The sequence below is a fragment of the Canis lupus genome, chromosome 5 (assembly GCF_011100685.1).
Source record: "Canis lupus familiaris isolate Mischka breed German Shepherd chromosome 5, alternate assembly UU_Cfam_GSD_1.0, whole genome shotgun sequence".
Taxonomy (NCBI): domain Eukaryota; kingdom Metazoa; phylum Chordata; class Mammalia; order Carnivora; family Canidae; genus Canis; species Canis lupus.
Window position 1 is genome coordinate 70,284,948 of NC_049226.1, and position 288,358 is coordinate 70,573,305.

At 41.1% G+C, this 288,358-nt stretch overlaps 5 protein-coding genes, 2 long non-coding RNA genes and 1 pseudogene across 11 annotated transcripts; 3 read left to right on the forward strand and 5 right to left on the reverse strand.

Moving 5' to 3' along the window:
• Positions 1–68,280: 68,280 nt before the first annotated feature.
• Positions 68,281–69,659, reverse strand: LOC111096123 (elongation factor 1-alpha 1-like). The gene is given in 2 exon segments (XM_038538178.1): positions 68,281–69,626; positions 69,629–69,659. Coding segments are annotated over 2 exon segments (1,377 nt in total).
• Positions 69,660–72,813: 3,154 nt separating this feature from the next.
• LOC100686562 (thymosin beta-4-like) lies at positions 72,814–72,948 on the forward strand. Its single transcript, XM_038538182.1, has one exon. The coding sequence runs from the start codon at positions 72,814–72,816 to the stop codon at positions 72,946–72,948; it is 135 nt and encodes a 44-aa protein (XP_038394110.1).
• A 30,240-nt stretch (positions 72,949–103,188) lies between these two features.
• On the forward strand, positions 103,189–125,819 carry MPHOSPH6 (M-phase phosphoprotein 6). 2 transcript variants are annotated; one of them, XM_038538179.1, is made up of 5 exons: positions 103,189–103,320; positions 108,323–108,435; positions 121,592–121,682; positions 124,608–124,702; positions 125,117–125,819. In XM_038538179.1, the coding sequence occupies exons 1-5, from the start codon at positions 103,270–103,272 to the stop codon at positions 125,250–125,252; spliced, it is 486 nt and encodes a 161-aa protein (XP_038394107.1). In that variant the 5' UTR covers positions 103,189–103,269; the 3' UTR covers positions 125,253–125,819. The 2 variants fall into 2 exon arrangements, with proteins under 2 accessions (XP_038394107.1, XP_038394108.1); XM_038538180.1 differs by lacking the exon at positions 103,189–103,320 and adding an exon at positions 103,701–103,848.
• A 2,014-nt stretch (positions 125,820–127,833) lies between these two features.
• LOC119871934 lies at positions 127,834–135,754 on the reverse strand. The gene is made up of 3 exons (XR_005360019.1): positions 134,052–135,754; positions 129,968–130,187; positions 127,834–129,611 (listed from the first exon to the last, which is right to left on the reverse strand). It is a non-coding gene; the product is annotated as an uncharacterized LOC119871934 (long non-coding RNA).
• A 2,590-nt stretch (positions 135,755–138,344) lies between these two features.
• On the reverse strand, positions 138,345–225,540 carry HSD17B2 (hydroxysteroid 17-beta dehydrogenase 2). Of its 4 annotated transcripts, none has more exons than XM_038538185.1 (5): positions 224,949–225,533; positions 176,278–176,490; positions 172,400–172,585; positions 149,999–150,133; positions 138,345–144,512 (listed from the first exon to the last, which is right to left on the reverse strand). In XM_038538185.1, exons 1-5 carry the CDS (start codon positions 225,400–225,402, stop codon positions 144,169–144,171), a joined length of 1,332 nt encoding a protein of 443 aa, XP_038394113.1. In that variant the 5' UTR covers positions 225,403–225,533; the 3' UTR covers positions 138,345–144,168. The 4 variants fall into 4 exon arrangements, with proteins under 4 accessions (XP_038394113.1, XP_038394112.1, XP_038394114.1 ...); XM_038538184.1 differs by having other exon boundaries at positions 149,999–150,136; positions 224,949–225,524; XM_038538186.1 differs by lacking the exon at positions 149,999–150,133 and having other exon boundaries at positions 224,949–225,540.
• On the reverse strand, positions 181,126–184,703 carry LOC119871976 (annotated as a pseudogene).
• Positions 225,541–249,726: 24,186 nt separating the features above from the next.
• On the forward strand, positions 249,727–252,302 carry LOC119876325 (short-chain dehydrogenase/reductase family 42E member 1-like). Its single transcript, XM_038538824.1, is given in 5 exon segments — positions 249,727–249,731; positions 250,199–250,261; positions 250,830–251,289; positions 251,291–251,563; positions 251,565–252,302. Coding segments are annotated over 5 exon segments (1,182 nt in total). The 3' UTR covers positions 251,946–252,302.
• Positions 252,303–275,429: 23,127 nt separating this feature from the next.
• Positions 275,430–276,789, reverse strand: LOC119876314. Its single transcript, XR_005360020.1, has 2 exons — positions 276,580–276,789; positions 275,430–275,742 (listed from the first exon to the last, which is right to left on the reverse strand). It is a non-coding gene; the product is annotated as an uncharacterized LOC119876314 (long non-coding RNA).
• Between the last annotated feature and the right edge of the window lie 11,569 nt (positions 276,790–288,358).

Below are 288,358 nucleotides of genomic sequence, written 5' to 3' on the forward strand. Positions count from 1 at the left end.
TGAGAACCCCTACTGACACCGTGATCTTGGGATAGTTGCCTAATTTCTTCTGTTTCTTCATTTACAAAAATGAGGATAATAATATCTATCTCACAGGGCTGCAAGAAAATAAAATATATGCCATATATTTAAAATATGTATTGCATATATGAAGTATATTTTTAAATGCATATATAATTAATATATCCCTGAATATATTTTATGCACTTATAGGAATCTATGAATATTATATATATGAAAATATCTGCATACCTTTCTTCTTGGGGTGGGGGGTGGGCAATGAGGTAGGTTCTTAGAATTTATAGTAGATATATTGCAGTGGATTTTCACTCCTAATATCTCACAGATAAATGGAAAGGCAAATGACGTACAGCTTTTCAAGGAGGCAGGAAAAAATAAATAAAAAGATGGTATTTGTGGACCTAAGCTTGAGTACAAATAATCACTCCAAATCTCCCATGGCTCACTTATTTTGTGTGTAATCTGCAGTGACCTTTTCATTGAAGGCCAATTTTCTGATACCAAATAATTTCCAACCATAGGCCACTGGCTCGACGGCACTTACAGAACTCACCCATTCTAATATCAGTCACAATAAACATCATTAGGATTGAATATTTTCTGCAAAATGACTCTTCAGCCCTAGAGTGAAGTCCACAGCCAGAACAGGTGACATCAAGATTAATGACTTTGTTGGGTGCCCACACAGCATTCCCTTGTCAGCCCTGGTAATCAAGAGGCAGAGGATGTGATGGTGTGGAAGGGCCTCAGGGACGCTAGTGTGCAAATCAGTTTGAGCATCAAATTCTCCAGACCCAGAAATCCATGCTCCCATCTGCTCACAGGGAGTATATAACCCCATAATAGGTCCTCTAGCTCCTCCATCAGCCAAGGAAAAGTGAGGCTGGAAAAGTCTCCTTTTTTCTGCTCTGTGGAAGCCTTTAAAATGATCAGTCATGGTGAGCAGAGACAGAAACAGAGCTACGCTGAATGTGAGTGTGTCTTTTCCTGCTTCTCTCTGGACCATCTGCAGAACAGATCCAGGACTTCCTTACAAATTACCAGGGTATCGTTCCCATGTTCCCCATTAGGATTTTTCACCTGAGGACATTAGTCTTCCTCAAGATGTTTCTTCACACATCCAAACAATGGGAAAAGAGAGGTGGAGAGTACAGATCCCAAACTCAAGCAGAGAAAAGGCAGCAACAAATCTCAGCCTGAATCTAAAGCTGTCCTCTGCTAGAGTCTTATAATAATGCTTGATCAAAAGGAATCACAGCTACTCTTCCTCTTTTAATTCAGGAGCTGATTAGCACATTTGAAGATGAAGGGGCTCCTCCGCCATGTTTCTTCTTCCTCCTCCTACTCATACATAGCCTAGTCATTTCTTTAGGAAAAGAGTTATAGATATATTTGTCCTCCTAGCATATGTTCCTCACTTTTCTGGTTATAGTACTCCTGCTCTTTGCTGTGGGTAGTTTACATAGAGCCAAAATTACTATTCAAAGAACCCCTCATGCCAACACCCATATATACACACCTTACTACCATTATAGGAGTGAACACTCAAAAGTGGCCAGTTCCAGAGTGACCATATAGCCTAAGCCAGGCCATTCAGTTTTCTCTGATATATAAACACCAGGAGGTCTCTCTCTTGCTCTAAAACTATGAGCCATAAGAATAATGTAATCTTGAGCTCCTTCTGACCACTTCCCACAAAAAAATACAGAATAAGCTCTCTACCTTAGGAGAGAATGATACCAATATCCAAAATGAGGAGAGATAAAGGGATAAACAGGTATAGACACGGACCCTCATACAATCAGATGAGCCATTAAAGGAACGCTGACTAATAAAACAAGAAGATTCAAAACAAATAAGTCTGTTTACTTATAAGGTGGGGTTTGGGATTACAAACGGTGAAAGAGTAAAAGACAAATTGACTCCACAGTCTAAAAATAAGGGCTTGGGCCATACTGTGAATCCTGGCGTTTGTATGGTGCCTGCAGAGTGTCTAGCTCTAAGCTAGGGGCTTTCTGAAACCTTCTGTGTCAGGGGGTAGGAATTCCTCGTAACTCACACCAATTTATTTAACAAGTAAAGTGCCCCGCTAAGACCTTGACACAGGGAGGTACTTAAATGTCTTATTGAATAGCTGTGGTCTGATAAATTCAGGAGACAGGGGGACTATAATCTCCCTTGATCTTAACTCTCTGCTTCTATTAATTCAGCTTAGGCATAGAGCTTTTTCTTTACCATATCACAGAATCAGCTCTAATTGACTGTGTGCTGTTGTTAAGCTGGGGCTCTGCTATCTCATACCTCTGCAAATTACTCTTCAAGGTCCATTCTCGGCTATAAATTTATTCCTATTTAAATTCATCTTTTATTTTCAGTCTATCATCTTGATCTGTCAACATGATATGGAATCCTTACTCAATCATCCAAAATATAAACCCCTTCCTTCCAGCTTTGAATCATTTGGAAATTTAGTAGGTTTGCCCACAAAAACTGTGTCTCAGCTATTGATAAATTCAAACAAGATAAGGAAAAAAGAGCCCTGCAATGTACTGGTGGAGAGGCTTCCCTTTTCCCCTCCAAAAAAACTAAAATTGACATTAATAGAAGATCTTCATATGTGGTTAAACATTCTATTGTAAATCAACCTGTTAACTCATCCAACCCATGTTTCACCCGGTTGACTATGGGAGTTATAAAATATTATGCCAGCTGTCTTGCTGGGCATCATGCACTTCATGCCTCCAGGCTGTTACAACAGTACAATAATCTGATCATAAAAGGAATTAGAGTTGGTTCAACACGACCAGTTCTTGGTGAACCCATTCTGGCTCCCTACAATCCCAGCCTCCTTTCCACTGCCTCATAAGACATCTGCTTAATAATTCAGTCTGACATTGCACCATTCAATAGTATCAAATTCACTGGCTGGTAGCATCTAAAACAACCTTCCTCCTCCTTTGAAAACTTCAAAATCTGTCTATAGTCAGTCTTCAATCACTCTCCTTTTTCTACTCAACAAACAAACATCTAAAGAATGCCTACCATGTTGCTATGTAAAACATTTGGTATACAGAAAAAAAGTAAGCAGACCAGGTCTATTCTTAAGGAATTAGAATGAAAATTGCCATCAACTGTATCTCAGCGAAGGAAAGATCACATGAGAGAATGGGTGGTGTGATTCATCAGGTCTAGCTTTGTAGGGAAGAGATCTGAGTTACTACTTTCACTGTATCTTCCTGATACTGCCCCTGTCTCACCCTCACCTCCCCACCCCACTCATATACACCAAGGAATTTCTCCATCTTCTCTAACAGTTCTAAGAAAAATAATGAGACAATGGCCAGTAACTGCTGAAAAGAAATGTTTACCAGGACAAATCTCAGAGTTTTTGCTCTCCACTTTAGACAACTATTTGCTATAGTTAGCCATAGGTATATAAATAAGCAGTGCATGGTAAAAAAAAAAAATATATATATATATATATGTACAGTATGGATCAAGAACACACTAGAAATTATGCATTAGCCAAAACCTCACCTTCCAGCCCAAGGAATGGCTCAGTATTGAAGAAAAATCCAAGTATAAAGACATGACTGCTTACCCTTGCACTCCTAAGGCAACACTTAGCACACAGCACATACCTGTGGGAGATCACCTGCATTCATGGCTCCTTTGCCATGTAATTTTCTGGTTCCTCTTATTAAAGAAGTGGAACCTATTTCCCACCTCTTGATTCTGGGCTGAACTTATAACTTGATTTGGCCAACAGATTGCAGCAGAGGTGCTCTATGCTAGTTCCAAGTACTCAGGTCTTATTGTTTCTGCTTATGCTTTTGTGCCTCTGGCACCACCATGAAAATATACCTAGACTAGTGTGCAAGAGTGAGAAATCAGTGAAGAAGAGCCATATCACCTTGATTTACCCTACCTAAGCCAGACTACACCAGTCAAATCCCCCATGGATCCCACACATGTGAGTGAGCCTAGCCAAGATCAGCAGAGCCATCCAGCCTATCCTAACCTGGCCCAAGACACATGAGCAATAAAAGCTTATTTTTTTGTTTGTTACACAAATTATTTCTGCTATACATCATTCTTTTAGGGGTAGTGCTCATATAATAAGGACAAACATGGGGGAAGATATTTTAACACTTAGCTCATTAAGAAGTTTGTCACATGTTATGTATGTATCCTTCCTGTTTGACATATGTTTCCTACACCAAAGGGCTCTCAAGGAATAGATTTGGAGAAAGAAAAAAATATGCCCATACAAGTGTCATAAATATCTTGAGAAAGAGCAGATAGCAGACAAAAGGGAAGGGAAAAGCTCAAAAGTACCATCTCTGTACCCTATGTAGCAGGCAGCACCACAGATTTTATGTTTCCAAGTTCCAACAGACCTGCAAGTAGAATTTCATCTAAGCCTACAGACTTGAGCTCACATCTATGAACCATTCATAGCTTCCTGCCTTCACACCCACACTGAGCCCTTACTCCCTCTACTTTTTTTCTACTTTTTTCCCATAGTAAGATCATTCTCCCTGGTAGACAAGTCAGAATTCAAACAACAATCAAGTAGCTCTGCTTTCTCTCTCATCTGTTAAAATGTCCCCTGAGCAGTCCTTCCCCTATTCATCCACTTTTTTTTCTCCCAAATGGTAGTGAAAAGCTCTTTTTAGTTGTCTTCAGTATGTTTCTGAAGCTTCCTTCAGCTTTTCTAGGTTTTAAATGAAAGGAGACAGGAGCAGAGGCTCTAGAGTCAGACCAACATGAGTTTGTGTCCCAGATCTGCCATGTAGTAACCATATGACCTTGGGGAGGTTTCTTAAACTCTCAGGACTTCAATTTCTCTTTCTCTAAATGGAAGAAATCATCATATCTACATCAGAGGGTTGTCGTGAATATTGAATGAGAAAATGTAACCAAACTGCTTGGCAGAGTTCCTGGTGCATAGCAAGTACTCAACACCCAGCAGGCAGCATGAAATTTTAAGTTCAGGTCTACTCTTTTGAGGTAGGGAATAAGAAGTTTTTGTTTGGTTGGTTGTCACTTTTCTGCTGTTTCTATGTCCTTTTTATATCTGGGTTTTTCAGAGAGCTCCACACATAAATAAAAGGTTACCTGTCAACATTCTCCTTTTATTCTTTATTAGAACACTCCATACCAATCCCTAAGGCAGGACATTGATCAAGATTGGACTTTCCATCCCTGGACAATAGAAACCCATAGCAACATTAACCCAGCTTAACATAACTAATGACATAACCAATGGAATTATGAATAATGAGGGAGAATCCTAGGATTACAGTTATCAAGGCCTGCCTGCTTCCCTGACAGCCAGTGGCCATCCACTAACCCCTTAGTCTACTCCCTGGCTGTCAGCCACTAACAGGAAGCTCCACTTCCTTCTGTACCACCCAGGTCTGCAAAGTCTTTGTCCAAGGCACTGTATCACATGTTCTACTTTCTTTTTTTTTTTTTTAATTTTTTATTGGTGTTCAATTTACTAACATACAGAATAACACCCAGTGCCCGTCACCCATTCACTCCCACCCCCCTGCCCTCCTCCCCTTCTACCACCCCTAGTTCGTTTCCCAGAGTTAGCAGTCTTTACGTTCTGTCTCCCTTTCTGATATTTCCCACACATTTCTTCTCCCTTCCCTTATATTCCCTTTCACTATTATTTATATTCCCCAAATGAATGAGAACATATAATGTTTGTCCTTCACCGACTGACTTACTTCACTCAGCATAATACCCTCCAGTTCCATCCACATTGAAGCAAATGGTGGGTATTTGTCATTTCTAATAGCTGAGTAATATTCCATTGTATACATAAACCACATCTTCTTTATCCATTCATCTTTCGTTGGACACCGAGGCTCCTTCCACAGTTTGGCTATCGTGGCCATTGCTGCTAGAAACATCGGGGTGCAGGTGTCCCGGCGTTTCACTGCATCTGTATCTTTGGGGTAAATCCCCAATAGTGCAATTGCTGGGTCGTATGGCAGGTCTATTTTTAACTCTTTGAGGAACCTCCACACAGTTTTCCAGAGTGGCTGCACCAGTTCACATTCCCACCAACAGTGTAAGAGGGTTCCCTTTTCTCCGCATCCTCTCCAACATTTGTTGTTTCCTGTCTTGTTAATTTTCCCCATTCTCACCGGTGTGAGGTGGTATCTCATTGTGGTTTTGATTTGTATTTCCCTGATGGCAAGTGATGCAGAGCATTTTCTCATGTGCATGTTGGCCATGTCTATGTCTTCCTCTGTGAGATTTCTGTTCATGTCTTTTGCCCATTTCATGATTGGATTGTTTGTTTCTTTGGTGTTGAGTTTAATAAGTTCTTTATAGATCTTGGAAACTAGCCCTTTATCTGATATGTCATTTGCAAATATCTTCTCCCATTCTGTAGGTTGTCTTTTAGTTTTGTTGACTGTATCCTTTGCTGTGCAAAAGCTTCTTATCTTGATGAAGTCCCAATAGTTCATTTTTGCTTTTGTTTCTTTTGCCTTCGTGGATGTATCTTGCAAGAAGTTACTGTGGCCGAGTTCAAAAAGGGTGTTGCCTGTGTTCTTCTCTAGGATTTTGATGGAATCTTGTCTCACATTTAGATCTTTCATCCATTTTGAGTTTATCTTTGTGTATGGTGAAAGAGAGTGGTCTAGTTTCATTCTTCTGCATGTGGCTGTCCAATTTTCCCAGCACCATTTATTGAAGAGACTGTCTTTCTTCCAATGGATAGTCTTTCCTCCTTTATCGAATATTAGTTGACCATAAAGTTCAGGGTCCACTTCTGGGTTCTCTATTCTGTTCCACTGATCTATGTGTCTGTTTTTGTGCCAGTACCACACTGTCTTGATTACCACAGCTTTGTAGTACAACCTGAAATCTGGCATTGTGATCCCCCCAGATATGGTTTTCTTTTTTAAAATTCCCCTGGCTATTCGGGGTCTTTTCTGATTCCACACAAATCTTAAAATAATTTGTTCTAACTCTCTGAAGAAAGTCCATGGTATTTTGATAGGGATTGCATTAAACGTGTATATTGCCCTGGGTAACATTGACATTTTCACAATATTAATTCTGCCAATCCATGAGCATGGAATATTTTTCCATCTCTTTGTGTCTTCCTCAATTTCTTTCGGAAGTGTTCTATAGTTTTGAGGGTATAGATCCTTTACATCTTTGGTTAGGTTTATTCCTAGGTATCTTATGCTTTTGGGTGCAATTGTAAATGGGATTGACTCCTTAATTTCTCTTTCTTCAGTCTCATTGTTAGTGTATAGAAATGCCACTGATTTCTGGGTATTGATTTTGTATCCTGCCACGCTACTGAATTGCTGTATGAGTTCTAGCAATCTTGGGGTGGAGACTTTTGGGTTTTCTATGTAGAGTATCATGTCATCGGCGAAGAGGGAGAGTTTGACTTCTTCTTTGCCAATTTGAATGCCTTTAATGTCTTTTTGTTGTCTGATTGCTGAGGCTAGGACTTCCAGAACTATGTTGAATAGCAGTGGTGAGAGTGGACATCCCTGTCTTGTTCCTGATTTTAGGGGAAAGGCTCCCAGTGCTTCCCCATTGAGAATGATATTTGCTGTGGGCTTTTCATAGATGGCTTTTAAGATGTTGAGGAATGTTCCCTCTATCCCTACACTCTGAAGAGTTTTGATCAGGAATGGATGCTGTATTTTGTCAAATGCTTTCTCTGCATCTAATGAGAGGATCATATGGTTCTTGGTTTTTCTCTTGCTGATATGATGAATCACATTGATTGTTTTACGGGTGTTGAACCAGCCTTGTGTCCCAGGGATAAATCCTACTTGGTCATGGTGAATAATTTTCTTAATGTACTGTTGGATCCTATTGGCTAGCATCTTGTTGAGAATTTTTGCATCCATGTTCATCAGGGATATTGGTCTGTAATTCTCCTTTTTGGTGGGGTCTTTGTCTGGTTTTGGAATTAAGGTGATGCTGGCCTCATAGAACGAATTTGGAAGTACTCCATCTCTTTCTATCTTTCCAAACAGCTTTAGGAGAATAGGTATGGTTTCTTCTTTAAATGTTTGATAAAATTCCCCTGGGAAGCCATCTGGCCCTGGACTCTTGTGTCTTGGGAGGTTTTTGATGACTGCTTCAATTTCCTCCCTGGTTATTGGCCTGTTAAGGTTTTCTATTTCTTCCTGTTCCAGTTTTGGTAGTTTGTGGCTTTCCAGGAATGCGTCCATTTCTTCTAGATTGCCTAATTTATTGGCGTATAGCTGTTCATAATATGTTTTTAAAATCGTTTGTATTTCCTTGGTGTTGGTAGTGATCTCTCCTTTCTCATTCATGATTTTATTAATTTGAGTCTTCTCTCTCTTCTTTTTAATAAGGCTGGCTAATGGTTTATCTATCTTATTAATTCTTTCAAAGAACCAACTCCTGGTTCTGTTGATCTGTTCCACAGTTCTTCTGGTCTCGATTTCGTTGAGTTCTGCTCGAATCTTTATTAACTCCCTTCTTCTCTTGGGTGTAGGATCTATTTGCTGTTTTTTCTCTAGCTCCTTTATGTGTAAGGTTAGCTTTTGTATTTGAGTTCTTTCCAGTTTTTGAATGGATGCTTCTATTGCGATGTATTTCCCCCTTAGGACTGCTTTTGCTGCATCCCAAAGATTTTGAACGGTTGTATCTTCATTCTCATTAGTTTCCATGAATCTTTTTAATTCTTCCTTAATTTCCTGGTTGACCCTTTTATCTTTTAGTAGGATGGTCCTTAACCTCCACGTGTTTGAGGTCCTTCCAAACTTCTTGTTGTGATTTAGTTCTAATTTCAAGGCATTATGGTCTGAGAATATGCAGGGGACAATCCCAATCTTTTGGTATCGGTTCAGACCCGATTTGTGACCCAATATGTGGTCTATTCTGGAGAAAGTTCCATGTGCGCTTGAGAAGAATGTGTATTCAGTTGAGTTTGGATGTAAAGTTCTGTAGATATCTGTGCAATCCATCTGGTCCAGTGTATCATTTAAAGCTCTCGTTTCTTTGGAGATGTTGTGCTTAGAAGACCTATCGAGTATAGAAAGAGCTAGATTGAAGTCACCAAGTATAAGTGTATTATTATCTAAGTATTTCTTCACTTTGGTTAATAATTGATTTATATATTTGGCAGCTCCCACATTCGGGGCATATATATTGAGGATTGTTAAGTCCTCTTGTTGAATAGATCCTTTAAGTATGATATAGTGTCCCTCTTCATCTCTCACTACAGTCTTTGGGGTAAATTTTAGTTTATCTGATATAAGGATGGCTACCCCTGCTTTCTTTTGAGGACCATTCGAATGGTAAATGGTTCTCCAACCTTTTATTTTCAGGCTATAGGTTTCCTTCTGTCTAAAATGAGTCTCTTGGAGACAGCAAATAGATGGGTCCTGCTTTTTTATCCAGTCTGAAACCCTGCGCCTTTTGATGGGGTCATTAAGCCCGTTCACATTCAGAGTTACTATTGAGAGATATGAGTTTAGTGTCATCATGATATCTATTCAGTCCTTGTTTTTGTGGAATGTTCCACTGAACTTCTTCTTAAAGGGGAATTTTAAGAGTCCCCCTTAAAATTTCTTGCAGAGCTGGTTTGGAGGTCACATATTCTTTCAGTTGCTGCCTGTCTTGGAAGCTCTTTATCTCTCCTTCCATTTTGAATGAGAGCCTTGCTGGATAAAGTATTCTTGGTTGCATGTTCTTCTCATTTAGGACCCTGAATATATCCTGCCAGCCCTTTCTGGCCTGCCAGGTCTCTGTGGAGAGGTCTGCTGTTACCCTAATACTCCTCCCCATATAAGTCAGGGATTTCTTGTCTCTTGCTGCTTTAAGGATCTTCTCCTTATCTTTGGAATTTGCAAGCTTCACTATTAAATGTCGAGGTGTTGAACGGTTTTTATTGATTTTAGGGGGGATCTCTCTATTTCCTGGATCTGAATGCCTGTTTCCCTTCCCAGATTAGGAAAGTTTTCAGCTAGAATTTGTTCAAATACATATTCTGGCCCTCTGGCCCTTTCGGCACCCTCGGGAACACCAATTAAACGTAGGTTTTTCTTCCTCAGGCTGTCGTTTATTTCCCTTAATCTATCTTCATGGTCTTTTAATTGTTTGTCTCTTTTTTCCTCAGTTTCCCTCTTTGCTATCAACTTGTCTTCTATGTCACTCACTCGTTCTTCCACCTCGTTAACCCTTGTCGTTAGGACTTCTAGTTTGGATTGCATCTCATTCAATTGATTTTTAATTTCTGCCTGATTAGCTCTAAATTCTGCAGTCATGAAGTCTCTTGAGTCCTTTATGCTTTTTTCTAGAGCCACCAGTAGCTGTATAATAGTGCTTCTGAATTGGCTTTCTGACATTGAATTGTAATCCAGATTTTGTAACTCTGTGGGAGAGAGGACTGTTTCTGATTCTTTCTTTTGAGGTGAGGTTTTCCTTCTAGTCATTTTGCTCAGTGCAGAGTGGCCAAAAGCAAGTTGTATTGGGAAAAGGAGAAAAAGAGAGGAGAGAAAGAAGGAAAGAAAAGAGAAAGAGAAAAAAAAGGAAGAAAAAAAACGAAAAAGAAAAAAAAGGGAAGAAGAAGAGAAAGAAAAAGAAAGGAGAAAAAAAAGGGGGGGTGGGGGAAGGAAACAAATCAAAAAGCAAAACAAAACAGAACAAAAAAAAAAAAAAAAAAAAAGAACCACGGGGGAGTATCTTCTGATTCTGTGTACTTTAAGTCCCTTGGCTTCCTCTGGAAGTTGTCAGTCAGTCTAGCTGGTCTTCTGGGGGAGGGGCCTGCTGTGCAGATTTTCAGGTGTTAGCAGTTGGGGGAGCTGCTGTGCCCCTGCCTGGTGCAGGGCTCAGTGGGGGTTGTTTACCCCGTGAGGCCGCTGGAGGAAGAGCCCCAGTGGCGGGGCAGCTCTGGAAACCTGGATTCAGCCCCCGCAGGAACTCCGGAGGTCTCCGTCTGCAGGGCCTGGAGGCTCCGGGGCGGGGCCGCTGATCTGCTCAGCTGGGGCAGGAGCGTCCTTGCTGTCCTGGGCCCTCCTGGCCTCTGCCTGTCCCGGGGGAGGCGGGATCCTGGGCTGTGTCCCGGCGCCCTGTGCTCCGGAGCCTGCGCTGGTGGATTCGCGCTCCCGGGCCGCACAACCCCCTCCCCGGAGCCGCCGCCCGAGCACCCCGAGCTGCTCCTGGAACCGCGCAGCCCCCTCTGCACGGAGCCTCTTCCTCTGCCCGAGCCCCTCCGAGCTGCTCCCGGGGCCGCGCAGCCCCCTCCGCGGAGCCGCCGCCCGAGCCCCTTCAGCTGCTCCGGTCCCGCCGGGTCCCGCTGTGCGCGCTGCAGCCCTTAGGGAGCTCGGCGCACTCTCCTGGGCGCGCAGTTGCTCTGTTACTGTCCCAGGGAACCCGAGGGCATCCCCGCCCTCCTGGGTCCTGCTCCAACTCCCCGCGAGCCCCTTTCCGCCCGGGAAGGTCGGTGCAGCTCCTGCTCCTCCGGGACGGGGCTCTCCTGTCCTGGGGACACTCGCCCCGGCCTCAGCCCGGCTCCTCGCGGGCCCCTCCCCCTTGGAGGCCTTTGTTTCTTTATTTCTTTTTCCCCGTCTTCCTACCTTGATAGAAGCGCGAACTCTTCTCACTGTTGCATTCCAGGTGTTCTCTCTTTAATTCTCAGGCCGAATTCATAGATTTTCAGGATGATTGGAAGGTTTTCTAGGTAATTTGGTGGAGACAGGTGATTTGGGGACCCTGCTCTTCCGCCATCTTGCCCCTCCCCTCACATGTTCTACTTTCCTTCTAATATGGCCTACACTCTCCTAAAATACCAGTCTCAACCCAGAATGTGGGCCTCATTTCAAGTCTCTTACTATGGTTGCTTTTATGTTGTCAACAACGGCCAGGCTATAGCTATTCAATTAAACACCAGTCTAGGGATCCCTGGGTGGCGCAGCGGTTTGGCGCCTGCCTTTGGCCCAGGGCGCGATCCTGGAGACCCGGGATCGAATCCCACGTCGGGCTCCCGGTGCATGGAGCCTGCTTCTCCCTCTGCCTGTGTCTCTGCGCCTCTCTCTCTCTCTCTGTGACTATCATAAATAAATAAAAAAAAAAATTTAAAAAAAAAAAAAAAAACACCAGTCTAGATGTTGCTGCAAAGATATTTTGTACATATGTTTAACATCTGCAATCAGTTTGACTTAAGTAAGAGATTATCCTCAATGATCTGGGTAGACATCATCTATTCAGTTGAAAGGCCTTAAGAGCAAAACTGAAGTTTCTCAGAGGAAGAAGAAATCCCACCAATGGACTACAGCATCAGCTGCTGCCCAAGAGAATGCTGACAGCCTGCCTATAGATTTCAGATTTGCCAGCCTCCACTATGTGTGTGTGTGTATATATATATATATATGAAACTACTCACTTCATAGGTTTGCAGAAGTTGTTGTTGGGATGGCCCTCAGCAATGGATGATGTATTTCAGATGGGTGTCTTAAGCCTGAAATGGCTGCCTCCACTGGTTCTTCCCTGGACCTGGCTGCAAAGCCAGAAGATGTATCAGACCCCACCCAGGGTCCCGCAAAATTCTCAGAACCAAAGAACCTGAGGACACTGGGGATCCTGGAGGTCTCCAGAGAATACTTGGGGCTCACTATGGGCCCTGAGGGCCAGAGCTGTCCTTGAGCCTCCAGAACTAAGGTCTTCAGTCTGTCAATCAAAAGGCTCACCTAAGGCACCTGTTAAAGTCACAAGCTTCCTGGTAGTCTGGCCATACTGAATCAGAATCTCTGGAGAATAATGGGCAGGTTTATAATCTATCTGATGATTCTCAGAATTAGGCAATCTGGGGGAACAGGAGTTCAGTCTTGGCTCCCAAGCCATCCCTCATTTCATGAATACCACTCAGTTTCTTGAACTTATGAAGCATTAGTGACTACCTGGAATTAAAGGCCAGATTTTGCTGAGCTCAAGCAAGCTGGTGTCCTAGAGACCTAAGCTGCTGGACAAAGATTCCCAGAGTTCTAAAGTGATTTAAAGACCATCTGAATTAGAAATGATGGGGAGGGGGAATGTATATAGCCTATTAAGAAATGCAGACTCCCAAGACCAGAAACAAAATCCCTGGAAATAGAGTCCAAGAACCTACCTTTTTTCTCCTATCCCCCACCCAAGGAATCCTGTGCCCACTGACATTTGAGAACTCCTGGCTGGTGGCTGATGAAGGAGCCATGAAGATAAGCTTTGGGGCCCTGGATATTTAAACACTCCTCTGAAGACTGGGGACTGCATCAGGCGGAGTCCCCTTATCAAGCCCAGTTACAAAGACCATCATCCTGATCCCAGTTCCAAGTCAGAGTTTTTTTTTTTTTTTTTTTTTTTTAAGGCTTTGACTGGCTCTTCAACTTTTATTTATTTATTTATTTATTTATTTATTTTTTATTTATGATAGTCATACAGAGAGAGAGAGAGAGGCAGAGACACAGGCAGAGGGAGAAGCAGGCTCCATGCACAGGGAGCCCGACGTGGGATTCGATCCCGGGTCTCCAGGATCGCGCCCTGGGCCAAAGGCAGGCGCCAAACCGCTGCGCCACCCAGGGATCCCCCAAGTCAGAGTTCTTAAGGAAAGCCTTCTCTCTAAAGCCTGCTGGATGGACATCAGAGCAGCTGTCGGTAATGCCTGCTTCTATGCCTGCCTTGGGGAAGCCAGGACTGCCCTGGGGTGGAGCCAAGGGCTGGAATGAAGATGCTGCCCTCAGCAGTATGCCCGGGTTGCTGGGAGGAGGCAGTCGGATAACTGCTCTTCAACTACTGCATCTCTCCTCTCTCTTTTGTGAAATGGACTGATTCAAACCCTAACACTAACTACCCAGTTCTCCTACTGGTTGTGCTTGATGGAAACAACTACTGAAAACCACCTCTTTTATCCTGGACAAAGGCCATGGGCTCCTGACAGGGCCTCCTGATCTCTTCTTCTCTCCTTCAATCCATTCCCCACAGTGGATACAAAATTCTCTCTCTAAAAGGTACATCTGAGCTTGTCACTTCCCTGCCTGGAACTGTTAAATAATTTCTTCATTGCTCTAAGGATACAATTCAAAACACTTAGTCCGTAAGAACTGTCACCATGATGCCCACATTTATTTTACAAGTTTATCCTCTCCTGCTCTCTACCTCCTTCACTTTGCTCCACCCAGAGTCCTTCCCCAGCCCCTCAAAAGAGCTGGGCTCTTTCTCTTTTCAGAACTTTGCCCATTTTGTTCTTCCTGGAGTGCCCTATCCCTGGGTTAATTCTAACCCATCCTTGAAGCTCAATTTAACTATCAATTCCCTGGCCACTCTCCCTCTCCAATATAGCTCAGACCTCATCAGCCTCACTTTGGTCCCTTGGTAGCATTTATCAAGAGTGTAGTAAAATAATTATTTGCTCACTATCTCCCTCACCAGGCTGTGAAGAACACCACAAGCACAAAAACCATGTGTCTTGCTCACTATTAGATCTCCAGCACCTGGCACGCAGCCTAGCACATAGTAAGTGTTCAATGAATATTTTTTAACAAATGAAGAAAAGAATATTAATTAGTTAATTAAAAGTTTTAATAAGACCCTCCTTCCCACCCTGAATACTTTAAGGGACACCTGGGTAGCTAAACATCTAGAGTTTTCATGTCTCAATTCAAGCAAACTTGAACTGCCTTTGAACAGTCCACAAGTTCAAAAGGGCAACATTTGCCAAATGTATGTGATGTGTGTGGTTTTTTTGTTTTTTGTTTTTTGTGGGGTTTTTTTTTCTGCTTGACAAAGGGATTCTTCACTTTACCCAAAAAAAAAAAAAAAAGGCATCTTTAAATAGTGTGTTCCCTCTGGTGCCTATAAGCCGTATTAAGAGCTCATTAATTATCTGTCGGGGAGTCTAGAACTAAGAGGCAAGTCATAAGGATGGTTGCCAGGGGAAGAAATGATGATAAATCAGCACTTAAATGAAAGTGTTAATCATGGGGGAAGTAGGACCTGATTTATAGAAGTGTGATTTGTACACAGCTTATCAGAAACTTTATTATCAGAAAGCACACTTGGAGGAAGTGGAAACACTATTGACTAGGAACCAGATTTCTGCCTTTGAAAGGCATCCTTTCTCCCTCCTTGGTCTTCTCTATGCAGCTCTCAAAAGTGTCTTTGAGCTGTTGTGCATGCGGCTGGAGCACAGTCCTGTCCCTGACAGTGCAGTTCACCTGTTATCCCACAAACTCTCTGGGCCCCTCAGGGCTGTACATGTCCTTCCCTAGCATGAGGATAAGAGACTTTCTAAATGTCCATTCCACTTCCAGCCAGGCTGGTTGACAACTTGGAAGAGAAGAGAGAACTTTCCAGGCATGTCTCTGGAAAGGTAGGAATGTCCCATCAGGAGAGAACATTTGTTGAGGGGTTAGTAGATGTCAGCACTTATGTTCATGCTTTGATATGCCCTTTATCAAAAACTATAGAAATAAGCAAAGACCACTCAGATGAGAACCAAGCAGAGCTTGCTATAACCGGGAAGTCAGCCACCATCCCTTGCCTTTGGCAGAGACTTTTTTTTTTCCTAAAGCAGAAAAGCTTTATAGAGAAAAATAGGAAGACTTTGGCTATGCTCTGATTGAATGCTGATGGCCTGGGAAAGCTTATGGGTGTGCTAATAAGCAGAGCATCCTATGCAATTGGTAAGGGGAATAGATTTGACTCTCTGTTTGGTCCTAAGTTGGAAACAGGCAAAATTAGGGAAGCTGGGAGTCATTTATCAAGTCCTAGCTATTTGGGGCCAATCGCTACAGAGGCTGTAATTGGGTTCTATTTGTATATGTAGTCTGGCCTTTATCATTGTCCATTTGTATATTCTGCTTCTCACTAGAATAGCACTGCCTCTTTAAGTCACATGACCTCACCAGGGCTTTCTGGTGAGAAAATCTACAAGAAAATCTACCAGTTCTCTCCCAGGCAACAGCCAGAGCTGTCTTTCTATCTGTGGACATTTCCAGGTGCTTTGAGGAGTCAGCTGGCTCTGTTGTTCCCTACTTCCCAGGCCTGGGGTCTGCACCCACTAGGATTGCTATATAAGAGAATCATTTCTCCCTCTCTTCCATTTGGCTCCCTCCTCTATGCTCTCATAGCCCTTGGCTTTTCCCTCTGACGGCCAAGGGTCACTGTCCTTGGATATTGATATATCCATCCCCCTCTCAATTCTGACTTCCTCAGGGCCTTGAAGACTGGGCCAAGTCTGAGTTACAACCACAGCCTCAGAGCCCAGCACAGGACCCGGCCCACGGAAAGGATATGACAAATGTCTCATGAATAGGCAATGAATGTATTGGTTTTACTGCCAGACTCGCATGACAAGGAAAGAAAAAGTAAATAATGAAAACAGTAAACATAGGGCAATAACAAAAGCTCAAGAAATCTTGGAGTATTATGTAGGAGTGTCCCTCATCCTCATGACACAAAAATGGACCAAATATTGGGCTTTCCCTTTTCTTGTCCTTTCTTTGCCATTGGTTCCTAAGTGTTTCTAAATGAGATTTTCTCTCTTGTCCTCTATATTTTCCCCAGATTGGAGGTCTTCTGTTTTTCTTGTATCCCCATATATGCCTATCACAATAAAGGAGATGTGGCAGGATCTCAAAAATGCATCAATAATGTGGTTTCAAAGGGACTAGTAGTAAAAGGGATGGGTATTTTAAACAACTACGGTCAAATACGGCAATAGACAAGTTCATAGAAGAGTCCATTAAGGAAAACACTACCTTGGCCACCCTAAGCCTAAGGAAATATATTGTTCCCTATACAATGTAAAATAACGACTCGAATGACAACTCAAGCATAACCATTGTGTGATGTGGGATAAATGTGTGCATTAGGGCACCACTACCTTGAGGCTTTTGTTAGAGACACAGTGAGAAACTGCTAAGCAAAATTCTGTTTACCCATGTCACAGAGTCTGTGTCTTTATAGTTGAGATTATCTACTTAAATCAGGTAAGAGTTCCTGTCTTGGCCCATCACAGCCAAATAATTAAAGGAAAATCAAAGCTTTGGGCCCCCCAAAATTGTCAGCTCTCCAACGTTTATCCATTTGTAAATACAGCAAAGCCAGCACCTCTCCCATAACAAAACGGTGAAGAGATGCCATTTCCCTACTCCCCTAGCCAGTCTGTTAACTGCAGTGGTGCCTGTCTACTGTGCGATGATAATCACGACCCTGAGGCCTTACAAGATTGGGAAATGCCTTCTGAAGCATCAAACAGAGATTAAATTGTCTTGCCTGTAGTTGTAGTGTTAATTTAAATTACAATTCTTTGAAAACTAGCATTGGATTACCAGTTCTCAAAGGACGTGAAATTTTATCTAAGGGCGATGTTTTATGAACCAGAATGTGCGATTAACATGAACATTCTTTTTCTGGGTCTTTCTAGATGCATGAGACTTTTTTAAAAAACAATATATTGAATATAAAAACCACAATTTACTCTGCAATGGAACATTACTGTTTCTAAGCATTTCCACATATTTTCTCATCTGATACCAATGCATCAGAAATGCAAATGAGGTAGAATGTCACCATAATGTCAACACACAACCCTTCTACTCTTACACACAAACTTCACAGCTATTTTGGAGAACTTCCCTAAGCCATGGTAACCACTCTGCCCAGTTGGGTAGAGAGCTGGAAGTGTCTAAGAATGTACATTCCCCTTTCCCATCCCACTCCTTAGCCAGTCACTGAGGTGCAGGAGTATGAAAGGCCCAGCCCCTTGGCCTCAGATAGAACTAGGAGGCTTAACCCACACTCCAGAGTTTCCTTGTAGGATCAGGCTGGAGCTGCCCTCAGCAGGACTTTGCCCATGATCACACCCTTGCTCTGCTTCCTCCCCTTCCTCTACTGCTCATCACCTTCCTCCTAGGCAGGAGCACTTCCTTAATAAGTCATCTACATGTCAGAGGCTATTCCTGGAGACTTTGACCTAAAACTCAGGAATACTTGTTAATCATCTACAAAATGGACTCAGAGAATTGAGTGACTTGCCCAAGATCATATAAGCCAAACCCCAAATCCAGGTCTTTACCTTAATCAGCCATTCAATGGGTAGTTGTTAAGCACCTACCACTATACTCAGGACAAGGAACAGTAAGACAAATATACTAAGGTACCTACCTCCACTCAAATGTCGTGTCGCTAACACGACAGCAAGAGCTAACACGACGTTTTCAGCTGGCAGTGCTTTCCAACTGAAAGGATCTTGGGATAAATGTATATTCTTTACATGTTTTTAGGTGTTAGGACTCCACTTAAAGGCATCCAATAGAGGAAAGCCTTTTACAGAGCACAACACAGCAGGTGAGCTGCCTGGAATCTAACCAGTTACTTTCCCTGCCCCTGGGAGTCCCAAATCCAAGCAACTTCTAGGGAAAGAGATGGATGGAAATGGGTAGGGGAGTGGGAAGTGACTTAATGGGACCCTTGCTGGAGAACTACAGAGGAAGGAAATGGCTGGCTCAGGAACTGTCTCACCTTGGGAGCAGCAGCATTCCTACACTTGGTTATCATCACTTTGGATGCACCCCAGAGAAAATGCCCTGGATCCCTTAAATGCCAACCTTCTGGGGAAAATGGGAGCCCATCCTCCTCTCATGATCTACACAATGCCCAGTAGCAAAGCTGAGGAATCACCAGGACATGGTAGCCCAGCGGTCTGAATCTGTGTTCTTGAGCCTGGCTCAGTTCTGGTGAGACTCAGAGAGGTGAAGTTTCTCACCCAAGTTCATACAACACAGTAAGAAGCAAAGCAAAGATGTGAGACAGGCATGCCTGACTCCAAAGCCAACACTTAAAGAATTGCTAATGAGAAAGAGGCAAAGAGAACAATGTTCTCATGAGCAATCAGTTCTCCCAGCAGAATAAACCACACTGATAAGTTAGGCTGAGTGGATGCCTAAACATAAAGGGAAATGAAATTTTTGCTCAAAAATGAAAAAACAGAATTAAGTCTTATATCACAAAGAAATAGCAATGGAAAGAAGGAGGAAAGCCTAAAAATGAGATGAAGCATAAAACAACATAAATGTTCTGGAACTCTAAAGATGTGTCTGTTAGGGAGGAAAAGCTAATGACAGCAGAGGCTGGAAGTCATTACTATGCATCTACCTTTATCTCCATGACTTTGTCACAATCCCTCCGTAGCTCCTGGTGTAAGAAAATACAAGGTAGACCTTGAAAAGGCAAGACAAGGGTTAAGCAGTAATTTCCTAGGGCACACCAAATCATTGTTCAGATCAAGCTTTCCCTAAGAACTACAGTAGCAAAAATAGATAAACAAAGTAATTTTTTCTCCTTTATACAAACAAGGGAAAATAGAACACTAGAAATTGTGAAGAAGCCAGTCTAACCTTGTCTGGCAGAGGATATGTGTGATTAATCCAGCTTACGGTTAAACACTAGAAGAACACATCGCAAACAAAAGCGAGGAGTCCTGAACATATCTGAAAAAAGACGCCATGAAATGAACACTAAAGCTAAGGAGCATTCCTTTCCCTGGAAGACCCAACCGGATCTAACTGTTTCTCTAGTGCAGAAGATGGGCTGTCTTATGGGAGAACACCTTGCAGGGAATCACAGGTTCTCTGTTCTTTAATGTCTCCTGCCCCCTAAATCTCTGTTCTCAGATCCAGGCAGGGATATCTGGAATTCTTACCTGGCTCCCTTCTGGGACTTGAAGGCCCATTTAAAATGCAAAGAGAGCCTGGGAGGGAAATAAAGCTCCATTAACTTGAAGCAGGGCCATCGAAATCTTTCCTGTGTACACACTTCTTCACTACACTTCTTCACTAGTGCGACCTTGGGCATTTCTTGCGTATAAAAAATTTGGTGATGGTTGAACTCTCTTTTCTAGGACTTCTTATGAAAATTCCAAGGATATGTGGAAGCACCTGACACATGGATGCTTAACAACACTAACTTATCTCTCCTGGAATGGAAAGAGAAAAGTGAGAGGCAAAGGAAAATACTATGAGCTTTGTAAAATCAATCATGTATATACCCCTGAGATTTCAATGTTTTGGTAAAAATATTCTTAGGGGTTGAGAATTTTAAAATTCTCCACTGATCATTGTTATTCAGATTAATATTTTCATGATAATACATTTAACTCTCAGGAGATGTGTAGATGAGGTCAAGTTCCAACTAGAAGCTAAGAATTGGCTGCACTCACAGCCCGGAGCCCGGAGAGATGCTTATAGCACAAGGAAGTAGGAACTAGAGCCCACTTACTCCTATCAACAATAGATCTTATACTTTAGTCCCATCAGAATCCTCTGGGGGACTTGTTAAAAAACACATTGCTGAGCCCCAGCTTAGGCTTTCTGATTCAATAGGTCTGGCATAGAACCCAAGAATTTGCTTTTTTCATAAATTGCCAGCTGTTAGTAATGCTGCTGGTCCAGAGACCACACTTTGAGAACCAATGTGCTATACTTTCATTTGACTTATTGAGAGATTCTCAATTTAGAGGTAACTGTGACCTTGGATGATTGATTCCCCTCTTGGTGTCCCTCCACTTGAGTTGAGTCTTTTACTAGATGACCCTTAAGAGCCCTTACTGCTCTGTGACTTTGCCAACTCTAACCAGTTCAGTGCATTTACTGCCTAGTTCTGTGCTGGGAATAGGAGTGGGGGAGTAAGACCAGGATGCAAAAGTGATTGATTGAGAAGGGGAATCTCCAGAATACGGAAGAGCAAATATTGCATTTATTTTCCCACCACCATAATTTTCTTCCTTACTCTAAAGTACTCTAAAGTACTCCTCTGACTTCAGTTAAGTTTTCCCTGGACTCCTGATCTTGACAGATATTTTTAAAAAGAAAGAATGAATGAATGAACTGTTTGGCGAGGTAAAGTTTTCCTAAAAGTCCTCCCCTGGAAAGATGCTCAGCACCTCTGCCTATGCTTCTGTGACTCAATAGTGACATCTGGTGGCCATTAAGGCGAGTCCCAGACCCCCATAACCCCCACACATGCTCCTGAAGACTGGTATGTAAAGGGGATGCCTAAATTCCCATAAATAAGCCCATTTCTCAATCATCTATAGCTTATCCACACTACCTGTGAGCAAATTATTCTCTTGGCCGAATGCCTAAAACATTAAAGCCTCTGATTCCTATTCTAAATCTCTATTCACTGAACCATTTGAAAGGATGCAATCGTTAAGAGACTGATAACCCCCACTGTGGTTGACGCATCTTAACTAACATTCATATTTAAACCATTTGGTTAAAGGAACACAGCAAAGCATTTGGCAGGAAAAAAATACAGCCTAACTTTGCTTCCAACGATTTGATCTAAGCAAATAAATAAGTTATTTTCATTTTCAGTTTAACATAACAAGAATATTTTTACATGATAATTTGCTTTTAAAAATTGTAGCTGTGAAGTTTAATAACAGCACATGAAGCTGCCTGTCATTTCATATTTATATTCTAATCCCAGTTTTGACAGTTCCCATGGGCTCTGGACCTCTCGGCTAGAGATATTCCAGGCCATGTTTTCATAATAACAGACAGAAAACCCAGACCAAGAGCCAGAAAAAAAATAAAGTACCTTTAACAGGGCTTCGGACATGGGACTGGCTCACCTTTTCCCTCTTCTTGCTACAGGGAAAGTTTACAATTTAGAGAGTAGTCAACCAAGCCCTCCATTCCAATCTCCAATCCTAATACATGGTCCTAGGTGCTGTTTCAAAGCAAACGCTGTCGGGAAAGTCTCTTCTCTCACAAGGATTGGTTAATAGCAATAACAGCTGGTATTAATTGAGTGCTTACTCCATGCTGGGCCCTGCGCCCAGAAAACTGTATGCAAATGACTGAGTCTCCACAGCATCATGAGGCAGGTGGAGCAATTCATATCCCATCTCACCAATGAGGCTCAAGCAGATGGGGGAGGGCCTTTGTCCAAGATGTCATGCTAGCATGGGTTGGGGCTTGGGTCTGAACCCAGGCAGTCTGATTCCAGACCAGGAATCAGATCAGTGCGAGCACCACCCACCTCTATCTCTCAAACCCTTCAAAGCACAGCTTCAGTGTTTTCTCCTCCAACCCTGCTTTTCGCCACACTGCCACGCCAACCAAAGTCCATTCCAAGTGACAACAATGATTCTTGCCAGTGAAATGTCACCCTGCCTTATCATGACCCCTCCATGGACTACCCTTGCTTTGAGTGACTGACATGAATATATAAGCATGTTAAAGGCAGGACTCATATCTAATTTGCTTCTGTAGTAACCCCACCACCTGGCACTGAACACTACAAATCAGCAGCCAGCATGATTTTGGACCTTGAGAAATCCACTGCCACTCTGTAAGAGACCTCTCAGGTTGGGGGAGAGGGCTAATCCACTGTAGGGAGTGGAAAGTAGGAGAGGATGCAGAAGTGGAGCACAGAGAGGATACCTAAAGAATCACCAGGAAAGGAGCTCTGTACCCAATGGTGTCACTGAAGACTGATGCGTTCTTACCACTGAATGAAACAACATCAAGTCAGTGGAACAACGTAGCATGGAGCTGAAACAGAGAGGGCCTCTGTAAACCTCCCATTTTTTGCCCCTGTTGTGGGATGTTTAGGTGATACATAGCACCACCACTTTCCACTAGCACAGAATTTACTAACCCCCATTGTCTTATCATTGTCTGCTTGTCTGTTCCTCTCTAGACTATGAGCTCCCTGCTGCACAGGCCGTTGACTTGCCTCCCTGCTACATTCTAGACCTCTCACACAGTGCCTGACTAGCAGGAGCAATGGGAATATTCTTAAATCATTCAAACTTTAGTTCAGCAGCAACTAGAAAGCAGTGATAAGGGAGAATTTTGTGACAAATCCAGAGCAACAGCCAGAGTTCCTCATTCTTTTACTGAAAGGGTGGTGTATGTGCATTCATATTTTGTAGATGCTAATTGTTGACAACATGATTCTGTGGCTCAACAAATTGGAACTGACACCATCAACCTGCTCAATCTATTTACAATCTTTCATCATCAATGCAAAGGACTTTGTTAACTGAGCCGAGCCAGCTTCCCTTGTGAGGCCAGCATCTTGTTTCCTATTAGTGATGAGCATTACAAGTAAATAGATTGGCTTAGCATGTTAAATTGCATCCAACAGCCCAGCAAAAATCATGAGCTCATAAGGAAAATAAAAGTAAGGCAAGGGCAGACTGAAGTCAAAGCACATTTACTGAGCAGAAGTTTAACTAACCAATTTCTCTGCCACCAGCTTTGCTGCATCTCACCCTCCACAGAGCCCAAGGTGGTCTTTCTAAAACTCTAATCAGCCCTCATCACCACACCGTTTAAAGCTCTTTAGTAGTGTATGCATTCTTTCCTTATTGTGTCATCCTGAAGACTGGGCCTTGCCTCCTCCTTTGCACAAAACTGCCCCCTTCCCCTCACTCCACAGTGTGCCCCCACACATACCAGCTACACTCCAAGATGTCACAGTACTCATGAATGACCACAGAACCTCTTCCAACAGGACAGTTGCACATGCTGATATCCTTTTCCCCTTTTTCTGGAACTTTCTCTGCCTTTTAACCTACCTAATTGTGTCAGGATTTAGCTCAACTGTTTTACTGCATCCAGAGAGCCTTCCCTGATGTAGTAGGTTGAGTGATGGCCCCCCAAATTATATGTTCACATCCTAATCCCAAGAACCCATGAATGTGGCCTTATTTGGAAAAAGGGTCTTATAGGTATAATTAGGATGTCATCTGGATTAGCTCAATGGGCCCTAAATCCAATGATGAGTGTCCTTAGAGACTCTTAGAGACAGATAGAGGAGAGATTCAGGGAGGAGAAGGGTCCACGTGAAGACAGAGTAGAGATTGATGTGATATAACCACAAGCCAGGAAATGTTTAGGGCCACCAAAAGCCTCTCCGCTAGAGCTGTCAGAGGCAGCATAACCCTACCTGCACCTTGATTTCAGACTTCTGGTCTCAAAAACTGTAAGAGAATGAATTTTGTTGCTTGAAGACCTAGTCTGTGGAAATTGGTTGCAGCAGCTCTAAGAAATTAATACACCTGACCTCCCTTCAGATGCTCCCCACTCTGCATTACTCCCAACCGGGCACACACCCATCTTTTCCTTTTTCATGTGGTTTGGCAATTGCTGTGTGACTTTCTTGTCTTCTATAATAGACCCTAAGCCCCTCAAAGGTAGGGATTTTATCTTCTATGGCCTTCTGCCAGGTTCCTACATCTCTTTGAAGGGAACACAGGGTTATCATCATGGTAAGAGCAAAATTACAAAAAGTTAGACTTGCTCTTTCTAATCTTTAAATCTCCCACCAATGTCTTCTGAGGACAAACCTATCAGTTCCTCTCATGCCCCTTTGCTCAAGGTTTCTCTTGGCCCTCAACTAATTCCTCCATTTTTTTGTCAGCAAAGCCATCACCACCCACTTAGCTGGCTACCTGAATCATGTATCTCCCTTCTTTTGTTAAAGGTGACAAGCCCTAAAAATTATTCATAAATAATTCCCATAGCTTTCAACCCTGCATTGACTGTTTCAGGCTTGAGTGCATCTATTGCCTATGGTGCCATGTTCATTGAGTAGAATGGTGGACTGACTACAGCATTTAAATGATTTTTCTCTTTTTTCATTGCACACCATTATATAGGTATACACAATAACCATAGGTGAAATATTAAATGAACAAATGGAAGAATGATAAATGCACATCTAACCCAACCCCTTGCCAAATCCCATGAAGGAAACATAGGGTAAATATGGCTTCGGCTCTGATGGCAAGGAGTTTACAATCTAGGTGAGCCTAATAGTAATTGCTAACACTTGCTGCCTCCCCACCAAATCTTTTTGTTTTGCTTTATTTTGTCTTGTTTATTTGATAAATAAACATATACTCAATATGTTTATTGACAAAAATAATACTCAATATGTGCCAGGAATTTTTTAAAGGCAACTAGGTTTCACTTTATTTTGTTTTTTAAGTAAACATATATCAATAATAGACCATGAGGTCCCTGTTTACAAGTGAGCTGACGGGTGGAGGTAATGATAAGTGAAAGAAACAATGGGGACACTGCTGGTGGAATTGTAAAAGGGGACAGCCACTGTGGAAAACAGTGTGGCAAGTTCTCAAAATATTAAACATAGAGTTACAACATGACCCTGCAACTCCACTCCTAGGCATCTACCCAAAGGAGCTGGAAACAGATGTTCAAACAAATACTGACACACAAATATTCACAGCAGCATTACTCACAATAGCAAAAAGGTGTAAACCACCCAAATGCCCATCAACTGATGAATAGATAAACAGCACATGATAAATCCATAAATGGAATAATATTCAGCAATAAAGAAGAACTAAGCACTGACACATGGTACAAAATGGATGACACTTGAAAATCATGCTAAGTGAAGAAGCCAGTCACAAAGTCCACATACAATGATTCCATTTATGTGAAATATTCAAAATAGGCAAATCCATGGAGTCGCAAAGTAGATTAATGGATGCCATACATGGTATGGAAGATGGACAAGGGGACATGGGGAGTTGGTCAGTTTGGGTCGCTGTAACAAAAATACCACAGACTGGGTGGCTTAGACAACACATTTATTTCTCACAGTTCTGGAGACTGGAGGTCCAACATCAGGGTGCCAGCAGAGTCGAGCTCTTAATGAGGACCCTCTTCCTGGTTATGTCCTCACATGACCTTCCTTGATATATACAGAGAGACGGGAGAGCAAGTTCTAGCATCTTTCTCTTCTTTTAAGGACACTAATCCCATCATGGCAGTTCCACCCTCATGACTTCCTCTAAACCTAAAAACCTTCCAAAGGCCTCATATTCAAATACCATGACACTAAGAATTAGGCCTTCAACATATGAATATGGAGGAAACACAAACATTCAGTCCATAATATGGAAAGTGACTACTAATGGGTATAAGGCTTCTTTTTGGAGTGAAAGAAATGCTCTAAAATGTATTGTGATGATGGGATGCAAAAATCTGTGAATATACTAAAAGCCATCGAATTGTACACTTCAGGCTTTTTTTATTTGAGTGTAGTTGACACATGATGTTCATTAGTTTTAGGTGTACAGCATAGTAATTACACAAGTTATTACACAAGCAGCTACACTGCTTACCAGTGTAGCTACCATGTCACCATACAACACTATTACACTATCATTGACTATATTCCCTATGCTCTTTTATTCCTGTGACTTATTCATTCCATAATTGGAAGCCTGTATCTCCCACTCCCCTTCACCTTGAGAAGGAAATACAAAGCTGAAGGTATCACAATTTCACATGTCAAGATACACTACAAAGTTACAATAATCAAAACAGTATGTTTGAAATGTACTCTTTGAGTAAATTGTATAGCATGTGCTTAATGTGTCAACAAAACGGCTACAAAAAGAGGAACGAAGGAAGGAAGGAGTAAAGGAGGGAGGGACAGAGGGAAGGAAGGAGGGAAGGAAGGAAGGAAGGAAGGAAGGAAGGAAGGAAGGAAGGAAGGAAGGAAGGAAGGAAGGAAGGAAGGAAGAAAGGAAGGAGGGAAGGAAGATAGGTATGTGGAAGGGATGGAGGAAGGAAAGAAGTATAGAAACAATGAAAAAAGGGATCACAACCTCAAAAAGATCAGGAAATAATACATCATAGAGAAAGATGTTATCTTGTGATATAGACAAACCCTGTGTCAGCAAAACAAAATAGTTGTAGGAGAAAACTTTGTATAAAATCCAGAACAATAACAACTAGAGTTGCCATCTTCTTCTTAGAGAGTAATATATGTTTATTATGTAGCAGTACTGTTTGGCTAAAACATTCAACAAAATGATATAATATCATTTATATCACTTAAGCCTCCAGGACCCTATACAGTAGGTAATATAATTTCTATCTGCAGATTTAAAAAGAAAAAAAAACTGAGACACAGAGAAGTCATTTGTCCATGATCACTAACTACCTGGTTAATGGTAGAAGTCAAGCCTGACTCCAAAGCCTGATGCTCACTTGGGTAAACAAGATGCACACATATAGGACTATGTGAAGCATAATCTGAGGACCAAGCCAGGAGAGTCAATATCCTTATAGTTCCCTAAAGGGAAAGTACTTCTTTTTTATGTATATTTTTTTACTGGAGTTCAGTTTGCCAACATATAGTATGACACCCAGTGCTCATCCTGTCAAGTGCCCCCCTCAGTCAACGAAACTAAAAGACAACCTACAGAATGGGAGAAGATGCTTGCAAATGACATATCAGATAAAGGGCTAGTATCCAAGATCTATAAAGAACTTATTTAACTCAACAGAAAAGAAACAAACAATCCAATCATGAAATGGGCAAAAGACATGAACAGAAATTTCACCAAAGAAGGCATACACATGGCCAACAAGCACATGAGAAAATGCTCCACATCACGGGCAAGTGCTTCTTTAGAGAATAAGTTGCAATCTACCTTCTTGTAAACTCACTGCCCCCCTGGAGACCCACAAAAGCTCTACTAGCAGCACTGATCATTATTTGCTCTGCCTACAGACACTCCAAACCTATTCTAAGGGAATTTTCTCACTCACAGTCCTACTATTTATTGGACTGTGCTCATATTGCAGGGCCCTATCTTTATCCCTAGACATAAGTGACCCAACAAGATACCTGACTCAAAGGTTGCTGATCCAGATGCTCTATAAAAATGAGCTGGACCAGTCAGATTCTTGCCCTATCTTTCAGGAACTGGAAATAAAACACAAAGAGGGAAGCTGCCAGTTGTTGGATACTACACAAAGAATATTTATGAGGAACTCAAGAGAGAGGGGAATGGAGCACAAGAACAGAGAGAAACAGAGATATAGAGAGCAAGAGACAGGGAATGTAAGTCTGAGAGAATCCATCCCTTAGAGACACCCATAATTTAGAACCAACCCTCAGATCCTGTCCTTGAAATCTATACCTGCTCTGTCCATATAATAGCCATTAGCTACATAAATGTAAATTTAAATTAATTAAAATTAAAAATTCATAGTTTCACTGACACATTCGAAGTGCTCAATAGTCATGTTTGGCTAATGGCTACCACACTAGACAGTGCCAGTGAAGAACATTTCCGTCGTCTCAGAGTTCTATTGGACACTGTTGTCCTATATCTTTACAGTAAAGTCCACTTACCTGGAACAATATTTAAGTGCAAAGTAAGCATCTCTGTTCCTTGTTACCAAATGAGATCAATCAGATATATCCATTAGATGATTCAGTCCTTCATTCATTTAATATCAAATATGTATTTTTGTACAAGGTATCTTTTGAGTGCTAAGGATACATTTGTGAGCTGAACAGAGTCCATCCCTGGTGAAGCTTCAGTTATAACCTTCCAGATGTTAACAAGTCATCTCCATCTCTAAGTGTCCTCTAGTTTGGGCCAAATGCAGTCCCAGCTTCTCTAGCCAACCCTCAGGTGGCACAGATCCCAGGGTTTCTCCTCTGAGCTCCTCTTTGCATAAATTTCAGATTATCAATATCTCTCTTAAAACTTACAGTCCATAACCACATGTAATATTCTAAATATCCAGTACAGAATTCAATGGACTATTATCCCACTTGCTCCAAACATTGAATTTCCATTAATTCAGTTTGAGAATGCATTTACTTCTAAGGAGCCAGTCAAATCAGCCATGGCTGATTTGACCTAGTAAGCAGTCGAGTCAACAATGTTTTAAAGTTCTTCATAACAGAAACTGCTCTTCAGGTTGTCCATACCAAGTTTTACTTGTGCAACTGATATGTAAGCCAAAATGCAGATTTCCACATTTATCCTTGTTAAACTTTATCCTCCCTCCAAGTCAACATCAATCCACTAATTGTGTATGGTTGTTGGAGGTACTGTGTGAAGCCCCTGGTATGTGCCTAGCACATGGTTAGTGCTCATTAAAAGGTGGTCATTGATACTCTAATGATTTATTTTAGTAGGATATTTCCTTTTTTCCTCAGGGATAATTTATAATTTGAACTTGACTCAATTTAACATGTGCCACTGAGCTTCCATTATGGAACACAGTAGTCCTAGTTGGAGCTGGAGAGTCATAAAGATGAAACAGACTTGGTCCCTCCTCTCCTGGAGCTCACTGCTGGATGAGTGAAGAACATAGACATACACATCCAAAAAAAGCTTGAAATGAGAAGCAAGTTATGATTGATGGGTTTGCAGTAGCTAAGAGCATAGATCTAAGTCTGAGTGGCCTGGGCCTGAATTCAGCACTGTCTACCAGCTTTGTGACCTTGGGCAAGTCACTTAGATCTTTTGATCTTCAATTCCTCATCTGCAAAATGTGAATCACCATAGAACCCTCCTCATGGTGTGTGATAATGATACAGTAAGATAACAGGCATCAAATAGTCAGGCTCTATTTTCCGATGTTTGACTGTTGACAGCTTTTAAGCTCACCCCGTGCCTTCCCCTGCTGCCTCCCCTCAAGGCAAGCTGATGGAAAGCCCAGGTACTCCCTCCTTTGGCACCCCTCACCAAGGCTCCACTCCCCAACCATAGTAAAAACCCCAAACCAGTCTCCTTTCCTTGCTCTCACAGGCCATTTTTGGATTAGCTTGGGATGCCTGCCCTGCTCACCCCAGAATTCTGCATTACACAAGTAATAAATCTTTCATCCCTCCAGGTGTGTGTGCTGTCAGCAGTCAACATCCATACCAAATTTGGGGTAGAAGTCCATTCTACCCCTACAGGGGCTGACAATATTAATCCAATAGCACAATGCTTGGTACACCATAGGCATTCATGGCAACTATGATATATATAAGGTTGATGTCACCTTATTCTGCCAAGCTAACAAGAAAGCACTCCCTGTTCTAACAATTATATAAAATTGTATTTTACAGACTGAGGCATGCATATCCCCAAGGGGCTCTTAAGCTATGCCAAGGTATGTGAATCCCATGAGAGTAAAAATTCTACACTACACATATTCATACTTGATTAGGGAAACATGGCATATTACAATTACCACAAAAATATTATGAAGCATAAGGCAAAATGCCAAGAATATTTTTAAGATAAAACAGGCTTAGAAAATGAGTGGGAAATACCAGAGAGGGAGACAGAACATGAGAGACTCCTAACTCTGGAAAACGAACAAGGGGTAGTGGAAAGGGAGGTGGGTGAGGGGTTGGGGTGACTGGGTGACAGGCACTGAGGGGAGCACTTGACAGGATGAGCACTGGGTGATATGCTATATGTTGGCAAATTGAACTCCATAAAAAATAAATAAATAAAAATAAAACAGGCTCCCCAAGAATTTCAGGTTTACAGAAGGCACTTTAGTTACAACCATAGAATGCATGGGGGTACTTATTTTCTCCTCCATCCTCAGAAACTCCTATATAAAAGTATGAGAAATTCCTGGTATATATTAAACTGGTGTCCCAGAAGCTACATGGAGGAGACTGTGTGAGCAGCAGCAAGGATCCCTTCTCCTGTCTCAGCAGACCTAGAGTTGCCTATGCAGGATAGCCCCACATCCCCCCTTGGCCTAATAGTGAGCTGGTCCTCTTCTGGTTGAGGCCATCATGTTACAGAGAAGAGCTGCAGCTCTGACTAGCTGGGGCTGGGTGAGGATGATCATGACAGAAGCAGCACATGTAAGACATGTAAGCTTGCACAGGTAATCTTGGGGTTGGTAGCAGTGATAGTATAATTCTTCTGGTCCCTAGGCTGGGTACACCAGTGAGCATATTAGTCTGCTCAGGCTACCATAACAAAATACCATAGATTGGATGTCTCGAACAAAAGAAATCAGAAACCACCTGATTTGGTTTCTGGTGAGAACTCTCTTCCTAGCTTGCAGACAGTCATCTTCTTACTATGTCCTAACATGATATAGAGAGAGATAAAAGAAGAGAGGGAGGGAGAAGGAGAAGGAGGGAGCAGTACTCTGGTGTCTATTCCTATAGGGACATTAATCCTAGCAGATTAGGGCCCTATCCTGATGACCTCATTTAATCTTAATACCTCCTTTTGGCTCTGTCTCCAAACAATTATACTGGGGTTAGGACTTTAACATATGAATTCTGGGGGACACAATTCAGTCCATAGCATTGAAAGGGCCCTGAGATATGCTTTAAGTGATATTTATTAGGGAGAAGAGAAGTATTCTGATATCCTTTGTGATACAATCTGTTCAATCTGCTCGTACCAGATACAACTTCAAACCATAGCAACACTTCATAGGAAAACACATTGGGAAAATAAATGCCTATTGATATTAGTGACCAGGGAAAGTAATCCAGCCAATCAGACTGAGAAACTCTGAGGCTCTACTCAGTACAGCATTATCTGCTCACGCATATGATGTTTTTACCATTGTTTTAACTCTTTTGCCCAGGGCAGTCTTCTGAATACTGTGACCATTGCAAAGGGAACAGTTATACTCTGATCCAAAAAGGAGTTCTTTCTCATGTTCTAGCTTAACCTCTCATTTCCAACAAGTATAAAGCAGAGAAGCAAACACTCCCTTTGTAATATCTTTCTCCCTTGCTCTACCCATTCTCTTTAACAAAACATTGAAAGAAATGGTCAGATTCCCCACTAGCACTCATTACTCAGACAAAGGTGGCTATCTTCTTTCTTCTGTTTCCTGAAATACGAAAGAAAAAGATAATGGAGATGTTTCTTGCTTCTTTCCTTTTTTATTTATTTATTTGTTTGTTTGTTTGTTTATTTATTTATTTATGTCCATGTACAAGTAATGGTCCAAACCAGTGCTGTAGTGATCCAGGTTTTCTGTATTCATATTTATAGCCAGTCAGAAGTGGATTCACTGAGAGTTATAGAATCCCACCTCTCCAGGGAAAGGGATTGGACCTGATGTGGAGATGGAGGTAGATGACAAACTCAGGTCTCTCATGTTCTCTATGGTGCAACTACAGGATCAGAGTTCAATTTGATGCTTAAGTACCACAGCTACCCTTAACCTAGGATTCTGATATTACAACCTCCCCGTCTCCAAAGCATTCCTCTTAAGTTTTTGGTCTTATTTCAGTAATTCTTTTTATTTAAGATTGTATTTATTTATTCAGGAGATACACAGAGAATAAGAGAGGGAGGCAGAGACACAGGCAGAGGGAGAAGCAGGCTCCATGCAGGGAGCCTGACATGGGACTCCATCCCAGGTCTCCAGGATCAGGCGCTGGGCTGAAGGCGGTGCTAAACCACTGAGCCACCCAGGCTGCCCCCAGTAATTCTTTTATACATGTAACTTTCAGTTATCATAAGCCTTAAATGATTTCTTAAAGAATAAAGGAAAAAGAATGTTTTATGTAATACACACACACATATATATTTATATTTGTGTGTGTGTATATATATAATGTGTATAATAAAGAATGCTATGCCTAATAATAATGATCACCACTTATTGTGCACTTGCATGAGCCAGGTCTCTGATAGCTGCTTTACACACACCATCTCATTTAATCCCCTCACAATCTTGTTCCTTATTATCAGTAGATAAGGATGATTCAACAAGAGAATCTATTGCAGGTCTAAGTCAGAATGTCCAGGTCAGGGCCAGGAATTTATGTAGAAGTTGATTGCAGAGGGCAGCAAGAGACACTGAGTCCAGGAGCACTCACTGCTTTAACAGATACTCAGGATGGCTACAGATGTTGGAGGAAGATGATAAGCAGGTAGCAAGCTTAAACAATCTGTTATGGGGATTTGGGACCTCTATAGCTTTGGGGGAAATAATTCATGGGAATCAATGAACTCAACAACCATTGGTTTAAGTGCTCAAAATTTGATAGGTTCTCTGCCAATAGGGTATGGAGGATGAATGAGAAACTACCGCATCACTGCTCTCTATCTAGTAAGGATAGAAAAAGCATAAGAGGAGACTTCTTAGAGGAAGGGCATCAAAAGTGAGCCTTATTCACCCATGTTCACAACAGCTTTATTTACAACAGCCAAAAGGTGGAAGCAACCCAAGTGTCCATCGATGCATGAATGGATAAACAAAATATAGTATATATTTAAAATGGAATATGATTCATCCATAAAAAGGAAGGAAATCCTGATACATGCTACAACATGGATGAACCTTGAGAACATGATGCCAAGTGAAATAAGCCATCCTCAAAAAGAGGAATAGTGTTGGATTCCTCTTACATGAGGTACCTAGAGTAGTTAGAGTCATAGAAACAGAAAGTATAATGGTGGCTGCCATGGTCCAGGGGAAGGCGGAAATGGGTAGACATTGTGCAATGAATATAGACCTTCAGTTTTACAAGATGAAAAGAGTTCTGTGGATGGATGGTAGTCATGTTAGCACAACAATGTGGATGTACTTCATGCCACTGAACTGCACATTTACAATGGTTATGGTGGTAAACTTTATGTTATGCATATTTTACCACAATTTTCAAATTTAAAAAAATTAAGATTTTATTTATTTATTTGACAGAAAGAAAGAGAGAGTACAAGCAAGGGGAGCAGCAGGCAGAGAGGGAGAAGCAAATCCCTGCTGAGCAGGAAGCCTGATGTGGAGCTCAATCCCAGGACCCTGGGACCATGAGCCGAAGGCAGACACTTAGGCAACTGAGCCACTCAGGTGCCCCTTTAAAAAATTTTAGGTACGTTTTAGTGATTGGGTCCTACTTGAACTTGTTGAAGACAGAACCAGGAAGACATAAATAAAAGCCAAAATTAAGAATGATCACAAATGTAAGCAAAGAGTCAAGAAGCAAGAGATCTAAGAGTACCTGGCAATTATTCCAAGCAATACAAACTTGATGCCTATAGTAGCTCCATAGTTCAGACTCAGTTTTACATAGAATTGATTGAGAAGGAAATGGTCCCAGGCTGGGTCTTGCTAAAGAAAATCCAAGTGAAGAGAATATTGGATTAGAGCAGGGAGTCAAGAGTATCTAGGCTGCCGCAGATGTGGTGATCACCTGGTAATCATAGGATCTTGACCAAATCTTCATTGTTTCTTTGCACCAACCACCCCAAGATTAGCAATTTCAGGCCACTCAACAAGGCACCATAACCCAGCATACCATTTAACAGAGATACAAGGAAGGCATCAGCAGAAAGAAGTCCCCTACCTCTTCACTCACAGTTCATAAAAAGGTTCCAACAGCTGCCTAAGTTATTAGGACCCACTTTTCAGGGTTTTATGGCCTGTGAGCCCTGTTTGGGTTCCCCCTGAAAGCTGAGCCTGAGACAGAGTGAGTGTAGGTAGTTTATTTAGGAAGCATCTCAGGTGACAGAAGGAAATGAAGAACCAAGGAAAGTAAGATAGGCAGGGAGAAAGACCAAATAGGGTGCAAAATTGGGCTTCCAGCTATTGGCCAAAAGGGTTCCATTTCCTGGGAGCTCCAGAGATGAGTACAGAGTGTCTGGATGAGTACTTATCCAGAGATGAGTACAGAGTGTCTCCTAGAATTGCCCATCTGATGGACAAGGGCCTGGGGCTTTCATCCACAGACTCTCATCTCCTGTTGGTTGAGACTGACTTCAGACACATCAACTCCCTGACATTTCCAGAGAGGCTTTCCAGGACCCAATTAGACTCTAACAGCTCAGAAAGTAGAACACATAAAGGAATTCTGTACCTCTGTGCTTCAGGTATGATGCCACCAGGTGAATCTGAGCTTCCAGAGAACTATCCTCCATAGCTGTGGCTAAGATTAGAAGTGGACATGAGATATGGGGCACCAAAAGTGTCTGCTATATGGACCTCCAGGGTCCTTAGAAAAATAAGGAGGGTTGCCACTGAAAATTCCATGTACCTCTTTTCTCTTAGGATATCTGGGTATATTGTGCCCCTCTTCCCATAAACACCTAAGGATACAGGATTTTCTCATTGTTTTGGTACTTGGTCCCTCCCTTGTATCCACATGGGTACCAAATTATGCAGATTCTATATACAATAGAGGAAATGTATTTTTCAATATTCTACAGTAAAGGAAAATGGATTACCTCCAGTAAGCAATTTTAATAACAACTGAAGAAATATAGGAAGGAGATGACTATGATATTGCTTAATCCTAGAGTAATTATGTCTCCAGACCTGCAATGCTTTTGGAGGGGTCCAGCATACCACTCCCCTTTCCTGACTGAAACCACCCAAACAGACCAGCTGTGGCAGTCCTGGAGGTCTATTGCCCAGAGCTCCCTGCAAGGGAGAGTCTGCCATGAGGAGTGCAGGTAGCCGAAAGCCTCCAACTGCAGAGCCTTAGGATGCACTCCAGTATTCAAGCCAAAGCCAATGTCTCCCTGAGCAGCTCCTAGCCAATGACTGCACCCAACCAGAGTATTAAAGCCCAACAGTTTATGTTGTGATGATCCTCCAATGGGTAATCTCCACTCTGGAGCTGCTCATATGCACAGTTGAGACTTTCTCAGATTTACTCTATTAGCTGAGGCCCTTCCTACCCAATCCTCCTTCCTTCCTCCTCTTTATGCAGGTCAGAATTTTGCTGTGGTCTGAAGGCCTTCAGATGACAAAACTGACCTGAGAGATGGGGTATGCTTTGCCCAATCTGTCTCAAGAAATCATACAAAAACTAGAAGCAGAAAGTTCATATCTCGATGCTCCTATTACCATGCTCTACCCAGTAACACAGCCAAACATTATACTCATAGACGGGGCAGTTGTCTCACCAGGTGTTCAGACAACCAGTTAAATGTCCTCACATCTCCATTTGATATACTATGAAATTGAGAAGACACTTGCTTCACACCAGCTCTCAGGAATTGGGTGAAGAGAAAGAAAATACTTCTTGTTGCTGGAAAAAAAGCCATAAATAAATACAGAACTGTGCAGTCAGCTTTCACTTATTGGGGGCAAATGGATGGGCACACTGGCACAGATACGCAGCCTTGGGCTTCTATGACTGCCAGAGCAGCATCCAGACACTGAAAACAGAGAGACAGGAGCTAGAGGAGCTGATAGGGAGCCCCAAATAAGCCCTGAGGAGAGTGGCCAATCTGGGCCAGCCCTCTTAATATGTGCCTTTTCAAATGGAAAAAGAGTATACTTAAATTGTGCACAGATATGTGGTTTTTAAGCCTATGAAGAGAGAGATGTTCAAACTCACTCAGAATTACAGCAGTACAGAATTAAACTAACAATGAGATAGCATTATAAATTCATATTATCACAGACTGACTCACAGTATTGGTGAAGGTGTATGGAAAAACTGTGCTGGTGCAAATGTAAATTGTTGACATGTCTCCAGAGGGCAATTTGGTAATTTCTACTAAAACATAAAGTGCTCATATGCTTGGACCCAGATATCCTGCTTCTGATACTTCATGATACAGATCTATTTGCACAGATACATAAATGCTCAGAATGGTCATTGCGGCATAACTTGAAATAGCCAGTCACTGGAAATAAATTAAATGTCCATCATTAGAAATAAGGTTAAATAAATTGTAATTACTATGTGATGATGTAGAGTCAAATAATGTGTGGCTATGGGGGTGCCTAGGTGGCTCAGTTGGTTAAGCAACCAATTCTTGATTTAAGCTGAGGTCATGATCTCAGAGTCCTAAGACTGAGTCCTACCTCCAGCTCCCCACTCAGCAGAGAATCTACTTTATCTCCCTCTCTCTCTCTCCCCTCCATGCATACTTTCTCTCTCTCTCTAAAAATAAATAAATAAATCTTTAAATAACAATAATGTGCAGTTGTGACAGAAAATAAGGAATATCTAACATGCTGATATGGGATAATCATTAAACTACACAGTTAACAGAAAGAAAGATGGAGAAGTATGTTATCATTTGTTTAAAAATAAGTACATACAAATTTACATATAAGCATATACATGCGTGCATATATGCAGATGCTTATACATACAGAGAGGTTTTTTTGTTTGTTTGTTTGTTTGTTTGTTTGTTTGTTTGTTTGTTTGAAGTAGGTGTCACACTCAGTGTGGAACAACACAGGGCTTGTACTCATGATCCTGAGATCAAGACCTGAGCTGAGATCAAGTCAGATGCCTAACCAACTAAGCCACCCAGGTATCCTGCAGAGAATATTGTTGGAAGCAAAGATATGAAGCTGGTTAATAGTACCTACTATTCTGAGAAAGGATGTTTGGTGCGGAGGAAGCATACTTTTCACTGTTTAACCCTTACACTCTGTTTTTTATTATGTCTTTATCTTACTCATTTGAAGAAAAATGCTTTTTTCTCCAAATTTTTATTTTAATTCTAGTTAGTTAACATATAATATTAGCTTCAGAAGTACAAAATTTAGTGATTCCTCACTTACATACAACACCAAGTACTCATCACAAGTGCCCCCCTTAATACCCATCACCCATTTAGCCCATCCCCCAAGCACCTCCCCTCCAGCAACCCTCAGTCTGTTCTCTCTAGGTAAGAGTCTCTTATGGTTTGCTTCCCTCTTTTTCCCTTCCTCTACGCTCATCTGTTTTGTTTCTTAAATTCCACATATGAGTGAAATCATATGGTATTGATCTTACTCTTATCAACTCACTTCACTTAGCATAATACCCTTTAGCTCCATCCACATCATTGTAAATGGCAAGATTTCATTCTTTTTTGTGACTGAGTAATATTCCATTGTACATATACCATATCATCTCTCTCCATTTGTCTATGGACATTTGGGTTCTCTCCATAGTTTGGCTATTGTTGATAATGCTGCTATAAACATCGGGGTGCATATATCCCTTTGAATCGGTATTTTTATATCCTTTGAGTAAATAAGTATAATTGGTGGATTGTAAGGTAGTTCTATTGTTAACTTTTTGAGGAACCTCCATACTGTTTTCCAGAGTAGCTGTACCAGTTTGCATTCCCCTCAACAGTGCAAGAGGATTCCTCTTTCTCTGCATCTGCATCAACACCTGTTGTTTTTTGTGTTAATTGTAGCCATTCTGACAGGTGTGAAGTGGTATCTCATCATGGTTTTGATTTGTATTTCCCTGAAAATGAGTGATGTTGAGCGTCTGTTAGCCATCTGGATGTCTTCTTTGGAGAAATGTCTATTCAAGTCTTCTGCCTATTTCTTAACTGGATTATTGGTTTTTAGGGTGTTGAGTTTGATAAGTTCTTTATAGATTTTGGATACTGGCCCTTTATCTGATATGTTATTTGCAAATATCTTCACCTATTCCTAGGCTGCCTTTTAGTTTTGGGTTTTTTTTTTAATATTTTATTTATTTATTCATGAGAGACACAGAGAGAGAGGTAGAGACATAGGCAGAGGGAGAAGCAGGCTCCCTTCCGGGAGCCTGATACAGGACCCCAAGATCTCAGGATCACGACCTGCGCCAAAGGCAGATGCTCAACCACTGAGCCACCCAGGCGCCCTGCCTTTTAGTTTTGTTGATTGTTTCTTTTGCTGTGCAGAAGCTTTTTATAATCTTGATGAAGTCACAGTAGTTCATTTTTGAAGAAAAAAACCTCTTAAAATGTGTTTTCTCCTTGTAACACTGCTCCTAGTAGCAAAAGTAATCAAAGTGTGATTTGCAATTTATACTCCACACATACTTCCCCATCCATTTCTTGAATGTGGGCACAGAAAAATATTTCTACCCTCATTTTTTTTAATGTAAGATGGAACCAAAAGTAGTTGATGATTTGCCCAAGATCAATGGAGAAGTCACCTGGTGACTACCAGGTGACTGGGGTGACCCAGTCTCTAATTTTACCATCACTCATATCCATAACTTCAAGGAAAGAAGTGATGGAAGACAGATCTGAGTTTCCAGGCTCCAAATCCTAGGTTTTTTTCTTTCCACATCTCCCTCTGCTTCACAAGAAAGAAAATCGCTGGCTTCCATCTTTAAAAGCAGTGAAGCCACAAAGTTTTAAATAAAGTGAAGAAACAAATCCTGGGCAAATACAGGAAAGAAAGGGTCACAGAGGCCTGCTAGGCCATGGAAAGTGGCATGGGATGACGGAGGATGAGGTAACAATGGAGAAGAATGACCCCAGGCCCTGGAGAGATAACTTTCCTTATTAATTGCATATCCTCTGCTGAAGCCTTCTCATACCTTGACTGGAAAAGAAAAAGAACTCCTGAACCTGTTTCTTGGGGCACATTTTCCCAATAGTTAGATGTCTCTCCTCCCAAAAGAACCTGCAGGGATTCCCTGGGGAATCAGAAGAGGGTTTCCAGGTGTTGTCTGTCCACCTGGCATAGGTTACAAAGAAAGATAATGGGGAAGATTATCAAAGTGGTTAAAGAGAACCTCTGCCCATCATAGCCTCAAGGAAATACTGTGGCTAATCCCTTGAGATAAGATGACCTTGAATTGAGTTCCCTATTGCTGAATGGGCAAATCACGGCATGCCCTGGCCCCCTTCTTTGGAAAGAGATTGAGGTATTAAATTTTGTCTCAATGTTTATAAAAACTTCAGCAATGCATGATCCTGATGGGAGGAGAGAGGAGAATGTTCACAATTTGACAATCTATTGTTAAGCAAAAAGCCTGGTGGTTTTAGTACAAATCCTGCTAAGCCAGTTGAGCAAGAATCCCCCCAGATACCCAATCAAGTTCCTTTCAGTAATTTTCCATCCTCTCCCTCACTCTGCCTATAGGCTATAAATCTCTACCCACGCCTGCTGGATTCAACATTGAATTCAAACACTCTTCCACATTGCATAAAGTCTTCCTTGCCATTTTTTAACAAATGTCCAGTGCAATTTCTCTTTAATACCATTCAAAATGTGAACCATGTTCTAGAAGTATCAGCATCACTTGGGAGCTTATTAGGAATGCAGAATCTCAGGACCCACTCAGAAATGCTGAATCAGGATCTTCACTTTAACAAGATCCCCAGGTAATTTGTATGGTCATTAAAGTTCAAGAAGTACTGCTTTTGTCAACATAGCCCCAGTTTCTAAAATACCTGTGGGCCCTTAATTCCATGCTTTCAGGGCATTCCCTTTCATAGGGCCAACCATTCATGACCGCTCAAGGAGACTCCTCATTGCCTTATGCCCTACCTCATTTCAATTCATCCTGTCAACCTCCTCATTCACACTCCCCTAGGTTCTACTTCCCATGAGGTGAGCCTCCAGCGTGAGCTCTCCTCAATCATTCTGCTCTCTCCTTGTATATATCAGGGGTGAAGGTGGTTCTTTGAATACTTAGGATGGTGGAAGAGAACAGGGTAAGTGGCCCTGACCAAGATCCAAACCTGGGATGGAGTTTAGAACAGCAACCAGACTTTTAATGCTGCCAATATTAACTTCTTGTTAGTGTATATGCTCAGCCAGTGTCTTTCCCCTGCTCTGTCTTGAGTCCCCCTTCTGTCATACTACAGGGAGCTAGGATAGGGACTAAGGTAGTTGTACTTGTTTTGACAAGCATGTGACATTGATAATAATTTGATCTAATAAAGCTAGATATGGAGAAGAAACCAAGCTATCCAGTTAGTGCCAAGATGCCAAGCAAGCCCAGATTAAGCCAAGACATACTCACATAAGAAAATTACTCGTTGTTTATCTGTTTATCTGAAAAGAAAATTTAACTGTATGTCCTATATTTTAGCTGGAAACTCTAGCCTAGCCTGTCTGGAAACTTCAGTGCTTATAAGTGGGATTTATATGGCACCAGAAGGTAAGACTACTGGAAGAGATCTCTGGTTACTGTCTCCTAACTGGGGAGCAAAGTTTCACTGGCAGGTTCACTCCTTATACCACTTCTTCAGTTTCTTAAGTGAATGGGTCTTATGAAGAAAGAAGAAAGATGAGATTTGGAAAGTATTGTGAAATACTACAATAAGGAGAAAGATATTTTAATTTGTATATAGCTCTTCAAAATACCGTTTTAAGCCAATCTTGAGATGTTTCATTGTCTATTTGGGAGATATCATGAGATCACTAAAGTATTGTAAGATTTGCTACTAGACTCCTGATATTTCTTTCTGATATTCTCTTTGGACTCCCAGGAGGGGCCCCCAGTGACAAAATTATGATTCTTCCACTCTCTACTCCCTACTCCACCAACTGCCCTTCATATTTACCTAGTAAAAGAAAAGTCTCTCTCCACCATGCCAAGTCTTTGGCTTTTACCTCTTTCAGGGTTCTATTCCTATTCAATCTTAAACTAGTTGTGTGTGATTGATGAATTTCTATTGTTTAGACTATGAGTTCCCTGAGGGCAAGATGTACAGCCTGGAGGGCCCTGACTCTGGTCCTGCCCGGGAAAGCCTTCCACAAATGTTCTCTGAATGAGTCCTGCATAACTTTCTCCTGAGCCTAAAAAGAGACCCCAGCTGGACTCTGACTAGACTCAACTAGACTGTGATTGGAACTGAAAATGAAATGGCATCAGTTTGTTCCAGAATCCCTGCCAGGGCTTACAGCGACAAAAACTACTGACAACACTCTTTACAGTGCACTCTCAAAAGATTTCTTTGGCCTCTGAATGTACTGGTGCTTTTGAAATGGATGCAAGCCTTTCCAAGCCTGCTGGGTTTCATTTTATAATCCGCTGCAACCATTAATAAGGAGAAAAAAGACTCTCATATGTTACCACTTTAGCCACTTTCTTATTCAGAACTAGGAATGGGCCCCAGGAAGTGAGGCCTCCAACCTCTCAGGCAGGAGAAAAATAAAGACCTTTTCAAACTCTTTATTCAGACTTGTGAAAGCCCAGGATGAGAGTACTACCAATCATGGCCAGCTGAGAGACTCCAGACCAGTTCAGAATGAGAGGCCTATTGCACAGAGGCTTTAGTGGTAAAAGTAGAAGCACACAGAAGAGACCACACTCATCCCTGCTGAGGTTCTAGGTCCAGGTGAGACCCTACACCCAGTGAGAGTCTCTACTGATCCCTGAAAGTATTCCCAAGCTAGTTTATCTGGACCTCATGCCTTCTAAATCACATGATCCATCATCCCTAGGTGAGTTTTGCTTCCTCCTGCTTCTGAGAAAGGGGCACAGGCTAAGTGGTCATGAGGAAGGCTTCTACCTGTAAGACCCACCGAACTCCTCTATTCCCAGTGCCTTTCCTGAAATCTATTTATACTCATTATCCCAGCATGAAAAAGTAGCATTCTTTCAGTAGTGGACATAGGCTGATTTGTCTGCCCTATATCCACCTCCTGTCATTCTGATGCCATCAATCATAGTGTTCTAAACCACTGCCCTAAGAGATGCAAGGGTCTCAGACTGGGTCCATCATAAGTCCGTACACCTCTAGCAATAGTGGCTTTCCAAGGTGGGCTGCCCAGAGCTCTTCCCTGGCACTGATTCACAGACATTACAAAAGAGGTTTTCTACTGCTGGGGTAGCTGAGCTAGGAGGATGGGAATTTGGGGCTGTAAGCAAGGACCTGCCTGCAAAGAGCAGCCAAAGAAAAAAAAAAAAGATGAGAAATGGAGAGACATACATAAATCTTTTGTCAAGGTGCTCTGAATCCTTTAATTCTTCCTCTGATCATGAAACTACTCCACTACCCATTCCCTCTTTTGCTTAAGCTAGTTGAATTTGAGTTTTTATAGCTTGCAACAAAAGTCCATGATTAGTATACTCCCTAATCTTTCTTCCAACTGAGATAGACACTTGAGGAAATATGGACCCCCCTAATCAATTCAGGATAAAGGAGTCAGAATAGCAGGACGAAGAATGTACAAAAGTACAGACTCTCACATAATTGCTATAGAGTATGGCTGTGGCTGGCTGAGGTAGCTGTCCTAAACAATTAAACGAACAATAACCCTAATAACAGTGATAGCAACTAAGATTTGTGAGCACCCCTGGCCACGGCCATGATGAAACTGACTCTATTTCCCTTGTAAAAGCTGATGGATGAGATCAGGAAAGCTTTGACTAAACCGGGTCATAGGGCAAGGAAGAGTTGAATTGAAATATCAAGTAGCACTGGTATACAACGCTGCCATTTTGGGGTGTTGCTAAGTATCAAATGAAAGCAGATGAGTTGTCTAAGAACTTTGAGAAGAATAAAGCAGTCATTTCCTTACAGAAAGGCTGAGAGAAGGCAGGGAGAGACTACACATCCCCTCTTCCCAGTGTTCAGCTACAACCATCCCAATTTATATTCTGCAACTGAGGTAGATGGTATTCTCCTATACGTGCTTAGCAAGCCTTCTTTCTTTTTTGAGATACTCAGTTTGTTTTCTGACCTGATACAGCAGTATACAGAAATTACTATTTTAACAACTGGCACCTGAGATCTCTTTTTTTTTTAAGATTTATTTATTCATTTATTTATTTGAGAGAGAGAGAAGGGGGAGGGGCAAAGGAGAAAGAGAAAGACTCTTTTTTTTTTTTTTATAATTGGTAATTTATTTTAGAAAAAGAGAGTCAGAGAAAGAGCACAGACAGGAGTGCGGGGGAAGGGACAGACAGAGAGGGAGAGAAAGTCCTAAGCAGACCTCAGGGTGAGCACAGAGCCCAACCACAACCCCAACTGAAACCAAGAGTCAGAAACTTAACTGACTATGCCACTCAGGTGCCCCCTGAGATTTTATTTTATGTTTTATTTTATTTTACTTTACTTTTACACTTTATTTTTTCTTTCACTTTACCTTACCTTATTTTGTTTTACTTTATTTTTATTATTTGTTTGCTTTTTAGAAAAACCTGTCTTTCTTGGGGCATCTGGGTGGCTCAACCTTTGGCTCAGATAGTGATCCAGCGGTCCTGGGATCAAGTCCCACATAGGGCTCCCCACAGGGAGCTTGCTTCTCCCTCTGCCTATGTCTCTGCCTCTCTCTGTGTATCTCTCATGAATAAATAAATAAAAAATCTTTTTAAAAAACTGTAATTCTTAAGAAACATACTTTGTTAGTCTGCTCTGCAATAGAGGAAGTGAATATTTATAAGGACAAGACATAAAAAGATAGGTAAACTTTGTTGTAGAAGAAACCATCCAGAATATTGGAAGTAGATAAAGAGATAAGAAAGGAAGGACGAAACAAGGCAGGAAGCAAGCAGAGTCTGCAAATTAGGAGCACCACTGAGAAGCTCCCTACAGTGGAATGGCCAAGGAAGTTTTAAGAATAGGGTATCAAATCTATACTTTTAATTTTTTTGTCCTTAACACATACAAACATCTTCCATCTCTTCAACCCTTAAGAAAGTCTAGCAACACATGTGGGTGGGCTAAAATGAAGGAAAACAGGCTGGAGGAAACAGTACCACAGCACAGATATAAGTAAAGAGAATAGTGGTAGTGATGAGGAGAACAAAGGCAAAAGAAGTATCAAGAAAATTATATTTCCTTACAACTCGCAGCCCATTGACAAACACTTGAGACAGCAGAATATGACTCTCCTCAAGGAACTTACAAGTGCTTTAATGTTAATGCTTTGCTAGAGGCAAAAAGCAATGGGTAGTTTGACAATAGTCAGATCTCCAGGATCCTATATATTTTATTTAACATATGAGAATCCTTTTGGAAATTTCCTTTATCTCTACCCACCCCCCAATTTAAAAGTATATATAATCAATCCCTTCTCACAATCCCAGTGCAGCTCTTTCTGCCCATAGGTCCTGCCCCTGTGTTTTAATAGAAACATTTTTTTGCACTGAAAAATGTCTCAAGAATTCTTTCTTGACCTTTACATCATCGGGAGAAGAAAGTGCATGAACTCACTTGCAACAGAAATCAGACCTAGAAATCAGAAGGTAACCACCATCCCAAACCAGGTATTCCCAGAAATTTTAGGGGGAACATTGGCTTTTTCAGAGGATGTGGGATAGATGTCTTCAGACAACTATTCTAAAACCCAAGGTTTAGGGGCATCTGGCTGGCTTGGTCTATAAAGCATGTGACTTTTGATCTCAGGGTTATAAGTTTAAGCTCCATGTTGGGCATGGAGTCTACTTAAAATTTAAAAAGTAAATAAAAATTTTAAAGTAAAAATTAAACAATAATAATAATAAAAAAAAAACAGGTTTCCAAGGACTCCTGCTTACACATCTGTTGTCCCAACTTGAACACAAAACTGTATATTCACACTCCCATGGACTCACAGACTTGAGATCTTTAAGGATAGCATCATGTCTTACCCTGCCACAATGCCTACAATGCATTTTTTGATAATCAACTTTATATTTTAGAATAGTTTTAGATTTACAGAAAATTTTCAAAAATAGTGAAATAGGGTTAATAGGGTTCCCATAAATCTCATGGTTTCCCCTACTATTAATTTCTTCCATTAATACGGCACATTTATCACAATTAATGAACCAATCATCATATACTATTATTAAAGTCCATACTTTATTCAGTTTACCTTAGTTCTTACTTAATATCTTTTTACTGTTCCAGGACCCCATCCAGGACATCACATTATATTTAGTCTTCGTGTCTCTTTAGGCTCCTATTGGCTGTGACATTTTCTCAGAATGTCCTTGCTTTTGATAACTTTGATGGTTTTAAGAAGTGCTCATCAGGTTTTTTATACAATGTCCCACAACTGCAATTGGTCTGATATTTTTCTCATGAGTAAACCAGGGTTATGGGGTTTGGGGAAGAAGACTGAAGAGGTTAAGCTCCACTGTCATCACATCATAACAAGTCTACACACAACATGAGTTATTGGTGTTGATTTTGGGTTTAATCTTCTGACTGAGATTGTGTCTGTCACATTTTTCACTGTAAAGTTACTGTCCCCCCATCCTGTCTTCTCCATACTTTATTTTGGGAAGAAGTCACAATGCACAGCCCAGCCCACACTATGGGAATCAAGAGTTAGGCATATTATCTATAGAAATTATTAGGCATATTATCTATAGAAATTACTTGGATTTAATATGCATAGGATATTTCTGTATTCTTCCCCCCTCCTATTTATTTATTTATTCAATCACTTATTTACATCAATATGAATACATAGATACTGATTTTATACTTTGGGTTGTAATTCACTGCTGTTTTTTTTATCAAATTGTTCCAGCTTTGGTCACTGGAAGCTCTTTCCCTTGGAACTTCTATGCCTCCTTGACATGTCCCCATAACTCTGCTGGGGAGGTGGGTGTAGGGAGCTGAAGATTGTTTGTTTGTTTAGCATTCTTTTACTTTCTAGCATTACAAGATGCCCCAGGCTCATCTGGTATATTTCCTGCCCTCAGTCTTAGAAGATATGATTTCTTGTACTGGAGAATGGTGTTAAAAACCATTATCTAGATACCGGGTCTGCTCATTATTATTGGCAGGGAGAGGGGGTGCTGCTAGGCTCTTTCAGGTAATCGAATAAGCAAGAAAATACATATCTGTACACTAACTCAAGTATATACACATTTCTATAAATATATCTATATGTGACTATCCATATCTAAATTAGGCTAAACATGAGCTCAAACTCATGTCTCCAACTCTAATCCACTACCACATAGATCATTCTAACCTCTTCCTCTTGCTTATTTGTAAACTTCCACTCCAGTATCAAGAAACCTGGCTCCCACCATCCACTTATTTGTTCAATTCCAGTATAGACATATAGCATTATCAGAATTGTTAACCCAGACTCCCATGAGATACAACTTTAACGACTAGAATAAAATGCTTATGTACAGCTTTTTTTACCATTAGTTTTACAGATTCTACTCATTTCCAAAATTTCTTAGGTCAGCTCCTTTCCTCCCCAGCTCTGCTTTAGTGAAGTTGCTCCATACATTTGCAATACTATAAGGGATAGATTGTTTTGTCACCATCTGTACTACATCCTGGAATTCCTCTTGACTCCTAAATGATTTTTTTTTAATTTTCAGACACTAAGGTTCATTCTTTGTGGTCAAGTTCAATGAGTTATGAAATATTATTTGTCACAATTACAATAATATACAGAATAGTTTCATTGCCCTAAAAAAATCTCCTATGCTTCACCTACTTAAGCTACACTCCCCTCTCCCCAGATCCTTGGCAACTACTTATTTTTTTATTGTCTTTATGGCTTTACTTCTTCCAAAATGTCACATAATTGAAATCAAACAATATGTAGCCTTTTTAGACTGGCTTCCTTCACTTAGCAATATGCATTTAGGACTGACCCATGTCTTTTTGTCGCTGAGTGGCTCATTTCATTTTATCACTGAGGAATATTCCATTGAATGGATGCACCATGATTTATCCATTCAACAACTGAAGGATATTTTGTTTGCTTTCAGGTTTGGGCGATTGTGAATAAAGCTGCTATAAAAATTCATATGCAGGCTTTTTTGTGGACATAGGTTTTCAAATCAGTTACAGAATTAACTAGGACTGTATCCCTAGAGTATATGATAATACTATGCTTAACTCTGTAAGAAATTGCCAAACTGTCTTCCAAAGTGACAGTACCATTTTGCATTCTCACCAGAAATAAATGAGTGCTTTCTTTTTCTGAATCCTTGCCAGCAACTGGTACTATTAGGACTTTCTTTCTTTCTTTTTTTCCTTTTTTTTTTTTGCTATTTTAGTAGATATATAGTGGTATCATATTGCTCTTTTAATTTAGAATTCCCTAATGACAAATGATGTTTATTAGCAACTTTTCTTTTTTTTTTTTTTTAAGATTTTATTTTTTTATTCATGAGAGACACAGAGAGATAGGTAGAGACATAGGCAGAGGGAGAAGCAGGCTCCTCACAAGGAGCCTGATAAGGGACTCCATTCCATGACTCTGAGATCATGACTTGAGCCAAAGGCAGAGGCTCAACCACTGAGCCACCCAGGCATCCCATGTAGCAACTTTTCATATACTTATTTACCATCCATATATATTCTTTATTTAAGTGACTGTTTAGATTTTTGCCTACTTTTTAATTGGGTTGTTTTTTTTCTTATTGAGTTTTAAGGATTTTCTGTGTGTTTTGGATACAAGTCATTAATCAGATATATATTTTGTAAATATTTTATCCCAGTCTGTAGCTTATCTTTTCATTCTCTTTACAGTGTCTTTTGTAGAATTTGTTCATTTTGAAACAAACTTATCATGTCCAATTTATCAATTTTTTTTCTTTCATGGATCATGTTGTTGGTGTTTTTTTTATCTAAAAACTATTGCCAAATCAAAGGTCACATATCTTATAGAAGCTTTACCACTTTGTGGTTTATATTTAACTCTATGACCCATTTTGAATTAATTTTCATGAATACTGCAAGGTCTGTGTCTACGTTGGCTTTTTTTCTGTTTTTTTGTTATGCCTACAGATTTCCAATAGATCTAGTACCATTTGTTGAAAAGACTGTCCTTCTCTATCAAGTTGCTTTTGTTCTTTTGTCAAAGATTAGTTGACTATATTTATATAGGTCTATTTCTCCACTCTATCCTGTTCCACTGATCTATTTATCTTATTTCACCTTATCACCCTGTCCTGATTACTGTAGCATTATAGTAAATCTTAAAATCAGGTTGTTCTTCTCTTTCAACATTGTGTTAGCTACTCTGCGTCTTATGCCTCTCCATATACACTTTAGAATCAGTTCTTCAATATCCATAAAATAACTTACTGAGATTTTGATAAGAATTTCATACAATCTATAGATCAACTGAGGAAAATTTCACATCTTAACAGTATTGAGTCTTTTAATCCATAAACATGGAATATCTATCCATTCATTTAGATCTTTGATTTCTTAAACCAGAGTTTTGTAGTTTGCCACATGTACTCTCTATACATATTTGTTAGATTTATACTTAAGTATATCATTTTAAGGTCCTATTATCAATTTTTTATTCCAAATTCCAATTTTTCATTTCTGGTATTTGGGAAAATAATCAATTTTTATATATTACCTTCTATCTTGTGACCTTGCTAGACCACTTTTTAGTTAAGGAGTTTTTTGGTATACTCTTAGTGATTTTCTAGATAATCATGTTGTCTGAAAGCAAAGACAGTTTTATTTCTTCCTTCTCAATCCATTTACCTTTTGTTTCCTTTTCTTATCATATTGCACTACCAAGGACTACTAGTACAATGCTAAATAGTGCAGGCCAGTGTGATGGTTATTTGTATGTATTAACTTAGCTGGCATAGGGTGCCCAGATTAAACATTATTTCTGGATGTTTGTGAGGGGTATTTCTAGATGAGATCAGCATTTGAATCAGTGAAATAAGTAAAGTAGATGGCCCTCCCCAACATAACTGGACATCATCTAATCAGTTGAGAGCCTAAATAGAACAAAAGGCAATGGAAGGAAGGATTTATCCCCACCCTATCCCACCCCACTCACCTCTATGTCCCCCCACCCCATCTCCCATCCCCACTTCACTGATTGAGTTGGAACATCTCATCTGCTCTGGCTCTCAGATTGAGATTTACACTATCAGCAACTCTGGTTCTTGGGCCCTTGGACTCTGACTGAATTATACCACCAGCTTTTCTGGGTCTCCAGCTTGTAGACAGCAGATCACGGGCCATCTCAGCCTCCATAACTGCATGAGCCAAGTCCTCATTATAAATCTTCTTTTAGATATATATGAAGTCTACCAGTTCTATATCTCTGGGGAAACTTAACTAATACAATGAGGAAAAACATCCTTGTCTTGCTCTCAAACTTAGGGGGAAAGAATCCAATTTCTCACTGTTAAGTATGATGTAGGTTTTCATAAATATTCTTTATCAAGTTGAGGCAGTTCCTCTCTATTCCTGGTCTGCTGAGATCTTTATCTTACAGTGATGCATAGCCATATACCCCTTCAAGGGACAACTGTCACCCCAATTATCAACTCCATCAGGGTATGCCTCAGCTACAGAGAGTCACCCTTGCCCAAAGGCACATTCTTCCTGGGGCAGCCCACACTCAGTGACTAATACAGGTGCGGTGTAAAGACTCAGCCGTTTCAATCCATTGAGAGTCAACTCAGATGGATAACATATGTTCATATGAACTCCCTGATGAAGTCAGGTGGAGTTCTCCTGGGACCGTGTCTCAGTTCAAGTTTTCCCTCTACTCAACCCTGTTTCTTCCTCCTACCTTCAAATGTATTGATGCTAATAAACATCCTGCACACTAAACTCTGACCTTGGTGCCTACTTCTACAAACGCAGCCTGTGACTATTTACAGAGCAAACTCACTTTCCATGCCGCTTCATGAAAGACACAGTGGGGCTTTTTTCTCTACCAGACCATCAGCTTCACAAACAACCTTAGGATTAGAGGTAGAGCAACAGGAGAAAACTTCTCTTGCCATTTGGTCACCACCTGAGAGTGCTAAATTTTAATGCTTGGCTGCAGGATCTGCAAACATTTGTCATTATCACTCAAAAGAGATTCTTCCAAGGCTCCTAGTCTACATTGCAGGGTAATGCAACCACATTAATAGAGATTTTGGATTTTTTTGGATTTTTCTATGGCCTGGCTTTTACTACTAGACAATAGAAAAATCTAAGTTGGCACATGTTGCAAGCACATAGTTTCTTTCAAAACCAGCACCACTGCAGAAAACATCAGACAAAAAGATAAAGATCTCATTAGAGGGGTTACAAAGATGAAACTCAACTTGGAATCAGAGGATTGTCACTACAGAATCTAGGTCAGAATCACACGAAACTGCGTTACTACCTAGAACAGCATCTTGCATATAATACGTGTTCTATAAGCTATTTGCTGAATAAACTAAAGAACACTAATTTGGAGTACTGGCTCCTGGTCCCAGCTTTGGACACACAATCTATGCCTGAGGGCCAACTATAAAATTGTGATAGGTTGTGTTTCATTTCCATGTCTTCAACTTCTAAACAATCCATATATTGAAACTTTATTGATTTAACTCCATAAATAAGAACTTTTTTACCTCTGTACATGGTTGGCTATTTCAAACAGCACTCCTGCCCAGATGCATCCCATTTTTTAAGATTAAAGCAATGTTTGTGCAATTATATGAATATTTTATTGTATTTTTTTCCTAATTAGGTCATAAAAATGAGTGGAAAAAAGAAAAATGGAAGTGCTGATACTGTGATAAGAAGCAGAGATCTTATTAACTTAATACAATTGAGACAAAGATAGAAATCATTAGGCCTGTGGGAAGTGATGTCATTAGCCTCAATCAGATGCTCATTGACTTCAAGCTAGTCACCCCTATGAACATGTACATAATGTATGAATCATTGAGGACAATGCCTAAAAGGCAAGGTGTGATTAGGGATGTGAGAATGTTTTTCAGCTCTCTGGTAACAAAACTCACATGTAATCTTGTTTAGGTCTTATATATTTCACTTGCCACCAATTTTCAAGAGAACATTGTGTATAAAACCAAGCAAATGTCTAAATTAACACATGGACTTCCACTCTTATAAAGCTGTTGTTGTACATCTTATATTTAGACAATAAAATTTGTGATTGCAATACCAGTCATATTTTGATATAACTTGCCATTTTTGTAAGTGTATAATTATATCAGCAATTCTGTTGGTCTAACATCAGTAGATACACATAGATAGGTATGAGTATGGATATAAGTACCCAGGTACCTTAGCATACTCCTTTTTCCAGAATGCTGTCTATGAAGAAGGATGTTAAAAAAAAAGGAGGAAGTATGAGAGGGACTATGGGATAGTGCAGAGAGAAAGGTGGGAGACTCTCAGCCCTTTCCTTGATGTTGGCCATCTCTCTTTCTTCAGAGCTAGATAACCCAGCTTATTCCGCTTCTCTTTTACCTCCAGGCTACCTTCCCTTCTATTAAGGCCTGAACCCAGCTATCCCAAAGTCATTATTTTAAGCAGGACTCTGGTTCCCAAATACCCTACCTACACAGATTCAAGCCTATAAGACAAAGGAAGTGCAACCTTTGGCCTGGTCATCTCTCAGGTGGAACAACGTCTGAGGGCATAGGTTGAAGAGGACAATGGCTTTTTATCACTTCTTAATAAAATAAAATAGCAAAACTGTAGCCATTTTGATATTTTCTTAAATACCAAAAACTTGTCATTATGCTGCAATATTTCACTGATGATATGAAAGCATTTTGAAGAATGCACAGTAGGCATTTTTCCATCTGCAAATTTAACATTCATGGTTTTAATGATTTGTGAGAGATCCTAGAGGACCATGACATGTAGCAATTTGTAATTTTGCTAAGGCACTAATTTGAATCACTCCCACTGTGAGCTAGTGTGTGGGAATTAGTCATTTAGGTGGTGAATGAGGCAGTGCCTGAATTTTGATGTTAGTTTGTTGCTCACGAGTATTTTTTTGAACATCTGAGGTGGTTCTTGAAAGTCACAGGACAAATGCCAAGAGTCTATTATAGAGCTCAATACCATTAGGCATTAGAATCGTAACAAGCAAAAATGCATATTGCCTCTCATAATGCAAATAAACCTCACTGGGATGACCCTACCTGACTACCAGGGCAACCTGCAGGTACCCAGACTGGTCAAAACCAGGTAACCCATATCTGTTTTACATTCTGCCAGGGCATTGGGCATAATAATTGACATAATAGTCTAGCATTAATTTGCTTGTGTCATATGAACATTGAGGTGTTTTTTAAGATTTTATTTATTTATTCATGAAAGACACAGAGAGAGGCAGAGACACAGGCAGAAGGAGAAGCAGGCTCCCTGCGGGAGCCTGACGTGGGACTCGATCCCAGAGCCCCAGGATCACGACCTGAGCCAAAGGCAGATACTCAACTACTGAGCTACCCAGGCACCCCAACATTGAGGTGTTGTTAAAAATATTTTGTCCACCAGTGTTGAGTACTGATATGCTTCTCCATCTATGGTAGATACTGTTAATGCCTACATCTCTACCTCTTTCTTGCTAATAGCCCCTCTATGTTGTCCATGGCAGCACTGGATCCAGTCCTCATTTTATTTGCTCCTCTTCTGTCTAGGGGAAACCCTATGTGCCCAGTTCTGGCTAAAGAGATACAAGAGGAAAAAAAATTAAAAAAAAAAAAAAAAGAGCGATACAAGAGGAAGGCATATGAGGAACTTCTAGAAGAATTTTGCTTTCCTATAAAAGGCACAAACATGTCCAAAACTATTTTCACCCCCTCTTCCTGCCCTAAGCATAACCATGAGGTCTAGTACTATGGCACCTTTCTTGCAACCATGAGGCAACAGTCAACAGAGAAAGCCCAAGAGAATTGCAGTGATGATAGGTCTTGACATATTTGAGCCACTGAGCCAATACTACCAGACTTCTTTGTGTAATAATAAAATAATAATAATAATAATAATAATAATAAATCCCTATTCTCTTTAAGCCACTGAAAGTCAGAATATCTGTTTCTTGTGGCTGAACAAATATAAATATGCCACTGATAATAAAAAAACACAAATTTTCAATACATGATTCTTAAAAACTCTCCAGTCCCATACTCTATTATTGTAGAAGTGTAAGAGGCTCTTTCAGTAGTAAAGCTCAATCTTTCAGACTTACTTATTTTGCCCCTCTAGTTAGGGTATAGATTTTCCATAAGAGTCTTCTCTTCAATTTTTGTCACACGTCTTTCACTGGGCATTCATACTCCAGGACAAATAGGCTTTACTGCGGTATGCCATGACATCTTTTTCTATCTGTCTCATCTTTGTTGCCACAGTTCAGTTATCAATGAATCACTCCAGGAAAGAGATGAATCCGAAGGAAGAACTGGCAAAGGCTGTTAGTGGTTTTCTGAATCATACTAGAGAGATTGTGTCAAGAACTAAGGGCAGCCTGAAGATTCAAAAAAGAGAACATAGTGAGTGAGTGTAGAGAAACAGGGCCCCTCCATAGGTCCTGTGACTAGTCTATGCACGTGCCATAGAATACTCAGCTAAGGAAACTTTCTTCTAGGACCACTACCAAGTAGGAAGCCATAAAGATGGTGTTTCTGTCCAAAGGGCAATAAAATTCAACTCAATTATTCTAACATTTAAAAGAACCTAGATCCTATAAGAGGAACCGAGGACATAAAAGGAAGTGAGGTGAGGGCCATGCTCTATGACAAGCCATGAGCTTCTTAAAGAATAAGCTGAAGACTGTCCATTTTCATTTTTTATCCAGGTAAGAATGTAATAACTTCAACTTCCTTGGAGCTCCAATGCATCTCCAGTGAAGTTACAAAGCCAGATGCTGTTTACTATACCTCCTGCTGAGGGAGCTGGGAGGGAGGAAAGGTAAGTAGGCTCCTTAACTTACCATTCATCCTCAGCTGGTGCCATTCTGCAGGCAAGATGCCCAGCCTGGATGTCAACTTTTTACAAATAACAATTGAAATTGTCAGTTATCTTGATGAGCAGCACTCTAGTGAAAGAACAGCATAATTGGGGGGCGAAGTGTTAGTGAGCTAATTTTTTTTTTTTTTTTTTTGCCTGTAGCAAAAACAAAACATCTTTCTGGGGATAATGTATTTACTGTTATAATCTGGTATTATTTGGTATATAGCACAGAAATTCCAAATAATACAAGAGTGAAAATATTTCCCAGCTTCTAGAAGAGGCAGAGCATGTAATCTCTCAGGTTTCAAAAAATATAGAAATTAATGGAAACCTATTTCTTTCTTTCTTTAAGAGATTTTTGTTGTTTCTGTTGTTTTGGGTTTTTTGTTTTTGTTTTTCACCTGATTTTAAATAGAAAAATCCTGGTGCTTATTTTTCTTGGGTATTTGTATGCTTAAATACAAGGTAGCAGGACTCTATAAAGACCCTAGTGTTTAAACCTCAAGGCAAAGATAATATGAATTTAAATGATCTATGGCATTGTCCTCTAACACTCTGGATGGCTCATTATTAAGTGAACCAAAATGCAATCTCTAGTATCCTTTCCATCACTCCTAGTCTATAAATCTAAGACCCCAGCAACCTGCCCACTCCTGACCATCCTTTAAAACCCAACTGAAATGCCAAATCTCACTGACTTATCCAAGCAGTGCTAAGGTTTCTTTTCTCCCATTTCCATCCCTCTTCTGTCTTTCTGTCATCTGGTCTTTCTCAAGACATGTTCTAATTGCTATCTACCTCTGTCTTACTCTAGACAATGAGTTCCTACGAGATAGGGACATTTTGTCCACTTTCGTATCCCAGGGACTTGTACACCTCCTGGCACATAGAATATCCTCACTAATGTTTGCCAAACAGGAAAAAGAAAGAATGAATGTGGGAAGAGGACTTGGGTGGGTACTCAGTACTCCTCAAAAGAGCTCCAAGGTAGAGCAAGTCGAAGGGCTCTGGCTCCTGAATCCCAGCAGGGGGCAGCAGAGAGCTGAGGAGCAAAAAATAAAATAAACTAAAATAAACTAACCACCAGGAAGTCTGAGATTGCTGATGGGAAAGGTCATATAGCAGGGCGGGAGTACAACCCCAGTGACACTAAAAATCAGGGACATATCATCATTGGATGCCATGAGCACAGGTAGGACACTGAATCTGGCAGGAACATATAATGAGGAAACATGAGGCTACCACAGTGGGTCCAAAATAATTTGGGTGAAAAACAGTGTTTTGGGAGACAGGGCTTCATCTGGAGGTCCACAGCTTTGGCCCCTGGAGGGAATGTCCCTCAGCTGATCTCAAGGTCTTGGTAGTCAGGAAAGAGTTAATGAGCGGAGAGCAAACCTAAATATGCACAATTTGGATCACAAATGGGAAGCTAGGACTTGAGAGGTAAAGGATTAGATAGTCCAAAGGCCACAGAGGCAGGAGTTGACAGTGAGAGAAACCCTGAACGAAAGGCAGCATAAGGAAAAGGCTCCATTGGTCAGTTTAGGAATTCTGAGAGCACAGGACCTCAGTAGGAGGAGGATGACACAGCTGGGTTTTGAAGTAAGCAAGCCTGTCCCTCTTGAGGCTCAGACAAGCCACACCTACCCAGGTTCTGCCACTAAGTACTAAACTCTACCCTCCCCGCCTTTTAAAAAATTTTATTTATTTATTAATGAGACACAGAGAGAGAGAGGCAGAGATATAGACAAAGGGAGACGGCAGGCTCACTGGGGGAGCCAATGCGGGACTCGATCCCAAGACTCCAGGATCATAACCTGAGCCAAAGGCAGAGCTCAACCACTGAGCCACCCAGGTGCCCCTACCCTCCCATTTAAATTAGTTGCAAAAACCTCCCAACTGTCCCAATTACAACCGGAACCTATCAACTGCCCCTTCACTTTAATAATGCCCAGTGTTAATTAAGTTCAAGCTCGATTAGCCAGGAGCAGAGAATTTAAAACAAATAACCCCAAACCCCGTACACACACACACAGAACTTTGGTATCGGACTGACTTTTGTGACTGCAAAATTCTATACTCTTGCCACCAGTGTGGTCCATGGGTGAAGAGCAGTGGCATTATGGAGAAGGTTCTCCATAATTTAGCAATTCTGCTAAAATGCAGAATCTCAATCCCCGCCCCCAGACCTACTGAATCATAATCTGCACTTTAACAGAATCCCCAGGTGATTCATAGGCCATTAAACTTGAGACACCTTGTCTACCATCACCTGAGCCCTGCCTATACTTCTGACCATAATTTGAACCATACTTCCCCTTGACCACTATGCTTAAGTCATACCAACCTTTCTGCCCCTCAAATGTGCTTACTCATTCCCAACTCATTCCTAACATAAGGTCTTTGTCCTCTCTGTTCCCTCTGTCTGGAACCATGGATGGGTTTTCCTGACATTCAGGTCTTGACTTATATGTCAGCTCTTCAAAGAGGCCTTCCCTCACCACCCAGTCCAAATGAAATACCTGCACACTCTCAACTACATTTTGCCATGTTATTTCTGTGCACAGTGTGTCATAGTTCTCAATCCTGAGAATCAGAATCACCTGGAGAACTTGTTAAAACACAAATTCCTAGGCTGCTCCCCCACAGTTTCTGATTCAGTCCATCTACAGTGGATCTGAGCTGAGAATGTACATTTCAAACAAGCTTCTATGTTACACTGATGCTGTTAATCTGAGATCACTGGCACTGTCTCTCTATTGGATACTATTTTGCCTGATTGCTCTTCGCTGTAGGGTTATCTCCACTGCACTGGAGTGTCCATTCCATGAGTTTAAGGAGTCTGTATATTTTCTCCAGTACATGATAAACAGTAGGTGTTCTTTAATATTTGTTGAATAAAGAATGGATTTGTTAGTAAACAATTGCTTTCAATATGAATTTCACATCTTTTGCATTTAGCTTAACCTAACTTAGCAACAACTTTGCATTCCATTCTGTGCATATCTGTAATCAGCCATGAGAGATTAGTATTCATTAGCCATAGGTTAATTTACAAAAAGGTAAGACACACATAGACAATTGAGAGCTAACTATATTTTATCTGTATCTATCTATTATTGATGGTATCTTTTTATGCTGTTGACTTCATTAGTTGGTCTTCTATTTGTGGAAAGAGACTCCATCCAACCCCATCCATACCAAGGAAATAGCCCCTTCTTTTCAACAACATGAGCTCAGTGTATCCTTTAACTTAGATGCAACATCCTCTTACCTACAAAACTGAAAGACGGAAAATAAGCAATCTGATATATTCATACATTCTTTCTTACCCTGGAGAAATATCCTCTCCTAAATCAGAATTAAGTACATCATCATAAGGCTTAACTAATCATTATGCACACATCTCAGTAATGGTCAGGTTCCTTTTATTACTAATAAGATTATATTTCACTATCAATCCATTTGAGTTTGCCTCCAAGAAGCCTTATCAAGTTACATATTACCGATGGAACCAGCACATTGTCCAGGCTGTTGGTCATCCCTCCATTTGTGGATCACAGTTCTGCAGCGAGAAAGCCACATTTGTGAGTCTACAGGTAATTGCATTTATCTGCCTCTCCTGCCACCAGAACCCTGTCATAATCACTTGCCACCTGTACCTCCTCCCCTTATTGCCCAGTTCCCCCTGTCCATACCTAGCTTTGTCTCTGGGCCCACCAACTCTGGCTCTTATCTTTCCTGAGAGTCAGATTTGTTTTCATCTCCTTAATGCTGAGGCCCCTCCCTGTATAACAAGTGGCCAGAATCAAAAGCCAGGTTTGCAAGCTATGAATCTAGTACTAACCTCACTCCAAGGTTGGCCTTTGCGGGAAGCCCCTGGGAAGAAGTTGGGAGAGGTGTGGGTGGCCTTGCTAATTAGGCCAGATTCTAGGTGTCTGGAGACTAGTGTAAGCCACTGTGGCTACATGTTAAAGTCAAGGAACCAGCTCATAGAGTGACAAAGGTACCCTGTCAGAATGCTGACAGGCAAGGACAGCAATAAATGGGAAGCTGGTGACTGTGTCACAGCCATGCTTCCTAAGCACTAATGGCCATGGCCTACACTGAAGAGGGGAGGTATCCTGAGAGATGAGCTTACCCTGGCTGCACTTGTAAGAGATTATTAAAAACACTGACACAGACAGCAGTGAGTGTCTAAAAAGAATGCTTCATCACAAGCTAATGTCTGAGACCTGAATCTGATATAATATCAATTTGATAAAGTGAATTTGAATATTTTAAAGATCCAGTTTTCCTTTGTATCTATATTAATTACAAAACATATTGACTCAATTCTGGATTGAAGGGACTTACAATGAATATCATTTTTATATACACTGATTAAGTTTCCAATATAGGAAAAAATATACATTTTGTTGCAGAGACCTACAAATGAGTGTTAATGCTGACTTTTGACCCATAATTCCTTTTCTATGTGAGACCTGTTGGCTCACCTAAGATATGCACTTGATTAACTCTTAGGGTCATTTATTTTCATCCTTTTTTATACCTGCAACAACCCTATGAAAGAGGTAGAGCAGATATTATCCAACTACTGTTACCTCATTTTATGGTTAAGAAGTTCAGATTCAGAGAGCTCAAAAGACTTGCCTAAGATTCCACAGCCATGCAGGGTGAAGTCAGGATCCCGTTTGTGCTGCTCATGGGAAGTCTTCTGAAGAGGAAAAACTCAGGGAATTCAACTGCTGGTTGTCAGCACCATAGGTTGGCCTCTTCCCTGCCCTTCTTCCACTGGGCAGCACTTTCTGATCCCTTCACCACTGACCAATGAGTCTGGAACTCTGCCTGCTTTCACAACTCACTCTCAGTTAGTACGACTCATTCTCTTCACTTTCAGCTTCCAGAAAAGATCATTCTTTCAACTTCAAAGGTGCTGGTAACTTCAGCTTCTGCTGATAATGATAAGCTCTGGTGGTTTGTGTACAGGGCACAAAAGTCTAGATCTTAACTGAATATTCTCTGTGCAGAAATGTTAGTGTGTTCATTTACTTGTGATGGGATGGTCTTTTCCTCTTCTCTAGCCTGATCTCAACTTTATCCTCCTTCTAGGGCATGGTGCATGTTAAGCTTGGGTACCAGAAGGGGGATTCAGTAATATGGCTCAATGTGGAAGAAGAGACAGAAACTCTATTAACATCATAATAGTGACCATGTCATGACAAGATCAACACTGGCAATATAAACAGTCTATTTGCTGGGACCAAAAGCTGCCACCAGCACTACTACCACCACTACGCATTGTGGAGTAGAGCCAAATGGAATTTCATGGCTGACAAGCTGCTACAGACGCCAGGGAGAAGAAATCGGTCCCTGGGAAGAAGAGAAAATGGGAGTAGAAAGGTCAGGAATGAGAGGAAGAAGAGAAAGAAGGTAAAAAGAGAACAGTTAGGACTGGATATATGAAGTACCCCGCCCCCCCAAAGCCAGGTTTGAGGAATCTAAGAGCCCTGAAAATCTGAGTGTTTATAGAAGCTAACAACAAAAAGGAGCCACTCCAAAACCTGCTCCTACCATTGCTTCCATTTGACTTAAAGGATCATTTTGAGTATTCTGGACTCTCTGTGCTCAATTCCCAAGTATTAATTGTTTAATAATGGACTGGACAACCATCCTCTTCTGCAAGTGGTCTTATAGAACCAGTCATGCTACAAGTATTTACTGACCATAAACCTTGAACCAGGCACTGTAACAGGAATGTGAAGATGAATAATAATGCACAGGCACTCCTCTGGAAACACAGTCCCAGAAACTCTTTGAAGATAATGACCATGGACATTTAAATTTTTAAATGAATATATTACTATTCTCTCAGAAAATCTTCAATAAACATACCAAGATTCCATCAATTCAATGGCCATCCGTGGCTGCCTCAAACAAACCATAAATTGGAAACATAAACATGAACCTTAGAGCAAAACCTTTGAGAATCATGACCTCTGTTCTGAGCATTGAATAACAAATATTTAGAGAGCATTTTTCACATACTTCATCTCTTGCATATGTTGTATTCATAATGGTAGGAGTACCTATGAAGTAGTAGTGCTACTACTCTCTCCATTTCACATAAAAAGCAGAAGGTCAGAAAATTTAATAATCTTGAACTCTATTTGTTTTTTCTTTTCCCTGAAGAACCAAAACAACTCACTAGAGCAACACCCTCTTCGGAGAGAGCAACAGCAAACACTAACATATAATGAAATCTTTGTTTTGATCAGTTTAGACAGTCTTATAATGTTCTGGTGTGGCATTCAGTTACTGAATTTTAGACAATAGGCCATTCTAGCTGCCAATTAAAATCTGTGCACACTAAATACTTTGTTGCTTTAAACCAGAAACAAAATCTCAAATAAGGCACTAATAATATATGAGTAAACTTTGAGAATTTAATGTCACAATTGAATTCAGGTATTTCTTGAGAAAAAAATAAATGGAGAACAGAGAATATGAGACTTTATTGAATGTCATAATTGCTTATAATGTTTTAATTTCTTTGTATTCAAGTAAATAAAGTCCAGTAAAAACGTTATTTTTCTGGGATGAAAAGTATTTTTTTTTCTTTCCAAAAAAAACCCATAATGATTCCTATGGACATAACTTACTCATTGTTTAAGAATATTTTCTGGGGGGATCCCTGGGTGGCTCAGCAGTTTAGCGCCTGCCTTCAGCCCAGGGTGTGATCCTGGAGTCCCGGGATCGAGTCCCATGTCAGGCTCCCTGCATGGGGCCTGCTTCTCCCTCTGCCTGCGTCTCTGCCTCTCTGTGTGTGTGTCTCTCATGAATAAATAAATAAAACCTTAAAAAAAAAAGAATATTTTCTGTCAGAGATACTTGGGATACATTCCTAGAACTCTGATTTGAAGCACTCTAGTAATTCACATGAGTTCTTCTAAACTTGCTTTCAAAAAGCATAAAACCCTAAAAAAAAATCCCATAACTGCGTATAAAAGAGATGGCAGGGAAAAGGAAAAGAATAGTAGATGTGAAAAAGGGAGATAGAATAAAATGGGGAAGAGAAAAGAGAAGGCAGAAATAGCAAGGAGAAGAGAGAAAAGGAAAAAGGGGTGGGGGGAAGAAAGAGGGAAAAATGGAGACTCTTACTGTGGATCTCATCTAATCCTGATCTTTCTTATCCTCATGACACACACATACACACAACCACACACATACACCACAATACACAACACCACACATGCACAACCACATATACAACCACAACCATAAACACACAATCACAAAACCACACATACACATAACTGCAAGCGCCCACACACATACACAACCACACACACAACACCACACACATGCACAACCACAACCATATACACACAATCACACAACCAGACATATGCATAACTGCAAACTCACACACACATAACCACAACCACACACACACACAACACACACAACCACAATCATATAGACACAACCACAACCACACATACACATAACTGCAACCACACACACACACACACACACACACACACACACACACACACCTCCTTTGACAGTTGTCTCAGCCCCACACATCTTGCACAGGATGTATAAACTGGCAACGTCTTGATGATCCGAGCTATTCCCTTCAAGAAGACAAAATTATAGCCATAAATACATCAGTTATTTAAAAATCATGTTAAAATTAACATTTAAAAGATTCACAGAAAGGAACCATTTTCAAAAATAATTCCATGAAAGTTTGATACTTACATTGCTTTCTACATTCAGTAATCTACATGTCTTTGTGGCTTTCTTCTTTAACAAATGTCCTTGCTGAGTGGATGGATGGATGATGCATGGTTAGAATGGGAATTCTAAATCATTAAGCAGCATAACTGCCAACAGAATTTCCTCCCAAAAATTCTGGGAGGGCTTTCTCCAGCACACCTGCCCACTAACCCTCGATCCTGCCCAGCATCACCTTGAGAATGTAGCTTGGATGCCAAAAGTTTATCTTTGGGGGATATTTTCCTGGTTCTCAAGGAAAACAGCATTAAATATTTTAGATTGGGGCTGTAACATACACACACATGCACATGCACGTACACATATGACAGTGTGCATGCACATACACACAGGCACACATGTGTACATACACCAGTCCCAGGCATACAGAAGCTATACCTATAACCCCTTGCTTACCAATGCATAAAGGGAAACTTTGAGATTTGGATTAAAGCTTCTGCCTCCTCAATAGAACCATATTATATTCCTGGATGAGCTGTCAAACATTCTGATAACACTATTTAAAATTCACAATTGGGCATATGTTTCAATTTAATCCGAAAAATAGGAAAGCCCATTCTGGCCAGTGATATGCTGCTTATCTGCGGCTTTCTCCTCAGCTGTCAATGTTTCTGAAATACCAGTGCTACAGGCAAAGCACCCTGATTAGGACATCAGACTGCCTTTGAGCCTATGCTGCCAGCTGCCAGCCTGCACTTGGCAACTGAAGGCCCCTTAGCTCTAACACATGGTTGGAGAGCCAATGAGGAAGTCCTGACAGATGTAAGAAACTGCTTTGGAGACCATGCTCCCAAAAAGTAGCCCAACCTATATGGAAATGGGAGCCAGTATTAAAGATGCCTTTTGTGAAGGGACGTGTTCAGGCACTCTCATGATTTGTAAATTCCCATTTTTCATCATAGATAGAAAAAAATATTACTTTATATTCTTAACAGTAGAAAGGTAACAAATTAGTAAAATTCTGTCATTTCTTTTCTCATTTCAATTTGTTTTACATACTGAATATGGGGATATGTTCATCCTGTGGAAGATTCAAACATACAAAATTACATATTTTAGAACATGAGTGATCCCATTCCATACTCCCTTGTAGGGTGCTCTTCCTATCATTTTTGCATGGGTTTACTTATGTATGTGAACACTTTCTTTACACAAAGGGGATAAGACCATACTACTTATGCTACAACTTACTACAACACCATCCTAAAGACCATGTCTAAACACAGCTCTACTTCCTTTTTTTTTTTTTAAGACTTAACTGTTTTGGAGCATTTTCAGGTTTACACCAAAATTTAGAGATAGTACACAGATTTCTCATATACCCTCCACTCCCACACATGCATAGCCTCTCCATTATCACTAGCACTCACCTGAATGTTGCATCTTTTACCAAGGATGAATTTACAATCACCCAAAGTCCACAGATTACTTAGTTCATTTCATGCTCCTTCAGGTTTTCAGAGATGACTATAAATTTAACTTCTTTTCTCATATTTCTTACATTTCATGAGACTTTGGGTAGGAGAGGAGATATATGCATATGATCCTTCCTGACTACCCTGATCTAATCTCTTGAAATTTGTAAAACAAAGACACCAAATCACTCATAATCCTCCACCTTTTACATAGCTTTTATCTTTTTTCATATACTCCCTTCCAGTCTTTGTCTGCATATATAGTTTCATATTGTTGTAATCAAAATGCACTTGAAATTTTGCATTCTTCTTTTCCACTTAATATGCCTTAGACATTTTTCTGTGTAATCTTCCTAATTACCACTTTAATGGCTACATAATTATAGGTTGAGGTGATCTAGTATCGTTTGCTTACCTACCCCCCAATTTTCCACTATTATAGACAAGTAGAAATAAACATTCTGAAACATATACTTTCTTTTCTTCTGATGGATTCTTTCCTTAGGATATGGAATCACAGGTGAGAAGAAAGGAATCATCTTAAGGTTTTAGTTCTATTGTGTCATATCACATTTCAAAAGGATTTTACCAATGTACTCTTTTCATTATAATTTTATCAGCACTGGACATTATCATTTTTTGCTTTACTAATAAGTATAAAAAATGACCTTGTTTTAATGATACTTTAGTTTTCTTGTCTTTAAGGAATAAACAAATTGAATACTTTCTTTTTTCTCTTCTATAAATTGTATTATATTTCATAAATCAAATGAGGTATTAATTTTATCCCTTATATTTGAATGAGTATTTTTTTTTAAAGATTGACTGATTGATTTGAGAGAGAGAACATGTGTGCACCTGATTGGTGGAGAGGAGCAGAGGGAGAAGGAGAAAATCCTAAGGACATTTCCCACTGAGTGAGGAGCCCCCTGATCTCACGACCCTGAGATCATGACTTGAGCTGAAATCAAGAGTTGGATGCTTGGGGGATCAGTGGTTGAGCATCTGCCTTCAGGCCAGAGCATGATCCTGGGATCCTGGGATCCTGGGATCAAGTCCCACATCAGGCTCCCTGCATGGGGCTTGCTTCTCTCTCTGCCTATGTCTCTGCTTCTCTCTCTGTGTCTCTCATGAAAAAATAAATAAAATCTTTCTTAAAAATTAAAAAAAAAAGATTTTGAAGACTAGTTTTGAGAAAAAAGAATGTAAGTTATCTTATTAATAATTTTTATACTGATTACATATATGATTTCAAATAAAATATATATTAAAATAACCTCCTCAGATTTGTTTTTACTTTTTCAAGTAATTAAAGTTGTGTATGTGGCTTGCATACATGGCTTGCATTATGTTTCTATTGGACGACACAGCTCTAACAGATACTTCTCTATCACAGCTCTAGATAAGAACAAGAGCTGAGTGAGCCAGGAGAACAATGGCAATTACTACAGCTCTCCTTTTTAAAGGAGAGAACACTTGCTTTACAGTTTAATGAGACTGAAAGGAAAGAAAAGTTTCACCATCCACTGCTGGCATCTTCTGTGTCACAACTACACTTGTACTCATCTTTGAGCAAGATCCTCAAATTGATTCACTGTTAAAAACTCCTTGGGGACCCAAAAGAAGGGCGAGGATACAATACTAGGACCAGCCCAACTTTCAGAACTATTCATTTCCAACCACTCCCCTTGATTAGTTTCTCAGAGAACAAACAGGCCTGGAATCTGCCTTCCTGCTCCCCCCCCAAATCCCCTTGCCTCCCCCCAACACACTTAAATTCCTCCCATTCTTCAAGGTATTTCTGTAGCTCCCTCTAATCACTTCACTCCTCACTGGCTGCCCCACATCACTGAGTTCCTGCACACACTTTTATCTGTAACACAATTTGGCAACTATGCTTTTTGTTAATAATTCCAGGTGACACCAGAATCCAAATGGGGCATTTTTATGCCTGTCATCACTCCAGGACTGGTTTTCCTGGTAATATTTTTAGAAGATATGGCTAATAGTGTCCGCTTCATCCTTTGGCCTAAATTATATAAAAATGTAAGGTAATAATAACTCCATAATAATAAATCCAATAATAACTCCATTATTCTCCCAAAGTATTTTCACACTAAAGATCTCATTTAAGCACAAACAGAATCCAGGTCTAATTTACCAATTTTATGCCTCTCTGTTTCACAATGTATAATAATCTAGGGACAAAGTGAGGGATACCAATCACTGGTACACACCACACAAAGTCTTGTCTCAAGCACAGAATTGTCTAAATGAAGCACTCCCTTTATAAAAGAGAGCTGTCATTATACAATTGCATTTTATGCCATTACTAACTTTTTACCACTTCGCATGGGAATGCGTATTTGTATGACAGTAAAAGTGATTAAATAACTAAGTGGACCTTGTAGCAAATGAGTTATTTCTTTGCTGCCATTATGTCTAATTCACCAAACATTATTCAGTCTGAAGGCTTTTTAGAATCCTAAGCAGCCAAGATCATTTTTCACCTCATCATCCCATTATCCATAATGAGAAAATACTTCTGAATGTGAAGATTACTCTTTCCAAAGATCTCTGGTGAACACTCCTATAGACAGTAGTGAAATCTATTAACTATATATTTTGCTCACAGCAGAAAGATGATAACGGATGCCTACATAATACTTGCAGCAACTTCCAAGAGTCAGATTCCTTCCAGATCAAAAGTGGGCCCTTGGAGATGATGTTACTGAGGTAATAATGGCTGACCACCTCACCACCTCTTATTGTGTGACATATTAATGGACTTCAGATTCACACCCATAGTGTTCTGGAAGAAGTCAAGTGGAGATCTAGCTCGAAATTTCCTAAGGAATATGAGTACATCCAACTAGACTTAGCTTGATTCCACAGCTTTAATAACATCTCCATGTGCTTTACTTCTACACAGGGCTTCCAAATCCATTTAATCAACAACAATCTGAAAGGTATTATTATCCCCATTTTTCAGATAGGGAAAAGGAGTTTCCGTGACAACCAGTGATTCGCACAAGATCACAGATGTGGTTAACAAGAGAGCCAGACCCCATGCCCACGGTTTCTGAATCAGATGCTGAGGGAAGAAAAGTTCAAGGAATAGCTGAAGAGAACAAAATTTCAACATCTGTTTGGCCAGTGGCAATTTTGTGACTTTGTGGAAGTCATCTCACCAAAATGGATTGGACCAGACAATCATTACAACTCTATACTACCTTAATATTCTAAAAGTTCTAGGGATCTAAATTTAATTCCTGATTTTACATTTGTTCACTCTAGTCCTTGCTCTAGACTCTTGACACTGTTTCCAAAGTTAGGTAGTTTGGGTCTCTGCTCCATTTTTTGCTGTGTCCAACAGGATCCCAATATCTCCATTTGCCCCAACACAGGCCAAAATGTTTAATACAGGCCAGAAAGTATATTCATATTTAAGATTTCTGAGTCTATGTGGGAAGAAGCAAAGGAGGCAGATTCGCCTGGGGATTCCCAGAACCCTGTGGTTAAAAGGTAAAGCCAAATTCATCCTTCCTTATTCAAAAAATGGATTTCAAATAGATTGAAAGTTGCTTCAATAATAATCCTTATTATTATAGATTTAATAAATTATACAGATTTCAAGAAATACTTGCAGGATGGGAGGCTCCTGTCCTCTTTTGGAAAATAAGCTCGGAAACATCACAATCATGCATCAGATGATGTAGGATGGGTATCGAAGTATATCCACTTGTGTTGAAAAGTGAATGTTTCGGTCAAGATAGATGTCTGTCCCTGGTTGATTTGAACATGATACATCTATTTTTTATAGAGTTAAAAATGCCTTTCTCTTCAGTTGTCCCTACAAAACTCTAACCAATAATTCATGGAATTGCTTGCCCCCCAAAGAGAGATGCTGTATCACCTTAAATATAAACTCATGAAAAATTTAGGTGGTAGATAAAAACCAATCACAACATTATCCTTTCTCTCTCTCCTTCCTGTCTCTCTCTCTCTCTCTCCAAGCTGAAGGGAAATTTTAGTAGCAAGTCTTGAATGCAGTATAAAAAAGAAACAAATTGCTTTATAGGTCTTAATTTACATCTGTTTGTCTTGTTGTCTTTTCTTCTGTAGCACTGGAAATGCAAGCAGAAGCCCAAATATGTTCAGGATTCAGAGTTGAGTTTAGACACCATTCCAGAACTGGAATTAGCATGAAAAAAAATTTAATTGTATCCATAAAAAGGAATGTAACCCAGAACTTGAGGGGAAAAAATTTTTTTTGAATAATCACTTGGTATGGTCCTATGCCTCTAAGCAAAACAGAATTCAATCTTCCTAAAAGAGATGAATATGCCTCATGTACCTAGGGATGGAAAATTGATCTTCCTATTGCTTAATAATGCAATGCCTAGAAAGGCAATATGCTTATAGAAAGCAAATAGGGCTTGCATTCCTAAAACACAGGTTCCAGGCTTGGCTACAACTTTTACTAACTGGCTGTATTGACTTAGTAAAGTCACTTAATCTCTCTGAGCCTCATTTTCTTCATCTTCATTACAGAATTTTCATTACAGATTTTTTTTTCTCATTAAACTTTTGTTTTAATGGGTCTCAAAATTCTGTGACAGATTTTTGGTCAAGTTGTTTCCATTAAAAAGTACTGATTTTAAAAACTAATAACTTAAAACTGCCACACACGCACAAAAAAAAACAAAAAACAACAACAACAAAAAAAAACAAATGGTCCACAAAACATTCTCCTTTCCTTCTGAAGGTTTTACGATGCATTGTTATCATTAACCAGTCTTTTACTATTAAACTTAAATGGCCAATTGACACAAACAGTTCTGAGACCGTTCTTCCACCACTGATTAAGACTGGGGTGGCAGGTATTGGGGATAATATTCATTTAGCCTTCTGAGCTTTCTGGGCAGACTTGGTGACTTTGCCATCTCCAGCTGCCTTCTTGTCCACTGCTTTGATGACACCCACAGCAACCGTCTGTCTCATGTCACGAACAGCAAAACGGCCCAGAGGAGGATAGTCAGAGAAGCTCTCAACACACATAGGTTTGCCAGGAACCATATCAACAGTGGCAGCATCCCCAGATTTCAAGAACTTGAGACCATCTTCCAGCTTCTTTCCAGAACGACGATCTATCTTTTCCTTCAGCTCAGCAAACTTGCAAGCAATGTGAGCTGTGTGACAATCCAGCACAGGTGCATATCCAGCACTGATTTGGCCTGGATGGTTCAGGATAATCACCTGAGCTGTGAAGCCAGCTGCTTCCATTGGTGGGTTATTTTTGCTGTCACCAGCCACGTTGCCACGACGAACATCTTTGACAGATACGTTCTTGACATTGAAGCCCACATTGTCCCCAGGAAGAGCCTCACTCAAAGCTTCATGGTGCATTTCAACAGACTTTACTTCAGTTGTAACATTGACTGGAGCAAACGTGACCACCATTCCAGGCTTAAGAACACCAGTCTCCACTCGACCCACTGGGACAGTACCAATACCACCAATTTTGTAGACGTCTTGGAGAGGCAGACGCAAGGGCTTATCAGTTGGAGGAGTTGGTGGCAGAATGCAATCCAGGGCTTCAAGCAGTGTGGTTCCGCTGGCATTCCCATCTTTACGGGTGACTTTCCATCCCTTGAACCAAGGCATGTTAGCACTTGGCTCCAGCATGTTGTCACCATTCCAACCAGAAATTGGCACAAATGCTACTGTGTCAGGGTTGTAGCCAATTTTCTTAACGTAGGTGCTGACTTCCTTAACGATTTCCTCGTATCTCTTCTGGCTGTACGGTGGTTCAGTGGAATCCATTTTGTTAACACCAACAATTAGTTGTTTTACACCCAGTGTGTAAGCCAGAAGGGCATGCTCACGGGTCTGCCCATTCTTGGAGATACCTGCTTCAAATTCACCAATACCAGCAGCAACAATCAGGACAGCACAGTCAGCCTGAGATGTGCCTGTAATCATGTTTTTGATAAAGTCTCTGTGTTCTGGGGCATCAATGATGGTCACATAATACTTGCTGGTCTTGAATTTCCACAGGGAGATATCAATGGTGATACCACGTTCACGTTCAGCTTTCAGTTTATCCAAGACCCAGGCATACTTGAAGGAGCCTTTTCCCACCTCAGCAGCCTCCTCAAATTTTTCGATAGTTCTTTTGTCGATCCCACCACATTTGTAGATCAGATGGCCAGTAGTGGTAGACTTGCCCGAATCTACGTGACGACGATGTTGATGTGAGTCTTCTCCTTTCCCATTTTGGTTTAGGTTTAGCGGTGGTTTTCATGACACCTGTGTTCTGGTGGCAAACCCATTGTGAAAAAGTCATTACAGATTTTTACTGTAATCTTCATTACAGTAAAAACAATGGCTTTCAAAAAGCCCTAATGAATTAATAAAGGTAGGCATTGAGCACCAATAGCTGATAAATAACACACACACACAAAAGAAATACTCAGATTATGAATTTACAAGGAAAAATAAACCTGATTCTGATGAAGCCTCAAGATCTAACTACCAATTTACAGGAAAAACAGTAGACAAGAGGACCATATTAAGCCATACTGCAGGAATGCAATCAGTAAAATTCAGACTATAGGAAACATTATAAGATAGACAACCCAGTGTCTTTGACAATAGAAAAAAATAGCAAGGAAAAACAAAAAGACAGAAAAAGAGGAAGAAAATATACAACAAAAAAGACTTATGGAACATACACAAATCTGATTTGGATTCTGACTCAAACAATTGTGAGAAAAAAACTTGTGGCACCTCTAGCTTTCACTCAGGGATAGAGAGCTACATAGAACATCATTCTCATCATACTTAAAACAACAACAACCAAAATATATATATATAAAAAGCCAGACAACTACATTAATGATTTTTTTTCAAATCCATTGGAAAATGAGGTCTCAGGGCAACCAGCTGGTCTAAAACACAAGGAGGGACAGATGCCTGTAAGGAGAAAAGAGATGTGGCCATTCGTGTACCTGGGGTAAATGCCACTGGATGGACATCTGTGAGAGAATTCAGTGAGAATAGTTAATATAATATTGGCAAATCAAATCAAACATTATATAAAAGAATAGTACCTCATAACCAAGGAGGGGTTTATCCCAGGAATACTGATTTGAAAATCAATCAACATGATTCACAATGGTAAAGGAAAAAAAGAAGAAGAAACATCATGTTTAATGGCAAAAAAACTGAATGCCCTCCCAATGAGTTCAAGAGAGGAGTATCCTCTCTCACCACTTATTCAACACCAACTGGATGCATCATGCTGGGCACATTCCAACCAACTCAATAAAACAACAAAAGAAAACCAAGGCTTACAAATTGGAGAAGAAGAAAGAAAACGGTCTCCATTCATATATGACATGATTGTCTATATAAAAAAAATAATAAATTATACACCAAAAATACCTCCTAGAACCAGTATAGGAGTTTGGCACCTTTGCAGGATACAAAGTTGATTCTACATATTGGCAATGATAAATTAGATTTCAAATTTTTTTTAAAAATACCACTTATTGTAATAGCACTCCAAAAATGAAATTTAGTTTCATATATGTCATATATGTGAAATATCTGCATGGTGAAACATATGAAACACTAAAGAAAAAAAACAAAGAAGATCCAAATAATCACATTCATAGATTGGAAGACATAGTATTATTAAATTGCCAATCCTTCCCAATATGATCTATAGATTTAACAGAAAATCACTGGTATACAGTAACTCTCTATACTGCTTTTTAAATTCTTCTGTAAGTCTAAAATTATTGCAAAATAAAAAGCTTTTGAAATTTATAATTAAGGAATCACTATTAATTGGTTTTTAGATGAGATGAAGGTATTGGGGTTATGTTTTGAAAACTCCCCACCTAAGAGACATAGATTTAAATTGTAAATAATTGGAAATTCTCTAAATGGCAGCCATCACAGAATTACTTGTTTCAGACAAGAATCATGGATGCTAAAATTAGTGAGTGAAAGTATTATGAGAAACAAGACACTTGAAGGGTGCCTGGGTGGCTCAGCAGTTAAGCGTCTGCCTTTGGCTCAGGGTGTGATCCTGGAGTCCCTGGATTAAGTCCCACATCAGGCTCCCTGCATGGAGCCTGCTTCTCCCTCTGCCTGTGTCTTTGCCTCTCTCTGTGTGTCTCTCATGAGACACAAATAAATAAAATATTAAAAAAAAAAAAGAAACAAGACACTTGAATTGGCTCAAATATCTCCCCCACAAGATACTTATTAAACACAAAGAGGATGATAGTAACTTTTCAGCTAAGTAACCTGGCAAACATTATCTTAAACAAGTACCTCCTGATACGATGTACAGAGAAGGACACAGTACCATTGCTAAGGACTCCTGCCAAAAATGCATAACCTGAATCTTAATCATGCAAGAGCATTTATTGCATAAAACTGTACTAAAGGACAGTCTACAAAATGACTGGCCTGTACTCTTTAAAATGTGGAAATCATGAAACACGGAGACAGACTGGAAGGAGACAAATGATATGGGATTCAAAAGCAACATGTGATCCTGGGTCAGATCCTGGATCTGAAAGAAAAATTGTCTTTGCTGTGAAGGACATTAATGGGGCAGCTGTCAACATTTAAATAAGCTTTTATTTTTTTTTTAAGAGTTTATTTATTTATTCATGAGAGACACAGAGAGAGAGAGAGGCAGAGACATAGGCAGAGAGAGAAGCAGGCTCCCAGTAGGGAGCCTGATGGGAACTCAATTCCAGGACCCCAGGGTCACAACCTGAGCCAAAGGCAGACGCTCAACCACTGAGCCACCCAGTCACCCCTTAAATAAGCTTTTAGATTGGCTAACAGTGTTGTGTTATTTTAATTTCTTGATTTTGATCACTGTATAAGGGTGCTGTTTTTCAAGTATCACACAATGAGGTGTTGGGGGAGTTTACTTTCAAACAATTCAAAAAGAAAATTATATATACATACATAATATATAAACACACATAGTGAAATATTAGAGAATATTTATTGTATTTATAGAGTATATTATGTATTTAAAATGTTTTATTTATATATTTATTAATATATACAGAAAAAATGATCAAGCAAATATGTTAAAATGTTATCTTGTGAATACACAGGAATTTTTTACACTATTTCTGTAACTTTTCTAAAAGTCTGAAATTATCCAAAATAAAAAGTTTTTAAAATTAACAAGAGATAATAATAACATCTTGAGTCCATGGCCTCCTCTATTTCCAAAGAGCTTCTGTCTATCCCAGAAGAAAACTGACTCTGTCTTTCATCCATTAGACCATCCCAGCCATCTGACTTAAAACAACACGAATTAGATTTGATGGCCACTGCACAGACTAGACTTTGCTAGCTCATGCACCTCGCTCTACTTTCTCTGCAACCATGTCTGACAAACCTGATATGCCTAAGATAGAGAAATTCAATAAATCAAAATTGAAGAAGACAGAAATGCAAGACACAAATCCACTGCCTTCAAAAGAAACAACTGAACAGGAGAAGCAAGCCAGTGAATCGTGATGAGGCATGTGCCACCCATATGCACTATATATTCCACAAGCATTGACTTCTTGTTTTGCTTCTCTCAGTATGTATTCCTCCTCCTAGCTGTTTAACTTTATAAGATGCAAAGAGGTTAGATCAAGTGTAAATGACTGTGCTGCCCCTCTTCACATCAAAGAACTACTGACAACCACAGCTTGTGCCTCTCCCATCTGCCTGTCTGGCTGGCAGGGAAGGAAAAGTTCCTGCATACTGGTGAAAGAAGGAGCTAGGTGGGACAACAGTGAGCAAAACCCAAGCAAAAACCAAGCTGGCCTAAGGTGCCCTGAAAGCTGTAAAATGTGGTTTAACCAGAGTGCCACATTTTTGTTCAAATGATTTTACTGGAAAATCATTTTTCATTTGCAAATTAAAAGTTTTAAAACCAAAATAATAATAATAAAAAAAACCCCGCAAACTTACTATCTTATAGATCGGCAGATCAGAAGTCCAAAATGACTCTTTGTGGGATACAGTCAAGGTTTCAGCAGAGCTTGAACCTTCTTTCCTGGAGGCTCTAGGGGAGAATCGGCTTCCTTGCCTATTCCAGCTTCTAGAGGCTGCCTGCATTCCTTGGTTCATAGCCCCTACCTCCATCTTCAAAACCAGCAGCATAGCATCTTCAGATCTTTGCTGACTTCCTCTTCTGCCTTCCTCTACTTTAAAGGACCTTTTGACTTCAGATGAGACCCACCAGGATAATCCAGAATAATCTCTGTCTCTTAAAGTCAGCTGATTAACAACGTTAATTTCATCTGCAACCTAAATTCTTCCTTGCTATGTAATGAAATATATTTACAGGTTGTAGGAATGAGGACGTGAACTTCTTTGAGTGGCCATTAATGTGCCTATCACAGCTACCCTCTGCCTGGAATGCCTGGAAAATGTGCCCTATCCCCCAAACCCTTCTGGCTAACCAGATCCCTAAATCATAATTCTTTCAGAAACGTGTCCTTAGCTAGTTGGAAATGTTATAGTGATTGCTCCAGATCTAATTTCCTTAACACTCCCATCCTCAATAAACTTAACGATGTTACTTATCTGGTAAGTTTTTGTTTGTTTGTTTGTTTGTCTGCTTGCTGGCTTATTGTACAGCCTTCCTTTCTTTAGCTGTTATTATCATTGTCTGATTGAGTCTATAAATTGTAAGGCTGATGCACACAAGCAAAATAAATGTCACTGATAAGAAACACTTTCTAATGCCCACCTTAAATTGCCTTTGCTGAAATGTAATCATTTATTCCTAACCTCACTTTGGAAGCAACAGAAAAGCAACTAGTCAATATCCACCATAAAAACCTTTTAGATTTAGAGTCCTTCTAATGCCAGACAAACAAACAAACAAACAAACAAACATAATATGTCAACCAACCAGCCAATCTAGGACAAAGGCCAGTCAAGTTGGTTTTTGGAGTTATGGAGTGATATAGTCAAGCCCCAAGATACATAGCCATCCACAAACATGACCTATATGATATCTTCCACTTTTCCTTCTTAGCCAACATACCCTTATTCCATCCTTGCCTATTTCCTCAAGTTCTCATCGTTTAGGCTGCCTTCCCTTAGTTCTGATTCCTTCCTGACTTCTTTATGTAAGTTGAACTTGGACCTGAGCTTGTTTCTTCTTCAAATGACAAAATCTTGTTCATCTTTCAAGATTCTTCTCACATGATCCCTTTCCCCACCAAGAACAATTAGCCATCTCTTCTCTGTGTTCCCACTGGATATGCCAGGGATTCATGACTCTAATATAACAGTTAACTTGTGGAAATTGAAGTTCCTTCTACATCACCGTCAGCTTTGAACTCAACTCTGGTTACTGGACTGCGAATACCAAGGAGGCGGCTATTGTGAGTCACATTTGTTGTTTTTTCAATAAGTCAGTCCTCCAAAATTTCTCCCTACCTCTTTGTTTATTTCTTCTATTTTCAGATCAATTCCCCTTTGCCTGGAAGAATTCTGACTCAGTGTTGGAATCCTTCAACACTTGGTCTTTGGTCCTGTTCTCTCAGTATGTATTCCTCTCCTAGTAATTTTAGCCATTTCCTCAGTTTCAATGGCTATTTTTATGCAAATCACTCCCTCAGGTACATCCCACCCAGAACTCTCCTCTGAGTTAAGTTTATGCCATCCATTGTCTTCTGAAGATCTTAAGGAAACCTCAAACACTTGTTCTGAACAAAACTCAGGAACTTTTTCCCTGGGTATGAGAACTTTTGGTCACCTTCTCAGCACCCATTTCCTCCTTCCTACAGCAGCAACATCCTGATTTCCTTCAAGGACTTCACCTCTCCTACCCTTGGCCAATCTAGTCTCCACAAGAATGACCTCATCCTCATCCACAACCAGGGGTAGGCAGTGATTAACCTAACCCAATCCACATATCCCATCCCCCTAAGCAGGGTGTCTCTTAGCCTATGGGCACGTAATCCAATCAGAGCAAAGGAGTCACAGTGATGCTTTAGCTGGGATCCTAGAGAGAAAAGCCCACTGTACTTGGGCTTTTCCTGTACTTGGTCATCTGAGAATGTGGTCATCTTGCTACCCCAAGCAGCCAAAGAGAAGCTGAGCTGAGACTTAGATCCTTGTCATAGTTTGGCCCCTAAATAAGTCATGCCTAAAGCTAGTTTACCCCCCCCCCTTTTTTAATCTCATTTCTGTTAGTCAACTAATTCTCCTTTAGTTTAAGCCAGTTTGTATTAGTTTAATGAAGAACCTTAACTGATACTCTCTCCCTACACCTGACCATCCAGAGTCCCCCAACTCAGTGAATAGCATCATCATCCATTCAGTTAAGAAAGTCAGACACCTAGGAGTCATTTCAAATATCTCCTTGTCCCTCACTTGCTGTAGCCAATCTGTCACCAAGTCCTGTCAATTAGAGGTCCTAAATATTTTTCAAATCTATTTATCCCCATCTTTATTGCCGCAACTATGTTTTGCCTAGACTACAACAGCCCATGAACTGCTCTACCCTCACTTACCTTCCTTCCTCCAATCCATCTTCTACACTGCAGCCAAAATGATCTCTTTGAAGTGCAGAAGTGCTAATTCACCACCCTGTTTAAAACAACAATTTTCCATTGCTTTTAAGACAAAGACAACATTCCAAGCTCCTTCACATGGTTTCTCTACCTGGCTTCCCCCAAAAACAGCAGAATACAAAAGCCTGCCTGTGTTGTTTTATTTGGGAATTGACCCCAAGAAATAGGAGTCATGGATTAGGGAAAATGAGTGAAACAGAGAGGGAGGAAATAAATGAGCAAGTTGACCACCACTGGGAGCAACTGTGATCAATCCAATGGGAACTTCTGAGGGACTCTGGGGAGTGTATTTCAGAACTGTTTACCAGAGACAAAGGGGAGAAGCATTCACTAATCAACTTTCATCCACCAGTGGTTGGGGGTTGCCTGTAGGCGCTAACTACTGGACACTTATGAGCTGCTCACATGTGATTACCAGTGGTCTCTTTATAAGGACCCCAGGCACAGTTGGAATGAGGTCAGCATAAAAGTGGTGGGAGTTGGTATGGCACTGTCCACCATAGCCTTCACTGAAATAGAGGCCATGAGATAATATAGTACAAGTGTCTGATACCATGCATAGTCTGGCCTCTATCTCCTCTTCCAGCTTCCTCTTGACCTCTTTTATTTTATTCCAACCATGCTAGTCTTATAGCTTCTGGACTCCATGTGTTCCCACCCACCACAGGGCCTTTGAACATGTTATTTCCTCTGCCTGAAATGCTCTTTCCTTCCTTTTTGTCTAGTTCTATTATTCATCAGAACTCAACTCAAGCATCACTTTCCCTGATAAGCCTTCCCTGATTGTTAACGCTACCATAATGAGCACTCCCAGCATCATGTGCTTCTCCTTTGAGGCACATATGAAAATTTCAGTTGTCTACCTATGTGATCATTTTAGATTGTCTGACTCCCCCTGGACTATCCACAACATTAGGAAAACTATAGAATCCCCAGCATTAGTCTGGTATTTGGTACATGTCAGGCACTCAATAAATCATAATTAAAAAGATAAACAGATTTCTCTTTTTATTCCCACTAGTATCTGGAACAAATAGGTGCTCAAATATTTTTAACATAGCTAAATTATTAATGGAGCTAATGTTTTCAGAAGTGTTACTTTCTGATGGAATTTATTTAACTTTCACCAAATTGTATTCTATCTCTTAAAACTGCTATAGTGAGACTCTTCGGTGGGAAGCCAGACATTGTTTTTTTAAGACAAATATATTTTTTAAATGTGTGATACCTATAAACAGCAACTGGATTCCCCCAGAAAGAACAGCTGAGAAAGAGAGAAAGAGAAATCATCCGTGTAGATAAGAAAGCTTCACTGTGGACCAAGACAGGAATGCTACCTAAAACAAATGGGTATAGGTTATTGACCACAAGAAGAATAAAATTCATTGGTATGTGAAAACAAACTCCCAGAATCACTCTGAGCTCTCCCTTTTAGCCAGCACCATCAATTATGATTATTAAGTGCCTGCTTAGCTGCTGTGCAGTAGAAGAGGCACAGAGGTTTGGTAGCTAGGCAACGGTCTGGAAACTCAAAGGGTAGGAGTTGTGATGCTGGCTCCTCCATAAAAGTGATAAGTGGCCTTGGGTAAACTCCCCTGCCTTGTTTTCTTCATCTGAAAAACAGCATCACCAGTCTGTCTTTCTGCATTGAGGGAAACAAAAACAGAGTGAATGAAACACTGCAATTGTAGGAAAGTGAGTTTATAGGGCCTGGGGAGTGAAGAACGCATCAGGAGACCAACTTTTCAACTGAATTCACCACTTTATTACTAATGGGTTGAGCCTAAATAGTCTGTGCCTCAGTCTATCCATCTGGAATGATTTATAGATAATGGTCAAGTTCTGATAGAAAACACAAATTAAAATGTGGGTCTTCCTTTCTGTAAGACCTCTCCCCCAGAGTCCTCATACTTTCTCAGCTACCCCTAAACTAAGTACGTCAAAGGCAAATGTCATATCTACCTGAGTCACTAACAAGCTCCAGCACCTAGCCCAGTGTCTGGTGCACTGAATGAGCTCATTGATTATTTAAATTATACCACCTATTTAAATGGGGATAGGAGTTTATATAACCTTAAGTGAATCATTACTAGTCTTGAAGAAAAGAAAGTCCACTGAACAACTTTAAAGGAAATGGCCTAAAGATAAGTCCATGCCAGGTCATGAACAGCCATGAAAGAGATTACATTTTGACTAATTCTTTTTCATTATTTTTACTATTATTTAGAACAGTCCCAAATAATATAGTTATAGCCCAACAGCATTCCTCTCCCCAAATATAACTGTCATTTCTGTAGAGTAAGTTTTAAAAATGTTTATATATTATCAAAATTAAGTTTCAAAATGAGCTACAGTATCTGGAAAAAGAGGATAATAATATTTCACAGAAACTAATTGGAAACTTGTTTTGAAATAAAGTAGTTATTATTTCCATCATGGAGAGATGAAAGTACGGAGATTTCCTTTTATCTCACCCAGGCTAGTATCTTACATTATTTATTCAAGCTAAAATTAAAACCTGGCCAAATCCTACTGAGGCATTGCATATCAGTTAGAGATTATTCTTCTGGAAATGAACTTTTGTTCACAAATTTCATTATGCAGTTACAAATGACTATTATTAAAATGTAACATATAAAACTAAATTGTCTTTTTTTTTTTTTCCTGGCTATGCACAAGGTCCACTTTCCTATGCAGTATTATTCTTTTCTTCTGGACTTGGCAACATGCTGTACCTCTGCCCATTGCCTCAGCATCCAGAAAAATCTTACAATACCCATTCCATTCACATGAGCCCCCCTTAATGCTACTTTTTATTGTTCCATCCCTTACAAGGAACAGACACCAAGGAACATTCTCTACCTCGTGACCTTGCTAAGGCCCAGTTTCATTTTTTCTTCAGGCAAAGCGATTACCTACAAAAACATATCTGGAATGTGGTGTCAACCTACTTGCAGGTTTCTGAATGCCTAATCCTTTCTTGACCATCCCCCAGGCCCTGTCACATCTTACTCATTTTGCTTAGAATGTTCTTCCTTGATTGTCCAACTCTGACTTGTCCTTCAGGTCTCAGCTTAGAAGGAACTTTCTCCATAAAGATTTCTCTGATCTATGTCCAAGCTCCTAGGTCAGGTACAGCCTCTGTGTTGCCATGACACCCTGCACCATGTAGCACTTGCAACTTTTTTTTAGTTGGTTCTACCTCACCCTGGATTGTAAGCCCCACGTGAGCAAGAGTAGGTCCTACTGGCTCACCATTCATTCACCAGTGCCCAATACTATGATAGGCATATAGCAGTTAATCAATAAGTATTTCATGAATTTTGGATTTAGATCCCATTCTGGTATTTGGCCCCTAGTAAAACCAATCTTCTATCTGAATCTCAAAGAATCCTCACTATCTTCAAGCTTTCCCAGCATTAACTTTGTGGTTCACCAGAGTTCCCCTTGGTTCTTTACCATGAGAACTCTAATTTCTCTTCTGTTCATTTCTTTTTACTCCTGGAAGGTCGTGTCTAGCACACCCAGGGTCTTCTCTTCTGGTCAATCTGTTTCAATCATGCTCATTTAAAAATTTCAGTTTTTAAACCTGGTCCAACCTTTTCAGTTCTCAACACCCTATATCCTATCTACTGCACATCCAGGCCACACTTTACTTTCTTTCTACCTCTAGTCAACTCCTTAGCTCTCTCTAGCTCAACAAGAATAAAATTTAGTATGCATTTGTTAAGGGAGCAGGAAGACTAAAAATGAATCTAGGCACTGCATGGATTGTTGTACAAGACAACCATTTTAAGAAAAATTCTAACCTCAGTTTCTTGTACATCTACACTACCTGTGCTCTTGATCTTGCTCAAATTTTCCCTTTGTCCCAGGACAGTAACACGCTGCTACTTCCTTTCTTAATAATAGGAGGCCCAACCCAATCCTGAGAGTCCTTTTCCAATCAATTCAAACTAGCTTTTCCCTCTGCATCATTGCTGTCAATAGCTCCTTTTTTCTTCATAGGTTTCTAGATTTATTGTTTATTTGTTTGACTCTGATGAAAGATATAAATAAGGGTAGATTTTCCCAGGGAGAAGTCAACTAGGTCATTTTTGTAGTTTGCCTAAAGACTATCTTGGTTCACATCTTTGTTCCAAGTAAAAAGTGAAGCTAATGAATATTGCTTACCTTCACTCTTCTTGTTTGTATTGTTTGACATATGAGAGAATCAATAAATAATATCCCTCTCACCCCTTTTTATGTTAAGAATCTACTGAGAAACAAGACACAGGAGACAAACAGAAATCAAAGCATCGGCTTTATTATTATTACTCATAAAACTCATCAGAAAATTTGCCTTGACGTCTGAGCACAAATAGACTTGCTAAACTGCTTCTCAATTGGACAAATTTATGCACCAATCACAGTCATCACTACACTGCTGTAGGACCTCCCCCAACCAGGCAGTGGCTACTTCTCTAAGTTTCCAACATGTATCAGTATCCTGTAGAAAGGAAAGTCCAAGATTTAAGTTTGTTTAGTTCTTTCTCCAGTCAGAGAAGGCCAAGAATGTAATGGCTGCTATGCCAAAGGAAATCTGTTATAAAAACATAAAGGCAGGGGGATGAAGAATCCTTCCATATAGCAACCAGTCAAATTTTTAATGGTCCTGTCAAAGATTCCAATGGTCCTAATATGGCCCACAGATCTGATAGGCTCAAGGTTCCCTTGGTGATTGCAAATTTATCTTTTCATACTGCTATGAAACAATATTTTACGATTCCCATGAGGGAATTATGGATTTGTTTGGCCTCATCTGGGATAAGTTTCCCTTTATTGTTCAAACTCAGCTAGAAGGCTCGGAAATGGGTATACAGGTCACTTGGATTATCTGATTAAGAAGAAAATCCTAAAAAAAAAAAAAGAAGAAGAAGAAGAAAATCTTTTTTTATTTCAAACCAGACTCTAATGAAAGTCTTTAATTACTTTTTAAAATTTTTTTAAAATTTATTTATTCATGAGAGAGAGAGAGACAGAGACACAGGAGGAGGGAGAAGCAGGCTTCATGCTGGGAGCCCAACGCAGGACTCGATCCCAGGACTTCAGGATCGTGCCCTGGGCCAAAGGCAGGCACTAAACCGCTGAGCCACCCAGGGATCCCCCAATGAAAGTCTTTATAAAATGCATCCATTCACTTTGCTCCTGCCATGAATACACTAAATGTAATTTAATTTTTTTGTTGATTTATGGTCTTTGAGATTCTCACATCTCATTGTTTATATCAAGTCTCACTATTTGACACTGGATACATATAAATACAAGATATAAAAAAATTAGATTGAATGTGCCCTAACCACAGGACAAACTATGGCTCAGCAGGAAACTCTCTGATGAGGTCAGAATTTTTAAAATATATTTGACAGATTATAGGAATATATTAGAAATGATGATGGTGGTGGTGGTAATAAGTACTTACTATGTTCCAGACACTATTCTAAGCCCTTTACGTATATTAAGTTGTTTAGGGATCCCTGGGTGGCGCAGCGGGATCCCTGGGTGGCGCAGCGGTTTGGCGCCTGCCTTTGGCCCAGGGCGCGATCCTGGAGACCCGGGATCGAATCCCACGTCAGGCTCCTGGTGCATGGAGCCTGCTTCTCCCTCTGCCTATGTCTCTGCCTCTCTCTCTCTCTCTCTCTCTCTGTGACTATCATAAATAAATAAAACTTAAAAAAAAAAAAATAGAAGTTGTTTACTCTTGGGGCACCTAGTGGTTCAGTTTGCTAAGTATCTGACTCTTGATTTCAGCTCAGGTGATGATCTCAGGGTAATGAGAGTAAGCCCAGATTCAGGCTCCACACTCAGTGCAGAGTCTGCTTGTCCCTCTCTCTCCTCACATACTCTCTCACTCTCTCTCCTCAAATAAATTAATTAAATGGTTTTTTTTAAAAAAGAAAAACATAAATTGTTTACTCTCAAATTCTACAAGGTAAACATTATATCCATTTTATAGATAAACAACTCATATTCAGACAGGTAAACTGACCTGCCCATGGTCTTACTGCTAGAGTACATGGAACAGCCAGGATTTGCCCTTGGTTGTGTGGTTCCAGAGCCCTCACTCCTAACTGCATACTAAAACAAGATAAAATGTGCATAGGAGTATTGAACTGAAAGAACACAACAGGAGGGTTAATCCCTCAACGTGCCATTGTGAAATATGCTTATATGAAATATGCTTAAGCCTTTCATCCACAAACTCAGAAACACACACACCCCTTATCAGCTACCATCAAAGTAAAAAAGATGAACCTAAAAAACACACTTCACTGCTTGGGGCAGATGATAAAACATTAACAAACAACAAAGAGAAAGTCATATATCACAGCTTCTGTTGTATTTCCATCTTCTGTATCAAGGAGAATGATCTTTAGATTCAGGAGGGCTGAATAAATGTAGTTTAGAAGAAACTGAAGTATGAGATAAGTAAGGTGATAGCAGGAGACCGTCTTACTGTTTTAAATGAGTTTGAGTCTCCAGGCCTGAACAAATTACATCCCAGAGTATGTAGAGACTTTGCAGATGTAATCTAAGAGTCACTGTCAGTAATCTTTAAGGAATCAGAGAGAATAGAAAAGGTACTGGGGTAATAGAGCCAGAAAAATAGTATTCCAATTTCTCAACATGTGGGGAAAATGTGTATCCCATGATTTATAGATATGCAAGCTTGATTTTGAAACATGGTAATATTCTAAAATGATGAGATAGATGATTTGTGAGTCCCCAGAAAAGGAAGTGGTGATCACTAGGAACCAGGGCAGATTCATTGGGGGAAACATAAAGATCCTACATGCCTCTTTTTTATGGGTCTAAGGACAAGTGACAGTAGGGTGCCATGCCCATAGGTAGGGATGTGAGAGCAACTTGGCTGAGGTTCCTATCACCCTGTGCCATCACTAGGGTTGATGGAGAGGATTGGGCTGGCTGATGTGTTCCCTTTGCTTTTTATTTATTTATTTATTTATTTATTTATTTATTTATTTATTTATTTATTTATTTATGATAGTCACACACACACACAGAGAGAGAGAGAGAGAGAGAGAGAGGCAGAGACATAGGCAGAGGGAGAAGCAGGCTCCATGCACCAGGAGCCTGACGTGGGATTCGATCCCGGGTCTCCAGGATCATGCCCTGGGCCAGAGGCAGGCGCTAAACCGCTGCACCACCCAGGGATCCCCCCTTTGCTTTATACTCCATGAAGCCACACATTTATTCAAAGAGAAACACCAGAGGGAGAAAAGCCTTCATATGGACAAGGAGATACAAATTTCTGTGCCTCCTTGCACCCCAATGTCTAGAGCAACAATGTCCACAATAGCCAAACTATGGAAAGAACCCAGATGTCCATCGACAGATGAATGAATAAAGAAGATGTGAGATACACACACACACACACACACACACACACACACGGTATTACTCAGCCGTCCAAAAAAAATGAAATCTTGCCATTTGCAATGATGTGGATGGAACTAGAGGGTATTATGCTAAGCAAAATAAGTCAATCAGAGAAAAACAACTATATGATTTCACTCATATGTTGAATTTAAAGAATAAAATAGAGGAGCATAGGGCAAGGGAGGGAAAAATAAAAGAAGACGAAATCAGAGAGGGAGACAAACCATAAGACTCAAACAAACTGAGGTTGCTGGAGGGGAATGGGGAGACAGGGTAACTGTAATGGACATCAAGGAGGTCACGTGGTGTAATGAACACTGGATGTTATATAAGACTGACAAATTACTGAACTCTACCTCTGAAACTAACAATACACTATATGTCAATTAATTCAATTTAAGTTTAAAAAAATAGTAAAACAAACAAATTCTGTGCCTCCCCAAAGCCCAAACAAGCTCACATCCATCTGCGGTTTATACTAATTAGGGCAAGCATATTTAGAAAATCTCTTAATTTTCTTGGAATCTGATGGATAAGACAGTATTTTTAAGGAAATAAATTCCTGGTTGACCACTCATACCAAAAATGCTTGAATTTATGAATCAATACCCTTCTGACTAGAACCCTTCCTTTCATGCATAGCTCACTTCCTCCTTCCATTAGGACTCTCCCCAGTGTTGCTTCCTTAGAGAAGTTTTCTCCAACCTATCTGATAGAAGACAGCATTTGCCCCCTATCATACTCTGGGTATCTTGTTTTATCCTTCTACATAATTCTTGTCATTATCTGATATCATACTACATACTCGAGCTCTTCCCATTATCTAATGTTGTATTATTATATATGCTATGATACATACGTGTGTCTGTCTCTGTATGTATGACTTGCAGAGCCAACAAATTCTATGTGAATGATGTCCTTACATTGTGTGGTAGCCTTGTCCTTTTGAATGTCAGCTCCGTGAGGGTGTGGTGAAGCTTGTCCTGGGAGAGGACTGACTCAGGGGATTGAGGGAGGCTGGATACAGTAGCCCTCTGTGTAACTGAAGAACCATCACAATGAAACAAGACAACAGTCACTGTTGTTCCTGATGTGTGAAGCGATAGGATATAGGTTTGGCTAGAGATGCAAAGCATACTCATAATTAGATAGATGCCTTCTGACCTTTGAACTCCCAATCTACTAGAGGAGATGTTCAAGGAGAGGCTACAAGACATCCTGGTCCAGATACTTTACTATTTGCCCAAAGGGGTGAGAAAATAGGTTGATTTATGGATTGCTTTTCATTCTATGTAGAATGACCTTATTTTCTGAACCCCAAACCAAGATCTGTGATCCTATAAAAAGATTCCTGTGTTGCTATTAGGTTTGAAAGACCATCTTGTAGCTATAGTGCTATTAGTCACCAAAATATTGAGTTTCTGGGAGATATCAATTATTAAAATAATGGAAAAATATTTGAAATTGGCACTTTCCTGAGAAACGGAAGATGTAAAATCACTCTAGGATAGGCATTTTTCTCTCTTTGAGTACTCCTATTTTAACCAAATAGAACTCCAAGAGTTCTATTCTTGGAGTTCACTCATTTTTTTTTTCTAGCACAGTTGTTTGGTTTTTATTTTTGTTTTTTTTTTAAAGATTTTTAATTTTCTAAAGTAATCTCTACACCCAGCACCAATCTCACAACCCCGAGATCAAGAGTTGCGTGTTTTACTGACTGAGCCAGCAAGTCTCCCACAGTTTTCTGAACCATGCTGTCTTCCACAGAAAAACTGAGTACCAAAATATAACGACCCTATTTTAGTTTGTTCAGATTTAGAAAATCAAGAAGCCCTTGGAAAAGCTTCTGGGAGCACAGTAAAATTCCAGGCCCTCCTACAGAAGCTATGCAACCCTTCCCTCACAATGTCACTTCTACCTTTGTGGGGAAACTGCAGCCTATGCTGCTAATCAAGATCCCAAACTATCCTAGTTCCTACAGCCTAGACCATAGTGGCTCCCCATCAATTCCCCATTTGGGGATTCTTTTTTTTTTTTTTTAAGATTTTATTTATTTATTCATGAGAGACAGAGAGAGAGAGAGACAGAGAGAGAGAGAGAGAGAGAGAGGCCCAGGCAGAGAGAGAAGCAGGCTCCAGGATCATGCCCTGGGCCAAAGGCGGCGCTAAACTGCTGAGCTACCCGGGCTGCCCCCCATTTGGGGATTCTTGCACCAAGAGGTGGGTAAGGCAAAAGACTCCCCCCACCCCACCCCACTTTCACCACCCTTGGCCAAATCTGGACTCTCCTTTATCCATAGGAATCAGTCAGGCTGATTAAGATATTATAATTCCAAATAGCGGCACTGGGCTGGTATCAGCTGTTCCCTATTAGACACAATGTTCTTTTCAATAGACTACTTTGTTTCACACTGACAGTCATTTTTCACCCTGCATGGCAGAATTTCAAAGCCAAGAATCCTGTATTACACGGTAAACAAACAAAATTAGACTCAAAATTGCCTTTTTTGATTTTGATATATTAATCAACTCTTCAGGAAAGCTTCTAAACATTTTCAATTACAAAAAAAAAAAAACAGGCTGGCAACATTTTCCAACTTCAAAAAAAATCAAGCTTAGTTAAAGGTTTGTTTTCTATTCCACTGATACTCTATATTACATATTTGCAACTGTTTCTGTTTTAGGACAGATTGATTAATGGCATCAGTTCTAAAAAATCCCACCACGTCCACAGGGGGAAAAAAAGTATTTCCATCTGTGATCTTCATTAACCAAGGCAGATCTACCTATTTTTGTGTGTTCCTTCTTGTTTCAGCTGCATCCTTGGGTCCCTGAGTATCTCTCAAACTATGGGCCTCATGATTGCCACTGAATGCTAATTGTGGGTCAGGTTGGGTACTCTGGTACTCAGAAGGAGAGTAATGGATGGAATGAGGCAGGGGAAAAGAGAAATCTTGACACCCCAGAGACCCAGCCTCCCTCCTGTACTTTAACATCTTACCTGACTAGGCAGGAAAACTGTCATTTGAACTAACAATGAAAAGATGTTGAAAAACAAAACAAAAAGTAAGATATGGTCAAAAGGGATGTGTACCAAAAAAGCATATTCTGGACAATTATATACTTAACAGATTCGACAATGATAGTAGCTAAAGTATTTAATTATGCCTACTCTTTCTTTCTTTCTTTCTTTCTTTCTTTCTTTCTTTCTTTCTTTCTTTCTTTCTTTTCTTTTTTTCTTTCTTTCTTTTTTGTTACTTTCTTTAAGAAGTGGAAATCATAGGAAGAATGCTACTGAGACAACTAAAATGTTTACACACCCTTCCCTAAATGGATTCTTTAAGAGCTTGAGAGGTGACTATAGTTAATAGTTTCAAGCATACTTGAAACTGCTAAAAGAGTAAATTTTAAAAGTTCTCATAACCAAAAACAAAGCAAAATAAAACCAAAAAATTTTAACTATGTATGGTGATGGATGTTAACTAGTCTTTATTGTGGTGATTATTTTGCAATGTATATAAATATCAAAGTATTGTTATAGGCCTAAAACTAATACAATTTTTGTATATTTTTTATTGGAGTTCGATTTGCCAACATATAGCATAACACCCAGTGCTCATCCTGTCAAGTTCCCCCCATCAGTGCCTGTCACCCAGTCACCCCATCCCCCTGCCCACCTCCCTTTCCACTACACCTTGTTCATTTCCCAGAGTTAGGGGTCTTTCAAGTTCTGTCTCCCTCTCTGATATTTCCCACTCATTTTCTCTCCTTTCCCCTTTATTCCCTTTCACTATTTTTTATATTCCTCAAATGAGTGAGACCATGTAATGTTTGTCCTTCTCCGACTGACTTACACCACTCAGCATAATACCCTCCAGTTCCATCCACGTCGAAGCAACTGGTGGGTATTTGTTGTTTCTAATGGCTGAGTAATATTCCATTGTATACATAAACCACATCTTCTTTATCCATTCAGCTTTCGGTGGACACCGAGGCTCCTTCCACAGTTTGGCTATTGTGGACATCGCTGCTATAAATGGGGTGCAGGTGTCCTGCCGTCTCATTGCATCTGTATCTTTGGAGTAAATCCCCAGCAGTGTAATTGCTGGGTCATAGGGCAGTTCTATTTTTAACTCTTTGAGGAACCTCTACAAAGTTTTCCAGAGTGGCTGCACCAGTTCACATTCCCACCAACAGTGCAAGAAGGTTCCCCTTTCTCCACATCCTCTCCAACATTTGTTTCCTGTCTTAATTTTCGCCATTCTCACTGGTGTGAGGTGGTATCTCATTGTAGTTTTGATTTGTATTTCCCTGATGGCAAGTCACATGGAGCATTTTCTCATGTGCTTTTTGGCCATGTCTATGTCTTCTTTGGTAAAATTTCTGTTCATGTTCATATCTTTTGCCCATTTCATGATTGGATTGTTTCTTTGCTGTTGAGTTTAATAAGTTCTTTATAGATTTTTGATACTAGCCCTTTATCTGATAGGCCATTTGCAAATATCTTCTCCCATTCTGTTAGGTTATCTTTCAGTTTTGCTGACTGTTTCTTTTTCTGTGCAGATGCTTTTTATCCTGATTAAGTCCCAATAATTCATTTTTGCTTTTGTTTCCTTTGCCTTTATAGATGTATCTTGCAAGAAGTTGCTATGGCCAAGTTCAAAAAGGGTGTTGCCCTGGTTCTCCTCTAGGATTTTGATGGATTTTTATCTCACATTTAGATCTTTCATCCATTTTGAGTTTATCATTGTGTATGGTGTAAGAAAATGGTCTAGTTTCATTCTTCTGCACGTGGTTGTCCAATTTTCCCAACACCATTTATTGAAGAGACTGTCCTTTTTCCAGTGGATAGTCTTTCCTCCTTTGTCGAATATTAGTTGAGCATGGAGTTGAGGGCCCATTTCTGGGTTCTCCATTCTGTTCCATTGATCTATGTGTCTGCTTTTGTGCCAGTACCACACTGTCTTGATGACCACAGCTTTGTAGTACAACTTGAAATCTGGCATTGTGATGTCCCCGGCTCTGGTTTTCTTTTTCAATATTCCCCTGGCTATTCTGGGTCTTTTCGGATTCCATACAAATGTTAAGATTATTTGTTCCAACTCTCTGAAGAAAGTCCATGGTATTTTGATAGGGATTGCATTAAATGTGTAAATTGCCCTGGGTAGCATTGACATTTTCACAATATTAATTCTTCCAATCCATGAGCATGGAATATTTTTTCATCTCTTTGTGTCTTCCTCAATTTCTTTCAGAAGTGTTCTGTAGTTTTTAGGGTACAGATCCTTTACCTCTTTGGTTAGGTTTATTCCTAGGTATTTTATGCTTTTGGGTGCAATTGTAAAGGGAATTGACTCATTAATTTCTCTTTCTTCAGTTTCATTGTTAGTGTATAGAAATGCCACTGATTTTTGGACATTGATTTTATATCCTGCCACATTGCCGAATTCCATATGAGTTCTAGCAATCTTGGGGTGGAGTCTTGTAAAACTAATACAATGTTGTTTGTCTGTAATAACCCTATAAAAAAAAACTTCATTAAAAAAATAAAGAGCTTAAGACAACTCCTGCTGTTAATTGCTAAAGTTTTTTGTGACCTTTAAAGCACTATCTTATTTATTAGTTAAAAATGACAAGTTATCAGGTTTTCCATAATCCCTGCAATTTGCAATGGGTGTCATCTATAAGAATATAAAACAACTGGAATACAGAAAATCTGTTCATGCAAAGGGCTTACAATACATGGTAGAAACTGGACAAAATAGTTTCCAAAATATGTTAGGAATACTGGAAATGTGAAAACAAATGTGATATTATATAATTAGATAAGGCTGTGTATATTACTACATGAGAATTTCATCTCCCTTATTAAAACTAAACAGAACTTAAAAGCTTTCAGCACTTGAAGAAGCTGCTTTTGAAGGGCATTGGGGCTGGTCAAGTGACCACAGGTCTGTCCTGTGATTTCTCTCTCTCTCTCCCTCCCTCCCTCCCTCTCTCTCTCTCTCTCTCTCTAGCACACACACACACACACACACACACACACACACACACACACACACTTCTTGGTACTCCTTACTACAAATGAGACATACTAAGATTTTCTGGACTTTATTATTTTATTTCCTTTTTTGTAAGATGCATAAAAACAATCAAGCTTATAGAGTCTGGCACAATAGCTACATAACCCTCTTAGCCCCCACGAATATTTATTTTTATTCACCAAAGGACCTAGTGATTCAACATATTAGGCTGTGGGCCTCATGCATGCCATTAATGACAGAATTTGTAGTTGTAGATCTTGTCCTAGGATTTTCCAAAATTAGGAATGTCTCTCATCATCAACATTAACTTTACTTTGATTCTGTATATTGTGATGAGGAGGAAATTTTAGGATGCCAGAAGATAAAGACTCATAAAAGGATATTATGCACTTTTTATTTCCTATCAAATGCAAGGCCAAGCAGTATTTCAATATTATTCATATTACTTCCAGCATTCTGCCTAATGGTGAGAATTTTTTTATCATCCAGAGCTGGCATTGCTCAATTAAAGAGTGAGGAGTGGAAAGGAGTTTCACCCCCTACTGTTGAGTTTCTATAGCAATGAGTTAGAGGAAGATTTCCCAGCAAGTAGACAGAATCTTTAAAAAGGTTTTACTTGTTTATGGGCAGAAATCAAAACTACATAGTAATATCAAGTTACATCTTTGTTCTGCCTTATATGGGACAGGAAAGAACAAGTTTCCTCCCAGTCTCTCTCTATAGACATACCTACTAAAAAGTGCTTGGCAGGTAGGTGTTCAAAATTAATAAGCTTAAAATGGGTATTTTTAAAACTTTCTCTAGATATTTCTTATTTTCCTCCTCAATGTAGATGTACTGCAGCCTGTCTGCAGTGTCACCCTTAACTGAGACCCCATCCTCTGCATTCATGGTTTGGTCCCTAATGGGTCCAATGACAAATCTCTTGAAAAAAATACAACATTCAAAGAAGAGTTACTCACATAGTAAAGGGAGATACTATCATGTCAGTTAACTGTACATGGTAAGGGCATGTCAAGGGATGGTAGCAAAAATGGAGCAACGTATTCAGGAGTGAAATTAACTGAGGAAGATTCTCTAAAAGTGGTAAGAATTCCCTATGGGCTTGATCATTATCCAAATGCATTCACTTTATAAAGTGCCTATAAACCATAACCCTGGTGACTTACATGAATTAATTAACATCCATGTCTAGTAATCAGCCAGCAGAAAAATTAAATATATCTGAAATATATGTCAAATTATTTTTTTGTTTCATTTATCACAACACTAATCCCAATTCACATATGTTCAGTCTTCTAAAGTTCAGCTGCTATTACATGATTCTTGCTCATAACTTTAGAAAAAAGGAGGAAAGTACTTTTTAAGACATCTAAATTAAGCATTTTTATTAGGAAAGCAGTATGTCAGCTCAAAGGGGATAGCTACGCTAAGGTAACAAGAGGTCTACAGCATTCCTTGCATGACTGAGGTGATTCCTCATTCATGTTGGCCTCCTTTGGTGTACTGTGTCCCAGAATGAGGGTAACCAAAAAACTTAAAAGAAGAAAAAGAAACGGCAGCAAAAATGGAACTCTGTGAGATTAATTGTATCATTTAATATTTATATGATTGTTTCTAAAACACCAACTCAAGATATAAAGAAGTGTCATTGGTTGAGAGAATTTTAAATACTTACCTTTATCAAGAGAGTGGTCATTGGCAAGTGAAACCACAGGAGGAGGCCCATGCCTGGTCCTAATGAGCAATTTCAGACTTTGGTTCATTTTAGCAACTACAATTGAAGAATACAAAGAAACCAGAATTATAATTACATAATTTTATATTGTATCAGTATATTTCTGCTGAAAAAAGAAAGCTGAGTAAAATTAGCTTAAATAATGTCTTTTATTATGTTAGAAAATAAGAGGTCCAGAGATAGAGTAGCTTCAGGGTGAGTTCACTTGGTAATTCATAGACATCAAGAAGGATCCAGGTCCTTTCCATCTGTCTACTAGGCTAATATAAGCATGATGGCTTCTCCCCTGAGGCTAGCACCTCCTCACAGTACTAAGATTGGCTTCTGTAATTCTGGGCAACATATACAGATGACAACAATCAGAGACAGAAGTGTTTCCATATACACATAAATTTTACACAGAAGCATCTTCCTCCTCAAAAATCATCTCTCAGTTTTCATTGGTCAAAACTGTGTCACATACCCACGTCTAAATCAATCATTGGAATGGTAATAATTAGATTTAGAATATCTGTTTAGACTATTAAAGATTCACTTCCCCTCAAAGCTAAGGGAAACCCCAACTTCCCCTAAAACACATGGTCACCCAATATTTGAGAAAACTTAGGGTTCTACTAGCAAGAAATAAAGCTAGTGAGAATGACAGGGAGCAGGAAGCCTAAAGTGTCTACCACAAATACTTAATAAGAATAGAAATAGGGCTCAACTCACTGCAGACATCTCAATGCATAGAGCTGGCACTAACAGCCTAACTGGTAGACAATATCATGCATATAAGATTAACCATTGTTGCTATAACAGTATGTCTTCACAGAGAGCTGCAAAGACATGAATCTCTCTTTAAAAGGCACTAAGTGATTATAATCAAAGAACAAATCATTGCTAAATCCATATCATTTACATGAACCCAGAATAGATATTTCTTCTTTTATTGAAAAATCAAGGGTTCCCTTTACTGGAAATTTCAGTTCCAATGAGTTTCCAGTAACAGTTTCACCTTCCAGATACGCATTTGTAATACATTTGTATTGGTTAGTTGGGCTCAATTTATCTAACGAGCCACTAAAGTGGCCAATTGTTTATGTAAATTAGGAATCATGGCTATATTAAAAATTAATTTATTATATAATGTGCTACCTGAATATACTCATACATCATTTAATTTTTCATTCCATTCCAAATTCTTCATTTATTACATGTCCATCTCTCACGTGGAAAAAAATGGTTAAGATGATATTGTTAAATGTGTGTTCTCTTCTGAAATATTTAATCAACTGAAATATTTAATGAGAAATAACACTATTAAACACTATTCTACTATCTTTAAGGGATATCAGGAGAAACAATGTGGTGCAACTATAAAGCCATTAACTGAGAGGTAGGAGACAAGAGTTCTAATTCTAACAGCATTTATTCAGTACTCACTATGTACCAGGTACTGTGCTAAGTGTTTTATTCATATTCATTTATTTAATCGTCATAATAGCCTGTAAACTTCTTATAAGTGGCAGGAGCAGGATTCACCCAGACCTTGGGACGTTAAAGCCAAAGCACTTAACCCTAGTACACTACAACCTCTCTAGTTCTGGAATTGCCACTAATTATTTGATCTTGTCAGAGCCAGTTTCCTAATGAGTTAAACAGAGAGTTGGGTAGAAAAATTTCCAACACTAACGCTTAAAATATCCAGAAGGACTTGACCTTACAGATATCCTCCTTTGCCAAATAATTTATGTTAAAGTTACACTTATCATACATGACCAAACACCTGTCTCGACACTCTACTAACGACAACTACAAGATGATTCAGAGAAAAAAATAACTCAAAAGCCAACAATGGTATATAAGTCACAGGAAAACACAACTCTTTGGGGGAATAAGTTTGCAGTTTATTAGACCTAAATTCATGAATTGCCTCAGACACTGGTGTGAAACTACTTAGAAGGCAGGCTACAGAGCAGGGTTTTCTACAATATGGCTTCTAAATTAACTCCCAAAGTATGCTAAAATATTTTCGGACATTAGGCAGTAGAACTTTCTTCCCCCTTCAGAACAAAATGTCTCTCCTCTGTTGAAACTTCCTAAAAGAGAACTGAATTATTTTAAACCATCTCACCAAACATAATTATGAGTATTTATGAGATTCCTCAAATATTCTCTTTAAAGAACCCACAGAGACACAGAATAGAGCTATACATTCGCAGAACAATCAATAATAAATTCATTTCTCTAAACACTGTGAACTATCCATTAAAGGGACCTACCATTCAGCTTCTTTGAAGGGCCAAGTTTTAAATTTAAGTGATTAAAATCTGGAATCTTATTTTAATAATATAAGCAGGATTGGACAGTATCTTCCTGTGGTCAGTGGAGTAGTTCCTACTTGCTATACTTTTTCACTGTGTGTAAAGAGGGACATCAAGTGGTCTAAGTTCTGGAAGACTGTCTTGTCAGTGGCATTTCCTCAACCTAGTCTGTGGAGTTTCTATGATCCTTGATGGGCTGGTTGAGCAAAGGAGTACAAAGGATAGAAAACTTCAAACCACTCATCTTATGAATCACTTGAATAATTTCAGCAAAATTTTGTAAGGATCAAACTTCTTTGAGTTAAAGACTTTTCTTTGGGGCATAGAGTAATACCTTAATTCTCTCCAATAGATAAAGGATATAATAATGTGAATACAAAAATAATTTGTGTATCATAGTGTTTGTATTTTGGATGCATATTGTTTTATGGACAAATTTGCTTTCCTATTGCATTCTTTTTATGTTAAATAATAAATTTGTTATTCCTAACAACAACAACAAAAAGACCAAAAACAAGTTTAAAGCATTGTTGTTGCTAAGGTCAGGTTGTGAAAAATAAATTTGTTACTACAGTATACAAGAATGAATCCATAACTTTTTAAAAAGGATAGTTACAGCTTGTTTACACCTATGACTTGGAATATATTGCAAATAAAAGCCTGGGCACTTCTATTCTTATACACTTGTAATCTCCTTGTCCTATGTTTATGGAATAGATAAATTAAGAAGAGCTTTATGACATTTTTCCACCAAGAAGGAAAGGTTAGGCAGCTGGAGAACTGCACAGAAAGCCACTAATGACAAGAACCATCTGCCTGTTATTTAAATGTTTCTCAAATCAGGAAAGCATGAAGTTCTTTCTGGTTCTTTCTGCCCTTAGTCCTTCAGGCCAGTCGGAGTCTATGGATGAGGGGCAAAATGAGAGGAATTACCCTTCTGTCTGGCCTGAGCTATTGAGTTTATAGTAAATTAGAGTATTAAATTGATATAGTAAAATTGATATGACAATTAAAAAACAATAGAGCCGAGTCAGTACAAACTGAAATTAAAAAATTCATTCTGTAACAGTGAGGACTTCAGAACCACAGGAAGTGGAAGTTCACGGAAGTGATTAAAGCATAGACAAGGAGTCCCAGGACCTCAGTTCCAAGCCTGTTCAGCCTCTTCCAAACTTCTGGGAATTTATTTAACTCCTCTAGATTGTGTTTCTTTATCTGTGGAATGGGACTACTCACCTCAAAGAGTAATGGTGAGAAGTAAGTAATCAGATTGGAAGTACCTGTCAAAAGTGCCTGGCACATAGCCAGGCACACTATACATGCTAATGACTAGTCTTATTAATCCAGGAGTAAGATTATTCAACTGAGAGACAATATCTGGACAGGACATCCTGACCTACAAATGTCTCTCATTTTACATAGTGACATAATTTGTTTTTAAGTTCTTCCTTTCACAAATTCTTTTTTGAAAATTTAGTTCCAAAAGTAATATGCATTTTTTTTTAAGTAAAAACTACTGAATAGGTTAGAAGTGAGAGCCCTTTTCCCATCCTCAATACCAACTCTGATCATTCTTACTTTAAAAAGTAACAACAGTTCTTGGCTTGAGGTATGTTTCTAATCGTTTTACATGTTTAAACAAAATTAGATACAGCTATTTATAATTTTTAAAATACAAATTGAACCATGTTATAAAAATTATTCTATTACTTGCTCTTCCACTTGACTATCCTGGATATCTTTCAGGATATGTTAATATGTTTAGATGTATATTGTTGACATAAATTTAATATTAAATTTAAGAAAACAAGATAAATGATGAAAACAAGAATAAAGTCTTCTTTCACCATTGTTTAACTTTAAATGTGATGACCGGATTGTATGTTGTGGGGTTTTTTTTTCTGTTTTGCTTTATGCACACCTCAGTAGTTCCAAGAAGGCAACGAAGCCCTTCATATCTAATAGGGCACAGAGCAGAAGTTGCATGTCTTTTACAGCTCTTCCAGACTTTTGTCAAAGCCTACACTGACTAAAGAGGTATATCTATGTGGCCTGGAGGCAGATCTATGTGGCCTGGAGGTGCCTGTAGCCAAAGCACCTTCTAGGGCCACAAGAGGGAAGAGTCAAAATTTTCTCATTACTGGAAAGAGATCAGGATTGAGAAGGCCCAGTGAGACTCAGAATCTGGAAAGGCAAGGAAGGATCTGTGAGGTGCACCCAGAGAGGTTGACACTTGACCCCCCCAGTCCTTTCAAGGACTCTTGAACAATAAGCATGAACTAAAAACATTGGAGGAGGAGCAGCATCTAAAAGGACCAAGCTGGCTGAACAATGGCAGTCTCCATATTATCCAGTGAGATCTAATGATCAGTAACCAGAGGGGTTTCTACCTATGCTTTGGCAGTACTGAACCTTTGCACAATGTTCGGGACAGGAGAGCACTAATAAATATTTAGTTACTTCCTGCCAGCCCAGAAGTATGATGAAATCTTAGATTTGGGTGTAAGTGAACTTTAAAGATATGCAATATTTTTTAGAGATTTAGGTTTGTGTTTGCTAATTCATACAGATTATTCCATTTAAAAAGCAACCATGCCAATAAAATGCTAGAAAAGTAACCTGCATTCATGCTGTAATAACCAACTTTGACATCTGCACAGCTTTGTACACTTGGTAAGCTCTTTCCACATGTTATCTCATTTCATCTTCACAGAATTAAGAGTGTTCTGTGGCTCTTGAGCTGTTGACAGTGGATGTGCAGGAGTGAAATGGCTTAATGGAAGAGAGGATTTTCTTTTAAACATCTGGTCATCAGGTATTTCCTTAGCTTTGTTGTATTCTCTTGCTCTCTGTCTCACACACATTCTTGTTAAAAACAAGAAGAAAATGTTATTCAACACTTCATTTAAAAACATCTGTGCAAAGTTGTCAATTGTAAGGGGAGATTCACAGAACCCAATGCCAAGGATGAATTCACTTCTTAAGGGGTTGCAATTTAGGCTGCCACCCAATGGTGGTTGTAGGTCATGGCCCTCGTGAAATGGAGAAAAAACAAAGGAACAGCTGCAGGGATATCCAACAAAGGAAAGAGATTATAACACTTTGTGATGCCTTCTTACTATCAAAAACACGTATCTGGGCAGTCTGGGTGGCTCAGCAGTTCAAGCCCCTGCCTTCGGCCCAGGATGTGATCCAGGAGTCCCAGGATCGAGTCCCACATTGGGCTCCCTGCATGGAACGGAGCCTGCTTCTCCCTCTGTGTCTCTGCCTCTTTCTCTCTCTCTCTCTCTCTCTCTCTCTCTCTCTCTCGCTCATGAATAAATAAATAAAATCTTAAAACAAAAACACATATCTTTCTTAAAACAATTCGAAAGATATAAGGTTTACTTAAAGAGGAGGGTTTTTTGGTTTTTGGGTTTCAGAGCAAACAGTTTGGTTCAAATTCCCAACAGCTTCCTTTTCAACTACTGGCTTTGACATCTATAACCTGGTCTCTCCTTTTTTATGAGTAAAAAGAATTTGCCATGGGTAAAAAAAAGATTTAGTCTCCACAGCTCTCTGCTTTAAGATCTTTCTTTTGTTCCTCCTTAGTATTAGCAAACACACAAGCTCCCCTTGGGGAAAATAAACATCCATCCTAGGTGCAGCTTGACTTCCACAATCATACATGTTCCCCTAATACTTTATATCCACATTCTTTTTCTTTCTGAGAACTTCCTCCATCCTTCAAAAAGGTCTTTCAGGTTTGGACATGGTGACTTCATTTGTATAAATTGGTTATATTTTTAATTTTTTTCCTTTTCATAATCCCCATGGCAACTGGCTTCTTTGGAAACTTCCACAGAAAGTCTGAAGATATATCTTTTAACTGAACAGAATATTTTGAAGAGAATTAGTACAGGAAAATAAGCTGGTTTCATTACCACATCCTTGGCCTTTCATTATTTTTTTGTTTTGTAAAATGAAAAAAAAAATTTAATGTCAATTCAGCTAGATAGAATTGGTCAGGTATTCTGGGTCTTACATGTTATTAAAGAATGTGAATAATTTTAAAAGATGCTGTCTCCCGCATTTTAAAGAGCAGTTTTCCCTTAACCAGTCAATAAGTATTTATTAAGTATATTAATTGCTTGAAGCTGCAAAAGATTCAGAGAACTATAAAACTCAAAATTGGGCAGCCGGGGTGGCTCAGCGGTTTAGCACTGCCTTCAGCCCAGGGAGTGATCCTGGAGACCCGGGATCGAGTCCCATGTCGGGCTCCCTGCATGGAGCCTGCTTTTCCCTCTGCCTGTGTCTCTGCCTCTCTCTCTCTCTCTCTCTCTCTCTCATGAATAAATAAAATCTTAAAAAAAAAAAAACCTCAAAATTGTCCTCCTACACTTGCAGTCATGTTACTAACAATGAGAGGTAGTGTGTAACTAAACATTGAAACTATAAAACAGTCCTATTGTCATTTGGTATGAAAAAGGAAATGATCATTTTCAGTTGATGTAATACAAAGGCAAAAATCTGAATTGGGTTATTAGAGATGGGCAGGAATTGAAAAGTTGAAAGGCAAAAATATTCCAAGCATCATTCCAGAAATAGAATATTTACATTGCAGGTAACCATGAAATGTCTGGAGATGCACTGTCTAGATCAGTTTAGCTACAGGACACTGTACAAGACAGGGTTAGGAGATAAGGCTAGAAGACAAGTTTAGGAAACCTTGACCATCAGCCTTGATTTTATCTCATAATAGGATAAACTAATTTTAAAAAAGAAATTAATCTTAAAGAAATCTAAAAGAATTTTTGAGATGACTTGTTTTGTTTTTCCTTTCTCCATTACCCTACTCTACTTTCAGCCAGAGTGATCTCAAGAATGACATAATTCTATCATACAATTTTTTTTTCATGAGAGACCCGGGGCGGGGGGGCAGAGAGAGAGGCAGACACAGGCAGAGGGTGCAGCAGGCTCCATGCAGGGAGCCTGATGTGGGACTAGATCTTGGGTCTCCAGGATCAGGCCCTGGACTGAAGGCGGCGCTGAACCGCTGAGCCGCCAGGGCTGCCCTATCATACAATTTTAAAGTGTCTTTCTCCTCCTTAAAACAATTCAATAGCTTCAGCATCTTTGAAAATCCTACAGACTTAACATATGGCCTTTAGAGATCTGGCCCTAGCTTGCCCCTCCAAACTTGTCAGTAACACCATAGGTATCATTCAAACCCCTTCCCATCTCATTGAAACACTCCTTCACTCCTCTCAGTCCTTTCCCTTTTTGGTCTCAGTTTAGATGTCATTTCCCCCAAGGAAGGCTCTTCAAACTCCTCAAATCCCGATCAGGTTCCCTGCCATAACTCTTATCTCTAAATATTTAGGACCTGTATCTTGTCTGTGGCATATCCTTAGGGGAGGGGTAGTTAACACTAGCACCTACTAGAGGGCCAGGAACAATATAGATGCTCAAAAATATTTGTTAAAGAATGAAAAAGGCAGAGGATAGAAAAAATAGGAGTCTATGGCTATCACACAATCATAAAGTAGTAAGATTTAGCCACTAAATTCAGGGATAGGCTTGTGACAATAGAAAAGAAAAGATGAATAGGGGCACAATACAAAAGCTAAATGAGAAGTCCACAAACCTGAATTCTGAATTGATATATTTTATACACACAATCAGGAGATTCATCTATCTCAGCAGTTTCCAGATCTTGACTAATCATCGGAATCATCCAGGAATAAGGGGTGATTTTTGGTTGGGATGTTTTAATTTTTCCTATCATCCTTTCATAATCATATCTAACCAATGTTTAGGAACTATTTACCTGGATGTCCTATAAGGTAACTTTTAGTACTAAATTCTAATTTAACCAAGATATCCACAAACAAGTAAATGATAGAGGACTTGTTAAGTAACAAATGTAAGCAGAAAGGATGTATTATACTAATTGGATTTTTTGGAAGGTTGACCTAGTCACAATCTGCATATAAAGGACAGCCAATAAACACTTGCTTATCAGATAAACCAGGTGAGCAGTAAGAAGGAGCACATTTTGGTTTTTTGTTTTAAAAGATTTTATTTATTTATTCATAATAGACACAGAGAGGCAGAGACAGAAACAGAGGGAGAAGCAGGTTCCCTACAGGGAACCCGATGTGGAACTCAATCCCAGGGCCCCTGGATCACACCCTGAGCCAAAGGCAGACGCTCAACCACTGAGCCACTCAGGCGTCCCAAGGAGCACATTTTGTGAGGAATAGATTTGATAATGGATGTGTTTCCCAACTGAGATTCTACCAGTTATTTGTCTAAGGGCTATGTCAACAGAAGTCTCTACCTTCTTGTCTCAAATAGGTATTTGCCCTTGACACAGCTATTGTGGCTATTATCTCTTCTTTAGGTTACAGTACCCAATTTCTCTTTAAAGAATTATCCTCTCCCATTTTGTATAGTCCTACAAGAACTATAATCAGGTCTTGACCCTCTCCTAGACTTTGAAAACTTAAGTGTCCTAAAAACAGAGAAATCAGTTGGTGTTTTGTGATTGTTACAGTGGCACTAAGTTAATTCTTGCTTCTGAGGTCCTTGGGCTGCCCTGGTTTCTGACCTTTTAACTTGGCCTTTTTCTGAGACCATTATTACTTCTAGAAACTACCCAGTATTCTCCTAATAAATCCCCATTTTAATAAGCCACTATCAATTTCTGATAGTTGCAAAACAAAACAATAAAAACTAACAAGAGGAGAAATGTGAGCCATGAATGTAATTTTAAATTTTATCAGTCTCACTAAAAACAGATGAAATTAATTTTAATGCCAGATTTTATTTAAACCAACACATCTGAACCCTTATTTCAACATGTCATCCATATGAAAAAACACTGATATTTTGCTTTTTGTTGTTGTTCCAAGTCTTTGAAATGTACCACGTATTTTACACGTACAGCTCACCTCAACTTAGACACTAAATTTTTTAAAGTGAATTGTCCCTTCGAAACTGCAATGTGTGTAACAAGAAAATGTTTTGCACTGCTAGTTTTTAAATTAAACTCAACATTCAATTCTTCAGTCACAACAGCCACATTTCAAGCACTCAGTAGCTATATGACTAGGCTTACTGTATTGGGCTGCACAACCTTAGGTAAGATCTGCTACAAGAGGGAAGAGACTCAGGACCTTTTCTCGATACATCTAGTAATTGGAAGAACTGGGAAGTTTTCACACTTCCAACAAATTCCATTATGAACAGATTCAAGGTTGTGTGAAGACCTAGAGAAATATTTCTTCCCCAAAATGACAATTCCCTGGCTCTGTAACTAAAACAGGTCAACACATTACTGTGAGACTTACCCTCTGTATTCTATAATTTAGTAGCATAGAGCAATCAAGGAGTTATCTTTCCAATCAGGTGGTTTAACTCAGTTAAAATTATGTTATTATTCTTAAATCACTTCTCATGTATTATATTTTGATGAGTAGGAAGAGACTTTGGTGACTAGTTTTAATTATAAGTATTTTCGTTGTCAAATAAAAATGTAGAAATTTGAGTGTCAGGTTGAAGAATTTGACCTTTATCCCTCAGACAATAAGTTATTATAAATTTTGGAGTTGGAGAGTAACATGATGAAGCCAATGTTTCATGAAAATGAATCAGAATCCAGTGGGCAAGTAGACTGGGAACAACAGAGGTGCATAGTGAAGATGAGGAGCTCTTAGCATCCTTAGCTGATGTACATAATGCTCTTATTTCCGGCAGGAATTGTTTTCCTCTTAAGCTGTCAAGACACGTGCTCATTCTTCAAGATCTAGTTCATGGTCAGCACTGTTTCATGGATGTAGATAGCAGACTCGGTTACTTCTTCAACTCTGGTCCCACTGAACTTCTTTGAAAATTCTAAACAGAAGTCAAATTTAAAGATAAAAAAAATAGAACGGTAGTTACACAAGAGGAGGGAACAGGGAGTTATTATTTAATGGGTACAGAATTTCAGTTTTGCAAGATGAAATGTTGCTAGGAGATGGAGAAACAGTGAAGTATCCCCCAAACTAAGACACTTTGAGACTGGAAAACAAAACAGGCCACTCCATACAGTTTACACAGAGTTTTATTCAGGGTAACTTACTGACAAGAGGGATTGGGCAGAGGACAATCGAGGCAGCTGCAAAGTTATTCTCTGCAAAATCCAGACGTCTACAGATTTTATAAAGGGGATAGACAGGCAGAAGGGCATTGTACTCAGATCAAAGGGTTCAAATGCACCTCAAAGAGCTTGCACACACCTGACAGCTAACCTTTAATTGGATCTTAGGGTACCGCCTCAAGAAGGGGAGAAATTGCGTTATCGCTAACAGATTCATGGGAGGCCAAAACAAGCCTCTCTTCATCCCTGCATGGAGCCTGCTTCTCCCTCTGCCTGTGTCTCTGCCTCTCTCTCTTTCATGAATAAATAAAATCTAAAAAAAAAGAAAAAGAAAAAGAAGGGAAAGGGAAAGAGAAAGGAAAAGGGAAAGGAAAGAAAGCTGTGTGGGACAGGCAAGCCGCTGGCACCGCCCGCCGGCCGGGTGCTTTCCGGGGAACGGTGTGGACCTCACCGTCCGGGGGGGCCGTGCGGCCCTGAAGCAAGAGCTGGGTTCTTGTCTCCCGGAGCAGAAGAATGAGTCTCACGGACAAGAGAGAGTAAAAGCAGTGGAAGTTTATTAAGCAAGGATGCAGAGAAACTCTCAGGAGAGGGGTCCTCATGGGGTTGCCAACTGGGCCTCCACTGACAAGTCTTTTATTGAGAACTGACCAGGGAGATTGTGGCCTTATCCTCCCTGAGACGTCCTGGTTTAAGTCTGCTGATAACATCTTTAATGACTTCCTTTTGGGTCTGGTTATTCTTTACCGGTCACAGGTGTGTGTGTGTGTGTGTGTGTGTTTTCCACCCATATCCGGGGGCAGGGTGGTCTGGTCTGTGCCCGTAGGTCTGGTTTCCTTACATCTCAGCATTCTGGGGACTTTGTGAGCCTGCCTCCGCGGCCCCCTCTCCATCTCTCCCTACCTAGCCCCGCCAGTCCCTCCCTCACTCATCCCCAGCCCTTGGCACAGGTGGCTGCCGGGCCTCGCACCTGCGAGTTGGGTTTGGGCTGTCTCACGGGACGCTCATCCAGGCTCAGGGACCTACCTGCACAGCTGCAAACGGTGCACAGTTTCCCAGACTGCCTGGGTCAGCACCCGCCCGCCTCCCCTCCCCCCACCGCTCCCGGGCCAGCCCGGCAGCCTCCCCACGCCTCAGTGACCTCAACGCAGGAGGGGCTGTGGCGCTGACCGTGGTGCGCGGCCCGGGAAGCCCGCCGTCCGCGACGCAGACGCGCCACAGCCGCGGCGTGGCCAGGACGGGCGGCGAGCGTCTCACCAGCTCCCACCGCCTCGGTGACGCGCGGCGACACTCACCACGGCGCTCTCGGGGCGCAAAATTCGGGCCTCCTCCGACTGAGGCCTCTGTAGACGTTTGCCTCCTGCGTCCAGTCGCCCTCGCCCCTGGCGGACAGCCGCGTCCTCACCCGCAGCTCCTCGAGGAGGACAGCGCCTCCCGGGACGCGCCCAGGCGAGGGCGAAGCCACGCGGTGCGACGACGCCAGCTGCGGGAGACGCCGCCGCCGGGACGCACGCGGCAGTGCGCGTGCGCGGGCGTGCGTGTGCGTGTGCGCGTGCGCGTGCGCGGCGGGGGCTGGGGGTGGAGCGCGGCCCCGAGCAGGCGCCAACATGGCGGCCGAGCGCAAGACGAAACTGTCCAAGAACCTGCTGCGCATGAAGGTGCGGGGACGGCGGGGAGGCGCGCTGGGCGACGGGGGTACCTGAGCTTCCACACCTGGCCGGGGCCGGGGCTGCAGACGCGCGGGGGCACCGGGGCGGCCGCGGAGGGCCTCCAGCTCGGACATTCATTCATTCACTTAGCGCTTGGTCTGGTTCGGGCCCTGGGAACGGGATTCTGAGTCCGGCGGGTTCGCTCTTAAAGCCCGCGGCGGGATAGGAGAGCGGCGGCAGCGGGTAGGATGCCGCGGCGCTGAGCGGTGCCCGGAGCGCCGGGAGCTTACTTGGCTTCCGCGGGAGAGGCCCTTGGGTGGGGGGTGGGGGGTGGGGGGGGGAGGGGAGGAGGAGAGAGGGAGGGCAGGTGGGAGGCGGGGCGCAGGGCCGCGGAGACCCAGGGAAAACCGGGTGCACGGCTCTGGGACGCAAACCTCGGGAAAGCCGCTGGGATTCCCAAGAACTAAAGATCAGCCGTTGTGTCTGGAAGGCAAGTAGCAAGAAGTGGGCCTGAACCAGCAGCCAGTGGCCACATAGGTGAGCAGTTTTAGGCCAGAGGAAGAATTATTATTATTATTTTTTTCTCTATGTGAACACGGAGAAGCTATTGAGCATCTTAGCTGTGCTTACTTTTCAAAGTTCCCTTAGCTGCCCTATGGAGAATGCCCTGGTGGGGGAAAAAAAACAAAAACGAGCTAGAAGTTTTGATCTGGTCGCAATGGCAATGGGAACAGAATTAGAACAGTTGAGGTGAATATCTTCGACTTTCAGCAAAATTGATTATTTAAATTCGAAATTGAATCCATTTTTTTTTTTAAGATTTTATTTATTCATGAGACACAGAGAGAGAAAGAGAAGCAGGATCCCTGCAGGGAGCCGGATGCGGGACTCGGTCCCAGGACCCCTGGAATCCTGACCTGAGCCAAAGGCAAGAAGCTCAACCGCTGAACCCCCCCCAGGCGCCCCAAAATTGAACTCATTTAACAAATAATTTCAAAGTGGAAAAACAAAAAGGCAAGGGCACGTAAAAGGAATATAGGATTAAAACAGGGGAAACAACCAGGCCTTAAAAGCTTGAATAATAATAGTAAACATTTATAGTTTCTGCTATGTGCCAGACAGCTGTTCTACGTGCTTTGCCTATAGCCGCCCGTAGAATCCATGTAGTGACTCTGCGAGGTAGATGCAGTTATTACTGCTCTCCTACAGCTGAAGCCCCGAAAGAGAAGTAGCTAACTTGCCTGAAGTTACACAGCTAACAAGTTGTATAGACAGAACCAAACTCAGGCAGTCTTGCTCCAAAGCCCCTGCTCTTAACTGCTTGTCGCTGTCAGCACAGTGTAAGATGTCGTGTTTAGAGAATAATTTCCAGAAAAAAAAGGAAGCAAGGCATAAATAATGTTTTGAAAGATTGGAGAGTACATGTTGCATGTGCCAGATTTGGAGTTCAGCGAGGGTGTAACTAGGGATGAATAGGGTGAGTGAGGGTGGAGGGTAAATCATAATTTATAGTTTCTAAAGTTCTTTTTTCCTACATATTAATAGCAAAATTTGCATTTTTACCCCACAGAGGCTTCTTCTGACTCTGAGTTTGCAATCCGAGAGGTAGAGTGGATTGGCAAAGCAGGCACATCAACTGAAGATGTCCTGAGTGATTACACCTCTGACCAAAGAGCTGACTCAAGAGTTAGAAAGGAAGAAAATACCATAAAAAAAGTATCAACTCCTACCCCAGTGGTTGGAGAAGACTCAACAGGACTTGGAAGCAAAGGAGAGGGGGGGACTATGACACAGATTTTCTAGTTGGGTCAGCAGCTTCAGTTATAATAAAGAACTTATTGGTAGGATAGCAAGAGATACCATACATACAGATAGAGTGGAGTGTCCCATGAGAATGAATGGAACAGCTGCATTAGGTTGCTGTATCCAGTGTAACTGTTCAGCCAGAGTTCAGTGTAGAGCAAGAATGAAGAGAGTAGAGGATTTAATACTAATACATTTGTTTTGAAGTGTACCTGAAATCCTCCGACTTGGTCACCTGTTAGGGACTGGAAGGTGATCCTGATGGGAGTAGAAAGTGAAAGATATAGGTGGTATTCCTGTCAGCATGATGAAATGATTGTAAAGAGGGCGCTTATTTGTGATGTTAGCTCCTTTGGGCTCTTAAGATAGGAGTTGGTAAACTTTTTCTCTAAGAGGACAGATAATAAATACTTCAGGCTTGTGGGCCAGTTAGTATTGTACCTACTCACCCCTGCCATTGTAGCTCAGAACCAAATGAACAGATCTTTGTTCCAATAAAACTTTATTTACAAGAATTGTTATCTAGCCCAGAATTGTAATTTGTGATGCCTGCTGTAGGCTCTCACTTGTGAGTAAAGTCAAATCACTAAGCTTTTTTTTTTTTTTTTTTTAAGATTTTATTTATTTATTCATGAGACACACACAGAGAGGCAGAGACATAGGCAGAGGGAGAAGCAGGCTCCCTGTGGGGAGCCGGATGTGGGACTCAATCCCAGAACCCCGGGATCACAACCTCCAAAGGCAGATGCTTAACCACTGAGCCACCCAGGTGCCCCCAAAGCATCTGAGTTTAAAGAGAACCATCCAAGAAAGAGAGTCTGGGAAAATAAGTCTGGAGTTACATTCAGAGAACCTTTATTGAACTCTTCTTGTATACCAGCTACAGCCCAAGTACTAGTAATAAAAAATGAATAAGAGACATGGTCTACTATTCAGAATCTCTGTCTTTTGGGAGACACAAAAGAAGCATTAATGAACAAAAAGCCAGTGCTTATAAGGCTCTTAGATGTAGGGAAAGATATTCTTTTATGGGAAGAGATCTCTGAACAGCTTGGCCAAACACCAGTCAGGGAAGGCCGAAAGGACATGTGCTCTGGGTTTTTTCAAGTGGATATTTTGCCAGATAAGAAGATGGAAACATGATGTTGAGTAGCAGAGGAAGCAGGACTGGGAAGTACATTACTACATTCCAGAAACTGCCAGTTTTTTCCTGTGGTGAGGGCTTATGCAGACTTATGTAGCTACCACCACATTCATGATACAAAGCTGTTCCATCACCATGAGGTTCCCTCAGCCTCTCCATTTGTAGCCATACCCAGTCTTTTCTACTGTCCCCAAGCTCTGACAGATCTGTTCTCCATTCCTATAACTTCGTTATTTCAAAGATGTTCTATAAATAAAATTGTACATATGTAACCTTTTTGAGATGGCTTTTTTTTTTTCATTCAGCATAATTCATTTGAGATCCATCTAAGTTGTTGAGTATCCTTAGTTCCTTTTTTTCAATTGCTAAATAATATTCCATGCCATGGTAGTACCGTAGGACTTAACCATTCACCTTTTGAAGAGTATTTTGATTGTTTTCAGTGTTTGGCTATTAACAAATAGAGCTGCTGTGAATATTTCTGTATGACTTTTTGAGTGAACATAAGTTTTCATTTCTCTGAGATAAATGCCCAAGAGGACAATTGCTGGGTCATATGTTATGAATCTTTAGTTGGGTAAGAAACCAAACTGTTTTCAACAGAAGTTGTACCATTCGTATTCCTACCAGCAATGTGTGAGTGATCCAGACTCACCTCATCAGAACTGGATATTATCACTGTATTTTATTTGTAAATGTTTTCCAAGTTCCGTCATTGCCTTTAATATTCATTGGTGGGATCCCTGGGTGGCGCAGCGGTTTGGCGCCTGCCTTTGGCCCAGGGCGCAATCCTGGAGATCCGGGATCGAATCCCACGTCGGGCTCCCGGTGCATGGAGCCTGCTTCTCCCTCTGCCTCTCTCTCTCTCTCTCTCTCTCTCTCTCTCTGTGACTATCATAAATAAATAAAAAAATTTAAAAAAAAAATATTCATTGGTAAAGCCCTTTTGCCTAAAAATGCTTGTATTTTTGGAAAGGTTGGAATGGAAGGAAAAGTAATATAGAGCTCAGACAAGGAAAAGAAATAGGGACAGATGGAAACTAGTAGAACTCTAGACCTAATTTCTGAAGGCTCCTGGATATTTTCTGAATTTATTTTTTTCCCTTATTAATGTTTTATCATTTTGCTGTGATCAGTTTCCTATGGTGTTCACTGATGCCCTAAGGAAATAGAGTTATTGTTTATGGTGGGAAGAGACTAGCAGCTGGACTGCCAATTTCTCTCCTGGCCTATTTTGAGTTGAGCTTCTGCACATCTTAGAAAAAAGAGCAGCCGTAGAGGTAATCAGCCTTTCAGAGGACAGCAAACCCCTTACTATTTATCATTCATCATGCTGAAACTGAAAAGGAGACAGTCTAGACAAAGTCCCTGCCCTCGAGCTCTTCAGAAGAAACAGGTACTTGAGAAATTAAAATGTAGTGAGACTTAGAGGATGTCATTTGAAGCATCTAAGAGAGAAGTGCCAATTTTGTCTGCAGATGTCAGATTTCACAGGGATGGAATAGCTTTTACTATATATCAGAAGGGCTAGGAGTTGCCCAAGTAAAGGAGCATGAGAAAGGGTCCTCCAGACCAAGATCAGCAGGTACAAAGACTAGTCATGGGTCATCAACAGATTCAGAAAGTACGGAGTCTCACCTCCTCTTTCTGCCCCTCTCACTTTGTGTCTCTACTTGCCCATCCTGATCTGTATCTTCTGTTTTAGCCCTTCCCCACTGGCCACAATGTGAAACTGAAATATTGATGAGCTACTTACCAAATACAGTTTTTTATTGCTTGTTTTATTAAATCAGACAAACTGAAGTATGGTAAAGATCTTTCCAAGGTCTTCTGAAGGAAGCCCACGTTACTTTTTTGTGTGCTCTAGCGGGCTCTCTCTAGTCTGGTGTGAGGTTCTCAAGGGCAGAGCTAAGCTTCTGCAGTCACACCACCTCCCCCCTCCCCACCAAGATAGTATTCCTGAGAAATGAGGGAGAGCACATAGAGGAATAAAGTTATTTGAGTTTTCCTCAATTCTAGGTTGAGAAAACTAGCTGCTGACATGATTTTGTTTTGTTTTGACAGTTCATGCAAAGAGGACTGGATTCGGAGACCAGGAAACAACTAGAAGAGGAAGAAAAGAAAATCATTAGTGAAGAGCACTGGTATTTGGATTTGCCAGAGCTTAAAGAAAAAGAGTAGGTTTATTAGAAATTATACTAATGATGTTTTGGGCCTTCAGAGGGAAATCCCTGTAAATGGGACTCATCGTTCTAGTGTCGCAAGGCCTGTAATATAGTAGCTGCTTAGTTTATTGAATTAACTTTTCAAATAGTTTTCTAAAATTATAAAATCTATATAAGTTCTACTTGGGTTTATGCATTTTTACTGGCCCTCATTTATAATGCTGTTCTTTTTTTATTTTGAATAAAGGAATCTAGCCCATTTGTCACTGGTAATAGCTGGAGAGCTTTTATGAGAATCTGTGGTGTTCCCTGTCACGTTAAGTTGGAAGGAGTGTACTTTAGGCCTCTCCAATTTTGTTTGAACAGAAGAGTTCTTCTTTGGGCGAGCTTCCTTTTTTTTTTTTTTTTTTTTTTTTTTATTTATTTATTTTTTTTTAGATTTTTATTTATTAGAGAGAGTGTGCGTGAGCAGGGAGGAGGAACAGAGGGAGAGGGAGAAGCAGACTCCCTTCTGAGCAAGGAGCTTGAAGCAGGGCTCCATCCCATTACCCTGAGGTCACAACCTCAGCTGAAGGCAGGTGCTCAACTGACTCAGCTTCTCAAAAGCAAGTCAAGAGTTGTGGATGTGTTTCTTTTTTCTTTTTAAAAAAATTCCATTGCTGTTAATACCAATCACCTTAACTAATATTTATTGATTTTATAGCATGTTCCAGGAACTAAACTAAGCATTTTAAATCTCTCAATTATTTAATCCTCAGAGCAGATATAGAAGTTTGCTACTGTCATTCCATCCATTTTATAGCTGAGGAATCTAAAGCTGGAGGGAGAATAAGTTGCCCAGAGTCAGCTAGCTGGTTATGACTACCATACTAGGCTGGGATACCATACTAGACTATTCATCTTCCACCTCTAAGTGTGGTTGATGCCTGAGAAATAGTTTTGAATAAAGGAGTGATTGATTCATATCATCTGTTGACTTTTATCTAAATTCTTCTTAAAACTATTGTTTGTCCTCGGTGCTTTTCTTACTTTAGTAAGCTCTGTGGTACGGTAATTTTATCTAAACTGTCAGATGGGGATCCCTGGGTGGCGCAGCAGTTTGGCGCCTGCCTTTGGCCCAGGGCGCGATCCTGGAGACCCAGGATCGAATCCCACGTCGGGCTCCCGGTGCATGGAGCCTGCTTCTCCTTCTGCCTGTGTCTCTGCGCCTCTCTCTCTCTCTCTGTGACTATCATAAATAAATAAAAATTAAAAAAATAAATAAATTAAAAAAAATAAACTGTCAGATGATTGAAAATGCTGCTTATTCAGGCACGTTTGTGTTTTTCCTTTCTATCTCTTAACAATTTTTTTGTTTTTAACATGTTGTATTCCCTTGTTCACTTGGCTGACCTTCTCTGGATCTTTTCTGGAAGGCTAGATATCCTTCCCTAATGATAGAAAGCATGTCCCACCAAGAGATATGGAAGGAGGGTACTTTGTTTTCTCTGCTTGCTTCTCTGCTTGCTTTTCTCTGTTGCTTCTCAGAGAAGCAAGGTAGCTGTGAGGAAGGGGAAGACAGTGCCAGAGACAGTGTGGGCTTGGGGGCAGGGTGATATAGGAAGAGACCATTACTGGTAAGGTGCTATAATTTAATTTTATACCTTGACTAAACTTACACAAAGTATTCCAGATATTTTTTTACTTATTGTTATTAAGGAGCAGAATGATTTCTGCCTTGTTTTCAGTATTTAATCCCCCCAACATAACATAGTATTCCCAGAAAAAATGACCTTTAGATTCCTTCTCTAGGAGGCAAATGTCTCTATCCTTTTGAACTACCGTAACAAAATACCACGGACTTGTAGCTTATAAAGAAACAGAAGTTTATTTCTCACAGTTCTGGAGGCTGAAAGTCAAAAATCAAGGCCCTTCTGTGGTCCTATTTTGGTGATGGCCTTCTCCCTGGTTCATAGCCAGCACCTTCTCACTGTGTCTTCACCTGTTAAAAGGGGCTAGGGGCTTCTTTCTTTCTTTCTTTCTTTTTTTTTTTCTTTCTTTCTTTCTTAGAGCAGGGGGGAGGGGCAGAGGGAGAGAGCATCTCAAGCAGATTACGCACTAAGCATGATGCCAACTTGGGGCTTGATCTCTTGATGCCAAGATCACAACCTGAACCAAAACCAAGAGTTGGAGACTTAAGTAACTCTGCCACTCAGGCACCCCAGGGCTAGGGGTTTCTATGGGGTCTTCTTTGTAAAGTGCTAACTCCACTCACGAGGGCCCCATCCTCATGATGTGACTTCAGCCACTTCCCAAAGGCCTCATCTCCTAACACTATCATCTCTGGGCATTAAGATTTCAACATGGGTATTTTGTGAGGGATATAAGCAGTTAGACCCTAGCAGTAAATAATAAACTTCTGCCATCATTCAGTGCCTATTTGTGTAGATATGTATATTAGGTTAAGTTGTTGGCAGGAAAAGATGACGCTATCAAATTGGGTTACTTGAGAGTATAGCAGTAGGGCTCAGGGAAGCCACCAGGGACGGTGCATACCCCGGCTTGTGTGGTGGGAGCAATTTCCACTCCAGGTACAGAGGGTCAAGGGGAGGAAGTGGTCACTGAATCTGAAGATATCTTACAAGAGCTGCTAGGAGAGGGTCAAAGGGAGGGAGTGGTCACTGAATCTGAAGACCTCTTACAAGAGCTTCTACCTTCATAAGAGGGCACAGCCAGCCTGAGGAGTCCTCCACAGGAAGGACCCCTTCCATGTATAACATTCAAATCAGCCTCCCAGGATACAGAGTAGGGGAGATAATGAGAAGTAGATCTGGAGAGAAAAACCGGATGGTATGGCCTCAGGATTTGTCTTTTTTAACATCCCAAATAGGGAGCCTGCAGAATGGATTGGTTAATTAAGCACATGGGCTCTGGAGTCAGGCAGACCTGTGTTTGATGCCCAGCTCTGCCACTTGCTTACTTGCGACGTTGGGCAAGGTCCTTAGCTCCTCTTTTGTCACCTGTGTATTGGGTATGATGATAATGTCACATGCATTTTGAGAAGTAAATGAGCTAATATATGTGATGCACTCACTGCGACATCTCAAGCACAAAGCGTAATAGACAGACTCTGCTGGCACAGTTATTGCCCTGTCCTGGAATATTGTGAAATTCATCCATTCCTTCCTGCTCTTCTGTGTTTGCAAGTCTTTCCTCGGTAGTATCATCTGAATTATTCCAAAGGGTTACAGCTCTCTTTGAAATTGGAGACTTCGCTTTGTATATGCTTTGAAAGTCAAGAGGTTGCCGTCTATGATGTCAGCCATATCACATGGCAGTTCAGTGAGGATGATTAGGGCTCTTCAGTCCAGACATCCCCTGAGGGGATGCCGCTGCCAGTGCTTAAGCTGCGAGGGGGATGAGGGACTGGTTGCTTGACTCAACTGGGAACACCTGCGGGGCCTTCTAAACACCCATCCAAGAGCTCCTCATAGGGGCTGAGACCTTAGTGTAGCCATATTGCAGGTCACCTGCTCCTGCCCAGCCCTGCCATCCTCATTTCCATTGAGGGGCATCTTCCAAAGAGCACTGGCCCATGATACTTCTGCACACAGTTCTGTCTCAGAGTCTGTTTCCAGGGAATCTAATACAAGATACTTGGAATAAGTTCCTAGAAGTAGAATTTATCAGATCAAAGATTCTGCTGTGTTTTTGCTATACTATTTCTCTCCAGAGGATGTGCAGTAGTACAGAGAACAGCCAGCATAATTGCTTTTTTGCCATAAGATGCTGCTTTAAAAGTATTATTTGGCTACCATGCTTCTTGTGCTTGCATAGTGTATCCTAATGAATGTCATCAACTCTGAGATCTGAGATTGTACCCTACTTGCAAATTAACAGGTTAGCTTGCCACAGTTTCATGGATGCTAGTGGAAGGTACAAGACTCTTGCTTCAGACACAAGGACTTCCTTACCTCACAGGACAGCAAACAATATGAGCACCTCTTTGGCATCATTTCCCCCTTGCCCCCCAAATCTCATGGGGGATGATGTGGCAAGGCCCTGCATGTGTTGCTCACAGTAGTTTTGCATCATAGCTGAGAAATCCTGAACTTAGGAAACCTATTATCTTTAACACTAGACTGCAAGCCAACTTGCCCTTAGCCCCAGGAAAGACATTATTACACTGGACATTAAGCAAGTCTGCACTTTGCCTAAAGGAAGACGATAGCTCTGCCTTTCAAAGCCGTTCACTATATATATCCCTGAAAAGATATTCTAGACCAAAAGGACAGTTAGTGCCTTATTCACAGGAGAGACCCATTAGAGAATTGTATCCCTGTAGTGACTTTTTCCCCTGCTTTGCCATGCTTGTTATTTGTGGCAAGTCTAGTTTTGTTTTATGTTTTAAGCAGTAGTTTCTCATCTGTAAAAATGGATGAAATAATATCCTTGATGTGTTTTGGCCCTAAAATTATGGATCCTTACTAACAAAACTAAGGATTTTAAAATACAGAATACTTAGTTAGGTTTTAGAATATTTAATTTTTTGCTAACTCTATTTAGTTTTACTAATTATTGAAACTACTCATAGATTACGAAACACCTGTGTTCCTTTTTATATAAAAGTTTTGTGTTAGTAGAAACCCCTGAAAAAGCCCTTTGACAGGAGCAGTGTTCCTGTCGTACATCCATTCCTAGCCCCTGGTCTGTCTTCTGTCTTAAGTGAGTGCGTAAATGTATAGTTATGGTGTTTTCCTGAGGGGGTGATGCATTTGGGAGACAGATGAGGTTTTATCAGCTGCACTCTGTAAGGACCAAGATTAGGCAATTGACAGGGAATCCCACATTTATGGAAAAAGCTGAACAGAAGGCTCTGGAGAATGTGTGCCTGAATTTAGGCTCCCTCAGGGAGGGTGGCTCCTGAAGGAAGTGTTGGCTGGACTAGAGGGCCAGGGAGAGAGGAACCCAAAGAACAGTGATTCTCAAAGTTTGGGGCTCAAGGACCATTTACATTTTAAAAAATTATTTAGAACCACTGGAAGAGCTTCTGTTTGTGTAGTTTATCTTATGTCGATATTTACTATGTGAGAAATAACAACAAAAATTTTTTTTTTTTTTTTTGAAACAAAAATTTTTAAATCCTCACTTTAAAGGCAGACTCCTGTTGTTAACATAAATAACACATTTTTCATGAAAAATAACTGTTTCCCAAGACCAAAAAATGTTACTGAGAAGAATGATATTGTCTTACACTTTTGTGAATTTTTTAATGTCTGGCAAAGCAGAAGATGGGTTGATTCTCAGGGTAAATTTTCTTAAGTCCTGTACTCAGCCTTTTGTGGTCTGTTGTTTTGGTTGAGGCATGTAAAGAAAATCCTCCCTTACACAGGTGATATAATTGAAAGAGAGAAGTATTAGAATAGCCTTTTCAGGTAATTCTTTGACACTATGCCAAAACTCAGTAACTAGTAGTTTCTTTAAAGTTAACCGCAGTATGGAATCTCAGAACATCAGTACATTTTTCAGAATCATTAGTCTACCTTGCATTTGGAATAGATCTTTTATCCACACATGATTTCATAACATCATGCATTTCTCATTTGGAAAATATTCAGTGAGTTGTATAGATTTTCTAAATGTTAACTCATTTCCTTATATGATATCAAAAACCATATTCATTAATATTGCCCTGGGTTTCATCAGAAAAATCTTTTAAGTATTGAGAAACTCTTGAGCCCAAGATGACATACATAAGCTATTCAGAATTCTCATTTCTGCTCGAAAGCTTGAATTTTTAACCGGCAACAGTATTGTCGGTTGTTCCTTTGAAGTGACAGGTTCATTTGATTCATTTTCAGAAAAATGTTTGCCAAGTACCCAAGTTTGAATAACCATAGTTATAGTGTTCTATGGAAAAAGTAGCTAGTTCAACTCAGAATTCGATCACACAAGTGCATTTCCTCCAGATAGTCCTCATGCCTCACTATGCAGAGGTACTTAACATTTTGGATGCGGAATATTTTTGAAAAGTGTAATCAAGGGCCGAGATTAATGAAAATTAATACATTTTTTTTACTGCCTCATCGAAAACATTCGTATTGGCTTCTTTCCCTTTTTTATTTGAAAGCCAGCAGTGAATAATGCAGTGATTACCAGCATAGTATGGTGTCCCTACTTTACTTCATGGCAAGATGAGCTCTTAAAGTTGCTTTTGTACCCTCTGTGTAAATGTTGACACAGTGAAGAAGACGACACCTTAGTGTCCCTGTGAAAATACTTTTGACCTCCTACCAGTGTTCCCTTCTGCATTCCTTCCTGGCCATGGAAGCCTCCTGGCTGTTTCTCAGGCTGGATGCTTGCACTCCCTTCTCTGGGCCTAACTGGTCCCACAGCTGCTCTTCCCCAGGCATCATATTTTGTTCCTCGTTGCCTTCCAAACTTGGCTCACACATCATCCATCCAAGAAGCCTATTCAGACCACCTTTTCTAAAGCAACCAAAGACAAATTATCTTTAGATAAAAAGAATCTGAATGAATTGGATAGAATCCTGTTTTCATTCTGTTGCTGAGCTAAGGTGGGTTCACTGCTTGCTGAGGTACAGATAACAACTACACCCACTGGGTGGAACGGTCGCACAGAGGAAACTTTTTGCAGCAAGTAAAGAAAATAATTTCCAAAGCTATGATTCTCCCAAGTGAGGGTGAGTGGGTTTCTTTTATTTAGGGTTAGGATGATTATTCAGAAAGGGGAGCTTTGTCATCACATGTGGAGGCAGACATGAAGTCATGTAAGGAAGGGTACTTTAAAACACAGGCCTACGTGTGAATCCTGTGTTAATGAAGCTTGTGCTTCTCAAGGGTGGAGACTAATGTTACAGTGAAGCAGAGGTAACTGTCAAACAAGGGGAATGGGCTAACGGCGTGCTTGAGAGCTAGCTAGTATAACTGGATGGCGGGTCTTGGGCTCCTGATGCAGGGCTTGCTTTACTTTTGAAACAGCTGAGGGAGTTTTACCAGTTTTTTTTTTTTTTTAAGATTTTATTTATATTTATTCATCAGAGAGAGAGAGAGGCAGAGACATAAGCAGAGGGAGAAGCAGGCTCCACGCAGGGAGCCCATGTGGGACTCATCCTGGGACTCCAGGATCATGCCCCCGGCCAAAGGCAGGCGCTAAACTGCTGAGCCACCCAGAGATCCCCACCAGTGGTTTTTTGTCTCTGATTTAGTTAGGCTATTTCCTGGCCTGGTAAAGTGTTAGTTTTTGCTTCCTCTTTGTCTTTTTAAAATGTTTAACTACTGAAGTTTTTGTATTTCTTTGTAATTCGGCCACCTGCTGGGAAGTTGTGCTGGGAGTCTGCTTGCGCAAGTAAGGCTGCCATCACAGAAAATAGCTGGCTGGGGACCTAAAATGACTTCTCTGGTGGCGCACTTTGTCTTGTCTTTCTTTTTCCAGGGACCCCTAACTCTTTCCGCTTACAGTTTCTCTTCCATACAAGTGGAATTGCAGGGTCATAAGGTTGGCATATAGTTAACTTTATGAGAAACTTTCAGACTAGTTTGCACAGTGATTGTACTGTTTATACTTTCACTAGGAAGTAGAAGAGTTCTGGTTTTTCCACATCCTTCCAACATTTGCTGTTACTCTTTTTATATTCGGTCATTGTAGTAGTATCTTGTTATGATTTTTATTTTTTATTTTATTTTATTTTTAAAGATTTTATCTATTCATGAAAGACACAGAGAGAGGCAGAGACACAGGCAGAGGGAGAAGCAGGCTGCATGCAGGAAGCCCGATGTGGGACTGGGACTGGGTCCCGGGACTCCAGGATCACGCCCCAGGCCAGAGGCAGATAGATGCCCAACCTCTTGAGCCACCCAGGTGTCCTTCTTTACGATTTTAATTTGCATTTTCCTAATGACTAATAATATTAACTCTTATGTGCTTATTGGCATTTCCGTATCTCCCTTTATGAAGTGCCTATTCAAATCATTTGCCTGTTTTTAAAAGTGAGATGAGGGGATCCCTGGGTGGCTCAGCGGTTTAGTGCCACCTTCAGTCCAGGGTGTGATCCTGGAGACCTGTGGGCCCACGTCAGTCTCCCTGCATGGAGCCTGCCTCTCCCTCTGCCTGTGTCTCTGCCTCTCTCTCTCTCTCTCTCTCTCTCTTCTGTGTCTCTCATGAATAAATAAATAAAATCTTAAAGTAAAATAAAAGTGAGATGGTTCTTTTTTCTAGCTTTTTTTTACATATTTATCCATCCCTCTATACATCTGTCAATCCATTTTATTTTTAGCGTATTTCAGAGTAAGTTGCAGACATGCATATTATTAACTAGAATTCAATATTTGTGTAGGGTTTTGTTTCTTGAGATAAAACTTAACATCTATACAGGTAGGAGTTCTTTATATTCTGAATACAGATCCTTTTTTTTTTATTTTTATTTATTTATGATAGTCACACAGAGAGAGAGAGAGAGGCAGAGACATAGGCAGAGGGAGAAGCAGGCTCCATGCACCAGGAGCCCGACGTGGGATTCGATCCCGGGTCTCCAGGATCGCGCCCTGGGCCAAAGGCAGGTGCTAAACCGCTGCGCCACCCAGGGATCCCCTGAATACAGGTCCTTTAACAGATGTATGTATTGTGAATATATTCTCCCAGTGTATGGCTTGCCTATTTCTTTTTTTTTTTTTTTTTTTTTTTAAGGTTTTATTTATTAGGGGGTGGAGGTGGAGAGGAGCAAAGGGAGAAAGGGAAACGCACTCTTCACTGAGCAAGTAACCCAACTAGGGGCCCTGTCTCAGGACTCTGTGATCACTACCAGAGCCAAAGGCCGGCATTTAACTGACTGAGCCACCCAGGTGCCTGCCTTTTTATTTTCTTAATGTTGTCTTTGATTAACAGTAGTTTTGTGTTTTGTTTTGTTTTTTTCCTATAGAAAACCTGTGATCCCAGTACCATTTATTGAAAATATTTTTCCTTATTCATTGCATTGTTTCAGTGCTATGGTCAAAAATCAATATGCTGTGTTAGTATGGAACTATTTCTGGACTCAATTCTATTGCATTGATAAATTTTTCAGTCCTATTAGCTTGATTGCTATGGATTTCAATCTTGAGTCTTGTAATCTTGAAGTCTAGAAACAGTGCAAGTTTTCTACTTTTATTCTTTTCAGGATTGTTTTGGCTAGTCTACACCCTTTGTATTCTCATATAAATATTAGAATCAGTTTATTTCTCTCCATCAGCCCCTTCCCCCGCATAAGACTTAGATTGGCATTGCATTGATTCTGTATTTCAACTTGAGAATTGGTATCTTAACAAAATTCTGTCCTTCAGTCCATAAACATGATATGCCCATTTATTTAGCTATTTAATTCCCATCAGTAATGGCTTGTAGGGTGGAGTGTAGAGGTTTTGTGTATATATATCAGTAAATATATACCTATGTATTTCACATTTTAAATTGCTGTTGTAAATTGCCTTTTCCCCAGAGTTGTTTGTTGTGTTAATATATGTAGAAATGCTGTGTATAGACTTTGTATTCTGTAATTGTGCTAAATTGATTCATTAACTGAATCAGTTAGGTTGATTTTGTTTTGTTTTGAAGATTTTATTTATTTGTTCATGAGAGACACAGAGAGAGAGAGAGACAGAGACAGAGACAGGCAGGGAGAGAAGCAGGCTCCATGCAGGGAGCCCGATGTGGGACTCGATCCCTGGTCTCCAGGATCAGGCCCTGAGCTGAAGGCAGATGCTCAACCACTGAGCCACCTGGGCATCCCAACTCTAGTGGTTTTGTATGGGTTTCTTAAGATTATTTACAAATGCATTTGTCATCTCCTTTTCTTTATTTCATTGGCTAGGATTTCCTTTTCTTTATTTCATTGGCTAGGATCTCTTTATTTCATTGGCTAGGATTTCGTTGGTTAGGATTTCATTGGTTAGTACAGTGAAACAAACAGACATCCTTGCATTATTTTTGATCATAGGGAGAAAGTATTAACTGCTTTACTGTTAAGTATTAACTGTTGTGTTTTCATAAATGTCCTTTATCAACATGAGAGATTTTCCTTTCTCTTCCTAGTTTCCTGAAGACTTTCATAAATGTTGTTGAATAGTGTCCAATCATTTTTAATGAGATAGATGATCATATGATTTTTCTTCTTTCCTCTGTTAACATGGGAATTATCTTGATTTTTGAATGTCACAACCATACATTTCTGAAACAAATCACCCCTTGGTATTCATGTTTTAGATTTGTGTGTGTGTGTGTGTGTGTGTGTATAGTTCTTACAATTTGCTAATATTTTAGTAATGATTTTCGCATTTATATTCATACAGCATATTCTACCATAGGTTTCTTATAATGTCTTTAGATGGGGCCATAACATGAATTAGGAAATGTCCCCTCCTCATTTCTTAGTTTGAGTAAATTTGGTATTATTTCTTCCTTAAATTTTTTTATAAAATTCACCAGTGAAGCCATCTGAATCTGGAGTTTTCTCTGTGGAAAGATTCTTAATAATGAATTCCATTTCTTTAGTAGATTACAAGACTATTCTTATTTTTTACTTCAGATTCTGTTTTTCTGTTCTAAAATGTATATTTGGTGAGTTTTCATAGTTTCCATATTTTCGTTCAGGTACCCTAGTTGTGTCTTCATTACATTCCTGTGTTCCTATAAATCCTTGAACATATTTCTAATAACTGTTTTTAGAGGCTCCTGGGTGGCTCAGTCAGTTAAGTGTCCAACCCTTGATTTCAACTCAGGTCATGATCTCCAGGCTTAGGAAATAGAACCCCATGCTGGGCGTGGAACCTGCTTAAGATTTCTCCCTCGATCCCTCTTTCTACCCCCTCTGCCCCTGTCTGAAAAAAACTTTAAAAAACTGTTTTAAAGTTCTTCTCTGTTAATGCCATTATCTTTTTTTCTATTGACTTTTTTTCCTGTTTATGGGTCACATTATCCTGCTACCTTACATACCTAGGAACTTTTTATTGTGTGTCTCACATTATGTATTACATTGCTGAATACCTGGATTTTGTTGTCTTCCTTAATAAAGTATTGAATATTCCCTTAGACAGTTAATTTACATGCCAATCAGCTTGGTCCCTGTTTTTGTCAGAGTAGGTTTTACAGCCCTGACAATTGTTAAGATGAGTCCTACTGCCGAGGCGTGATGTTTCTGTTCAGTATCACAGAGTATTCAGCTTGGTTGCTCCACTCTAGATAGACACAGCTCAGACATTTCCCTCCTTTGTGCAAGGTCTTGTCCAACATACAATTTTAGGGTAAATTTTCTTTCTCAGGTATGGTATGCTGGAAAATGGTCCCCCAAATAATATCTAAGTCCTTGTCCCTGGAACCTATGTTAATTTATATGACAAAATTGACTTTGCTGGTATAATTATGTTAAAGATCTTTAGATGGGGAGATTATTCTGGATTGTCTGATGGGCCCTAACTGCAATCATGTATATCTTTATAGAAGGGAGATAGAGGAGAAGGCAATGTAACCATGGAGGCAGAGTTTAGGGTTGTGCAATCACAAGCCAAGGACTTCTAGCTGTCAGCAGAAGCAAGGAATGAATTCTCTCCTCCAGCCTCTGGAGGGGGCACGCTCAGTTAACACCTTGATTTTGGTCCAGTGAAACTGCGGACTTCAGAATTGAGAGCATATATTTCTGTTGCTTTAACCCACCAGTTTTGTGGTCATTTGTTACAGTAGCCCTAGGAAACTAATGCACCAGCTAACTTGTTCTCCTGGAAATTTTTTCCCCCGACTCTGTTGGACTTGCCTTGCACATAGACAGCCTGGTATTTGGCCAGACATTCAAGGAGACCGTGAATGCAGGTCCCAGAATTTCTCTATGTATCTTCCTTTCTCTGGGCTTGACCCCATTATACTTCACCTCCCTCTATAGCCCTGAACTTCAGTCTGTCTCTTCAGTTTTGTAAGACTGGGCTCAGGTAAGGCTCCACAGGCTAGAAGTTGCCTCCAGTCAGAAAGTGGGCATTCATTGCCTTCAGTCAGAAAGCTTACTTTGGTTTTTCCTCTCAGGCACCACAGCCCTGTGCTTTGACTTGTTCATTGTTTCCTCCTAGGTCCTCTTTTATCGTTGGCTGAAGTAGGAGGACTAGCTTGATACCAGCTGCCTTCTTACGGCCAGGAGTGAAATAATCTGCTTCATTTTTTTTCACTGTGGAATATAAATCATTTACTTATCGCTTGGCATCACTCTAGAATGTGATCTCTGTGAAAGTAGAAACTCGTTTTTGTGGCTGTCCCCCCCCCAGCTTCTAGAACACTGCCTGGCAAAAATGTTGGCTGAGTGAGTTGAATGAGTGAATCTTGACACAAGAAGTAGGGCCTACTTTCTGCCAAAGAAGCCCTAAAGGCCTGGTATTTACTTTCCTAGTGTGCTTTATGGTTGATTGTTTTGTGGTTTCAGGCAGTAGTCAGCTATGCTCACCTGGAACTAGGGTAATAAACTGGTGACTCAGAGGAGACTTCCAGAGCATCGCTGGCCTCCCAGGACCTTCTGCTGTCCAGAGGTTAGCCTCAGGTGCAGCGTCATTTTTACTAGGGTAGATTTTACCATGGTTTTGGTTTTGGGTTGATGACCTAGCTACCCTAATTTCTGCCTATTTTCCATTCCTGCTTATCCAGCTTTCCAAGCGATTCTGTGAGATGCCTGGTATCCTTTCAATAAATTCCTTCTGTGCTGAAGTCAGTCATTGTTGTTTATAGCTGAGAGCTTTGGCTAATACACTCCTACACCTGCCTGGGACTCCCAATTTCAGAGTATTTAATAAGAACTTAACAATATTGCGGGGGGAGGGGGTATGTAAACATCAAGAAAACTACATCAGATTTTAAAAATCTAGGTTTATTATAAATAGTCTAGGTTTCTGCATTGTGTAGGCATTTATGCAAATTAAGTGTGTAATTTAGACAAGGCTGTGGCTGCAGCCTCCAGCTCTTGTCATCTGCTGCCTTTGCTGGCCAAGGTAATCAGTTTTTATTTCTACCCCTATGTTAGAATTAGAAGTCTTACCTTATTTTTACTTGATTCTACTAAGAACCGTAAGTGAGATCGATTTTTCATTTGAAATCTTGACTTTTATTTGCACGGCTTTGTTATAAGTAGACACGCTAGTAATACAGGTTTATTTTCCCACTTAGATGTTTCATAATAGAAGAGCAGAGTTTCTTGTTATGTGAAGATCTTCTCTATGGAAGAATGTCATTCAGAGGATTTAATCCTGAGGTTGAGGTATTAAATATAATTGCTTCAAATTTTAAAATTTTCCAATTGAATTCTTTCTGCTAATAATTGGGTTTTGGTTTTTCCCCACCAGGTACCGTTTCTTCTCGTTATATACAAAATAACAAGTTTTGAAATACCAGTGGAGCTATTTAAAGAAATTGCAACCCTTGCAGCCTGGTTTTATGGTAGAGTTAGTAGATGATTTAATATAGCAGCACACACTCCATGACAGCACCCTGCGAGTGTTAGAGTTTTAACTCTGCTCTTTCACAGGACCGTCTGGATTTTGTTCATATGAAGCTATTATGAAAAATTATTTTCTGGCACCTATAAACATATCTTTTCTAATGGAAAATTATGACTTAAAAATTGAGTACTTTGACTTTTTAATGGGCAGGTTTTAATCCAAGCTTGTAAATCGATTTCTAAATGAACCTTTTGGAAAGTTTGTTTGAAAAGTAAATATTTACCTTATAATAGCTGTTAATTTGAATTTTCCTGGTTCAGGTTTGTAGAGATGCACAGATCTTCATTTAACAAATATTTATTAGAATTCTGGCACACGTACTAAAAACCATCCTGTCAGGTATTCCACCAACGAAATGGAAGTTTATGATATAAAGCTTTAGTTTTGTAACTATCACTTAAAGCCAGGGTTTCTCAGCTCTGGCACCACTGACATCTAGAGCCAGATAATTCTTTGTGGTGGGGGCTGTTCTGTGTATTTTAAGATCTTTAGCAGTGCCCTGGCCTCTACCCACTAGATACCAGTAGTGTACACATGCATACATACACACACACACACACCAGTTGTGACAACCAAAAATGTATCCAGACATTGCCAAAGGTCCCTTGGTGAGCAAAACTACCCCTGGTTGAAAACCACTTCTCTGAGAACGTCTATAGGGAACCATAGTTAACCAGACTAATCACCAGAGATTATTTAAAGATTGTAGGTTTTCTTCTCCCTCCCCTCCTTTTTTGAGGGTGTTTGGTAATTTAAGTGTTCTATTTATACAATCAACACTAAAAGTGTTTGTTTAGAATAGATATTTTTCTTGGCTTGGCCTGCTTAAAGCTTTAGATTAGGAAAAGAAAGAAGGCATTAGGGTAAAAGGGGAATCTGGGGGAAGCAAAGATAATAAGTGTATGATGCCCAGAGACTAGAGCTAGGCGTAAGCAAGCACTCCAGGGTATGTCTTATACAGTGGGAAGGATCCTGATGTGGGAGGCTATTAGAAGATGGCTTTCATGACTGCTGCTCTGTAACACTGAGTACATTCTCTCTGGGGAAAGGTTTTGAACTGTTTGGCTTGCAGATCTGAACTGTTATGAAATGTGGGAAGGATTAGGTGTATATACCCAGTTATGAAAAGATACCAACTTGAGAGCACTTATTTCGTTATAAGTAGGATGTACTTTGAACACATTTTAGCCTTTTTTTTTTTTAAGATTTATTTGAAAGAGTGCGGGGAAGCAGAGGGAGAGAGAAAGAATCTCAGGCAGGCTCCCCACTGAGCTGGGAGCTAAACACAGGGCTCAATCCCATGACCCTGAGATCATGACCTGAGCCAAAATCAAGAGTCAGATACTTAACTGACTGAGCTACCCAGGCGCCCTGAGAACACATTTTTAATATTGTATGTCTCTTTAGTGACACCTACTATGGAGTTTATTTAGTCAGTAAATATTTATTCTGTACCTGAGGTTCATCAGATCCTCTTGAGGCACTGGAAACGCACAGGAAACTGAATTCTGTGCCCTCACAGAGCTTATATTCCCAGAATTTTCTCTTTAGTCCTTTAAATGTTGGAAAAGCTAATTGAAACTAGTTTCTCTTCTGCTATCCCTTCCTCATCCTGCCTTTGCTAAAAAGAAGGTATTGTACAATAAAAATAAATTTTTTGAAAGATTTTATTTATTTATTTATTTATTTATTTATTTATTTATTTATTCATCCATTCATTCATTCATTAGAGACAGAGAGAGAGAGATGGAGACCAGGCAGAGGGAGAAACAGGCTCCCACAGGGAACCTGATGCAGGACTCAATCCCAGGAACTGCAGGATCATGCCCTGAGCCGAAGGCAGATGCTCAACTGCTGAGCCACCTAGGCATCCCCAAAATAATTTTTTAGTCGGGGTAATGATCAAGAAATGTTAATGTGAGAAAAAGAAATGGAGGTGAGACTATATGGCACATGGACATCATGTAGAATGCTTTATCCACCCTTGTATTCTGGGGTGAAGCCAGTCCTCCCCATGATGTTAGAGCCAGCCTCCCAGTCCTTCCATCCAGTAATTTACCACCACCACCAAAAACTGCATTTAGTATCACTTTTGAGTGTAATATTCTTATATTTAGCTCAAAGATGGGAAGTTGGAGGAAGTCTGAAAGTTTGCTTTTTCTTTGCCCCACTCACTAGAGTATGTTAGCAGTGTGCCTGCTTTAGATGTAAGTAACTAATAAGATTTACAATCTAAAATAAAATTTAAAGGAGTGCCTGGGTGGCTCAGTCAGTTGGGCATCTGCCTTTGGCTCAGGTCATGATCTCAGGGTCCTGGGATTGAGTCCCACATTGGGCTCCCTCCTTGGCAGGGAGTCTCCTCCCTCTGCCTCTGGCCCTCCCTGCCACTTGTGTTCTCTCTCTCACTCATTTTTTCTCTCTCAAATAAAATCTTTTAAAAAATAAATAAAATACAATTTAAATTCATTAATAGGAAGTCTAATCTAATGGTGCTTTGTCATTTTTTCCATTCACGGCTGATTTTTGTTGTCACATTGTGGAGCAAAGTATTACAGAGCATCCCTTCAGAGATTTGGACTACTTACATAGATTGTGACTTCTTCTTTCTCTACCTTCAAATACATTTGGTATCAGTTTCTTTAATAAGCCTGTTCCAACCCTGAAAGCACTGCTGTATTTTTCAGAAATTAATGCTTCAGATGAATGCTAAAAACAAAGTGGAAGAAGTTGAAAGTGAAGCAGTGGAGCTTGATGTGTCAGATGAAGAAATGGCCAGAAGGTAATAGTCACTTCAGAGCCTAGTTCTAACCTGGGCCCAGCATTCACTGGCTCTCACGTGGGTGCTCCACTTCCCAACTGTTCTGTCAGGTGCCCCAGCAGGAAGAGGACTTCCTGCTTTCTCTAAAGTGGGCTGGGGCAGGTTCATACCTGTCACAGGCCAGCAGTTGAGGGCTCTTGTCCAGTGCTGCTTCTAAGACATATTTTAAAATATATCTCTCAAGTTCATACAGGATAGTACCAAAACAAAAGTGAAGATTTTAATTCTGCATAGAAAAGTTCATAAATTTTAAATCAGACAGCTTTTTTTAATCATTTCGATTTTTCTTGTTGTATACTTGGTTTAATATTCTTGACAAGACTTGACTCCTACTTGTTTGTTTAATTAAATTTGTGCCGCATATCATCTTAACAGATATGAGACCTTGGTGGGGACAATTGGAAAAAAGTTTGCCAAGAAGAGAGACCGTGCTAATTATGAAGAAGATGAAAATGGACACATAAAACCAACAGTTAAAGTAAAGAAGATGTTTTTAAAGCCCCAGGATTAAAGTAGATGCTTTAAGACAGAGCTCAGGGAAGCCTCGTAAGAGTTAACATATTGTGGAACTCATTCTGATGGCCTCTGTGTAGCTATTAATACTATGATGTTTATTTGTAAAGAAATGGATAATTTTGGAAATGTGCCATTTTTGAAACAGATGTGTGGTGGATGTTATACATCCTTTGCTTAATGGTGTTCATCAGGAATGGATTTTTAGCCCTCGATCTTCAAATATACAGAGGTATGTGGTTGCTTCCTAAAGACTTTTTTGACCTCAGATTTTTTTTTTAATAGGGCTTTCCAGTCACTGACCTTGAATTGACACACATAAATTAAATCACTGTTAAGTTATCCTTATGTTTATATTTTACTTTAAGTTATTAATCATGCCAAGCCAATTTATACATACATTTTGGAATCAAATGTCATGAGGACCTATTATATGTGTAAATTCATGAAGAATAAATATGCCTCTCTAGCCAGAAGTACTTGCATGCTACCAAGTCATTGTTAGTTTGTGGAATTACGAGTTTTTGCTTAAAGCTTTTATTAATAAAAATTGTTCTGTAATAAATAAGTTTCATATACTTTTTTTCTCTTATGCTTTCAAATAATAGTTTTATTCTAATTCAGTATTGGAACTTTTATCCAAATGCTAACTTTAAGAAACCAATCATTAATTGAGAATATGGTAATGTGCTAGGATGAACCATAAGAGATTGGCTTTTATGGGTTAAAAACAATTATTAGTTTCTTATTTTAATCATTATGAAAGTCATTAACTCATAACTGTGCCCTGTTCTGTTTGGTCAAAGAAATCATTTGCACACAGAAGTCACCACTTTCCAAACTAGCAGCTCACTTGTATAACCTAGAGTTGTATTTTCCTTTCCATATTTTGCTGCTTTTCCATGGGTCCCTGTGTTTTTACTGGCCCCAGGAAAGAAAATGCACTGGGTTTTAGGATACTCCTTGTAAAGTAGTAGTCCCCAGATTGGCTGGTACAAAGCTGCACTGTTTTCCCTGAGATGTATTTAATCTGAATGGTGTCTCCTGCTAATATCTCTTCCATCAGCATTGTATGTATGGGAGAAATCTCTGCCAGCCAATGAGTAGCAGGAGTGACCTTGTATTGTTCCAAAATTTCAGCAGGATCAAACAAGACCATTCAGGTAATAAAGAGGATAATCCAACAAATATTGGCAGACTATGATTTCACATGACTTCTCTCTCACTCACAGCAGGCTCTCACACCCACATCCCTGTGTCTGACCTCTGCCCTGATCATTGTGGATCATCTCCTCAAATATAACATCCCTGTTAGATGGATCCTGTCCTCAAACCTGACACTTCTCCACTCCTACCTCAGATTCTCATTTAACCTCATGGCGATACCACAAGTCAAAAATGGAGAGTAATATAGGAACAAGTCTGCAGTTGAGCCCACAGACCTGTATTCCATGGTATCCAGATTCTGGATGCAGTGATATCAGAAAACCTGAACTACATCAGGAGGGAAGCACAAACCTGTACTTGACCACTGGAGATCCTATCAGGTACTTAATCTAGAAGGGCACTGACAATGGTTGGACCATAATGTTGCCCGAAGGAAAATAAAGCAATACTCTGCAAATGAATAACCACTGTGACAGCCCTGTGGAAGGAACCTGCCCTTAAATGTCAGCCATGTGCCAGCAGTAGTTCTGACATTCATTTGTTTAACAAACACTGAGTTCTTACATTTGGCCAGTTCTTACTGCCACTGAATTATGGGCAGGGGTTATAAAGTAGCAACTCTGCTTTACCCATGAAGAAACAGCTACAGAGACATTCAGTAACTCACTCAGTGCCACATAGCTTTTAAGTACTAGATCCAGGATTTAAATGTAGCTCTACTAACCTCAAAGACCATGCTTGCTCTCATGTCACCCTGTAGGGGAAAGCAAAAGAATAGCATTGGGAAACAGGCAGAAAATATAGCCTGGCTCCAAAATAAGACCATACTTTTTTCCAAATAATCTTTCAGAACCCTATTGTACTACTTACACATAGTATCTGTATTGTATAATGACATTTTAATTTATTCCCATTTTTTAAATTTTGCTTTTTACAGATGATATAAGTTAGGTTCACATCAGTGTTCAACACAAAAGATTAATTTTGTAGATAGGGTATTCTCAATATTAGTGTCCCAGTATTAAGAAAGAATGTACATATGAATCTATGGTAGCAAGAAAAAAATTATTTAATGAGTGCTCATGTGGAATATAACTATGTAATCACTTATTGAGATCACTCTATAAAATATTACCCAATTTGAAAGCAGGGACTATGTCCCGCTCTGGTTCTAACCCCACACTCCTCATGCAAGGATTTTTTTTTTTTAAGATTTTTATTTATTTATTCATGAGAGACACAGAGAGAGAGAGAGAGAGGCAGAGACACAGGCAGAGAGAGAAGCAGGCTCCATCCAGGGAGCCCAATGCGGGACTCGATCCTGGGACTCCAGGATCATGCCCTGGGCCGAAGGCAGGCACTAAACCACTGAGCCACCCAAGGATTCACGCCCCCCCCCCCCCCGGCCCCATGTAAGGATTTATTTAAAAATAGGTGTTTCATAGATAACTGGAATGAAAATTTTCTATTTACCCAACCTCGCATGAACATATTTAGTGACTCCTCTGAGAATCTATGTAACACCTATTGGACTCCTCAGAGATTTTGTAAGATCGTTCTGTCTGCGGGCATATATTCACAAATTCAAAATCTTCAAGCCCCAGGAATAATAAAGTAGAATACACTGTTTTCCCCCAAGAGGTCTTAAATATAAAACCTATAGTTTGTGATGAACCACTTGCTCCCTTCTTATTTAATCCAGGTACCAAATTCTACTCATTTCTGTCAGATGGAAGATGCAAAAGCATCTGAGGCTGGTTCTTCCCAGAAATGAACTCCAGGACCCACCACATCTGTAAGATCTGGCTGGGGAAATTGGCAGGCAGAACGTTAAAAGGGACAAATAGCTGCCTCTGATAAAATACAAGACAGACATAAATGACAGAACTGTTGAATTATGTAGCACAGTTTGGAGGATGTTGAGAGCCAGGCTGGCCTTTCCTAGCAAGCAAAAGGTTGTCAAAATAAGAACTACAGAGATCAAATGTGGAGTGTTGTCAGTAAAATTCGGTCTCAGGATAAATTTTGAAGTAAGCTGTCCAGGTCGGGTACAGCTCTAAAACTCTTTTTTGACTTTGATATGTCAGAAGACATCAGTAGAGTGTGTGTCTCTTAGACTTTGTTAAAAGAGAGATTTCCAGAATCTTAAGGGCACTGCCACTAAGTTTGGTTGTAGTTTGTCTAGTAGCAATATGGAAGTGAAATACCAACTTTAGAACATTTGCCAGTCTTCTATGCACAAGTATGGCATCTCGGCGTTTATTTGCATTTCTCTGACTGCCACTACATTTGAGAAGCTTTTTTTAAATACCTATAATTCCCTCTGCCACCCCCCATCCTGCCCTTGTAAGTTGGATGGCAAGATTGGGAAGGAGGAAAAAAAGTTTCTCTGAATTAGCCAAGAGAAATCCGTCAAATGGGATAAATGACAATGTAGATATTGCTGAAGAGAAATTTCAAGGGAAGAAAATAATGCCAGAATGTTAGGTTGCTGGCTGGCCCATCCCTCCATAGGACTGTGATAACATTGTAGCCACCTTCAGAAGAATTGCTCAACAGATTATGGTCTGGATCCCCTTGATTCTGAAAAGTTGACATCTGGATTTTTAGAAATTACAGTCCAAGTGGCCAAGTGTGCAATTCTAAGGTTGCTACTATTGTCTCTACCAAAACTGATAGGAGCACCTGAACTCCTCCAGCAGGAATCCAGCAAGTCCTACTGGATCAGAAACCTCAATGGAAAAAGGAAGGCTGGAACATTCATCTTCATGTTGAGGCAGAGATAGTTGGGTAATAGCAGAGGACTTCAAAACACCCTCCAAAACTCATGAATTGACACTAATTTTCAAATGAGAAGTTAAGTATTTCCAAATTTTATACCTGAGAGCAGAAGAGCAGAACAAAGAAATGCCTGAAGTCTTCCTGAGCTTGCTTCACATGGATGCAGAGATCACAAAAAAAAAACAAGGTCACTAAGTAGATACCAATGATTTCAAAGGTGGGAAGAAAAAAAAAATCAAAGGTGGGAAGAAGTAAAAATTAGGAAGCTAAGAAAAGCTTACTTATGAATATGAATTATGCACACCAGAAGCTTATTGGCTTTAATACTTCAAAGTGTTAGAATTAGGGGCACCTGGCTGGCTCAGCTGATGGAGAATGCAACTCTTGATCTCAAGGTTGTGGCAATTACCTAAAAATAAAAAATAAATAAGAATTAGTGTGATCTTATTCCCCCAAACTCCCAATTCATTTTAAATCAACTCTGAGTATAAAAATTCTAATATAAACTCAACTCTTCATTTCCCTGGTGAAGGAATAAACGTTCTCCTTCCTAAGAAAGGAAGGGAGGAGGAAAAATGGAAAGTTCCTTCTTCACTGAACTTCCCCGATAAGGGTCCTAGGAAGAAATTAGCTTCAAGCTGAAGAGTTTAAAAGTTTGGGACCAACTCTTGACTGTACAGCTCTCCTTTGTTTCAACACTCTGGTCAATCACTAAGATGAATCCTCTTTCGTCAGAGGTACAGGAGCTCCCCCCACTTCAGTTACCTGTAGTAAGTGGCAGTCCAGAAGCAGATGATCCTCTTGACATATGGTCAGAAGGTCCATAGGAGCCCAGTGCTATGCTCCAGTGCCTCTCCTCACTTCATCGTGTAGGCACGTCGGCTCACGTCACGATGAGAAGGGTAAGTTCAGCAGGAGGCCAGCAAGCAAAGGAAAGACTCCCTCTATCAGCAGGAGTAATTTTCATGGACTGTTTCACAGGTTGCTGTTGCAGAATGGGGACACGGTGAGGGATGTATGGTACTCAGGAACTCACCAGGTCTCATCTTGGTGCCCCCATGTCCAGGGAAAACAACAAATGGGAGTTGTGTGCACCATTACCTTGCAAGGGCCTGGTAATCAAAGGTTTGCAGTTTTCAGAGAGGAAGCTCTGAGTTGCCTCACTGGAAAAGCAACTGAGACCTCTAGAAGCTCTGCCAAGTGACCAAGGATTCTAGAATAGTGGTAGAAGAGGGAAATAATGCAGCAAGGACTGTGATTTGTCTCACTCATCCTCTGACTGTAAGCTTTGCAGTCACATGGTGACTCGCCACCACCTTGAAGAAGCACTGACAGGATGGAGAGAATTAATGTGGAGTGCAAGCAGGTATGAGTGGTGTAAGCAGTGTCTGTGCTGGTGCAGACACTCCGGCCCTACCCATTTTCTTTACATCTCCAGCCAACTGGATCCACTTCTCTATGGGACTTTACTTTATGGGAAAATGCTCTCCCGTGTTCTGCCTGGGCACAGCCCACTGGGAGTGCCAGAGATTTTGCGGCTCCTGGGAGCAGCCTCAATCCAGCCCTGATCAGAGTTGGTATCAAAACACCCCACCACCACTAAGGAGGGGCCATCTGGAGGTATGGGTTTAACACCATTTTGGAGAATCTCCCCAGCAGTTGCCTTCACTGACGTGTTTGATCAGCTAATTGGCTGTTTCCTTCCTCTGTTTCCTTTCTCATCACTCCCTTACAAGAGTTTCCTGCACCTCCAAAGTAAACTGCCTGCACTTGAATCCACATCCAAGGGTCTGCTTCTAGGGAACTCAAATTAAGATAGTATCTCTGGAAAAAAAAAAAAAAAAGATCGTATCTCTAAGCCCAGCATTTAAACAAGTGTTATCGGGCAGCCTTAGTGCCGCGTTCAGCCCCAGGTGCTGATCCTGGAGACTCAGGATCGAGTCCCACGTCAGGCTTCCTGCATGGAACCTGCTTCTCCCTCTGCTTGAGTCTCTGCTTCGCTCTCTCTGTGTCTCATGAATAAATAATCTTTTTTAAAAAATAAAAGAAGAGGTCAAAAAAAATTTATCCAATAAAAGACTAAAGAAGAGAAAAATAAAAACTGTATGGCAATTGCATAGGATAGACAAACAGATCAATGGAATAGAAGAGAGTCCAGGAATAGATCCATATTATCCAATTATTATGGCCAGTAACTTTTTGATATAGATAATAACAGCAATTCAGTGGAAAAGGTAAAGTCTCCAACAAATGGTATAGGACAGGGACAAAAGTGAATCTTGCTTGATTCTTACTCTCACCAGTGTGGGCTAAACAGGTGCATTCATTTCTCAAAATTCATTGAACCGGGATCCCTGGGTGGCGCAGCGGTTTGGCGCCTGCCTTTGGCCCAGGGCGCGATCCTGGAGACCTGGGATCGAATCCCACATCGGGCTCCCTGTGCATGGAGCCTGCTTCTCCCTCTGCCTATGTCTCTGCCTCTCTCTATTTCTCTCTCTGTGACTATCATAAATAAATAAAAATTTAAAAAATAATAAAATTAAAAATTAAAAAAAAATTCATTGAACCATATACTTGAGGTGTGTGTGTATCATACATAAAACCTCAATTTCTAAAATCTCTGTTAGAAATGATTACATCTAATTTCTCCTCAACGTTTGTTCTCAGCCCAAATGTCTTCCAAAACCACTCTAAACTTTTGGCACCTTTAGCATTCTGATTACTAACAACTTAGAAAAGGTAAAATGTTATCCAGCCAAGATTCCTCATCTCCCTGCTCTACGACCTTCCCCCATCTCTCATACTGACTCTTCTATCCTTGTCGAGCCCCTCCCCTCTACATTTGCCCCCTTCCTTCTACATGCTTCCAGCATCTTGCTCCACCCATTCTCTCCTTGTCTACCCAATCCCAGTGACCTCATTCTCTTTCACTAGAAATGCCTGCTAGGCTGCCTCATGCAAGACGTTGAGGATGGCAAGGCAAGAGGTAAGAGCAGCCACTCATGGATGTTAGTTTGGGCTTTAGAACCCCAGACTTGCTTGCCCTGCCTTCTGGTGGTAGTCTTCTCAGAGTCTATGTGGTTATTCCTTACCTGATAAATTGCTGCTCAGGATCCAAAAATCATTTTTGCTGCCCCCTGAGCAGAAGACCATGCAGGGAGGTAGAGTCAAAGCTGATTGCTACATTTTCTTCTCCAGATGCTACTTGCTCATCCTCTTGAGTCTGACACTACCTGGGGCATTCCAAGATGCATTCCAAGGAAGGGATGATGGAAACTATCCTTGGAGGCCATAAAGCTGGGCAAGGCTGACATGCATGCTTATGCAGCTTGTGCATTTCACACCATACCTTGCTAAGGCAGTAAGACTGGTGTGATAATCAGCCTTCAGACCCCTTACCAAGCTATGAATCCTTGGGACTGTGTTTATCTGGCAGACAATGTTAAATTGTTTACTAATCTGTAAAAGGCCCCATAGAAGCTAGTATCCATCCTCAAACTTAGCCTGGGGAAGACAGGAAGGGACATTAGCTTTGGCTGAATTCAGGGTCCTAAGGTCCCAGAAGGTAGTAGCAAAGTTTTACAGGCTTCTCTGAGTAGGTCTGAAGGAAGGCAGCCTAAAAGCATGAGCCAGTTTTCATTGAGGCCTTTTATCCCACCTGTAGCAACAGTGTAAAATCAGTCACAGCTCTTGTGCCCAAGTTCCATCATCCACTCACCCCTTGTTGGTCCTTTGCCAACTGGTTTGTGTCTTGGTGTTTCCAAACCAATTCCCAGATGAAACGGATTCTGTAATTTGTCACCTCAGACCAAAACACAGGCTCCTCCCTGTGGTCCAGGGCTTGTAAACCTGGGTACTGAGCCCCAACATTGGGGCCGACTTTAAGATCAAGCTCGGCAGCATCATTTGTCCCCAACAGCTGCCAGATGGGGACTTGTCACTTCTCAAGACTCTAGGAGCAGCAGACATCTGAGTTAGAGAGACTTTAGCAGCCTACGATGTCAGGGGAGAGCTATTACCTTCTGACACTTCCTGGGGCCCCCTGTCAAGGCGTTATTCTTTGTGGGCTTCTTTTCAGAAGAGTCACTGGTGGTTGGCGTAGTGGATGGAGCCCTGGTACCAAACAGCTAAAATCAAGAATCTTTTGCTATTGGTGTTTGGAGCTCCCTAGGTACTCACACTTAATAGTACTGATTACACATTCCCATCAAACAACCATTTGTTGAGTTGCCGCATATATGTCTTCCCCATCATACTGTCATTTCCCAGGACAGCAGGAATCTATCTGACTTGTTTCCCCTGATAATCCAATTGATACGTCCCCCAATGCCTAGTACCATGCCTGACACAAGGTAGGAGCTCAGGAAAAACTTGAGTGGGGAGAAGGAACTGCTAATGCCATGGATGAGAGATGAAAGAGAAAAGGTAGGGTTTGATATTGAATCAGGACCCCCTCCTGCTAACAGTATGGGTTGGGTGGATAAAGTCGACTGGGCAGATCAGAGAAGGCAGAGCAGCCAGGAGTCACAGAGCAGAAATCTTTGGGCTCCAATTGGAGTGTGTGAAATAGATAATGTATGAAATGCTTCTTCCCTTAGACCTTACTTTGTCTGATATTAGTATAGCTACACCAAGTTACTTTTGATTAGTATGTGCAAGGATTTTTTTAAGGATTTTTTTTTAATCTTCTTGCCTTCAATCTTAGGTTGTTTCTCATACCAATGCTCTCTCATTTTCAGTGTCTTTGTGGACACTGAAGTCCAAAGAAAGTCTTGATATATTACTGTCTACCACACAGTGAGTTCTGGGAAGACAAGGGCTGTCTTCATTATTCTGGACCCACTCTTACCTCCCACAGCTGTTCACCCTGTGTTGTTGCTTCAGAATCTAGAGGTGGAGTTGTCTCCATACTTCAATAAGGCAGGAATTTCATTATTGGTTAACAATGCAGAAATCACAGGACACCAAGACAGAAAGATGAGCCGCATCTTCCCCTTTTCCTTTACTGCATACAAATCATGACGCCAGGTATTACCTTCTCAGATTCTGGTTTCCGCCTCCGTGTGTTTTTCTTCAATTGTCCATTCATAGCTGTCTTTAGAGGTAAAATCTTCTGTCCCTTTTATTATTTCACTCAGGACAGAAATAAAATACCAAAACGACACTGAATTAGCGTCCTTTTGGCCTTGTTTGAAACATGGGTGAACCATCTTTTCCCCCAATGCTGCATAGCATTTATGTCAAGTATAATTTTTAAGAAGGAAATTTTGACAATTTAAACACTGCATAATTATAAGAAAGAACAAAGGACATGGACACACTGCTTAAGTCTTCTCTCTTAATAAAGATGGACATGTTTTTATTAGAAGAGCAACATAGGCTCTGCTATAGCTCACTTAGGAAACTCATTACACAGTAATATGAGAAGGTCTCATGATCCTACTGGGAGAGACACTTTCTGACAGCTTCCAATGGGCTTCAATGAAGCTTGACATACCATAGGTAACACTGAATGATTATTTCTCCTCCTGGTCCTAATCTTTCCATTTCTCTTGATTACAATAGATCCGCTTACTAGATGGATGGACCATACATCTCTGTAAGTCCACTAGCCGAACCCATCATAACTAAAAACTAATTCCCCATCCCTTTCCAAGTTCTTCACACATTTAGCATGCAACTTTATCCTCAATGCAGCCAAAACAACCCATCAACATGAGGTAAAGAGCCCTGAAGCCTTGGAGCTTATCTATGAAATCACAAATTAGGAAGAACAAGTGAACATCTGTCTAGGATGAGGGAAAAATTAGCTCCCGTTGACCTCAAATTTTCTTTGCCCTCTCACCTTCCTTCAATGAGAGATGGTATTTATTTAAGTCTTTCTTTGTGGCTAAGCCAGAGGTTTTGCTGATTCTCTGGTTCTCCACTGGCCCTCTCATTGAGTTAAATAAAACTCTGATGTGTGTTCATTGGGTATTTGTATGAGATTTTTAACATCTTCTGAAAATTATTCCTTGCTGTAGAAGGAGGACAGGGGTGGCATGGAAGTTGTGAGTCCTATATTTCTGGCCTGGAGTCCAGAGGAGGAGAGGGATTTGAGGAAGTTACCTATACAGGCTTGCATTCTCCAGATCATCCTAGATTCTCTGTCTGCAGAGGAGCCCACTTTCCAGGTAGAGATGAACATATGCATTATCAGTGTCCTGCTCGGGCTACCTAGTTATCTAGTGGTAGAGATCTTACTGCCTTTCAACAGCAGAGATTTTAGTGGCCTAGTGAAACCCCATCAACATTATGTCAGGAAGCAATATATTACCTCAAGCCCAAGCCCGCTTTGCACGGCATCATCTTTCATTCCTTCACACGATGTGCATATTCTAGCTCCCCACCTTCATTATCATAGCACCCTATAATTAGTATGGGTAGCAGTATGGAGTAATAATAACTAATATTTATTGTGTGCCTTTCCCAGGGAGATTCTAAGTACTTAATATGGATTAAATTACTTAATACTATAACCACTCTATGAGATAAGTACCATTGATAACAACCCTCTCCATGTACATATCAAAGTATGGAGGCACTAGAAAAATCAAGTATCTTCTCTAAGATCTCAGAGCTCATCGGTGGCAGAACTGAGATTTGAACCTCAAAGGAATTTATGTTCTCAACCACTGTGTGATAGTTCGTTTCACAAATTAAAAGTTGAACAAATTCGGCTTAAAAAGCTCAATCCTTTGGATGATGAAAAAGTCTGGAAATGGATGGAGGTGTTGGTGCACCACATTGTGAATGTTACTAAATATCACTAAATTGTATACTTAAAAATGGTTAAAATGATAAATTTTATATTGTATATATATATATATTTTTTAAAAGATTTTATTTATCTGTTTGAGAGAGAGAGGGATTGGAGGGGGATAGAGTGGGAGGGAGAGGGAGAGGAAAAGAATCTCAAGCAGATTCTCCACTGAGTGTGGACCCTGACTCAGGGCTTAATCTCATGACCCTGAGATCATGACCTGAGCTGAAGCCAAGAGTCAGAAGCTCAACAGACTGAGCCACCCAAGTACCCCTATATTGTGTATATTTTACCACAATTTAAAAACAAAACAAAACTCAGTTTTACTACATAATAGCTTTGACGTGTTACTTTAAGCAAGTTCACCTTGTAAGCCTAGTTTCGTATCTAAAAAATGGAGATGAGGGGCACTTCATCTCCTCACGTTCAGGGCATGATCCTGTGGTCCTGGGATTGAGGCTCACATCAGGCTACCTGCGGGGAGACTGCTTCTTCCTCTGCCTATGTCTCTGCCTCTCTCTGTGTGTCTTTCATGAATAAATAAATAAAGTATTTAAATAAATAAATAAATAAATAAATAAATAAATAAATAAATAAATAAAATGATAATAGTACATATGTCACAGGGTTACTGTAAGAATTTAATTGGTTCCTGGCACATAGCAAGTCATAAATGATTGTTAGCTTAAAAAAAAAAGAGAAGACAATAGGGATTCTTATCATTGTCCATTAAGATTCCCTCATGCCCTTGTGGAGGGAGGAGCATTAGTCAATTGGCATTGAAAGTCTCCATTTGGATCAGAATGTTCCTAAAGTCCTGGCTATAAAAACATGGAGCCATACTGGCCTGCCCCTCTCCTGACCTCCACCTGGAAAGGACACACCAATGTGACTTATGTCCATGGCAAATGCACTCCCATGGAAAGGAGAACTAAACAACTTCTGTTACTTCATCTGTGCCCATGTGAAATGCCAGGCACTGGCTAAATCCTTTGCATAATTATCCGGTTTAATCATCACAACAACTGCATGAGATTAACCTTACCACTGCCCCTATATTTGGAGTAAAAAGAAAAAAAAAAAAAAAGATGCAGAGAAGTTAAACAGCTTGTGTAAGGTCATTCAGCTATTGAACAGCAGACTCAAGATTTGAACCCAAGGGGCAGCCTGGATGGCTCAGTGGTTTAGCGCCACCTTCAGCCCAGGGCCTGATCCTGGAGACCCAGGATGGAGTCCCACGTCGGGCTCCCGGCATGAAGCCTGCTTCTCCCTCTGCCTGTGTCTCTGCCTCTCTCTCTCTCTCTCTCTGTCTCTCATGAATAAATAAATAAAATCTTAAAAAAAAAAAAAAAAGATTTGAACCCAAGAGTGTTTTAGTCAGTTTTGAGCTGCTATAGCAAACACCATATGCTGAGTGACTTAAATGACTAACATTTATTTCTCATAGTTCTGGAGACTAAGAAGACCAAGAGCAAGGTGCTGGCAGATCCTATGACTAGAGAAAGTCTACTTCCTGGTTTGCAGATGGCTATCTTCTTGTATCTTCACATGGTGAGAGAGAAAAGCAAGTTCTCTCCTTTCTCTTCCTATAAAGGTACAAATACCATCACAAGGGCTCCACCCTGATGACCTAATTACATCCCAAAACTCTACCTAATACTATCATACTGGGGATTAGTATTTCAACATAGGAATTTTGAGGGGACACATACCACTCATAACCCTGTGCAACTCCAAAATGCCCACAGCATACCACCTGCCCACTCAGGCACCAAGAATGTGACATGTTTGAAGCAATATTAACCAGTATTCCAAACATGAAACAAAAACAAATCACTGTGCAGGGGGAGGAGAGAGTGGTCCTTTGATCTTAAAACAAAGAAAGACTAGTAAAGCCATGAGCTCTTTGTAAAAGCCTCTCTGGAAAAGGGATCCCTCTGAAATCCTCTTCCTTTCATCTCTCCCAACCTGGCCCCTTACATCACAGCCCAAAGCCTTCTATCTGGGGATTCTAAAAGATGTTTCTCAGTAGAAACCAAAAAGAAGAGATGGAAATCCAGGACCTGCCTAAAGCCCCATCCTACTGCCATTGTGCAAGTGCGAGAGAGCCCTAGACAGAGCAGGAGAGGTGGAGAGGGCTAAGCATAGTGTACAGGGAAAACACTCGCGCCATCCTTCTGTAAAGGGTGCATATCCTTCTTGGTGCCATTCGCCCTGAGGACCCATGATGATGTGGAGCTATGTATTGAGAGTGGGTCTTTGAAAACGCTGCGGTAATGAGGAGGACACAGAAGAGGATGTAAATTAGAATGCTTATGGTTGCAAGCAACAGAATCTGAGTTCTGTCTTTTTAAAAAGTTTATTTGTTTGTTTATTAATTTCACATAATCAAGGGAAGGTTGGAGGACCAGGCTTGAAAAATTGATTAACAGGACCAAATGTCTCCAAAAGGCTAAGCAACAGGAAACGCAACTATCATTGTAGGAGACAGTCACCATCACTCTTCACATGCCTCAATTAACAGTCCATGTCCTAGGAAGCTCATAAGGTTTGTTCATTATACCCAAATCCTAGAGGCTGAGAAGTGGGCAGAGGTAGGATTTAGATCTCCTGGCTTCTGTAGTTGGAGGAAAGCATTGCTTTCCACCAACTTCTCACATATGGGGAATGGCTTCCAATAGGAAGGTAATTAGATGCTGGGCAACATCTGCCCTCCGCCCCCCCAAAAAAATCCAACGTTAGGGGATCCCTGGGTGGCTCAGTGGTTTAGCACCTGCCTTTGGCCCAGGACTCGATCCTGGAGTCCCGGGATCGAGTCCCGCATCGGGCTCCCGGCATGGAGCCTGCTTCTCCCTCCTCCTGTGTCTCTGCCTCTCTCTCTCTCTCTCTCTCTCTCTCTCTCTCTGTCTATCATGAATAAATAAATCTTTAAAAAAAATCCAATGTTACAATAGCAATGACATGTATTGGTCATTAGACCAATAGACCTCTGATGATTTTCCAGAACTGTTTTTGCTATTTACCATGGGTATTCAAGATGAAAGTGTGAATTTTGTGTTTATCAATGAAATTTTTTTGTGCAAACATGTCTTACCTAGAAATTGTACCCAGACCAAAGTATACTATGTTTCAAGTTAGGACCTACTTTCTATGGAATTCATTTTGAATAGTCAGGAGAGAAAACAGAGGACAGTGCCAAAGAGAAAGGTTATATTATACCCATCAATGGATCATTACCTAGTATGAAAATAGGAAGAAGCACAGAAAATAGAGCTAAACAGGTAAAATTTGCAGGGTCACTGGAACATCCTGAGTATGAATGGAATAATCTGAAAGTGAAATAATTTAGGACAAAAGCCTTGAGTTTGCTGTATGCTTATTAATCTTCCTGTTTCCCATGGTAAGCTGAGATTCTCACTTTAGTCATCTCTATATTTTGCAATATGGTAAAAATGTTTTATTATGAACCAGGACAGAATGTCTTATCACTTAGACACAATGTACCTTACACTGTTATCCTAGCCAAACATCATTCCAACAGTTTAGGACTGCCAGTGATCAGCTGAAATATTTGGTTTGCACCATGAGGCTCAGGAAGGATTTTTTCTTTTCACCTTATTCCAGAGGCACCATGCTCACAGACTGTGTAAAAAAATCTTAAAAAAAAAAAACTTAAAAGATATTTTAATAGAAAAATTGCTTTTCTGTAGGAGAGGGCCGCTGAATGGTAATACCCACTCTGTCTCATTTTCCTTAGTCTCATCAATTTCTCTCTCCCCTAGAACACTGTAACCACACCTATTTTCTCTGTCAAGCATTATTTTCCTTGTTTTTCACTGAACTCTTCCCTAGAGAGTGTATTTGTTAGGAATTAATTCTGTTGCAAAAGAGAGAAAGCCAACTTGAAATAGTTTAAAGGAAATGCATTGGCTCACCCAACTTGGAAATCAATCTGAATGGTAGATCTACAGGTGTGGTTAGATCTCAAACTTTGTTATTAGACCTTGGTTTTTCTTCATCATTCTGCTCCATTTTTCTCTATCCTGGCTTCATTGTTGGTGGGCTCTTGGTAGGGTCTAGAAGCTTCAGTTAACATGGATACCCTTTTCTTCCCATTGCCTTAGCAATTCTTCCACTATTGTGAGCCATGACTGGTTCTTCTTGGGTCAGGAGTCTACCCCTGCACCAATCTCTGGAGCCAAGGATATAAGTTGATTGGCCAGCCTAGGTCACATGACTACCTCTATGGTGGAGAGATAGGATCTCTTGAATGACAAAATCCCCCAAAAAGGAATACCAAACAGGCAGCAGAGTATGCAAATTCAGACAACAAACATATTGAGGTCTCCCTATTTTCAGGCTCCAAATTAGTTTCTAATCTCCCTTCCTTGTGATTCTTATTTCTTGATGTGAATTCTGAGCTGGGAATGAACCAGGACTCAGAAACACCCATCCAGTTCTGCCATGTCATCCCCAAACCTGAGATCCTGGAGGGAAATATTGGGGTACAAGACAAATGGGTAGAGAAATACTTTATTTTGAGCCACTCCAGAGCAGTTGTCCTAAGCCCCTGAGTGAACCACTCTGTGTGGTTCACTGGACTGGGGATTTCCACAGAGCAGAAAGTGCCACCACTCCACAGAGCTGTTTGTATGAATTTATTCTTCCTCAGAATTGCACCATCCAGAATAGCATTCCAAAACATGGTCTTTACCACCAATAATGAAATGGATGAAATGTAATGTTCCATTCTAATAATACAGTAAAGTTTATTTGTAGGCACTTATCAGCTCCTCATGTAGTAAAGAAATCATATTTTCACTGAATGTTTTCCAATTTCCTCTTTCTTACCCTGGGTGTGTTGTAAGGTTCACCCACTTTCCTGCTTCCAGCATTGAGAAAATATAGAAAAGGAAGAATTAAAGAGCAGTGGGTGAGGTTTTGTATGCAATTTGCGTATGGTGCTGTGTGACCAGGTATTACATGTACATTATATCCTGCCCTTGAGCAGAAGAGCAGAAGTGGGTGCATGAAATACTTTTTGCCAAGAGTCTTGTTGTCAAATCACCTGTTTGTTCACCATGCTGTCAAGTTGTGGATGTATTGAAGGCTCCCCTCTGTCATTACCTCTCCAGTTTCTTAAGGTAAACCAGGGACACCAATACTGGGCAGACATGGGCAGGGCCTGGAGGTGTTTTATATGTAATACTTGTCTCTCTTGTTTTCTGAGAAATTATAAATATTGTGCTAAAATGAAATATGTTTGGGGGTACTGCCTGGCTCAGTGGGTAGAGCATGTGACTCTTGATCTTGGGGTCATGATTTCAAGCCCTACATTGGGCATGGAGCCTACTTTTAAAAAAAGAAAGAAAAGAAATATATTTTAATGCTTATTGATACTTTCAGGTAACAATCTCTGCTGGTTTAAAACACGGTCTTCCCAATGAACATGCAGTGGCACACAAGATTCTCTCCTCTTCTCCTCTTGTCCTCAGAATCTGGGTTCATAAGGGTTGGTGTATTTGCATCGTCTCTACTCACTTGGCTCCATTGGATTTCTCATCCTTACTTCAGCTGCAAGACTAAGGCTGTCCACCAGGTGGCCTCTACTGCAGCAGATGCCCACCTGCCCCACAGGTACCCTGATACTTCATTCTTACTTCTTTCCCCTATTGTCTCCAGGAGCCTGGAGTCTTTTCCAAACCTCCCCACTCCCACCCAGACCCCAGGGAGTCAAGATGGGAGTGGTGGGAAGAGGTTAGCAGTCTTTCTCTAGCTAAATAGACCACCTTGTGGTATACTTCCCTCCCAGGTAACCACAAGGCAATGTGGAAGCCCTCCTGGGGGAAACCAGTTAGGAGCTTCTCTGATCAGGATCCTCAGATTCTTCCGGGTCTGTATTGAGCACCAATAGAGGCTTGGGGAGCCGCAAGCCTCATGGAGTTTCCATCAGAACATAAAGCAGGCCCCACACTCAGGACTTAACCTGATGTCTCCAGCCCACTCCCACCCTCACTGTCCTCAGAGATCTTCCCCCTCCTTCTGTGGCCAGACTGCTTACTCTGTGGCCTAGAGCAGAGGTTCTCAAATACGGGTATGCATCACCTGGAGGGTTCAGTACAAAACAAGTTTCTAGGCCCATTCCCAGAATTTCCAATTCAGTGCATGTGGTCAGTAGAATAAAACTCCCTAGTAATGATAATGGTACATAAATCCCTGGAACCTGCAGCCATGTAACCTTATATGGCAAAAGGGACTTTGCAGATGCAATTCAGTTAAAGATCTTGAGATAAGGAAATTATTCTGGATTATGTGTGGGCCCAGTGCCATCACAAGGGTCCTTATAAAAGGGAAGCAGAGTCAGAGAGGAGACCAAGGAAGCAGAGGTTGGAGTGATGCAGCCACAAGCAAAGGAATGCAGGAGACCTTTGGAAGCTGGAAGAAACAACAAATGAATTCTCCCCTAGAGCCTCCAGAAGGGATGTAGATTTGCTGACAACTTGATTTTAGCCCTATAGGAGCCATTTCAGAATTCTGACATCCAGAACTATAAAATAATAAATGCATTTTGTTTTAAACTGCTAAGTTTTTCATAATTTGTTACAGGAGCCATGGGAACCTAAAATATGATTGCATTGGCTCCTGAGAATCTGCATTTCTAATCAGTTCTTGGGTGATGCTGATGCTGTGGTCCAGGGATCACTTTGAGAACTGTAGGCTTATAGTGAAACACATAGTCTTCAGTCCTCCTTCAAATTCTGGTTATACAAACCCTTTAATCTCTCAACATCTGAAGTATGCAAATGAAAGCTTTGGCCTTGACAACTGTTATCTCCAAAAGCAATGGAGAACTACCGGGCAGTTGGCATGACTAGCCATTAAAACTTTATCATATTAATACTATCATAACTATTTCTCTCACCATCTTATTATTTTCTTTTGAGGGGAAACTGCAGAGCATTGTCAGTATATCTATTTCCCTAAAATCTCCAGGACATTGGAACATAGAAAAAGAACCTACACAACCTAGGAAGGAAAGGGGCTAAAGAGAGGTTTGCGATGTCTGGACCTCTGCTTCCCTCATGTCAAACTGCTATTTTTTCTAATTCCTTTTACATCCCCTCTGTTCACCAGCTCCCCCTACTTTTACCTCCCCCTGGTAAACTTGACCCCACCTCTCTTGGTATCTGACCTTGCTCCCTTTGGCTGGCTTCTCCAGGTAATGATGCTGGGTTTTCTATTCTGGGATGCTCAGATAGAGGTAAAAGTGATGGCTACTATGGACACCAAGCCAGCAACTCACATGCTGTGGGTCTGCCAAAAGGCCTCTGGGGCCCTGCTTGAGTTGGGAGATCTCATCCTATTATCTCCAGGGCTCCAGGTAGAGGAAAGGAGAGGAGGTGCACAGAGCATTGATTACATACAGGAATTAGTACCTTGTATACAGTAGGTACAGCAGGTTATCAATTCACAGTGAAAAAAACGCCTTTTGACTGTGATCCTGCCCAGTTCCTCCTCCTCTTTTTCCTTCTCTACCTCATTTTTCCCACCATCTCTTCCTCTTCCTCCTCTCCTGGCAGGCAGTGAGGTCCAACCTGGATTTCAATTCTAACTGCCTTTGCCAGCAATGTGACAATGCACTAACAACTTACCCTCTCTGATCCTTAATTCCTTTACCTGTTACATAGGGGTGGAGATACCTACCTTGGTTCTCTGATGAGAACTGGATGAGAGAATATCTGAAATGTATCCATGCAGAGTAGGCACTCAATTAATGCCCTTCACGGTGGTCATTTCTACCCACCAGCCTTCTCACCACCAAGTCCTATTCAACCAACAGAATTCACAGGGAACGCAAGGTAGGAAACCACAGCTTTGTCTACTTTTTTTTAAGTTTTCATTTATTTGAAAGAGAGCGATAACAAGCAGTGGGGAGGGGCAGAGAGAGAGAGAGAGAGAAGCAGACTCCCCACTGAGGAGGAAGCCTGACTCTGCAGGCTCAATCCCAGGACTGGAGCTCATGACCTGAGCTGAAAGCAGACACCCAACTGACTGAGCCACCCAGGCGCCCCAGGAAACCACAACTTTAATGGGAAGTTCAAGTTTCCCTTTCATTTCAAGACTAACATTTCCCACATATTTGCCCATATGGCTTATTCTTCAGTTAGGGCTGCTTAATGAGTGCTCTGGGCATACTCCCTCTAACTTCACACAATTTTTTGCTAAAATAATCAAATATGCCAGTAGGACTAAAGGAAACAAAAAAGAGCAAACAATAAGCCAATGCCCCCGGTGCATAAAAGGCAAAGGGGCTCTTAGCAGACACGGCATGTCGGATGTCCTGGAGCACAGGGGATATATCCGTGTTGGTTTTTATATTGATTGACTTCAGATAATTCCGCTGCTGGAGGATATAATCCTTGCCATAGTCCTCCTCCACGTCAGAGCTAAGGTGGTCCAGGATGTTCTTTTCCAGCTTACTCCACATTTCACTTGTGCCTGCGATATCTGTGGTGTGAGAAGAAGGGAGGCTCAGGTACTGGGGAGGCTAGATCAGCACATCCATCCTCTACCAGGGAAGCAGGCCCCTGTGAATTGGAAAGGACAGCCGTTCCCAAATGCCTTCTTCTTTTTTTTTTTAATGTGCCTTAAATGGTATTGAGTATATTTTTTCAACATACATACAGAAAAGTTCACACATGACTGGGTTTCCACAAACTGAAGAGCCCATGCAACCAGCTGCAGAACGAGAAGACAAACCGGCCTTGGAGCCCTCACTCCCAGCCCTCTTCCCAGGAGCCACTGTCCCAATTAACAGAAGAGATCAGTTTTGCCTGGCTTTGCACATTATGTAAATGAAATCATACATCCCGCTGTGAGAGTCATCCATATACTGTGTGGTCATTCCCACCTCTGCAGTTTTCCATTGTATAAACATGTCATAAACTATTTATCCATTATACTGTGATGGGCATCTGGGTTGTTTCCATTTGGGGACTCTTACAAATAGTGCTGCCACAATTGGGGCACCTGGGTGGCTCAGTGGTTGAGCGCCTGGCTTTGGCTTAGAGCGTGATCCCAGGGTCCTGGGATAGAGTCCCACATCAGGCTCCCCAAAGGCAGCCTGCATCTCCCTCTGCCTGTGTCTCTGCCTCTCTCTCTATGTCTCTCATGAATAAATAAATAAAATCTCTTTTTAAAAAATAGTGCTGCCGCAAACATTCTATTACATTCATTTTCATGATTACTATATACAATATAAAAGGTAATATATACAATATAATATATATAAAAATATATACATGCATATATATGCAGATACATATATACATCTATATATAATTTTAATTGAGAAGTGAAACCTCTTCTATATATAAAATTAAATATACAATATTGACTATCATCTATTTAATAAATATAATTTAAGCAATATATAATAAGTATAATTTAAGTATACATTTAAATTTTAACATATAAATTATATGTGATTAAATATATCAACATTTAATATAGAAGCAATGATTACTTATCATATACAATTTAATTATATATATTTACCTTAAAATATAGTAGCAATGCCTGCTCATTATATAAAATAATAAGGAGATGTATATGCTTTTAAAATTAATCTGCTCCAAAAATAAAAAATAAAATAAATAAATAAATAAAAATAAAATTAATCTGCTCCATGGTAACTTACAGTTTTGTGTGTCTTTCTATATTCTCTCCTTGTTCATACAAACATATATACACACAGAAGCCTTTGTTTAATTTTATATTACCAAGAACAAACAAAAACCAAAAAGGATCATAGTTGACATGTTTTCCAAAAATTTGCTTCTTTGTTTGCTTAGTAATAAATCACAGACCTGCCTCCGATAGTCAATGGCTACAGATTTAAACCAGAGCAGCAGAAATTTCCCATTGAACAGCTTTTAGGCAACCACTTCTCTCTGAAAGGACTTTTCAGTCATTCCCAGGCTTCAACATCTCCATTGACATTGCTATAAATAGCCCTGCACAATACATCTCTGAGATGTATATATATCTTTCAGCATTTTTTAGTCTACAGGCAGCTCCCACAATGTGGTTACCTGGTCAAAAGGCACCTGCATTTTGAATTTGAATACCTGGCAGATTACTTTCCAGAAAGAATGCAGCACCCCGAGCTCCCTCCTGCAAAGTGTGTGATTGCTCTGGGATTGCTGTGGAATGAGCCTTGGTTCACTAGTTTGGGGGATTCCAGGATATCAGGTCAGTGAGGGAGCCTAGTTGTGAAATGTAAGCCAGTGATATCCAATTATACTTGCAGAAATGCAAATAGATTTCAATTGCTCAGTTTTTTTCGTGAAGGCACAAGACCACACTTAAAGAATTGATTACCCTAACAATTGCTCTAGAGGCTTCTGGGTCCTGAACGAAATATTCCTCCATTGAACCACTGTTCCTCCAGCTACCTCTCCCTCAGTCTCTTTTCCAGGCTGAGGGATCCCTTTTCTTCTCTACTTCTTCCCTCTCTACACCCCGCATGGCCTTTCTAACCACTTCTGTGGTACCCTGTGCAGAGTCTCCAAAGCTCCCTTTATCGGTGACAAAGTCACCACACTTTTCTCAACCTTCATCTGCCACTTTTGACACCCACCCATCCATCCCCTGCCACTTTGGGGCTATGCACAATGAATCTGTCAGGGTGACCTAGATCCAAACCCCATCTCTGACTCATACTACTCTATGGCTTGGGAAATTTCTTAACTTCTCTGAGACTCAGTTTTCTTCCTACTAGGTGGGAATATTATGATACCTATCTCACAGATGAGGATTCAGTGAGATTGTATATGTAAGGTGCTTAAAATCTGCTAATCATGGAATATGTTTTAGCTATTTTTCTTACAAGAACTAAAATATCTGGTATGTCTCCTTGAATGTCTTCAGAAGCTCTCCTTGTCTCCCTGAAGATTCCTACTCTTGTTCTCCCATCCTTAATCTGCCCCAGCTTTGAGCATCATTCTCCAAACTAGAGTCCTCAGCCTTCCCCTCTCTGGCCCTTTGCCTTAAAAGAGCCCATCAGAATCACCTTTAGACTGAGGGCCGCCTGGTATAAAAGAAAGAATGGAGCACTGCACCTATGGATCTGGCTTTCAGATTGCCTACAACCAAAGTGTGTCACATACCCAGACAGGGGTATGTATCACCACCCCACATTAGCATCCTTACCTGGCAAATGATGTCAATTCTTAAACCTATCCCTCAGAGCTGTGGTGAGGATTAAGACATATATGAGAAAGATGGGAGTATAAGTTGGAACTATATTTTTAAAAACAGCTTGGGATTACCCAATAAAACTGAAGATAATTAGGGGTGTCTGGGTGGCTCTGTAGTTAAGTGTCTGGCTTTGGCTCAGGTCATGATCCCAGGGTCCTGGGATTCAGTCTCACATCAGGCTCCCTGCAAGGAGCTTGCTTCTCCCTTTGCCTATGTCTCTGCCTCTCTGTGTGTGTCTCGAATGAATGAATGAATGAATGAATGAATATCTTTAAAAAATAATCCTGAAGATAATTAAACTCCATAATCCAGTCATTCCACTCTTGGGAATGTGTCATCAGTAAATCACCTACATGTACACCGCAGTACATGTCATGTGCCAAAGAGTCCATAGCTGAATCGCTCGTAACTGTCCCAAAGTAACCCAAATATTCCATCAATAATAGAAAAATTATAAATTAAAAAAGAAAAATAATAGAAAAATTGTGGCATGCTCACAGAATACCGTATAGCAATGAAAATGAATTAGCTATAGCTACAAACAACATAGATGAATCATGAAAACATAATGTTGAATGAGAAAAGCCAGACAGAAAAGAACACATGCAGGCTGATTTCATTCAAAGTTCAAAAGCCAGTAAAGCCAAATTCAATTGTTTGGGGATTTATGGATGGATATAACAGTGAAAAGAAAAGCAAATGAACAATTGTTTTCTTACAAAAAGTAAGAAAGTAGGTACATGTCAAGGAAGGGGAGGGCTAGAATTGGAAATGACACTGGAGCTTCTGAGTGCTCACAATGCTTTATTTTTTGGATCTGGATGTTGAGTGCATGAGTTTTTATAGTTATTGTTAAACTATGTGTATATAAGATATATTTCTCAATTTTTAAAAATGGGGGAGGGCTCCTGGCTGGCTCAGATAGTGGAGCTCATGACTCTTGATCTCAAGGTTGTACGTTTGAGCCCCACATTGGATGTAGAAAGTATCTTAAAATTTTTAAAAATCTTTAAAAACAAACAAATAAGTACATTTAAAAAATAAACATAAAAATAAGGGGCACCTGGATGGCTCAGTAAGTAGAACATGCAATTCTTGGTCTTGCGTTTGAAAGTTTGAGCCCCACATTAGGTGTAGAGATTACTTAAAAATAAAATCATTTTTTTAAAGATTTTATTTCTTTATTTAGAAAGAGAAAGTGTGTGCGTGCATGCATGCATGAGTGGGGGAGGAGCAGAGGAAGGAGAGAACCTCAAGCTGACTTCATGCTGAGCAGGGAGTGCCATGCAGGCTTGATCTCAGGACTCTGAGATCATGATCTGAGCTGAAATCAAGAGTTGGACACTTAACTGAGTGTGCCACCCAGGCGCCCCCAAAATAAAATAAATATTAATAATAATATTAAGAGCAACACAATCAGGAAATGATGTATGGAAAGTGACTAGCACTTGAGAAGATCAGGTCCCCCAAAATATCAGCTCTAACAATTTTGGGGACTCCTCAAAACTATAATTAACTGCAGGGTCGCCTTCTGGTCCAAATGGAGTCTTTTGTTCTGTGTTGGAAGTTTTCTTTGGCTGTGTCATCAAATCCTCAACCTTCCTACCAGGTTTCAAGTCAAATTCATCATTTTTGCCTTACATTACCTGTCAGCCAGCTTTCTTCTGTGCACACCTTCTATCCCAGTGTCTCAGTCTGTCACCTTTGGTATCATCTTTGGTCCACTGTCCCATTCTATCACCTCTGCTCCACACTCCTCCCCGTCCAGGAAGTCTCTAGGTTGGAAACCTCTCTCAAAGCCTCCTCTTTCCCCCATTCCTATGCGATGGTCTAGCCTGACAACCTGAGTGGCCCTGGTTTCTTTCTCTGATTCCCTACCAGAACAACTCCTTGACTGACCCATGCTTCTCCAGGACAACTCTGTGGTACCCAGGCTGCCAAGTGCTTCAAGACAAAAGTTCAGTTTTTCTTTCAGATTTGTTGGTTTTGTTAACTTTTAGACCTCAAGGTTCTTCTAGTGTGTTAGCAAACCTTTCCAGTTTGTGGTCTTTTATTAGGCATGCTTTTTTTCTCTCTAATTTTCTTTTTCTTATTTTTTAAAAAGATTTTATTTATTTATTCATGATAGACATAGAAAGAGAGAGAGAGAGAGAGAGAGAAGGAGAGAGGCAGAGATACAGGCAGAGGGAGAAGCAGGCTCCATCCCAGGAACCTGACATGGGACTCGATCCCAGGACTCCAGGATCACACCCTGGGCCAAAGGCAGGTGCTAAACCGCTGAGCCACCCAGGGATCCCCCTCTTTTTCGTATTTTTTATAGGCATGCTTTTTCACATTTTCACTTAAATCACCAATTAAATGTTTGATGACTCAGAGCTAAGGACCGAGCCACAGGGGTAGTCTGCATCTGCTCAGAGTTCAGGAATTCAGAGAGGTGAGAGGAGAGGGTGGCCATCTCCTTCCAGGGTAGAAAGGGAGTGGGTTATATTTTTCAGAGAAGAGAGGATAGTGTTTGAAAAACACATGACATCAAAACTTAATTCCTTTGTGGAAGAATACAGGAGAGCAACCATATATTGAAGAAACTGGGCCCTGCTCCTTTATTCTTAAAAGAGGCGCATCCATCCCAACCCCTCTTTGGCCAAGCGCTGAGGGGTTCAGTTTAAACTCTTTCAGAACAAAAGACTCTCAGCATCCCTTTCAAGATGACACTCTTGGGCTTAGACACCTACTTGTTCTGAAGCCTCCAGGCTGGATGACAGAGACTTTAACTCCCCATTTGGAAAGCTCTTGTCTCATGACTGCTGAAAACATGGTCAGAGCCGCCTTGGATGAGCTATAGGCTGCCAGCTTTTCCATTGGGACCCCTGCTATAGAAATAACGAGAGAGAAAAAAAATCAGGTCTGGTGTTTTCATTTGTTTATCCACTAAGTATTTTTTTTTTTTATTTTTTTTATCCACTAAGTATTTAAACAGGACCTACTACATGCCGGGAACTGGAATCAGTGGTGACTAAGGCAGACAAGGGCCTTCTGTACCCAGGTGGGTGCCTATTCTTGGTCACAACCTTGGTCTGGCTTCCTTCGCTTCTGCCTTCTATGCTGCACCATCACAGCTGATCCAATGACAAACCAAGTGTAAAGGTCAATCTATCCTGGCTTCTAAGCTAAACGTGATTCAGGCTGGGGCAGATAAAGAGGATCTGCCACAGCCTTGGACCTTCCAGTTTGGCCAACCACTATTCTGAGGTTCTGGGTGGACATATCTGGAGGAAGGGGTGGTCAGCCCAATCTAGCACCTGTAGTTGAACAAATTGGGTCTAATATTTGTCAAAACAAGGAGTAATGCACACCATAGGGAACCATGGGACTTCTTTGTATGAGGAAGTAAGAAAGGGCTTATTCTAGGAGAGCTAGTTAGGGCTGTGGAGATGCTCTTTATTGCACCTGGATCACACTTAGCTTAGAAGCTGGAAGAAACTGATCCTTAACCTGGGTCTATCATTGGACCACATGTGTAGGAGGAGTTATGGAAAGCAGAGGCAAAGGAAGCCAGAGAAGTCAAGTGACCTTAATTGGAATAACAGTCTGCAGATGTAATTAAAGGACAGATCTCAAGATGAGACCATCCTGGATCAGGATGGGCCCTGAATTCAATAATAGGTTTTCTTGTAGGAGACAGAAAAGAGGGATCCCTGGGTGGCGCAGTGGTTTAGCGCCTGCCTTTGGCCCAGGGTGCGATCCTGGAGACCTGGGATCGAATCCCACCGTCGGGCTCCTGGTGCACGGAGCCTGCTTCTCCCTCTGCCTATGTCTCTGCCTCTCTCTCTCTCTGTGTGACTATCATAAATAAATAAAAATTTAAAAAAAAAAGATTTAAGGAGACAGAAAAGAAGACACACAGAGAAACAGGAGAACAGACCATGTGAAGATGGAGACAGAGATGGGAGGGATGCTGCCACAAGCCAAGGAATGCTTAGAGCCCCTAGAAGCTGGGATTGTGAAAAAAGGTATTCTTCTCTAGAGCCTTCAGAGGGAAGTGGCCCTGCCAACACATTGATTTTAGACTTCTGGCTTCCAGAAATGTGACAGAACAAATTCCTGTTGTTTTATATCATTGTAATTTGTTATGGCAGCCCTAGGAAACGAATACACATGTATTCCTGGTGTTCTTTAACTGGAAGGTAATTGAGATTGGGAAGGGCTGAAGACAGGGCTCACAGCATGCAGGGGACCTCGTGGGAACCCAGGGTGACTAGACCAACAACATTAGGGCTCTCAGCTTTGGTCAAGATTTCTCTAGTCAAAGAAGCAAACATTGGGTCAATCGCTAAACCAATTCAGGTACAGCCATGCAATGGAATACAAATCAGCCATTTTAAAAAGTTAATTAAAAGGAATGCACATAAGGGGCACCTGCCTGGCTTTGTTGGTGGAGCATGCAGCTCTTGATCACGAAGTTGTGATTTTGAGCCCCATGTTGAGTTTAGAGATTACTTAAAAATAAAATTTCTTAAAAAAAAAAAAAAAAAAAAAGAATAGGGACACCTGGGTGGCTCAGCAGTTGAGTGTCTGCCTTTGGCCCAGGGTGTGATCCTGGAGCCCTGGGATCGAGTCCCACATCGGACTCCCTGCATGGAGGCTGCTTCTCTCTCTGCTTATGTCTCTACCTCTGTGTGTGTGTGTGTGTGTGTGTGTGTGTCTCATGAATAAATAATATCTTTAAAAAAAAGAATAAACTTGATACATACAACAGCATAAATAAGTCTCAAAGTAAGTATGGTGAATGAAAGAGCCAGACAAAAAAAGGGTATGTGCTGTATGATTCCATATATTTAAAATTTTAGAAAATGCAAACCAATCTATAGTGATATAAACAGATCAGTGGTTACCTGCAATGGGATGGGGAAGGGTTAGAAAGGGGGACAAGGAAACTTTTGGGGATGATGGACATGTTCACTATCTTAATTATGGTGATAGTTTCCTAGTTATATACATAGGTCTAAACTTATCAAAGTGTATACTTTGAAGATTTTATTTTATTTATTTAAGAGAGACAGTGCAGGAGCTGGGGGAGGGGTAGTGGAAGAGGGGAAGAAGATTCCCTGTGGGGCATAGAGCCTGATACAGGACTCGATCCCAGGACCCCTAGATCATCACCTAAGCTGAAACCAAGAGTCAGAGGTTTAACCAAACGAGCCATCTAGGAGCCCCACAAATTGTGTACTTTAAATATGACAGTTTATTGTATGTAAATTATATCTCAATTTTTTAAAGAAAGGGAAGGAAATAAAATAGAAAACGAAAGAAGAAAGGAAAGAGGAAAAGAAAGGAAAGGAGAAACAACCACCACCTGCCTTTTGGGACCATAGGCACATCAGGAAATGCCAAAGATGACTTCATAGGTATTTTTCTCTGCCTTAAATCCCTGAGAATATTTGCACAACTATCTGGGCATGGGTGGAGGATTTCCTGTGTTCTCTGCTCTTAACCTTTCCAGGCATCTCTGTCCTACCAGCTTTCCCAGCCTTCAGTGATTTCTCACCAAAAGCAAACATGGGTCCAGTTTCCCACAATTATTTGTCTTTGATTTTCCAACTTCAGAACTTTGAAAATTATTCCTTTCCTTTGCCAAAGTATCTTTTATTCTTCTAGTTGGGTATGTTTCATCCATGGGAGAACATCTTCCTAGTCCTGAGTTCTCTTGGCCTGAGTCCTAAGTCTATCCCAAAATTAAAGTTGTCAATGTGCTTGAGACCACAAAATATGGCTCATATCCATATCTAACATTTATTAAAGAGTGTTTATTAAGAGATACTTAAGTCATCACCTTATGGTCTGTAGAGGGTAGGACAAACCCTTATGTCTTTGATAGGCTTTCAGCTACCTCTTCCTGGACCCCATAAAACACTGAATTCATTTCTGCACACAAAGAAAGCATGACTGCAATGACCATGCTCTGGTTTCTTAAAGAACAGTCTTAGTAGAGACATTGACCATTTCTAGCCACTTAATGGAACCATGCCTTGAGTTTCATTATCTAGCCTACAATGTAATTAAAATGAAAATGAGGTGATAAAATGTAGGGATCCAAATATACACATGTACAGGTAAAATTGGGAAAATCTGAATAAAATTGGTGAATTATCATTATCAGTATGCTGCTTATAATATTGTACTATGGTTTTGAGAAATTCAATCATTGGAGGAAACAAAGTAAAGAGTACATAAGATCTCTCTTTATTCTTTCTTAAAACTTTAGATAAATCTATGATGATCTCAAATATTTCACTTAAAATAGAGCATAGAATCTTCACTGCTGTGTTCACTGCAGCATTATTTATAATGGCCAAGACATGCAAACAACCTAAAGGTCCATCAGTGGATGAATGGATAAAGGAAACTTAGCATATATATGCAATGGAATATTATTCAACCATTAAAAAGAAAGGAAATCTTGCTGTTTGTATTAACATAGATAGACCTTGAGGATCTTGAGGAAATTGAGGGCATTATACTAAGTAAGATAACAGAAAGAAAAGAAATACTTTATGAGCACACTTATGGGGAAATCTAAAAAAAAAAAAAACAAATTCATAGATACAGGGAACAGATAGGTGGTTACCAGAAGTAGAGGGTGGGGTGAAATAGGTGAAGGTGGTCAAAAAGTACAAACTTCCAGTAATAACACAGGTAAGTGGGACACCTGGGTGGCTCAGTGCTTGAGTGTCTGCCTTCAGTTCAGGTCGTGATCCTGGGGTCCTGGGATCGAGTCTTGCATCAGGCTCCCCACAGGAAGACTGCTTCTCCCTCTGCCTATGTCTCTGCCTCTCTATGTCTCTCATGAATAAATAAATAAAATCTTTGAAAAAAATAACAGATAAGTTCCAGGGATATAACGTACAGCATAGTGACTATAGTTAATGATACTATATCGTATATTTGAAAATTGCTAAGAGTAAATCTTAAAAGTTCTCATCACAAGAAAAAAAAATGTATCTATGTGAGGTGATGGATGGTAACTAACCTTTTGTGGGCATCATTTTGCAATATATACATAGATCAGTATATTGTGTACCTTAAACTAATACAATGTTATATGTCAACTATATCTCAATAAAACTGGTGAGGGGGGATGGGGAGACCATAGGCATTGAAGAGAGACCTAAAATAATTCATGTCAATTATCATCCTTATTCTTACATGATTATTAAAGCTTTGGCCTGGCTCACATAATTTCCTTTTGAGAAATACTCATCCTTACCTCCCTCTTTCTGTAGGAAGACTGTCGATCAATGGTTCTGCCTTTCTCATTGAAAGGGGTAGACTGGCCCATCACAATACTCCATCCCCTGGACTGGGAGATTGAGTTGGGGCTGAGCATGTGACCTCAACTGAGTCAGAGTCCTGATGATGGTGAAAGGGAAGGGAGATGACCTTATTGTTTATTCCTGGCTACGTAAGCATGATCACAGTAGAAAACCAGAACTCCCAGGGGTCACTTCTGCTATCACATTGGAGACAGTAAGCAAAGGGAAGCAGAGAAGCAAGAAAGGGAATGCAGAAGTTGTAAGGGAGGGGGGAGAGGTTGAGGAGGGAAACAAGGAGTGCAGGTGGGGGATTGTTATGATGATCCCTTCTTAAAACTTAGTTCCAGTCAGTTGGTGAGCTAATAAATTCCTTTTCCCTCTTCTGTTTTAGATAGTTTGAGGGTTTGACTCCGCAACTTAAAAGAAAGAGTCCTGAGGCTTAACTGATGAAATTTCAATACAGCATCTGGCAATAAACATTAAATTCTGGTTCCTGTCTTGCCTCAGATAACCAGCTGATTATTTTTGTTGTTGTTTGTGCCTCAGATAACCAGCTGATTGTTTCTTTAAAAAAAAAAAAAAGTTTTAAATAGGCTCCACATTCAGCATGGAGCCCAACCTGGGTTTGAACTCATCACCCTGAGATCAAGAACTTGATGCTCAACTGACTGAGCTACACAGGCACCCCCAGCTGATACTTTTAAAAGTCATCTTTAGTTTTACAAAATCTTAAGAGTTCCACAACTAACTTTTTACTTTACCTGGTGAGAAAGGCCCAAGAAGTTAAAGCAACATATTCTAGTTTGCAACCCAGTTTGCAGAGTTACACCCTTCTCACTTCTCCATGATTTTACAGATGAGGGGAGTTTGGCTGGCAACCATGTCAGTTAGCAGAAGGCCATGGTGAAGAGCAGATTTTTGGGCCAAAGCTGCTTAAGTTCAAATCCCAGCTCTGTCATTGACAAGTAAAATAAATTAAAATTAGGAAAGTCATTTTATGTTTATGCACCTCTGTCTTTTCATCTGTAAATTAAAAATGATAGTATATGCATCACTGAGCTGTTTTGAAGGTCAAATATATTAATATATTAGAATAGTGCCTGACATAAAGTAATCTCCATATATGAGCTTTCTTGTGTTAGTACTACTCAAGGTTTTTACAATTTCTCAATAGCCCAAAAGACTCCATATGTTTGGTGTTTCTTAGATTAATAAGTCTACCTGTTTCAGGATTTCCCAGAGTACTTGTTTATATGGATTTCTAGGACCCACCCTAGACCTACTGAATCAGAATCTGCAACTGAAACCAACCCAAGTGATTCCCTTGAATACTAAATCTTGAACTAGAACATTAGGGGTTTGGCCCCATATTTCTGAATATGTGTGTGCTTTCATGGTGACCTCCTGCGTTATGGATGATATGACAAGTGGCAAGAATTTATCATATCCCACATTACCAATCTAAACAGAAAACATGCTTTGGATCCAACAGTTAAGACACATTTGTCTTTTGTATTATAGTGAACCCTGTGAAATTGCCATTATCAGACCATCATTGACCTACAAAATGGCAGTTCTGTAAGGTTCAACTGCATAGATTCAATCTTGCTGTTAACATTTCCTGTTAGTGTCTAAGATTCCTGGGGGCATAAGATGAAGTAAGTGCAGATATCCAGGTTTTGCTGACTGAGAGCCTTACAGGATTTCAGGGCATACTCCCTTTTGACCTTTGCACCTCTTCATTACCTGTCCAGTTAGATTTGTAATTTCTTTTTTTGCTCTACTCAGGTTAAAATCCTATTGCCAGAAGGCAGCAAGGTAAGAAGAGGTTGCCAAGAACTTGGTAAGTTTATTTCCATTTCTAGGGGAAAACTTGACTTCCAAAATAGAGGGTTTATCTATTGGAACACAGGAGAACTGGTAAGGAATGTACAACCCTGGGTGTATGTGTGGGTTATAGCCTTCATGACCATCCAGAGTACTGATGTAATTCCAAGAAGGCTAAGTCTTGGGAATTTACATACTTATCCACTGGCTGACATTAAAGGAAAACAGAATGCCCAGAGAGACAAATATATGCTTTGTGCTTATTGTTAAATTTTGTTTTTTCATTCTAGATCAGTGGTATATAATTCAGTAGGTACAATGGAGTCACCTTGGGAACATTAAAACACAACAAAACAAAAAACAAAAAAATTAATGCCCAGGCCATACCTTAGAGCAATGAAATTTAAAAAAAGAGAATTTGGCAGTGGAACCTGAACATCAGTATTTAAATAAAACTCTGCAGTTAGTGTGAGAACAGTGTTTCTGAGTCAGTGTTTCTCAGACTTTGGTGAGTATCACAGCGAGTATCAGAATCACCTGGGGAGCTAATGAAGTATCCAGAGGTCAAGGTCCTTCAGGGAGGAATGAGCCTGGGGTTTTGTGATGTTCCCATATTTCCCAAGTGTTCCTGTTTTACATTCGTGACCCCAAAGTTTGAGACCCTCTATTGCAGCTAATTGTTTTAGAGCAATAGGTTTCATATTCAGTAGCTAGTTGGAACTGCCTGGGGAGCTTTAAAAAAAAATCTATTCTTCCCCTCATTCCCACATGATTTAACTGGTTTGTGGCTCATCACAGGCACTAGAATTTTTAAAAGCTCCCCTAGGTGATTCTAATATGCAGACAGGATTGTTAAATACTTCTAGAGAACATTTCTGAAAATTTTCCATATATATTTCTATCCCCTGGACATGTAGATGCTAATACCAGCTTGAGATCTGAAAAAAAACTAATCTCTGTTTTGGCTGTAGAAGGCTAACATGATCTCAGAGGTTGCATAGAGACCTGGCAGTGTTTACCCTTGATCCAAGTATCACCGATGTTGGCGGTAAGATATTGTGTTCCAGGACTAGAATAAAACTTTCTAATGCTGTGCTGGAAGAAGGGAGTTTTTATAAGCTGTATAAACCTGGATCAAAATACATTCCTTTCAAATTAGTTGAATGACAGCCAGTCTCAAAAGGTTGCATATTGTATGCTTTCATTTATATAACATTCTTGAAATAAAACTATAGACATGAAGGAGAACAGATTCATGGTTGTTGGGATTGGAAATGGGCTAAGAGAATAGATGTGGCCATAAAGGGGTATCTTGGAGGATCCCTGTGATAGAATAGTTCCATGTCTCGATTGTGTTAGTAGTTACAGGAAGCCATGCATGTGATAAAGCTGCACAGAACTATGAACACACACAGTGCAGATATAACTGGTGAAATGTGAATAATTCTGTGCTCTGTAGCAATATCTGTTACATGGTTTTTGATTTTTTTAAATTTAAATTCAATTTATTATTGAATTATTAGTTATTATTAGTATTATTAGTTATTAGTAATAATTATTATTTTAGTAGTAGTAGTAGTATTAGTTTCAGAGGTATTATTTAGTTTCAGAGGTAGAATTAAGTGATTAACCAGTTGCATACAACGCCCAGTGCTCATTACTTCAAGTAACCCTTAATGCCCATCACTCAGTTACCCCTACCCACCTCCCCTCCAGCAGTCCTCAGTTTATTTCCTAAAGTTCAGAGTCTCTTATGGCTTACCTCCCTCTCTGTTTTCATCTTATGTTATTTTTCCTCCCCTTCCTCTAAGTTCATCTGTTTTGTTTCTTAAAGTCCATGAGTAAAATCATATATGGTATTTGTCTTTCTCTCACTTATTTCACTTAGCATAATACCCTCTAGTTCCATCCACATCGTTACAAATGGCAAGATTTCATTCTTTTTGTTGGCTAAGTAATATTCATATACATATATATATAAATATATATACTTCCATAGTTTGGCCATTGTAGACATTGCTGCTAAAACATTGGGGTGCAGGTGCCCCTTTGGATCACTATGCTTGTATCCTTTGGATAAATACCTACTAGTGCAATTGCTGGATCATAGGATAGTTCTATTTTTAATTTTTTGAAGAACCTTCATAGTGTTTTCCACAGTGGCTGCACCACATTACATAGTTTTGTTATTCTCCTATAGTTACACGAGATGTTATTAGGGGAGGTGAGGTGAAGAGTAAACAAGATTTCCTTGTACCTATCCTTGCAACTTCCTGTGAGTCTGTAATTATTTCCAAATAAAAAAGTTAAAAAATACATACTTCCTTTAAGATAGGCTTAACAAGGGATAATTGCTTAGCTTCCATATAGGCTGAATAAAGGTCCATAAAGTCTTCCATTTGGCTGAATAAAGGTCCATAACATCTCCTAAAATTTTGATAAATAAAACAAAAAATTTAAGTTTTTGAAGTTTGGCATTGGAGGCCAAAAACTAAGGCCTGCTTATTTGAAATCTTCAAAGATGAGAAAAGCCTCATGGACAAGCTAGAGCTTTAGAAACACCTGCCAAGGCTGCAACCCAATTTAAAGTGACAATTTTCTTCTTCCCCAATGAGGAAGCAGGAGGCAAGCTGAGGACAGACCACAAGCTGACACCCCACAAAGCCCTCCCCCCAACTCCTGGGTGGGATATGTGTGACATTTCTCCAGGAAGCTCCCAGGTGTCTTAATACCTTACTAGAGGGAAAAATAACCTTAGCTTGACCCTAGCCCTGTGTCCAGTATCCCTGGAGTCTTCTTTATCAAATGAAAATTCTTTTAGAACTCCTCTTTATCTTTACTTCCCCCAACCCCAAAGTATATAATCAGTCGCTCCTCATAATCCTGGGATGCAGCTCTTTCTGCTCATAGGGTCCAGTCCCCGTGCTTTCCTAAAACCACTTTTTTTGCCCTGAAGATGTCTCAAGAATTCTTTCTTGGCTGTCTGCTCCAGACCCCAACACTACTCCAAATCATATCATATCCATGCTTCTTAACTGCAAACTTAATATCCTTACTTAGTGTAGCCACCATGACTGTAGTGTTCCACCCCTCCTCCAGAAGATTCCACAGTCCCCAACCTAGTTTGTCTGTTCAGAGAAATATTCAATGACTTTGTTCCCTGGCAAGTGATAAACTCAGCATTCATGTTGTTGATACTGTTGGTCATGGACTGAAACTGAGGAAGACTTGACATTACAAGTTTAGAGCTTTCAAAAGAACCATGTAGACCCTCTCTCTCCCTCTTCAGTGTGCTCAGACATGGACTTTTTCTGACACCCTTAGTAGCATTAGCAATAAGTTAGTAACATTTCCTAAGGTTCTACCAGCCAAACGGCCTTGATGTCATTTGAGATCACACAGGACCTCAAAACTCTTCAGCATCATCTCATCAATACCTACCTGGAGAACCTCTCTTTTCTACCTAAAACTGGCATATGGGTATATAGTAATTGTGAGAGTCAAAATGTTTTGCAAGTAAATGCCCTATTAAGACAGCAGGGGATGGAAATAATTGTAACCTTTCAGCCTGAAGCTCTATGATATTGTGATTTATAATAAGAGATATATATTTGGTCTTTGACCCATTTCTAGCACAAAGCTAAACCCTTTGGAATTTCCTAAGTGAGGACAGCAGCAGAGATCTTTTGCTATGCTAATGTGGTGACTGGAACTTGCCTAAAGGTGGGAACTGGTTGCCAAAGGAACCAACCTGGAGTTTGGAGGAGCAGAACTTTCTGTCCTTCCCCAAAACCCCAGCTCCTGGGAGGGGAGCTGGAGATTAAGATTAATCACCAATGGCCAAAAGATTTCATCAATTGTGTAATGAAGCCTCCCTAAACACCTAAAAGGAGGAGGTTTAGAGAGCTTCCAGACTGGTAAACACATAGATTCAGAGAGTGTGGAAGCTCCCTGGTCTTTTCCTATGCTTTATTCTATGTATCTCTTCAACTGGCTTTTGATTTATATCCTTTAATATTCTATGTAATAAACTGATAATCCAGTAAGTAACCAGTTTTCCTGAGTTCTATGAACAGCTCTAGCAAATTAATTGAACCCAAGGGGGATGGTCATTGGAACCTCTATTCTACAGCTGGTAGATCCAGAAGCACAGTTGACAAACTGGCATCTGAAATGCAGGTTGGGGGACAGTCTTGTAGGACTGAGCCTTTAACCTATAGGATCTGATGTTATCTCCAGGTAGATAATGTCAAAATTGAGTTGACTTACGGGACCCCACATGGAATTGGGGAGAAGACACATTTGAAGGGTAGCAAAAAGAAAAACCATTGGCACAAAATGGAGCCACTTACGGTAGGCCACATCACCCAACAAAGGCTTGATACCTAACCTAATTATGGTTTGAACCTCTTCCAGAAATGTAGTCTTAACTGGGTCAGTTAAGAAGTCTTCTGGTCAATGCCAATGAGGTAATCTGTCACACAAACCCTCTGCATTCCCCCACCACCACCCTCAAGGAAGATGAAGTCTTGGTAAGACTGTCTGCTTTTCCCCCTAAGGGAAAGTGAATTTAACTGAAAAAAAATCCTCTTTTGCTAATAATCTCCATGCCCCACCCTTCTTCCTATAAAAACCTTCCATTTTGTACAACTTCTTAGAGCTTGCTAGATGGGGTACTGCCTGGTTCACAAATCAGTTAATAAAGCCAATTAAGTCTTTGAAATTTTCTAAGTTGAATTTTTGTTCTTTTGTTCTTATTTGTTCACGGGGCCCCAAAGTCCCATGCCCACAGCAGCTATCTTACTCTTTAATACCTTCCTAAACCAGAACTCGGATGACCTTATTTTAGGAGAATAGAATGAAGCCTCTCAGCCAGTTTCTCCCTCCTCCAAGGTCATCTGGAGTCAACTCAAGTAACCAAGTCCATTCCTTTATTGATCTTTTCCAAGTCGAAAATACAAACCAAACCCCATGTCCCCAAGAGAGGCAGATTTGCTAATCTTCTTTAAGCATGGTTAGCAGAAGTTTGAGACTAATAGTGCCTGGTTGTTCTCCTGTAATCTGACAGTCTCTGGGGATATGATAAACTATTTAAGTATCAAAGTCAAAATCTGGGACCTGTTACTCAAAGTGTAGTTGGGAGCCAGGAGCAGCCCTGAAGCTATTAGAAGTGCAGCTAACAGGAGGGCTTAGTCCATTGGACAGCTGCTTTTGGCGGGGGTCATAATCTCAGGGTCCTGGGATCAAGCCCCATGTCAGGCTCCCTGCTTCAGTGGGAAGTCTGCCTCTCCTTCTCCCTATGTCCCTCCCCCTGTTTGTGCACTCTCTCTCTCTCTCTCAAACAAAATAAATAAAAATCTAAAAAAAAAAAAAAAAAAAAAAAAAAAAAAAGAAGAAGTGCAAATCCTCAGGTCCCACTCCAGAGTTATATTGAATCAGAAATCTGGAGGTGGACACAATTTTTTTCTTATTATGGTAAAATACATATAACATAAAATTCACCATTTAACTTTTCTAATGTATACAATTCAAATGGCATTTAGTACATTCACAATACCGTGCAACCATCATAGCTATCTAGCTCCATAACATTCTCATTGCCCCAAAAGAAAATCCTAGAACTATTAGGGGTACCTGGCTGGTGCAATTGGTTAAGCGTAGAACTCTTGGTTTCAGCCCAGGTTGTGGTCTTGGGGTCATGATCTCAGGGTCCTGAGATCAAGAGCTGGGACAAGACAGTGTCAAGTGCTCTGTCAAGCCCCATGTCAGGCTCCGTGCTCAGCGCTTGAATCTGCTTAAGTTTCTCTCTCCCTCTCTCTCTGACCCTCCGCACCCTACTTGCACACAGTGTCTCTCACTCTCAAATAAGTAAATAAATCTTGAATGAAAGAAAGAAAGAAAGAAAGAAAGAAAGAAAGAAAGAAAGAAAAGAAAGAAAGAGAGAGAGAGAGAGAGAGAGAAAGAAAGAAAGAAAGAAAGAAAGAAAGAAAGAAAGAAAGAAAGAAAGAAAAGAAAAGGAAAGAAAGAAAGAATAAAGAAAGAAAGAAAGAATAAAGAAAGAAAGAAAGAAAGAAAGAAAGAAAGAAAGAAAGAAAGAAAGAAAAAAAAGAACAGCAGGGGATGGAAATAATTGTAACCTTCCTCCCCTTCCTCTAAGTTCATCTGTTTTGTTTCTTAAAGTCCATGAGTAAAATCATATATGGTATTTGTCTTTCTCTCACTTATTTCACTTAGCATAATACCCTCTAGTTCCATAAAAAAAATCTATTTTTTTCCTTTGGCCCAGGAAGGAAGGAAGGAAGGAAAGAAGGAAGGAAGGAAAAGAAGAAAACCTATAGTCATTAAGCAGCCCCTTCTCATTCCCTCTTCCCCACCCCTGACAAATGCTAATATGCTCTCCATCTCTCTGGATTTGCCTATCGTGGACACCTCATATAAATAGTGTGGAGGCCGAGAAAAATTAAGGCCATCCCACCTAAAGTTTAGCATTAGCACAAGTACAGCCATCTTAGGCCCCTGTGAATAAGAGCTGAACTTTATGGGAAAAACTGCAGAATGTCCTCAATGTCCTCGGCAGGTAATCCCATATCAGAAAGACAACAGAGCCCACACCCATGGTAGAAAGTCCCATATTAGAATGAGAACAGAGCTCAATGCCCTTGAAAGCCCCATATCAAAATGTAAACAGAACTTGAGAAATTCCTCCACCCCTTCTGAAAATCCCCTAGACCAGCCTATAAAAAAACCAGCTGTAACCCACTTCGGGGTCCAAGTCCCTGCTCCGCTGTGTCGGGTATACTTGGACCCAAGCTGGAGCTTGTAAATAGACCCTCGTGTGTTTGCATCGGTGTCGGCTCCTTGGTGGTTTCTCGGATTCGCAATTTTGGGCACAAGAATAGGATCATCCGATATGTGGCTTTTTATGTCTGGCTTCTGTAACTTACTGTAATCTTTTCAAGGTTCATCCACTCTGTACCATTCATTTTTATGGATTAGTAGTATCCCATTGTATGGATAGATGATATTTTACTTATCATTTCATTAGTTGATGAACATTTGGGTTGTTTCCACCTCTCACTATTATGAATAATGAATGCTATGAACATCCGTGTACAAGTTTTTGTTTGAACACCTGTTTTCCGTTCTCTTGAGTATATACATAGGAGTTGAACTGCTGGGTCATATGGTAATTCTATGTTTAACTTATTAAGGAACTGCCAAATGTTTCCATAGAGGCTGGGCCATTGTATGCTCCCACCAGCAACTCATGTGTTCCAGTCTGCACACTCTTGCCATCAAGTGTCATTTCCTGGGTTTTGTTTTGTTTTGTTTTGTTTTATAGCCATCCTAGTGGGTATGAAATGCTATCTCACTGCAATACTGATTTCCTGCAGTTTTTTTTAAGTAGCCCTCCTGGTGATTCTAATGCATCTGAAATGTGAAAAAGTTGGGGACTGGGAGCATCCACTCAGGAACTAGTTTTAGAAATGCAGAATCTTAGACGATTAGGTCTACTCAGTCAAATTCTGCATTTTAATAGGCTCCCCAGGTGATGACCACACCTGTGTTGGTGTTTGGGAAGGGCTGGTGAAGGAGACATCCCTAAATTGTTAACACTTCTAATCATCATTTAAATATACTAGAATTAGGGTCCGTGTTTTTAATGCTCCATTTGTCTAGTATATTCTTATTGGGCAGACAGTCTGGAAAAGTGAGAAGAACACAGACAGAACTTAGAGAAAAAAAGGCAAACCCAGTTTCCAGCCCTGACTCTGTCACTCACCAGCTGGATGACCCCCACTAGTGTGCTTGCTCTAGAACAAGAATTAATATCTGCGTCCTGCACACATTAGAGTTAAATGATGTTAGGCATAGGTAAGCATCTAATCCAACTCAGCACAAAGACGTTCACTCAGTCTGGTTCTACTACCTCCCCCTACCCTACACTAGCCCTGGTTATTTCATGAGAGTTTAGGGAAGCAGATCTCAGCTTCAGCCTCCTGATACATCAGTGAGCCACTGAGGAACTGGCTAAATGATTTGCCAGATGATTTCTTTAAGGCAGCCAGCTCAGCAAGAAGTTCAGGACTGATCCCACAGTTAACTTCCCTAGATTAAGTAGGACCTTGTTCGAGGCTGGGAACTCTGTGGGATACCTATAATTTACAGACTTGCAAGAATCTCTAGGGCCACTTACTTTGGTTTAAAGTCATTTTAATGAATTTTAAATAATTCAATGGGGTGGGCAACTATTACTGTCTCTCAGTAGAGAGGTTCTTTTAATTAGGGTACTTTCTATGATGCACCAGTAACTATACTTTCTAAGCACTGAACCCACAATGCATTTAAATCTTTAGCCAAGACCAGAGGTTCTCCAATATGGGCAATTTTGCACACATACACCTCCCCAGGGGATATGTGGCAGGCAACATCTAAGGATTTGTCATCACGGGGGTGGGGGTGCTACTTTCATCTACTGGGTTGAGAAAACAGTTACTGCTAAATATCCTCCAGTATATCAGACAGCCCCACACAGAAAGGATTAGCGTCCCCCAAATATCAATACTGCTGAAGTTGAGAAACGCTGCCCTAGACTCAGGCTACATCAGCCTATCACGGAGAGATGATAAAATGGACTCTGAGAAGTAGAGTGACCTGCCTGCGATCATCCAGCTGGTAACGAAAGAGCAGGATTCAAACCACAACTGGCTCAAAATCCCCGAGGCTGGAGTTGTTTTAAATTGTTTGTTTTCAACCGTTTTTGTTCAAGCACAGCTTGCAACTGTTTACTCTGCAATTTAAGAGGAAAACTGGCCAGAAAAGGCTTTTAAACCTCTCAAACAAAGATTTTTCTACTGCCCTTTGTACAATCAATCAGAGCCACCTCCCAGTTCCTCTGAGACTTGGTTAAATATTTATCCAACTGCCTTGCAGGGATTTAAGTTAAAGAGCTATTCCATTTCTCTGAGAGGGATGATAAACATGATGACAGGGTTAAGATTCTCCCAGAGCAGGTAAGGTCTGATGTGGAAGTAGTGAACTGTTGGAGTTATCGGCCCAGGGGCTAGTATGTGGCAGGGAGCAGTAGGATGGAAGGAAACTCAGTGTCACAGTCAGGGGTGGTGGTACCAGTACATGGAGGATAGAAAGCCACAGGCACACATACAGCCAGCCTCTCCGCAGAGAGGCCCCTTAAGTCAGCCACCTGCCAGGTGTGATGCTCCCGCTTACGCATACGTCATTGCATGTGGTCTCACCATGGCCCTAGAAAGCAGCAATTCTTATACCCATCATCCTATGAGGAAACCACCACCCAGGGGCTCAGGACCTTGTTCTGGGTCACTCAGTTCCCAGTGATAAAGACAGTATCAAAACCTGGGCAGTTTGTCTCCATGTTGGCTTCCTCTTCTTTTCGAAATCTGATTCTACCTGCATAGCTACCCCGTAGCTATGGTGTCTCTCTTACTCTTTCTGTTACTTGTTCCTTCCTTCAGAGATGGGAAATGTGGAAGGGAAGGTTGTATTTAAAATGTGGTTGACTCTTCTGTGTATATCCTAGAAAATAATTTGAAGAAGCTGCATTTCTTCCCTGCCCTGATCCTGGAACTTCCCATCCATAGGAGTAGATTTAGACACAGACTACGTTGACCTTATCCCCACCTGGGAATAGGGGTGAGGCTGGAGCAAACATCCAGCAGTGGGGCTAGAGGAAGATGGTGGAGGTGACACCTTTGGGGAGATCTTTTGAGGCTCTTGGTTGTGTTTGACATGGTGGTAACACCTGAACCAGCTGAATCAGCAAGGGAGACTGTGGCTTAGTGAGACAAAATATGAAGCCAAAATTCAAATCACAGCTCTAGCTGGAGGGCTGGTCACATAACTCTCCTGAACCTCAGTTTTCATGGCTGCAAAATGGGGATACTAATACTATGCAGGGTTATTAGGATCATATATCTGATAGTACCCAACAAATGCTTCAGAACAATTTTTAATATCAGTTAGCTGTCCACTACATGCCAGGCACTGTTCTGAGTATTCCAGCATTATAGTTAGTTCTATGGGTTACAACTGTCTTGAGAGGTAGGTTCAATTACTATCCTCATTAACTCTATTTTAGAAGATTAAAAAAAAAATCAAAGTGCAAAGAGCTTAACTGACTTATTCAGGTCACAGAAAGTGATAGTAATAGCTAAGTCTCACATAGAATTTTCAGTGTACAAACTCTTGCACATGAATGTTCATTGCAGTGTTACTACAATAGTGAAAAAAAGAAACCCAATGTCCATCGACTGACGAATGGGTAAAGAAAAGGCAGTCTGTCTGTACAGTGGGAAATTACTCAGCTTTAAAAAGCAATGGAGTTCTGATATATGCTACAAAACAGATGAACTCTAAAAGGAAGACAAGGAGATTGTCCAGCCGGCAGTGGGAGAGGGATCTTAACCAGAGGAGAGGTGGCTAACAGTTGAAGACCTTGGGGAGGAGAAAAAAAGCGTCTAAAAGACTTCTCATTAAAATGAGTTTTGTGGTATAGAATATAGCCCTTTCTTCAATCTTTGCACAAAATCTTTTTTTTAATTTAAATTTTAGTTAGTTAACATACAGTGTAATATTGGTTTCAGGAGTGGAATTCAGTAATTCATCACTTGCATACAACACCCAGTGCTCATCACAACAAGTGCCCTCCTTTTTTTTTTTTTTAAAGATTTTATTTATTTATTCATGAGAGACAGAGAAAGAGAGAGAGAGAGAGAGAGAGAGAGGCAGAGACAGGCAGGGGGAGAAGCAGGCTCCATGCAGGGAGCCTGATGTGGGACTCCATCCCGGGTGTCCAGGATCAGGCCCTGGGCTGAAGGTGGCGCTAAACCACTGAGCCACCCGGGCTGCCCAACAAGTGCCCTCCTTAATGCCTGTCACCCATCTAGTCCATCCCCCACCCACCTTCCTCCATCAACCCTCAGTCTGCTCTCAAGTGTTAAGAGTCTTTTATGGCTTGTTTCCCTCTCTTTTTTTTCTTTTCCCCTTGCCCATATGTTCATCTGTTTTGATTCTTAAATTCCACGTATGAATGAAATCCTATGGATTTGTCTCTGACTTATTTCACTTAGCATAATACACTCTAGTTTCATCCACGTTGTTGCAAATGGCAAGATTTCATTTTCTGATGGCTGAGTAATATTCCATTGTATGTATATACCCCATTGTCTTTATCCATTCATCAGTCAATGCATATTTGGGTTCTCTCCATAGTTTGGCTATTGTTGATAATGCTGCTATAAACATCGAGGTGCATATACCCCTTTGAATCTGTATTTTTGTAGCCTTTGGGTAAATAGGTGGTAGTGGAATTGCTGGATCGTAGGGTAGCTCTATTTTTAACTTTTGGAGGAAACTGCAAACTTCCACAGGGGCTACACTAGTTTTCATTCCTACCAATAGTACAAGAGGATTCCCCTTTCTCTATAGCCTCACCAACACCTGTTGTTTCTTGTGTTGTTAATTTTAGCCATTCTGACAGGTGCACAAAATCTTTAATAAAACCTATGCTAAAGATCTGAGCTAATCTGAAGTTGGCTTTGCTTTTGGGGAGAATGCAATAAGGTGCTAAGTGTTAATTCTGCACAATATGAATGGTGAGGAGAAAAGCTGTCCATGTGTTCCTGGGTTGCGTAAGTGTGTTAGGGTTTAGAGAAAGTAACATGTTTGGAATAGGAAATTAGGTACAGTTGATAACTTATTCATCAGAATTAATTACAGTTTGACATAGAGAAAGAGCCAAATTAGGATTGTAAAACATGTACTTATCACTGCAACAGGAACTGGTACCTTGCTATCTAAGCTGAATCGAATGGTAACAGTTCTCCAGGCATTTCTACCACAATATTCGAATTGAATACATTGGCCAGATAAAGTTGAAATTAAAAAAGAAAAAGAATTGATATCTTACTAGGAAGGATATCTGTCTGGGAATTAAAACTGCCAAAAGATATCCTCCAGGAGTGCCTGGAAAGCCAGGGTCAGAGTGAGCCTTGGTATGGATAGCTGATGCTGGGTACTAGAAAGGAAGGCCAGCCCTACAGTCTCTCCCTCCACCACCACCATCGTCCCCCCAATCCCACTAATGTGAGGAAGACAAGGAGGAAAGGTAGATGTACCTCCATCCACCTTTAAAGAAGACCCAGAGGTATTACTTTTCTGTTGCTGTTAACGGCAAAGTACCACAAACTTAGTGGCTTAAACAATAACAATTTCTTATCTTACAGTTCGGAAGGTCATAGGTTTCACTGAGCTGAAATCAAGGTGTCAGCAGGGCTGCATTCCTTCTGGAGTCTCTAAGGGAGAATCAGTTCCCCTGGCTTTTTATGCTTCTCAAAGCCACCTCAATTCTTTGGCTCTGGGTCCCTTCCTCCATCTTCTAATCTCTCTTTGACTCTAATCCTCTCACTTTCCTCTTAAAAGGACTCTTGTATCAGAACCATCTAGATCATGCAGGATAATCTTGGCATTTCTAGCTCTTTAACTCAATCACACTTGCAAGGCCCCCTTTTGCCAGATAAGGTCACATATTCCAGGTTTCAGGCATTAGGTTGTGTATTGATTTGAGGGACCACTCACTAATACTGTCTACCAAACCAATTACCTACTCACACCAGCCTGAGACACTTTATTTGGGATTATTTGCTATGCAGCAGTGGATAACTGGAACAGATTTATCAATTCCAGCTCAGTTCCTCTTGGCTGATGCAAACATCCATGATAAAACTACCCCACTGAAATTGTTCTCATGCAGAGGATGGTAGGGGTACCAGGGTCAAGACAACCTAGTGAATTGGGTTACCATGAGCTCCTTTAGAGAACACTCATTAGTGACTGATTGCCTGTCTCTCTTTCTCCATGACCCCTACTTCAAAATGAGAAAAATACCAGGGATAAATTCCTAGATAAGCACATTTTCCAAAATTGCTATTATATTAACTTTGCCAAGAGACACGTCAAGTTGGCATTAAATTGGATGCTAATTTCTATGGATTGGTTGGTTACATATTGTCTTTTATACATGCTTGACTTTCCTGATCCTGTGTTACATTATAGCTCCTTAACACCCTGCTCAAAATCTTTTCCATTGTTTTGTAAGACTCTTGTCAGCCAAATGCTAGGGATGCCCTTATTTTGTTTTCTGCTTAATTTCTCTGCTTCTCATCACTGATGGAAACTATAAGCAACATTTAAGAATTTTGCTCCTCTCTTTTTACAAACACCTGCTCTATCAGGTACATATGCTTCCCATCTGTTCTGATTTCTTGCTACTGCTTTAACAACTTTATAAAACACCTTAGGTGGCTTCTGAGTCCTACAAATGAACTTATTTCTGGAGCTTCTTTGGGACATAAGGATTTAAAACTGGATGTGATAAGGACACCTGAATGGCTCAGTGGTTGAGCATCTGCCTTGGGCTCAGGTCATCATCCCCAGATCCTGGGATCAAGTGCCACATCGGGCTCCCTTCAGGGAGCCTGCGTCTCCTTCTGCTTATGTGTCTGCCTCCTTCTCAGTGTCTCTCATGAATAAATAAAAACAAATTCTTAAAAAAAAAAAAAAAAAACACTGGATGTGATAGGGGAAGACTCCATACATCTTGGTGACTGATTGGGTGGGAGAAAGGAGGGAAAGGCAGAAGGAGGAACATATCTAAGAAAGCTCAAAGCTCTGAAATTCAACAGACAAGGAGAAGAACTGAAAGAGGAACAAGCTTTGAATTGCTGATAACAACTCTGGTTTCAGACATGTTGACTTGGCAATGATGGTAAGATGATAGAATGGAAATAGTAAGGCTCATTGTAAAGAATTTGCACATCCAATGGTGAGACTAAGAGTGAAGGTATGTGATTTATTTTAACACTCAGGTTTCCCTCCAGTGGAAATATATGAGGAGAGAGTAGTGAGTCTTGGCTTAGAAAAAGCTATAGAGGGCACCTGGGTGGCTCAGTCGGTTGAGCACCCAACTCTTGGTTTTGGCTCAGGTCATGATCTCTGGTTGTGAGATGGGACCCTGAGTCAGCCTCTGCACTCAGTGTAGAGTCTACTTGGGACTCTCTCTCTCTCTTCCTCTGCCTCTCCCCTGGTTCACATTCTCATATTCTCTCTCTCTCTCAAATAAGTAAATAGATCTTAAAAATTGCATTAAAGGAGCACCTGGGTGGTGCAGTCAGTTGAGCATCCCATTCTTGATTTCAGTTCAGGTCATGATCTCAGGTTGTGAGATCAAGCCCTGCATTGAGCTCTGCACTCAGCATGGAGTCTGCTTGAGATTCTCTCTGCCCCTCTCCCTCTGCTCCTACCCCATTCATGCATGCAAGTATATACAATCTCTCTCTCTCTCTCTCTGAATAAATATAAAATCTAAAAAAAAAAAGAGCTTTAGAAGACAAGTCAAAGATGTATGAATGGGTACTCTCTGTACTGTAAATTCTTCACTCCTTCATTCATTCATCCATGTTTCATTCATTCTCACACTTGGATTTCTTCATTGAGCTCCTACATGCAGAAACTAGGCCTACAGCAGGTAGTATGCATATTTGGTGATAATTAAGTAAAACCTTCTGAATGAGCTGCTCCAAGTTGAGAACAAAGAGAGAAAAGAGAAAAATTTTCTTGTTAATGTGCCAAGAAGCAGGCAATTATCAGTTGTTTCAGTAAATATTTGTTGAATGAGTGAGGCAAGGAGCATGGGAGACTTTTTCAGAAGTACCAGGCTATGCTAGGGCACTGAGAAGGGTGAGGTGTCCACAGAGGTAAAAATTCTGAAGGTGAAGTTCAGAAGAAAGATAAGGGTGAAATATTACAAATGTGTTTTCCCAGGATTTGTTGGCTTCAGCAAGGAGCAAGAAATTGGAAATACTTCAGTGTTCTCATACAAGTTAAAATATAATAATCATTGCTCTTAACCACATTAGACTTCTCTCTTTCCATTTTTTTCTTCTCCTCACTCCCTCTTTTCCTTCCTTCCTTCCTTAGGCCAACCAACAACTTAGTAACACACATTCATATAACAGTTAAGTTCAAGGAAGTTGCTGAATGAAAGCCAGAAAAGGGAATATGGTGGACAATGATAATTGCCTAGTGAACATGAGGAACATCTCCTCAAAAAACAAAGAAGTAAAATAAAACAAAATAACTAGTGGATGCCTTGTTTAAAAAAAAGAAAATCTTCTTTGGAACCAACTAATCAAACAGTGAAGAGCAGTATTCTTCTATTTAAAGGCAGGATCCTGGAGTCCAAGCCCCCACCCCCTTGGCTTCCCTTTCATCCATGCAGTGGCCTGAAAGACAATCCCATGGCCATACCCATAGCTGAGTCAGGATCAAAGAAACCCCAGTTTGAAAATGCCAGCTTAGAAAAAAAGGAAGTGATATGGTATACCTTAGCATTGTTTATAGAAAGGAGGTTGTTAAACCTTGAACTCAAGTTATTGACTATCTGTTCTTTGAAATTGAAAAAGATGAGTCATCAAATGTCACACCTGACTCAACTATCTTGAGATTGCAAAATGATGGGAAAGATCTTAGGGAAAACACTAGTGGGCCACCAACCAAGGCATAGAGCTCTGGCAGTGCCAGTGGTGAAGACACTTGCCTACTCATCTCACAGGGAACAGCAGAGTGTGCTCAGTTCAAAGAGTGTTGAAAACAGATTACCAGTAACTCTATAAGGGATTTCCTGTCCAAATCTAGGAAGCTTATGTTTTATGAAGATACATAAAATGCTAAATCCTCAGAAATGAATAGATGAATTAAGAAGTGACAGTTTGTACTGTGAAAGGATTTGAAAGGCAGGGTTTTATGTTATTAAGATCAATGGTAAACACACAGTTTGACTAATCCTAACCCAGTCCTGCAAGAGCAAGCCCTGTTTTCTTGTTTGGCCCACAAAGAATGCAACGAGCCACGTCTTGCATAACAGGTACCGCTCAAACTTGTGGGGAAAGGCCAACTCACCTGCCATGCTGCTGATGTTTACCAGCCTGCCCTTCGATTTCCTAAGAAGAGGCAAAAATGCCTTTGTGACCTCCACAGCCCCGAAGAAGTTCACAGCCATGCATTTTTTGTAGTCAGTCATGGGAATGAGCTCTCCGTCGGCTGGTAAGCAAATGATCCCAGCATTGTTGACCACAGCCCACAATCCTGAGGACAGAAAGGAATGGCTTTGATAACCAGTGATGCTGAAGAGCAAGAGGATTTTTAACACTTAATCAAGCTCTTTGAGATTTGGGATCTAGGCAGATCACTCAAACTCTTGGGCCTCAATTTCCTTGAATACTTAAAACTACTTTCTATAGGGGGGTTGAATGGAGAGTAAATATGAAATGTTAAGCAGTGGGTCTTTGGAGATATTTTCTTTTCCTTAAAGCACTTTCCTGGACACAGCTAGATATTTGTTGTATCTGGGGACAGATGACACAGCAAGGGAGAGAGTATAAGAGCCTATGACATGTTTCTCCTTCAAAGGACTGTGTAGAGACAGTGTAATATCTTTAGGACCATGCAGGATGATATATGAGCCTGTCTTCCCTTTTCCCTAGAGTAGAAAAGATACCCTAATCCAGAGAAATAGGAAAACTAGAGAGGTGCCAAGTAATAAGATTGCAGAGTCCCTGAGCCCTAGTCTAAACCTCAACCAGCCTAATCCATTTGATTACATCAGAATCACTGGAGGGCTTGTACAAACAGACAACTGGGCACCACCTCCAGAGAGTCTCATTTAGGGTGTTTGGGATGGGGCCTGAGAATCTACACTTCTACCAGGTTCCCAGGTGATGTTGATGCTGCAGGTCTGGACCACACTTGGAGAACCTCTGTCCACAAGTAGTGGTTTTCAATCTTGACTGCATGTAGAACCACTTGGGGGCTTTTTAACCCCACCCCCACCTCCCAAAGCCCAGCCACATCCCACCCAATTAGATCAGAAATTCTGGGGTAGAAGACAGAAGGGACCTTGACACTGAATTTAAAAATTCCCCAGGTGATTCCAGTGTACAGGCAAGCTTGGGAACCATGGCCCTAAATGGTGGGAAAGAGGTAATACAAAAACTCCAGATATTTTTCAGGTGGCAGGATCTGTAGCAGAGGTGAGGTCCTCTTTACCTGACAGAGGTGACTGAATGCCACCTGGGGTATGTTTAGTTAGGCAAACCTGAAGCAGATTCTGAGTTCCCTGAGCCTCAGGTATGGTTTAGAACAATGATTCTCAAGATGTGATCCAGAACCAGCAGCGTCAAATGGGAACTTATTAGAAATGCAAATTCTAGGAGTGGATGGCTCAGTCAGTTAAGTATCCAACTCTTGATTTTGGGTCAGGTCATGATCTCAGGGTCATGAGACTGAGCCCCACTTTGGGCTCCGTGCTGGGCATGGAGCCTGCTTAAAATTCTCTCTCTCTCCCTCTGCCCTTCCCCTTCTCTCTTGCACGTGTGCTCTCTCTCTCTCTCTCAAAAAAAAAAAAAATGCAAGTTCTAGAACCCCACTTCAGACCTGTTGGATCAGAAACTGGTGATCAGAAATTGTTGCTGAAGCTCAGCATCTGTGATAGAACATGCTCTCCAAGTGACCCTGGGACACACTCCAGAGTGAGAACCTGTGGTATATACAGAAGCCGAATGAGCCTCAGTGCTAGCAGAGACACAAATGGCAGGAGGTCCAGCCTTTGATGGCATCAAAGAGGTGGGTGGGCCCCAAATTGCACAAGGACTGGACAGAGCATTGAACATCTCAGCAGGGGCCAGCATGAAACACTGATGATCGAAGATGAAATGTCTCATCCTCAAGAATTTAGATGCTACCCTGGGGAAATGAGGTGAAGCTCAAACTGAAATGGATTTTGCCACATGGCAGAAAGAGGGCTCAAAATAGAAACAGAGTTGAGTTGTAGAAAAATTACATTTCTCACACATACCTGAGCTGGTGGTCTGACATTTACACACAGTAATGACTGGGAGCATTAAGTTAGATAATAGCCTAGCTGATAATAAGAGCTCAACAATTAGTATGAGGATGGTGATGAGTGCAGAGTGCTCACATTTCCAAGTGATGGTTTTCATTCAGTCAGCCTGATGCATACCTTTGACAGGCAACATGCAAGGCAGCAGTTTGAGGATGCACTAGAATGGAGGTCAGCAAACTTTTTCTATGAAAGGTCAAATAGTGAATATTTTAGTTGCAGGCACTACTGTTTCAAATCTGCCGGCCATTATTCTCTAAGAGCAGCCACAGTCTTCATCTGTAAATGAATGAAAATGGGAACAAAGCTCCAATAAAACTTGATTTTGGGACACTGACATTTGAATTCCATATAATTTTCACTTGTCTCAAAATAATATTCTTTTTCTGATTGTTTTAACTATTTAAAATCGCAAAAACCATCCTGAGCTCAAAGGCTGAACAAAAATAGATGGCAGATCTATATAATGTTCTTTAAGTGACAGTGTTAGAGAGAGAACAGATTTGTGATTGCCAGGGGTTAGGGATGGAAATATGACTCTGAAAACATAGCATGAGAGGGGCACCTGGGTGGTTCAGTCAGTTGAGCATCTGACTCTTGATTTCAGTTCAGATTGAGATCTAGGAGTCATGAGATCGATCCCCACATTGGGCTGCCCCAGGTTTGGAGCCTGCTTAGGATTCTCTCTCTCTCCCTCTCCCTCTGCCCCTCCTCCTTAGCCCCCAATGCCTGCTGGCACTCTCTCTCTTAAAAAAAAAATTATAAAATAATAAATTAAAATTAAAAATGCAGCATGAGGGAGCTTGGTGGTGGTGGAACAGTTCTGTATTTTGATTGTGGTTCTTTGCACAAAGTTACACACACACACACTTGTATGTATAGGTGGTGAAATCCAAATAAGCTCTGAGGATTATACCAATGCCAGTTTCCTGGTTTTGACATTGTATTATGGTTATGCAAGATGTTAACATTGAGGGTGACTTGGCAAAGCATGAACAGGATCTCTCTGTACATTTATTGACAACTTCCTGTGAAACCACAATTCTTTTAAAATAAAATGTTAAAAAAAAAAAAAAGTTTGCCAGCCTCTGCTTAGAATTTAAGCAGGCAAGCAGGCCAATAAGCCCATTACGCCTATGGGAACTATTAAGTTTAAAGATAATTAACGTTACTTAATTATTAAAAATATGTTAATACTTATGTAATAATATGCTGCATGGGAACATAGAGCAGGGCCAGCCATCTTACAGGATCTGGGGTTTTGTCGTTTGTCTACAGGTCCCAGAGGATTCTTTAGGACACATCCTTCTCAGTGATTTTAAACTCTTGTTTGACAGCTTTCCTTTCTGTTTGATTTGAGAGGCTGAGATTGAGAGAACTTCAAGGAAAGCAGACAGAAGGTATATTGGCAATTTGGTCTCAGAAGAGGATTGCTCTTCAGAATTCTGGCCATAAAACAGCATGGACTCACACACTGGAAAGTTTTTTCACCACACCCTTACATCCCTGGTTGCTGACGTGGTATTTCCATATCTAGAACCCATTGCTTTATCATTCAGTATGGCCAATGCTACCTCTCTGAGCCTCACCAGAGGGGTCTGTATTGAATATCTCCTTGAATAAGACACCATGAAGTCACACTCATAAGAGGGATAAGCATGAACCCAACAAGAGAGAAAGCAGAGCCAAGAAACAGAGACTGAGCCCTGATGACATTTTTTAAGGATCCAGACATGCCCAAAGCCAACAGGTGTCCTCAAGATGTGATCAGCAGCCAGAACGGACTAGAGAGTGGTGGTTAGGAAAGGATGGAATCAGTATGGGTCATTTGCTAGGAGAGTAAGTGGCAATTGAGGTCATGGACAGATGAAGGTAATACCTCTGTCCTGCAACTTTTCCACCACTTTGCTGTGGGCGTCTTTTATCTGTTGCTGGTCGGTGATGTCCATCTGGAGCACAGAGAGGCGCTTGGAGCAGGTTCTTCGCAATTCCTCTGCTCCTGATCCCTTTTCATCCAGAACTCCCACAAATACCGTGAAGCCAAGCTCATCTAGATATTTAGATAGAGCATGACCAAATCCGGAATCGCCACCTGCAAGGGATTAAGACAATACAAAGTGGGTTCAAACTCAAGTGCCAGGAGAAATTACTTAATAAGGAAAACACTGATACTATGTATGATTGCCCATGTTTTCTGGAGAGAGTGGGACTTAAGGAAGTTTCTTTATCTGCTAAATGGGAAAATGGGCAGAGAAGCCAAAACAGACACACTTCTCTGTGTAAAAAGAAGAAAAGAGGAAGGAGAATTACTGATGATGGGACGGTCTAGGAGTGGTTGGTGGCCAAAGAACTGAGGAGGGAGAGCTAAGGTAAGACATCTACTGGAAATTTTTCTATTAATCTCTGCTGTGTCATATTTGGTGTAACCTCCATCACTCCATAAAATCTTCAGTGACTCATTCATTACAAATTAATACTTTGGAGCTGGTTTTAGGTTTTAGAAATGTAATAAAATGTTAAGTCCTGGTTCGGAGTGGACAAAAGTCATTAACAAGAAGCTTCCCAGTTCCTTCTAGGTTATGAAAGATGGTGGCTCATAGCCATCTGCACTTCTTACTTCCTTGGAACTTTTTCCCTCATGATGGCCTTCTCCCAAACCACTGAATAGAAACCAATCTTAAAAAAAAGAAGCTTGCAATAGAAACCAGATAGAAAGCCCTAAATGCATTGTTTAATGTAAATAAGCAGATGACATAATATGTAAAATACCTCTCAGAATTTGAGATGAGAGTTTACCCAACCCAGTCTGCAGGATATTATGGACCTCGTAAAAATTGTTTTATACCAACAAGTACAAAAAATAGGTATCTGAAATTCTGAATGAAGGCAACATAGACCTAAAATCACCTGTTGAGCCATAGCAAAATAAACACGTAACAGTTAATATGTCTCTAAAGCTCTAAAGATGAGAAATCATCTTCTTTTTAAAAAAGATTTTTAAAGATGAGAGACACAGAGAGAGAGGCAGAGACATAGGCAAAGGGAGAAGGAAGCTCTCCACAAGGAGCCCAATGTGAGACTTGATCCCGAATCCCAGGATCATGCCCTGAGTCAAAGGCAGATGCTCAACCACTGAGCCACCCAGCGTCCTGAGAGAAATCATCTTCATATTGGCTGTGTCATGTGGTCTTTCCTGTAAACCTTGAGGGGTCTCTCTCTCTCTCTCTCTCTTTTTTTTAAGTTTATTTATTTATTTATTTATTTATTTATTTATTTATTTATTTGAGGGTCGGGGGAGAGAGAGAGTGAGAGCACTGGGCACCGACAGGGGGAGAGGCAGAGGGAGAAACAGGCTCCCTCCTGAGTGAGAAGCTCGAAGGCACTGAGCCGAAGGCACTGAGCCACCCAGGCACCCCCAGGCGTCTCTTTTATCAGCAGCCAGGGGCTATATATAGTCAGGTATCTATCTAAGAATTGGAAAATACAGGAAATCAGAGAGCACACTGACAATCAACTCAAGGATCAGTATGTAAGTGATCAGAAAAGACATTTGACTTCCAAGCTAATAAGACCTGTCTGCAATCTGAATGGAAGTGTTACTCTTCCTAAGAAGAGGATGATCACCATCAGAAGACAAAAGGACAAACTCAACACCATAAAATCAAACAATCTGATTTAAAAATGGGCAGAGGCACTGAATAGACATATTCACAAAGAAGACATCCAGATGCCCAACAGACACATGAGAAAATGCTCAACATCGCTCATCTCCAGGGAAATGCAAATCAAAACCACAATGAGATACACCTTTCACCAGTTAAAATGGCTAAAGTCAAAATGACAAAAAAACAACAAGTATTAGCAAGGATATGGAGAATAAAGCACACTCATGCACTGTTGATGGAAATGCAAATTGGTGCAGTCACTGTGGAAACAATATAGAGGTTCCTTAAAAGATTAAAAATAAGAATATCATATGATGCAATAACCCCACTATTGGGTATTTACCCAAAGAAAGCAAAAACACTAATTCGAAAAGATACATGCATCTCTATTTTATTACAGCATCATTTATTATAGCCAAGAAATGGAAATAACCGAAGTGTCCATCAGTAGATGAATAGATAAGGAAAATATGTTTTACACATACAGGAATATGACTCAACCGTAAAAAAGAATGAGATCATGCCATTTGAGACGACATGGTTGGACCTACAGGGTTTTATGCTAAGTGAAATAAATTGGACAAATACCAAATGATTCTATTGATAAATGAAGTCTAAAAGAGCAAATGAATAAACCAACAAAAAAACCAGAATCAGACCTGTAAATACAGAGAACAAACTGATGATTGTCAGAGAAGAGGGGGACAGGGGTTGGACAAATGGGTAAAGGGGAGATGGAGATACAGACTTTTAGTTAGGAAATAAGGAAAAGCATAGCATAAAGAATACAGTCAACGATATTGTAGTAGTCATGTAACAGGACAAATAGGAGCTACATTTGTGTTGAACATCATATAGTGTATAGCTCGTCAAATCACTAAGTGGTGCACCTAAACTAATGTAACACTGTGAACTATACTCGAATAAGAAAGAGATAAAGAGAGAAAGAAAAGAAAGGTTAGAGAAACAGGCATTTACATGCATTGCTTATAAATGTGAAAGCTTAAGTCGATGCCCATTTTCAATGTGCATATCTTTTGTCCAAAAAAGTCTCACTATCTGTCCCAGAGAACAAACACATATATTCAGAGATACACTAAGTGATGTTCTTTACAGCACTGTATATAATAACAAAAGAAATGACTAACCTAAATGTCCACGAATGGGAAAATGAGGACATAAATTATGGTCCCTATAATGGAACATGACAGCAATTTTAAAAGACGGGGTAGAACTATATAAACGAACATGGATTTTGCTCCAAGATATTTTGTGAAGCAAAATAAGTTACAGTATAACGCTCATTAGATAGAATCCAATTTATGCCCTCCAAAAAGGGAGGGAGCTAATTCTATACCTGTCTGTGTGGGAATGTAAAAAAAAAAAAAAAAAAAAAAAGATTTTGAAAGGAAAGACACCAAAATGGTAACAGTAGTTGCCCTTAGAGGGAGAGGCAGGATGGAAGGGGTCTGATTTTTAATGTCTTCCATTTTGCTATAAGAAAGTACTTATTTTTGGATAATTTCTCTTGTTTAAGATTTATTGAGAAAGAGAGAGAGAGACAGCACACACAAGCTGCGGGGAGGGAGGGGCAGAGGGAGAGAGAATCCTGAAGCAGATGCCCTTTTGAGTGGGGAGCCAAGGTGGGGCTTGATCCTAGAACCCTGAGGTCATGACATGAGCTGAAATTACCATTTAACCGACTGAACTACCCAGGCACCCCTAATTTCTCTTCTTTTCAAGATCATTCCAATTAGAATGAAGATTACCCAGCCCTGTAAGTGTAGGAAAAGGTGCAACAGAGAAGGCTACATGGCTGGTATGTTCAAACACTGCCCGAGAGAGAGTGGCAGCCTTAAGACAAAGTGTGGGCACTCCTGTTCCTTCTGTTGTAAGATTCCCCCGTAGTTTGCTCTGTTGTGGATCTGGACTGAGCGGCGCCACCGCGTCACATCCCACGTGTGGGGTCGAGCATAGTCTCTCCCGACCAGGCCAGGTCTGACACATCTCACCTGGGCCTGTCTCCTGAATGCACTAGGTCCTTATCAACATTTGGGGGAAGACTGTATATTTTTTTCATTTGGCTTTTACCAGTTTCTGGCTTTTATTCTCAATATATTTTTGCTAAACTTGTTTCACAAATTTTAAAACAAAATTTCATAGTAGGCATCCCTACTATGAAATGAAGGCATCTAGTTGCCATTGATTGCATTTAACTTCTTAAAAGTTATAGTTGACACTATGTTACATTAGTTTCAGGTGCATAATATAGTGATTCCACATGTCTATACATTATGCTGTATTCACCAATTACCATCTGTCCCCATAATAGCACTGTTATAATACCACTGACTATATCATCCTGTGCTGTTCCTTTCATCCCCGTGGACTTAGTCACTGCATAACTGGAAGAAGCTTGTACCTTCCACTCCCCTTCACCCATTTTGCCCAGCAACTAGCCCGTTCCTCTCTGGCAACTACCACTTTTCTTCTTTGCATTTTTGTATCTGTTTTTGATGTTTTGTTTATTTGTTTGTTTTGTTTTTTTAGATTCCACATATAAGTAAAATCATATGGTCTTTGTCTTTGACTATCTGATTTATTTCACTTAGCATGATACCCTCTAGGTCTATCCATGCTGTTGCAAATGGCAAGCTTTCACTCCTTTTTATGGCTGCATAATATTCCAGCATGCATGGGGGGGGGTGGATGTACCAATCTTCTTTATCCATTCTGCTATTAATGGATACTTGGGTTGCTTCCATGTGTTGGCTGCTATAAATAATGCTGATTGCATTTAATTTTTGCTCCATCTCCTTCCTCCTCATATATCCACGTGCATCTATGCTCAGGAAACTGGCCTCTGTGTATGCATGGTTCACGACCTGGGCCTGGCCAGAGGAAGAGACAGTAGCATTTGAAGCACACACAAGTATCTGGGCCATATGACAAATCTCAGCCTGTTAGCATGTTAGAATTGTGGGTCTTCTAAAATATAATAATATGCTTGTACAACGGTTTTGAGAGTCCAGTGAATGTGGCTTTGCCCTGTAGAAATAGATCTACAGCTGGACAAATCCAACTTCTGAGTCTACAGCGGTGAGGCCAGATCCTAGACAGGAGCAAGATCATGAGACATTAGGTGCAATGTGTGCGACCCTTTTCTGGAAACCCCATATGTCACTGGTGATCAGTACTGTCTTGCAAAATTATTCTCCAAATGTCAACAGTCAAGATTTCCTTTCCCATTTTACACATGGGAAACCTGAAAAGGAGAGATACTAGTGTCATAGAGATAGTAGGAATGGACTTTGACTCTTTGCCAGAGTCTAAATCCAAGTCCATGCCTCTTCATCATCTTGGACCAGCCACCTTCTCCTTTATCTGTATAAGTAGAGAGGGGAGGTATGGGGAAGCCAACTCCAGAATGGTTCTCTTGTGGCCCAGCAAGGAAGGGTATGATTCACCTGAAAATAACTAACTTAGAACCAGATGAGAGTGAAGAGTGGATCTGGAACTGGGTTATATATGCTCTGCCAGTGAGGCCAGGTGTTGATGGAGGGCCCCTCCCACTTGTGAAGCACCATTCCTGCGCTTCTGCTTCGTGGTTGTTTGGCACAGCTAGACATATTCGGGCCATGAATTTGAAAGCTTCCAGTTCCCCTGACAGGTTTGTGTCATATCAGGAGCCAACATATTCCCTCTCTGCACAGAGAATCGTCCTGCAGTGCGGAGATGAAGGCTGGGCCCTCGGTTCCATGCAGCAAATAAACTCAGCCAGGGTATGTACAAAGGAAGGTAAGAAAGTGTCATCCACCCAAATGTCTATCAATTGATGAATGGATAAACAAAATGTAGTGTATCCATACAGTGAAATATTATTCAGACATAGAAGGGGAAAAAGTGATACACATCACAGCAATGGTGAATCTTGAAAACTTATGCTAAGTGAGAGAAGAAGGAGACACATTGATCTTGACCCCTTGTTTTCTGAGCAGAGATATTTTTGAAGGTAGTACCTTTAACCAGCTTTGTGAATCCAGGACCTAACTCTCTCTGGAGAAAGTTCCTAGGAAGAGCCTGCTATATAGTAGATACCGGCAAACCTCAGAGATATTGTGGGTTCAGTTCCAGACCACTATAATAAAGTAAACCACAATAAAGCAAGTAAAATGAACATTTTGATTTCCCAGTGCATATAAAAGTTATGTTTACACTATCCTGTAGTCTATTAAATGCAACATAGCTTCATGTCTAAAATAACAATGCACATGCCTTAACTAAAAAATAACTTTATGGAGGTACCTGGTTGGTTCAGTCAGTAGAACATGGGATTCTTGATCTCAGGTTTGTGAGTTCAATACCCTTATTGGGTGTGGAGCCTGCTTAAAATAAATTAATTAATTAAAAAATACTTTATTGATAAAAAATTATAACCATAATCTGGGCTTTCAGAAAGTTATAATCTTTTTGCTGGTGGAGGGTCTTGCCTCAATATTGATGGTTGGTGACCAAGTGGGGTGGTGTGACAATCTTGTGACAATCTTGGTGGTGACCAAGTGGTTGCTGTGGCAATTTCTTAAAATAAGATAAAAATAAAGCTTGCCATATCCATGAACTCTTCCTTTTGAGAACAATTTCTCTGTTTCATGTGATGCTATTTAATAGCATTTTACACACAGTAGAACTTCTTTCAAAATTGGAGTCAATCCTCTCCAACCTGCTGCTGCTTTATCAACTCAGTTTATGTAATATTCTAAATCCTCTATTGTCATTTCAACAATCCTTACAACATCTTCATCCAGAGTAGAAAGCACTTTCCCAAGAAGCCACTTTCTTTGCTCATCCATAAGAAGTAACTCCTCACCCATTGAGAGTTTTATCATGAGATTACAGCAATGTGGTTCCATCTTCAAGCTTCATTTCTGATTCTGATTCTTCTGCTCTTTCTACCACATTTGCACTGACTTTCTCCCCTGAAGTCCTTGAATCCCTCAAGGTCATGATCTGGGTTGATATCCATATATCAAACTTCCAAACTTCCATTAATGCTGATATTTTGACCCCTTCCCATGAATTATCAATGTTCTGAATGGCATCTAGAATGGTGAATCCTTTTTGGAAGGTTTTCAACTGACTTTGCCCAGATCCATCAGAGGAATCACTACGATATCTCTAGCCTTACAAAATGTATTTCTTGGGATCCCTGGGTGGCGCAGCAGTTTGGCGCCTGCCTTTGGCCCAGGGCGCGATCCTGGAGACCCGGGATCGAATCCCACGTCAGGCTCCCGGTGCATGGAGCCTGCTTCTCCCTCTGCCTATGTCTCTGCCTCTCTCTCTCTCTCTCTCTGTATGACTATCATAAATAAAATTATTTAAAAAATGTATTTCTTAAATAATAAGGCATGAAAGTCAAAATTACTTCTTGATCCATGGACTGCAGAATGGATGCTGTGTTAGCAAGCATGAACACAACATGAATGTCATTATCGACCTCCATCAGAGCTCTTGGATGACCAGGTACACTGTCAATGAAGTCATACTTTGAAAGGAATTTTTCTTTCCTGAGCTGTAAGTCTCAACAGTGGGCTTACAATACTTGGTAAACCATGTTGTAAACAGATGCGCTGGCATCACGCTTTTTTGTCCCATTTGTAGATCACAGGTAGTGTAGATGTAGCATAATTCTGAAGGGCTCAAGGATTTCCAGAATGGTAATTGAGCACTGGCTTCAACTTCAAGTCACCAGCTGCATTAGCCTCTAACAAGAGTCAGTCTGTTCTTTGCAGCTATGAATCCAGGTGTTGACTTCTCTCTAGCTATGACAGTCCTATTGTTGAGCAAAAATCTATTGTTCAATGCAGATGCCTTCCTTGTCTCTGTTCGAACTCTGGAGAACTTGCTGCAGCCTCTACATCATCAGCACTTGCCACTTCACCATGCACTTTTATGTTACTAAGATGGCTTCTTTCCTTAAACCTCCTGAACCAACATCTGTTAGCTTCAGACTTTTCTTCCACAGCTTCCCCATCTCTCAGCCTTCATAGAATTGAAGAGAGTTAGGACTTTGCTCTAGATTAGGCTTTGGCTTAAGGGAATGTTGTGGCTGGTTTGATCTTCTATCCAGATTTTTATTGCTTCTATCCAGATCTTTATTGCTGACCTTTCTCCATATCAGCAATAAGGCTGTTTTGCTTTAACATTTGTGTGTTCTAAAAAAAAAATTTCTTTTTTTTTTTTAGAGATCCTTTTTTTTAAAGATTTTATTTATTTCTTTATTTCTTTATTTCTTTATTTATTTATTCATGAGAGACACACAGAGAGAGGCAGAGACATAGGCAGAGGGAAAAGCAGGCTCCATGCAGGGAGCCTGATTTGGAACTCGATCCCAGGACCGTGGGATCACACCCTGAGCTGAAGGCAGATGCTCAACTGCTGAGCCATGCAGGCTTCCTGCACTTTTAATTTCTTTCAAGAACTTTCCCTTTGCATTTACAACTTGACTAACTGGTGCAAGCGGCCTGGCTCAGCCTATCTTGGCTTTCAACATGCCTTTCTCACTGAGCTTGATCACTTCCAGCTTTTGATTTAGAATGAGAGATGGGGGACTCCTCCCTTCATTCGAACACTTAGAAGCCATCCTAGGATTACTTACTGGTCTAATTTCAATGCCGTTGAGTCTCAGGGGATAAGGAGGCCTGAGGACAGGGGGAGGGATCTGGAACAGACATTTAATGGAGCAGTCAGGACACACGCTCCCTTTATCAATCTTATATGGGCGCACTTCGTTGTACCCCAAATCAACAACAATAGTAACATCAAAGATCACTGATCACAGATCACCACAACAAAAAAAAATCATAATGAAAAGGTTTGAAATATTGTGAGAATTGCCAAAATGTGACACACAGACATGAAGTGAGCAGATGCTATTGGAAAAACTACGCCAATACACTTGCTTGATACAGGGTTGCCACAAACCCTCAATTTATAAAAATTTGTAAAAATTCCAAAGCACACTAAAGCAAAGCACACTAAAAGGAGGTGTGTCTGTACTGGATTCAAACTGATTTATGAGGTGTTGAGCTCTGTCAGGCCCTATGATCCTGGAAAACAGCAATCAGAAATGCCCCTGCTCTTTGTGTTTTGGGAAACAACTTAGTGCAAAGAAGTCACCTTCCCCATGTGAGTCAGATAAGACTTATGGATGTCCCCCTCATTTACCTATGATAAGGCCAGACCCAGATCCTCCAAACTTCCATTCATCACTTCATAGATGATTAGCTGAACTGCCTGTTGCCCATGAATCATTGGAACAAAATGCTTGTTAACCAACTTTGGTACAGATTCTCTCCTTTTCCCACATCCTGGCCAACTCTCACCCTGATCCAGCAGACAGCCCCTCCTGAGAACCAGGCTAGTCTCAGGGAGAAACATTCTCTCTCCTCTGCTCTCTGGTCATGGCACTCCTGTGCATCCCAATTCCCCTCACCCAGTTTTGTCTGGGTTTACTCCCTCCTACTCCCAACATTCTTTTTTGGCCTAGCTCTTGAGATACTTGCAGACCTATGGTCAGAGTGTTCCCCATACTGCAACAATGCCATCTCCCTACAATAACCCTTTCAAATAAAGTCTCTCCTTACTAAATCTGTATTTGTTTTTATTCAATGGTGAATTAATGAAGCTAAAGTTCACAGGACTTTGAACTGCTTGTCCTTACCTATAAGGAAGCATAGTGTAGGGGCCTGGGTGTGAGCCTGGATCTGAGCCTGTCTCCCACTATCCCTACCTGTGCAACCCTGGTCAGTTAATTTAGACTCTGTCTGAGTCTCAGCTTCCTTATCTATCAAATGGAATTAATAAAGGTACCTATATCAGTTAATATTTGTAATGTGCTTAGCACATTACTTACCTGTTCCAAGTAATTATTATATAGATTTTTAAAAATAAAACTGTCATCCTTCCTGATTTTCAGGCCTTTACATGCACAAATTGGTAGACAGGGAATTTGTGTCTAGAGAGAATCAATCAAACATCTCGGTTAAGACCCAGGCTGTCTGAATTGGCCTCTTCCACATGTGACCCTTGGGGAGTTATGTGGAGCCATATGGGAAGGGGGGTTATGACAGTACCTCCTTCTTAGGCTGATGTTGTAAGTGAGTGTTATCAGTATTATGACTTTAACACCGACGTCAGTTTGTGACTTACAATGTTAAAAATCAGGCTGTGCTAGCCCTGGTGTCTTAAGTGTGTGGGCTATGCAGGTGTAGAGGGCCTTTGGAAAGTATATGGCTGGGGAGCCACTCCCTGTTGAAATAAGATAACCCTTCTGTACTCTGAAAACCCACAGACAAGGCTTGGGCCTTGCATGTTTACCAAGTTCCAACCACCCGTTCACATACTAACTCTAAATCCTCCCAACCACTCTGAAAGGTTAAGTCCTTTTACTGTCACCAAATACAGAGCAGAAACTGAGACAAAAACTGGTTAAGTCATACAGCTGGGACATGGTGGAGTTAGGTTGGAACCTAGGCAGTGTTCAGGATATAACATCTGGGATGTTTTCTCACAGTGCAATGTCACTTCTAATAGTAGAATGCACAAACACAAACTAAAAATCTGCTATATATTGATAAGAAGACATCATCTGAATATGTGTTTTGCTTGCACATGGTATTTTGTAGAAATCCAAACAAACACTTAGAATCAGGTGGTTTCACCTGAGAATCCAGGTCAAGGGTTTCTCTTGATGAACCAGGAGCTGGGCCAACTCCAGGCCTGCATTCCAACAAAAAACTCATAAGTTGAAGCTGAGGATCCCAATGGCTGCTCCCTTCCATGGGCCATACTCTCAGAGCAGGGCTCCATAGTGGGCATGTGCCACTGCCAGCATTCTTCACTAATGATATCTGCCCCACCCCTGCAGCCTTTTGAGCCCAAAACTCCTGACACACTTTGTCCCACTTACAAAGGTCATCTGGGTCAAGAGCTATTTATCTTGAAACGTACAGAAAACTAAGGAGGAAAGGACTCTCCTTTCCCTTGTTTAAGACTTAAGCAATCCACCAGATTGCTACTCTCATGTTGACATTGCCTGTTCCCTATAAAATAGATCAGGGTATGATAAAATGGTAGATAAATAAAACTTTAGTGCACTTAAGACTTCCCTGAGGGCCACTTAAGTCTCAGCTCCAAATCCAAGAAGAACAAATACTTGACAATTGTATCAATACCCATCTCCCTTGCCCATTGTGTTCTCAAAGTGTAATAACTGCTGGGTGGTGAAGCCCTGGGGAAAGTCCATTTTTTAATGGAAGTAAATTAATTTTTTTCCTGGAACATAATCTTTATGAGTGAATACTATTGTTATTCCTATCTTAAGATAGGCAACTGATGGGACGCCTGGGTAGTTCAGTGGTTAGGCATCTGCCTTCAGCTCAGGGCGTGATCCTGGGGTCCCCAGATCGAGTCACACATCGGGCTCCCTGCATGGAGTCTGCTTCTCCCTCTGCCTGTGTCTCTGCCTCTCTGTGTCTCTCATGAATAAATAAATAAAACCTTAAAAAAGAAATCTTAGGATGGAAGGCAAGGGTACTGAATGGAGGTGAGGATTGGGAGAGAAGGCATTAGTGTTGGGTGACTGCTAAGAGGGTGCTGCTAGTTAGGAATATAAGGAATTCCAGAAGGTGAAGCAATCAGTGATGGATTTAGGGTGGCAGCAGGTAGGTTCAGGAGAGTCATTAGGACTGAACGACCCAGGTATCCTCCATCCAAAAATTTTGACAACTGCCTCCACATCTTCTTTTCTGCATCTCATGACCAAAAAAAAGCCAGGTCAAATCAGCTCAGCCCACCATCATATTGCCACCAGTTGGGGATATACTTTCTCAGGTGTGGCAGAAGAAGACACCATAATCATTCAAAATTTTCATATTACATTTGTTGAGGTTATGCCAATTAAGAAACAATGGACATGATTTTCAATACTGATGTCCCTGAAACTCATGCTGATGGGGATGATGTATGGTCAGCTGAAATGACCAGAATTTCAGAAATCCTTGGCCGAGTCAGAGGCCATTAGAAAGAGGTGACTTAAGTATTCAGATTAAGGTGGAAAAACTCCCTTGGCAGTGCTAGGGGACTTAGGCAAGACTTCTCAGCCCCATTTCCTCTAATGTCTTTGAAGAGATTTGCAGAGTACTTCTTTTTCTTTTTCTTTTTAAATCTACTTCGTGCCCACCTCCGCACAAAAAAGAAAATGGGAAGAGACTATCCAACAGTTGGTACCCATGACCATAAAATAAGGTGTTGTGCTGGCTTTCCCCAAATGCCACTTTTATGTTTTGACATGTCTTCCTATCTCTCTACACATTAATTCATTTGCCATGCATCATTCATTCAGGGATCACTGTGTTAGGTACCAGAAACACCACCATAAAAGAGAGACATTTCCCCACTTTCACAGAGTTTACTGCCTAGGACAGAGGTTCTCAATCCTGAGTCACACTAGAATCCCTGGGATACTCTTTAAAAAAAAATGTCAGTGCCTAGGCCCAATGCCCAGACAATCTTGTTTAGTTAGTCTGGGATGGCCAAGTACTGGCAATAGTTTCTAAAGCTCTCCAGGTGATTCTAGTGTGCGGTTAGGATTGAGAAACACTGATATGAGGCAGGGACCTCAACAGGTGGTGACTTTGTTCCCCTGGATATTGGGCAATATTTGGAGGCATTTTTGTTCATCACAACTCTGAGAGTGTTACTGGCATCTAGTGGGTAGATCCCAGGGATGCTGTTCAACATCCTATAGCACAAAGGGCTAAGTCCCCACCACAAAGTATTATCTGGCCCCAAATGGCAGTAGTGCCAAGGCTGAGATATGCTGTCCTGAGAAGAAGACAGACATTAGGTAAATCATTATAATACAGAGTGGTAAATGGTATACATAGAAAGTTCTAGGAGCTATGGGTCATAGCTTACATTTACAGGGAACTCCAAGTCCCTTCTGTAGTAAACACTTCATCAGAGAAGAATACAGGCAGGAAAGAGAAGGAGAAAGGCCACCTCCATCAGACAGGGACTCTGTTGTGCTATCTAGTTCACTAATCGATCCCCTATGCCTAAAACAGCGCTGGGCACGCTGTACTTGCTCAGTAAATATTTGCCGAATGACAAAACACCCAGCTGATTAAATGGAGGTGTCAGGCACTATCACCTTTTTTGCTCTGTATGGGTTTTCTGGACTCACTCTTCCTCCTCCTCAGCTTGCCAGCCCCCACCTGTTATCTATTTGGGCCATGGTGCCAACTTCTGTCCCTGAGCCTATCTTTCCTCTGCTTCACAGCCTCAGACATTTCCACTGACCGTAGGATAAAATTTAAGTTCAGCATTGAAGACTGCATGATCTGATCCTAATCTACATCTCCCAGTTTAGTTCCCCCTATCCTTCCGCTTGCATTCTGAATGCCACACAGAACCATATCTGGAATATCCTCTGTACTTCCTTACCCACATCGTCAATTACATTGGCCTTTCTGCCTGGAATGCTCGTTCTTTAGCCATTTCTTAAAAACTATTCCCTACCCAAAAAATAGAGAATTGTATAATGGTCTATGTACTGGTCTTCCACCTACAAGACTTATCAATATTTTATCTATTTCCTCCCCATGCACTTTTCCTCTTTTTTCCTTCATTTTAAAGTAAATTCCACCCTTAATATCATGTTATCCATCAACCTGTAAATATGTCAGTATACACAACGAACAGACATGGACTTTTCAAACCCAGTTATGTGGTCATTATTAGCCTCCTAAAATGTACAATTCTTCTTTACTGTCATCTAATACCATACCCAGGGTGTTTCAAATTTCCCTGTTTATTTCAAAAATGTCTTTTTAATGTTGGTTTGATTTAAGTTACAAACAAGTTCCACACATCACATCTGGTTTTCACATCTCTTAAGTCTCATCTATTCTACTAAATTCTATTCCCTTTTCCCATGCCATTTATTTGTTGAAGTATGGCATTCATTTGCCCTTTAGAATATCCCACATCCTAAATTTGGGGTCTTGCCTCCTTGTACTGTTGGTTAGTTTGCTCCTCTGTCCTCTGTATTTCTGGTAAAGTTAGATCTAGAGGCTTAGTTTGGCTTAGGTTCATTTATACCCCCCAGGACTGCCTTATAGGCAGCTCTGGGTGCCTCCTGTTGTACCGCCAGCAGATGCAAGGATGAGTCATATCCCACTTTTAATGATGATGATTGATCAGTGAATTCAGGTGCTGTCAAGCCTACCCTATAATTCAAAGTTCCCCATTGACCTTTCACATGAGGCTTAGCCTACATTAATGACAGCAATAATTATTGCCTCCGTTCATATTTCATTTAAGATTTAAAAAAAACAATGATTTTTCTACTTCTGTCATTTCTTTTGCATTTTTGAGCTAAAATTGTGAAGACTGACAAAAATTTTAAATTGCATTCATTAGCCTTATTATTATTGTAATTTATTATTATTTTGAACTGTCATATGTATATCAAGAATAAAGCAAATGAAATATTATGTTAATGGTAGGAGGAACCAAGATTTTCAGCATTGAAGTAGCTCATTAAAAGTCTTGTCATCTTAAATTTAAATTGAGGGGCACCTGGTGGCTCAGTTGGTTAAGCATCTGCCTTCAGCTCAGGTCATGATCCCAGAGTCCTGGGATCCAGCCCTGAGTGGGACTCTCTGCTTAGCAGAGAGTGTTTCTCCCTCTCTTTCTGCCCTGCCCCCCACTCCCACTTGTGCTCTCTCTCTTGCCCTCACTCAGTCTCTCTCAAATAAATACAACCTTTAAATTTGAACTGAAAGTATCAGTATGAATTCATTATTTTCCTCTTTCTAAACATCACATATTCCTTAGTTCTGTCCCTTCAAAAGACTTTGAAGCAATAATATTCCCCCAAGTTCATAGTATGAAGCCCTAATCCCAATGTGATGGCATCAGGAGCTGGGACCTTTGGGCAGTGATGAGGTCATGAGGCTGGAGCCTCGTGAAGGGGATTAGTGCTCTTATAAGAAGAGGCCATAAAGCTAGCTTGCTCTCTTTCTGCCAGGGGTGCGGGAGAGGATACAAGTAGAATCGGCAGCCAGCAACCCAGAAAGGGCCTTCTCAGAACCTGACTGTGCTGGCACCAGAACTGTGAGAAATCTGTTTCTATTGTTTTTTGTTTGTTTGTTTCTATCGTTTATAAGCTGCCCAGTTGATGGTATTCTGTTATAGCAATCTGATCTTAGACATCTGTGAAGATGCCAATGGCTTAACAATCAGCTCCCAAAATATCCCAACATTTAACAATTGACTCTCTGAAGCTGGTAGAAGCTGACCCCAGCAAGCTACTGGAAGCACACAGCAGCTTGAGGAAGACTGCAGTTAGTTATCAGAAACTTGAAAAGATGTAGCTCAGAGACAAAAAAGAATATTAACTATTTATTCTTTACTGGCTTATATCAGAGGTATCCAAACTAAATTCTTTCCTACCTCAGGACCTTCACACATACAATATTTCTTCATTTACTTTTTTTTTTCTTTTTTGACCTTGTTGGCACGTTCTCATCCTCCAGGCCTTTCCTTAAATGTTACCATCTCAGAGAGACCTTCTTAACTATTGTGTTTACAGTCAATGTCTCCTGGGTGCCTGGGTGTCTTAGTTGGTTAAGCAGCTGACTTTTGGTTTCAGCTCAGGTCGTGATCTCAGAGTGGTAAGATCAAGCCCTACATCAGGCTCCATGCTCAACAAGTGATTCTGCTTCTCTTTGTCTCCCTCTGACCACCCGCCCCTTCTCAAATAAAGAAATACAAATCTTTAAAAAATATACTAAAGTAGATGTCCCTTCCCTTTTGTGGTGGATGCTCCTGAGATGTACCACCCAGATTCCCTCTAAGCACTCGTCCCAGATGCTGGGACTGCTGTCGGCAGACATCCTTCAGAAGTCAGCTCCTTCACAGGGATTGTCTCAGCTACAGAGAGCCACCCTCACAAATGTGGTCCACATCCAACAATTGATCAGTGCAAGAGCACAAGGAAAGGCCTGGCCATTTCAGCCCAACCTGAAGGGAGAAATACCAAGGGATTGACCATCTTGCTTCCTCCTTCTCTTCCCACAAGTGCACATCCCAGGACACTCCTTGGGAAATATGTTGCATGCTCAACTCTGCCCAAGTCTGTTACACAGAGGAGCCAACCCCACCCTACATCTCACACCCTATTATTCTTTATCTCAGCCTTTTCATTGTCTTCTTCAATTCAAAAGTTATTGTATTTGTTGATTGAATTGCTTTTTTAAAAATTCCCTTAGTAGATGGCCATCTGGGTGGTTCAGTCAGTTAAGCATCCGACTCTTGATTTTGGCTCAGGTCATGATCTCAGCATTGTTTTTTGTTCTGTTTTGTTTAAAGATTTTATGTATTTATTCACGAGAGACATAGAGAGAGAGGCAGAGACATAGGCAGAGGGAGAAGCAGGCTCCCAGCAGGAAGCCCAATGTGGGACTCAATCCCAGGACTCCAAAATCACACGCTGAGCCAAAGGTAGACACTCAATTGCTGAGCCACACAGGCATTCCTTGATCTCAGCATTGTGAGATGGAGCCTCACACTCAGCAAAGAGTCTGCTTAAATTCTCTCTCCCTGGGATTGGTTGCCACTTTCTCCACTGTAGGAGGGCCAGACTGAGACTCCTCAGCTAGAGAATTTTTCAGAGTATATTTTACTTAGGTCGTGGTTGATATTTTTGACTCTGCCTGCTCATATAGCCACTCTGCACTGGACAAAATGACTAGAAGGAAGAATTCATCACAAAAGAAAGAACCAGGAACAACACTCTCTGCCACAGAGTTACAGAATTTGGATTTCAATATGATGTCATAAAGCCAATTCAGAAGTACAATTATAAAGCTACTGGGGGCTCTGGAAAAAAAGTGTAAAGGACTCTAGAGACTTTGTTACTGCAGAATTGAGATCTAATCAGGCCAAAATTAAAACTAGTTTAACTGAGATGCAATCCAAACTGGACGTTCTAACTACTAGGGTTAGTGAAGTGGAAGAGAGAGAGAATAACATAGAAGACAAATTGATGGAAAGGAAGGAAGCTGAGGAAAAAAGAGAAAAACAATTAAGAGCCCATGAGGAAAGGCCTAGGGAAATAAATGACAGCTTGAGAAGGAAGAATATATGTCTAATTGGGATTCCAGAAGAGACTGAGAGACAGGGGGTACCACAAAGTACATTTGAGCAAATCATAGCTTAGAACTTCCCTAATGTGGGGAAAGAAACAGGCATTCAAATCCAAAAGAGAGAATCCCCCCAAAATCAGTAAAAAAGCATTCAACACCTGGACATTTAATAGTGAAACTAGCAAATTTCAAAGATAAAGAGAAAATTCTTAAAGCAGCTTAAGACAAGAGATTCTTAACTTATATGGAGAGAAATATCAGATTAACAGCAGACCTCTCCACAGAGACCTGGCAGGCTAGAAATGTCAGGCATGATATATTCAGGATACTAAATGAGAAAAGCATGCAGCCAAGAATACTTTATCCAGCAAGGCTGTCATTCAGAATAGAAGGAGAGATAAAGAGCTTCCAGGATAGGCAGAAACTGAAAGAATATGTGACCATCAAAGCAGCTCTGCAAGAAATATTAAGGGGGACCTTGTAAAAGAAAGAAGGAGCCCAAAGAAATAATCCACAAAAACAGGGTAGGTAATACAAAACTTACAAAAATACAAAACTTACAAAAACTAAGTAGGTAATACAAAGACACTAAATTCATATCTTTTGATAGTTACTCTGATTGTGAATGGGCTAAATGATCCCATCAAGAGACATAGGATATTGGACTGGATAAAAAAGCAAGACTATATGCTTTTTTATATCTATAAAAATAATGCTGTTCTATATGCTGTCTACAAGAGACTAATTTTAGACGTAAGGACACCTCCAGCATGAAAATGAAGGGGTGGAGAACCATTTACCATTCATATGGTCCCCAAAAGAAAGCTGGGGTAGCAATCCTCATATCAGATAAATTAAAGTTTATACCAAAGACTGTAGTGAGAGATGAAGAGGGACACCATATCATTCTTAAAGGGTCTATCCAACAAGAAGACCTAACAATCATGAATATTTATGCCTGTAATGTGGGAGCTGCCATGTTCATCAATCAATTAATAACCAAAGTAAAGAGATACTTAGATAATAATACACTAATAGTAGGAGACTTCAACACGGCACTTTCAGTAAACGACAGATTTTCTAAGCAGAACATCACCAAAGAAACAAGAGCCTTAAATGATACACTGGACCAAATAGATTTCACAGATAAATACACAACATTCCATCCAAATGCAACTGAATACACATTCTTCTCAAGTGCGCATGGAACTTGGGCACTTGACCAAATGCTGGGTCACAAATCAAGTCTCAACCAATACCAAAAGATTGGGATTGTCCCCTGCATATTTTCAGACCACTATGCTTTGAAACTAGAATTCAATCACAAGAAGAAATTTGGAAGAAACTCAAACACATGGAGGTTGAAGAGCATCCTACTAAAAGATAAAGGGGCCAACCAGAAAATTAGAGATGAATTAAAAAGATTCATGGAAACTAATGAAAAAGAAGATACAAACATTCAAAACCTTTGGATACAGCAAAAGCAGTCCTAAGAGGGAAATACATCGCAATATAAGCCTCCCTCAAAAAATTGGAAAAAACTCAAATACACAAGCTAACCTTGCACTTTAAGGATTTGGAGAAAGCACAGCAAGTAAAGCCTACACCAAGCAGAAGAGAGGTAATAAAGATTCTAGCAGAACTCAATGAAATAGAGACCAGAAGAACTGTAGAACAGATCAACAAAACCAGGAGTTCGTTCTTTGAAAGAATTAATAAGATAGATAAACCCCTAGCCAGCCTTATTAAAAAGAAAAGAGGAAACACTGAAATTAATAAAATCACAAATGAAAGAGGAGAGATCACATCCAATACCAAGGAAATAAAAACGATTTTAAAAACGTATTATGAGCAGCGATATGCCAACAAATTAGGCAATCTAGAAGAAATGGATGCATTTCTGGAAAACCACAAATTAAACTGGAACAGGAAGAAATAGAAAAGCTGAATAGGCAAATAACCAGGGAGGAAATTGAAGCAGTCATCAAAAACCTCCCCAAACACAAAAGTCCAGGGCCATTTGGCTTCCCAGAGGAATTCTATCAAACGTTTAAAGAAGAAACAATACTTATTTTACTAAAGCTGTTTTGAAAGATAGAAAGTGAAGGAATACTTCCAAACTCGTTTTAGAGGCCAGCATTACCTTGATTCCAAAGCCAGACAAAGACCCCACCAAAAAGGAAAATTATAGACCAATATCTCTGATGAACACAGATGCAAAAATTCTCACCAAGGTACTAGCCCATAGGATGCAACAGTACATTAAGAGGATTATTCACCATGACCAAGTCGAATTTATCCCAAGATGCAAGCTGGTTCAACACTCATAAAACAATCAATGTGATAGATCATATCAACAAGAGAAAAAACAAGAACCACATGATCCTCTCAATAGATGCAGAGAAAGCATTTGACAAAATACAGCATCCATTCCTGATTAAAACTCTTCAAAGTGTACGGATAGAGGGAACATTCCTCAATATCCTAAAAGCCATTTATGAAAAGCCCACAGCGAATATCATTCTCAATGAGGAAAAACTGGGAGCCTTTCCCCTAAGATCAGGAACAAGACAGGGATGTCCACTCTCACCACTGCTATTCAACATAGTACTAGAAGTCCTAGCCTCAGCAATCAGACAACAAAAAGAAATAAAAGGCATTCAAATGGGCAAAGAAGTCAAACTCTCCCTCTTCGCAGATGATGTGATACTGTACCTAGAAAACCCAAAAGACTCCACACCAAGATTGCTAGAACTCATACAGCAATTCGGTAGCGTGGCAGGATACAAAATCAATGCCCAGAAATCAGTGGCATTTCTATACACTAACAATGAGACTGAAGAAAGAGAATTAAGGAATCAATCCCATTTACAATTACACCCAAAAGCATGAGATACCTAAGAATAAACCTAACCAAAGGGGTAAAGGATCTATACCGTAAAAACTACATAACACTTCTGAAAGTAATTGAGGAAGATGCAAAGAGATGGAAAAACATCCCATGCTCATGGATTGGAAGAATAAATATCGTGAAAATGTCTATGCTACCCAGGGCAATTTACACGTTCAGTGCAATCCCTGTCAAAATACAATGGACTTTCTTCACAGAGTTGGAACAAATCATCTTAACATTTGTATGGAATCTAAAAAGACCCCGAATAGTCAGAGGAATATTGAAAAAGAAAACTAATGCCAGGAGCATCACAATGCTGGATTTCAAGTTGTACTACAAAGCTGTGATCATCAAGACAGTGTGATACTGGCACAAAAACAGACACACAGATCAATGCAACAGAATAGAGAACCCAGAAATGGGCCCTCAGCTCTGTGTTCAACTAATATTTGACAAATCAGGAAAGACTATCCACTGGAAAAAGGACAGTCTCTTCAATAAATGGTGCTGGGAAAATTGGACAGCCACGTGCAGAAGAATGAAACTAGACCATTTTCTTACACCATACACAAAAATAAACTCAAAATGGATGAAAGATCTAAATGTGAGACAAAAATCCATCACTATCCTAGAGGAGAACACAGGCAACACCCTTTTTGAACTTGGCCACAGCAACTTCTTGCAAGATACATCTATGAAGGCAAGGGAAACAAAAGCAAAAATGAACAGTTGGGAGTTAATTATTAGGATAAAAAACTTCTGCACAGCAAAAGAAACAGTCAACAAAACTAAAAGACAACCTACAGAATGGGAGAAGATATTTGCAAATAACATTAGATAAAGGGCTAGTATCCGAGATCTATAAAGAACTTATTAAAGTCAACACCCAAGAAACAAAAAATCCAATCATGAAATGGGCAGAAGACGTGAACAGAAATTTCACCAAAGAAGACATAGACATGGCCAACAAGCACATGAGAAAATGCTCCGCCTCACTTGCCATCAGGGAAATACAAATCAAAACCACAATGAGATACCACCTCACACCAGTGAGAATGGTGAAAATTAACAAGACAGGAAACAAATGTTGGAGAGGACATGGAGAAAGGGGAACCCTCTTGCATTGTTGGTGGGAATGTGAACTGGTACAGCCACTCTGGAAAGCAGTATAGAGATTCCTCAAGAAGTTAAAAATAGATCTGCCCTATGACCCAGCAATTGCACTACTGGGGATTTACCCCAAAGATACAGATGCAGTGAAACGCCGGGACATCTGCACCCCAATGTTCATAGAAGCAACGTCCACAATAGCCAAACTGTGGAAGGAGCCATGATGTCCTTCGACAGATGAATGGATAAAGAAGATGTGGTTTATGTATACAATGGAATATTACTCAGCCATCAGAAAGGACGAATACCCACCATTTGCTTCGATGTGGATGGAACTGGAGGGTATTATGCTGAGTGAAATAAGTCAGAGAAGGACAATCATCATATGGCTTCACTCATACAGGGAATATAAGAAATAGTGAAAGGTATTATAAGGGAAAGGAGGGGAACTGAGTAGGAAAAATTAGAGATGGAGACAAACCATGAGAGACTCCTAACTCTGGGAAACAAAGGGTTGCAGAAGGGGAAGTGGGCAGGGGCTTGGGTAACTGGGTGATGGGCACTGAGGAGGGCACTTGAACTTAAAAGAAAAAAATGAAAATAAAGAAATAAAAATTCTCTTTCCCTTCCTTATGCCCCTCCCCCCAAAAAAATAAGTAAATAAAAAAATTTTTTAATTCCCTTAGGAGAATATAAAGTGATGATTTATGCACAGAAACTGTTCTTATATCCCTATACTATCACAGTGGTCAACATGTAATAGGTATTTAATGATTTTTTAAAAAATAAATTCTCCAAGAATAGCCAATGATGAAAGGGCTGATGGGCCACAAACAGACCAGAACTCTCCTCCCCAAATTCAGATCCATTTTTAAGGACCATTTTCATCCATTCATTTTTTAACATACAGCTAACTTATTAAAGGTTTCTCAAATTTTATATTCACAAATGAAATTAGAGTACACAAATGACTCAAACATAGCATTTTATTGAGATCTGGTTGAAAATATGTCTTGCCTCTAGGGCATATAGGAACCAATAAGAAGCAATGAATGGAATAGGTGGGCCCTAAGGAATTTTGCAACATTTAAGGCAACAGGGTCCCAAAGGTTTGAGAGCCTTATGTTTATATTTATTATCAGGGTGCCTGGGTGGCTCAGTTGGTTAAGTGTGTAACTCTTGGTATCAGCTCAGGTCTTATCTCAGGGTCAAGAGTTCAAGCCCTGCATTGGGCTCCATGTTGAGCATGGAGCCTACTTAAAAAAAAAAAAAAAAAAAAAAAGCCTACTACTATCTCATTTCATGCCTCAGATCTCAAGGTAAAGTAAGTCTTTTTCTTTTTTTTTGTAAGTCTTATTTTTTAAAAAATATTTTAATTTTTGAAGTACCTGGCCAGCTCAGTCAGTGGAGTGTGTGACTCTTGATCTCAGGGTTGTAGAATTTGAGCCCCAGGTTAGGGGTAGAGATTATTTAAATAAAATAAAATAAAATCTTTACTGTAGAGAGTTCCCATATACCCCACATACAGTTTCCCCTATTACCAATATCTTGTATTAGCATGTGACATTTTCTACAATTAATGAATCATTATAGATACAACACCATTAACTAAATCCCATCTTTATTCAATTTCCTTACTTTTTACTCAATGTCCTTTTTCTGTTGCAGGACATTCCATTTAGTGATCAGATCTCCTAGGGTTCCTCTTGGCCGTGGAAGTTTCTCAGCATTTTTGGGTTTTTTGTTTGTTTTGTTTTGGGGATCTTTGATGGTTTTAAAGTGTATTGTAAGATGGTTTTCAGGTATATTGTAAGATCCTCCTCTCCTGGAATTTGTCTGATGTTTTTCATATAATTAGACTGCAGTTATGGGTTGGACGAGATGACAGAGATAAAATACAATTCATCACATTATATGAAGAGTATATAGTACCAGAATGACTCAATGACTGTTGATGTTACCCTGGATCACCTGGGTGAAGCAATGTTGGCAGGTTTCTCTCCTGTAAAGCTATTGTCTTTTCCCCTTCTGTACCATACTTTGGGAAGCAAGTCTCTGCATAGTTCACACTGAAGGCAACAGGAGTTATCTTTCCTTCTTTTATTTTTTTTATTTTTTTTTTTATTTTTTATTTATGATAGTCACAGAGAGAGAGAGAGAGGGGCAGAGACACAGGCAGAGGGAGAAGCAGGCTCCATGCACCGAGAGCCCGATGTGGGATTCGATCCCGGGTCTCCAGGATCGCGCCCTGGGCCAAAGGCAGGCGCTAACCCGCTGCGCCACCCAGGGATCCCCTCTTTCCTTCTTTTAGAATGAAGTATCTACATGAATTATTCCACATGGGAGATTTATCTTTTCTCCCTCATTTATTCATTTATTCCATCATTTATTTATGTCACCATGGACTCATGGATATTCATTTTATACTTGGGGTTATAATCTAATATCATTTTATTGCTCATATTGTTCCAGCTTTGGCCATCTGGAGTTCTTTCAGTCAGTTCCTGTAGAAGTATATCTTTTTATTCCTATTTCAAAGATGAGGAAAAGAACACCTGGGTGGCTCAGTGGTTAAGTGTCTGCCTTTGGCTTTGGGCATGATCCCAGGGTCCTGGGATGGAGTCCTGCATCGGGCTTCCATGGGGAGCCTACTTTATCTTCTACCTCTGTCTCTGCCTCTCTCTCTCTGTGTCTCTCATGACTAAATAAATAAAATCTTAAAAAAAAAAGATGAGGAAACAAAGCTTCAAAGAATGTAATGCTTCCACCATCACTCAACAAACAAGAATAGAGGTGCAATGAGAATCATAAGATCCTCCAACACATGTTTTTGGTTTGGTTTTGGCTTTGGTTTTGGTCACCTATTTATCATGTTTCACCTGAATATAGTCAATCTTTAAAAATCAACAACTAGTGTATATTTCACCTGACTGGAGTTATTTAAGACAATAGCAGTGTTGAGATTATTAATGCTCTGTGTACATTATTGGGGAAGTTTCTTAGGTATTGCTTTGCTTGACTTTTTATAGTGTACACCTTGATGAATTTTCACAGAGTGAATCCCCTCAAGCAACCAGCACTCAGATCAGGAAACAGATCATTACCAGCTCACCTAAACCATCTCTGTGCCCTCTTCCAGTCATCCCCTACCCCCAAGGTTGCCACTATCCTGACTTCTAAAGCATAGATCAATTGTGCCTGATTTTAACTTTAAATAAAAGGAACCATAGATTAGTCCCTTTTGAGGATGGATTCTTTTACTCATTCTCCTGTTTCCATGTGGTTTGGTTAGGGGAATCTTTTTTCTTTTTTAAGGTTCCAGCTATATATTTCACAAGAAAGGTTACAAGCAAAGTTATACTTGTAAAAACATGTTAAGCAACTACATAAAAAAATACCACACTGCCACATAAAAAATAAATTTACTTAAGAGGAACATAACACAAAGAAGGGGAAACTACCTAGAGCTGTAGCTAAATTGCCCCATTATCCTGAGGTGACTTAGTTCCTCCTCCCTGTAATTATCTAAAATTTCATCTACAAAGGGCTGCCTTAATAATGTCTCCCTGGGTCTTTTTTGCAGGAAAGGTGTTTCCTGACTGACAGGATGACATTCGTGCCAATATATAGCCCAAATCTCATCTGGCCACTTCTAACATGTCATGGTACAAGACACTACCTGCCAAATTTGACTTAAATGCCACACAGAAATCTGAAAGATCCCTGATTTCCAACAGGGGTGGCAAAACTTTGATGCCTCTGCCACCACACCCTTCTAATGCCACCATGGACATTGTTAATTCAAAGCACTCTCTCCTTTAGAACGCACTCACCCTAACACTCCTAACCGAGCAGAGATGGCACAAGAGAGAAAACCTATGTGCCACCCCTGCCCACATACAAAACATTATGTTAATTTCTAGGTGGATCCAGGTTTCATTGCATTTTTTTCCAGTTGGGCTCAGGTGTCTCATCTCTACTCCATCCTTATCACAGCTCTCCCTTACTCATGAAGCTACTCTGACTCCTGCTTGTCTGATAGGTAGTGGATGAATTACCTAGCTTGGATTTCAACAATAACTGGATTTGTTCACACCCAACTAAGCCCAACTTCCAGACCTGCTTTTATTCTAGTTCAGCTGGTTTCTTCACCATCTCAGTTATACTCTGCTTTTTTCATCCTGTGTGTTCCTCTTATGCTTCTCATAGTCACACATTCATGCATTAATTCATTCTTTCAACATATATTTATTAAGTGCCTGCTACGTGCTACACAGTCTTTTAGATCATGAGGTACAGCAGGACATAAAACCATCCAAGTCTCCATCTTGTGAGGCTTACATTATAGAGGAAGATGTGGTACATCCAAAAAACAAACAAATGCATTTGGAGTCAATGGTGATGAATGTTAGAAAGCAGAATGGTGACTGGGGAGGGAAATGTTATGTTCTTTAGAAAGTCAGGGAAGGCAATGAGCAGGAGCAAATAGCCCAGGGGATAGTTGAGCAAATAGCCCAGGGAAGGCTGCACCAGGCACAGGGGAGGGACAGGGCAGGGATGAAGCCTCTCCAACAGGGTCATAATGTTGGAGGAGGATAAAGGAAGCCATTTTGGCCAGAGCAGAGTAAGAAAAAAGACAATAGTAGAAGGTAAATCAGAGCAGTAGTTCAAAGTCAGTTCATATGGGGCCTTTAAGCCAAGGACTTTCAAAGGAGGTGATTTTGTCCCCCAGGGGACATCTAATGATATCTGGAGACATTTTTGGTCAGAGCTGAGTGGTGCTACTGGTGTCTAATGCATTGAGTCTAAGGATGCTGCTTACCATCCTACAATACATAGGACAGCGCCATAACAAGGAAGCACCCAGCCCCACTGTCAACAGTTGCAAGATTGAGAAACCTTAGTCTAAGGTTAAGACTATGGCTTTTATTCTAAGTGTGATGAGATGTCATTAGAAAATTTGAACAAAGGAGTGATATGAACTCACTAAAATTTTAAAGGATCACTTTAGATACTGAGGTAAACCATACCTCGAATAATAAGAATGATATAAAACAGTGATACCATTTATTGAGCATTAATATTTGAGATACTGTGCTATACACCTTATCTAAAACATTGTGGTATTTTTCTCCATGGTTCCTACCACTGCCTGACATTGTATTTACATGGTGGCCAATTAATTTCTAAATATTTGTTTCCCCCAGTAGAATGCGCAAGAACTTTGTGAGGTGATGTGTTGAACCTCCAGTTCCAGGACAGTACACTGGGCACTCTGCATCTGTTGAGTGAATAAATGGCTTGTAGGGTCAATTTGTTCATCCCCATTACACAGACAAAAGAACTGAGTTTCAGTGTTTGTTGCCTGAACCACAGCTGTGAGCAAAACTGCATCTTATGGCTATCCTGCCATAAGACTGGCTGGCTTGAACAACAGAAATCCATCCTCCCACAGTTCTGGAGGCCAGAAATCAGAGACCATGGTGGCAGCAGGGTCACGTACTGGTGACATCTATCTTGCTGGCCTCACAATGTCCTCATATGCCAGAGAGAGAGAAAGAGAAAGAGAGTGAGGGTGAGACAGAAGCCCTTCAGTGTCTCTTCTAATAAGGACAGTGATCCTATCATTAGGGCCTCACCCTCATGACCTCATCTAAACCTAATTACCTCTCAAAGGCCTCACCTCCAAATGCCATCTCATTGGGAGTTAAGGCTTCAACAAATGAATTTGGGGGGAACACAATTCAGTCTACAGTATCATCCTCACAAAATTTTCCATCCAGTGTGGAATATAGACAGTAATATATGCCCAATGTAAAAAAGAAAATCATGAATTGTGGTAAACACTACAAGGAACAATGGAAAGGAAAAGAGTGTTGTGACCGATGATGATGAAAGAGTCAGAAAGGAGGCAAATCATGGAAGACTTCCATAAGGAAGTGACATACAAATAAATCATGGAAAATTTAGTACCATGAAAAATACCTCATTAAGAACTTTCATACTGATTACGTGTTGAAATAATAGATTGGGTATATTGTGTTGTATAAAATACACTATTAAAATATTACCTTTTAAAAAAAATACCTCATTAAGAACTTTCATACTGATTACGTGTTGAAATAATATATTGGGTATATTGTTGTATAAAATACACTATTAAAATATTTCCTTTTTTTTTTTTACTTTTTAAAATGTGACTACTAGAAAAATGTAAATTACTTATATGGCTTGCATTGTGTTACTATTGGACAGCACTGCCATATACTATTTCCTTCCTGCTAACAACACCAGTGTAGAAGGAAAGAGTGATTTCCCCAAAGAGGCAAGACAGGGTGGGAATAGAAACCAACACGATGGGGGAGGTTGGGAAGTCAAGTTGGCAGAATTACTGACATTTTAAGAATAGGTAGTCTGCTAATGGTTATGGGTTTCTTTTAGGGGCAATGAAAATTTGGAATTAGTGGTGATAGTTGCATAACGTTATGAATATACTGAAAACCATTGAAGTGTATACTTTAAAGGGTGAATTTCATGGCATGTGAATTACAGCTCAGTAAAAAGTAAAATAAAAAAAGAATAGGGCAGTCTAATAGTTACTGCATCTGCTGTAACAGAAGACCTTTGTATTTTCTGGAAAGCTTCTACTTTTAGCTGATCTCTGTGTGTGTGTGTGTGTGTGTGTGTGTGTGTGTGTGTGTGTTTGTTGAGGGTAATTAAGGAAAAAGGACTAGTATATGTTTTGGCTGAAAGCAAGGAAAGAACCAGAAATCGCCTTCACTAAAAGTCAGAGTCAGAAGTGACTTAGAGGAAAATGAGCTTGGGAATTTTTTTAAAGATTTTATTTATTTACTTGAGAGAGAGAGAGAGAGAGAGAGAGAGAGAGAATGCATGAGCAGGGGGGAAGGCCAGAAGGAGAGAGAGGAGCAGACTCCCTGCTGAGCAGGGAGTCCCCTGAGATCATGACCTGAGTCAAAGGCAAATGCCCAACCGACTGAACCACCCAGGCGCCCCTGAGTTTGGGATTTTGCAAGTGCCAGAGGACCTCTCACAGGGTATATGATAGGGATTCAAGAAGACCATATATAGAGATTAATGAAGCAGAGTGATTTTCCTTGATATCTGAGTCACTTTTATTATTAGGGACAACTGTTTAATTAAATCAAAATGCAAACTTCTATCTATGATTATATGTTCTAGGTTAGAACCTCCCTTGTGTAATGCAAAAGGGATACTCTGCCCATACCCAATGGGCAGAGTATCCCTTTGGGGTATCCCTATGGGTCTCTCCATGTCTAGAAGGAACCTGAGGTAAGCTTCCTCTCCAGGGGAAGCAGCACACACAGTCAAGAATTCTCTGTGCAGTCTCAGAGTTGATTTAGAACTTCTTCAGAAGCCAGCTCCAACCAAAGTGTCTCACTCATTAATTCACTCAGCTTCTCTCTGCCCCACATTGGGCTTGGTACTGGGGCTTGAATGATGACCAAGAGGGACCCAGTTCCAGCCCTCAAGGGGCTTACAGTCTAGTGAGGGACTCAGAATTCATGACTGGTACTACAAACTTTTCCCAACCTTGTTAAATATCTTATTGGTTATACTGGTAATTGTCTTAGTTGACAATCTCTGCCTTTTTTTTTTTTTTAACTCAGGAGAATGAAAAATGGTAATGATATCAATGACCTCTTACCTCCTCTGTAGACTCCACACAAGGAGTATGTTCATTTTCACCTATGGAATGTGTACCTCTTCCATATCTCCCCTGCTGTTATTTATTTATTTATTTATTTTGGGGTTTGGCTTCTTTTCTCTACAGTCTGAGTACACACCCTGATTCTGCTGACTTCTGTACCTCTGCTCTTAGGAAAATGAGTTCTTAGAAAGAGCCTTCAATCAAGGAGTGATGACAATGAAGCACTGACTGAACTCTGAGAACTAGAGGTCATGACCAAGGTCTTTCATTTAGTAAATGTTTATTTGATGAGGAAATGACAGTAGAATGAACATTTCTTAGAAGTTTAGTGGACAGCTGTTGTTTTTCCTGATGCATCAGTCAGGATCCCTAGATCAAGGACACAGCATAGCAGGTAATGGCAAGAAAATTCAATAAAGGGTGTGAGAGGAGTTAGAGTACCCCTGGGCAGTGAAAAGTCAGGGTACCCTTTTCTAGGCCTGCAGGAGCAAGGGGAGGAGTTACTGGGAAGGGAGTTACTGGAATTTAGAAAGTGTAAACAGTGACCTACAGGCAAGGGATATGAGCAGCCCACAGTGACCCTGCAGGGAGGGTGCCAATGATCTGACTTCACACTTCCTCCATCCTACAACCTCTGTCCCATGCTCTCCATTGGCTGGAGTTGACCTCCAGATTGAGAGCAGAGAGGGGAAGATGAATGGGGAAGGGAGGGTACAGTATGGATTCACCCACAACTGACAAATCAGCTCATCTCCCATTCCCTCTCCTGGTAATGGGACCTTGTGTTGGTTTGGGAGAATGTTATATGTTAATTGTGTCCCCTCCATTCCCAAAAGACATATTGAAGTCCCAATCCCTACTCAGTGTGTGATCTTATTTGGGGATGGGGTAGTTAACAGAGGGATTCTGCTAAGTATAAGGTCATTGTGAAGTCAGATGGGCCCTTAATCCTATACAACTGGTGTTCTTAGAAGAAGACAGACATCTAGATGCAGACATGAAGGGAAGGAGGCCATACAAAGACAGAGGCAGAAATTGGAGTAATGCTGCCACAAGCCGGGGATCACTGGGGGCTGCCAGAAGCTGGAAGAAGCAAGGAAGTATCCTCTTCTAGAGACTTAAATAGAGAGAAGCCTTGCTGACATCTTGATTTTAGAGTTCTGGCTTCAGAACTAGGAAACAATTTAAAACAACTGTTCTGTTTGTGGTCCTTTGTTACAGCAGCCCCAGGACACTACAGAGGGTGCTACCCCTTCTCTACCACATGTGTTCTTGGTTGGACAGCCCTACCCTGCCCAGACTAGGGGAAAGGATGCTTTTCCCCTGGAATGTGGATTTTGAGCATGAAAATAGAGGGATGGACAAGACCTAGATTCAGATCCCTGCTTTGCCTAGTGGAAGTGGGATGAGCCAGCCCCAAGGATATGCATACCCCGGAGCTAGCCTCCTCTAGAAGTTTTCTGAGCAGATAGGACACCTAGAAGGGCTACCTCCTGAGAGAGCTAGTGCTATGAGCAAACTGGAACTCATTGTCAACTCCACTCATGAGAGCTCTTTGCTACATCCATTTTAAAGATGTGAAGATTAGCTTTTCTGGCCAAAGCCTAGAGAAGAAGGAGGAAATAGTAGCTTCCCAGTTTTCTGCAAGAAGCCAGAATGCCCACCTGAACATGGACCTACAACAAAGAGGGCTGCAGCCTCCCCAGCACCATGATCCACCAAAGAGGGACTTGGGATTGGTCATTTGCCCTAGGGATGAGCCCCACAAGAACCATCTCTGCAGACCGGCTGTGACACTGTGATTAAAGCACAGATACAACTTGACTCCTGGTTATACTCTGCGGTGGTCCCTGGCTGAGCACTTACAGTATGCTTAGGCACTGCGGGTACAGTGTTGATTCCCATCCTTGATGATGGTGAGCTCTAATGGAGACTTGCACCAGCAGCCAAGGGCATAGGAAAAAGCATAAAAATCACCTGGGATCTGGAAAGGAGCCAGAGAGACTATACAGCTGATCAGATGCTCAAGGATGGCACCCCCATTTTGCAGATGACTATACTGAGATGTTAACCCAGAACACGTAGAGTCAGGGAGCCAGACTCACTGGCTCCAAAGTCCATGCTTTTTTTGTCATACTAGATCATCCTCCACTCTGGAGAGGAGGCACTTGCATGTCCAGCAGTACCAGCTTGCTTATTCATGCATGTATCTGTTCAGTGCATGTTTACTGAGTATGTACTGTGTGCATCTGTATTAGATGCTGGTGTACAGATGCTGGTTAAATAAATAGTCAAGGTAGTCTAGTGGGGGGGAGTGCAGACACTGATATTTCCTAGAGAAATAAATGTATATTTTGTTTTAAGATGAGAAAAGTGCTATGAAAGTAGCAAATAAAATATGGGGATTGAGAATACCAGCTGGAGACTTAAAGCCTGGACACCAGGGAACATCTCCTCGAGAGTGTAATATTTACACCAGTAGTGTTTCAACTGGCCAGCAATATTGCCCCCATGGGACATTAGGTAATGTTTGGAGACATTTTTGGTTGTCACAGTCAGGCAGTAAGATGCTACTAGCTTCTAATTAGTAGAGGCCATGGATGCTTCTAAACATTCTACAATGCACAGGACAGTCCCAACAAAAAAGAATTTTCTGGCCTAAAATGTCAATGGTGCCAAGACTGAGAAACCCTGATTTAGACTAACACATGAAAATGAAGAAGCCAGCCCTGTTAAGGAGCTCCCCACCCAAGCATTGCAGGTGAGAGGAACAGCAAAGGCTGTAATGCCAGCAAAAGCTTGGTGTTTCAAGCAAATGAGTACAGGAGAGGGAAGTCAGATGAGAGAGGCCAGATCATGTAGAATTTTAGGTTTTTTATTCTTTACAGTGGGGAAAGCCTTTGATGGGTCTTAAGTCAGGGAGGAGCACTCTGGCAACTCTGCCGAGAACGGGTTGGAGGGGGAAGAGTGGAATCCCAAAGCCCAGGAGCAGACCAGGAAGAAATGCCAGCAGTTTGGACTAGCACGGAACTCTTGGAAAAGGAGAGCAGTGGGTTTTTGGAGATGCATTCTGAAAGTACCAGCTACAGTGCTAGGATTGAATTGGATATGGAGAGAGAAGGAGAAGAAACAGGGATTAACAATGACACTTGGAAAGTCTGGTCTCACCAACATGAAGTAGGAGGGGGCCCCAGATGAGGAGGTCAGTTTCAGACACTCAGTGGAATTGGGTACGTAAAGTGTTAGAAGAAGTGTTCATAGAACACTTTGAGCTGTGGTTCATCCTCAACATGGGGCTATACTCTAGCTTCACCTGGGATGCAGGTGCTCTAAAAAAAAACCAGTGCTCAAGACACACACCTTAGATCAGGTAAACTTGAGCTCTGGGAGCTGGTGCCCAAACATCAGTGTGCTTTAAAGGTGCTTCTAATAATGCACAGTGATGACTGACATCCACCAGACTCCCAAGGTAGAGGAGTTCTCTGTGTGCACGGCAGCCCACAGTGGGCTGAGGAGCCTCACCTTTGTGCATTACCAAAGAAACACTCTCTATTTTGTGTCTATTTAAAATTCTCTCTCTGCTGCTTCAGTGGTTGTCTGAAGTCTATCTGTCAAAACAACGAACTGCTCATAATCTTGGGTGTTCTTCTGTTACCTGTGGTTCCAGAACTTTTGTTCTGTGACTCTCTTGTTTATAGCAATGTCAGCCTCCTGGCAAAGTCCCAGGGCTGTTCATCTTTTCTGTCCCTTTGGGGATAGAATATATGCAGTTTCCTTTATGAATTTTCTTTCCAAGTAACTCCCAGCACCCTCTGCCACTGTGTACTCAAACCAGAAGAAAATACATTCAGCTCTGGTCTATTCTGCAAATGCCAGGCCAGTCCCCATTTCCTTTTATTATTATTGGGCGCCTATCATGGGACTTGCTCTGTGCCTAGTACTTGGGAATCTCATGATCAATGAAAATGAAATGGCCCCTGATCTAGGGAACTCACACTGTAGGACAGGATGTTTCGACTCAGCAGCATTGACACCTGAGATCAAACAGTTCTTTGTGGTGGACTGACCTGTGCATTGTATGCTGTACGGATTTCCACCCACTAGATGCCAATAGCATGTTCTCATGCCTCTGAGTTATGACAACCAAAATATCTTCAGACAATGCTAATATGTCCCCTGAGAAGAAACATTTCTCAGTCAAGACTTGTTTTAGGAGGAAGGAGGTTTTTAAATTTTTTACTAACAAAAAGGGATTTATTCAGGAATAGCACAGAATTGCAATCTGGGACAAGATAGCTATAGCAAAACCAAAAGCAAGCCCCTAGGGGGAAGAAGATATTAAACAAACACTCATAAAGGTTGATAAAGGTGATGAAAGGGCCATCAATAGGAGAGCTCTAATTTAACTTGATTGGAATAAAGAGATAAGAGCCCAACGTGGAGACTACCTGTTCCAGCCCAGGAAATAACTGGGATTATTTCCACCGTGATGCACCCTCTGATTGCTTTATTGTCTTTTGTCTCCTCCAGTTTCCTGAGTAGCAGTCACTGATTGTGTACTATGCAGCCAGGTGCCATATTAAGCATTTGGCATGCCTTATTTCACTTTATTCTCATAACTACCCTATAACCATAACTGGCATCACAAACTACTGAAGATTCGCGGTGTAAGTAAACTGCCTTTTTAACCAATAGTTTTGCATTTTCGTCTTGTAAAACAACTAGAATAAAAGCTGAGATACTCATGGCTTCTACTTTTTCTTTATCCCTTGGATGACAGCTTCCTACTTTATTTTCCACTGTCATTGTCTTCTTCACTGAGTCCTTCCCTCCAAAATCACTCCCCCAAATTTCTCCATCCCCCACATTTCTTCTTTTGATCTTACTATACCCTAAAGCTAATGTCCCATCCTGCTTCTTGCATTTTCCACCAGTGTTGTCAAAATTCCAGGGTTGCCCATTAACACTATCTCCCCACCATCTTTGCATTGGGGCTCTCTCTCAGACACCTTACTAAAGCAATTCTCTCCAATTAGTGCTTCCTGGGGCACTGAATCCAGAGTTATCTTGTCATCTCATTCAATCTGTCCTTCATATTGAATGTTCTTTATCACTCTTTTCCTTGGAAACTTTCTCTTCCTTGGAACCCTATAATATTATACGCCTACCTTCCACCTCCTATCCTGTAAATTCAGGTGGATTCCACTGCTCACTTCCTCCACTGTCCTAAACTCTATACTTTTCTCTCACATGTCATTTTAGCTTCTGGAGTTTCATTTATCCCACCTATGTGGAAGATGAACCTAATGGTATCTCCAGACTTGGGCTCATTCTTGGATTTTAAGCCTCATTTCTCCAAATCCATCTGGATGTCTCCAGCTGGATAGAACCTTGGTATCTCAAATTTAACATTCTCAAACAAAAGCCTTTATATTTTCTTCAAAGTCAGCATGTCCTCCTCAGTCTCTCAAAATCTATTATTTCTTAGTTGTGAGAATCATTCGCAGACCCTCGGAATTATTCTCTACATTCATTTATTCATGAATTCATTTCTTGAGCCTGTTGTGGGCACCATGCTTTACACATTGCTGCCCTCATGGAGGACATACTGTCTGTTAGTGAGGCTTTGATGAAGGTTACAGGAGGGAAAGTATGTAGTGGATCTTTTCTCTTCTTCTCTAGCTAGATCCAATGACCCAGTAAGTTGTCTGGTTCTCCCACCATATTTAATTCACTACTTGTTCAAAACCATGGCCTCTGCCCCAGCCTCCTGGGTGGTCCTCTCTCCTCTTACTCTACCCATTTCTCTGGACTCTCACATATTGTATTGCCTTGTAATGTCCTGGTTTCTTCCTACCTCTCCCACTTACTAGAAGTTTATTCCATGTAATGAATGCATGCTATTTGTCATGTATTCCCAGTACCTAGCACAGAATGCTCAATAATCATTCATGAAATAACGAGTGAATGGATTCTAATTCCCCTTCCACATTACCAAAAACTTCATACAGCTCAACAATACACAAAGTAGGTTTGAAGTAATAACTGGAAGGTAGCCAAGTGACAGCCCCTGGGCACAGCTGCGATTATTTGGAGAATGGTGACTGACTCCGTGAGAAATGAGAAGGTGTCTTGCACAGGACACTAATGGCTTCTCATTGGACACAAATAGCCCTGCTATGGAGAGCAACCCCAGGGAAGTCCCTGGTTGTTCAATCCTTAGGGTTGTCTGGAGCTGCCAAGGCAAGGTGACAGAGTCCTCCTTTTATTGCTGAAAGCCAGCTTTACCATAAGACCCTGGGTCTGGATGTGAAAGCCAGAAACTGCTTGGGGCAGCTTAGCAGAAATACTTGGCAGTCTCCGACCCTTTCCCTCAGGGGGCACACCTGTCATTCCCGTCTGCACTGTTTGTGCCACCCCTTGAACTCTAGCACTGCTGCTGACATATTTTATGTTATCTGACCTTAGTTATGTGCTCTCTTGAAAGCCTCAGTTTCTTCATCTCTGAATGGGATTAGCAATAGAAATGATCTCATTAATCCCTCAAGTATGGTTGTTCTAGAATACCCCTATTGGGCATGTTGTCAATATTCTATTTTTTGCATACTTAAATGTTTTCATATGTTTAAAAATGATCTGGTAAGGTGTCTGTAAGAATTAAATGCAATTAGGTATGGAAATGCTAATCTCAGCGCCTGACACATAGAAGCCTCCAATAAAAGATAGCTCTTAGTAGTACAGTAAAACCATTATCCATGCCTTCAAAGTCTGCAGTGCCATCAGTACCTTATCTATTGGTTCATTTGTTTTATGCCTGCCTCCACTAGAGTTAAGCTTCATGAGGGCAAAAACCTTGTCTATCTCGTGTATCCATCATATCTCAAGTGTACACAGTAGACAATCAACACGTGGTTAATTAAACATGAACTGGGTCAATGCCTGTGAAAAGGGCAGTGGTAGGGCACATCTGTTGCTATTGATGCAGACCACCAGTCATTCCAGTTGTATAAATCAGGCATTGATTATTATGATCCAGACCACAGCCACAAAGACCCGAATCATGGTGTCCTGGTGGTTGGCTCTGGCTTTGAAGGAACAGATTCAAATAACAATAAACTCTGGATTGTCAAGAACAGTCGGGGTCCAGAATGGAGCTGAAATGGCTACATAAAAATGACCAAAGGCCGGAACAACCGATTGCTCTGCAATTGCCAGAGCAGCCAGCTATCCACTGTGTGAGCTGATGGACCACGTTATTGGACAACTCAAGGGTAGCATATCTGGAGGAATTTTCTCTTGAAACTGACCAAATCCTGATTGTGTAAGATGAGACACTTGAATCAGTTGAGGATCCAAGATGTGACTTGAATTCTGTGACATTTTTATAAGGGTAAAACATTACCACTACTTTAATTACTGTTAGAAAAGATTTAGAATGCTGAAGACTCATTACTTAATTCTATGACTTTTGAATTTTCATTTTTTCAAAGGATACATTAAACTTTACCTTTTAAAATAAATTTTAATTCATTAGGTAAAAAACAAAACAAAATAAAAAACATGAACCATGTAAACCAGCAGCTGTGTCTCCTGCCACAGCTCAGATTGGTTTCATACACTCATCCCTCAGCACCACCACCCCCATCACAGCTTGAGCACAAATGGAGACTCAGAAGAAAAGGTGGCCGCTGAACATTTTACCCAAAGCAAGATCTTCATAACTCAGTGCCCTCAAAAGACTCTTTCTCCAATAGAAAAACTTAAAAGACACCTCAGAGGAAAGGGTTAAGACTGAAAAGAATCAAGGGAGAAAATTCAAAAGGCCAGAGTGGTTACCCAAGGAACACTTAGATTAGGCCAGACCTTACAGGGTGAGAGCACCAGGTAGATATGGCACAGGAAGAAGGGTCTCCATGCATGAGAAGCCTTACCTATAGGAAAAGCATCTGTAAGGCAGGCCGGGTGGCTCAGCGGTTTAGCGCCGCCTTCCACCCGGGGCCTGAGGACCCAGGATCCAGTCCCATGTCAGGCTCCCTGCATGGAGCCTGTTTCTCCCTCTGCCTATGTCTCTGCCTCTCTCTCTCTCTCACCCTGTGTGTGTGTGTGTGTCTCTCATGAATAGATAAATAAAATCTTAAAAAAGAAAGAAAGGAAAAGAAAAGAAAAGAGAGAAGAGAAGAGAAGAGAAAGAAGAGAAAAGAAAAGAAAAAAGAAAAGAAAAGAAAAGAAAGAAAAAAGAAAAGAAAAGAAAGAAAAGAAAAGAAAAGAAAAGAAAAGAAAAGAAAAGAAAAGAAAAGAAAGAAGGAAAGGCATTTGTAGGCAAAAACCCAGATTAGACAGGCCTGCAAAAGTCAGCTAATCACAAAAAGAGGACTAACTAGTCAATGAATTGTCATAATACAAATGAACAAAGGAGCAGGGCACCACTGAATGGGGCAGTGAGCTGACATTCATGAATAGTATGGAAGATAGAACTACCAAACTCCTCCTTTTTTGTATGTCTCCTTTGCCAAGAGGATTATTAGACAGGACATGATGAGGAAAAGGGAAAACTCATTATATTTCGTGAAGCATATACTATGTGCCATGCAGCATACATATATCATGATCTTATTTAATCCTGAGAAGAATCCAATGCAATCAGGATTCCACCTTTTATATGAGGAAAATTAATGTCAAAGGGATGAAGTAGCTTGTTCAAGAGCCCAGAGCCAGTGAGTAGTCTAATGCTTTCATTTGGATGTGGTACATCTTAAGAGTGAAGTTTGTATGTGTATTACTCTTTTTTTTTTTTTAAAGATTTAGTTCTTTATTTGAGATAGAGCATGCACACGCAGGAGTGAGGGAGAGGCAGAGAGAGAGAATCTCAAGCAGACTCTCACTGAGTGCAGAGCCCAGCACAGGGCTCCATCTCATGACCCATGAGATCATTACCTAAGGTGAAACCAAGAATTGGACACCCAACCAACTGAGCCACCCAGTTACCTGTGTGTATATGTTTCTGTTGGGGGGGGTGGAGGGGAGGAGACTGTGGGCAAACAGCTCACCCTTGACCTCATTTAAGTTTGTAGTCACACTTCCTTGGACCTCTGTCACACAAGCTGCAATTTTGAGACAGTATCCTCCATCCAGAGAGCTGGTTTTCAGAGCCTAATAGTAAGGGGGGCACTTCTTCTCCACTTCCTATGCCCCCTTCAATATGGCAGGATATCTATCAGCGTGACACTCCTGGCCCTTCTCTGTGTTCTGTCTCTCCTCCCCTGAGGAAGTAGAGCAAAGTATCTGTTGAGTTTGACAGAACAGAACAAGAATATTTCAGTTGATGCAAAGATCTCTTCTTTCTCTAGCAGAAGAGCCAAAAGGACAATTCAGAACAATTCACAAACTCACCACTTCAGAGCAATCAGGACTGAGAAGTAGACCAGAGAGCTCAAGAGGCCAGGTTGTCACATGGAAGCTTTCTCCTCTTCCTCGGGATCTCCTAGCTGGCAAAAATGTCAGTGCTATTGGGCTGGGAAGGCATAGCCATTCGGCCCAAGTCCTTCCTTATGTGAGGCTTGAGACTTTTCAAAGCCCTGTCTTGCACCATGAACCCCACACATCCAAGACACTTTCTCCAGTGCTTCTGTTGGAAATAAAGCTGATGTCTCCATCCCCACCTGCCTTGCTTCTCTATCTCAATCAGTTCAGAACACAGCAAGGGAGAAGAGATTGTCATGGATTGACCTCACCAAACAAAGCAACATCCGATGAAGAACCTCGCACTCATTCTGATTTCATTTTACTTCATTAGCTCTAGTCTGGTTTGTGTTGTTCATACCAAGATGGAATATGATGTTAAGTCTGAGTCAACATCTCAAAGGAATGTCAAGAAACTGGAAATGGTCCAGAGAAGACTGAGTAGAGTAATGAAAGTTCTGGAAACCCAGCCATGGGGGGAATGGTAAAAAGGAATGAGAAGATTTAGTTCAAAGCAGATTTGGCCATGATATGACACAGTTCATATCTTTCAAGGGCTCTCATGCAAGAGTGCTTTAATTAGATTATGTGATTCCCACAGGCAGAACTAAATGCATTGTTCCAAGGAGGCATATTTTGGCTCATTAGAAGGAAGATATTTACAACTATTACCATTATATAGGAGTAGAATGCTTTTCCTGAAAAGGTAGTGAGCTTTCCATCACTGTGGCTATTCAAACAACTGCACTGGATGAAAGGGATAATCCTGAAGAGAACACTGGGAGATGATTGGTTCTGTAAACCCCACAGTGGCAGAGTGGAATGCTTTTCCCCTCACTACTTCTCCCCTCCCCAATATCATAACTGACCTGTAATGAGGGGAGTAGGCCAGGGGAAACCCCTCGCATGTAGCCAAACCCAAGCTGGGCAACAGGATGCAGTGAAACCCCAACCCCTACACTGTTTTCCTATTATGATATTCCCCTAAGATGACTTACTGGTTTACTATCTGTGTGTGAACACACAGTTTTGTGGCTTATCCTAAAGCTTCTTCTCAAACCCTAAGTGAGAAAAGGTGTGCGTGTTGGGAGGGAGGTATCTGAGGGAGTGATTTCCTCTGTCTCATATTCCAGGGCCTGTTACAATCATGCTCACTCTTTCTTCTCTTTTCAGAGTTGGAGGGCTCTTTTAGCAACCTCATCCTCTATCTGATCAGCACCCTCAGACAGCTCTGTTTGGCTCAGGATGAGAATCACCACCTACAGATGGCCCTTTATGTGTGCTATTTGATTCCATCCCGACAATAATCTCAGTGAGATCAGTCTTATGATTAGCTCCATTGTACAGATAAAGAAACTGAAGTTCAGAGGTTAATTTATTTGTCCTAGGTCAGAAAGCTAGTGAATGGTGAGGCATGAGTTGGTAGCCAGATAGGTCTATGTCTTGAGTGTGTAGTCTTAACCACTGCACCCTCCTTCCTATCCCAAATGACAGTGACCAGACCTGCAATTAGATGCACATATGTTTTGGTTTTCTTTCTAATTTAATCATCATCTTTTTTTTTTTTTTTTTTTTCTTAAGAGAGGGAAAGGGAGAGGGAGAGGGGCAGAAGGAGACACAGAGAGAATCCTAAGCAGGCTTTACACCCAGCTTAGAGTCTGATGTGGGGCTCAATCTTATGACCCTGAGAGCATGACTTGAGCCAAAATTAAGAGCCAGAGGCTTAACCAACTGAGCCACCCAGGCACCCCTTTAGTCACCCTCTTAATGATGCCTAGGTTTGATTTGACTCTGTAGGCCTCAGGACCTCAGTAAACACAAGTCTTTAGAAAATAGGATTCAATGAAAACCAGTTCCTTCCCAGTGTTTCAGGTGATCTATCAGATAGTTTGACCCATAAAAGTAGAATCTGGGTTCTATTCAATCTAAGACCATGTTGGGCACTTACTCAAATTAAAATGCCCCTGATCCAGGACCTTGAGTCCTCTGCACACAAAGTTCTTAATGGCTTCTGTTCTTGAATTTCAGAATTGTTTTTCAGTGAACACGTATCTTTCCAATGTCTGGATTATGGTGTGAAGTCGATGGAAGCTGGTATTTCTGAGCACAGAGGAAGAATCTTGTGATGTGGAGGAGTCAGGGAGTGCCAGAGTATTGCATGTAGTGAATCCTGTATTAAAAAGGAGAGACACCACTTTGTGATGATGATAGGTGGGATGGACGTCCCAGGGGTCACTGGATCATACAGGCTGGACTGGTTCCCCTCACTCTACTCCATCACTGCTCCACTCCACTCCATCACTTTGCCCCCATCTTGTCCTCTTGAGGGCCTGGATTTACTGATTTCCCTCATTCCAGGTCATCTGCTTATCTCTGTTTGATCACATACAACAGAACTAGCTACCCACTAACTGGATGCCAGTGGCCTTGCCTCAGAACCTTTTCCCATACCATGTCCTAGTACATACATGCTGACACCCTATGATCTAATCTAATTCTGGACTCAGAGAGCCTAGCATCAAACACCAAAGTCAAGAAGGTGGGGGATGGGGCAAAGGAATAGTACCTAGAAAGGGTTCAACTTTAGGGCATAAATAGGAGATTCCAAAGTCTGCAGGGTAATTAAGGTTAAGATACTGACATAAACAAATGGACAAGGTGCCTATGACCTTGAGGGTATAGGCAAAGATAATTTGATCATTTTTTTTATCATTTTTTGAGATAATAACTTATTTGTACCACGAACCCTCTGAAAACTTCAGGTTTTACCTCCCTGGCAACTCTTGACTTATATCAAAAGGTAGGACTTTTTTTTTTTTTTCTTAAAGTACAGTGGCTGGGACGCCTGGGTGGCTCAGCGGTTGAGCACCTGCCTTTGGCCCAGGGCATGATTCTGGAGTCCCAGGATCGAGTCTCACATCGGGCTCCCTGCATGGAGCCTGCTTCTCTCTCTGCCTGTGTCTCTGCCTCTCTCTGTGTCTCTCATGAATAAATAAATAAAATCTTTGAAAAAAGAAATAAAGTACAGTGGCTTAGATAGCTTACAACTTTTGAATAGCTACTAGATATCCACTACTTTCCCAGAAATTTGGGGAGTAGAGAAGTAGTATATAATATGATCTCTATTGTCAAGAACATTTGCACATAAGACATTCAGATTTCATAGGGAAATAGAAGGATTTTAATGGGGAAGTGTGGACTGGTTAGCTTTATTCTAGAAAAGCATTATTCAGGCTGCAGGATGAGGATGGAGAAATGAGAGGCAGTGAAAATGACTAAGACACTATTACAAGAGTCCACTGAAAAGTTTGAACACAGAGAGTGGCAGTGAAACAAAAAGGAAGGGAAAAATTCAAAAAGCAGGGAAAGGTCACTGAGTTATGAATAAAAGACTGGTTGGACGAAGTAGAAAGAGGAAAGAGTCAAGGAGAACTCTCCAGTTTCTGATTTGGGTGGATCAATGGAAAGATTCAAAGGTGGCTGTGAATTCTTGACTTAGGCAGATGGTGGATGATGATAGCACCATCAACAGAGTAGGGAGTATTGGGCTGATGGCAGGATTTCAGGGACAGTTTCGAGTGCAGTCAGGAACAGGTGGACTCTTGTATATTTAGGAGGAGATAGGAAGGAGTAGGTATGTACCACAGAGTGCAGGAAACAAATCTGGGCAGAACAAGACTAATCATAACCCAAATACAGGTGGCAAAGGAAGCCATCCATGGAAACTACAAGAGAGTATGAGGTTGGAAATGCAGGGAACTTGGGGGTAGGGGGTGCTGGCATATGGGAGGCTAGGCCAAGGAAGATGACCTCATGAAGAAATCATCAGTAAGGGAGGATGTGGTGACATAAAGAAGTGCAAGCAGGGATGGGAAAGAGGTAGAAGAGAGAGAGTTGGGAGAAAGGTGAGAACCAGAAAAGTTAAGAAAAAGGAAAAGGATCAGAGGAGAACATGATAAGTTTGTTTTAGAATATGCCAGATTTAAAGTTCTAGCTTAAAATCCTGGGAATGTGAGCCAGAAGGTCTCATATGGAGACTGTTGAGATCACAGGAGCAAGTGGGACCTCCATGGTAGAGAGTGGAGTGGGAGAAAACAGACAGGGAGAGTCGTAGGGGCCTCTTATGGGAGAGATAGGAAGTGGAGCTTGGAGGAGTCTGGGGACAGAGCAGGAGAGAGAAGCATGGAATGCAGTGTCCTAGAAGGCAAAGGAGGCCATGTCAAGAAGGAGAATACGGTCAGCAGTGCTGGAGTGGAAGCCAAGTTCTGGTGACTAGGACATCAGCGTCCAACTTTTTCCCTTGGGAAAGCAGTTTCAATAGCCTGATCAGTGCCAGGGGATGTTCTGTTTGCACCACATCCTGGGTAGACAGGTGCATACTTAGAACCAAGTCATCACAAAGGTCTGTCCAGAACAAGCCAACAATTAAGTCACCGTAGAACAATGGAGCCTTCAGAGCTTGGCCGTGCTATTCTGTCCTTTCTACACGAGTGACCCTAGCAAAAGGAACCAGTAGAGATAAGTACCGAAGCCAGTGGGCAGATTGGGACAATACTACTGTATCTAACCAATAACCACAAAGAGGGGGGAGGACGTTACACCAGCTTGCTTTGTTCACTTAAGGCTCATTCACCTATTAGCACTGTATTAGTTCTAGTGGGCTCAGAGACCGAGAAGGAGGACATGGCTATAAAAGAGACCTGGCTCCTGCCTTCAATCAGCTTACAATACATTTGGGGGGGATTTTCATTCCTCAGTCAAAACACTCCATCTAGGTAGGGACATCTGGGTGGCTTAGAGGTTGAGCATCTGCCTTTGGCTCAGGGTGATCCTGGGAGTTCCAGGATGGAGTCCGGCATCAGGATCCCTGCGGGGAGCCTGCTTCTCCCTCTGCCTATGTCTCTCATGAATAAATAAATAAAATCTTAAAAAAAAAACAAAACAAAACACTCCATCTAGAATGCCTAACAATATCGCGATTCCAACTTCTACAACATACCTGGGTTAGCAATACCTTTTTAGGCATCTTTGTAGAAGGCTAAGGTAAAGCTTAAACTGAATGATAGAACAGGATATATGCTCATATTTTTTTTAAATGAAATAGACTGGATTATAGGCTCACTGCAGACCATATTGATTCCTTACTATATACTTCATCTTTAAAAAGGATTTTATTTATTTCAGAAAGAGAGAGCATATGCACACATACACACAAGCATAAGCAAAGGGAGGGGCGGAAGGAGAAGCTCCATGATCAGCAGGGAGCCTGATGCTGGGCATGATTCCTTACTATATACTTCAAAGACCTCTTCCCTTGCAGCATTAACCATAACTATGTGGCTCATGTTCCTCCAGGTTTCTTCCCTAAGCTTCACCAAGGTTTCGTTCTGTATTTCCAACTGCCAATGACTTTCCACTTGTGCTGCCCCCTGCCCTCAAAATCAAACCTGAAGTCAATTCACCATGTGGCATCTCTGAAATCATTATCCTTTCCAAACATCCCTATCTGTCTCCATGGTCCCTTCATTTTATCTTCTATCATCTGGATCTCTTGCATCCAATCAATTGCTAAGTTCCGCATCAAGCAGAGTTTTATGAACAGAATAGATCTTCAACATTTACTTGCTGATTAAATGAACACATTTTATAGCCTAGACAGTGTGGCTAGTTAGTAACACTGTTAATGACAATGGTTAAGAGCATGGCTTTGGATGGCAGGTGAGTCTGATCTGGTTTTAGCCCACCTCTGCTACTTAGTAGCTCAATGACTTTGGACACATTCAGAAAATGTAAGTTATTAGGGTTGTAAGGATCAAATATAAAATGTAAAACTCTGAGCACAGAGATATTATTTCTTCATCCCATGGCCCACTGTCAATATTTAACTATTTTAGTAATCTAATGTTAAATCCAAAGGAGCCCAAATCCCAAGAGGATGCCAATAGTATTAACTTTTAGAACCTTAATTAGACTACTTAATAAGTCCCATAAGGGGTCACTATCCAACTAGGACCCTTTGTTTGAAGCCTAAATAAGGACTTCCACATTCTTCCAAATTTTGTCCAACCCCCATTTTACGCTGTTTTGAAAATTCCAATTAAAAATTATCCAATTCAACAAGTTTTAATGAGTAGTAGTTGTTTATGTAGTAGTTGCTGAACCAATTATTAGCCTGGAAAACCTTCCAATTTTCCCTCTAGAAAGCTACTTTTTAATTCCTAATGAGGTTCCTCTTTTGTCAAGCTTTCCATAGCCTCCAGCACTACAGCCTCGCCCACCCCTGGGCTCTAGGCACTCGGGAATCCTGAAGGCACCTTTGTTCCAATGCACAGCCACACTTAGGTATGGCCACGCCTCTCCCAGCAGACTGTGAAGCCCTCAAGGTGTGTCCAGCACCCAGTGGATGCTGAATTAAGGTAGGTGGGAAAGATGGAGTCCCCTGCATGAAAGGCCTGAGGGCAGAAAATCAAAGTTACCTTTGCGATTTCCACCTAGGTCAAAGGGTAGGCTGAGAAGGTTAATGCACCACCTCAGAGGAGGAGGAGAAACCAGTGGTCAAAGGTCAAGGGAAACTGGGAACTTTGATCCACTCACTTGATAACATAGCAATTGCGGTCCTTACTTTTCTTCCCCCAGAACACCACATATACTGAGCACTCAATAAATAGTTGTTGTATAAACACATGAATATTTCTTCTCTCCGTTTCTTGGTCAGATTTTTCTTTTTATGTTCTTTCTGTTCTACCAAGCCCCACTCTTCAACCTTTCCCCTTATCACCTAATGCATAAAATCACCTCCCTCCCTCCTTCTTTCCCTTCCCTCGGTCTCATCCACGAATGCCATTATGAGAGAGAAAGAGGGAGAGACAGAGAGAGAGAGAGAGAGTACTGTCACTCCCAGTCTATAGAGGAGAAAGCACAAGTTCAAAAGCCCAAAGCTGGATACCAATGGTCGGTCACACAGCTACTAAGAGGTATGTAACAGGTAATGTCATATTGCCTTGGCCATTTTTGTGTGCTCCACTCCATGGAGTACTCCACTCTTAGCAGCCAGTACCTGGGACTTTGTCTAGGGCTGCCCCAGGACACCAGAGCTCACTTTGCCAGTGGCCGTGGGAAGTCACAAGTGCTGGGAGTTTAAGCCTTCCCTCCTCCCCACCACCGAGGCAGGGTGACAGCCCTTACTTAACCAATGACTAATAGGTGTGAGGGCATTGGGACTACAGCTCCCTGGCCCCCAATGGGGAGAGCTCTCATATGTGACCCCCACTGCCTCCAGATCAGCCCAGGAGAGTAAGTCAACCTGACTCTCAGACAGCTTCCCTTGAGGCTGCACCCCAGCTAGGCTGGCTCCCCTGCCCTGCCCATTTCCCTAATCCGGAACCAATGTCCCTTGGAAAGGTTCCTAATAAATCCCTTTCCCACACACCCTCATCTCAAGCCCTGCTTCTGGAGAATGCAGCCAAGGGCAAGCTAAATGCAGGATTCAAACCCAAGCCTGTTAGACTTCAACATTTTCTCCACTGTATTGTGTTTGAAATGCTATTGCAATCATATGGGCCTGCTCTTCACTACTTTCACATTTAAAAAATTGAATGGCTACTGTAGCTTCAGGTGCCTTGAAGACAAACATGGCATTTCAAAAGCTCTATGCTTGCGTATTTCTTCTTACTACTATTATATGTCTCTGAGACAAAAGAACTTTGACTATTTTAGCAAAATGAAATAACTGACTCAAAGAAAAAGGTTATTTTTTTGAACTTGTCTTTGTAATTGTCCTATCCTGGGTTCCTAATTAAATAGGCACTAAAATGGACTTCATCCTTTTAACATGATCTCTTCTTAAAATGTTTTCATTATAAAAGGAATTGAAGGAATTTTAGGGGAGAAAACAAATCCGGATGCTGGAATACAGCCATTCACAATTTCCCTAAGGGTTTTCCTATCCCTGTGACATAGGTACAGTCTTTTTTTTTTTTAATTAAAGATTTTTTTTTTATTTATTCATTTGAGACAGAGACAGAGAAAGAGCATGAGCAGGGGGAGAGGCAGAGGCAGAGGGAGAGGCAGACTCCCTGCTGAGCCAGGAGCCTGACACAGGGCTTGATATTAGGACCCTGAGATCAGGACCTGAGCTGAAGGCAGATGCTTAACCATCTGAGCCACCCAGGTGCCCTGACCTGGATACAGTCTTATTCAAACACCTGGATCCCCTGGGTCTCCCATAGCCCAATTTTCCATTTTGTGACACAGTCACGTGGTTGTCATCTTTAATGCTTGTCCATTGTTACACCAGAGGGATAGGCCATTACCTGTCACCATTTTTATTGCTCTTGATATTTCATTATTGTAATGATGGCACTGAATAAATTTGTCAATATGCCATTTTGTTTTGTGTCTACCCTTTTTCCATATTTCAGATTATTTCTTTAAAAGAAGTTTCCAAATCTTGAATGTCAGTTAAAGGAATAAAATGCAAGGCTTTTGATGAGACACTGTGACACGTCTTCCTTCCCCCACCACCTAACCACACTAAAATGCATAGCGATTTATAACATAGGCCAACCTGAAACAAAGATTATTATTTCAAGTCATGGTGACTTCTTTAATGAGTTCTGGTCTGACTAGATGAATTCATTTTAAATTTCTCCATTTAGTACAAAGGTCTTGACACCGTCTCTAGAATTATACTGAACCTGTGGCATTCCTCATGAAAATGAAAAAGAACCCTAAGGAGACATTTCAGTTGCCCTTAAATGGGTACAGCTCCTTTCTTAATTCTAAGCTTTCTCATTGCTAAGCATTTCATGGAGAGATTAGTTACTGGACTTGAGTCTCTAATTGAATCAGTACTTTTACACACAACAAAACACCGATCTGGACATTTCAATGGCTAATGTAGGCTAACTGACTTGGGTGTGTATTTTGTGCATTTCTGCATGCCTGCATCTTCAAAAGCAGAGGATGAAGCACATTGAGAAGATAAATAAGCAAGAGAGAATTCCTGTTTTCTCAGTCACCTTGAAGTTTACCAGAGTTTACCCCAAGATTTAGTATTTTTACTTATTAGCCTGAGAAGTACCACTCCCTGAAATTTATTTTCCAGGACTATTTAGACCTCCAAGAGATTGTGTCCCATTCTCATCAAGCACAGTATGGCTGGTTTTGTTTTGTTTTGTTTTGAACATGCTTAATTATTTTGTTGTCTTTTGCGCAAGTAGGAAAGCACAATAAATAAAGACTTGGAATTATTCTGAAGACCATGGGTACTTGTTATGACACATAGAACAGAGGATTTTAGACTGCTAGGACTGCTTTTCACTTAGCCCACCATAAGAATTCTAGTGAAAAAGTGGAAAACCCACCCAGTCTTCTAGATGCGTGCCTCCAGACTATACTAGACATCCATGTAGAGAAACATCCTATTGATCAACTGTATTTTCTACCTTGGAACTGTTTGGTGTATTTCTTTTCCCCCATTGAAGAAGCTGGTTTTCCATAGCATTCCAAAACTCCCAACAAGTGCCAATTTGCACTTTATCTTAAAAGAGAATTTCATTATTGGGTTAACGTAAAAGGCAAAATGTACAAGTCATGTGACGGCCCACTTATCAGTGAAACAAGAAGAGCCCTGATTTGCTTCCATCCACACCCCAAGTTTGCTTTCATACTAGGGGGTCACAGCCTTGGGTCAGCATGTGGGCAAATACTTCTGCAGCAGATGCCTCATCTTGGCAGGACTTTCTTTCTGAGTTAGGATATCGATGGGTAACCCTAAGTAAAGCCCCATCCAAGCTCAAACTTCACAACCAAACAAACCAGTTTTACAACACAGAGGAATTTAATTTGGCTTCACACTTGCAGTGGAAAAAGAAACACAAAGAAAGAAAAATGCTGGCAGCTGAGCTAACAAGCAACTGCCTCCTGGACATACTGCCAGCTTGATCCAATTAAGAAACATTAAGAACCTAATGACAGATTTGAAGACAAAAGGTTGAGATGAGGCACATTTTCTTGATAGCAGCCAGGCAGATTGCAAAATTTCCAACCAGGGTAAGAGTCCCTTCGATATTTAAAAAATACAGCAAAGTACAAAGAGAGGCAAACTTTGCAAACTTTCTTGCACATCTAAGGAGTAAGACCCCAAGCCTAGAACACAGCCAAGCATTAATCTCTGAGCAAAATTCTGTTTAAGCCTAAAAAAAAAGCTATGAGGCTTTCCTGAGTACAACAAAACACGTGAAATACCAGAGTTTTACTTATTCATGTTTATCCTGGGAAATGAACAAAATTGTAATTTAGGTGCACTTCACCTTCTGTCCCCTCCTACCACCAGCGTCTTCAAGTTCATCTCGTGAAAAAAAGCAAACCAAAACACTGTAGTGAAAGACACGTGGGGATGTGCCTTCATTTACTCCATGCCAAGATTTTATCTTTAAACCCGATTTGAAAAAAGTCCTGCGAAGGCCACGCAAGTGCCAGATCCTGCCCTGAGTGAGAATTGCCCAGCCGTGCACTTACCTGTGATGAGCACCGCCTTTTGATCCACAGGTAACAACTCTTGACCAGACAAGTAAGTGTAGGTGAGGACACAGGACAGGAAGAAGAGGATCAAGCCCCAGGAGAGGGACAGGCTGAACAGCAGGTAAGCCCCTCCCCAGAGGCCCGCCAGGCAGACCACCTTTCTCCTCATCTGCCCTGGGATCTTTCTGAGATTGCCAAGAGCTAGTCCTCCCAGCACTACGGTGACAGCCAGGCAGAGCCACACCGTCTCCGAGAAGGTACTCATTCTCAGAGACGTGCTGCACCTTTGTGTGCTCAGGACCGGCGAGGCAAGTGGGCAAAGGCTGTCTGGAGGCAGCCCGGTTATATGAACAGAGAGACGAGGAGGGAGGGGGAGAAAGCAGCACCGGCCCACTTCAAATGAGCGTGGATTAAGCACACTCATACAAGCACATATTTCCTGATGGGTCATTGAAACCAGTGAGCAGTTTCATATAAATACCAGAGCACTTCATATTCAATAGCTCCCCTGACGCCACCTGCACACATGACACATACACATACTCACTCACAACAGACACACACACATTATTCTTTCATGACCTCTGGTGAGAAAACTAGTTGGGTAATAATTGACAGACTCCATCCTGAACAGTGAAGCAAAAAACCTTTGTCCCATAGGAAATGTCTTCTTTAGGAGCCTGGGAGATAACTGTCAATCAAGTTCTTTCTTGGATTGGGGGCAAGGGAGGGGGCAGGAGGAGGTGCGTGCGTGTGTGTAAATACAGGCAACCAGTGACGTCCAGAAGATCTGGAAGGGGAGGGCCATCTGATTTTGTTTGTGTCTGCACGCCATCTCCCACCTGCGTCGGGCTGAAGTGTTGGATGGAGATTCTATATCCCTATAGAATACAGAGGAAGAGTCTTGGCAGATGGAAAGTGTTCTGGTCTTGCCAGAAGGGAGGCATGCCAGGCAGAGATAAGAGCAATGATAATGCAATTATAATGGTCAATATCTACTTGGGCTCATTTGTGTCAGGGGCCACATTTTGCTACTTATTCAGTCATTCTCTTTATTGAGACCCTATTCTCTGCCATGCTCTTCTCCAGGCATTGGCACTCAGCAGTCAATACGCTCAGTCTCTTGAATCCAGTATCTTTATGAGGGAGGTTCTACCTTTATAGTGATTTTACAAGAGAGGACACTGAGGCACAAAGAGGTCAAGAGATTTGCTCAAGGCACCTGGCTGGCTCAGTCGGTGAAGCGTCTGTCTTTGGCTCAGGTCATGATCTCAGGGTCCTGGGATGGAGTCCCACCCACATGAGGCTCCCTGCTCAGCGGAGAGTCTGCTTCTCCCTCTGCCTGTCCCCTGCTTGTATTCTCTTTTTGTCTCTCAAATAAATGAGTAAAATATTTTTTAAAAGAGAGAGAGAGAGAGAGATGCCTGGGTGGCTCAGTGGTTGAGCGTCTGCCTTTGGCTCAGAGTGTGATCCTGGGGTTCTGGGATCGAGTCCCACATTGGGCTCCCTGCAGGGAGCCTGCTTCTCCCTCTGCCTATGTCTCTGCCTCTCTCTCTGTGTCTTTCATGAATAAATAAATAAAATCTTGGAAAATTAAAAAAAAGAGAGAGAGAGACTTGCTCAAGATCACACAGTAGTGGAGTCAAGCAGCCTTGTTTCAATGGCTCTGAGCCACTCTACAGCCTGCTTTAGACAAAAAAATAAAACACAGTCAGTATGTAATGTGCTAGTCCTCCCCTGCATTAGCCTTGTTTGAACCTCATGAAACACTTCAAGGTGGATTACTATGCTCATTTACAGAGAGGAAAACTGTGGCTGGGAGAGGGTATGAGGGCACAGGGTACATCCCTTATGAAAGAGCAGTGGATCCTGGCCATGCCCACGACCCACTGGCTCAGAAGTCCATAGTCTGGAGCCTTGACATCTTATTGACCACCAGTGACAACACTGACAGCCCTAGAGATCACCGCCTCTGGGCTTAGGACATATTTTATCTGTGCTGGGTACCTCGCTGGGAGGCACCAGCGTTCTGATAAAGGCTAGGTGTTGGTGTAGCTGGAGAGACAAGAAAAGCCTCATTTGGAGGTCAGATTACTGGTATTCAAATCTCACCTGAGTCATGCCACTTAACTAACTAGGAAGTCATGTGTCTCGAATGTCCCTTGACCCCCTTCTCAGCTGTAAAATAATAAAAATACCAAGGTAAAGCACCTAGCTCATCCTGCCTGGCACACTAGAAGGAGTCTCATAAATTCTGGCAATTCATGCTTTTTCTTTTTTTAAGATTTTATTTATTTATTAGAGAGAGAGAGAGAGAGAGCAGGGGGAGGAGCAGAGGGAGAGCAAGAAAGAATCCTCAAGCAGCCTCCCCACTGAGTGGGGGGAACCTGATGAGGGGCTTGATCCCAGGACCCTGAGATCATGACCTGAGCCGAAATCAAGAGTCAGATACTTATCTGACTGAACCACCCAGGCGCCCAATTCGTGCTTTTTAGATAAGTAAGGAAGAACTTCAGGAGTAGAATAAAGTCCCCAATGGAATATATACTTGTCCCCAAATATGGCTGAAGTTAGCATGGGCTGAGAGGCCAAGAGGAGGCCAAGGACTCCAGTTACGGATGGGATGGGGAAGGCAGGAATTTGGAGGAAATGTTCCCTGCAGTCTATCTTACATGAAGGTAGAGAGAATTTTGGACAGGGAGTTGGGGAAATAATCTCTGACCTCAGATGAGCATTGGCTCCTCTGCCATTGGCCAGTACAGTTCTGAAGGCTGCCCTCCTGGGCTCCGGGCTATCTCCAGGCCCAAGGGAGCCCAGGTGGGAAGCGATGATCTGTTTATGTTACCATATGGTGGAACTGTATAGGGTGACAACAGAGCCCTTACAGGGGTCTTGTGTGGGGCAGTAGCACCTCTTGTCTACCCTCCCAAACACATGGACACCTGAGGTGGGGGGATGTTGCTGGCTCCAGGCCAGGAAGCATCAGGATGAGGATTTGGAATTCCCTTGGTGGACCTGAGATCTCCATCCTTACGTACACCCCATTCCCTCCCGTGGGCTGTGTTCACACCCATCCCAGTGAGGGGACCTCTACTGGGCCTCATGGCCTCACCATCCCAGAAGGATTGAGTCAGGATGGCTCTGGTATCATATAGCTTTCTAGGTGAGGGTGCAGGATAAGTTATACAACTCTTTGCTGTGGGCCTTGGCACTTTCCTAGTGGCTCCCACACTGGGACTGGGACCAAATACCTTTGTGGGTTTCCTGATGCGTGCATCACACCACGAAAATGGAGCAAATCTTCTCCTGGTGGCAGCCCACTTGACTTCTCAGCTACTCAGTCCTGGGGCTCCCTAGGAGAAGGGAAAAAACTTCTACAACATGGAAGTCTAAGTAAGGATGCTTCTTGCCCTTTAACGGGTCAGGGAGTGCACAAATAATAAGATGGTGAGTTGTAAAGCCTCATGGAACTGAGTTCAAATCCTGACTCTGCCACTTACTAGCCCTTCCTGTGGCTCCACTTCCTCTTCTAAAGAAAGGGAACCCAGCCCCTAGGGTTTGGGTTTTTTTTTTTTTTTTTTTTTAGATTTATTTATTTATTTGAGAGAATGCACCAGTGAGGGGAGGGGAGGAGCAGAGGCAGAGGGAGACAATCCCAAGCAGACTCTGTGCTGAGCATGGAGCCTGAAGTGGGGATTGATCTCATAACCCTGAGATCATGACCTGAGTCAAAACTAAGAGATGAACACTCAACCAACTGAGCCACCCACATAGCCAGGTGCCTGGCACTGACAGGAGGGCAGCAGCTCCTCACTGTTGGGAACACACTTTGCCTCCTAGCCCTTTTCTCCTGGGCAGAGGGAAAGGTTCTCACCAGTCCCAAAGTCATATATTCATTTCTTCATTCAGTTTACCACATAGCTCTTCCCTTTGGACATCTACTTCCATGCCACTTCTCACCACCCAGCCTGAATCTCTCTCATCTCCCCCATATTCACCCCTTCCTTATAGTTAGGTCCATTCATAAATTCTGAACACAGTTTATTTTTAAGACTGTTCTGTCTTCACTACAAGACCATGAATTTCATGAGGGCAAGAATCGTATTGGGGTTTTTTTTTTTTTTTTTTAATTCACTGTGCACCAGATGCCTAGCCTAGTGCTTGTCACATTGCATGTACATAATCAACATCTGTTGAATGTGTAAAGGAAAGAGCAAATCTTTACTGAGTGCCTTCTAGGTGGCAGATTCTGAACCAGTCATGGGGGAATTCAGCAGTAAATAATATGAACCCAGTTCTGACCTTGGGGAGTAGCTGCCATAGGAGCAGAGACTAGTAGAGCTGGATGGTGGGGAAAAGGAAGGCTTTTTACCAACTAGGAACACAGATGGAGTTGCAGAATTTTCCAGTGAGAACTGTCCCAACCTCTTCTGACCCCTGAATGATGACCTTAAGGTCCTGGTCTGAGGGCTATTCTGCCTCTGACTGAGGACTTCCTCCAACTGGCTGAGCTGATAGTATCTCTTCTCTTATTCGTCTCCTTAAGGAGCTGTATTAGAGCTGTCCTTAAGGCCATCCTTGCTTGAAAGTGTCCCATTTTTTGCAAGCTTGTTCTTAGCTTCCCCAGGGGAAGGAGCCAATTGGATCAAGTCATCCTCGCTAATGATGCCAACAGGTCAACGTGCTCTACTTCCTTCTGCTGGCAGAGATGCCTTCCAAAAGGCACTCTGAAGACAAGATATCTTACCCAAAAGAGAGGATTTCCTAATCCGGGCCAAAAACACAAAACAACAAAAAAACATTGCTGAGAATCCTAGAATGAACACTTTCTTAGAACAAGTGGCCCTTGAGTTTAGAAAGGAATTTGAAGTAACTTCCCATTGGATTCTCTCTGTAACAACTCCACCAAGTGGTCATCTTGTCTATTGTCAGTACACCTCAAAGCCTTTGAAGGCTGATATTCCAGTTGAGGACATTATTAGAAAGTTCTCCTCTAGACCAGGTTTCATCATGCAATCTGTCCTTTCTTTGCCACTTGGAGTCACAGACCACATCTAGTCCTTACTTCTTTCAGATATTTGAAAACTGATCTCTTCCTTCTCCTGGTGGAGAGTCCTCAAGTCTCTTAACTGCCCCTTAATAGACCTCATAATATGACTCATCTGGCACAGAGTGTCTGAAGCAGCCTCATTGTTAAGAGTTCAAACACTTAAAAAATCATGTTGTTGTAGTAACTGAAGAACATATCATGATGGTGAGCGTGGAATGTTAATGGAGTTTCACCAACTAGGGAATGACCATGTGTTGATATCACTGTAACCCAAACTTCAAGGTATGGACAGGGTGGGAAAGGTAATAACAGGTCATCTCATGGACATGAGGGCCATATTGCTGGTAACACAAGTTTTTTGATCTTCACCCTTTCAGATGATAACTAATGTTTTGAGTGTTGATTTGTAATTGTGTATGTATTTTATATCTCATTCTCTATTTCACACAGTGGTAGGGGAAAACACCAGGAGAAGACAACCAGAAGTTGAGGCTGGATCAAGACTTTGTTGTGTCATTGACATGTGTGGGGTGAAGATGTCTAAATTCCACAATTATCATTAGTTCCAAAAAGGTCTCATATCTTATGAGTTGTATAGGATTTCAAGGATCCTTAGCAGCCTGGTCTTTCTCAGAATGGGATCCAATTAATTTTTCCCTGAAAGGTTGGACCTAGAACGGGGCACAGTATTTTCACTACAGTGCGAACAGTGCATAATAGCAAGATTATCACCTCCCCTAGCCCTGAAGCTACGTGTTTATTCATATGTCCAGAGACTCATTTGCTCTTTAAACAATTGATTATTTTTGAGTTGACTGTCACTGTGTTTGTGGCTTCCTTCTGAAGAGCACAGCATGGAGACAGGAAAACAGTAATCTCACACTGGAGAAATCTGACAAACACAACCTCAACCAGGTAATCAAGGTCAACATGGACAGCGATCAGTCATGTGATAAAAATGTCCCCTTTATCATTGCAGAACATTCTACAAAAGATCTGATCAGAACTGTCAAGGTTATCTAAAATAAGGAACTTTTGAGAAATGGTCACAGTCAAGACATCCCTAAGGAGCCATGAGCAGTAAATGTAATGTGGGATCTTGGATGAAACTCTGGAGCCAAACAAGGACATAGGGTAAAAACTAAGGAAATCTGGAGAAACTATGTACTTTAGTTGATAAGGATGTATCAGTATTGGTTCATTAGTTGTGACAAATGCCCAACAGTAATGGAAGATGTTTTGAGTATGGGAAAGTGGGTGTGGGTATACAGGAACTCCATACTGTCTTCAAATTTTTCTGTAAGCCTAAAACTATCCTATAATCAAAAGTTTGGTTAAATATATAACAATAGGTAAGTATGATAAATGTTCATATTTTTATAATAATATAATTTAATGCTTATGTATATACCTCTATATGGATATATTATATTTATTTATATTATAATAAATAATAAATATAGCTATAAAAATTTATCTAAGTAGCCTTTTCATTTTAGAATAGATTTACAAAAACTTATGAAGATAGTACAATGTTATTTATACATATACATATGTAGCAATATATATAGTAATATATATTATTATATATTATATAAAAACATAATTATATAATTTATATATAATTACATGTATAACTATATATATACATATATATATTTACTAAGGAATGAAAAAAATTATAATACCCCTTGATCAACAAGAAGAACATTGTCAGCAACCCCCAGGAACCCCTCTCATGCTATCTCCCAATTACTAACTATCCTTTCTCTCTTCAAAAGTAACTACTATTCTAACTTTTAACAGCATAATTTAGTTTTGCCTGTTTTTTAAACTTTATGTAAATAGAATCACATAATATTAATATTAGCTGTGTCACTTGACAACATATAGATTCATCCGTGTTGTATGGATGACTAATTTTCATTGCAAAAAGCAAGGACTGGCAAATTACAGCTGACAGGACAAATCTGGTCTGTTAACATGTTTTGATAAACGAAGTTTTATTGGAATTCAGCCATGCTCATTTATTTACTTATTTCTGTGTCTGCTTTCCTGCTACAATGGCAAAGTTGAATAGTTGGGAAACAAATCATAAGACCTGCAAAGCCAAAAATAGCTACTATCTTGTTTACATAAACAATTTGCCAACCTCTGCTGTAAGGCATTTGGTTGCATAAATATGTCTCTGTTTCTTTCTCCATTGTATTAATAGAAAAAATGAGTTTTTCACTTTGCTAGCTATCATGAATAGTTGCTGCTATAAATATTCTTTTTTTAAAGATTTTATTTATTTATCAAAGAGAGAGCATGCAGGTGTATGCACATGCACAAGCTGGGTGAGAGGGGCAGAGGGAGAGGGAAAGAGAATCTCAAGCAGACTTCATTCTGAGCACAGAGGACTCAACCTCACCCCTGAGGACTCAATCTCACCCCTGAGATCATGATCTGAGCCGAAATCAAGAATCAGATGCCCAGCCGACTGAGCCATCCAGGTGCCCCTGCTGTAAGTATTTTTATAAACGTCTCTTGAAACACATGTGTATCCTTTGCCGTTGGGTACATTCAATGGAGTGGAACTATGGAATCCATGGCATATGCACAAATTCAGCTTGGTGCCATATTTTTCCCCAAAAAATGATTAAACCAATCCCAACTAAACTATGAGAATTCCAGTTGTTCCACGTCCTTCCTCAAGTTTGGTATTGTCAGGCTTCTTAATTTTAACTATTCTGATAGGTCTGTGGTTGGATCTAATTGAGTTTTAAATTTCTTTTCTCTGATGACTAATAATTTTGAAAACCTTTTCATATGTTGATTGTTCATGTGATATTCTCTTTGTGAAATGCTTTATAAATTTTTTTCTGACTTCTTTAGATGTATGATTTTTTAAACCCTTTTTCTTTTTCTTAAAAAAAAGATTTTATTTATTTATTTGAGAGCGAGAGGAAGAATAAGAGAGAAAATGAGAGAGCACCAGTGGGAGAGAGGCAGAGGAAAAACAGGTTTCCTGCCAAGTGGGAACCCCAATGGGGGGCTCAATCCCATGACCTGAGCTGAAGGCAGACTCTTAACCAACTGAGCCACCCAGGTGCCCCTAAAGCTTTTTTTCTTTTTAAACTATACACATTTCAAGGCTATACAATATTTTTAAGTATGTCTGAGCTGCACTCCCAATGTTTGGTATGTACCATTTTAATTATTGTGCAATGAAAAATGTTTTATAATTTCTACTAGAATTTGTTCTTTGTTACATGGGTTATTTAGAAATATATTTTATAAATTTATATGGGAAATTTTAGTGATATCTTATTGCACTTTCTAGCTTAACTTTACTCGTGTTGAAAAGCATATTATATGTAATTTCAGTCCTCTGAAATATCTTGAGCCTTGCTCTGTGGCCCGTCACATAGTGGATTTCTATAAACATTCACATGTGCTTAGAAAGAATGTATATTCCGTGGTTGGTTCTGGTCCATGCATATCATTTAGATCTTTTCCATCCCTCTAGTTTCATTTGTGCTAGATTCTTGCATTTCAGATATGTCTCTTCAAAGCACCAGATACTACGGTACTTTTTTTTGGTATAACAATCTTGTCTTTTAAGCAAACAATTTAGTTCATTTACATTTCATGTAAGAATTGATGTGTTTATCAATCCTTAAATCTATCATTTTACTTTTTACCTTTTATTAGTCTTTTTTAAAGATTTTACTTATTTATTCATGAGAAACATACAGAGAGAGGCAGAGACATAGAGGGAGAAGCAGGCTCCCTGTGGAGAGCCTGACATGGGACTCGGATCCTAGGTGCCCAGGATCATGACCTGAGCCCAAGGCAGATGCTCAACCACTGAGCCCTTGGTACATCATGCTTGGACCTTTGAAACATATGCACACCATCCCCACCATCCTGAATTATATGCTATAGTCATCACAAATTTTTATTATGAGATATGTCAAATCTCACAGATTGTTCTTAATATTTGCTTTATGCAGTCATCATTCATTAAAATTTTCCAAATAGTTACCCTTTTGTGGCTTCTCATTCCTTCCTATGTCTCCATGCTTGCCCTTGAGATCATTTTTCTTTAGTATTTCTTTTTTAAAAAGATTTATTTATTTATTTGAGAGAGAGAGTTAAGTTCAGGGAGGGGCAGAGGGAAGGAGAAACTTTAGCAGACTCCTCACTGAGCTTGGAGCTCAATGCGGGGTTTGATCTCACAACCCTAAGATCATGAACTGGATCATGAACTGAACTAAAATTGAGTCAGACGCTTAACCAACTGTACTACCCAAGGGCTCCTTTCTTTAGTATTTCTTTAGTGTGGGTGCTAGTGATAAAATTTCTATTTTTGTTTTTCTGAAAATGTCTTCATTTCACCATTTTTGAAGGATATTTTCACTTCAAGGGCATAGAATTTCAAGTTGGCAGTTGTTTTCTTTCAGCAATTTGACGCCTTTAAGAAGATATGTTTTATATTTTATCTGGCTCTATTGGATAAGCTCTCAGCAAGAGAGTTGATCCTAATTATCTTCTCTGCCATTACCAGAAGCAAAGTTCCTAAGTCTTTTTTATACCATCTGGTAAGGCTCAGCTCTCCCTATCCTTACAAGACATTTTATTTGTATCAAAATGAAAACCCTGTTAAATTTCATGTTTTTAAGATTGGGTCCACTATGCCCTCCTCCTAGGACACATCATGGGAAAATCTAAGTGAAAGTTCATAGCTTTCTAAGTTTTGAAGCAAGGCATTTCATAAGATGTTCTTTCTTTTTTTTTAATAATAAATTTATTTTTTATTGGTGTTCAATTTGCCAACATACAGAATAACACCCAGTGCTCATCCCGTCAAGTGCCCCCCTCAGTGGCCGTCAACTGTTCACCCCCACCCCCCCGCCCTCCTCCCCTTCCACCACCCCTAGTTTGTTTCCCAGAGTTAGGAGTCTTTATGTTCTTTCATCTACCACATATTTACAAAGTTCCTACTAAGTGCCAGGTGCTGTTCTAGGTACTGAGAATCCAACAGTGAGTAAAATAATTTGGTTCCTGCCCTCACAAAGAAGCTTAAATTCTAATTAGGGAGAGAGACCAGTAAATAGACAATTATAATACAGGTATGAGGATGTACCTCTTGAAATCTTAATCATCTGCCATTTCTCTATCATGCCAACAATGATAGCAGAAATGACCTTGTCAAAATCTGTCTTTACTCATTCCACTAATCAGTAGAGTAATTCTAATCTGACACATCTACTTATTGGTCAGCCATGTTAGGTCCTAGCAACTGTCCATTCCTCTTCTAAGATTACCCAAACCACTCTTTTTCTAAGAGCCATGAAAGGAATCAGATTCCCCTCTGTCCCATGGTTTTCAGAAGACATTTTCTTTCTCTTTTGGAAAAAGACAAAAATTGGGAGTGTAGGGCTTTCAGAGCTCAGAAGCACTTCTCAGAGTAATTAGTCTATGAATATGCTCATGACATCAAAGGTGTTGATAAAAACCCAAATCTGGATTTTAGCACTATAGAGAAAGCTATCCTACCTTTAAGTTTAGAACTGTCTTACATTTTTTAGTTTCTATGCTGGAAAATTCTTCCTGCGTAATCTTCTTACAAATCTTTGATGTGATTCTGGCTGATAATTTCTTGGGACTGCAACTAAATAATTGGACTGCAACTAAATAATAAAATTGCCTAGATCAGTACTTCCCAATTTTTTGTACTTCATAACCAGTGCAATCTTTTTTTTAAAAGGAGAGAGATACACATTGAGACTCCACTATTTAACTTTGCCAAGTGAGAATGCATTTAAAAACCAACTATCAACAGTCTACAAAAGAAAAGGTATTTTAGGGCAGCCCAGGTGGCTCAGTGGTTTGCGTCGCCTTCAGACCAGGGCCAGATCCCGGGGACCCGGGACCAAGTCCCACGTCGGGCTCCCTGCATGGAGCCTTCTTCTCCCTCTGCCTGTGTCTCTGCCTCTCTCTCTGGTTTCTTCTCTCATGAATAAATAAATAAAATCTAAAAAAAAAAAGAAAGAAAGAAAAGAAAAGAAAAAAGAAAGAAAGAAAGAAAGAAAGAAAGAAAGAAAGAAAGAAAGAAAGAAAGAAAGAAAGGTATTTTAACACACCACAAAAAAATGGACACGGTCTCAGAATGAAATGTGATCTCTTATACTGAATAAATTTAACTCTATGAGAAATGTTCAATGTTGTCCTCATTTTTCAGAGAGTACCCCAGACGGTAAAAGTTTTGTCGCTAACTGACAGCAGGCAGTGGATTGCCATTTGAGAACCGAAGCGAGAAAGCTATAGGACCCTGCTCTTAAGACAACAACAATAGAACTTCATACTCATGAGATTTGGGGAATAAGTTCTAGATTCTGTGAACAGGAGGTGGTAGCATTCTAAATCCTGATATTTTTATCTGTGCCTTTGTTCTTGGGCTCATTTCTTTCTCTTCTGGGCACTAACCACAGCAAAGAGCAAAGCAGCATCAAGAATAGAAAAGTCGAACGCCAGTTAATCTACACGCCTTAACCCATTGTCCTTGTCTTCCATACATTGTGTATTAAAGCAATAACATTAGTAGAGGGCGAGCTTGAAAGATCCCTGAGTTCTATTTTGACATTGTGTATCAAAACAAAAACATTAGTAAAGAACCAGATTAAAAAATCTCTGAGTAAAAAAAAAAAAAAAAAAAAAAAAATCTCTGAGTTCTAGTTAGATTTACCCACTTGTTTACTGACAAGGGCTCTCCACCTATACAGCTCTATTTCTCATGAATACATTAAGGATTCAACATGGATAAAAATATTTCTGCTCATGTTTCCAAATTTCTCTCTTATTCTCCCTTAAATGCCTCGAAATTAGTCACATCCTCTGTGTTCATTTCCTTTCCTCCCCCTTGGGAAGGGCCAGAGTGTGAAAATTCCACCCTGAATCGAAGGGGATAATGGCACAAATGACCACTCTCACTAGGCTGAATGGTTTCAGCCAGCTTCTTCCTGCAGCAGAAATAAGGCCATGTATCTCCTTCCATGTCGGTCAGCCAAACCCAAGCAACCATTCTATCAAGGCACCGATGATAATACAACTTCTGGAAGCAATTCTTAAATGTGCTCTAGAGACAATAACCACTTTTCACTGGCCCATGGTGAGGTGATGGTCATCAGTGAGCACATCTTCTGAGTTTTCTTAAGACTGAATTCATTCAATTTCAAGGATTATCTTCAGAGACTAGAGCCTTCCTCTCTTTTTGGCATTAAAATATCTTTTGGTGAATGAAATGGTGGTGATAGGCTATCACAGTTTAGTTGTTGTTTCTTTTTGGATGCCCTTACTTGGCAAAATTAAAAACTAGCAAGCCTACATGTCTCCCCAGATTTTGGTCTGAAATCTTACCAGGGTTCAAAATTCAAAAACATGGGAGCCCCATTAACAGACAATATGGTAGCTTTGAGTTAGCTGAGTTCAGGGTGGAAATTCAGCTCTGCTATTTACTCAACTATGTGAACTGCCCTCTCTGCTCTGAGCCACAGTCTCTCACCGACAGTGGGATAATAATTCGTACCTCATATTGGTTATAAAGGTAATCTATGTAAAAGTCCTGGCATATCAGAGTTTTCAATGGCAGCCATTATCACAAGAATCTTTTGGGTCTTGACAAGAACTCCTTTCTTTCAGTTTCTGTCCTTTCTTCTTGGGACTTGCAAATTGAGAAATACGGGCTGAAGGCAACCAATGCACAATTTGGCATGGCTTCTCTCATATAGTCATGGCTCCCAGGCTGAAGGTTCACAGAAGGAAACAGACTTGCATCTGTATCTCCAGAAGGGAGATTAAATCTAGGATGAGTCTATTAGAAAGACAACATTTCAAAATTTGGGAGCACAGCTGAATACCAAAAGTAAATTATGCCATAAGCCAGATGTTCCAGGAACTTCTTTTCCATTTTTTTCCTTTTGCCTGAAGGGAAAGTTTTAGTTCATAAAGAAAACAATGAGCAGAAATTGCTATCGCAAAATTGTTCATGGTTATTTAAAATGAGCCCGTTTGAAAATAATCAAAGATGTGCACAATGATTTATAGAGGAAGTTGTTCATTTCAGTGTTATTTATCATATGTAAAACACAGAAGCATCCTAAATGGCTAACCATAAAGGATTTGTTATATAAATTACGGTACTTTCATTTGATGGACTGCTATACAGCCATTAAAAATCATGTTGTTAAAGAATATTTAATGACTTGAGAAAATGTTTGCAATATTTTTTGAGCAAGGAGAGCAGGTTACAAAGTAGAATCTATAGTATGATCACATTTTATGTCCCTATAACACAGATATCAGCTGGAACATCTCAGTCGAGATCCAGATAAGACTGGCTCGAATTCCCAAGCCTGTGGCCTGGGGTCATAAAAGCCTTGCCTGGATTTCTTTGAGATCCTAGGGACCTACTCTCTCCTAGTTCCTTTTGCTTCTTGTCAGTCACTCCTCTCTACCATTCTGAACTCAGTGTGAAACTCAACTTCTCTTTTCTGTTTGCAAAACAAAATATATAACAGTAAAATCAACTGTAGCAAAGTACCTCCTAGTTTGAATGACCCAGGAGAGAGGGAAGAGTGGAAGAATCATGTACCTGACTGTAGTGGGATGAATAGTGGCTCCAAAGAGATATGTCCATGTGCCAGCTATATGAACCCGTGAATGTGACATTATTTGGGGAGGAAAAAGGGTCTTTACCAATGTAATTAAGTTAAGGATTTTTTTTTTTTATGGTGCAAAAGTTAATGTTTAGATTTAACCAGCTAGACTCAGTTTAGATGATCCCAATTTTGTTGGCAACTTCCAAAGCATCATAGTCAGGAGCCGGTTGAACATATGCCTCCTCCTCTCCTTCGGGCCTGATCAGGGTGTGACCTCGGTGACCTCAGTGTCTTAGAGCTTCACAGCCTGTTTGATCCGGTGCTTGTTAGCCTTGACGTCCACCATGAACATAAGTGTGCTGTTGCCTTATATGTTGTCCCTGACTTGGGAGTCAGGGAGAACTTAATAATGGCATAGTGGTCAAGCTTGTTTCTCCTGCAGTTGTTCTTTTGAGGATATTCGAGCTGCTTTCAGAGATGCAGTGTCTCGGGCCATAGGAGGGCAAGTGACCTGTGGATCTTGTGTGTGTGGCAACTGTGGAGGCCTTTCAGCACTGCTTTCTTGGTCTTCAAAGCCTTTGCTTTGGCTGCTGGCTCTACTTCAGGATAAACTCACTACCTGACCACTCCACCGCTTTTAACCCAGTCCAAGGCACCACCCGTCACCTCCCGCCTGGACTGCAGCAAGAGCTTCCTATAGGTCTCTCTGATTCCACTCTTGTCTCCTTACAGTTCCACCCTCCACCCAACACCAGAAAAATCATTGTATAACCTCAATCCTGTCATGTCACCCATCTGCTGCAAACGGTACCAAAGGCTCCCCATCTCACCCAGAGTAAATGCTAAAGTCCCCGTGGATGACTCCAAGGCTAGATGTTTTGTCCCATGTAGCTCTTGGACCACATCTCTGATTTCCATTTCCTCTATCTCCCCATTCACTCCATTTCAGTCACAAGGGCCTTCTTGCCATGCCTCAAACATACAGGCACACTCCTGCCTTGGAGCCTTGCTCCACCTTCTCCCTCTGCCTGGAATGCTCTTGTCTACTTCCCTCCTCCTGTATATCCTTGCTCAAAGGTCTCCGGCTCAGTGTACCCTGCCCCCACTGCCTTTCCCCTTAACGTGCTCTACGTTTTCCCATGAAAATAATCTAAGCAACAAATACACGGCAACAACAACAAATTCTACAATGGATCAATCTATTTATCAAAAGCAAAATAGTTGTCAGGAGGGTGCTGATATATTTATTTTAAATGAAGTATGAGGGGCACCTGGGTGTCTCAGTCAGTTAAACACTTGCCTTTGGCTCAGGTCATGATCTTGGCGTCCTGGGATTGAGTCCCGAGTTGGGCTCCCTGCTCAGCAGGAAGTCTGCTTCTCCCTCTGCCACTCCCTCCCACTCATGCTCTCATTCTCTCTCTCTCTCTCTCTCTCTCTCTCTCTCAAATAAATAAATAGTCTTTTTAAAAATTAAATATGAAATTGGTTTTTTCCCTAACAGTTAATGATTAAATATCAATGGGGGCATATACCTCAAAAACAAAAACAAAAACAACTCAAATACTTTGACTTGGCTGATTGATTTGGCAAGGTGGAATGGCTTTGCCAATTATATGATGAACATCTTCCATAAGTTGAATGAGGTAAATCGGTTACAAAGTTGTTGTAAAGTATATTTAGGACAAATTTGGTAAGACATATTTGGTCAAAGTAGTTTGACCAAAATATGTTGCTGACAATACTGAATTTGTATTGAAATTAACTGTTTTGATTTATTCAACTCTGAGTACACCTGGTTAAACAAGATGCCTCTGAGTTAAAGAACAGCGGCCACCTCAGAGACCCTCCCCACTGATAGGCAGGAGCCTCTCCTTGCTCTCTCTCTCTTCCACAGTCCATGGGGTCTGTGTGGTGCCCTGGCATTGCCCCATTTCATATCCTACTCTCTTACTTGGGGCTCCTGCTCAGCCTTGCCTAACTTCACAGGACTCGAGAGATTGGTGTTTTTAGACCCTGGGAGGGGAAGAAGGGAGCCCGCGGCCCGTTCTTAGGATGGATTGTCTCTAAGACATATTCACATTCTGAAGGTGGCCGAGATTAACTCGCTGACACTCTGGGAGTGTTACTCTTGTTAGGAAGCCATCAGGAAAATAGGAAGCAGAAGGAAAGAGAAAATGAGTCTGAGACACTTTGCAAGGCAAAAGGAAACGGATATAAGAATGAAGGAAAAGAAGTGGGTGTCAAAAGAACCCAGCCAATGCCAGGTGTTGCTGGACATAAGGCACATACCTCTGGCCATGAGGTTCAGATAGGTGGGTGTCCCCATAAATACCTCCCAGGGACAAGATCATATATGTCTGGGAGTCCCTCATGCAGGGTTAAGAGTTGAAACCAAGAGAACTAAAGAGTTCTTTGAGGAAAAGGATGTCGAAGAAAGGAAAGCTGGAGGTTGAATCCTGGGTTTTACCTTGTTACAAGCTGGGAAGAAAGTACAAAGGAGGCAAAGAAAGAAGCTGGAGAGGATGGGATGAAGGAGGAGGAGAAGGAAGAAACAAGGAAGAGCACACATGGGGGCGGGTTAGTCAAAAGACAAGAGGTTCCACAGGAAAAGGGGGAAGGTGATACTGTCAGAGACGGAAACTCAAATACGAGGCAGCTAGCAAGGAAAGGTTCTTTGCAAAAAGGAAAATCTAAACAAATGGTAAATTTTAATTTCTCTTGCATAACTGAATCCCTAATGAAACATCTGTGCAAGAATTGCATTTAGGATCATATAATGAACTCCTGGCGCTCACAGGACTGCCTTTAGTTTTAGGGATGCAGCTGAATAGGATACACGTTGCTCTTTCAAGAAACACCACCTGAATGTTCCTTACAAATGGGGAGGGAGAAATAAAAGGAATTTCATATTCTGTCCTGTGCATACCTATTCACATTATATTGTACTGCCGTGCTCTCTGAGGGAGGAACACCTTTGGGTATGCTGTGAGTTAGGTAAACACCCACTAAATATTGATGCCTGCATAATTAGAATGACTAAAATAATCCTGGCATAAAATTACCCTCGCAGTTAGGAGAGAGACAAAATGAAGTAATTTGATCATGAAAATTAATACAAGTTGACTCTCAGTTTTCAATGCAGCTAATTGGAAACCATTTATTATTCAAACCCCACTTTTGCTCTTGGTTTGTATTCTTTTCTCCTTGCCCTGAGAAAGAGGAAGGTAGGAACAGTCTCGGGGGGCAAAGCTGTCATATTGGGAAGGTGGGAAGGAGAATTATGCTTATTTCCCAAAGGCAGTGGCCCCTCAGCAATTACCTGTATTGATTTTATCACCCATGACATGCTTTTGTGGGCATGTCCAGGAGGATTGGCCATTCTGTCCTCTCCTACTCAAATGACATTGCAATTGCAATGAGGCAGACATTATTGTAGATATAATTTTTTAAAATAAGTTTCATTGAGATATAGGATTCACATATCATAAAATTCACGCATGGAAACGGTGATTTACAAATCAGTGGTTGTTAGTGCTCACAGAGTGGTACAGTCATCACCATATTTCATCATGGTAGAGAGAAACCCTATACCCATCAGCACTCACTTCCCACTGCACCCCAAACCTCCCCACTACTGGCAACCACCAATCTGCTCTCTATCTCATGGATCTGTCCATTCTGGACGTTTCATATAAATGGAATCATGAAGTGCGTGGCCTTTCGTGACTAGCTTCTGAAATTAACTAATGAAAACATGAGCATGATGTTTTTTATGTTCATCCATGTTGTAGCATATTCAGTATAGACAGCCCCTGACCGAAGACTTAGGACGGTTCGACTTCTGATTTTTCAACTTTGCCACGGTGAGAAAGCAGTGTGCCTTCGGTAGAAACTGCACTTCGAATTTAGAATTTGGAATTTGGACCTTTTCCCCAGGCTAGCCATATTTAGAATGATCCTCTCTCATGATGCTGGGCAGCAGCAGCAAGCCAAAGCTCCGAGTCAACCACACAGATCACAAACAACTGAGCCATTTACAACCATTTTGTACCCACACAAGCATTCTGTTTTTCACCCTCCATACAGTATTTGATAAATTATACAAGATACTCAACACTCTACACAAAATAGGCTTTGCATTAGCTGATTTTGCCCAACTGTAGGATAATGGAAATATTCTGAGCACATTTAAGGTAGGCTAGGCTAAGCTATGATATTCCTGTAGGTTAGGTGATTAAATGCATTTTTTACTTATGATATTTTCAACCTACGATGGCTTTATCAGGACATAATCCCACTGTCTGTGGGGAAGGTCTGTACTTGGTTGCTTTTTACAGCTGAATAATACTCTGTTTCTATGGATTATCACATTTTTAAAAATATTTTATTTATTTATTCATGAGAGACACAGGGAGAGGGAGAAAGAGAGAGGCAGAGACATAGGCAGAGGGAGAAGCAGGCTCCATGCAGGGAGCCTGATGTGGGACTCGATCCTGGGACTCCAGGATCACGCCCTGGGCCGAAGGCAGGCGCCAAACCGCTGAGCCACCCAAGGATCCGCAGATTATCACATTTTATTTATCCATTTGCCCATTTCATTGATGGACATTTGGATTGTTTCTTCTTTGGAACTATTATGAATAATGCAGATGTGAACATTCCTGTACACATTTTGCACATGTAGTCTTGAAGGTAATCTATAATATGAACAGCTCCCATTGCCCAGGAGGGGTCTGTGGGTCCCATCAGTTTAGGACTCCTCTGTCCAGAGTCAGCATTCAAATTCCCACAGCTCTCACTAGCTCTGTTTCTTACTTCCTTGCTATACCTCCTCTAAGTATAAAGACTAGAAAGGTGGGGCGCCTGGGTGGCTCAGTGGTTGAGCATCTGCCTTCAGCTCAGGGTGTGATCCCAGGGTCCTGGGATGGAGTCCCGCTTCGAACTCCCCGCAGGGAGCCTGCTTCTCCCTCTGCCTATGTCTCTGTGTCTCTCATGAGTAAATAAAAACTTAAAAAAACAAAACTAGAAAGCTAAGTTATTCATTACTTCATGTTCACTACTATACTGCAGGTGACACATTAGTTCCGACACCTCCTAGCTGACCTTTACACGTGCTGTTTGAAAACTGCCAGCCCTGAAAGTGTGGCCTCCTAGAGAAATTATCTCGAGGGGCAGGAGGAGGCCTTCAAAGTGTATCAGGATAGTTTTTCAGAATCTGCAGTTCCCTGAAACCACAGCAGAGTAGGATGCAGAACCGTATCTTCTTTTCCTTCCAGCACAGACATAGCCAGTACTTCTTCACTCCTCAGACATATCACTCAATCCTGACTGTACACTTTTGCCCTGTTATTTCTTCCACCAAAATGTACCCTTCTTCTCTTCTTGGGCCAGCTCCTACTCTGTCATTCCTCAGGGCTCATGTCATAAGCCACTTCCTTGGTAGACACTTCAGGAGCTGTGCCAATGAAAATCACTGGGATTGGAGAGAAACCCCACTCCTCAGCAACCTCAATATGGAGCATCCTTAAAAGCTTTATAGGATTCTGGTGAGTAGCAGATGCAAGCGGGGTCCCACTGCCATCCCCTCACATCTACTGGAACTGGAAAAAAGAAGGAAAATCAGGGACACGGGAAAACATATGGACACACATAAATGTGGAAACTCAAGGGATAGAGTTAAAAAAAAAAAACATGCCGACTGAATATTCTGGAGTCTTATGGAGCCTCATCGACCATCCATCCACCCATCACCCGCAATCCATCCATCCATCCATCCATCCATCCATCCATCCAAGCCAACACTGAGCCCCCCATTTATCAGGCCCTGTGTTCAGCATCGTGGGTACGCCGAGATGGAGGCAGAAGCCTAAAAGCAGATATTGGAGGTGGGAACAGCGGTAGATGTGACGGTGAGGCTGGAAGCGGGCGGGCGCGTCGGGGGCCTTCCTGGGGCGAAGCCCAGCCCGAGGGAAGGTGGACCACCAGCCCTCACATCATAGAGACGCCGAGCCCTCCGGGCTTCCTAGAGAGGCCGGAAGTGGCTCCACGAGGCCGGGGGCGGGGCCGGGTCGGTGCGGGGGCGGGGCCGGGGCGGGGGGCGGAGCCTCCCGGCCGCTCACGGTCCGCAGCCGCAGCAATCTTCCGCGCTGAGTGGGCCGGGGGCGGAGCCAGGGGCGGGGCCGCCCGGCCGGTCACGGGGGCGGGGCCGAGGGCGGGGCCGGGGGCGGGACCGGGCCGGTGCGGGGGCGGGGCCGGGGCCGGGGCCTCTTGGCCGCTCACGGTCCGCAGCTGTGAGTGGGGCCGGGGCCGGGGGCGGGGGCGGGGCCGGGGCGGGGTCTCCCGGCCGCTCACGGTCCGCAGCGGCTGCCGTCTTCCGCGCTGTGAGTGGGCCGGGGCCGGGGCCGGGGCTAAGGGCCGGGGTCGGGAGGGCGGCGGCTGCCCCGGGGGGAGCGGCTGTGGGCGCCCCTGTCCCCAGCGCGCGGCGGCGGCGGCAGGTGGGACGGGGGCGGGCGGGGCGACGCCCATCCTGGCGGCGGGGCTGCCGGGCCGTGGCCGCAACGTCACGAGGCCCCGGACACCTGCCGCGCGGTCGCGGGGGAGCGGGTGGGCGGCGTGCGTGGCTTCTCTTATTTCTTGTTTTTTAAAACAGACCTCAAGCTCAGGAGTTTTGTCGGGTTTTGTTTTTTGGGTTTTTTTTTTAAGATTTTACTTATTCATGAGAGACACACAGAGAGAGGCAGAGACACAGGCAGAGGGAGAAGCTGGCTCCAGGCAGGGAGCCCGATGCGGGACTGGATCCCAGGACCCCGGGGTCACGCCCTGGGCCGGAGGCAGCCGCTAACCACTGAGCGGCCCAGGCCCCCCGCCCCCCCCGGGTTTCCAGCAGGCATCTGCATCTACCTAGACTTGATCATTGGGTTTCATCTCACGGTTCCTGGAAGTATGACCTCCCCTTACCACCGACAAACGATTCCGGTTTCTCATTTAAAGTGGCAATGTGAGGTTCCCACTGAAAAGGAATGTATTTTTTGCAGAAAGTTAAACAGATTCAAACAAAATAGGATAGGTGAGTGATAATAGCAAAGAGACCAGGTGTGTGTGGCAGAAATTGTGCAGGTGATAAGGAAACACTGCATTGTCCCAATCCCGGGGTCGGGGGCGGGAACCTGCAAGGCAAAGAGCCCAGGCTGGGGGGCAGTTGGATCCGCCTCCATCAGCCTCCTTCAGCTTGGGGCTCTGGGTCTCAGCTCAGGTCTGATCTCAGGGCGGTGAGATGGAGCCTGGAGTGGGCTCTGGCCCTCCCCGCCAAGCTCGGGGCTCTCTCTCTCTCTCTCTCACTGAAATAAATCCATAAATAAATAAAGAGAGAGGGAGATAAATAAATAATTAGCTAGCTAGCCAGCCAGCCCAGGCTGGGGAGTGATGCACACCTGTCTTCAAGCCCAGAGTCTAGCTCAGCCACTTATAACCTATTATTTGTGAGCCAGTTCTGCAGGGAGGTGGGAGGAGTTTAAGATATCTTTTCCTTCCAGGTTCATTGAGATAATTGACATAACACTGTAGTTTTAAGGTGTTCAATGTGATGATTTGTTATGCTGTGAAACAATAATCAGAATAAGATCTGTTAAAATCCCAGGCATCTCACATAATTAGTGTGTGTGTGTGTGTTGAGAGCTCTAAAGATCTACTCTTGGCAACTTTCAAGTATGTAATACGATATTGTTGACTGTAGTCACAAATACTGCTGTATATAAGATCCCCAGAACTCATTGTCTTTTATTACTGGAAGCGTGTAATTTGCTTTGACAGTCATCTCATTTCTTCTAATCCCCGGCCCCCAGTAACCAGGATGCTACCCCCTGGAGTATATCGACTTTCCACCTAATGCTGTGTCCTCAGCTAATCTTCTCCAATGTGTTTGGCCTTTTAGGGTTCTATACCTCACATCCCTTTCACCTGTATCAGGATTACTCCCCTTATCATCTTTAATAACTTCATCTGTATTGCCCTGACTACTTTATATTAAACACAAATAATTTTCAGAGCATGCATGGAATTTGAACAGCACCATTTCTAAACCCTCTAGCCTCAGTGTGTTTTCCTGATCTCAATACACTAAGTACACAGTTACCTTTTGCCTCTAGATAGTACTTGGGCAATAAGTTAAAACACACCACCACAGGGTTAAACCCACTTAGAGCTGTTTTTCTCTTCCTTGAAGCAAATAGGGTAAAATTTAATTTTTCTGAAAGCAGTCTTCAATTCTCCCATCTTCTCTGGACTCCAGCGGCACCTAGATTTGTATATTGCATTATAATACCAGAGGGTTAGTAGCGCCATCATCTTGAACTCACGGGATGAAGGAACCGTGTGCGTAATCTAAGGTTCTTATTACTGATCCTTGGCATTTAATTAGGTCTTTGTAAGTCTAAAGTACCCATAGTCATTTTTATGAGTTTTCTCATAACTTCCTGTGAGATGTCAACTTTATTACCCTCACTTTATCTTAGTATTATCAAGAGGTCAGACGGATTTAAATTTCATTTTTTCTTGTTTGTAATTAAGGTTCCGTTTTCTGGATCATGTACTCAACTTTAGCCTATATCTACTAGAATGACGGCTCAGGTCAGATGTAACCCTTCACCCTCCACCCAGAGGAAAGCAATTACTAAGCCGGGTTTTGAAAGAGCCTTTAAGAGCCGGGGTTTTGAAAGAGCCTTAAAGTGATTATAAACGCTGGTCTGAGTGCCCAGCCCCAGAAGACATCAGATGGCAACTAATTAATTAAACAGAAGCCATAAAGTGTGTAAAGATCATGCAGCTGGTTAAGAAAAACTGTATACTCTTCTCCCGTCTGTCTTGGTGTTCTTGGGGGTTCCTTGCAGTTTTCTGAGAAATGTGTTTACTGCATTTTCTTCTGTGTTTATTGATGTAGGAAGCCAGGAAGGGAGGCGGAGGCTCCGGGTGGTCATGGTAATGGCTGGTAACCTGTGAAGGTTTTTACCCACCTGGTGGATAGGCTTCTTTTCCTTACTGTTTCTCCTGCTAAATCATTACTTTTTCCGAATGTATTGCCGCCTTTCTCGGCTGACCCTCCCGATCAGGTCAGTTATACAAGTTCTAGCTTCAGATCATTGTGGAATTAGTTGGAAGATAATGAGGAGTAGCATGAATAGGCCTGGCAGGTACTCTGAAGCGTTCATAATTTGAACTCGTACTTTCCCAGCATGACTAATGTGCACGTGAGCCATCTCTGACCTGTGGTCCTGTGACTACACTGGAATGTGCGGTTTTAAAAACAAAGAATAAATAGAGATTAGGAAGACTTTCTGTTGAAATTTTCTTAATTGGACTCTGAGGCCTGGTCCATTTTCTGAATCCCTTAGAGTGGAATTCTTGTGGAGATACTAAGACTGTTTTAAACTTCGTTATCTGGCATCATGTTCATCAAAATGGAACATCTATTCACCAAATGGAACGTTCTAAAACCCTTGTGTGCCTTTTCAGTTACTGACTGCACGCTCCTTAGACTTCACCTGGGTGCTGCCCACTAAGGTCTCACTTGCTCATGAGCTCCTGTCCTGTTTTCAGCTCAACACCCTGGCATTTCCTCCTCGCAGATAAGCCTATAGCCCAGCCCCATCACCCCTTACCCAGACTCTTGGCTGTTTAAAGGCTTACCCTCCTCCAGGCAAAGCTTGACCCTTAACCAGGACCAAAGGACCATACCTGTTCAGTACACTTCCAGAGGCTTTCAGCCATCTGCAGAATGGAGTTCCCCATCAGGAACTCCTTGGTGTCTCCAAGCTGACCCCAGGCCATCTTCCCACCTGAATCACCAGCAATATGTTGTGGTTTCTGTGTGTGTGTGTGTGTGTGTGTGGTGGCTTCTATTTGCATCCCAGCCATAGTGGACTTACCATATTAATTGCTCAGTACAGCCTTCTTGTTGCTGTTCCATTCATTAGTGATGTTCTTCAGCCTGTGGTAACCCTCTGCCTCATCTCAGCCCCCCTAAATCTTCCTGTCATCCCAGTTCAGCTATAGGCTTGTCCCTCAGTGAAGTCTTCTCTGATAGGCCCTATAGAATCCGTTTCTCTTGCCTGTCTCTTGCCTCTCTTCCACGGCACCTTGCTTACACCAACAGGTAACAGTAATCTTGTTTTCTCCTTTTTTGCTTGGTGGTTTAAATATTTGCAGAAGGCTCTCTGTCATGAGTTCCAGAAAGCAGGAATTCTGTCTCATTTAGCTTTGTGTTGTTTTTATCCCATAACCCAGAATTTCTTAGGAGATAGGTTAAATGAAAATAGCAGTGTTGGTTGGCATGTAGACTCTTTTTTTTTTTTTTTTTCATGTAGACTCTTAGACACTGTAGGGCTCTGCATTATTTGTGCCCATCATAATTTTACTAAACTGGATGTATTTCACAGTGTTAAAAATTGACCAGAATTTCAACAAATATTTGTTGAGCATCTGCCACGTTCCAGGTTCTGGTACAGACACACCAGGGGAAAAGGCAGAATGTTTCATTTCTCATGGAACTTACATTCTTTTGGAAAGAGAGAAAAAAAAGTAGATAATTTTAGGTCGTGAAATGCTCCATGAAGAAACAAAGCAGTATTGGGATGCCTGGGTGGCTCAGTGGTAAAACATCTTCCTTCAGCTCAGGTCGTGATCTGGGGGTCCTGTGACTGACCTGATTCAGGTGGGTCCTTCCCCACAGGAATCCTGCTTCTCTCTCTGCCTCTGTCTCTGCCTCTCTCTGTGTGTCTCATGAATGAATGAATGAATGAATGAATGAATGAATGAATAAAATCTTTTTTTTTTTTTTTTAAAGCAGTGTTTAAGGTAAGGGGATCTCTTTTAGGGCGATCAGAGAAGCATCTCTGAGCAAGTGACATTCAAACGGACCTAAATATTGAGAAGGAGGCATCCAGGCAAAGATCTGATGGAACAGCATTTCTCACTAAGATGAAACAGAAGATGTGCATAGGCCTCAAGTCACAAATGGGGTTGGCATCTCTATGGAAGGAAAGCCCAGTGTTTGGAGGGTAGCGTACCAGTGGCGAGAGAGCACAAGATGACGTGAGGGAGAGAGATTGACCACGTCATGGAGGTGAAGGGAAGAGTCTGGGTTGAAGGCTCAGTGACTGACAGCCATTGTGTTTGGAAACAGACTCTGTAGCCACCACCACCAACTGACTTCTGCATGAGGGACTGGTTAGCTCTCTTGGCCACTGATATACTTAGTACACTTATCCAGAATAACGTGTCAAGCTTTTTGCAACTCTGTACTTCTGAGAGGTGTAGTCACGGTGTGTGGAAATGTAATAGAACCATCAGTCCCCTGACTCTAGAGCTTGAAGGAAAGGAAATATGAGAAATGGCATCATGGAGTGCCTATCACGTCAGCCGTTTTGCTGGGTTTTCATAAGCCTGTGAGCCTATTAGTGCCCCTTTTTTGATGCAGCAATAGGCTCAGAGGGGTCAGTAACAGTGTTGCATACTTCTTTCTTACAGGTCCAGTGATCTTTTGACTGCCACATATGGAGGCCCAAAAAATCTCCAAAGGAAACTGTCCTCATTACAGGAGGAGGTGGCTATTTTGGTTTCCGGTCAGTGCATGGATAAAACACGTCCTTGGAATTATTTTACTGGTCGTTGTTGGAAAAAAATTAAACCTTTCAACTCTACCATAATACAGTATAGACTTCTACTTTTTGAATAGTGTTAAACCAGAAGTGAACTAGGTTGCCCAATGCTCAGATGCTGAAATTTAGAACTACAGATGTATTCCACTTTAAGAAAAATTCTTTTGAGGGTATTAAATTAGATAACTGACATCACCAAAAACATTTAAAAATAATAGTTATTCTTTTGCAGCTCTTATCATTCATAAACATTCCAAAGAATGGGTAGTGGTTTCTAAAATGGGGAAAAATGGAACACGTAGATGCCATCATCTTAAAAGATAAAGCCTCTCAGTGTAATTCAGGTAGATGTGTGGATCCTCAGTTTTGAATATTTGCGTACTTACCTACATAAGTAAGAGTTGCTCCAGTGAACATGTCAAGTGAGGGACTCAGGATAAGCCCAGAAGACTTGGGTCAGCCCAACATCGATTGGTAAATTATTTTATGCATTTTTCCTCAATTTGATCTAATATAATCTTTCTCATTTCAGCCTGGGCTGTGCTCTGAACCAGAAAGGATTCCACGTGATTCTGTTTGATATCAGCAGCCCCACTCATTCTATTCCAGAAGGAATCGAGTTCATCCGTGGAGACATTCGCCACCTCTCTGATGTGGAGAAAGCCTTCCAGGATGCAGATGTCACGTGTGTGTTCCATATTGCCTCTTACGGCATGTCAGGGCGGGAGCAACTGAATCGAAGCCTGATAGAAGAAGTCAATGTCGGGGGCACAGACAACATCCTCCAGGTTTGCAGGAGGAGAGGGGTGCCAAGATTAGTTTATACTAGTACTTTCAATGTCATCTTTGGAGGTCAAGTCATCAGAAATGGAGATGAATCTCTGCCTTACCTACCTCTTCACCTCCATCCCGATCACTACTCTCGGACGAAATCTATTGCAGAGAAGAAGGTGCTGGAGGCCAGTGGTACCACCCTGCTGAGAAGTGATGGTTGTCTTAAGAACCTGTGCTCTGAGACCAGCTGGCATATATGGGCCTGGAGAGCAAAGGCACCTTCCCAGGATAGTGAGCTACATTGAGAGGGGTCTGTTCAAGTTTGTGTATGGGGATCCTAGGAGCCTGGTGGAATTTGTCCACGTGGATAACTTGGTACAGGCTCACATTCTGGCCTCCGAGGCTCTGAAAGCTGACAAAGGTCACATTGCCTCTGGGCAACCCTACTTCATCTCAGATGGCAGACCTGTGAACAACTTTGAGTTCTTCCGGGCCTTTGGTTGAGGGCCTGGGCTACACATTCCCGTCTGTCCGCGTGCCGTTGACCCTCATCTACTGCTTTGCTTTCCTAACAGAAATGGTTCACTTCATTTTAGGGCGACTCTATAATTTCCAGCCCTTCCTCACCCGCACAGAAGTTTACAAAACTGGCGTCACCCATTACTTCAGCCTAGACAAGGCCAAGAAAGAGCTAGGTTATGAGGCTCAGCCATTTGACCTCCAGGACGTAGTCGATTGGTTTAAGGCACATGGTCATGGCAGAAGTTCTGGAAATCGTGACTCTGAATGTCTTGTTTGGGATGGGCTGATGGTCTTTCTCTTGGCCATGGCAGTTCTCACATGGCTGCCTCCTTCTGCGGTTCTGTCACTATGAGGGAACTAGAAATAAGGAGCTGATCACACTTGCTGAGATGGTTTTCAAGAAATACAGGTTTAAAATCACTATATAGGGGCACCTGGGTGGCTCAGTTGGTGAAGCATCTGCCTTTGGCTCGGGTCATGATCCTGGGGTCCCGGGATCGAGTCCCGTATGGGGCTCCCAGCTCAGTAGGGAGTCTGCTGCTTCCTCTCCTCCCCACTTGTGCTCTCTCTCTCACTATCTCTGGTGCTATCTCTGTCTCTCTCAAATAAGATCTTCAAAAAAATAAAATTTCTATCTAGATCTAAATATATCTATATATAGATTTCAAATAGAAATAGATACGTGGTAGTGAGTTTTGGCTCTTCAAATTGCTACTAAGAATAGATTCTTGGATTAAGTCTTCATTTCTTACCTTCTTGCACTAATCCTGAGGGGAGAAAAAAGAAGCAAAGACAAGTTTGAAATGTAGTTTCTTGGTATCCTTATCCTTTAGATAAGTACAGTAGAAGTCATATTGGTGCCACAGAGCCAGAATGAGGAAGATTGGAAATGTCTTGAATTTCTCTGAGCCAAAGATGTACTTATTTCTGTTCCCTACACTCTGCACCCACTTAAAATAGACTAAAATGTGCACTGATATGGGAATGGCAAACACTAACAGGCTTGAGTATGTGTGAAAGACACCAAATTGGGTCAGATCCCTGCAGACCAACCCCTCTGAGGAGATGGTGGCTGTGAGAGGCATTAACTAGTCATTCCTGTAGGGTTTAGGAATGAGTTTTTACCCTTTATAACATCAGGGCGTTGCACCCATGTGACCACATGGTAATGTTTGATTTTTAAGCAAACAGAACTTTGTCTTACCTCATAGGATTCTTTTGAGGATTAAATTCGACAAGGCATATAAAGTGCCCCTTAACACAAGCAAGCCGTTGTTTCTGTTAATGTCATTGCTATACATTCCTTATAAGGGTTTTCTTCCTCAGGGTGGTTCTGTTCAGAGGGTGCTGTTGCCACCAACCTTTCAGGAATGTCTTTGTGGTAAGCCTCAGAGTTTGTAACAAGCATGTTTGAATATACTCAGTGTGGTGTAAGGTTCTGGTCTCTGAGCAGAGATGGAAGTTTAGGAAACAACTACAAATCTGATTAAGGAAGATGATCAAGCTAATGATGCCATATGGAATTTAAAAGTGAAACCTAACTCTCAACTAATAGAGTGGCTTTCTTCTGGGAAGACGTTGGGTTCTCTGAAGGCAACTTCCAGTGAGGAATGTTTTGAATAATGGTGTTACTGTGTAGCCACCCTGGAGGACTGCTGTGGACAGCATCCAATTGCACTGTTGCACAGAAAACCAAAGGGAAATGAAGAGAATCTTTATCCAGTCCATGATTTCGGCTTCAGAAAAGACAGTATTGGGACGCCTGGGTTGCTCAGCAGTTGAACACCTGCCTTCGGCCCAGGGCGTGATCCTGGAGTCCTAGGATCGAGTCCCACATCAGGCTCCCTGCATGGAGCCTGCTTCTCCCTCTGCCTGTGTCTCTGCCTCTCTCTCTCTCTCTCTGTCTCAGGAATAAATAAATAAAATCTTTAAAAAAAAAAAAACCAGTATCAAAGCATAAGGCAGATAGATTGCTGTGGAAGGTTACATTAGAGTCGTGTTGAGATTACTTGTAGGAAAAGGAAGTTAGATGAATACTCCCTGCCTGGTAAGTGCTGTCTGGATGTTTTTGGAAATAATGCTCAACCTGATACGAGAAGACCTGCAACCATGAATGAAATATTGTGTAGCCTTAATCTAGTAACTGAAGCCTCTTACTTTCCTCATTTCCTCATGGGAATGACTTGTATTTGCCTTTTCTACAAACCCACCCATCTCACAGCATTGTTGTATCAAATAAGATGTCATGAAAGCACTTTTAATCTATAATCGCAAAATAAATAGGTGATGGTAGCGATCACTTCTGATGAAATGTTTTTTGGAGTCTTTCTATCTCAAGAAGGTTTGTGGGGGCGGGGGTTAGGGGGTGCGGGGCAGAGGAAGAGGGAGAGAGATAATTCCAAGCAGGCTCCACGCCCAGCGCAGAGCCCAATGTGAGGCTCGATCTCACGAATTTAAGATTGTGACCTGATTTGAAATCAAGAGTTGGATGCTTAACTGACTGAGCCACCCACGCACCCCTATCTTAAGAAGCTTTTGCTTTAGTATGGAGTTAACTTGTATGAGCACCTATGGCATATCCAATAGGACAGGTGCTACAGGTTCCTCCGTCCTCTGCAATTTACAGCCTGCTAATGACATGGTGTGTCCACACAAGAAGGTCAGTGATAGAGTGGGTGAGTTCAGTAAAACATTCATGCACTGTCATTGAGAGGCATCGCAGACTTTCAAAACATGTTTTTAATGAAGTCCTTTAAAAGAATAAATACTCCTTAGTTTTCTTATACCAAGAACACTGAGTATAGTGAGGCATTTGGCTCTGCCACAGCATTTGACACCATTGCCCACTCTCTCCTTGAGACACAGTTCATTTACTCTTCATTAACTCACTTTTGGTCTTTCTCCTTGTATTAATTATCTCTTGTATTACCTCAAGACCTACTACAAATTACCCTAAGATGTATCATCTTAATGAATCACCCCAAGACATGTCATCTTAAAACAACAAACATTACCTCCTGGTTTTATGGGTCAGGTATTTGGGTGCCACTTAACTGGGTTGGTTTTGCCTAGGGTCCCTCATGAGGGTCATCTCATGATATCTGGCACTGCGGTCATCTGGAGGCCTGACTGAAGGTGAAGGATCCATCTCCAGGATGGTTATCTACCTGACTGTTGGCTCAGTTCCTCACCATGTAGGCATCTCCATTGGACTGCTTGAATGTCTTCATGACATAGTAGCTGGTTTCCCCCAGACCAAGCGATCCAAAGAGCATGGTGGAAGATGCAATGTCTTTCAAGACCTTATCCCCAAAGGTCAAATACTGTCACCCCCACAACATATTGTTTACACAAGTCAGTCCTATTTGGTGTGGGAAGGAAGTACCTGAAGATGTGAGTACCAGAAGTGGGAGATGTTGGGGGCCATCTTGGAGGCTGGGCTCTCAGTTTCATCCTTTGAGTCATAAAGGTAGCCCATATTTACAGCTACATAGTTTTCTCAGCCAGAAGAATTGGGAGCTCCAAGGGCCTCTTTACATTTTGTCATGTATCCCTTTCGGTCCAAGCTGACAGTGCTACTGCAAGCATAGTTATTTTGAACACTATGTGTCTCCCAGGAATCTTATTCCAGCTCCTCTATTAGGCAAAAGCCACACCCACACATCTCTTTGAGATAGTCCTTCTCTACCTTGGGCTTCTGCTGAAGGACAATACCCTTAAGATTCTTAAAAGCTTTATTATTTAGACAACTTTTTTAGGTCTCTCCTGAAGTCTTAAGAGGCTTTATGGCCACAAACCCCGATCATGTACTGTCATTTCCACAATACCACATTGGCTACAATACTGGTTAGCCCGTTCCATATGGGAGGAGACTACTCAGGACATAAAGACCAGGGGGTAGGGAATCTCTGGAAGCCACGTTGGAACCGGGCTACCACATTCCTATGTCTCATCAGTTCCTTATCCTCACCCTCACTCCAGTCCTAAGTGATGGATTTCTTCAGTGCTCAATATTAGACCCTCTTCTAATACCGTTTGTGTCTTTGAACCCCTGATTTTGTCCAAGGCCCTGGCTTTCATTTCCATCTCTGTTCCAAACACATAAGAGTTCCAGCCCAAGCCATTCTGAGGGCCAGACCCATCTATCCAAGCTCCTTGGTATCTCCACCTTCTCAGTCAACATATCCATCATGGAATTCACAATCCCTCCAAATTCTTACAGGGTTTTTTTCTTCAGTAAAATGTCACCAGTACCCATTGAATTTCTTATGCCAGAAATCCGGAATAATCTTTGATCCCTGCATCCCCTTGACACACTCAACCCCGCCTTGAGCTCATTGATTTCAACTTCTCCTCATGCCTCAAAGTTGTCCAATGAACAGGTGTCCCCTCTCTCTCCTAGACTCCAATGATATCCTCTTCTCTCTTCCACCTTCATCCCCTCCTGCCTTCCTTCAACCCCTCCTGCCTTCCTTTTTTTTAATAATAAATTTATTTTTTATTGGTGTTTAATTTACCAACATACAGAATAACACCCAGTGCTCATCCCGTCAAGTGCCCCCCCTCAGTGCCTGTCACCCACTCACCCCCACCCCCTGCCCTCCTCCCCTTCCACCACCCCTAGTTCGTTTCCCAGAGTTAGGAGTCTTTATGTTCTGTCTCCCTTTCTGATATTTCCCACACATTTTTCCTCCCTTCCCCTTATATTCCCTTTCACTATTATTTATATTCCCCAAATGAATGAGAACATATAATGTTTGTCCTTCTCCGATTGACTTCCTTCAATCCATTCTCCACGTGCCAGGCAAAGTGATGCTATAAAGATGCAAATGCATGTCACTTCCCCTGCTCAACACTGTCCTCAGGTGTAGGCTGAAAATCCTTACTGTGAGTTCAAGGTAGGCCTTGTCTGATTTGGCCCCTGTCTACTGCTTCAAGATCACGGCATACTCCTCTGCCCAAACTGCACCAACTTCTTGCTGGTTCCTGGCTTCCAAGCTTCTCACAACCCTCCCCACCTTGAGGACTAATTTTTTTTTTAAGGTTATATTTATTCATTCATGAAAGACACAGCGAGAGAGGCAGAGAGAGAAGCAGGCTCCATGCAGGGAGCCCGATGTGGGACTTGATCCCAGGACTCCAGGATCACGCCCTGGGCCGAAGGCAGCGCTAAACTGCTGAGCCACCAGAGGTTCCCGAGGACTAATGTTCATTTCACGTCTCAGCTTCAATTCTCTTCTTCCAGAAGCCTTCCATGATCCATCAGTTTAGGTGAGATCCTCCTGCTACAAATTCTTAGCACCTGCTTCTCTTTTTAAGCCTTTACAACTGGATGAGTTTGCACAATTATTTGTCTAATGGCCGTAAGCTCCTGTATCCCTAATGCCTCACACAAAACAGGAGTTGAGTGTTTGTTAATGAACGTTATTTTTCTTTCTGAGGATGAACACTCCTTTCTGATGCATACATTAGTGTCTTTAATCTGTTGACTGAGAAAAAATAGCCAACCTACTAGCATTGTGTATTAACTAAGTCAAGACTAGATGGGCTCCAGTAAATAAGCAAGGTCATGCTGCGTGTGATGTGGTGGAGCTATGATATGCTGTAAGAAGTTCAGGGGAGGGTGAGGAATGTGGGCAGAGTGGAAAGTTTTTTGAGTTCCCTCCACATCTTGGCTGAAAACTAACCACTTTTTTATTTTATTTTATTTTTTTAAACTAACCACTTTAAAGAAGTCAAGTCTATTTTCTTGACTCAAGTCAGGAGATACCACAGTAAGGAATTCCATTACTTCTTTTTTTAATTTGTATTTTATTTATTTTTAAGATTTTATTTATTTATTAGAGACAAAGGGAGAGAGAGAGGCAGAGACACAGGCAGAGGGAGAAGCAGGCTCCATGCAGGGAGCTCGATTCCGGGTCTCCAGGATCACGCCCTGGGCTGTAGGCGGCGCTAAACCACTGAGCCACCGGGGCTGCCCTACTTTTTTTTTAATGGAACTTGAGGAACGCCTGGGTGGCTCAGTGGTTTAGCGCCGCCTACAGCCCAGGGCGTGATCCTGGAATCCAGGATTGAGTCCTGCATCAGGCTCCCTATGAGGAGCCTGCTTCACCCTCTGCCTATGTCTCTGCTTTTCTCTCAGTCTGTGTCTCTCATAAATAAATCTTTAAAAAAATAAATGGAATTTCAGATTTTTAAAAAAATTTTATTTATTTATTCATGAGAGACATGCAGAGAGAGGCAGAGACACAGGCAGAGGGAGAAGCAGGCTCCATGCAGGGAGCCCGACGTGGGACTCAATCCCGGGTCTCCAGGATCACACCCTGGGCTGAAGGCAGCGCTAAACCACTGAGCCACCCAGGGTTGCCCAAATCCCATTACTTCTAGGGTCCCCAGCTGCCCTTCCCTTCCCTCAACCTTGGATTGAATCCCCAAACCTGCATAAAGCTATGAAACCATGTTTATATTTGTGCACACGGGGGTGCTTCTAGACACCGGGGCACACACCACCCAGCCCTGCCACCTCGACCACCGCTTCCAAGGAATAGGTGGGCGATATTGGGTAAGCGTGTTGGAGGATCATACCATGTGACAAAGAGCCTTACAGTGAAACCAAAGATAATGCAAAACTGTCTACATCTGCAAAAAAAGGAAGAGTAGCCTTTTCAGTTCTGTGGAAAAACTTGATCTCCTTAGTGCTGTTCTCTCTTTTTTAAAGATTTTTTTATTCATGAAAGACACAAAGAGAGAGGCAGATACACAGGCAGAGGGAGAGGGAGAAGCAAGCTCCCTGGAAGGACTCGATCCCAGGACCCCGGGATCATGACCAGAGCTAAAGGCAGATGCTCAATCTCTGAGCCACCCAGGTGCCCCTCCTTAGTGCTGTTCTAAACATGGGTGTTAGAGGGTGCCATGTGACAAACAGCAGTTTCCTGGGGCCAGATGACTAATTCTGGCACCAAATTATCCAGGCTACAGTATTTCTCATGGCTACAGAGTAGACCTTGGGGGGAACAATCGGTTTTGTTTTTCTAAATCACCTAACATGGCGATTATAAGGAAGCCAGTATTGTTTCGCTGTAGATTGTTTTACTGAAATTTTGGGGCACCTCCTATCTTGTATTATTTTCCAAATTCTATCTCCTTATGGACAGGGTAGAGGAACTAGAGAGCATCATTCTATTCCTGCTCCCACTCAGTTGTGCACCTGGGGTTGGTGGTCCCCAGGTCAGTTGGTCTTGGCAGCAACACCCACAATTCGTGTCTTATTAAAATTGTCCGTTTGCTCGCCTTGGAGAATGACCTTCTTGTGCATGACCTGGCCAATCAGAAGGTCACTTGCTCTCCACTCACCTTTGTGCCTTCTGCATTGAGGGTTTGTGGGGGCCGAGGGGGAGTGTGCTTTTCAGCCCCCCTGGGGAAACCCAAACACTTGCTGGCGTTCTTCCTCCAGAGTCGGACTAATACCCTTTTATAGAATCCCGAGTGTCTTGGCTGGTCAACTTTCAGCAACCTAGTTCAAACTCTTCGTTTGTAAGAAAATGTTTTTGACAATAGGATTTGTTCCCCAGAGTTTTGGTTATCCTACGAGGGCAGGGACAATGTCTGTTTTGTCATTTTTTTTTTAATCCAAAGAACACCAAGTGTCCTTTTCACCTGCCCCAATAAGTGTTTGTTGATTGACTGAATGTATTTGTCAGCCAAGTGACCTCACCTGAGATGATTAATTCTGTCGTCCCCTTTACCCCTTCCTGTATAACCTGTGGCTCCCAGCCCTCCCCAAAAATAACACAGGAGGCCCCAAGTAAAAATACAGATGCCAGTATTCAGTATAGGATTGTTAACTGCAGCCACCATGGAGTATATTAGAGCTCTAGATTTATTTCAGGTGCTCTCATCACAAAAGCAACTATGGGAGGAGATAATTAGCTTGAGTCTAGTAATCAGCTCATTTCTCGTATGTATATAAAATCCTTATACTGTACACCTTAAATATATACCATTTTTATTTTTTAAAAAGAAAATACAGAGAGGTGATATGAAGCAGAATAGCAGAAAGAGAAGCTTTAAGGGTAGTTGTTTCACCCAAGCAACCAGTAAACTAGGGGGAAAATGACCAGAAACCAACAATTTCTGAACTCTGTGTTATGCATATACTTACTACAATAAAAATTGTATGCAGACTCCAAACTCTTCCCTTGGCAGTTCTGATTCAGAAGGGTTGCGTGGGTTGGGAATGTGCACTCCAGGTTTTTCTTGCCTTCCAACGAGGAGGTGAGAAAATGCTGCCAGATTCTAGCCACGTGCTCCCTTTGCAAGATGCAAAGTGAGAGGCCCTGAACTCTCCTTGCTCTTCCCCTTGTACCGCTTTGTGACATGAGGTGCTCAGCACACCTGTGCTGAAGGAATAAAGGGGGAGATGGGACTCACAAAATGACTTGAGATTCAGGTGACCTCCCACCTTCTCCCTTTCTGCAGGTGCAGTTCTTGGTTGCCTGACAAGCACGCCACACCTCTGTGCTGTGTCCAGCCTACCTGGAACTGGCTGCTTTTGGCCAAAGGGCTGGTTCCGCAATCCATGCAGTTGGGCCAAGTTACCTAATCTTTTAGCACAAAATAGCCATTTGCTATTGAAAATCTAGGGGTGCCTGGGTGGCTCAGTTAAGAGTCTGCCTTCAGCTCAGGTCATGACCCTGGGGTCCTGAGATCGAGCCCCATGTCAGGCTCCCTGCTCAGAGGGAAGCCTGCTTCTCCCTCTCCCTCTGCCCCTCCACCCCACTCATGCTCTCTCTTGCTCACCCTCTTTCTCTCTCTCACTCAAATAAATAAATTGAATCTGAAATAAAGAAAGAAAGAAAGAAAGAAAGAAAGAAAGAAAGAAAGAAAGAAAGAAAGAAAGAAAGAAAGAAAGAAAGAAAGAAAGAAAGAAAGAAGAAAGAAAAAGAAAATATAAGCAGAGATGGAGTCAACTAGAAAGAAAAGAAAGAAAGAAAGAAGAAAGAAAGAAAGAAAAGAAAGAAAGAAAGAAGAAAGAAAGAAAGAAGAAAGAAAGAAAAAGAAAATATAAGCAGAGATGGAGTCAACTAGACCATGGCATTTCTGAGCTGTGCAAATTCCTAAGATGTTAACCCTCTATTTTAGAACTCGGTGCACCAGGAAAGATAGCTTTGTTTCTGAATCAAATAATTATGGCTGGGGCGAAACCTAACTCACAACAAAGAAATTACACATAGCAAAGTGACCCGGGTGAGTGTCTTTCAGCCAACAAGGGGTTTAGTGGCTGTAATTTGCAATGCTTATTTTTTTAACAGAGCTGGTTGAAGCATGCAAGCAATTAAAAAATTCTTCATTACTAATATGTAGGATTTTAATCCCAGTGAATATTCTAGATGTCTTTTCCTCCAGTGTTCCATGGAGCCTTGCTACAGATCTAAAAGTAAAATACTGTCTTGCCAGTACATATTTTAAATTTTTGTTATGAGAAGGAGTCGTGGTGCACCCATAAGCATCCCCTACGTGCTAGTGTCCTGAGTAGCTAATAGAGGTTTGAAGTGCTGCCCAGCTTTGAGGAGGAATTATTTGCTGTGTTGTTGGGACAATTATAACACCACCACTGAGTTGTGGTCAAGTAACTTCTATAGGGATTTTGCTTCTAGGTGTGTTCAACACTGGGATAATGATGGATATTACCTGCCACCCTCATTAATTAAGTTACTCAAAGATGGTCTTTTTTTCTTTTTAAGATTTTATTTATTTGTTTGACAGAGAGGAAGAGCATGAGCACAAGCAAGAGGAGTGGGAGCCTCCCTGCTAGGCAGGGAGCCTGATGCAGGACTCGATCCCAGGACCCTGGAATCATGACCTGAGCCAAAGGCAGATGCTTAACCAACTAAGTGCCCCCAAAGACAATCATTCTTAATAGTTAATTGCTCCTATTTGTTGACCGTTCACTATGTGTAAAACTGCCTGTATTTCTTAAGTTCATTTAGTTCTCTCAATGATTTTTAAAAGTAGATACATTTATTACCTCTAGGTTCCATGTGAGGAAATGGAGGTTTAGAGAGACGGAACAACTTGCCCAAGGTCCTTCATCTAGGAAGTGGCAAAGCTGGGATTTGAGCTATGTTCACTCGAACCCAGACACCAAACTCTTGCCTGCCATGCCTGCAACGTTTTTTATTGTTTTAGCATGGGCATGTATTCAAGGCCATATGTCACCCAACCACTATTTGCAATTAAAATACTATTTTATTTGTTGCAAAAAAACACATACCTGTACATCATGACTTGTGCTGCACAAACTCACAGTAAGTTCTATCAACAGGCAAAGCATTTTACCATATAAATGCACGCATAGTGGGGCTGGCATGTGTATGTGTATGTAGGTCAGTTAAGGAGTATGGCACATTAGAGCCTTAATAACCCATAGAACATCGTCTAAGAATAGTTGATTTGTTTTTGCTCCTAATCATAAACTGGCATTGGTCGTGCTGAACACGTGCTAATCTCCTCTCCCCAAGTAGCTTTTTAAATCCTATCTTGGGAGCAGAGCCCAAGGATCACCCTCTGCTGACTGACATTTGCCTCCTCTGCAGTCTTTTACACCATTCTGGGTACCTATGGAGCGTGAGCCTAATAAAAACCTGCCAAAGTAATGAAAATGCAAAAGCTCCCCTTCAATGATTAAATTCTCCAGAATTTAACAGAAACGTGAACCTTTTTCAAAGCCCTTCAGAGGGAAGGTTTCTATATGCCCTGGGAAGACCTGAGACCTTTGGCCCCAAGTGGAAAATAAGGATTTGGTGGTGGCTGTTCAAGGCATTTACTTGCACTGCCTTGGGTGGGATCCACCTTTTATTTTCAACGTGATTTAGAACCAATCCGCCACTCCTCTATAAGGTGGAGATAAGGCCTTTCCTACTCCTCTCGCAGGGGAGCTTGTGTCCGGAAGCGGCGTGGAGGCCCCTTTGTAGCCAGCAAAGCACCATGCACATAGATTCTCTTAACTAATAGCTGGGGAAGGTGGAAGGATGTTGGAGGGGGAGCCAGTGAGGTACAGAAATAGATGCAAACTCCTAGCTGAGTTTGAGGCACTTGAGTGGAATTCTCACTAAGCAATTAGCGATACAAGACTGGAATGTGAATACTGAATACTCAGAGAAGGTAGAAATGTTTCATTGATTCATTGCCTTATAATAGGTGCCAGTTTGTTTACTGTGGTTTCAATAAATACCTCAGTTCAGTGATGTTTTGAGCTTGAAAGTAAAGTTCTGGAGACTTTTTTTTTTAAGTAGGAGAGCAGATTACATTAGGTCAGAGAAAAAGCGGTAATCGGTGCCTGTCTGCTTTACATTTTGTTGTATTTAAACAATCACAATTGTGTGTCTTTGTTCTAAACTATGCAGGCTGAAAAACCAACTCAAAATGGAATATCAGTCAAGCTCTTAATTCTATATACTCAGAATACCCCTTTCGAGTTTTAAAAGTAACTATACAGGGACGCCTGGGTGGCTCAGTGGTTGAGCGTCTTCCTTTGGCTCAGAGATGGTCCTGGGTCCCGGAATCGAGTCCCACATCGGGGTCCTGGGTGGTACAGTCGGTTAAGTGTGACTCTTGGTTTCGGCTAAGGTCATGATCTGGGAGTTGTAGAATCGAGCCCCTCATTGGGCTCTGCACTCAGCAAGGGATTCTCTCTTCCTTTCCCTCCCCGCTGCCAACAGGCTTGTGCTCTCTCTCTCTCCCTTTCTCAAAAAGTGCATCATGATGATGTACTGATTATTCGTATATATTCCTTATTTGCTGACATAGGGCAGTGTGCCAGTATATAATGTGGTGACTACCTGTTGCAGTTTGGCCAGGACAGTTCCATTTATATTCTTGTAGTCTCATCCTAATTTTTAATAGTGCCCCCTTTCATTTATGAATGTGTCCCATTTCATATAATAAATCAAGTGGTCACCCTATACAAAAGGTGTGAACATTTTATAAAGAAATAAATATTTTTCCATAATATATGTACTAGAAGCTATTATTGAGTGGGTTTTAAGGGCAAAAAATCATTTTGTACATGTACAGTGGAATCTAGTAGGAAATCCTAAATTCTGAGCATGCAGCAACATTCTACCAATCCTGAAATATCGGTATAAAATTCCCTGGTTAGAGGAAATTTTATGTATATGTGTCTGTCCGTGATTCTTTGATGTAGCTAGCTGCGAAACACATTTACTGGTGGAAGAGAAGGTAATTTGACGTGTGGGAGTGTACAAGCAAACTCTGGCACTGTATTTCATTGAGTACTGGGAACTAAGAAAGCAAGCCACAATGCAAAATATATTTGGAGGAAGTTTTCTGCAGTACAGGCAAAATAAAGCAAATCTCGGTAAAACTTGGTAAAGTCATGTAGCAAGCTATACCTCATCTGAATAAATTGCTCTGCCAGTAGCCATTGTGCATGTAGAAAAATAAATATTTCAGTAAATATTGGTACAAATTATGCAGCACAATGATACACTTGAAAGAATTCCATATCAACCTTGTGAATGCAGTAAAATAAACTATTTTGCAGAATACTGTAGGAGGCAAGCAACAAGGAAAACATTTCAGTGAATTCAAATGGAACTTGATAGTTCAGTAAATAAAGCAACACGATTCCGAAAGTATTTGTGAAATGCATCATAAATGTTTTACTCTTCATTTTCTCAGAACCTAAAGAGCCATCTGTACTCCCTGAGTATAGGTAATTCTCCCTATAATTGGCCATCATTGCATTGGTAGTAGAGTCAACAGTAGCTTCAAAAGATGCATTGTCCTTCTCAATAGCATGGTGGTTATTCCAGTGATTCCACTAGATCTCAAACTTGGGAAACGTAAGAGGCCTGACGCTCCCCAGACGTGCAAAGAGCTCTTGTTCTAGGCGCTTGTGAGAACCTTACTCCCTATCTGTGGTTGTGCTCCATCCAACTCTCCCACCTCCCCATCAAAGTCCCCAGTGTGACTCCTAGGGTGAGGTCTGGGAGTTGGGAGGTCTAATGCCCGATTGCCTTCCTGCCCCCACCCTGGACACACACATTGGGCTGAACCAGGCTCCTAGGGAGAAGCCACAGCAGGTCAGCTTGCCTTTGTTTTGCGGCACCGCTGACTTCAACGTGTGATGCTTTTTGATACCATGGCGGCATGGAATGGGTGGTCTCTAGGACCCTAAGTGAAGTAGATCTACGTAATCCTTCTTAGTTAGGAGCCCCATGGTATGCCATGGTGTGCATACCCTCTGTGGATGGAGCCATTGCCTTGGCGGTGCTTATTCAGCTTTGCACTTTGCCACTTCATCAAACTGCACGGCTGTGAAGGCTCTCGTACACATCTCCAAATGAGTCTCGACGGTAGACACCCAGAAGTGGAACTGAAATTCTAATAGATTCTTTCATGTCAGATATGCATGTAGCTGCTCATTTAAAAAACTATCTCAGAGTAGCTTAAAGAAGCAGGGGTGGGTGGTTCTCACGCCTGCAAGGAGTCCAGAAGTCAGCAGGTGTAGGATGGTGACCTCAGGGACCAGGCCCCATCTTCCCACACTTCATTCTAATGATTCTTGCTGAGTGATTCTTGCACTTCTAAGTGTCATTATAGGCAAGAAGGAGAGAGAAGATAAACAAGGTCAAAGGGAATGCCAAATTCTGTTCCTTTTAAAAAGTCTTCCAGAAAGCCTATTCAGTGGCTTGTTTTTACACACCCTGGCCAGAATGGAGACCTCATAGCTATGCCTAGACCAACACTGGAAGGTGGTGTGTGTGTGTGGCTGGGGGGGAGGGGGGGGCGGTGTGGTTGGCCACCTAGTTCACTTGTTTTCTGAAGTGGCCACACAAGCCAGAGTTGCTAGCTCCCTAAAACCATTGTCACAATATCCTCACCTTTGAATTTTTGCCAACCTGATGAGTAAAACATGGTTTATTGTTATTTTTTTGATTTTACAGTTCTGTGATTGCTACTAAAGATAGCATTTTGTGAGGTACTCATTAGACCTTGGGTTTTGCAGGTGAGTTACATGGTCCTAGTTTTTCCCACTCCTCTGTCAGGTTGCTCATTGTTGTATGGATTTGTAGGATGTATTCTGGGTGATAGATTTTACCAGATGAGACTTGGGTAGGTTCTTGAACACTTGCCTTTTAATTTTGTTCTCGTTGTCTTTTTAGTTATGCAGTACTTCTAATTTAGATGCTCATCCATCTTTTGGTGGTTTTTTCTTTTGATGTTTGCAAAAGTCCCATTCCAAAGGGGGAAAATAAAACCCGAGTTTTTTTTTTTTTTTTTTTGGTAATTTTAAAGTTCTGGTTTTTACCACCCACCCACCCCCACTTTTATCTGGTATTTAGTTTTATGGTGTGTAGTAAATCTGTAACTTGGGGTTTTCTAAATGACCAAGTCTCTCAACATAATTGGATTACTCATCCTACTAAACTCTCTGCCCTTCCTCTACTCTTCTCTCCCCTCCTCTCATCTCCCCCTCCTCCTGGGTCCCTCTCACCCCTCCCTCAAGTTGATCTATTCGGATCTTTTACTGTGGAGATAACATAGTTTCAGTTATTATGGATTTATAAGGTCTTCTGTATTTGCTAAGACATAGGTCCCCCTTTTGATTTCTTTTCAAAATTGCCAGGCTATTATATACATTATTCATGTGACTTTTGAAATCAGCTTATAAGATTCTATGAAAATCCTCCCTTCAGTTCTGTTTCTTGCTCACAGACCTGGGCACTCCACTTGGGGCCACCTGCAGCCCTGTCCTGCCCCAGGTTGTCCCTGCTGACCACCTCTTGGGTACTCAGGGCACAGCAGGCATACCTTCCATTATCAGGTCTGAAAACTCGGAGTGGGCAGTTGTAAATAAATGCCTTGTGGCTTTTGTTGTGAACCCTTAAGGAAATCCAAATACAAATGGACCCCTGTGGTTCAAACTCCAGATGTTCAAGGGTCAGCTGTAGTTCTCTCACTCCTCCCCCCATGGCTTGGTCGATATTTGTAAATATGCTTAAACAAAAGCTGTACCCTCCACGTGCAGAGTTCAGGTGTGTTTGTAGTGTTTGTAGGAACATGCGTGTGCTCTTGATCAAACTTGTGACTTATATTATCCAGATTCCCTTTGTTCTTACTTTGTCACTTGAAGTTCTAATTTTCTAAGAGAGGACTCTTTGTCCCTAACTACAATTGTAAACTTGCTTTTCTCCTCCAATCATCTGCTTTATGTTTTTCAGAGCTATAGGCTGTGAGAAGCATCAGAGTTTGTGTCTATTGCAGTTTGTTGGGGCAATGTTCTTGTGACTGATGTAAAATGTTACGATTAAATGCCTTGCATTGCAATGCATCTGCTATTAAGCTACTCCAGCTGTGTTTTTATTAGAATTTTCCTGGTACATCTTTTTTATATAACTTTACTTTTCTTTCCTTTTTTTGAAATAAAATTGAAAAAAAAAAAAAAGAGAGGTGCTCCTGGGTGGCTCAGTGGTTGAGCAGCTGCCTTTGGCTCAGGTTATGATCCTGGGATCCTGGGATTGAGTCCCACATCTGGCTCCCCCCAGGGAGTCTGCTTCTCCCTCTGCCTATGTCTCTGCCTCTCTCTGTGTATCTCTCATAGTAAATAAATAAAATCTTAGGGGAAAAATGAGAAAAATAGATGCAAAATGAACAAACCTAAAAAAATTTTTTGAATATTTATTTTAGAAAGAGAGCTAGAGTGCATGTGTATAGGGGGCGGGGGGGCGGGCAGGAGGAGAGGGAGAGAGAATCCCAAGCAGACTGTGTGCTGAGCACCAAGTACACGACGACACAGGGCTCCATCCCAGGACCCACCCTGAGATCACGCCCTGAGCCCAAACTGAGAGTGGGAGGCTCACCCGACTGAGACACCCAGATGCTCCTTTAAAAATTTTAAAGAGCAGGGAAGAGTTTTATTTGAACCCAAGTTAGGACAACTGCCTGGGGTACACATCTTCACAAAGAAGAGAGTGCACTAGGGATGGAACTTTCTTTTGATGGAAAGTTATATATGTTTTGTTTTTTTTAAGATTTTATTTATTTGACAGAGCACAACAGGGTGAGCAGCAGAGGGAGAGGGAGTAGCAGGCTCTCTGCTGAGCAGGGAGCCGGATGTGGGGCTCAATCCCAGGACCTCAGGATCATGCTCTGAGCAGAAGACAGATGGTTAACCAACTGAGCCACCAGATGTCCCTTGTTTTGTTTTACATAAAGAGTTACAAATCATCATGAGGAAGGACATTCCAGAAAGTTGCCAGGGAGGGGTCGGGTGTGTGTGTGTTTATATTTGGAATGCTCCTTTTCGGTTATTATTTTTTAACATGTGCTCATGGCAGAAATAGAGCCCATACTTTGAGGTTTTGCTGAATCATTTGGACCCAGGTAAATATTAAAGTATAGCTTGCCTGACCCCAGGAGCAGGACTCACAAATGTTAAAAGTTGAAAATTTCCTTTCTCCTATAATGGCATTTTCTCACTCCCCAGAAATATTAGCTGCTAACATTTTGTACTAGTTCTTTTGGTCTTCATCTCCGTTGGTCTCTCTTCTGACTCCTCTTCTCCCCTCACCCTCCCCAGGCCCTCTCCCTCATTTATTTTTCATTATTACTATTCTTCTGTGTAAGTGTTCCCCCATGGGCCAGAAAGATGGGATATGCCTGGATCCAGTTGTGGCAGAGCAAGCCCACTGTTACCTTGTGCCAAGCAGAGCAAGACTTTCAGTGTTTCAAAGAGAAATAATGTCTACGACTGAGCTAAACTGTCCCTATCTCTGTCACATCACCTTTGCCTTCCCCCTGACTCCATCGTTGACTTTTAGATGCTCTTTTCAATCTGTTTTTATGCTTTTACCTGCCCATCTGTATGCCTGCTACAAGCAATATAGCATGCGGTTTGTGTCTGGTCTTTAGAATGTGTGTAATATATGGTATCACTGGATGTGCATTGCTCTGCGTGTTGCGCTCCTCAAATAGTGTGTAAATGTGTCAGTGTGATGCATCCGTGCTCTGCCACACTGATTCACCCTCCATACTATCCCATCTTACAGATTTCCTACATTTTCCTCTATGTCCTTCTACCAATTAATTCCATTTTTTCCTTCGCTACATCCATGTGTTTTTAGCTTTTCACTCAGCTTGTGAGATCCATCCATGTTGTTATGTGTTGTCATAGCTCAGTCATTTGTCATCACTGTATCTGCTCCATTGTGTAAACACATACAGTTTACCAGTTCTGCAGTAGATGGACAAGAAGACTCTTCTGTGTTTGATCGTTGTGAATAGCAGTACTGCGGACTCTGGTACGTGCCTTGTGGTGTGCAATGTGCATGCATTTCAGTTAGGTATATATTTAGGAGTGGAACTGCTGGGTCATAGGGTATACATATGGTTAACTCAGTAGAGAATGTCAGATATCTTTATAATTTTATACAATTTATACAACAAGCAATGTGCCAGCTGCTCTGCATTCTTGCCAACAGTTGGTAGTATTATTAGGCTTTAAATTTTTTCCTAAAAATTGTGTAGCAGAATTTTATTGTGGATTTAACTTACCTTCCTCTTACGAATAATGAGTGAGCATCTTTTCATACACTTATCAGCCATTTGGATATCCTCTCGTAAGTTGCTTATTCATGAAACTTGCCCTTTTTTGAATGAATTGTCTCTTGCCTATTGATTTGGAAGGAGGGAGCCCTATTTTGACCAAAGCTCTTTGTCAGATATGTTATTGCTAATACCTTCTCCCACCCTGCAGCTTGCCTTTTTGCTCTTCTGATTGCATCTCTCGATAAACACCGGTGGTGGACTTTAGTGGAGTCTAATTTAGCAGTCTTCCTTGAGGGGTGGTACTTCTGCTGTTTGTTAAAGGAGCTTTTCTCTACTCCACGGTAGTAAATACCTTCTTGAAATGTTACTGTTTTATCTTCTATTTTTGATCCATAATCTTAACTGGACTAGGCTTTTGTGTGTGGTGTAAGGTGGGGGTTAGATTTCATGTCCATTGGTGATACTGATAAAAGCTCACTTAATAGATACAAAACTGGCAAAGTAGTTGATAGCCCGGCAATCAACACTTGACTCTCTCCTGGACATAATTTGCATATCTGGGGACAAGAATCATCTTGATTTACAATGATAAGTGTAGAATCAGATGATCTGGAAATCTGATAGTGTATGTTATGTATTGTTCTTTGAATTATTCTTTGACCCAGTTGCAACATTTTACTGGTTCCCTTGTTAATGAGTTAAATTTTTTGACACGTGTTCATTTTGTATCTTTAGAGAGTTCTAACTTTATCCATTAAAAAAGATAGGCTAGCAGTTCTAATATTCTTTGCCTTTGCTTTTTGCTACTCCTTGTTTATCTTCTAAATAATGGGGTTTGTCATAGGCTGTTTTGGTCGCTAGTGACTAATCCAATCAGTGGCTGAGGGTTAGGGGTGGGACAGTCCTAGGATACACAACGTGGCTTCCGGTTCACCAGGCACTGTTGGCAAGAAAATACAACGACTGATAATTCTAGCATGTCCTATCACTTAGTTGAGAAATAAAAGTGCGTATAATAACCTCATTGCCCCTCTAGCACCAAATAATCTTCCAAAGATTGACAAACTGAAGAGAGTCACGTATTCATCGTGTAAACTCAGGTTGTTGTTGTTTTTTTTTAAGAATTTATTTATTTATTCATGACAGACAGAGAGAGGCAGAGACATAGAGGGAGAGGCAGGCTTCTCCCAGGGACTTGATCTTGGGACAGGGATCATGCCTTGAGCCAAAGGCAGACGCTCAACCGCTGAGCCACCCAGGTTTCCCTGAAGTCCGGTTTTTAAATTGAGTGACTTTTTCTTGAAAGGAAGATAGATCAGTAACCTAGAAGAAAAGTGTAAGGCGATAGAAAAACACATTTTAGGAGCACCTGGGTGGCTCAGTGGTTGAGAGTCTACCTTCGGCTCAGGTCATGATCCCAGGGTCCTGGGATCGAGTCCCCCATCGGGCTCTCCGCAGGGAGACTGCTTCTCCCTCTGTGTCTCTGCCTCTCTGTATCTCTCATGAATAAATGAATAAAATCTTTTAAAAACCCCTGACAATTTACTACTGTTATTTTTTACAGCGTGCAAGCAGGGGTGGAGGGGTGCAAAGTGGATAGAGAGAATCTTAGGCAGGCTCCATGCCCAGCATAGAGCCCAATCCAATGTTTGATCTCAGGACCCCTGAGATCATGACCTGAGTTGAAATCAAGAGTTGCTCTCTTAACTGACTGAGCCACCCAGGCGCCCAAAACACACATTGTAAGAAAAGAATTGTAACTGTACCTTTCTCACAGCTGAAGTATTTATTGTTTTATATGGGAGCAAAAAAAAAAGAAAAAAAACAACAATGACACAATAATTCGGGGCAGATTGCTGTATTTAGACCAAATCTTTATTTTTTAAAAATGTGATACAGCCATTTAATTTTTACATTAACAGTAGTCAATATTTGTGTGACTCATTCACATGATTTTCTGTGTACAAGCACACAGTTTATATAAAAAATAAATTAAGCTTTAATAATGAAACACAGGTTTACAAATGCAGCTTTTTAAAGTCTACTGAAAAATAAGAAATGTAGAAATTTCTGAGAGACAAGATTATTGCAGAATCTGGTTCTTCAAGAAGAAAATATTTCAGAAAGGACAAAACCTGAGAGAAATCACAGAGTGTTTTTCAAGTGCCAATTTTGTCATCCTGCATATTTCTTAAACTACTTTATTAACTTTCCATTGGCCAGAGTATGGCTTTTTAGGGTGGTCTCCAAAAAAGTTAGCAGCCACCCAAGTTGAAAGTTAACTTAATTTTTTTAAGTACACTTCATACCCAGCATGGTGCCCAATGTGGGGCTTGAACTCACAACCCCGAGATTAAGACCTGAACTGAGATGAGTTGGATGCTAAACTGACTGAGCCACGTAGGTGCCATGAAAACTAACTTTATTCATTTTAAATTTGCTAAAAGGGCTGAGGCCTCTTTTAGCCATCCTTCTCAGATCCAAGTGCAACTCATCACTTAGCAGCCGTACATCAGCCACCTTAAAATTTAACGTTCCGAGACCTCTTTGGTGAATTTTGAAAATCTGAGTATTCCCCTGCACATTTTTAAACTGATATCTAAAATTTTTCATCGTAAATAGTTGGGAAGAATTCAAGTTGCCAGCATGTTGGAGATAATGCATCTTTAAATAAAATGGTTACATTCCTCTTTAAGTCGAGCCTAGAGGTGCTAAATACAATAGCTGATAGACACTATCACCTGTTCAAAAATTACAGGAATAAGGCAATTTTTGATGATAGGAAATACCACCCTTTTTTGTTTTACTCCTTGAATGTGTGTTTTTACTCTACTTTCCTTCAAAATTTTAGCCTATTGATGTTCGGCTTTTATATTGTTTGTTTGCATATTTTATCACATTTCTATAATAGCCAATAAATCATTAGGCTTTATGTATTTGAAACTTCTGGATTGCATTTGATCAATAAGCTAATATAGTGCAAATTTTAATAATTAAACATACTAAAATTTCATTGGCAATGTATCACTCAGTGTGTTGAAGAAAGCTTTCCCCCCACTTCATGTCTTCGTGTTATTTCATGTCTCTGTAGATACATGTTACCCTTGTTAGAATGGCCACGGTATCCATCCTATTCTCCCTCTGCAATTTTATGTATGAAAAGTGTTGCTGATCTTTGTTCGCCTAGATAAGGAGATGGTAACAGAGTTTTTGTGATAGCAGGATAGCTGAATTCTCCTAAGTCCTTCAGAAGTTACAGGCTAAAATGCTGAGAAATCTCGGGTGTTACTTCAACTTTATTGGAATCAAAGGAATTGAGAGCCACCCGAATGGCAGGATTTGTACCTGATTTGTACCTGAAGAGGCTTTCACTTCCCAAGCACTTGTATTTTAAATTTTATACCTTGAGTCACGCTCTATAGTTTAAAACTCACTATGAGGAAAGAGCTTGTTCTTTTGTAAGGGGAGAAAAAAGCATTTTCTGAGGCAGATGAACCTTAAAGAGTATAAATAGGAAGGTAAGGATCTGAAAATTGATCCCCTAAAATTATTTGAGCCTGTATATTCCTTGGAAAGCTGTGGTAGACAGGGTAAGGCTGGCCCAATCTGAAGATCATTGGCCTTGGTGACTTAAATTTAGATCTTATTTAAGTCACAAAATATGTCAATTATTAGATTTTGTTGCCTGGCTTCCTTTAAATTTGGAATCTCTACACCAACATGGGCTCAAACTCATGACCCCGAGATCAAGAGCTGCTTGCTCTTGCAGCTGAGGCAGCCATGCACCCCTGTGGCTGTCTGCTTAAGAGAGCAGCTGCCCTCAAATGTGTTCCACTGCACACTAGCCCCGTGAGATAGACATCCCTTGGCTCAAATGACTCAGGTCTAATTTGGGAAATGTAATATTCTACACCTCTCTTAACCGTGCACATTAGGATATCCAAGCTTCACAGCAGAGAAATTATTTAACTTCGTACAACCTGAATTTCCCAAACTTCAATGATCTAACCAGTGTCTAACCTCCTTTTATTTTTCCATGGGATAAAACATAGTCTAAATGATATACCTAGAGAAAAGTGTAACACGTACACAGCCATGGTTTGGATCCGCTATGCTGTTGCCATCTCTCAAGATGTCCCTATCACTATTCTGCGTGACCTGAATTGTGCTTATTTCATGACTGTTACACCACAATCTCAGCTAGATATATCTAGGTTGTGTGGCATCCGGGCAGACTATGGGAAGAGTAGCAACATCACCTGTGCCTTTCACTTTCCCTCTGTTTTTCCTGAGAGAATCCTAGTACCACCTTCTCTGTTAATGTGTTACTCTATTAAGGAGAGAATGGATGAGCCAAAGCAAATACTCTCTAATGGTGGATTCAAATCACTGTAGCACTTAGGAGAAGGAGACAGTTTTAGGGTAAGAGTTCTTCCCAGCACCATTTATAGTATAACCCCCACCATCCCCCTGCATTTTTGCTGCATAGGTGCGGCTGGGCAGAGATTTCACATAGTAGCAGCTGAAAAGATGGTTTTTTTTTCCTTCTATGCCACACTGTCTTAATTTGACACACTAGCAGAAAGTCCATTTTAAGCAGAAAGGGGATCCAGGCCTTTACTTAGCTCTTTGACTTTAAAATGAAGTGAAGTGGGGAGGTTTATGTCTTTTGCTCACTCCTGAGCTGAAAACGGGGGGAATGACAGCAGCACCTGAGCTCTATGGTGTAGAGGTCATGATGGAGGCAAAAGAAGTCTGGGTGAGGGTGCAATTATTAGGCTCCGGTGGCCACCTGGCCAATGGCGAATGGGGCACTGGGTAGAGAGTCTGCAAATTCCTTCCCTGCAGCACTCCCCTCCGTGTCTTTGCATCTCACCTCTATTCAAAGTTGCTTTGGACATTTGCTACCATCAGGAATATTCTTCACTTTAGTTGCTGACTGCAAAATAAGATAGCAACTCCAGTTTGAAGAATAAATATCACAAGATAACAGCTCCGCCTCATCAGACTGCTGTTACCTATACTCCAGGCTTTAAGGAAAGTAAAATGCATTTCTTTCAGGAGCATGGGGATAGATAAATTCCAGAACAGTAAGCTTGGCTTTTTTTTTCCCCCTAAAAAAACTTTTTTTTTTTTTTTTTTTACATCATGCCCCTGACCTCGGGCACAGTACTTGATGTATAGAGGTGCTTAAAACTTCTGTGGAATGCAAGCATAAGGTCTTTTGAACACACACAAAGCCTGGCTGGTTTTCATGTACTTCCCAGTACATGCAGGCTAAGTCCAGGGTAACTAGGGAAGGGCTGAATGCGTGTCTACTATCCAGTTCCAACCAGTAAATCCACCAGGTTAACTGCTAGTTGGTCCTCCTGACATGATCGTATTTTTTTCTCACCATTACCCGACCCCCCACCACACACCCAAATCCATTCTCAATTCCCTCTGACCAAGTTGTGACTCTACTGAGTCATACTCTCCACCTCCAAACTATCCTTGCCTTTAAGAAGCCTTATTAAATCATCACACTGTATGAAGCATTCAATCGTATCAATATCAAGATGTAGACGAGTATCATCTTGTCCTAGGTGGGTCTGCCTCTCTGGCGATGGCTGGAGGTAGGTTTTTTTCTGTAGTTTGCTAAGACTTAAGGCTTAGCTCAGTGCTCCAGAAAATGGGATAACCCCAGAGGGCTAAACTGTGATCATCTTTTTAAGTTGGTAAATGACCTCTGGTCTATGGAGAGTTGCAGACACGGGGCCTCTCCAGCAGTCATGTGGCCAGCTCACAAGTGGGCAGAGATGGGGGGCGGTGAGAAGTGGGCTGAGCCTTCCCAGTGGGTCTCTGGCCTCTCTGACAGACTTCTAAATCAAAGTGGCCCTCACCCCAATAACTCCAGTCACAGAGTAAGTCTCCATCGTCGACTGGAAAGTTGTCCTACTGAACAGAGATTCCGTTCCTCAACCACCTTTGAGGCACAGGCTGCAGGTCTGTCTAGACAGCCAGCTGGCCAGTGGTGGCACCCATGGAGCAAAGCCTGGCACACGGGGCAGCTGGGGGCAGGGCTCCTCTTTGGGCCCTGGTGAAATCCGATGGCCTTAATTGTGGAATCGTTTGCCTTTTGGTAAAAATCCTTTTCAGAATCTAATGAATTAGTTCCTTACATATGGGGCTCATCCTCCGTGGAAGTCAGATACCTGGGTCTTTAGAGGCTGGAAAAGGAATGCTGTTCACTGTACGGGTCAAGCACAGGAGGGTTAACTCATCAAGATTTTCACTGCTTTTATTAAGGAGGTTTGGAACATATTTTTATGATCCTCTATAGAAAATATAAGTTAAGAAATTGTCCAAGATGAAAAAAATTAGGAAATAACCCCAACTCATGCCAGTCAGATCTTCAGAAATGTCATCTTGATGCCAGTATTGCAGAGAGGATGACCTCACGGATGAGCATGTATCCAGGGTCTGAAGAGAGGACTTTCTCCTATACACAGACACACACGCGTGGGACACCCCGACACATGTACCCCAGCTTCTAGGAGTAAAACCTGCTGTTGCTGACTCGCTTCTCTCTCAACCTGCAACAAAACAGATTTCACCATCATGAGTTAGGCTCAGACATGGGCCATGTGCCGAATAGTATAAACTTCATCCACTCTCTGCAGGGTCTTCGTGGCTGGGTGGTAGAGGGCTGATGGTTGGCCAAGTGGGCTCCTCCTGGCAAGACATGGAACCTCTCTGAATCTGTTTCCTCACTGGGCATTGCACTGGGGTCACTGCTGCTCTGCAGGCTGCAGTGTGGATGAAATGAACATATGGGTAAGGAGTCTACATGGTTTCCCACTGGAGTCTGCTCTGGCGGTTCAGGGCAGTTCTGTTGAGCAGGATTATCTGGCACACTGCAGGACACTAGGCAGGCGTGGCTGTCCACCCCTCCCCGGCACCCCACATTACTTCTGCAGTACAACCAGAAGCATCCCTTGCGGGTGAGGAAGGTGAGGTCTGCCCCAATCCAGAACCACTGGATGGGGGAACCTGAGCAGGCTCTTTAGAAGGTAGTGCTCTTGGGACACCTGGGTGGCTCAGTGGTTGAGCATCTGCCTTTGACTCAGGGCACGACCCCAGGTCCGGGGATCAAGTCCCACATCAGGCTCCCGGGGGCCCAACATTACTGCCTGCAGGAGCGAGACCTGGGCATTTTTTAAAAAGATTTTATTTATTTATTCATGAGAGACACAGAGAGAGAGGCAGAGACACAGGCAGAGGGAGAAACAGGCTCCATGCAGGGAGCCCGATGCGGGACTCAATCCTGGATCACGCCCTGAGCCAAAGGCAGACGCTCAACCGCTGAGCCACGCAGGCGTCCCTAGAGACCTGGGCATTTGCAGGGGACGCAGGAGTGGGGAGCAGCCTACCTCCGGTTGCACTTCTCCTGGTACAGCTGGAGCTGGTTCTCGTTGACATTGAACTCTTTAACGAGGGCATCCCGGTTGGCGTTGCGCAAGTTCTGGTGTGTGTCGTACAGAAAGAGCTGATTGTTGAGCTCTTCCTGCCGCCTTCGCAGCTGGCGACAGGAGGAATAAAGTTCCTCTTCGCTCTCCTGGAGGGGAGAAAAGCACCAGGAGGGGACCGTGTGGGACTCTGTCCCTTCACAGAGTGAGTGAGGGGAGCGGGGAGAGTTTTGCAACTGGGATTATCCCCCAAAACACAGGGCCCATTTTAACCAAAGCTAAAACTCAGTTATTTACTCCACTGAAAGCAAGCGATCTGAAAAACTCTTGTTCACAATAAAGGGTGGCCTTATGGAGAAACACTGAGATAACTGCATTGCCCACTGATCCTAATGCCTAAATCTGGGTTTTCATTCTCCATCACCTTCTAGTCCTTACCCAAATGCAAAGGGTCTAAGTAGCTATGTGCTTTTAAAGTAGAACACAACAGAGAAGGGGGAGAACAGCCTAAAACGAGGACAGAGAGGGAAGCAGAAGCCAGCGGGTCTTTTGAGACCCTAAAAGGCAAGATGACACACTATGACACGGATGAACCCTGAAAACATTAAGTTAAAGAAGCCAGTTCCAAAACATCACACACACTGATTCCATTTATATGAAATGTCAAGAACATGTAAATTCCTAGAGACAGAAAAGTAGTGGTTGCTGGGGTGGGGGGTGGACCTAACTAATGAGCAAGAGTTTCTTTTTTGGGGTGATGAAAATGTTCTAAGATTGATCGTGCATTTTAAATGGGTGAATCATACGGTATAAAAATTGTTATCTCAAAGCTGTTACCCCATCCCTCAAAAACCAAGGTAACCTAGATTACACCCCCCAGATGGCACACAACTTAGTTCTAGCCAGTAATGGTGTCTTTCTCCCTCTGCCACCACCTGTGAGCATGTGACCCAAGCCAGGCCAATTCCAAGGGACTTTTGGTTGGTGGTCTTGGTAGAAACAAAAATACTTCTTGGGGATCAGTTCAAAGAGCAGTGAATGTTTCTAGCTGCTAGCGGTCCCCTTGCTATCCTGTAGAGAAAGTTGGGAATGAAGTCAAAAGAGAGGGAAATAGAGCCACTGGGTGAGCGCCTGGATCCAGCAATGACTGAAGCTATCTGCCCTTAAACTTTGCAGTTGTCTTACCCAAAATATTCCCTCCATTATGTCAAGAAAAAAAATTTATCACAATAAGCAGTTGGGATTTCAGCATGGGAGAAAGAGGATGTTTTACTCTACTGATTTTTTAAATTGAAGTATAGTTGACCTACAATATTAATTTCAGTTGTACAACATAGTGACTTGACAATTATATACATTAGGAAATGGTTACTGCAATAAGTGTAGTTACCATCTGTTACCATATAAAGTTATTTAAATATTGAATACATTCCCTATGCTGTACTTTTCATTCCCATGACTTATAACTGGAAGTGTGTTCCTCTTAATCCCCTTCATATGTTTTGTCCATCCTCCCACCCATCCCCTCTCTGGCAACCACAAGTTCTCTGTATTTGAGTCTATTTCTGTTTTGTTCATTTGTTTTGGTTTTTAGATCCTACATCTAAGTGAAATCCTATAGCATTTGTCCTTCTCTTATTTCATGTAACATAATACCTTCTAGATCCATCCATGTTGCTGCAAATGGCAAGATTTCATTCTTTTTTATGGCTGAGGTACATTCCATTGTGTATGTACCACATTTTCTTTATCCGTTCCTCTATCAGTAGACACAGGTTGCTTCTATATCTTGGCTATTGTAAATAATACTACAATAATAAACATAGGAGTGCACTTATCTTTTTGAATTAGTATTTTCATTTTCCGTGGGTAAATTACTGGAATTAATGGATTGCATGGTATTTCTAGTTTTAATTTTCTGAGGAACCTCCATAGTGTTTCCACAGTGGCTGCACCAACTTACATTCCTACCAACACTGAGTGAGGTTTTCTTTTTCTCTACACCCCTAGCCAACATGTGCTATTTTTTGCTTTTTGATACTAGTCATTCTGACAGGTGTGAGGCTGATATCATTGTGGTTTTGATTTGCATTTCCCTGATTAGTGAGTTTGGGCATCTTTTCACATGGCTGTCAGCCATCTGTATGTCTTCTTTGGAAAAATGTTCAGGTCCTCTGACTCTTTTTTGATCAGATTGGTTTCTTTTCTGGTGTTGAGCTGTATGAATTCAGTAGGTTACCTTTTCATTTTGCTGATGATTTCCTTTGCTGTGCAAAAAGCTTTTTAGTTTGATGTAATCCCACTTGCTTATTTTTGCTTTTGACAGATCCAGAAATATATTATTAAGGCCAATGTTCAAAGAGTTTACTGCCTGTGTTTTCTTTTAGGAGTTCTGTGGTTTCCGTTCTTACATTTAGGTCTTTAATTCATTTTGGGTTTATTCTCGTGTGTAGTACAAGAAGTAGTTCAGTTTCATTCTTTTTCATGTAGCTGTCCGGTTTTCCCAACAGCGTTTATTGAAGAGACTGTCTTTTCCCCATTGTATGCTACTGCCTACTTTGTCATAGATTCATTGACCACATAAGTGTGGGTTTATTTCTGCACTCTCCATTCTGTTCCACTGATCTACGTGACTATTTTTTGTGCCAGTACCACACTGTTTTGACTACTACAGTTTTGTAGTATATCTTGAAATTTGGAATTGTTTCAGCTTTGCTCTTTCTCAAGACTGCTTTCTCAGAGAAAAGGAATTGCTCAAAGGCTATTCCTCTGTGATTCTATACAAGTTTAGGACTATTTTACTTTTGTGAAAAATGCTCTTGGGATTTTGATAGGGATTGCACTAAATCATAGATCACCGTGGGTAGTATGGACATTTTAACAATATTCTTCCCATCTGTGAGTATGGTATAACTTTTCACCTAATTGTGTCATCTTCAGTTTCTTTCAACAGTGTCTTCGGATTTTCAGAGTACAAGTCTTTCACCTCCTTGATGAAATTTTCTAGTTATTTTATTCTTTATGATACAACTGTAAATAGGATGTTTTCTTAATTTCTGTTTCTGCTAATTTGTTATTAGTGTGCAGAAACATGACAGATTTCTGTATACTAATTTTGTATCCTGTAAATTCATTTATTACTTATAATGGCTTTTTTTTTTTTTTTGGTGGAGTTTTTAAGATTTTCTATATATGTTATCTGCAAAGTTTTACTTCTTCCTTACCAATCTGGGTTCCTTTTATTGTCATGTCTCATGGCTATGGCTGGGACTTCCAGTACTATGTTGAATAAGACTGGACACCCTTGTCTCATTCTTGATCTTCGAGGAAAAGCTTTTAGCTTTTCACTGTTGAGTCGGATGTTAGCTCTGTGTTTGTCATATATGACCTTTACTATTTTGAGGTATGTTCTGTCTACACCCACTTTGAGAGTTTTTATTATAAATGGATGTTGAATTTTGACAAATACTTTTCCTGAACCTATTGATGATTATTAGCTTTCATTTTATTAATGTGATACATACTTTGATTTGTGGATAATGAATCATTCTTGCACCCCTGAAGTAAGTCCCCTTGATGGTGGTGAATGGTGCTTTTAATTTATTGTTGTTTTTACTTTGCTAATATGTTGAGGATTTTACATCTATGTTTATCAGGGATATTGATGTGTAATTTCCTTTTTTTTTCCTTTTTTAACTGTATGTCTGATTCTGGTATCAGGATAATGCTGGCCTCACAGAATGTATTTTGAAGCATTACTTCCTCTTCTGTTTTTTGGAATAATTTGAGAAGGACAGGTTACTGACTCTTCTTTAAATGCTTGATAGAATTCACCTATGAAGCCCTCTGGTCCTGAACTTTTGTTTGTTGTGAGATTTTTGATCATTGGTTCAAATTCTTATTCAATTTTGGAAGACTGTAGGTTTCTAGGAATCTATCCATTTCTTCTAGGTTGTCCAACTTGTTGCTGTATAATTTTTGGTAGTAGCATTTTATAATTCTTTATATCTCTGGTGTCAGCATTTATGCCTGGGTGGGGTGAATGGTGCTAGCAAAGTTGATGGAGAGGGTCAGAACCGCCTGCCCCCAGCATCCTGCCAGCGAGCAGGATGTACAGAAAACTCCTACAGATCCCTGACCCTCCAGCACATGCCCTAAAATTAATAACTCCTTCAGGTGTCATCCAGGTGCTTTCAAACTGCTGCCTCTGTGCTGGGCCTCAGATGGAGTGATACAGCACCATGGCCCTTTGAGTATGAAGTCTGTTTCCTGCAGCCCAGTGGCTCTCCTGGAGTTCAGCAGCACTGGAATTCAAAGCCAGATTTAGGGCTCGTCTTTGCAGTGAGGGTCCCCCGGGCTCGGAGTTCCTATGTGGGACTTGATTCCCTTGCTCCGTGGGGAGCACCTCTGTGCCCGTGATATTCCTCCTGTGTATGGGTCACTGCACTGGGGGGCTGGTTCCCTTGCTTCTGCCCTTCTAACCCTTCTTGCTCTGGCTTTTTCTTAGGTCCTTAGCTGTGGACAATCTGCTCTGCAAATCTTCAGGTCATTTTCAGAGTGTGTTTCATTATATGTAGTTGTTGTCTGTGTGTATCCGTGGGAGAAGATAAGCTCGGGATCCTCCTACTCTGCCATCTTTTTTTTTTTTAATTAAGATTTTATTTATTTATTTATTTATTTATTTATTTATTTATTTATTTGAGAGGGGGGAGCGAGAAAGAGCACACAAGCAGAGGGAGCAGCAGAGGGAGAGGGAGAAGCAGGCTCCCCACTGAACAGAGAGCCCGGCTTGGGGCTCCATCCCAGGGGCTGGGATGACGACCTGAGCCCAAGGAAGATGCTTAACTGACTGGACCACCCAGGCACCCCTACTCCACCATCTTCTGACTTATGTAAAAGATGGCTACTCCAGAGATCAGTCTGTTGACTACTACTGCTGATGAAGTAGTTCAAGTGACAGACTCCAGCACTACAAAACTGTGCATCAGTATTCATGAATGGGTTGCTCCTGTCATTTATTTTTATAAAAAATGGTCTCAGACCACACCTTGCTCTGCAAATTTTCCCTCCACCTTATCAACTTAACAACACATCATGGACATCCCCCAGGATAACAGAACTCTGACCTTGGAGAGTGGGGAGAGCGATGGGGAAGATTATTCTGGCCACTTGCAAAGGTGCTGAGGAGAAAATGAAGACAGTCTTTGCACAGGGAGTGGAGGTAAGACAGACAGTCCTCATGACTATTCAGTATGGAGTGAGGCACGGGGAAAAGTCAGTAATGACTCTACTTAAATGTATGCTTTTCTCCCCAAGGAGACCAGCTTCCCTTCCTATTAAAAATAAAGCAGAACAGAAACTGCATTCAAATCTTAATCCTGTACTACAAATGATCTCTCTTCACCTTCTCTCTACCCAGAATAAAACAACTTCTGTTGCTTTCATTTATAATGACTTTTGTTCAGGTTAAGTTCAAAATTCAAATGCTTCTACCCTTGCAGACCTTTATCTCATTTTCCAAATCCCAAAGCATTTATAGCTATGTTCCGTAATTCAGTCCTCAGTATTCCACAACGAACATTCAGGAAAGAACACAAAACATACAGTTTAATGAATAACTATAAACAGCTGTGGTGATGCCAAAGGAAGAAAGAGAAGGTTGTTTGCCTTGTGCATCCTTCCTAATCGAGACTCCCTCATTCCCTCTTAGAATTTTAGAATCATCATTGCCTGGTTTTCTTTCAAATCTGAGTTTTCACACAAAAATTTAGTTTTTTTTCAAGTCTACAGTTATTTGTTATTGAATAGAGTTTACGGATTTCCTTGGTCACCATTGCTTCTTGCCATTATAGTCTTTCTTGCATAAGTAAGGATTTTGGTAGTTCTTTTTAGCACCAAATTATCTATCTCTGTAGGCGTGAAAACTACCTTCATTTTGCCCTCACTCTTGAATGGCAATTATTAGGATACAGAATGCCTAGATTTCCAGCTGTGTGTCTTAAGTGTTTTGAAGCTGTCCATTAGTCTTCAGGCTGCGGTTGCTATAGATGGGAGTGTTGGTGATCTGCAGTCCTTCATAGAATCCTTTAGAGGTAATCTTCATTTTTATAATTTTCTCTTTATTCTGATATTCGGCCAATTCAATGGAATGTAGCTTTATGTGCATCTATACTTAACACTGCTGCTGTTTAAAGCTGGAGAGCGGGATCCCTGGGTGGCGCAGCGGTTTGGCGCCGGCCTTTGGCCCAGGGCACGATCCTGGAGACCCGGGATCGAATCCCACATCAGGCTCCCGGTGCATGGAGCCTGCCCCTCCCTCTGCCTATGTCTCTGCCTCTCTCTCTCTCTCTGTGACTATCATAAATAAATAAAAATTAAAAATAAATAAAGCTGGAGAGCATGTGCCTCTTCAATGCCAGGAGATTTTTCAGCCATCATCATTTCAAATACTTTATATGCTGGAGCTTTACATTCTGTACCTGGTTCTTTTTTTTTTTCCCCTACCCTTTTCATATTTTTATCTAGTCTTGCAGTTTCAAAGCAAATTCCCCAACACAATCTTCACATTTACAGATTCTTTCCTTAGCTATATCCAGCCCAAAACTTCCTACTTACTAAGTTTAAAAAAAAAACTGGTTAAGATTTTTCCTTTCTTTCTTTTTTTTTGGGGGGGGGGGCGGTTAAGATTTTTCAAACTATATTTCCATAATTTCTAATTGGCCCTCTCATTCCTCCATGATCTTAATTAATAGTAAAAAGGGTGGTTCTTTTTTAAATGCCTGTACTTACTGAATTCTTTTTATTAAAAAAAAAGTATTTCAAATTATTTTTAGATTCCCTGGGTTAATCCTCTTGCCTTTTTACATTTGTTAGCTATACTTTCCTCAAGCATTTTATTTTATTTTTTAAAGATTCTATTTATTGAGAGAGACAGACAGACAGCAGAGACAAGGTCAGGGAGAAACAGACTCCCTGCTCAGGAGGGAGCCAGATGCAGGGCTCAATCTCAGGACCCTGAGATCATGACTGAAGCTGAAGGCAGACGGCTAACCAACTAAGCCACCGAGGTGCCCCTCGTCAAGGATTTTAAAATTTTAATGTGCAAGCTCATCTTGAATGGGGTTTCTTTCCTCTCTGAATCTATATATTGGTATCTTTTTTTTTTTTTTTTTCTTTACTTATTTAAGTAATCTCCACACCCAATGTGAGGCTCAAACTCAGGACTCTGAGATCAAGAATCGCGTGCCCTTCCAACTGAGCCAGTTGGGTGCCCCGTGCTTTTCTGAATGTTCTAAATGGAGGACTCCCGGGGCAGGGCCAGCAAAGGGTTAAGGCTAAGGTGATTGCTCAGAGCTCTAGGTTCTTAAGAATATTACATATCCTGGCTTCAGAGCTGTGTCTGCTTTTATCCTAATCTGTTCAGCAAGCAGCTGATCACTGGCCTGAGTCCTGGGCCTGTGCCATTTCCTTTTTTCTGATGAGTGTTTCAGGAGAGGAAGCCTACCTCGCTCTGGATCATCCTCCTTTCATATGTCCTTCAGCCTTCATTTCATTAGCACCCCAAAAACGATAGGGAAGAAATGAATTAAATATCCACACACAAGGAGTGGTAAAAAGAACAAGTCTAAGTGAAGCAGACTGAGTCAGCAAAGGTAAACGTAGAAATGGCAGGAAATTGCGAAATAAAAACCAAGATGGTAATGAAAAGAATGAATATGTATTTGTATTCATTAGAAGGCTCTTATATCTCCAATTTTTATTTCAGAGACATACATATATATTTCCTACTATAGAAAATTATCCCCTAAGAAAAAAAAAATGAAAGAGACTCATTTCATCTTAGAAGAAAATGAGAAAGCTCTTATGACTGGCCCAAAAAGTTTCCCAAATGAGGTCTTGAACATCTGTTAGGTGTAGTTAGTAAATACTCCAGTTCTATTCAAATGTGCCACAGTTCTGAGAGAGAAAAGCCAACCCAACAAAACCTGACTGAAAACTACAGACCCTCAGGACAAAACCCTAAATAAAATATTAAGGCATATATCCTAGAAGCACATTAAACAGTATAATCCTACTGTATTTAGCTAAGATACTCTTTTTCCTGCTCTCTTAAGATGACTATTTCACACCTCCTTCTCAGACCTTCCTGGTTTCAGCTAATGGCCTTGCTTCTTGTTTCAAATTGAACAGAGGAGGGAATTATATGGGAAATCTGCCCATTCTGGGCCTGTGTGCCATATCCTTTCTTTCCTGCTGGCCCCAGGGTCCCCTCTCCTGTACCATCATCCCCTTCCCGGTAAATCACTTGCATCAGCAGCAAACACCCAGCCCACACCCAGCTACTACTGGCCCATTTTTCTCATCACCTTAATAGCAAATGTCCTTGAATGTCCTATGCTCCCCATCCATGCATCATCTCCTTCTATTTAGGTTTTAATTTTTAATTTCGGTTTTTTGTTAATTATATATGCACAAAGTTGAAAGTCAGGAAGTATTAGTAGGATTATTAGCCAAAAAAAAAAAAATACCCCAGCCTTCTCCTTGTTCACCATCCCCCCAGTCCTCATAATCCTGGTTTCTCAAATTGGGAGTGTCTTTTGATTACTTAGAGTTCTCAAAAGAACAACAACAACAAAACTTAAAATGCAAGTTCTTGGTTTTTCCATTTCTGGGGATTATCTTTAGGGAGAAAGGTCTGACTGTTCTCCCTAATTCTCTCATCTTTCCCTATGATTATCACCATTTTGGAGTATATCGATTTGTTTATGTTGTGATTTTATTATTCTCACTTAGAACCCTTGTATCCTCTGTTGTAAGCCTTTGTTTTAGATGGATCTATGTATTTTTAAAATTTAGAGTCCTTAATGTCTTGAAGAATATCTTCATTAATAAACTGCACCTGGCCTGTGACAAGTTCTTTATGGAGTTCTGTATCTTTGGGTGGGTTTTTTGTTTTTTGCTTTTTTCAGAAACAATGCTGATGCTTTAATTTTTTTATGATAAAATTTTAAACTTACAGAAAAGTTACAACATTAGTACAGAGAGCTCTTCTATTCCCTACATCATCCTCACTCCCCAAGGTTAATATCCTACACAATCATAGTGCAATTATCTAAACTAAGAAGTTTACATGTTCTACTTAGTTTTCCCACCAGTGTCCTTGTTCTGTGCCAAGATCCCACATTGCCTGGAGTTGCTGTGTCTCCTTAGAGTCTTCCGATCTGTGACACTTCCTCCAACTTCTGACCTTTTATGACCTTCACACTTTTATAGAATTTAGCCAGTAATTCAGTACTATGTCCTACTATTTGGGTTTGGTGTTTTCCCAGGATTTGTTTGGCATTACGCAGCTTTGGCAAGAATGTCATAGAAGTGGTGTTGCCTTCTCAGGAGGTACATGATGTCAACACATCTTATTACTGATGGTAACACTGATTTCCAATTCATTTCTTGAAGGAGGATACTTTGAGACTATGCAGACATCCTATGTCTCCTGAAACTTTCATTATTAATAGAAGTTTAGCATCCATTATTAGATCATACCTGTAGCAGTTATTAATGTGGTGTTGGAATGGTGATTATCTATTTCTCATTCCTTTATACATTTATTATTTGGAATTCTTCTATAAAGAAGAGCTATGTCAAAAAAAAAAAAAAAAGAAGAGCTATGTCTTCCAATGCAAACATGCATTTATTTCTGTATTTATCTGTAAGACTGTATATATATCAGTGTGTGTGTGTGTGTGTGTGTGTATATATATATATATATACACACACACACACACTTCAAAGTGATTTTATATTGATATCTCTGATTCCCAAACATTAATTTCTGGAAGGGTTAGTATATATTTCTACTGATTCAGGTGGTGGCTATAAGCTATATTCCTTTTTTTTAAAAGATTTTATTTTTAATCTCTACACCCAACATCCAGCTTGAATTCACCACCCTGAAATCAAGAGCTGCAATGCTCTACTGACTGAGCCAGCCAGGCGCCCCAATGAGCTGTATGCCTTTCTTACTTAAATTTCACTAATGTGTTGTTAGAGTTTTTATCAATATCATGAGTGACATTTCCTCTGTCCCTGCCTCCCACCCTACATTTACAATTATTCTTTCTAGAACTAAGTGGTTAGATAATAAATACAAATAATAAAGATAATAAAGACAAATAAAAATCAGTCTCCCTAAAACTGGAGTCTTTAAATAAATAGCCCTATTTGTGAATGGAGATAATCAGTATTAACTGTGGTGAAGAGATGCAATTATTTCATTTGACTGGTTACATTTGTGGCATTTAGTGATTTATGTGTTGCCACTCAAACTGTTGCCAAACCATCCTTGCATTATTGGAGTAACTACTCACTTGTAATATATTGTTCTAGAAAATAGATGGAAATGACTTTTTTTTTTTTTTTTTAAGAATTATCTAAGACTCTATGAGGGGAAGAAGAGGTAGAGGTGCACTTTTCACTCACATGTGGAATATAAGAAATAGTGGAAAGGACCATAAGGGAAGGGGGGAAACTGATTGGGGAAAGATCAGAAAGGAAGACAAACCATGAGACTCCTGGACTCTGGAAAACAAAGGATTGCAGAAGGAGAGGTGGGTGAGGGGATGGGGGTAACTGAGTGATGGGCATTAAGAAGGGCACGTGGTATGATGAACACTGGGTGTATATATATATTGGCAAATTGAATTTAAATAAAAAAGTGAAAAAAATTGATACAATTCTATAGCTTCAAGACATTAATGGAGCATTTCCATTTTTCTATTGACCTCAATGGATTAACATTAGAATTACGTTCTTTAAATCCAGGTAGATCTTAGCTATAAAACATCCAGACCTGGGCAGCCCAGGTGGCTCAGCGGTTTAGTGGCCGCCTTCAATCCAGGGCCTGATCCTGGAGACCTGGGATCAAGTCCCACGTCAGGCTCCCTGCATGGAGCCTGCTTTTCCCTCTGCCTGTGTCTCTGCCTCTCTCTCTCTCTCTCTCTCGGTTTCTCATGAATAAATAAAAAAATAAAAAAAAAAATCCAGATCTGGGGCACCTGGGTCACTCAGTGGTTGAGCGTCTGCCCTTGGCTCAGGTCGTGATCCCAGGGTCCTCGAATCAAGCCCCTCATGGAGATCCCACAGGGAGCCTGGTTTCTCCCTCTGCCTATGTCTCTGCCTCTCTCTGTGTGTCTCTGATGAATAAATAAAATCTTCAAAAAAAAAAACCATCCAGATCTAATACCTGTTTTACCTAATAGGTGTTGTAGTGATATAGGATTTGTGAGTTCTCTGCTGCTTTTTAAAACAATTTTCCACCCCATGTACATTCTTCAAGGCAATCAACTCATTTGCCCTAGTTTATAAATGTATCATATTTTGGGGTTCACTCTCCTTCTCAATGTTCACTCTTGTTTCTGCTCTTTCTTTCATTAAGCAGACAAGAAGTTATTTAATGGATCTTAATGCATCAGCATTGTGTTTTCTTCTCTGCGTTTTATATTTTATTCAGTTGGCTTTATTTTGTTCCTATTTTACCAGTGTTCAAAAAACTTCTATGATGAACAGTTAGTGCAAGTCTTCTCTGGTTTTAAGGCAAGCACTTTCCTCTTCTAAATATAGTTAATGGCATAAATATTTTATGCTGTTTGGGTAATTGTTTTCATTTGTTTTATCTAGGAATTTCTTTTCTAAAAGCGAACATTTGGGCTTTCTAAAAAACATTTTATTTCTTTGAGAGGGGGTG

What these genes read in the sequence shown, in the direction of transcription:
- LOC100686562 (XM_038538182.1), top strand. Translation starts at nt 72,814, where the DNA reads ATGTCTGACAAACCTGATATGCCTAAGATAGAGAAATTCAATAAATCA.
- MPHOSPH6 (XM_038538179.1), top strand. Translation starts at nt 103,270, where the DNA reads ATGGCGGCCGAGCGCAAGACGAAACTGTCCAAGAACCTGCTGCGCATG. An exon ending in GATTTAATCCTGAGGTTGAG is followed by an intron (nt 121,683 to 124,607) that starts GTATTAAATATA and finishes TGTATTTTTCAG; the next exon opens with AAATTAATGCTTCAGATGAA. An exon ending in GATGAAGAAATGGCCAGAAG is followed by an intron (nt 124,703 to 125,116) that starts GTAATAGTCACT and finishes TCATCTTAACAG; the next exon opens with ATATGAGACCTTGGTGGGGA.
- HSD17B2 (XM_038538184.1), bottom strand. Translation starts at nt 225,402, where the DNA reads ATGACCCATCAGGAAATATGTGCTTGTATGAGTGTGCTTAATCCACGC. An exon ending in AAACATCAGCAGCATGGCAG is followed by an intron (nt 150,137 to 172,399) that starts GTGAGTTGGCCT and finishes TTATTTCTATAG; the next exon opens with CAGGGGTCCCAATGGAAAAG. An exon ending in GCCTGGAGGCTTCAGAACAA is followed by an intron (nt 144,513 to 149,998) that starts GTAGGTGTCTAA and finishes CTCACACCACAG; the next exon opens with ATATCGCAGGCACAAGTGAA.